Consider the following 276,834-nt stretch of genomic DNA (forward strand, 5'->3'; position numbering starts at 1 on the left):
TCTCCGGCGGTTCCTGTTTCGGCCACCTTAACTTGTTGACGGTTCGCACGCCAGTCTCAACCTCTCTGGCCTTCGATTGGGCCACCCCGCTAATGTTTCTGGTGGCGATTGGCCCCCGCCGGCTCCGCCCCGCCCAGTTGCGGCGAGCGACGCCTTCCCCGTCCCGCCCTTCTTGATTGGCCACGAGGACTCAACCCCTGCGCTCGGATTGGCTGCCCCGGGCCGCGCGTGCGAGCAGCAGGGTGGGCTGCGCGGGAGGGAGAGCGGCGCGGAGGCAGCGGCAGCGCGGCGGCCCGGGCTGCCCGCTCGAAGGATGGTCCCCGCGGCGGGGCTGCCGCTGCCGAGCCCGCCCAGCCCCCCTGTGAGTGCCGGGCGCTGCCGCGGGGGTGGGCCCGCTGCCCGCGCTCGGCGCGGAGCCTGGTGAGCGGGAGGAGGCGGGGGGGAGGTGGGGAGGGGCGGGCCGCGGCGCGGTGGCGGTGCCGGGGCCGAGGGGGCGCGGGCCGGGGCTGCCGGTGGTGGCGGGCCCGCCCTCCCGCCCCTCCCCCGCAGCGACCGTTGCCGTGAGGAGGCGCGCGCCAAGGGCGCGCCCCGGGCTTCGGCCCTGTCGCCTTGGCGACAGCGGGGCCGCGGGTCCCCCCCCGCCCCCGGCAGCCGCCTCGGGCCTCCTCGCCCGCCGGTCGGGGCGCCGGGCCGGGCCGGGGGCCGCTCCCCGCCCTCCTCGCCCCGGGACGCCGGCGGCGGCACCGCCGCGGGGGGCGGCCGGCGCCCCTTTGTCTGCCCGCGCCGCTCGCTGTGCCCAGGTGCGCCCGGCCCGGCCCGGGCCGGCCCGGCCGCGGGAGCCTCGGGCACGGCTCGGGTCGGGGCTGCGGAGCCGGAACAGGCCGGGGCGGTGCGGCCCTTGGCGGGGAGTGCGGGCCGCCCTTTGTGGTGCGGCTGCTTGCTGCCCCTCGGTGCCCCTGCAGGCACCGCGGTGGTGGCCGGGCTGTCGGCCCGGAGCGGTGGGGTTGTGAGGGCTGGCCGCCTCCCTGCCCGCCGCGGGTAAGGCCGCAGAGTGCTGGTGCCTGCGATCGGGGGAGGTGTAAAGATGAGGGCGCCTGGGGCGTTTGTATCGGTTTGAAATCTTGATAATCTGAGACAATTGACCATCGGTCGCTGTTCAGAAAGTTGGCTTCGGAGAGAGCGAAACGTGGGCACTGTTTCTCAACCGTTACATCTTTTCAGCGTGGTCCAGGGTAGAAAACATGCTGTGCATCACCTCCGTGTGCTCTTGCTGTGTGAGGGCTCAACCTGGAGCTTGGTCAGCTCCAGAGTGCAGTGTGGAAGTCCAGCTTTTTTGTTTAGAATTCGGTCCCTGGAAACTAACTTTTCCTGTTGGGTGTGTTTTCAGCTTGGTCTCCTAAAGAAAGAAGGTTTATGGACATGCTCCAGCTGTTCCTTCTGCACCTAGTAATTTTAGCTCTCTGGCCAATTTCAGACAAATTTACCAGTGGCAGAGGTCTTAAGAGATTGAAGTCTTAAGTTTCATGGAACTCAACATCTGCCAAATGCAGAAGATGACAATTATTGCTCACGCTAAGGGCAGGGCACCTAGAATCCAGCTCCTTGTGACAGGCAGCAGAGGTGAACCGAGTCCGTCAGCATACACGTGGCTGAATACAGCCGTGGCACACGATGCCGTTTGTCCAAGGAAGTTTGCAGGGAAACGGTGGCATTAAGGGGAAGAAGAAGGGACTAGCGATGTGTTGAGTCACCGGCTGTAAGTACGTAGAAAATCACACGTCTTTATTTTTACTTTTTACATCATAGCTTGGCCTTCTGTTAGACTCCACCCAGGCATCTGATTATTAAATGCTTTTAGCAAAGATAACTTAATGGTTGCACAGTTAAGCATTCAGAAGTCAGGTAATGTAATAGCTTGGTTTGGAAGCACGATTTGAGCTTTGCTTTTTCATATACAATGCATTGGGACAATCTTATTTATGTGATTACATGACATAGCACTAACAAACTGCAGAGTACTGTTTGTCACTCATGAATCGTGTGCGGTAATCAGACAGATAAGAAGGAAGAAGCTTCCTATGGGGAAATGGTTATTGTTATAAGGATTTAGAATTTTTAATTTTGACTTTCAATTAGTGCCATAGTAATAATTCATAGGTGCATTTTGGGGTGAAATAGATTTGACAACTGAAAATACGTTTGTCACTGAACGGGAAATAAGCTTAGACAACGCTCATGTTGTGAGCATGATTTTAAGATGCGTGTATTCGAAATAACGTATCCGCTATGTGACGCAGTATGAGAACGTTGTAAACTTTGAAGTATTTGGATATTACTTATTCCCTTAGAGACTTACTTATTGCCTTAGGTTATAGATACATGGGAAGATTTTAACGGAGTAGATGAAAAATGGTGGTGGATGCTGGAGGAGTCTGACAGCTGCAAAGAGATAATTAGGATGTAAGTGCTTGATAGTGGCTCTGCTGCTTTCATTCCTGGTTTTCCAGGCAGTGTTCCCAGGAACTGACCAGGGACAGACTGAAGCGACGGTCACTCAAGTGGTGCTGTGTGCATCACGGACTCTACGTTTGTAGCTGAAGTTTAGTTGTGGTCTGAAATTCCGAAGACTTTTATGAACAAGAAGGCAAAAATTTGGTGAAAGTCTTCTGACACCGCTGGCTGAACTACTCCAGCTGCTTTTCCCCTTGCCTCTTCTTGGATGAATGTAGAGGATGCTTCCGACTTTTTTAAAGGGAGGAATTAAAGAGCTACTTTTATGTGGGTTGTTTTGGTGGTGGTGGTGTTTCCCCTCCCCCCCCCCAAATCATAAGGACACCTTCAGCTTCCAGATATTGCAGTATAACGAACTAGGCAACAAAGAGATTTGGAATTGTGCATTCCAAATATTCAAGCATGCTTTTAATTTGCAAAGTGCGTTGGCATAAGGTGTCTGACGTAGTAACCAATCATATCCAGCTTGGATATGAATTAGTACAATGCATGGGGTAGAAGAAAGAAATAAATACATAAGGAAGTCAGAGGCTGGGACATGCTGGATTTGACAAGAACCATTCTATTTAATTTTTGTACGGTAGTGCTTGTGTTTTTGTAATGAGTGTTTGGATCCAAGATGGTCTTAAAAATAACTTTGTAAATGACCTGTGGCTGGGGGGAGGTGTAAGTAGCATAGCATTTGATATGAAGGGATTCTCAATGAATCGTAGTTGTTTGCGTCGTAAGAACTTGTAAAAAAATATCATGAAGTCTATGCCACTTTGAAGGATAGTGAGTAAGTATCACAGCACGGTGTTTCAGCTGAGAGAGTTTTCAATTAAATCACAATATTGAACATTGTCCCTGATTATCAAAACACGGGCGGAGAGCGTGTACAAACCAGGCGGTTAAATGAAAATGGATATGTAAAACCTGTGCGTGCATAGCACCCGACAGCTGTGGTGTTCCTAATAATTTCGTAAGGGGTCTAGTTAGAATTCCCAGACTTCTTCAGAAGCATTACACTTGTCTCCAGCCTGAAGGACTGCTAACCCTTAGTATTGCCGGTCACTTTATAACTTAGTTCCTGTGCTAGCATTCTTCATCTCTGCCATGTTTGTGACTCCTTTCTTCAAGTTAAGTCCCTCAGGAACACGTTTTCCTATTCTGAAGGGTATCAGTCATAACGTGAGTTGTGTGTGTGAGCGTTCTGGAACGTCGCGTGAAAACATCTCGGATTGAATGGTTGAGCAGCAGGGCTTCCTTTGTTTCAGATTGCCGTAAAACCTGTAAAGGTCACAACTCCCTGATGAAGAAACGTTGTGCAGTGCCCAGTTTATATAATGCTAACTTAACTTGCTGGTTAAAATACAATTCCAGTTTGTGTCCAAAGTGTACTTTGGTTTGACCTTACAAGTGTAGCCCTGTTGTCATGCTCTGAGTGAGCGCAAAAGAGATTCTGCTGTGTGCACAGGATTGACAAATTGTGTGTAAACCCGGTTTGTTTCCTGTATGAAAAGCATCAGTCTCGTAAGGTGAATGAGTTACTTTTGCAACCATGACATATGATAGCCATCTTTTACATCAGCCACGCTGTGTGCCATTGTGATTCAGATAAGAAGAAAGTAGCAGACTGAAAAATGTTTCGTGCTTCCTGTTAACAAGTGCCTTTCTTACCCAGTTACCTGAATTTCTGTCAGGTTAATTGACTGAGAGGAAGACCATGAAATGAGATTAATGCCTTCTAAAAGCACATGTCAATCATGCCGGTGCTCTGATACCAAAATGAGTTATTTGTGGTCCCTCTCTAGTGAGGCTGGAATGATCAGAGTATGGATCTATTAACTTTTAGGTCTAAATGCAGGTTTCTCAGATCTCGTGATCTGGAAGTCATTGGTGTGGTGAGCAGTGCCATGAGAAGATTATTGAAAATGTTGTTCTTTAGGCTGCTGACACTGTTAGAAGCAGCGCAAAGGTATTATGGGAAGAGGAGAGCTTAACTTTTAAAAGTTTTGTTTCTTTTTCAAGTAACTGAAGTTTAAAGTGAAAGTAATGTTGTCCATTTGGGGTATCTGCCTGCATCTGTAGGCTGTAATGAGTGGTTGGCTTAAGGGACACTTGATTCATGCCGCCCTTCAACCTTTGAAGTTGGACTCTGCTTTGCTTTCATGCGTCAGTGAAGTTGTTAGCTGGAAATTGAACACAAATCTTGGATGGGCTAGAAATTGCCTTTTGCTTTGCACTACAACTCTTCTTACTCATTTAGTACAATAATAAAATGGTGCTAGCCCAACACGGAGCAACTCCAAATCAGCAACAAGAGAAGGAACACCATTTTGGAGGTGTTGGAGGATCCATGATGTTTAGAGATGCTGTTTAAATATTATCTATCTATAGTTTAAATGCTTGATTCTTCTACGTAAGTCTCTCGCTTGTTGTAAATTCTGAGACTTCCCGTGTAATTGCAGAAGTTTAACTAGCCTTGGCATCGTCTTGGGTCATAGTTCCACAAACATAAGCCAGCGCTGCCACTGTGAGAAGCACTCTTGTACGGACATCAGCAGTTTCAGTGTCCTTGTTTGGGAGCGGGAGGTGTCTTTGCGATACTTTTGCAGAGTAAATTTTAAGTGGAAGTCATGTTCTCATCTGGCTTCCTGCGTGGGTGCCAGTGAAGCGAGGGAGAGGCTACGTCTCTCACCATTATTCTGGAGTAGGTAGGACAGCAGGGAAGGGTAACCGTCTTACAGATTTTCTTATTATTGCTATAAGAGCAATTTGTTAACTAAGGGAAGTTAAGTAGCTAGTTTAGCATATGTTGCAGTGTAACTCATTAACTCTGTTAGCATTCAGATTTGATAAAATTTTTTGCTTGTATTAATAATTTTATTTTCCACTGCATCAGGTTTCAACTGTTAGTTGCCTTTCAGAAGGCCATCCCCAGGAAAGCAGGGCTTTTTAACGCGTGACGGTGACTTGGGAAGACAAACACCATCGCTCCAAATGTCCCCTCCTTCCTCCTTCTTCCCCCAGCTTTATATGCTGAGCGTGACGCCATACGGTGTGGGATACCTCTTTGGTCAGCTGGGGGCAGCTGTCCCAGCCGTGTCCGCTCCCAGCTCCTTGTGCCCCCCAGCCCATTGTGCCCCCAGCCTGCTCGCTGGTGGGGTGGGGTGAGAGGCAGAAAAAGCCTTGACTCTGTGTAAGCGCTGCTCAGCAGTAACGAAAACATCCCTGTGTTATCAAGGCTGTTTTCAGCACAAATCCAAAGCATAGCCCCATACTAGCTACTATGAAGAAGATTAACTCTATCTCAGCCCAAACCAGCACAGCAGAAAATGACCTGAGGGTCCTGGTGGACACCAAGTTGAACGTGAACTGGCAATGTGCTCTTGCGGCAAAGGTGGTGAATGGAATGGTGTCCTGGGTGCGTTAGACAAGTATTGCCAGCAGGCTGCGGGAGGTGATCCTTCCCCTCTACTCTGCACTGGTGAGGCCACACCTGGAGTCCTGTGGCCAGTTCTGGGTTCCCCAGTAAAAGAGACACATGGACATACTGGAGAGAGTCCAGTGAAGGGCCACAAAGGTGATTATGGTACTGCAGCATCTCTCATCTTAGGAGAGGCTGGGGGAGCCTCAGCCTGTTCAGCCTGGAGAAGAGAAAGCCCGGGGGAATCTCATCAATGTGTATGAACACCTGAAGGGGGGGTGCAGAGAGGACAGAGCCAGGCTCTTTTCGGTGCTGCCCAGTGACAGGACCAGAGGCAATGGGCACAAATTGGAATGCAGGAGGCTCCATCTGAACATCAGGAAACTCATTCTTACTGTGAGGGTGACCGAGCACTGGAGCAGGTTGCGCTGGGAGGTTGTGGAGTCTCCATCCTTGGAGATATTCAGAAGCCTCTGGGATGTGGTCTTGGGCAACTGGCTGTAGGTGGCCTGGCTCGAGCAGGGTGAGGTTGGACCAGATGACCTCCAGAGGTTCTGTGATTCTGTAATACCCTAACCTACTTCAGAACCTAAGAAACTCTCAGAAGAGTGCATAAAACTAAAAAAGTCAATATTTGTAGTGCTATAGTCACATCTTGCCTACGTAACCATTGGTCTGTCGTTGCTGTCTTTAGTTACAACTCCAGCAGTTACCATTTGTATCCAAACTAGTAAAAAAACATGGTCATTTCTACTTGGTATGGTGTTTGCCTGTAGTCAAGTCAGCAGGCATGTGCTCCGTACTTCTGAGCTGCAGTCTCCTGGCTCTGTGATATCAGCTGGGGGCTGCAGCTCTGCCTTTGAGCCTCTGACCAGTGCTGCCCATGGCACTTGCACACCCTCTCTTCTGTCTTGCTCTCCATGGCTCAAGTTCGCAACTTCTCTTGGAGGTAGCTGTCGGGTACTTAGCTGATGTCTGTGTTCATTTAAATTAAAAGTGGGAGAGAGTTGAGGGCTTCTTGGATTTGTTTTTGTTTAAGTCTGCAACCAAAAGTAATGCACAGTCTCAACAGCTGATGATTTGATTTATTAAATATTGCCTTTGCCTGAAGCAGTGGTGTCTGTCGAGGTCATGTGTTATACGTGCTGTCATTGGCAGGTTGTAGAGAGTCCCACCTGTAAATTGTCTGAAGAGGCTTTACAGTCCATCTCACTCACTTTGTCTATGGTTTTTCTGGGCGGGGATGGGAAGACCCTGTGTTTCTTAGTTTGGAAAAATGAACTGTTTGAGCTATCCCTTGCTAAGGAACAGAATGGAGATCCCCCACTTCCAGTTTCACTTTAAGGTATTCTTGCCATGTCACTCTCGGGTGGCAATAGGGAGGTGATTTCCGACAGTTATAGAAAAAGAAAATGGAGGTGAGAAATTTTAATTTTATGGAATGATTTTCTAATGAAGTAAAACTTGCAGGATCATGGTATCAGTCTGTCCCTTCTCTTTACCCATTCCTTTCAGACCTCTGCAAAGTAGTAGCTTGGAAATCTGGTTTTAGTTTCTGTTCCGTTGTCTGTGCTAAATTTCTACAGTAGTCTTATTTGCTTTTTCTAGTGCTTTCAGAATTACTTATTTGCCCCTGGAGAGCTCGTGTTTTCATAATTCTCCTAAGCTAAATAAGTAGTTCCTAAAGTGGTGGAATTAATGAATTCAGGTTTCCTATGGATTTGCACCTGGTGGTTCTAATTTCTGGTGTCTTAACATACATTGATCTTGCTTTTAAATTTCCTCTTTTGAAGGTGTTAAGAAAGCCTGCCTGCTTTCCCTGGTCACCTGAGCTCAGATATCTCTTGTTTGGACCTCTCTCAAATCTAATTGAAATAGTTTGCAGCTTTATCCCTGCCAGTATTATTCAAAACTGTCAAACATCCAGATCAGAAGACGAGTCCTTTATTCCTGGAACTGAAGCAATTGCCCAGTGGACCCACTTTATACAGAAAAAACTCTGAAGAGCAAAGGTGCAAAATAGCATTGAGGTTGTGAAGGGGGAAGAGCCCTCTTCCGTCCGCTAAAACTTTTTGTGAGGAGCCTGGAATGAAATGTACATTGCAAAGTTGTGGGGTTTTGTTGGGTTTGGGGGCAGCGCGTGTGTGTGTTTGTTTCTTAAAGCTCATTACAGCTGATAATGGTGAAGGCACCACTTCTGGAATAACGTGCTGGCCTTTTCTGAAGGACGTGGCAATACGCTGTCTGGACAGGTGCTTTGGAAGCGCTTTCATACAGTTGCCAGTTTCCACGATTCTGGAAGTCGAAGGGAAGTTTCATTAACTAATTCTTGCAAAGTCAGCATACTTAGAAATTATGTGTCTTAGCGGTAGAGTTGGGGAGTAAGGTTGATCAGCTTGTGCATTAAAACTGAAATACTGTTTTATGGTACCTTCTACCTTGGCCATTTTTACCTTTAGCCCCATTAAGACTCGTAGGGAAATCCTTTACTCTGGAAGGTCAGTGCTTGTAACCAAATCTGAGGATGGAGTGGATCTCTTCTGCGTGTTGTAAAGGAGCTTCGTAGTGCAGGCCCATACAATATTGCAGCCTGTACCATGAACCCTTGACAAGTTCTTAGTTTGTGTCAGATTTCTCAAACCCCAAGCCTATAAAATATTCCAGAACTTAACTGTGTAATCCTTTGTACTTAATGACTTACATTGAAAAGATGAATTAAAAAAAAAATTACACAGAAACTCTCTGGATGCCCTACACATTTCAGTTCCAGGGTATTTTGCACTGCTTGGTAGTTAGGGTCCTCAGGAGAGAGCAGCAAGTCAGTTTAGCACGTGTCTGTGTGTCTGGCGTAGCCATCAGAGAATCACTTGATACCTCCTCAAGACCTTACGTGGTTTCATGAACAGACTATGTGAGGATCCTTTGTCATTGCAGAACAAAAAAGAGCTCAGGTTAAAACCAAAAAACAAAGCAGGGAATAGTATTCTGGCTGTATCATTTTTTTTTGTGGCCAAAATGAAAGTTTCTGTGTTTTGATTCTAAACTGGTTATCAAGTCCTGTGACGAAGTACTGTTCTTTGAATTGAGATTTCGTTCGGAGATAAGGCCACATCAGAGAGCAGAATTAAGACTGTCTCTTGCTGAAGCTGTAGCTTCTACATTTGTCCAGTCGGTCTTTGGTGTTTTAAATGCAGCTTTCAGATGTGCGTGGCTTCCTCAGTTATAAATAATCATCTTGGTCCCAGTATTCAGAGACCATGATGACTTACATGTGACAGCTTTTTTCAGGAAAAAGAAACTATTTGTTTTTTAGGCAGCGTGCTGGCAGCAAGGTTTGGCTCACCACAGATGCCCTTGCACCGGAGCGGGAGCGCATTCAGCCTCAGCGGCGGCACAGGCAATCTTTGCCATCTCATACAGATAACCTAACCCACATAAAGATGATGACCTATTACAGGAGGAATTTGTCTGCAATCCGCTTTGTATCCACTTAGCTTTCACCATCAGAACAGGCTTTTGGCTCCTTTGTCAAGCGTAGCATAATTAGATATCTATCTTCTATTTGAATATAAATTTTCTGTTTTAAAGTGTACTGTGGATCACTGGGCATTGAAAACCAGGGAGATGAGGCACTGGCTTGCAACTTAGAGACATTCCTCGTACTTTCTCACCTCCTTCATGAAAGTGGTGTGTGGTAACTTGTGAATCTTAACAAAATACATGAAGAATATGGGGATCGTGAGGATTTCCCTGGTCATCGCTTTCTGATTTCCTGAAGAAAAGAGTGACGTTCCCCTTATTTTAATCTAATGTAGCTGAGGACACTCTTTAGGGTGACAGCTCTGGTCTTTGTCATTCTAGCTTGTGCACTGGTTGTGTAATTACAGCTCTTTACCTCCCAGATGCCTGCTTCCATACAACAGTTCACCCAGACCAGGGGAGATGGTTCGTGTAGGCGTCTTCCTTTGCTAGCCCCGTGTGCCGCTCCAGTCTGGTTGTAGTACCAAGGTTGTCCACGCAATGTGTGAGGGTGGCAGCGGCTCACATCGGGTGCCAAATGTCCAGAGATACCTCTCCTTAAATAGTTTTCAGAACATCATCAGCAAGTAAAAGACTTGCTTCAGTAGACATGATCTCGATCTCTCTCTGCCCCTCTTCTAAGGTTTAAAAATAAATGAGGCCGTACTAACCTAGGAATGCTTGAGGGGCAACAACGGTAGAGCAAGAAGAATAAACGTGAGAGGTGGATCTTTAGGTGATTAATAGGGAAGTTTCTTTTTTTTCTGAAGTTTCTTAAGCAGATCTGGTCAGGATTTCTCAGAATGACCCTACGACTACGCTGTCCTGAAGCTGCATGTTAGTAAATGGTCATAAGCAATTATGTCTTTAATATTACAAAAATTATAAGTGAAAACAAAAATTAATGTAGATATGAGGGAATATCCCTTGAGTGATAACCCTACTTCTTCCTCCAATACTGTTATAAATAAAAGGAAGAGGAAGTTTTCTTTCTAGTTCTCCTGCATGTTCTTACAGAATAGCCTTACTGAAACTTTATTGCTTTAAGTCAGCAGCAGGAAAAATCCCAGTGTATTTGAGTTTAGATAGTACAAACAAAAGAGGCAAAGAAAAAAATTCTAAAAGCAGTGAAGATTTTTTTCCATCTGTTGTTATTTGCAGACACCTTAAAAAAAAAAAAAAGTGGCTCGTGTAACAAGTTTTAGCTTATTGGCATTGGTTTTCCTAACTTTTGCAGAAGCTCTGGGTTGCCCTAGGAAACTGTCAGCTGGTTTGCATCAGGAACGTGTATTCTGTGAAAAGTCAAGGTCGCTCTCTCCTGCCCTGCGATCCCTCGTACATCTTCCTCGGCAAAAGGTGGTGCGTGTTCTGCCTGGTCTGACGCCGGCTGGGCAGCCAGCTCCGGAGCCAGGCACGGAGCTGAGCGGTGTCCCGTCGCTTACCTGCAGCATCGGCACTGACCTCACTCCTCCTCTGCTCCGTCTCAGGTTTTTGTAAACATCTGGGAACTTCATCTCTTTGCGAGGTTTCGTTTAGGTCGGTCAGTGGGCCTGGCTGTTGTTGTGAGTGGGTGGATGAAGAGACACGGTGCAGTAACAAGAAAACCGTGGTTTCTTCAGAAAGCAAACTGAAAGATATCAAAGGGATTCTTACTCTTACCAGGAAAAAGTCCTTTTCAATTTCCTGCGCAGTAGTCTTAACAGGTTACTTTTATAGGCAAAAGCAGTTGGTATATGTAGGTAACAAGCAGAAGGGTAAGCTTTCGAGTTTCATTTCCTGCAATCATTTTATTAGGAAAATGCAAAATTACAATAGTAGTGTTTCAAGGGGGAGTAAAGAAAGGCCAGTAAATCCTGTCTTTTTATCTCAAGGGCACCTTGCTTGTGATTAAAAGCTTGGATTAGGTCCCTGGTTGAAGCTAGCCTTGTTTTAGCTGTAAATCATGGCTGACTACATGAGGTGTGCAAAACTCATAAGAACCGTGAGATTGTAGCATTGTAACAGCGTAAGCCTGCTGAAGTATTTTAAGAGGAAGAAAGATTTGGACTGCTGGTAGTTTTACAGAATATGTGTAGCTGCGTATTGAAAAGATTCTGTCTTCCTCATACAGAAGAATGGGATAGCCTTACTCATTTGAGGAAGGTTGTTTTGTACAGCCAAAGATAACAGATTGGAAGCATTATTTTCTTTTTAAAATGAATATTAAGTTTGGAAACACTTCCTAAATGAACAGTGAAAGCTTAATGTCAAATGAAATAATCTAAACTAGCTTTTTCTTAAAAAGCTAAATCTGCTGCGTGCACATGTTCTGAAGAAAAAATTTCATAAAATAAGTTGCTGAATAATACTTGCAAAGTTGGGTAGTAGGCAAGAAGACACTTCAAAAAATTTGGTTTTGAGTTTTCTACTCTTCTTTTTCAGAACTATAGAGGAGATTAAATTACGTTAAACTTAAATCTGCAGAACACAAAATATCTTTTCATTTCTGGGGGTGATATTGCATTTAAATTAAAATCGGTATTTCAGGTTGATGTCGTAAGAGCTATAAACTACATAAAGCTTGAGGGAACCTTGGTATGAAATAAATATAAATGTTGAATTGCTTCTCCTTCATCTGGCTAAAGAATTTGGAATTTGCTACATTCTCCCTGCAGAAGACAGATTCAGCTGAGTCAAGTGAGCGTATTTCATGAGTGAACTTAAAATACATTTGCCGCTGAGCTTATAAAGCGAATATATGTCTTCTGCTTTAGAGAATCAGTGAAGGGATCTCTCCGTGAAGAAGTATTATTTGACATGGAAGAAGTAAAGAGAAACCCATTGTCAAAGCTTTGGTGATAAAACCGCTGCGAGGAAGAAATGGAGACAGAATAAACATCATTCATCAGCCCCCAGACGTTTCCACCTAGGCAGTGTTCTGTGGGGGTTTGGGGTTTTTTTAATTCGCAGGGCCCATATTTTCAGCAGCTCTTAAGAATGCTGCCTCCCTGGTGTCGCCAGCTCTAACTGCTTTGAGGTGTATCAAGTAAAATGCAAAGGTGTTTGTCTTCACAGAATAAGAATAGGAAAAAACCAGCCTCAGTTCACCGTGTTTCTTACGGTACAATCTATCAGTAGAAACCCCAGAGTTGTATACAAGTGCTGTTTAACAAACTTAACCACCTCTTTTCAGTTAGAAAATTAGAACTTGAAATAAACTAACTGGTCAATTAGAGAATGTGTGCAGCCTTGTTTTTTCTTACCAGTCCCACAAAACTGCTTTGAAACTTTTGGGGAGACATTGGTCGAGTGGTAAACTTTGATAAACTCGACTTAAAGTAATTCCACAGTAAAGTGAAGTTAGAATAATATTCATTGCATTCCTGTGCCCTGTCTTCTATGTGCAATGGGCTGTAGATCCCAGTAGAACTGAAGCGTATCAAATACAGACTTCAGGTTGTTCACGTTTGTGAGGCTTATACACTCGATGTGGTAGCATCTGGCTTGGAATGTGCAGGGAATGGCATCACTTGGAAGAAGGACGCTTATTGACATCATTTAAAAAAAAAGGGCAGGGGAGGAAGACAGAAATGGAGAGTCTTTGACACGTTTTAATAAAGACTTTCCATTTTCTCAGAATCAAAAAATGGTTAGAAGCTGTATTAATAAATTTCAGCACAAGCTTTCACTAAGGCCTTGCCTGTCTTCCCAAATACTATATACAAGATATTGCTGAATCGTTTAAGGCATCTGCTCAGGAGGAAGAGATAAGGCAATAGGAAAATGGCTTAGATCATGACTTTGGGAGATAGGGATGCTGCTATTAGGAGTAAGAATGTAGCTGAGGGGGGAGAGGAGGGGACACTGACCTGAGGGGATGTCCCCGTGAGGGGACACGGACCCTGGGTGGAAGAAGCTTGAATATAGGAGTGTGGAGAGCCCGTGTCAGGAGGGAGGGAGTGGGTGCCCTGAGCCGAGGCAGGGGGAAGCTGGGGTTGTGGATGTGTGCAGGGAGAGAGCTGTGTCTGTTCTGGGGGGGGTATTTGTGGGTGGGTGCTTTTTTACACCCTTTACCTTCACACAGCTGTGCTTTATCTGTAGCCTTGCGTGGTCGCTGGCCATCTAAATCCACATTAATGCTTTCTATATTAAATACACTGTAATACAGAAATACTCCTTTGGTTCTGAAGTTGTATAAATTTGCAAGATTAAAAAAAAATGGTTTACTGGTGAATACATTTGTCTTTCAAAAATGCTAAGTTCACCAACACTAAGACCTCTTTCATCTTTTTGCTCTGATTTCCAGCATACTTACAGTGTTCTAATAATGCCCGATAACAGATACATCAACTCTGTCCTTGCAGATGGTGCAGAAAAGTCAAGAAACAGGGTACGTGGCTGCCACACGATGCAATCCAGCATCTTCCTTTTTCTAAGCATGATGTTTGTGAGCTTTGCTGTACCAGAACTGTGGCCGCAGACTCTGTGCTCACATCCTTACCTCACTGAACAGCAACAGTACTGTATATGCTAAATTAAATGACCCCTTCACCCCCTTGAATAGCTATTTTACCTGATACACAAGGTATTGTCTTAATGGTGGATGTACGAGAGCGTGGTGTTACTGGCTAGCTGCTCTGCTTCTCGTGTCTTTGCTGGTAGCCTTCACGGATACAGATTCTTCTGGGCTGCTTTGACAAAAAACCCAGCTGAAACGAGGTGTGCTGACCTCAGGCTCTCAGTGGATGAGTGACCATCTCTCTGGTTGCCAGCAGTGTAAAAGATGGCTGGGCTCTAACCAGATTTACTTATTTTTTTTAATAATCAGACTCGCACACCTGCTATACCCTCCCAGCTAACCCCTTCCTCGTCACCTGAGACAATGAGTGCAGCTAGAATAAGTGAGGGGGTACTACTGACCATCACCGGCTACGCACAGGCGGGGTGGAAGTTACAGGTGCCTTGGGTGGGAAACTGGCTTTCCCGGCTTTCCGAGTTGTGGGCTTTCACTAACTTGGAGGACCTGAGATACCAACTGGACTAGTCTTACTGCGTATAAACAAAAATAAAATTGTTAGTGAATTAAGCTAAATGGATTTAAAGGAGAAGAAATCTGTTTTTAAGATGAAGTAACACAAGGTAATTTATAAGAGAGAGAGTGAAAGTGCTGAAGTTGCACCACGACTTTTTCCCACGGTAAAAGACTCTTTTGTCAGGTTTTTTCATCGTTTATGCAGAGCATGGTCAGTGAGAATGGAGAAAGCAAAGCCTGTGGAGAAATCTGAATAGAAAGCGATGCGCTCCCGTTGATGGCTAGGGAAGTCTGCGGCGATGGTTTCAGGTAGGCTGTATGTAGCGCCCAGCGGAGCGGTGTAACGCCGGAACTCGTCTCGGAGAGGATTGTGTCTAATTTTGTGATGGTGTGAATTCTGTTGTGTAGGTGGAGGAGTTGAATTAGGTTCCCAAAAACTTCAGGCACTTTGAGTTCCCCAAGCTGGATCTATTCGCAGGATATCGCCCGTTTGCTTTACTTCGTGGTTTTCCAACATTTCCTCTGTCTTCACAGGAATAGAGAAAGTACTTACAGAAGGGGTGGAGTGGGAAACAGCATCAGCCTTGATGTTTCTCTTCAGTTAATCCTTACTGAACGAGAGCGCTACGTTCAATTAACCTTTCAGAGTATAAAGACCGGAGAACAGCATCCGAGTTCTGTTCTGGTACCATGCAGGTTATTTCTGTTAACTTGACACACGCGTGTGTGCGCACAGAGCCCGTTCCGAAGCGTGTGCTTCAGTGCTGTGGGAGCTCTGTAGACAGCTGGCTTTCTGGTGTGTCAGGATTTTTGCTTGTTTGTTTTTGGTGTCGGTGTCAGTAATGGTAGGCTCGGTTTATGTTAAGAAGTGCTTGGTGTTGAAAGTTATATTAAAAACCACCCCCACTTCCTTACAGTACAAAGAGACAAACAAAAAAATACCCTAAAGATACGAAGCCTGTTAAAAGAAGCCGATGAGCTTTCCAGGAGGAGCCAGGGAGAGGGGCGACCGCGAGGAGGCTGAGGGCCCATGGGAAGAGTTGCAATAACAGGTTGGTTGGTGAGGGAACAAGCAGAAGCATGAAAGTAAATACAGAGCTCAGCCTTCTCAGAAAACAGATTTTTATTTTTTCCTGTTGTCATCTACGGTATACGTCATGTTACTTGCTTTCTGAAATTCATTCCCTGGTAGATTCATGTTCGACCATTATTGACTTAATCTCATCTTTTGTTTATTTTTTTCATAATGTTTTTGTCTAAATACAGGCTACCGACGTGTTCAAGCTGAGGACAAGTTAGGTGCAATTTATTAGGCTGTTATGTATAACTTTATTTCATAACTTTATTTTTAACTGAATTTTAGATAGCTGAGAACATAGGGTGGCATTTTTGGCCATTTTAAGCTGTACATTAATTCACTTGCAAGTAAGTTTTGTAATTCGCTACATTAATAGCACTCTAAATTTGTATTTAATAAAATGTCCTCATTGTAGCTTGTATTTTGCTTAGCATTCGTGCTTTATTTAGAACTGGGAATTGAATGCATATTCAGTTAGGAACGGCTGATGAAAGAGAGTTCAGCTGTACCTCCTCCCATTCAAAAAACAACCATATACTCTAATTTGCCTTCTTGCTTCCTTATTGGGATTATAATTGTTTTTATATTTAAAGTAATTGAGGAAACAGAAGCCAGTTCATCGTAGACAGCAGGCGTTCATGAAGCACCCCGATGGGTAACGTACTTCATTTCTAACGCTCACGTGACTGGCTGCTCTACGTCACGGTGACGGACTTGTGCGTACTTTGTAGTATGGCCCTGTCCTTGTGGTCCAAGTCAAAACGATGCAACAAATGTTGTGTGCTAAGAATTCAGAAGAGTGCAGGAGTTGTTAATTCTTTCCACAATTTTCTTCAGGCTCTCTTCTCCGAAACCATGCCAGAGATGACAGAGAATGAGACACCTACTAAGAAGCAACATCGGTGAGTTTCCATGGGAAAATGACTCTTTTGTAGTTCTGTAGTCTGCCGTCATGTCACAGTTACGAAGTTTCTGGCTAAAAGTTTGGCAATAAGGGTATTGACAAGAAGTTCTGAGGGTTGACCAGGGTTGATCCAAAAGTTTGGGAACTATGGCTGCAAAACTCCCTTCCTCTCTTCCCCTACCTGTGCCAAATTATTTGTCAAAGACATGTCTACCTGGGCCACCGAGGCAACGGAGGTTCTTTGATTATTACACTGACTACTCAAAGGTGTATAAAACCCTGTCGCCACCTCGGTTAGAGTGCAGCCTGGATTATTGCAGGGACTCCTGGTAGGTAATTGGGGGGCTACTATACTCATTTTGACAGAGTAATTCAGATCTCTTCCTCAACTCCCAGTGGAATCTGGACTTTACATCTCGAATCTTGCTGGAACTCAAAATACATCTTGAGGTTGCACAGCAACACTATGACCAAAATTTGTAACAAAGCGACTCGGAGCTCATTACAACTTTTCCAGGTTTTCTTTCCTTTGCAGTAGCATGTTGATCCAATACCTGATTGGTAGGGGAATCCTTCAGTCCGTAGCTAAATACAGCATTCATCTTATGCTAGGTGGCCATGTAGGATATGATTTAGGATAAGAAAAGCTCAGAGAGAATATTGATTTGTCCTACAGAAATTTTTTCAGTCTTCATGGATTTTGTGACTCTTTCTTACCGCACTAATAGAGTAGTTTGGATTCTGTATTGGTAATGGGAATGAAAGGGCAGCTGGGCCTCTCCAGCCCTTAAATTCTTGTGCATATTTAGGATATATGATCAATTCTGACTGGCAGATGCTTGTTTTGGTTAGAAGTGGGAGAACTGTAGTTTACTGTAAAATAAACCATTTTAAATTATAGTTTACATGCATTCCTGTTCTGGTGGCGCAAGTTTTCAATGAACAGGAGATTCAGCACTTCTTGAATAGTTGTAGAAAAGACGTGCAGGCTTCAGTTGACATTTATTTGACTTGAAGATGTTCATCTTTAGGCGTTATTTCTTAGCAAATGTCTCCAGGTGTGACCATCTGCAGTAACATTACTGTCTTGTAAGCATTGTCCAGGTTACTCTAGATGCACACTACTTTTCGTGCGTTACCAGAAATAAACGTGTATCAACTCAAAGTGCAAAGCATACATGCCTCATCGTAATCACATGTGTCATCCACATGTATCTTGCATTCTCACTTCAGATTCCTTACTACAGCTGGCCTGTGCTCTAACAGTGGGAAAGGAGAGCAGAAGTTGCTACTCTGCTTTTTGCATACTCTAGCCAAACATCTAGACTGAGAGTGTGCTGCTGGACAGAAATCTTTTGAAAGGTCTTCTTTTTTCTGGAATATTTGTTTTTCCAGAAAACACATGCTTTGCTTTATTATACTTCCTTAAAGTATTTGGCTTACTGCATGTATGCAGTACCTCTGATTTATAGATGTAGAGTCCACACTTGGGATTTATTGACTTCCAGCAAAGCAATTTGAGGCATTGCACAACGATGCTGGTTGCCATCGGTCCAGAAATTCCAGGCGCACATCTGAAAACAAAGACAACCCTTACATGCCCACGTTATACCTAGACAGAATTTTGAGGCAGTAAAGAAGAACAACTGCAGAGGAATGGTAATTCAGGTTTCTCACACAATGGAAGCATGTTTATACCAGAAGGTATGATGTTTGAAGGTAACATGTCTGGAAAAATCAATTTGCACGGTAACATTTTCTCCTGTTTCATTGATCCAGTGAATGTAAAAGCAACATTTCAAACAAATAATTAACTATGCTGTTGCTCAGAAATTAGTTCTATTTTTTTAATATTTGGCCCTAGTGAACACTGGATAGTGTTCAATAGTTGTTGCTACTGGTGAGTTGTTGCTCTGCCCTATAAATATATGTAACAATAACCAAATGCGGTATTACACGATGCCTTGTTAGGCTGAAATTTATTTAAGTATGAACACAAATGGATTTTTGTTAGAAACTATTTAATATCAGCACCTAAAACCAGTCCTTGTGAATATGACTTCTACTATGTTCTTGTTCACAGAGCAAAATATAATATTTAGTATTTTTAGCTGTAATGGAAATAATAAAAGAAACGTTTGTATGCAGTTTTTTTCCCTTCTGTTTCACATAACTGTTTTCCCTTTATGTTTCACAGAAAGAAAAACCGGGAGACACATAATGCAGGTAGGAACATGACACTTTGTTGTTTGGTCTGGAAATAAGCACAGATGCTTTGAGCTAGTAAAATGTATTTTGCATGGAGAAAGTTCCTCCGTAGGAGTTTATTACACCAAAAATCCCCCACCCTACCGAGCACCTTTCTGTGTCCTCACATAGAATATTGGTGCAGAAGGGCGTCTGGATCAGCCTGCAGTTTGCCATTTTCTGCAGTACAAAGTTACAGTAGCACGCCCAAATATGCACGTGGGACCATCCCCCTGGCTTTCCAATGCTCGTGAATTAAGAGGTAAACAATTTCAGTTGTGTTCGGTTCTAAAGGAAAATAAATGCACAGGCATTCACACACAAATAATATCCACATCTCTTAAAATAAAGAGGTAAACACTTCAGCAAACTAGAGATGGATATCCGACCCAAGCGCTTTAGAGGTTCCTTGGCTTACAAATATTCCTGTAGCCTGTCCCTGAGGTTGCCAACACCTGCATGCTGGCATCCCAGAAATTCTGTGTGAATACCGTCTGGACGTCGCAGGAGTCGCATCCCTCAGGCAGTGGCAGCCTTTTCCTCCTGTCAGTGTCCAGCTCCAGAGCCATCTTCTGCAAGCAGCAGCAGAAAGATGGACTGGGAAGGGGTCTGGCAAGTTTTGGCTGGGCTTATCCTAAGAAATTGATTCCAGTTCTTCTTTTATTAAACAGCACTACTGTGTGGTCTTCAACTGGAAAAACCACTCAGTAGTTTCCATGTGAAGGCTGTGGAGTATCGTGCTTGTCGGGCTGTGCCCAGGATGTGGCCAATTTCTTAAGGATTAAGAAGTAGTAGGAAATAGTCTTATCAAGTTTACTTTTAAGATTGCCGACCTCGTTCTAATTCTCAGTTCCTGTTTTACTTGCCGATAGCTTTCCAAAGTCTTCATCTACTGGGCTGAACTCTGGAAGATGTGGGGACCAGCTCCCTCCAACCCTGTAGCTTGCTTAGTCATTAATATCTGGACAAGCTGAGTAGAGTATTGAAAATATTATCAAAACAAAGGAATAGCACTTCACAACCACTGTGATATCTGTATGTATTAGTAAGATATATAAAAATTAAGTCCCAGGGATCACGTTTTAAAGTTTATACAGCTGCTCTGATTTGTATGGTAAATTTCTTGCAGAAGAGACTTTGTTTTGCTGTGTTTAGTGTGTTTAGGCCTGTCTCTGTCAACACCACCAGTCTGTCCTGAAATACAAAAAATAATTCAGTAGTTTGATAAATGTAAACTGAAGTGGCAGACTACTGAAATAAAACTGTTTAAATTAAATCAGTGTATCCTTTGTAAAGGACCACAGTAAAATATACTCACCTGTGGATCACCGTGTGTTTCTGTGTGCAGCAAAAGCACAAGGTGATACTTGACAAAATGAAAGAAAACAATACGTTGGTTTGAATCTTGACAAAGCCGCGACAGAACTTTTTTCCAGGCTCTTTGGGAAAAAGACATCTAACAGTTTTAGTTTGCGTAGAACACCAAAACATTTCAGTCAAAAAAATAGCTCCATGAGAGTGAGCTGTATTTGAAAGAAGCTGACTAAAGTGGGTGGAAAACAGAGATTAATACTGTCTGAAAAAAGCCATGCCCAGGGGTATTTACACTGCTAGACTTGTAGTGTAGATCCTTTGCACCAGTGTTTAGGCCTCGTAAAGAGGTAAACAATGTCACTAGAGGACTATAAATAAAGGATTTTCTGACCTTCTCCAAAATAGGTAATTCACTGGAAATACTGTTTGTTCAATATTCTTTACTCCCAGTCATAGTTAGACCTTGCGGAACAGTTATACCTTTGAACATAAAGAAGAGTAACTGATAGTCCATATACCTAGAGCTTCAGCTATATTCAGTGTTGGCTGCTCCATCAATATTAATTTAAAGTTAAGATTGAAGACTGGTAAAATCTGAATTATTTCTCTTTTGGTGCTAAACTTGACATTAGTATTTTAGAGACGTGGATTTCCTTCCCAAATCTGAAACTGATTTTTTCCGTAATCTTGGTTCGTTTGCTTTCTGTAGACCTAAATTTAATCAGTCTGCCTTGTGAAAAAAGTGTCATGAAACTCAGCTAGAAAGCATTACCTAAACCTGAATTTTGAGTTGCAGTAGCTCCTCTTTTCCACAAAGGGGTCCAGAACATCCCCACCTTTTAAAGATACTGCCGCTTACGTTACAGCTCTCAATTCTTCTAAGTATTAACTCAATAACTGAGGTTTACTTCAGAGGATTTATTTTCCTCTCTCAAGTTACTCAGGCTTCCAGTACGTCATGAAATAATGTATTTGTGAGCCCTTGCATTGGCACGAGTTGTGCTGCTGTTGTGCTGACTTGCCCAGCCAGATGACACAGCACATGTTATTTTTGCTTAGTGGAGAGACATCGAAAGAAGAAGATTAATGCTGGGATAAACAGAATTGGAGAACTCATTCCCTGCTCCCCAGCGCTTAAGCAGGTGAGTGTCCGTTCAGGGGTGCATACAAGTTTCCTGTAAAATGCTTGTGGGTTTCCTTGTCTGCAGAAGTATAAATACTTATTTTGCTATTTGCCTTAGGAAGAAGACAAAACTGTCTGAATTAATATGCTCGAAAATCTTACTAGTTATTAGTATTTAACAAATTCTTTGTAATAGAATTCCTTTTTGGAAGTGCAGGGCCCCATGAATGTAATTACGCGGATTCTGAGCTTTTTATCTGAAGGTGTTGCATGTGACTGCTGAAAGAATGAAACGGTGCGAGTTGGACGTGTGACCGATTGTCTCCTCAGTTCATACGTGCAGTATTTTCGAGGAGGTGTAAGCTGTACTAATTTGCCCCTAGCAATTTGGTCAGCTTGCTGATGTCTGCCTGTGCATTCGATGCACAGTTTCCCAAAGTTCTCGTTCAGGGTGCCTGAACGTGGGTGACAGCAGAAGGTAAAAATCCTGTCTCGGCTGCTGCCTGCCTTGTTGCGTGAGCGGACGGATAGCTGTTCGCCTTTCCTCTGTCGGAGGGGTGGCAGGCTGGACAGAAGGAGGCTGGATCCGGCCGGCGGGTTGCTGGTTACGTTGTGCAGCTCCTGTTCGTCAAGTCATTTTCTGCTGATGCTGTGTGAGGTAGTCTGTGTGATGCTCGAGTGGTGAAAGCTATGGGTTAAGCAAGATCATTTTTCAGGTCGTTCTCCAATCCCTTCTCTGCCTTTTGCTGGTGATCACTTAATGTCCTAAGATGTAAATAGAATTGCATGCATGCTTATTTTTGTCGTCTTTCGTAAAATGGGATAAAAGCAATTCAGGAAGTGAAATAATAATAGTAAGTTAAGACAGTGTGAAAGACGAAGCAAGAGAAATGGTTTGAGGTTGATGCACAGAAGCATCTTTTTCAAGACAGAGCCACCTACAGCAGAGGTGTTCCTACAGAACAGTAGTAGAATAAATTAAGAAATGAGCGAGGGGTTTCACAGACAGAATAAGCATAGTTTCAGAAAAGGAAGATGATGGAGAAGTTATGGCAGACTTTCTCTTTCCATATTCTCCAGAATATTAGTTTCAAAATTATGCACACACTTCCCTGGATAATTGTTCCACATCTGTTTCTTTCCTAATAAAATATTTACAAGGCAGTATCCTGGAAATTTCATATGATGTGTATGTTTACTAGTGAAGAAGAATATTAGGCTGCTCAGCAAGCAGTGATGCTTGCTGTTTGTTTCTGTGGCCCTAGTATCTAGCTTCGGGCATCAGAAAATGTCAGCTCCAGTATTGAAAACGTTATTCTGTAAAAACTCGTGGCATTTTAGGGTCAATATCACTCATGAAAACTGTAGTTCATCTAAAAGAAAAAAAAAAGCAAACAAACAAGAAAACCCCCCAAGGCCCACCCCCCCAAAAAAGAAAACCAACAATATTCAGAGAATCATTCAGGTTAGTGCATTTTTAAAGTGAAGAGTCTCGGAGCAAGTGCAATCTCATCATTAATGGATCTGCCAATGATAGACCTTTCTCCTAATTTTGTATATATGTTTTCTTCTAAAGAGCAAGAACATGATCCTGGATCAGGCCTTTAAGTATATAACAGAAATGAAAAGACAGAATGATGAACTTCTGTTAAATGGAGGGAACAACGAACAGGGTGAGTACGGATGCTGCTGGAGGCTCTAGAATTTCTGTCGCTCACTTCCACCGCGTGTGTGTTAGTACTGCCTAACGACAAAGCCTGGGTCAACAAGCTTGGGAATCCCAAGCCATTATGCACGTACAGGAAAAATACCGCTGCTTAGAAAGTCTTGAAGGAAGCAGCCAAGAGAATGCCCAAGTGTGTGTTCCTGCACGTAGATAAGAGGTAATGAAGCAGTCGTGTTGTGATGTAAAGTAATTACAGAGCTTGTAGGGGATGCGACAGCATCTAGTAGATTCTGTCTGGTTTATTCTGCTGTAGTGACCGGAACAATTTCTGACAAACTTCAGAGTTAAACTTTTTTCATTGAAAACATGGAGTTTCCTTCATGCATAGAGCTTTTTTTTTTTTTTTCCTTTCAAATGCTGTAAAAGCGGTAACAGTCTGTTTTATAAAAATATAATGCATCATATAAAATCTTCTGGAACAGATGTGTGAAAATACAGTGATGGAGGTATGACAGCAGTAATCTCAGAGCTAATGTTTGGTTTGTGATTTTTATTTCTCCCCATAGAATGGAATTCTAAATAGTTTGTTTTTATCTTGTCAGTGTAATTGCTTTTAAAAAACCTAGGTGATTTTCCTAGTTAGGCGAGCTGTCTCCCAAGTGCGTTGCCAGTTTTTGTGGCTTTACATAAGTGCTTTGTATTTAATTCTGCATGTCGTTTTTAGATGTAATGAAACTTAATTGTCATGGAAAGCCATGAGATTATCAATTAAATAAAAAACAGTTTTAGTGTTTGCAAAGGAGCAGGGAAAAGAAAAAGATAAATTCATGTGCTCCTATTTCCTTCAGTAATTAAACAACTTGATTAGTGTCCAATTTCATCTGAGTTTGTCCTGATATTTATTCTAACTAAATAATTTGACGTATCCTGCTATTGGTAACAGAATAGTCTGGAGGGTTCATTCACTTTCCTGCTCAGTAGAGAGCCTTATCAGGATAAGAGTCTTCAGTTACGTTAAGCTAACCATTTGAAGAGAGCATACGTTATTAACAATTTGTTTCAATACTACATAGTATTTACTCTCCAAGTCGTGTGGTAACATTACCTAGTATTTGTGCTGGTGCTGATGTAATGGAGTGCTCTCACTGTTTTGTAGCCGAAGAGATAAAAAAACTCCGGAAACAGTTGGATGAACTGCAAAAGGAGAACGGGAGATACATCGAACTACTGAAAGCAAATGATATTTGCCTGTATGATGACCCTACAATCCACTGGAAGGGAAATCTCAAAAATGCGAAGGTCTCGGTTGTTATTCCCGGTGAGCAGGTTCAAAAGAACATCATTGTCTATTCAAATGGGAGTCAACCCAATGCAAATAACCAGGGAGCATCTGTCCAGGGAATAACATTTAATGTTGGTCATAATTTACAAAAGCAAACAGCCAATGTTGTGCCAGTCCAGAGAACTTGCAACCTAGTGACTCCCGTGACGATTTCTGGTATTTACCCCACAGAAAACAAGCCATGGTCGCAAACAACAGTTGCTCCGCTGGCATCCGCTCAGGCAGCTCCAGCAGGGAATGTTCTTGAGCTTTCCACCCCGGAGAATGTGCGAGGCGTGCTCACCGCTGCTACTGCCAGCTCGCAGAGCGCCTCTCGATCCGGAACAGAACAGCAGTTACAGTGTTCTTCAAGTAATGCACCACAGAATGATCAAAATCTCCCCAAAAGTAAAAATGAGGAGGAGGGTGCTGAATCAACAAAGAAAACACTCCTGCAGGGAATCAGCCTTCCTTCCAGTGCCTCCACGGAAGCCTCCCCGGTTCAACAGGTGACTACAACTTGCGCAAATGCACACAATTCTCGGAGCGACCTTCAGGAAAGCTGTGTCATTTCAACCACGGACACAGCTTGTGCACCATCTGTGAGACTGTCTACTGCAGGCAGTTTTTCCTCTGTAAATGTCCTCAAAAGTACAGACTTAGTAAGTAGTGCTGGAATGCCTGTGACTTCTGCAGCCGAAGGAGTTAAGGCCGCGACGGCAATAAGTGCTCTGCCTGCCAGTCCCCTAGAGAACTGCTGGTCTTTTTCAGGCTCTTCAGGTGTTGGCACTTCAGACTTGAAAAACATGAGTAGCCTTACACGCATGCCTTCAGCTGGAAACACGCAGACCACGTGGACAACTTTGCAGCTAGCGGGAAATACTGTTCAGCCACTAAGCCAAACACCATCCGGGATAATGACTGCGCTATTAAACGAGCCAGTTAATGGTGCTGGTACCATATCTTCTGCTCACAGCAGGCCTTTGACTACAAGTATCAGTTTGAATACTTCTCTGCCTGGAGACGGCCAGGCAGCTGAACAGATTGTAGTTACCTTGCCCTCATGCCCACCCTTACCTATGCAGCCATTAATCAGCCAGCCACAGGTTAAAACTCAGGCTGCAGGAAGTATCCTTCCGTTAAATTCAGCTATGCAGGTGATTCAGATGGCTCAGCCAGTCGCATCAGCTGTTACAGGAGCACCAGCTAACCAGAACGTCATCATTCTCCAGCCTCCAAACCCCACTCCGTGCCCTCCGATTGTGAGAGCAGAAGTTCCCAGCCAAAATGTTAGCCAGCAGATTGTAATTATACAAGCTGCTAATCAGAATCCTCTTCCCCTCCTCTCCGCTCAGCCGCCTGCTTCTGTACGAGTTCCCGTGAACGGGCCGACTGCAATCGCGAACTCTAGCAGCTCCATACAAAATGCCCCTGTTCCACAGACTTTCGGAGGGAAGCACCTTGTCCATATACTACCAAGACCATCTTCTTTGCCATCTTCTAGCTCTACACAAACGTTTTCAGTTACAATGTCAAATCAACAGCATCCTCAAACTATCTCATTAAACGGGCAGCTTTTTGCATTGCAGCCTGTGATGTCTTCATCTGGAGCTTCAAATCAAGCCCCTATGCAAATTATTCAGCCCACCACCAGCGAAGATCCAAATACCAATGTCGCCCTCAATACATTTGGTGCTTTAGCTAACCTCAATCAAAGCATATCGCAAATGGCTGGACAGAGCTGCTTGCACTTGTCTCTCAGCCACCCGACCAATCCCACAACTGTCAATAACCAGTTTGCCACAGTTAACTGTGTGTCATTACCAACTTCCGTGGCATCTTCAGTACCCGCGGAGGTTTCAGTATTAACTAGTGTGTCTAATTCCATAAATGCTTCTCCCAAAAAAATGGCTGCTGGCTTGCCGTCCAGCGCAAAATCAAAAAGGACAAACAAAAAGCCAAGTACAAAGAAACACCAAGCAGCCAACAGTAAAGTGTCCTGTCCAGCAGTTCCTTGCAAAGATGCAGGGAAGGTGGACTGTGCTCCCGTGGAAACGGTGGCAAAGCATTCAAACGGTGAGGGGCTGCTCGAAAACGCTCCAGTGGCATCGCAAGCTTCAACGACGTCGCAGACAAGTGGTATGGCAGCGTCGAGTGGCGTCAGCGTTTCTAACTGTCGTTCCAAAGAGACTGCGAGCTCCGAAGAGGCAGCGAAAACCTGCTCTGTCCCCGAGCCAAGCCCGGCAGAGGCGCCCGCTTCCTCGCTGCTGGCGTCCACGGTGTCAGAGCAGCTGGCACTCGTCCCGCCGACTGCCAAGGATGCTGATCCTCGCCAGCAGCCCCGTGGGTCTCAGAACCATCCACCAACCGGCTCTGCCTTGTCAGAGCCACCCAAGCCCTGTGAACCCCCCGGCACCTTAACGTCCTCTCGTACTGAAGCACACGTGACACATTCTCAGGTTGCTGGGACGTCAGCAGCACAGAGCAGCACAGCGGGTCATACTTCCAAGGCAGGAACGATGTCAGAGTCTTGCCACGTTGCGCAGGATTCCTCAGCAGTAATGCAAGATACGGACTTGTTAGAAGGGCAGGGTCTAACCAAAATGCTGTCTGATCTCACAAAGGAAAGACCAGCTGTGGAAAAAGCCTCTTCATTTACCGTTCAGGGGGAGCATTCTAATTTTCCCATGGAAAACTCTAAATCGGCAGAATCAAATGTTGATTTGCCTGAGAAGCAGGAGCTCTTGCTCATGAACACGGAAGGTGACACTCTCTCCCAGCATCACTCCTGCATCTCCGATCAGGAAGCGGTCAGCGCTTCCCTCATCGCTAGCAGGCAGGCAGACTCCCCGATGTCAACTAGCTCTGGCAGCAGTCGCGGCTTCTCGGTTGCGTCTATGTTGCCAGATACCACCAGAGAAGACGTCACTAGCAGCACCTCAACCAGTACCTGTAACAGCTGCACGTTTTCAGAACAGACTGACATCGTAGCTCTCGCAGCAAGAGCTATTTTTGACCAGGAAAACCTTGAGAAAGGTGGAGGAGGAATGCAGGTTAACATGAGGGATGCCATCTCAAAGTCAACTGAGGTTGCATCTTTGGAGAGAGAGCAGCAGCCTTTTAAACCTCAACCAGTGAAAGAAAACAATTCAGGGCCATTGGAGGCAGCACCAAACAAATTCAGTGCTCAAGATACAGTACAGACAAATGTCGATAGACAGGTTGAAAAGCCAAGCTGCTCTGTAGGGGGTGTGGAAACATCAAACGCTTCTTTGCAGATTTCTGCTTCCCAGTCACCAAGCATAACCAGTTTAAGCGTGAATAATCTAATACACCAGAGTCGCATTGTCCATCCCCTCGTGAGTTGCTCAAGTTTATCCCAGTCTTCAGAGCCAGCAAGCGTCCCTGCAAGCGCAAGCCTCCCCCTTCCATCCAGCTCGTATGTCAATCAGTCTCCAGGACCCGCTATGATGAGCGAATACGCTCAGGAACAACTGAACGCTATTAGGGCCAGCACCATGCAGGCGCCCCAGCTGCAGGAGTCGCACTTAAAGCAGCAAAATCATGAAGGTCGCAAGGACTCTGCCAAGCGGGCTGTTCAAGACGACCTTCTACTTTCTACGGCAAAGAGGCAAAAGCAGTGCCAGACAACGCCCATAAGGCTTGAAGGGATGGCATTGATGAACCGGACACCGGAGAGCATTGCCGATCAAACACAGATGCTAGTCAGTCAGATTCCCCCTAATTCATCCAATTCAGTGGCATCGGTGAGCAATCAAGGGCATGCGGATGGCCTCAACAGGTTATTCCCATCAAACAGCAACTTCGTAACACCAGCTTTGAGACAAACTGAAGTTCAGTGTGGGTCTCAGCCCTCCATTTCAGAGCAGCAAGGCCAGGCAGGGCAGCACCTGCAGCCGATTCAACACGTTCCTGCACAAGGCATATCTCACCTTCACAGTAATCATCCATACTTAAAGCAACAGCAGGCTGGTCAGTTAAGAGAAAGGCACCACTTGTATCAGCTGCAGCACCATGTCACTCACGGGGAAAACTCGGTCCACTCTCAGCCCCACGGTGTCCACCAACAGCGAACAATACAGCAGGAGGTGCAGATGCAAAAGAAACGAAATCTCATCCAGGGAACACAAGCCACGCAACTTTCTCTACAGCAAAAACACCACGGAAGTGATCAAACACGGCAAAAAGGTGGTCAGCCTCATCCTCACCACCAGCAAATGCAGCAGCAGATGCAGCAGCACTTTGGAGCTTCCCAGCCTGAAAAGAACTGTGAAAATCCTGCAACAAGCAGAAACCACCATAATCACCCTCAGACCCATATAAATCAGGACATTATGCATCAACAGCAACAAGACGTTAGCAGCAGACAGCAAGGTTCAGCTTCTGAACATGTGTCGGGGCACAATCAGATGCAGAGGCTTCTGACCTCACGGGGCTTAGAGCAGCAAATGGTGTCCCAGGCAAGTATCGTAACCAGACCGTCGGACATGACGTGCACCCCTCACAGGCAGGAAAGAAACAGAGTTTCCAGCTACTCTGCGGAGGCGCTCATTGGGAAGACGCCCTCTAATTCGGAACAGAGAATAGGCATCTCTCTTCAAGGCCCTAGGGTTTCTGACCAGCTTGAAATGAGAAGCTATCTTGATGTTTCTAGAAATAAAGGGTTGGTCATTCATAATATGCAGGGCCGCTTATCTGTCGACCATCCAGTGGGCTCAGATGTGCAGCGGCTTTCTGATTGTCAAACATTCAAGCCAGCTGGACCCAATCAACAACCGACAGGCAATTTCGATGTACAGGCTTCAAGAAACAGCGAAATTGGTAATTCTGTGTCATCCCTCAGGGGCATGCAGTCACAAGCTTTTCGAATCGGTCAAAATACTGGGCCGTCCATAGAGAGACAGAAGAGATTGCCCTACCAGCCAGTACAGGGTATTCCAACAGGAAACACCCTGCCATCAAGGGAAAACGAAAACACGTGCCACCAAAGTTTTATGCAGAGTTTACTTGCCCCTCACCTTGGAGATCAAGTTAGTGGAAGCCAAAGATCGATGCCAGAACATCAAAGGAACACGCAGTGTGGCGCCTCCTCCACAATTGAGTACACCTGTCCCCCAGCACGGGAGAGCGTCCACATCCGAAGAGATGGTGATGGCCAGAGTAGGGACAGCTGTGACATGTCCATTGGTGCAATTAACACAAGGAACAGTTCTTTGAATATTCCTTTTTCGAGTTCTTCTTCCTCGGGGGATATTCAGGGTCGCAATACAAGCCCGAACATCTCTGTGCAGAAGTCCAATCCCATGCGGATGACGGACAGTCACGGAACCAAGAGCCACATGAATACGCCTGTTTCTAGCAACATGCATGGAGTGGTGAGGCCAACTCACCCTCACCCTGCAGTTTCTCACGGAAATGGCGAGCAAGGGCAACCTTCTGTGCGTCAGCCAAATTCTTCAGTCACTCAGCGGTCGAGGCATCCTCTGCAAGACAACGGAGGTTCTAAAATACGTCAGCCCGAAAGGAATCGGTCTGGAAATCAAAGACACGGAAACGTCTTTGACCCTAGTCTTCCCCATCTCCCTCTGTCCACCAGTGGCAGTATGATCCTTGGGCGCCAGCAGTCTGCGATAGAAAAAAGAGGAAGCATTGTCCGATTTATGTCTGATGGCCCTCAAGTGTCTAACGATAATGCGGCCCCTGACCAGCATACCCTTTCTCAGAATTTTGGATTCCCTTTTATTCCAGAGGGTGGCATGAATCCACCGATAAATGCCAATACCTCTTTCATCCCACCCGTCACTCAGCCTAGCGCCACTCGAACGCCAGCTCTAATCCCGGTTGATCCTCAGAACACCCTGCCATCCTTCTATCCTCCTTACTCTCCTGCCCATCCTACCCTTTCCAACGACATTTCTATCCCTTACTTTCCCAACCAAATGTTTCCTAACCCAAGCACGGAGAAGCCGAGCAGTGGAAGTTTAAACAATCGATTTGGATCCATTTTGTCTCCTCCCAGGCCTGTGGGTTTTGCTCAGCCAAGTTTCCCTTTGCTTCCGGATATGCCGCCCATGCACATGACCAACACGTCGCACTTATCCAATTTTAACTTGACGTCTTTGTTTCCAGAAATAGCCACAGCTCTTCCTCCAGATGGTTCAGCAATGTCGCCTTTGCTTTCCATTGCAAACACATCTGCTTCAGATTCTTCCAAGCAGTCCTCAAACCGACCTGCCCACAATATAAGCCATATTCTAGGTCACGACTGCAGCTCAGCTGTATGAAAACTGATAGACTGACTTCTGGTCTGATGCGTTGTTTATATATTTAAGAAGAAGAAAGCGGATCTTACCGGCATCCCTGAAGAGACCATTCATAGCATCACTGTTTATTTGCCTAAATGTATGTATATGGGTACTTTTTGTATTTATATACACACACTGTATTTCCACCCACCTTACTAACTTTAAAGCACCAGTGCCTATAGCAATGCTTACTTAGTAGTAAACAGTAAGGATGCAACATTGAGAGCTGTGCAAATGGTGGTTGTTGATTTTCCAACAATCGCATTTGATGTCCGACTGTCCCAGGGGAAGGGCCACCCTCGGTAATGTGCGGATGTAACAAAAGGAGTGAGAGCATCTGTATAGCAGACAGGAGACAAATGCTACGGGTTTGGGTTTGTTTCTGATGCGTTTACCTGAAACTACAGACAAACTTGAAGTGGCTTGGGTTTCTCTTTTTCTTTTGTAAAATACCTTCAGGAGCCTCAACACAAGTCAAGTCTGTGTTAACCCAGCGTTAATTGATAAAGACATTTGTGGTGCAGCTTTTGTCTGTTGGAAGCTTGTCACATGCACTTGACTCAAGGCTGACTTTAACCGGCAAAAACTACTATGTGTTTCCATGGTCAGCAATTAAAAATACTGGTTTAGAAAATTCACATTTCTTTAACCCATGACTTTCTAAGAAGAATTTTGTTTGGATCTGTTTTAACAACGGCGTCGGTTACTGCTGAACTTGGTCAGCGTTTAATGTAGCTTATGACTCCTTCTGGTGCAGTCAGCGGAGACAGCGGTCGTATTTGTTGCCATTTCATTGTTCGTATGCTGCAAGTTACCTCAGGGTGGGTTTTGTACCTTGTTTAGCACCTTCTTAATGTGTTCTTTTTTTCCCCCGCCCCCTTCCTTTTCTTTGGCCCATGCTCCAATGCCAGCTTTCTGGCTTCTGTGAGTGACAGCCCTTTGTCCGACCAGGCAGCACACGGGAGGAGGACTGAGCCTGTGGCATCCTGCAGAATGAGGGGGGGTCCCTGTGGGCACAGCTTTTACTTAATGCTGCTGACGGGATCGGGCCGAGTAAATATCAGTACTTTGCACTTGAACGCACCTTTTGTCTAAACCCGTATGATTGTGGCTGAAGGAGGAACCCAGCCGCTGCTACCAGGCAGACTTGTGATCTGAGCAGCGGGAGGAAGGGGGATGCGTTTGTATGGGTGTGAGAGGCGAGCGAATGTGCCTGCGCTGGCTGAGTCTCCAGTACTTTCACAGATTTCGGTCCCGTTTCTTTTAAAGGAAAGGGAAGAACTAGGTAAGTTTTATTTATTTAATGGCTCTGCAGTGTGATTTTTCTTAAAACAAGGCAGAAATATTTGTCTTTTATGTTTATGTGCTTGGAAGTACCATTCTGGTTTTGAGTAACGTCAGGTTTCCTTGTATGCAATCCTCCCGTACCAGCCAGGGAGTGGCAAAAGCTGCTGCGGGGCCTCTTCTCTGGGCAGGGCAAGGTTGAAACGCTCGTGTGTTGCCCACCAGCGCATCGTCTTGCTGCTGCTGGGACCTGTCACAGGCTCTTCCCCAGTTCCTCTGCTCTGAGCTCCCTGGGATTTTTTAGAGGTTTTTTTTTTTTCCTTTGAAAGGTGGAAAGGAAGATACTCCTCCATCTCCAGGAATGGGGTCCGCAAAGAGGGACCTGAAAGTTTTTTCCGTAGCTTGGCTGCCCAGGCCACGTTTTTGCTCAGTCCTTTTACACTGATCCGGGCAAGTAAAGAGGCTTTAGCATAAAAAAGAATTGCGCTGTGTCTGTAGTCCGTCCTGACAATGTCTCTGCTCTTGTAACCTGGGGTCTGATGTTCTCCTGCAAAGCTAAGTAAAACGGTTCTGATTCAGACTGGGAATCCCTTTTTACTTCAGATGGAGCTTATCTTAGGACACTAAATCTAAGTGGTGCATCAGTTCTCTGTGTTTCTTAAAAATAATAGATTGAATATTTATTTCACTTCAAAGCAGGGCAGCTTGTCTGGGTTTGACTGCGAAATGGGCTGCCAACGCGTAGCTACCGACCGCACGGCAGCAAGTGGCCTGTGCAGAGCAGGGGGTGAGGAACGATGGTCAGCCCCCAGCTCCGACTGAGCGCCCCGCAGGTCTGGGTGTTCTCTGATGGGACTCTGATCAAATTGATTTCCCTGACTCGGTAGATCCCGAAGGGGCTGCCTCAGGCGGTGAAATGAGTTCCGTAGCGATGAGCGGCTTGGTGGGTTGTGGATGATAAAGACAGGGGCAGTAAATCAGCAGCTGCGCTGTGCGCTACATACTCGTCTAGACCTTTAGGAGGGAAGCCAAACAGCCATTCTTGCTCTCTTTAAATGGCATTGTGTGTGCAACGGTGTATTTGGCTTCCAAGACAAGGTAGTGAAAAATTAAGCCCCAGCTTGCAGGACTATAGATGTTAATCCTGCTCATCATTCCAAGCATTCACATAGTACCACATTACTCTGCTGGGAAAACTACACTACTTCATGATGCCTTTGAAAACTGGAGTGAGCTTGTAAACTTACGTGGACCAGTTGCAACAGTTGAATGTTCGTAAGTCCACGGGATGGGATTCACCCCCGAGCACTGAAGGAGCTGGCGGATGTTATGGCAGGACCCCTCTCGATCATCTGCCAGAGGTCCTGGGTCTGGGGAGGTCCCTGCTGACTGGAAGCTGGCCGGTGTTATTCCAGTCTACAAGAAGGGCGTGAGGGAAGACCCAGGAAACTACAGACCTGTTAGTGTAACCTCCCTTCCTGGAAAAATTATGGAGAAGGTTATAGTGGGCACTGTTGGAATGCATTTCAAGAGCAATGCAATCAACGGGCACACTCAACATGGGTTCACAAAGGGAAAGTCCTGTTTAACGCATTTGATATCCTTCTAGGATAAGGTCACCCGTCTAGTGGACGAAGGGAAGGCGGTGGATGTCGTTTTTCTGGATTTTAGTAAGGCTTTTGGTACCGTCCTTCACATCCTTCTGGACAAGCTGTCCAGCTGTGGGATGAGCGGGTTCACGGGGCGCTGGGTGAAGAACTGGCCGAAGGGCAGGGCTCCAAGGGTCGTAGTGAATGGGGCTGCATCTGGCTGGCGACCGGTCCCCAGCAGTGCTCCTCCGGGCTCAATCCTCAGCCAGTTCTGTTCAATATATTTGTCAACGATCTGGGTGCAGGAGTTGAATGTGACATGAGCAAGTTTGCTGATGATACCAAACTGGGAGGTGCTGGTGACTGTCTTGAGGGACAAGAGGCCTTGCAGAGGGATCTCGGTAGATTGGAGCCTTGGGCAATGATTAATGGCATGAAATTTAACAAGTCGAAATGCTGGATTCTGCACCTGGGATGGAGTAATGCCGGACACACGTATGAACTGGGAGAGGAGGGCTGGAGAGCAGCCCTGCAGAAAGGGATCTGGGGGTGCTGGTCGGCAGCAGGCTCAGTAGGAGCCAGCAGGGCGCCCTGGCAGCCAGGAGGGCGAACACAGCATGGCCGGCCGGTCCAGAGGGACTGTCCCGCTGTATTCAGCGTTGGTGCAGCCCCACCTTGAATACTGGGTGCACGTTTAAGAAGGATGTGAAGGTCCTTGTTGCCTTCCTCCGGAGCCATTCAAAGCTGGCGATGGGGCTGGCAGGCATGTCCTGTGAGGAGCTGCTCAGGACTTTGGGCTTGTCTAGTTTGGAGAGGAGGAGGCTGAGGGGCGGCCCCACGGCTCTCTGCAGCTTCCTCAGGAGAGGACGTGGGGAGGGAGGTGCTGAGATCTTCTCCCTGGGATCCAGGGACGGGACGCCTGGGAATGGCTCAAAGCTGCGCCGGGGAGGTTCAGGCTGGACACAAGGAAGCATTTCTTTACCGAGAGGGTGGTCAAACCCTGGAAGAGGCTTCCTGGAGAGGCGGTCGATGCCCCAAGCCTGTCAACGTTTAAAAGGCATTTGGACAGTGCCCTTAATAACATGCTCTAGCTTTTGGTCAGCCCTGAAGTGGTCAGGCAGTGGCATTAGATGATCATTGTAAGTCCCTTCCAACTGAAATTCTGTTCTGTTCTGTTCTGTTCTACTCTACTCTACTCTACTCTATGCTACTCTATGTATTTATTCTTTCATATTGATTTCACTATTAATTTCACTGGTGTTATATTGAGGTGAAATGCGATCCTGACTCTTCACAATAGAGTATGTCAGCTGTGATTGCGTTTGGTTTTTTTTTTTGTTAATGATGTTGGACATCGTTTTCTGAAGAGGCAGTGACTGTGTCAGTGACTGCCACGGGCCCCGTCTCTGTTTACAAAGATGACCAAAAATAGCGACCGTGCTCGCAGGATACCTGCAGTGCAGGTAATCGCAACGCTGGCACTTCAGCGATAGGCAGACTGCTGCGGTTTCTGCAGGAACCGCGCAGTTTGGCGACGCGTGGCTCAGGATCACCACGTGGCTGACCCTCGCTCGTCGCGAGAGGACTGCACCCCGCCGCGTTGTGACAAGGCGTTGTGATCCCCGCGTAACCACCATGCCACGTTGTCGTCCTTCTCAGGACTTTTTCTGAACCCTGCCGAGACCAGGATGGAGGAAATAATACCATTTCATTGCCCTCCTCGAACCTGGCGATTTCTGTTGAAGTTCAACCACATACCGGTGTGAGTCTTTTTATGTGCCATAAGTGATGCTAAACGATCCTGTGGCACTGGTGTAGGATCGGGAAGACTGCTATGAAAAGAAAGGTAGGCAGACCTATCTGCAAGAGCTTCCTATAAATGCATTTGTCCAAATTCTGTTATTTACACTGCTGACTGGCTTTTAGATCAATTTAATTAAAGAAAAATTGGCTCTGTCGTGCAGTCTTTTGGTCTAATTGACTGTCTAAGATGGTCTTTGAATGCTGAATCTGGCCAGGTCCCCTGGTTTAAGAGCAGTTTGTGGGTTTGCCACAGATTTCAGCTTCTTGCGTGTTCGTGCTCACATGCGTTTAGAAGGAACAGTGGCTGGACTGGGTATTTCACATCAAAAGAGAGGAAATCAGATGCCAAGCAGTTTTTGTTAGTTTTTAATGATGAAGTTGTTTTAGTTTTCCTCTTCACCATAAACTCATCACCCCTGCCGGTCCACGCTGGCCAGGCCACAGCTCAGCTTCTGGTGTTTAGTTGTGTCGGCAGCGTGTGCCGCTGCCCGGCCGCTGGTCCAGCTCTTCCGACTGCTGGCGCTTCCCCGGGGCTCTGGGCTCTGCGCTCAGCAAGAGGAGCGACTGCAGCGTCTTTACCATCGAGTGGAAACTGTTCTTTTTTCTTTTGTTTTTCCTTTCCCCTACCATTGAAGCTGTTGCGTTCAGGTATCGGGTTGATAAGACTTTAAGGAAGGCTCACCTTACCTTGAGATATCCTTTTTTTTTGGTGGGGGGAAGTTTGAAAAAGGAGCATCTCCAAGTTTCGCAGATCAAATAATTGTTTGACTTGCTATAATAACAATTCGACAAGCAAATATGTTTTCTTCAGCAAACAAGTATGACACCAATAATTTGTTATCTTTTTCTCCTAAGAATTACCTGGCAATTAATGTTTCCTTTTTCAAGATATATTTGGAAAAGGTTTTGTGGCTATAGTTGCAATTTGTTAGCCTGAGAATGGCATTTTCTCTTCCATAATGCCTTTTTGAAGGTTAGTTACACTAAGTGAGGTTGGTTTTGGTTTTGAAGAAAGGAAAAATCCCCCGTACTGCCTAATTTAGCAAAATAAGCAGCAGAAGGGAAAGGTTCGGTGCTGCCTCTAAGGGCGGGACTGCCGCAGCTGCCAAGTGTTGTGTATCTGTGGCTTTCAGCTTGGCCTCAATGACTTCAACAGTAGCAAATGGCGTAGGGCTGGATTGCATGGGTGTCAGCGTAGGCCTCCATTAATCCCTTAAGCAGCCTAGGAGAATAAGAGCAGAGTCCGACTAAGTTGAAAGCAGGCCATAAAACAGTAATGTGTTAACGTTTATATACCTTTTCATTGAGAGAAAGGGCCTCAAACAAGAGCAGCTAAGAAAACTGGGAACTGACGTGATTGGAGCTGATGGCTGAGCCTTACTGGAATGTGTTTTCTAGCTCCCGCCCCTGCTCCAGGCACTGCGCTGCTGCCCAGGTGGAAGAGCACCTCTCTGAAAACAAACCTTACGCTGTGCTAGCAGAGAGCCTCCCGAAATTTGCACAGATTTCCTACTGCACTTTAAAGCCGCGCTGCTGCTGCTGCGGTGGGTGACTGCAGCGCTGTTGCAGGAAACAAATGGTGTGGCAGGGCAACTGCAGAGGGCATTGCTGGAGAGAAGGGGTCGCGTTGCTGCTGACCTCCTGCTGTCGCTTCACTGTATTCAGGGGTACTAGCGCAGTCCTGGCTCAAGGACTCGGTCACAAACTCGCGCCGTAATCTGTTTCTGGATGACTAAGTGTAGTCGGCTGTGCTAAGGGCTGTGATGTTCTGCTGTTCCCCAAATAAGTTAAATGCTCATCACTTTAATAATGATCTCACTTTGACTGGAAAGACAGAGCAGCACTGAATCGATTTATACCAAATCGGTCAGATGTGTGTTGTTTTCTGACACAGCGATACACGGAGCTCCAGGCTTTATCTGAAGCTAAGCAATCTGCTGCTGCTGTTCCCTGCTGCCGCTGATGCAGCACGGGCAGCAGCCGTGGACGGGAGCGCCAGCGCAGACACAGGCTTGTGCGTGATGGTGTTGTCAACCTCCTGCTGCCTCTGCGACCCCCAGGGTGAATCTAAAATCTCAGAGCACCCACACTGTATTCCCACTCATTCTACCGAGAGCAAGCTATTCTGTCAACCGGTGAAAGATCTAGCAGAGGTTTTTGGTCATGACGATACAAAACCGTCTTCTCTCTGCGATCGAGCCCTGCTTAGTTACACACAAGCCATTTATTATTTGCTGATACCAGTTTTATGAGTTAAATTAAAAAAAAAAAAAAAAAAAAGGCATTTCTTTCTGCCTCACCAAAAGTATTTTTACAAGTAGGTTCCAAGTTTGCAATACGCTGCTGTTTCGGCAACCACAAATGTGAAACAACCGAGCTCGCAGTAGGTTGTACCCCTGCTCCTGCCCGCTCACTGTGAGAAGGGATGCAAATATGGATTTTGCCACAGGAGATTAATCAAAGATGCTGTTTGCCCTCCACAATGTAAATTATTTATATTCAGTCCAGAGTTTTCTGCTGTGCTTCTGTTTTATACAGCTGTACATTACTTGGATACAGCCCCAGTGGAAAGCCCTTGCTATTTTGTAATGGAAAAAAGGAACTCTGCAGTAGAAATCTATAATGAATGAACAGGAACATCATCTTCCAATTGTAAATAAGATCTTGTTCTGTTTATTTTGACATCTTTTTACAAATGTGTTGCATTCAAGTGTAAATATCCCAAACCATGATCTTGTTCAGAGTTCTGAGATTTCTATTGTCAAATGTAATACTTTGTTTAATAGTTGTAATAATTATTTGTATAGATATGAACACAATAGTATTTTATTAAAAAAAAAGAAAAATGCTCTTTGAATACCGTATTCTTTTTGGTACAGCTGCTTTCCCCAGGGAAAGCCATGCATTTCACTCTTCACGATAGGTAGAAATAAAGCTTTGTTTTGAGGCTGGGAACTTACAATTGTAGTTCTCCAGTGCTGTATATTCTCTGCATATACCGGAGTTACGCACCACTTTATTTGGATATATGAAACTACATAATCCAGAAGAAACATATACCGATTATCTGAATACTGCACAGCAGATGCCATCCCTGCCCAGGTGAGTGTGATCACTGCGTTAAGACACAACTTCAGCTTGATAAAATGCTGGCTGCGAAGTGCACCAAGACGCTGCTTTTGTCACAGTTTGAATCTAAAGGATGTGGTTTGGATGAAACCGGTACAGAGACGCTGCAAGGTAAGGAAAAGCTTTTTGGGAGGCTGCATGATACAGGAGGAGCTGACAGAATTGCTGGGAAGCAATTCCAGTTGCTGTGAAACAGTTCCTTTCAGGGGCGCCAGGATGCCTTGCTTGTAAACCTCAACACTCTTGTGGACGCTGAAGATGCCTTTATGGAAGATGATTTTTTTTTTTTTAATTAAAATTTAGTATTCAGACAGATGAGCTGCTATTTTGTTACTTCAGCAATAGCCAGTAGCTATAGTCTAATGAGGCGGCTGTGCTCAGAGGTGGCTGGAAGACGTGTGCACGACGAGGGATGGTCGCTGGGCGCTCACAGTAACCTACTCTCAGCCCGCTTTCCCCTCCTCGAGGGCAGCTCGGGCCCGTTCGCTGCACTGAGCGCTGCCCAAGAGCAACAGCCCCAGCTCCAGCGTGTTGACAGCACAATGCATAAAGGTGGAGTTTCCTGCTGTAGCAACCTGCTCTTTCCTGTTTTAGTAGAGGAGGTGGGAAACGGGACGGGAGGCAGCTGGATGCCTTCAAGGACGGGCTGATGCCCTCACCACTGGCTTGCTACACCAGATGCAGGTGCGGCGCTTGCCTGTGGGAGACGGGGCAGGGCTGCTGGCGCAGGTTCCACCGCGGCCCCAGCAGCAGCGGGGTCCTGCTCTCAGCCCTCCCTCCAGGCTGTAAGCTGCTGGGGCCCTTGGGCCAGCCGGGCTCGGTCAGACGCTTTGTACAGCCACGTGCACGCGTACAGGAGGGAAACCACACACAAAAGCAGAAGTGAAACTGGCTCAAAGTGTTTCTTCCCCCATCTTAAGCTAGAGGTGGAACATACATACCCACAGACAGCATCCCTTGGCCCCAGATGTTAATGTACGGATAAAGTCGGCATCTCCCTGCTGCTGCCATTGCTGATATCCGCCCCCTGCCAAAGACCCCTTTCCTAGGGGTAGATGCCACTGTTTTAGTAGCCACAAAATCTACATTTAGCTGTGGACAAGTTAACATTTCTCCTAAAACCGTGCCTTCACATTTCAAAGCACAGCATGCTCCTCCTGCCTTGGCTGCTCTTCTGCCATCCCAGAGGTTTTAGTGGTCATTGTAACGCTCTCAGCTTGCATGATCCTAACAGATTCCCTAAACTGTGAGGTTTTTCCTTTTATATTGTTATTATACAAAAGCTATTTCTGTCTCCCTTGAGTTGTACCAGGCAGAACAACAACTTTACCTACATTTCCCGAGGGAAGAGGGACTACAGCTGTGGGAGAGGGGAGACACCTTCAGGTGACCAGGAGCTGTGGAAAGAGGAGAGTGCGGCAGAGGGAAGAGACAGGTCCCATCGCGACGGGGAGAGGTAGAACAGGGCCTGCTCAGTAGCAGCTTTCTGGCCATGCACCACCCAAAATGGCTTGACCCAACCACAGCACCACACTGGCTTTTAGAGGCCTAGGCTGGTGTAGGAACGGGGAAGGCGTTGCAGGAGGTGTAGCACAAAAACTGTACAAAGCTGAGTGTTAGTAGCTCTTTTGCTTATTAAAACAGCAAACTAAAACTCATGACTTGGAAAATAAGCCTATTTAGCGACCAACTGCAGAAAGCTTAGGGCGGGCGTTCCTGGGCAGGTACAGCTTTCACACCCTAGGGAGAGCTATTCGGGCAGCGGCCGCTTCCAGCCCCGCCAGCTCCTGCTGCCTTCAAGCCCCTCAGCCCCTACAGCGAGCCGCTTCAACTGACTGTGGCAGGATTCACCAGAAAAGCAAATGTTTGCTTCCCTTTCAAGAACTGGTGAAGCACTTTGTGCTGAGCGCGGGGTGAGCACGTGGGGTAAGCAGCGGCCCCGCTACTGGCCATGGGCGGCAGAAGGGCCTCAGCCACCGGGCACAATTCACGCCAGCTGCTCCGCGCGTGTCCCCACACACCTCTGACTGACACCATTTTGCCCAGCGAACAGAGAAAGGCGAAACAACAGCCGCAAAGCGACACGGGGAAGTCAGGTAACACAGGTCCCCCGCGTACCCAGGGAGCCGTCCTTCCCTCCCCGAGGGCAGTCCCCTGGAGAAGGGCCGCCGGACTAAAGGCACGAGCCACCTTTCAGGTGGGGAGGGCTGCATAGCCAAGCTCGACTAGGACAGCTGGGAGACCCAGCCAGCGCCATCAAGGCTCTTGGGGGTTTTTTGTTTTTGGTTGGTTTTTTTTTGGTGTTTTTAAATTGATGCATCAAGCTGGAGGCACAGACGCAGCAGGGAGACGGTTCCAACCCTTCCTCCCATCTCTTAGGCTTGAGGTGCCTTTCCTTGTATTTAATTTAAGTCTCTCATGTTTCTCTGCTTCTTCTGCGCTGTTCTCCACCTCTCGCTCCCTCACTGCTGCTACCACCTTGCCCTTCGCACACTGTGCTCATCTCTGCTTAGCTCAGCGAGCCCATATGTTGCTCTTCCACCTCCTATGTGGAGCCTTCCAACTGCTGTTCAACATTAGTTTTTTCTCACATTCCTATCTAGACAAGATAACTGGCTTCCTGGTTAGAAACAAATACAAGCTTGGAACAAGGTCTGAGACTACAGATCGTGGAAGACACGGGGAGAACGAGTATCTTTTATGCAGATGCGTGTCCAAAACTGGACAAACTTTGGGGCACACAAGCCTTTCTTCGGTCTGGCACAGAAGTGATATCCCTACTACCCCAACGCCTTGTCCTACGTCCTTGACTTCTGCTCATCACAAAATACGCGAAGAGCAGAACATACCTGTACCAGAGGAAAAGCTGCTCATCTTTTTCCATGCCTAAACATGGGGTAAGGGCAAGAGGCCATTCTGCACCTGACTAAGCAGGGGCTGTGAAGGCAGCACAGTGAGCAAAGAGGACCAGGTTAGACTCACAAAGAGCAGGATCCAGCACTGGATCCTCCAAGTCCCCCCCACCATCCTACACCAGTTCGGATAATCTGCCAAGATCAACAGGGTTTTGAACTAGTGTCCCTCTTCTTCCCATCTCTCTGGCTCAAGGGCACTGAGGGAGGCACCATTTGCTAATCCTAGTAAGAAACCACACTGGAGTCTGCCCAGACTTGCCCACTTCATATAAAAATATTCAGTGGGCTCTGGAGTGCTTTGCACGGTGCGATTGCAGCATGGGCACCAGAGAAACCAGGCAGTTAAAAGATTAAAGGCTGGTGCAGTTCCTAAAAGAGGCGGGTGCTCAGTTGCCAGCTGGGGTTAAACCACAACAGGACTCCACCAGGAAATTTTCTCCCTCCTTCTCCTGCTACCTCCCCCAGTCCCGGCCCCAAAGCACTGCCCCGCTTGCTCCCTAGCTCACCTCAGCAGCAAACGATGTGACCGTCATACGAGCACGTCACCTCCCAACAGATCTACTGCTGCAGCTCTTCATGCAGCTTCCAGGCGGCACCACGCAGCAGGGCTCTGTGCAGCCATGCCTCAGACCTCTGCTCCTGCTGCTGGGGCCAGGACTAGAGGGGCAGAGAGAAGGGAGGGAACGGCTGGTGCTAGTGGCAGTGCTATCACTGCTGTTACCACCTGCCCTCCCAGTAGAGGTCTGGAAAGAGCACATCCTGCACACCCCAGATATTACTGCAACAAATTTTGGGTTCACTGGTCAGAGAACTGGAAGTGCAGCACCCAGGGTCCTACAGCAGCCCTTGCATTTGCAGGGAGGGGGACAGGGCAGCACAGAGCACGTGTTGCAAAAAAGCTGTCGGGTCAAACATTCATACACCTCTGGGTACAGAAACCCAGGTGGCTCCATCTGCACAGCGTGTTTATAACCACGCTGGGCAAGGCAGAGCACCACAGCCCCACCAGGAGTCCCCGACGGGGGTGGCTTAGTCTTGCTGCACTCGGCAGTAAGGATCTGGGGTTTTTTTGCATGTCAGACTTCCTGGCAAGTCTTTCCTTATGGGAAGAAACAGGAAGCTGCAGGCAAGCCTGCATAGCTAATATTGGATTCTGCCATTTTAGACAGACCAAGAACATATGCCAAGGCTGCAGGGTGGCTGAATGGAAAATGTGGGCTATCCTCAGCCTGATACTCCTCTGCTGGTGCTACTCAGACAAAAGCAAGTGCCATCTCCTTCCCTGCAGCCCATGCTGACACTGTTAAGGAAGAGAAGCTCATGCTTCACAACAAGCCTGAGAAAGCTACCCCTATTTCTAGCATCACTGAACATTCACAACTCCATCTGCATGGCAAACCTGCAAGTTAAACCCAAAGCATTGTAATAAAACACAGCACACAGGGACCATCGCCACCTTCTGCATGTTCTGGCACGCCCTGCCTGAAACGCGGCTACGTCTCCACAGGAGTGCAGCTCTGCTCGGGAGGACAGCTGCTGGCAGCCTCTTGTGGCATTCCTCCTCCAGCCCTCTCTTCACTCCCCGCCAAAGGGGCTGCAGTGACAAACAAGAGTGTCCATTCTTTACTCCAGTTAGCCCTGCAAGGGCAATTTGGTTAAAAGAACAAGCAGATCATCTGTACCGATGCTCAGGAAGCTGTCTGTGAGGCTCCTAAGGATGACCGCAGCTGTGTGACACCACTGGGCACCCCTCTGCCCCGAGCGCTCTCTTTGCTGCTGCTGCTGAGAGCTGGAGCAAGAATTCACATCAACCTGCAGAGCAGGGAGCCAAGAACATTCGTTTTATTGACCATCTTGACAAACTCCAACTTAGAAAAAATAAAAACCAGCTGGTGCAAAACCTTTCTAGGAGATACAGACTTCTCAGAGTAGAAAGTTACTATAGTCTTCTGCTTTGGTAAGCACAAGTGGAATGGAGCCTTTGCATCACTGGGTACATGCACATACACCAAAACCAAAAATGCTCAATGACAAGAATAAGGACAGCAGGCCTTAAAGAATACTTTTTAATTCAAAATTAGCAAAACAGGACACATTTTAGATGCAAGGCCTGAAATAATTCACACCTTATTCTTGTCTTTTAAATAACTGAGAATTCAGGAAGAATGCAGAAGCCATTTAAAAACTTATTTCAGATGCAGAAAAGCTGGAAAGAAGTTTGGTCCAGATCTTTACCTAAAGAGCTCAGCCCCAACGGCCCTCCTCCACACTCCCAGCCCCTAAGGAAACCTGCTTTGCCAAGTGTGCCCAAAGCAAGCTTGTGAGAGGAGAAAGTCTGAGGCTGCCGGACAGCCTCCCCGTTCCAGCCTGCTCCTTTAGCAAGGCCACACAGCAGGAGCCAAGGGGCTGCCAAGGACCTGCCCAGCACACAAGGCTGCAGCTTCACCACACCATCTCTCTTAAGGTTGCTTGAGGACAGCATTTCTGGTGCTGTGAAGGAGACCATCACGCTGGCAAGTGCCTGCGTAGGAGGTGCCAGAGAGAAGTGAGGCTGTTCAATATGCCTGTGAGAGAGGCCACACGAGCAAGGCGGGAGAGCACTCTGGCAGAGCACTCGTGGGCAGCTCTAGTCCACCGTATTCCTCCAACACTGCAGTCCCTTGGACTTGTTTCTCTTGTTACTGTGGCTCCCCACCACAGCTACAGAAGGAGCCTCTCCAACAAAAAAAGAAACCAGTTCCCCACTGCCACCTCAGCTTGGAGTCCTCTGCTCACTCGGCAGCTGCAGGTCAGGAACCACACATTCTCCCAGTGCTGCTGAAGGGACTCTCCGAGGGCAGCATCCCACAGGGTACAGGTGCCAGCTGCTGATGCAGGAGCAGCTGCATTGCACTTCTCAAGCCTGCTCACCGGAGAGGAAGCAGAGCACATCAGCAGGGAGGAAGGGAAGCAAAGCTCTCAAACACACCTCCAGTTTCCTCCCTCTTCACTGGCTCCAGCACCTCCTGCACCTACAAGCAAGAGGGCTGTGCACTGGCCTCAGCCACCGGGTCGTGCCTACCCCAGAGGGTGCAGTGCGAAAGGAGCAAATGTTGTCTTCTCTCCCGGTCCCACCTCAGTTTCCGCAGCACCCCTTTGTGCTTGCTGGGGGATCCGGCTCCCCTGCTCCCATGGGCTTGTCGGCCACAGAAGCAGGCTTATTCCCCACAGATGCCGATGGCCCGGTCCCTTTGGCTGAGTAGTTTGGGACGCCCCTGCGCCCCCGTCCCCTGGGGACTCAGAACACCGGGATCTTGTCCCTGCGCACCGCATCCAGGTCATCATCCAGGGTCAGCAGGACCTGAGGAGGAAAGCGTGAGGCAGCTCAGGCAGCTGGCCAGCCCACAGCTGGGAAGAATGACCAGCTCCGGATGGCATCTCATCACAGGGGTCTCCGCTTGGGCCACGTCTCCAGCACGTACAGGAGTCACAACAGCAACCCATGTAGATGTGCCAGATTAACTTTGTTTCTGTAACACTCCCAGCAAGTCCCTCTGCCAGCACAGCTGACAGGTAGCTCTCCCTACAGTGCTGCAAGGACCTGAGCAGGTAATCCTGCCCCAACCATGATGGAGACGCTGCTTGTAAGCTGGTTCCTCATCACTAGCCTCTGAAGAGCCATCCAGGAGGCAGCTGGGTGGGAATTGCTTGACCACAGCTCAGACATTGCACGTGGCCAGGCAGCTCCTTTGCAAACAGTTTGCACCTTGCACAGCTAGGGTTAAGGTCTCCCTCTCCACTTCCCCAAAACACTATGCTGTGACCCCATCGCAGGGGACGCCTCCACCTCTGCCACCACACACACCATCAGGCCTAAAAAGAGTTACCAAGCAGAGGAGCACAGCAGTTAACTATGGAAGTGAGGGAAAGCCCAGGAGTGAGCTAAGCTCCCCACCAGTGACCCTGCTGCCTGGGTCAAAGGGAGGTCCTCACAAACCCATAAGAGGGCTGGTCACACCAGCAGCCCCTCAGCTTCCCCATAACAGCTGTGTGACCCACAGCCCCAGAGGGAATTTGAGGCCAGGAGGCACAGGGAGCAACAAGGCAAAGGAGGAAGCCTGATCCCTGATCCCGCTGACAAGGAGCATCCCACTGTGAAGGCTGTCTGGAGGCGGAGCCAGGCAGAGGAGCTGGGGCACTTCTGTGGGGTCCTGGGGCAGCCACAGCTCCGTGCAGATAGAGAGGGACAAGGAGGAGGAGGAGAGGGTGAGGCCATACAGCAGAGTGGGAGGCTCAGCAGGACTCACCAGAAAGGAGAAGAACAAGGCAGCCGCGGAGAGAAAGTGCCAGACATCATGGTCATCGAAGAAACCCAGCAGGATGCACGGCCGGTTCTTTTCCCGGGACTCTGCTGGAGTCTCCTAGGGGAGCAGGCAGGGTGTCAGGACCTGATGCCCACTCACACAGGGCCCTGGCTGGCCATGCTGGCCCCTCTGGAAATTGCCCTGTCTTAACTCTCCATGCAGGAGCCAGGAAAAAGCGCTGTGCTGGCTGGACATGTGGTGAGAGCAGGGCAGGAACAGAGTGTCATACTTAGACCTGGAGATGGATCTGGGGTCACAACCCACGGCTGGGGGGACTCCTCTGGTCTCCACATCTGAGGTCCTGCATAGCACAAGCTGCACAGCCCCCACCAGACCACCCTGCAGCAAGCCCCTTGCTTCCATGGAGGGGGACACAGTATCTTCTTAGAAGGCACCCAGTCAGGATTTAAGAGCCTCCCAGGCCATGGAGACCCCCCACAACCCCAGGCAGGTTACTCCCCATTGGCCATCTGCTCTGGGGAGAAGTCTTCCACCCAGCACTGGTCAGGATTTGTCCAGTTTTGCTTTCAGATCCCCAGCTCCTCCTCTGTCCCCTGGTGAGGACCAGTCACCTCCAGATCACCTGGTTCATAGTCTCCCCCCAGCTGCATGCACACAGTCATTTTTGTCTCAGCACAGCTTCCCATACTCCCTTCCCAGTCTGCTGAAGGAGTTAAACCCTTTCAGCTCTCCATGAGCAGCCCAAGACTCTTCCCCATAGTATTTTTTTGTGTAAAATGAACAACAGGAAGGAAAGATGACAAGAGACAGAGATGGACAGAAGGACAGTGAAAGGGGAACTTTACCTCCCAGCTGCTGAGGGTCTGGAAGAAGAAATAGAGGGCGGCCGCCCACACCACTGCCGTGGCCACGATGCAGAACAGGGGGATGGGCAGGAGCTTCTCAGAGCTGCGGAGCTGCAGACAGGGACAACAAGCCCTGAGCTCTTCCCAGGGGCTGGAGCCATGCATAGGGCTGACACGCCAGCCTGGACCATCTGCATCTGCGAAGGGCTGCCCACCCCATGGAGACACATCCCAGCCAACCCCGAGATGGCTACATAGCATCCCTCCCCAACACCAACACCTTGTCCCACCCTGAGCCCCACAATGCCCCTCCACATCCCTCTGCAGCAACACAGGAACCCAGACTGCAGCAAAAAAGAGGCCCATCCCTTCCCCTTTGGAGACAGACACCCCGAGGACAGCTACAGCTGCCTCCTTTACCTTCATGATGATGTAGAAAGCCAGGTACAGCAACAGGTTACAGATAAAGATCCCCAGTATGTAGGAGGCAAAGTCTCTGGGCCGATACACCAGCCCGAAGACAGCACTGAGAGAGAGGGAAGAAGGGACATTAGACAGCCTCTTTCACTGGAGACAGGGTACATCCCCAAACTGACAGCCACCCGCTGCTCCCCCCATACCACAGGACACAGCAACACTGCCACAGCCTCCAAATTCCCTGGAGGAAATGCACTGTTAGCCTCTGCTCCCTGCTGAGAAGCAAAGCAGAGAAAACTTGGCCATGGTCAGCCACTGGAAGCAACCAGAGACCCCAGAGGGCAGGCAAGGGCCCTGGGTTGCTTCCGACGCGTGGCCAAATGCATCTAACGTGGTCGGAGCTGGCCCCAGATCTGTACGTTTAGCAGAAGGCATGTCCCTGACAAGCAGCTTTAGTGAAAAGCAAGAGCCTGGGGCAATGATTTTAGGTCTCGTCCAAGAGCTGATCCCTCCATCCAGGCAGTTACTGCTGAGCCAGGCTCTGTGACTGTGACTAACAAGCACCTCTCAAGTCTCCTGCACCTTGGCTGCACCAGAGACCTCCCAGCCACGTGGGAAGCACACGTAGAGCAGAACGCAGCACCTCGGTACGAGGCTAGCCCTACACAAGCTCGCTCAGACGCAAGCCATGAGAGCAGCAGCTGAAACACTTAGAGATGCCTCACGTAGCTCTGTAGTGCTGCACTGCATCCTATGGATCTGCCTACCATTCAGCACTCATCAGATCCCACTCGTTGCCAAACCGTGTCAGAAGGGCCCCAGCACAGGACTATCGCACAGACTATCGCACTGCTGCATTTCCCCATTGCTTCAGACCACCTGTATGTCAGTACTGAATCCTGCTGCCCATGTGCGCAAGTACGCAAGACACCCACACCCCACTACTTACAAGGACCAGTTGACCAGGTTTCCAACAATGAGCAGCACCATCCTGTCCTGAAGAGAAGACACTGATGATCATATGAAAGCAGAAGGAAATGCAAAAAGAAGCGTTTGCCTCAGAAATTCAGGATATCATTATGCGAGGGATTTGGAGTCTGGTTCCTGCAAACACACATGCACCTGACTCTGAAGTTTGCTCTGCGGGAGCTTTTGCCAGATGGAAAAACTGCTCTGGCCCTCACAAATTTGAAGAAAGTATTGCAAGAAGGAGACTAAACATCTGAAAAAGTACAAGCCCAGCACTTAAGTAAGGATCAGCCTCAGGAGGTTCTGCAAATCCTTTGACTGTTTTCACTGTTTTTCTAGTTAGATTCCTTCCCTCCCACCATTTTACAGAAGAATTATTGCACAGAGAAAGGATGTGCTTGAAAGAGGCAGCAGGGGAAGCTTTGGATAGCATCCTGCACATATCCACAGAGCCTTTTTTCACCCATCTCACCATTAGCTAGGGAAGCACTGTAACTAGAGCAGGCAGAAGGGTTACATCTGTGGGGCATGTGCAGTTATACTTACAGCTGCTTTCATGATGTAGCTATTTCAGGCTGGCCAGGCTTACTTTATGCCTGAGTGCACTGAGTTTGCTTCCAAAACTCGGTCTGACACTTACTCAGACATGGGAGAATAAATAAAAAAAATAATAAAAAGGATGCTCATGGATAAAAAAGCTTCATTTGGCTTCAAGCCCTAATTAGCACTCTGGGACACAAGGTAACAGCTACCATTTCTTACTTTTAGGCTGTCTGCCCTGAGGTGCTGTAGAAATAGCAATAGCTGTTGCTTAAGCCACAGAGCCAAAGTAGTCACTACCTTCCCCGGAGAGTCTGCACTGCACAGAGCCTCATACCCATTCCTTTGAACGGATGCCCCCAGCTAGCAAGAGCGAAGACAAATCCTATCATCCTTGTCTCACCTTTGCTCTGATGTTTTATTCACTAAGCCTTAGCTCAGGGGAGGCCTGAGAGTGGGGGTAAACTGCTCCAGCGGAGATCTACACTTACCCGAACATTTGTGGGGAGGAGGAAGAAGGGAAGCAGGGAACATCACTTTTTCAAGCAGCCACAACTCTTTCCTCTGCACATTGACTAGAAAGTGAGGAAGGTGCCGAGATGAGAAATCACCTACCATGTACATTGGTCGACTGCACTGCTGGATACAGTCCGTGTACAGCACCATCGCTGCCCGTCGAAATATCCCCAAGTCTGCCAAAGAAGAGGATAAAAAGCCAGAACAACCAGCAGAGTAAGCTCCAAAATGCCTACAGGGAAAAGATGTGGACACCCACTGGCTGCCAGCAGAGGACAGCCTGCAGAGGGTCAGGGTGTCCACAGATTCGTTTCTTGCCCTTTGGGAGCAGTCTGTGCTAAGCAAAAGGGCAGCCACTACAGGATGTGAATGGCATTTGGCCAGAGTGACAGGTTTTTAAAAAAAAAAAAAAAAAAAAATCCCCTTGCCACTGGCACAGCCCAGAAGTCAAACAGGCCCTGTCTGTACATGTAACCAGGTTGGCTTTGCAACCGCATCTCTAGAGGAGAGAGGTATGTGCAGGAAGGGGGAAAAGCACCTGCCATGGAACAAGCTGCCAGAGCAGGGAAACAGCAGAAACTCATCCTGCCATCCATAGAGGGTCCCGAAGGGGCAGAGTGCACCCCAGACACTCCATTGCAGAAGCTTCACTGCAGAGCCATCAGTGGCAGTGGGGATGGCCAAACACACATGCCCCTCTTCAGCCACAAATGTGGAGCTCAAAAAGGCTCCTGCGCCAAGATCAGAGCTCTCCTGTGCTGTATCACCACCTTTCTGCCAAGGAATGGGACTGGCAGTGCTGCTGGCAGACTGACTTCACTTCTGAAGAGCCAACCCCAGGTGGCACGTGAGCCTGCCTCCCCACACACACCCATGCTTCCCCCGCTGCTATGCAGCTGCTCAATCAGTTCAACAGAGGAAAATGAGAGCTGCTGACAGTTACCTGAGTCAGGGCCATCTGAGGCAGACAGGAGCAGAAGAGGAAGGAGAAATATGTTTGTAAGCAGAGCACAAGAGCCAGGTTCCCCACCAGACCCTCTCCCCCCTCACCCCATGAACGGGGTTTTATGCAGCTCACTGCTCTGAGCACAGCTGTAGCTGAAGGGCAGGCTCCCTCAGAGCCCAGCTCTTCTGCCACCACAGAGCAGACAGGTCACGCTGACTCCCGTGGGTCTGGGAAGCAGCAGCACAAGGACTTCAGAGGCCAGGAAGTGCATCAGATGGATGAGGGGACAGCATAACCCAGAACTCAAGCACAGGCCACAGGACCATGCTCGCAGATGTGCTGCCTAGGCAGCTCACGCAGGTGAGGACAGGAGGCACCTGCACACCCTAGAGCAAGAGGGTTCAGTCACAGCACTTACCGATCTTGAAGCGGCCCATGTAGTAGATCTGGGTGCTGAGAGCCAGAGAGGCCAAAACATGGATCATTGAGAAAATGACCCAAAACCACATGTCATTTTTCCCAAATACCTGAAAGACATATTAAAAGCAAACTGAGCCCTGTTATCAGCAGGCTGATCCTTTTCTCTCCTATGTCACCATGGGTATTAGACAACCTCACTGAACATGGAAAAGAAACCCCCAAATCTTCCAACCCAAAAACAGATCTATAAATCCAAGCAATTCCAGAGAAGCAAGAGGAGCTCAGCACTTCTGGAGAGGAGACCATTCTTTCTGAACGCCCCTTCAGACAAGAACGACAGCTTGGAAGGGCTGCAGCTGGCCCAGAGAGCAGAAATGCAGGGACTCCCAGGCTAGGCAAGCTCTCCCTGCTGAGGCGGGCAGCAGCTCTCTGGCCAGGAGCTGGATTTTTATAAAGGCAGTCAGGGAACTGATAAGCACACTGTAGTAGACCAAAAAGGACAAAGCCGCTCTGTGGGCAATTACACCTATTGTACACTTTCACTTTATTTAAGACTGGAAGGGACCTACAAATGCAGGTTAATGACATATTAAAACTTTCATTTTTCACTTATACTTTAAGGAGTCCAGAAACTATGGTCTGCCATCAGGCTGTGATCACGCACTCCCCTCCCCTTGGACAGAGCACTTGCCTGAATATTTCCCGTGCGCTTCAAAGCATCCCACAAGAGAATAAACAGCATCCCATAATAAAACTCCAGTGTTTTGAACCTGGGTGCGCAGGTTTACCACAGCTATCAAGAGATTCTTGGAAAGTCCCAAGTCCACCAGCTGCTCCTGTACGCCTTATCCCACAGTCTCCTACCCAGAGACCTTTGGACAATCAACTGGTATTCTGCATAATGTGTGGTAGTGAGAGGCTGACAGCCCACTGGGATCTAGCTGCTAGTGCAGAGCAAGAATTGAATGGACTTTGCCTGGTTACTGCCAAATGAAAGAGTCCCCAAAAAAAAGAGAAGCAGAGAACTCCAAGGTAAAGCACAGGCTGGGGATTCAGGCAAGCCCAGATCAATACCTGCAATGCTATGAGCAAATGGGCAAGGGAGGAGGAAAACCCAAGAGCACTGGGAATTCAAATGCTAGCATCTGCTTATAGCACTCTTATCCTACCCTGATGCTCTCCCAGTCATTTGCCCACTTAAGCTACGTTCCCAGCCACACCATCTCCTTCCCAGAGAAGCAGGTAGGTAAGAGGGAGCCATACCACTCCAAGGACGGCCAGACAGATGACCACGGCAAACGAGGCATAGGCAGAGTAGGCACTGGCATTGATGTCTGGGTGGCGGGTCTGGTAGAGCTTGAGCATGCACAGTCCTGCGATCATGTACATGAAGGAGGTGTCTATGGAGGGAGCACAACAGAAACAGTGAAAACAGGTACTGCCAGTAGGCTGAGAAAGCTGCTCCGAGTGCATATAAAGAAGAGCAGCAGCAGGGCCAAACCCAAGGCTAGCAGGAACAAATCCCCAGTGCTGCACTACATTGTACAGCACTTCGTGCTTTGCCATCTCGCAGCATACCTACCATGCTCTGGGGCAACAAAAACTAAATGGGCTCAGAAAATAAGTGCCCACAGTACAGCACAGAAACAGGCAGGGAATCACAGAAACCTCCAGGGGGGTTTGCAAGGGTAGAGGGATGGGAAATGCCAGCAGCTCAGCAGGAGACAGAGCATGGCAAATCCTACCCCCAGCTCAAAAGGAGAAAGGAAACTCAGCTTACCAAACTGGAAATTGGAGTAATTAGGGCAGACATGATAACAGGCACTGAGCACCCCTTCCATCATCAGAGCGATGCCCATAGCATAAAATAGACCAAAATGCTTTGGGATCCCATAGTCCTGGAAGAGAGCAGAGCTGTATAGTAAGTGCCCTCACTGACCTGATGACAAGCAAGCTTCCACTCTCCATCACTTCATCCCTCCTAAACCCCACACATGTCCTTCAGCCACCAGTGCTGTGTGCAACCATAGGCTCTCCACACTGCGAAGCCAAGTGAATCCACAGGCAGCAAACCCAAGCTAATCACACAGAAACTTCTGGTCTGAAGACCTCAGTGTCTTGGTGCTGACATCTTGAGACTAAAAATCTGTGTCCTGTACCTTGTGCCACGCTATGTCCTGCCCCAAATTGAGCAGTAGGGACCCAGAATAGCAGCCTTGCTCTTGTGGTCAGCAGGGATTTAAAAGCACCTGAGGAGCAGAGCCCACCAGCCCAGGTGAGAAGGCATCTCCATCACTATATGGCTGAGATCTCATCTGAAAACCATAAGTAGCAGGCCCTTAAAACTGCTAAGACCTTTACTTGCTACCAAGCCAGTGAAAACAGAGCTGTTTTTGTCTCCAGAAACCACCAGCACCACTGGTGCACAGAAGGCTGCAGATTTCTCCATCCTCTCCCAGAAGAGACTGAACAGACTGCAGAAGCTCTGGCTACAAGCAGCTCTGCTTCAGAGCTACAGGCAGCCGAATTCCTCTAGGTTATCACAGGCAGCTCTATTCCCTCTGGCTAACAAGAGTGCCAAGAAGGACCTCTTGATTGTATAAGACAAATCAAGTCTCACTATAAACAAAAGCATCTTGGGACACTCCTACTGTGCCAGTTCCTCCACAGTGAGCACTGGAGGAAAAGCCACAGCCACGGGAGTTGTTCCTCTGCTCATCTCCTTGTCTTCACAAGCCCAGGCTGGGCCACCATGGCAGTATGCACATACTGTAAGCAGCAAAGTATGGGGGTGTGCAAGAACATGAGTGTCCCACCTAGGCCCTTTTTCAGGGGAGGAGAAAAGAGGAGGATTCAATCCTCCAGCAAGGAAGGCAAATGGAAACCCCCAGCGTATCACTCTGGTTTCCAAGTTCTCCCTGTCTTTCCTCCCTCCACTCAGCCCCATGCAACCATGCTTCCTACCAGGGTATAGACATCTTTCATCTCCATAGCCCGACGGTGGAGAATGTCCCTGCGCAACACAATGAGGAGGAAGAGAAAGCCCAGCAGCATGTGGCCCACATTGCTGAGGACGTTGTTGAAGGCACTGCAGGGAAAAAGAAGGTTTAAGACAAAGGCAGCACAGCAGCAGGAAGCTGAACCCTGGGTCATGATAAGCCGAATCCATTTCGCTCCCCCACCACCATCCTCCACCTCAGCAGCTGCCAAACACCTGCCAGTTTTACACTCTGGATGACAATTTTAGGTTGACTAGTTCACCTGCCCCAGTGGATTTAACACTTCCTCTGTGAGATTCCCAACTCTGGGCTTTCTTTGCACTCCCACATTAGTTCAGAGAAACGCTGCACTGAAAGGGCTGATCTGAACTTCTTTGCAGAGCTGCTGCATCTTGGGTACAAGTGACAGTGTCCGAAACAACATGGGAGTACATCGTTGCTGTGCCAAAGGTTTGCTAGGGGAACCCAGGTGCCATATGTTCCTGGGTGCATGTGTCTCACTGCAACAGAAAGCCACTGCTGAGCAAAACAGAAAGCTCAAAGTCCTAAACTCTCAGTGGTCTTATCAACACAGCTGCTGTGAGCCTGGCAAGGATAAAATCCTAACCTAGGCACAGCACAAACACTCAGGAGGCACGAGACAATAATGCAGTTACCACAGGGCTCACTCACCTCAGCACCCCAAGGGGATGAGCGCACAGAAAGTTGTAGTAGCAGATGTCCTGATTGCCTGTCACGTTCACTACCTGGACAGAGAGGAGGTAGGAGACCTAATATTAGCAAATCCTCCCTGCAACTTCTGGGGAGTTTGCTTCATGCAAACACTGCATGTACACAAGGTGTACCAGGACACAGCCTAGCTCTAGCACTGGCACAGGGGAGTACTGACATCTGCAAGTGAAGCTTTTTTTGGGGGGGAAAGATGTTGCCACAGGCCACAAACCTGACAACAGTCTTCAGAGGAAACATACTGGGTGCTCTCAGCCCCACCACCAATAGATCTGCTTGCAGATCTCTGAACAACAGCAGGATAGCAAGGGCGGGGCGAAAGGAGGAGAAATCACTCATATCACAGCAAACCCTACTTGCTTTCAGTTGTCTTTTAGCAATAACAGCAGATTCCTCCTGCCTCTAAAATGAAACAGGCCCCAAATGAGACATCAGATGAGCAGGAACACAGCTGCGCTCCCGCTTCCCAAGCAAAAATAGCAGAACTGCAAGCTCAGTGAGCCAAGCCAGTAGCAACACTCAACACACGGTGCAGAGAGAGCAGCTAAGGTAAACTGCCCCTCAGACAGAGCAGGATTCCCGGGTGATCCCAGTTTCACTGCGACTATCATCCTTACACCATGCAACCACAGAGCAAGTTTAAAGGCAAGAGTACCCAAGCACAGGGGACAGCCACACAGAGCCTAACGCACCGTCTGGTAAGTGATGACGAGCTGGATGACCGGCAGGGCATAAAACACTGCAATGGTGATGATGTTCCTGCAGAGAGGAGAGAGTAGCAGCAGTTACACACGCCAAAACAACTGGTGCACACCCAGGACAGAGCCCCACAGTGCTTGTGGAGGAAAGTGTACACCTAAGGGCACAGACCCTGCCCTCCCAGCCGGAGCCGTATACCTCTGGTTATGATCTCCTGAAGCAGAAGAGCAAACGTGCTAACGCAAACAGGAGGCAAATGCTAAGGGCACAAGAAAAGCCAGGATGTGGACCGTAAGTTCATGTGTTTGAGTCCCAATTTCTCCCCTTCCCCAGTAGGTTCCAGCACACCATTTGTTACCACGCTTTAAAGCAATTATGCAAACCAGAATCCATTGCCAGGATCATGCATGCACTGGTGCACAAATATCCTTATTTGAGGTATGTGGGATCTGCAGTTACTGGTTGGAACAGGGTCAGAATGTGTAACAGGATGGCTCAAAGAATATCCTCAGGTCTAAAGTGTGGTTCAGAAGAAGGGCATGTGGACAGACTCTACAACCAGAGACTGGGTCCAGAGCTTGGGCCTTACCAGTTTGTCTTCTCCTTACCAGAAATAGATTTTGTATTTTTTGCTGACAATCCTTCGGTCCTTCCTGGACAAGTCTGATAGATAGAGGAACACCTAAAACATTAGCGGGTGAGGAAAGAGGGAAGAAAACAGAAAAGAACTAATGAAGACTACAGAAGCCAGTAGAAGATCTTTACGTATTTGGACAATATGCAGCTTGGTGCTATTTAGACCATTTTTTACACAGCAAGCTCGTTGTGTCCCTTGGTTCTGTAGGGAATGAGTTCTGCAAAACCCTCTGACCTCCAGGAATAGCTCTGACCACACAGAGTTGTGTGGGGCGACAGAAGGAGGCAGCTTGAGAGCTGCTAGCTTAAAGCCCCTCTGTACATCCACTGCAGTTACACTCTCGTACCAGATAACTACCTACTATTGCACATTTTTTTCTCCCTATGCTGTCCCACCTCCTTGGACTTTCTGGAACACTCTGGGCTTCTTCCTCATTTCTCAAAAGTCCCCAACACATTCTGATTTTCCATATTAAATCACTCATTTCAGCAGCACACTTAGTACAGCAGGAAAACTTCCTAGACTCCGAAAAAGCACTAAGAAGCACATTCAGCTTTATTAGATTAAATCCATCCAAAAGGGAAGCGAAAGCTTAAAAACCCCGGCAAGTGACTAGTGCTGGTCCTGGCCCAGATGTGTCCATGGCCCAGCATCACAGCCACAGCTGCAATGCCAGCCATACCTTAGTGCGGATGACATTCTTATCACTTTCAATTTCTGGCATGGTGTCAAAGTCGCTCTCCTCCTCCACAGAGCTGTCTGTGTCAGAACCAGCTGGTGGCCCACGCTCAGGGGAAGACAACTGACGTCCACCGCTGGAGCTTGACTCGTCTGGAGCAGAGCGGGGAGAAGGAAACAGGCAGGGTAAAGGCTAAATCCCTCTATGCACAGCAACAAGAAAGCTGCCCCAGATATCAGCTGCAATCTGCTGGGACAAGTTAATACGGCCATTTCAGGGAACAAGTTTTTCCATGATCACAAAACTTCCTAAAAGTCTCAGATATCAGCTAAGAGCACTTTCAAGGACCATCTTCCCCCCTCTGCAGCACTTTGGTTTTTCCCCTGCTTTTATTCTATTACTTTTCATCTCTAGCATTTTCTGCTCTTTACTAGCCTGGGCTCTGAAATCTGGAAGTCTGAGACAAGCCAGAAAGCTCTAGTGAAAGCAGCAGCCTGTTCAGGGGTCAGAAACAGGCTGACCTAGTTAATCTCCAGATTTTATATAAGCTTTCTATACAAGCTTTTCTAAAAATATTGTAGAACAAAAGACAAAGAGGAAGAAAGTAAATTTTTCAAAACAGGCAGAGCATCAGCTTTGCTCCCATTGCATGCACGGTATTGGTCATCTGCAGGTCAGTGGAACCTGTCTGCACTTCCCACAGGCTGGCCAAGCTCCCAGCCAGCCCACTGCCCATACCGGCATGAGCAGAACACAAGTTTCTTCCTCATTTCCCAAATGCTTTTAAAGCATTTCCTTGGGAATTGGGGAGGAGGGGTAGAGTGGTGCTGAAGCCCTCAACTCTATTCCAGGACTTAAATCCTCCTGAATTTTTCCCAAACCTCATGGTCAGTTCTATGTTTCTTTGTCAGGTGTTCAGAGATACCACACCTTCACATTCCAACAGCTGGGTGACATCTGGAGTGTCAGGGCTGTCTTTACACCACAGTGAGCAAATGCATCCTGAGCTGGGACCAAAAATTACACAGAGCTGCTCTCCTCTCTCATTTGAGCAGCTGCCTCACACTGCCCTGGACCTGCACCACCTCACCCAGCAACCTGGGTCCCCAAGCTGTCAAATTCAAGGATTATGCCCAGAAGTCCACAGCACTGAGCTATTCAATACCAATCCCTCCACAGGAGGGAAAACTCTTGTAAGGAGACTAAGAAATACTCTGGCAAAGGAAGGTGTTTTCCATCATCTCAGACTTGCAGGACCCTTGGGAGTTTTTTTTCTCCTCTGCTGCCTGGGCACGGTTCACCTGTTGACAGCATGACATTATTTCTCCCCTGATGAAAGCTCTGGACTGCAAAAAGCTGATTCTGTCTTGCCTTGCAGCACACAACCCTTCAGCCTTCCAGTGAAAGGCATGCTTTGGTCTAAAGGTAGGCTTGATGAGCTAATAACAGACTCCTAGAAGGTTGGTTGGAAGCGACCTTTGTCAGCCCCTAGTCAACCTCCGGCCTGAAGCAGCATTGACACCAACACTTACCAGGTGACTGTGGCTTTGTCTAGCTGAGACTAACATTTCCAGTGACAGTCCCTCTGGGCACCTCTTCCAGAGATTTGCCTCCTTTTTGATGTAGATGTTTTGCCCTGAAGTGCAACCTGAACCTTCCAAGCTGCAATTTTTTTTTTTTTCCAAGTAGTTGCAAGCTGCTCCTAAAGCAGCTTGCAGCTTTATCCCCTTCTGGCTTTAAAGCACCTTAAAGTGCCTTCCCCTGTCCCAGGCAGAACCCTCCCCGTGCCCCCAGTTCTGGAAGACACTGTACCGATAGCACCATAGCTGCTTCCCTCAGGGGTGCTGGCTGTGATGGGGTGCGAAGACGTCATAATCCCAGATCCTGCGATGGAAACAGACCCAAAAGGGACAGTTAGTTTCATGTCAGTGCTTCGAAACGCATCTCCAAGGTGAATACAAACAGCTTGAAGAGCTGGAAGGGCTTGGGAAAAGCAGCATTTCTCCAAACAGATGGCAGTCTCCCTCTAGAGCATACTGTGAAAAAGGGAAACCCTTGCTTTGCAACGTGAAGCAAACCCATTCCCTTCAGCCTCCCCACACAGGCTGCCAGTTTGATTCACAAAAGCACGAGCCTCCCTCCAGCACCCTGTAGGGATCACATTATGGGGCTGCAAGACTTGGCAAATTCTAGAGCAAGTCTCACAATACTCAGAGCACCCTTATGAATTTCTAATTCTTCTCCTTCCCCTCCTCACACATTGATCTATGCAAATATTGCTACCTCTAGTTATCCCTGAAAGGGTCGAGACAGCTGCTACATAGTTTTAACGAAGCAAGGAGAAAACAAGAGTGCTCCATGCAAAAAAGTGGTCACGATCTTGTGCTGATGACAAGAGGGGCAAACCTCTGAGGGCCGGGAAGTCCCTGCCTCCCGCCCACACATCTGACGCAAGGAGGGCTGCACCTCCCAGTTGGGTGGCACAGGGACTTTCCCCACCTGGCTCTGCGTTCTCTCTTTTTGCTTGGTACCTGTTTGATCCCTCTGTGGTTGGGCTCAGCTGCTGAACGGGCAGCAGACAAACACATCAGGAAACACAGCCAGCTGAACCCCCTCACAGAGGGGCCAAATGCCCATCTCCCCAAAAAGGAGGGAGCAAGAGAGCAGGAGGAGCAGGACTGCATCTTCCAGTGGTGGCAAACAGCAAGACAGGTCCAGCTGCTTGTAAAGCTTCACCCTCATAACAACGTCGCGTGGCCAGTCAGCAGCAAAGGGACGCAGGACATGGGATAGTGTTTAAAGCCAAGCAACCTTACTGCAGCCAGGCAATAGCCTGGCTTCCCAAGCTGCATCTCTGGCTTCCCGGTACCTGATCTGTCCCAAACTGACAGGCACAGGCAGATTCCTCTTTCCAGCTAGCAATTCCGGGCACTTCTGTAACACCTTGTGTAGGTTTTTATACCATTTCCATTAGCCACATACATAAAGAGCCCCAAAACTTTTCCCTGCCTGAGCCTGATTCCTAGGCAGGGGAGCACCCATACAGCAGTGACATTTGATGTTTCAAGTCCAAGTTACTGCTTTCCTTTGACACGTTCACTGGGCTTGTTGGGCTGTGGGCTAAAACTTGGTCTCCATTTCAGCTTCTCCACCCTCCCACCCCATCCTTTTGACAGGGCAACAAACAGCTCGGAGGAGCATCTGAAGTGGACAGTGTGGCAATGGACTGAGCACCAGAGGGAAGGCTCTGTCACGCTGCAGCCCCCCACATGACACCCCTTCATCCCTGAGCTGGGATTAGCAGCATGTTTTGGTAGGTTGCTGCAGGAGCAAGATCCACCTTCTACCCTTCACCTGCTCTGCAACCCTCCCTCTCTCATGGCAGTTTTTCCTGTTGCTTTAAAGTCATTTGGAAATCCAGATCATTGGGAAGAGGGCAAGAGAAGCACTTCCCATGTTCATGGCACCAAGGCACATGCACACTTCCATCTCCCATCAGTCCTGTCCCACAGGGACGCTCCCTCCCTATTTTAGATCAGGCTGTATGCTCTCCGGTAGCTTGTCAACCTTCTCTCCCAAGTAACCAAGGGAAGATTTAAATCTGGACAAAGCAGGGAGGCCAGGGAGAAAAGGCACTCTGCCCTGTCTCTAACAGCTACTCCAGACCCAGCTCACCCACTAATTTCAGTCCTACTTCCCAGTGAGCAAGTGAGTTAGCAAAGTAAATGTACTGCACTAGGTGTGGTTCCTCCAGCTATTGCCTCCACCAGATAGTGATGACGTGGAATGGGAGGTGTCCCACAGGATTAAAAAAAAAAAAGTGAACCACAGAAGCCGGGCATAAGGTGGGTGACAGGAGCAAAGGGGCACATGGAGTTGCAGGATATTGAAAGACAGTGGGCAGAGACAGATTGCTCAGCACCTCCATCCATGCTTTCTTGGTGGGGAAGGGGAAAGGAAAGGGGAGTGATGGAGAAGACGAGACCCAGGGGTATTTTGGAGGAAGAGAAGTTCCAGTGGGTGGGAAGAGGAGAAAGAAAATTGAGAGAAAGCTAGTGTGCCCTGGGTGATCTGGAGGACAGATGGAACACCTCTCCTATGAAGAAAAGTTGAGAGAGTTGGGGTTGTTCAGCCTGGAGAAGGCTCTGGGAAGACCTTATTGTAGCCTTTCAATACTTAAAGGGGGCTTATAAGAAAGATGGGAACAGACTTTTTAGTAGGGCCTGTAGCAATAGGACAAGGGGGAATGGTTTTAAACTAAAAGAGGGTAGACAGATATCAGGCTAGATATAAGGAAGAAGGTTTTTTATGATAAGGGTGGTGAAACACTGGCACTGGTTGCCCAGAGAGGTGGTAGATGCCCCATCCCTGGAAATATTCAAGGCCAGGCTGGACGGGGCTCTGAGAAACCTGATCTGGTTGAAGATGTCCCTGCTCATGGCAGGGGGGTTGGACTAGATGATCTTTGGAGGTCCCTTCCAACCCAAACTATTCTATGACAGGGAAGATGTGAGCTACCATTTTATAGGCATCAGTCAGACACACACCCTGAAGAGACACAATAGAGAAAGCAACAGCACAAGGGTAGGACATGGCTCCTCCCCAGAGGAAAGGGCTCTATGAAGGTGACATAGAGTACAAGGGAGAGGACAGGCCACAGAAGGAGCAGGCGCCTCTGGGAGGAAACCTGTGAATTCTGAAGGAACAGCGCTTCCCCATCCTTTCACAGGGATACTGTTCAACAATCCTCCCTGCCCAGGAACCCAGTCCTCTGCCCTCCAGGTCTGTGACAAGCACAGCATCTGTACCCTGCAGCTTCTTTGGGAACTTCCCAAGCACCCGAATATAACTTCCATCTCTCAGCAGGGCAGCTTGGAAAGCTGCCTTCAGTACTTGAACCCTCAGCTGCAGCACCAGCAGCACTCCCTGGGGCTTCTGGTCTGCCAGCTGAGACTGTGCCTCCTTGCCTTAGACAGTCATCCCTTGTCACCACCCTGGAGCTCTTCCAGGGCCTCGGCTAGGTCCTTCACCTTCCCCAAACTCCCTGACACACAGGCCCTTTCCATTTCTCCAGTGCCCTAAGACATGCTCTTGTCTCACAGCAGGATCCATCCCAAATGACTTAAAATTAGAATATTTTTAAGCACATTTTTACAGTCCCCTGCTCACTTAGTTGTGAAGAAAACCTTTCACACACATTCCACACACAGGGATGCCTACGTGGATCTCACTGGCTGAAGCAGCCACTCCTGAGAAGCCAAATGCCCGCAGGTCCCTGGCAGAACTATTAACCCAAGTAATGCCAGGTCAGAGTAAACTTCCACTGCTGATCCTTTAAGCACAGCTCAGTTATACTAATATGCTTATCTGGTGGTATGTAGCAGACTGAAGAGACTGAAGAAGCTGAGGATTAAAAAAGGGAACACATCAAGAACCTTTCAGGGCTGCCAAAACATAATGTCCTCCTTTTCCCCAGGAGAGAGGTACAAATGATGATGCCTTTATCCTCAGACCAATGCTTTGAACTACTTCGCAGGCACTGAATATTTAAACAAAATGAAACAGCCAGCCTCCCACACTTCTCCAGAAAGCAGAAACTCCCAGTGCCCCCCCCCCCATCCACATCACAAAAAATTTCCATCTTTCACTGGTAGCCTCCTAGATGCAGCTATGTTTTTATCACGCAGAAATTTGCAGTATGTGGAAATGTGGGTGCAGCATAAAGTAAACTGAATCCAATACCAAAGTAAATAACACAAACACCACTACCTAACTGTATTAGTCATTCATTCACTTGGTTGTCTGCAACTCCCAGTTAAAAACAAATTAAAATTTAAATTAAATTAAAAAATTAGAGACGCCATGCTTGAACCAAGCAGAGGAAATCTTGAAGCATAAGAGCCGACAAACTCAAAGTGCCTTGTTTAGAACTGAACAGACCTGGCAGCAATAACATTAGCCTGTAGCCGGGTCTAGCCAAGGCTTGCCCTTCCTCCACCCCTCTAAAAGCCAGCTCCTCAGGGCAGGGGTCAGGACCAGGTTTGGGGGAGCCTGCTTCAAACACCCTCTTCTTGTGAGGGCAGAGAGGAAGCTCTAACATCTTTCATCAGCACCAGAGACTATGTAGTACATGTACAGGGAAGAAGGCTTTAAGGGACAGAAGGTACTTGACGGTCTGTCCCTTGCCTGGCCTGGGAGCCATGCTGTTCACTTAAAGATGTCACACAACAGAAGAGAGACCTTACCATCCTCAGGACTCAATCTCCCAGCCGAAGCCTTCCTCCGAACCCTGAAAAAGAACAGGCAGCATTCATGAGATAGCCAACAAACCCCAAGAGCAAGCTGTCATAGCAGCTGTGCCCAAGTTCACCTCAGATGCAGATATTCCCCAGGCATCAAGGTCTGGGGCAGGGAAGGCAGGTCAGGAAGGAAACCACCGCTCTCACGACTCCAAGGCCCTATTTGGGTCACTGCCACTTATTGCAGTACTCCGTCCAGCACTCTGGGAAGTACCAATGCTCTGACACCCCGTATCCCAGACTGGCCCCATCACAGTTCCCACCTGCCACCCAGTGTCCTCATAGAAGGAAACCCAGGGGTAGGGGCATTACAAAACCTAGACCGCAGAGCCTTAGGTTTTCATCATTGCCATGATCCCCACAGCAGGGGAAGAAAAGTTTTCTGGCTGATGGTCAGTAAGAGTCCACTGAGTAGTCATGGACTTGTTTGGCTGCTCTGTTCAGATGCTTGCCACCCCACTTGCCCTGAATTCACTGCAGGGTGAAGCATCTCTGAGGATGAAGAGAAACAGAAAGGCTATTCTTGTAAAACCCCTCGACTCACCTGATGTAGTGCACAAAAGCAACCACTACTGAGCCCAGGTAAAAGGAGAGGAAACTCAGGAAGCTGAAGAACATGGCCTGGACATAAATGGACTCTGAGGAAAGAGAAGGCATCAGTCAGCTCACAGAGCAGGGACAGCCCCTCTCAGAGCCAGCGCTGCTGTCCCAATACCACCTGGTGACAATGCCCAGCCCCAAACAGTCCTTCAAGACCCATCTGCTTTCTTCAAGAGGAATTGCCAGAACCTGTTGCAAGGTACTCCCCCCATTTCTTCACCCCCAGTGCTAGCTGGTGTGCCTGTGAGACCACCCTGTGCCACACAACACCTCCTGGAAAGGACCAGGGCTGCAATGGTTTTGACTCCTCTGCTGGTGGTTTCTGCACCATCCCATCAGAGGGTGGCCAGCCCAGCCATACCCTCCCACACAGAACAGCCAAGTTCCCCCATAAAGCTGCATTGCTCTGCACAAAGACACTGACTTTTAATAGAGGGCACAATCGTCACTTGAAGGTTCTTCGTCCGCTGCAGGTTCCAGGTACGGTTGACGTTCCCTGTGAGACGCAAAGTGTACAGCAAATGTAAGAACAATCAAACATTAGTGATCCCTGGCCCTTATCTCTGTTCTCTGCACTTGCAAAAACACCAGAGTCTGGCTTTTCACCAAAATCTGTGTGTGCTTTCGCTCTAAACCTTTCCCAGACTTGTCAATGTACAGCCTTTTCCATACGTTTCCCCCACCTCCCCTCTATCCACAGCCTGTTTTTCAGACTAGAAATCCCTGCTTGAGTCTTCCATACATTGCTCAAGTCTGGATGCCCAAATCCTCCAGGCATCTCGTCTTCTATTCATCTAGTCCCCAAAGGGCAGTTTCTGTCACTACAAATACTGGGACACCATTTTTGCCTTTGGCCAAAATTCTGCTGGCAACACACTTCTGTGCAGGATGCCATGCTAGAGTCTTGTTATGTTTCAGCAGGGCTTAGCACACCCTACCAGTACGGCTCTGCTGACAGCTTTAGGATAAAAGAAAGACACCTGGAAGGTGACAATCCTTTTTTAGGGTGAGAACTGGGGGAGCCCAGTATATCTGTTGGCTGCACTCTTGCTTCTCCTACTCCTCCTTCTCAAAGCCATGCAGCTTTGAGGATAGGAATGTCCCTGGTCTGAAATGGGCTCAGCTTGTCATGGGGACAGCTGCACCCCCACTCCAGTTTCACCCACCATATGACTGGTGGAGGCTTCGCTTTTACCACTGCCCAGGAGGTGGACACAGTGTTTTCTGACTGGGAAAGGTACTAGAACAAGTCTTTCATAAGATTATTCCCCAAAACATTACTAGTTTTTCCGGCTCCCCCCAAGTCGGGAGGTTGTCATAGATCCCAAGATAACAGTTGGAGACGGTGCTCGCTGCAGGAACTGCCATCTGGGCCTCCATGCAGGCGGGAAGATAATACAGCAGTAGGGAAAAAACCAAAAAGCTGTAAGCAGCACTGCTTGGGTGTCTCCAGTATCTTCCAAGACACCAGTGACTCCTCAGAAAAGCACATAATCCCAGCAAGCCAGGTGCTGTACTAGCCAGCCACTTCCAGGGTTAATGAAGACTTTTAACCTACCCAACAATACTAAGCTTATACTTCACTCTTCCTCACAGCTACCTGGATAAGATAGAGCTATATGACCATCCTGTGTCATCCCAGAGGAAGGTCCCCAAGGACTCCTGCTGCTCCACAACCTGGATGCAGCAACCAAATCCTCCTCCCAGCGCAACTTACCATGAACGGAGGAAGGCACAGAACCCCCACAGGCGTAATCCTCCGGCTTGATGACAAACACAACGAAGAACTGCTCACCTGGGAAGTCCTTTCTCTGCATGGGAGGACAGAAGAAGACAGAATTCATGAGAATTGAAGCAGCCTCTCCCTCCAATGCAAAGCAGAGATGACGATCTCCACAGGGCCAGAGGTCAGGTTTTAGTTGCGACACAGGCACCAGCATTACAGAGACCTGCCTGTTCTGGACAGAGCTTGGCTTCTGCAGATGCTTCCCTCATCCTTGCTGACAATAACCTGACTGAGTTCATCAGTACGCAGTACAGCAGTGCCCCAGTAAAAGCAAACCAATGCTAATGCATTTATTTATTTATCTTAATTCGTGCAAACCGTCTACCTAAGTTTTGCTCATTATAAGGCCCTATTACCACCCCTCGGTGGTAGAAGAGCCAAGGTTCGAACAGAAGACACCTGGCTGCAGCCACTCTGATCTAGAGCCTCAGCACTTAAGATACAACACACCTACCTAAGCAAAGGTAAACAAGGGTTTGTATTAAAACGTAACATCTCTTCTTCTACTGATCTCAGCTGATATCAGAAAACAAAGGATCACAGCCATACCAGAATCAACAAAATAAAACTAGGGATGCATAGGACAAGCCACTGAAAAAAAAACAACACTGGGACAAAAATCAGCATCTCACCTGCACCGTTATGGCTGCCTGCTTTGTCATAGACTGGTAAACACCGTTGAATTCCACATTATGGTCCAGGTCATACACCGGGCACTAAAACAGACACAACTAAGAGTTAAACCAGGGACAAAATCCAAACTAATTTCACAGGGAGCCAGCAGAACAGACAGTGCAGAATAGCAGATAAAGGCCCCGCTTGGGGTGACAAAGGGAACAAAACAACCAGGACCCATTCAGAAGTTAAAAAAGCTGCTCTGAAGACACCAGTTGTGGCCTGCACTCACTGATCTCGGCATTCTCACAAGAGGGATGCAGTTTAAGCCCAGAAGAGGATTCAGGCAGATTGGTCACTCCACAATTCCCACAGGGCAGTGCATACACTCAGCTGTACACTGGCTGTGTCACAGGCTTTGCAGTCTGTACTGTATGCCAAGTACTTGCCCTCATTTTACTCTTTCCCACTAGTCTTAATACCCGATAGGTTGAAAATCACCTGTTACAGTCTCCCTTCCTGCCCTTCTACCATTCAAACACAGGGATGTAGGCAGGAGTTGATGTTACCCGTTTCTCTCCTCACCCCAGGTATTAAAGGCGACTGCCAGGACTTCAGAGCCAGTAGCCAAGGCTTCTTGCACCTCTGTCACCATGTTGCTGTTCCCACACTGCAGGTCCCTGCATCGTTCAGGGAGGTGGGAAAGGAGGAGAAATATGGGGCTATTTCCCAGCTGCAAGCGACAGCCAACATCCATGGCAGGGAAGAGCTGTTCTCCCCTTCCCAGGAAAGGGGAGGAGTAATTGTGGAGAGAGGAAATCGAACTGGAAAGGAGGAGAGATCTCATGTCTGGAAATCAGAAACTCCCCATACTGCCTTGAGCCAGGGGAGAGGCAAGGGAACAGCACTGTCCCCTCCCTCAGCCAGCAGCATCCCATCCAACACCAGTCCACAGAGAGACAGGCCCATGTCACAAGGCAGCAGGGTGTTAAATCTCACGAGGGGAACTTAACAAATGCCCTATGGACAGGCCGGAGAGGAACAGCTTGTTCACTTATTTGCAACAAAAATCTCGGTACGAGCTGCTTGAACTCAGCATCTCTGTCTTTGCCTCCTCCCCACCGGATTTTCGTTCCTCTTTCAGAGGCTCCCTTTACCACCACCACACTACCGTGAAGCCCTTCCTAGGGCTTTTCTCTCTGTTGGGGTACAGACCTCCTCCCAGCAGGACACAGAGCTCCAGCAGGCAGCGCCTTACCCTTCTCTGCTCAGACTTACCACAATGTCCTGGACGGAGACAACCGAGCATGGGTAAACTGCATCAGACACCACTTTAATAATGACTGAATCGACATCCTGAGGAAACTTGTACAGAAAATACTGAGGAGAAAGCAGAGTACTGAGAATTACAGTCCAGAAACCATCCCTGCCAGTAGCTTCAGAGCCTCCCTAAGGTACCTGCACAGCCCAGGCTGGGCTTTGGGGTTGGATGTGGAGGGCTTTCACAAAAATTCAGATTGCAAATATTAGGACCTTACACTACAGAAGAGCAGATTAGATATGTACAGACAACTCTCCCCCTTGCACAGCATGCTGTTAGACACAGACATCTTCATCACACAAGATACAGCATAGCTTCTGCTTCCCTTAAGCTTTTTTTCCACCTGATCAAGCTAAAGCAACTTCATTTTATAGCTTACTCCATTTTATGTTGCTATGAGCAATTTCCAGATGTTTCCATACTGCCGGCTGTACTTTATAGACAGAAGATATCACGAGTTTATCTCAGATGGGTTGCCTCAAAGAGAGATTGTGGAAAGTATTAGGTCAAACAGTTGAGCTCTGTCAAGAGTCTTATAAATAAATGCCTGATATTAGTTGTATGATTTAGGTTTTCTGGTTTTGTTTGGTTTTGAGGATGGGGGGCAATGAGGGTTTCTCTTCTCACTTCAGCTTTAAAAATAATTCAGCTATAGCTCTGAAACAATTTGGGAGAGACTAACATCTGCCAATATTCCTACTTTTCCTCTGGGGGCAAGGAACGGTTAGGGAAGGGCATCTCCTGACCCCACAGACTGCTCAAAGCATGGAAGCACAAGACATACCATTCCCTTCTTGTGCCCCAGCAAGGGTCTTTTCAGATTTGGGAAAAAGATGTCCCAGGCAACACCATTATTTGCATATTTTTCCAGTAAAAGGTCGATGTGCCACGCCAGCCAGCTGCTGGAGAAGTAGGGTTTCTGTGCCCGCCCCAGCAGGCAGGCTTGCTGCAAGGGCTCCCATCGCCCCGTGTGGAGCCCAGACCCTCAGACCTTGGGCTCCAAGCCACAGCTACTGCGAGGGGCCGATGCACACCTCACCCCACCTCAAAGGGGACGCAAGGCTGAAGACTGCCACCAGGCATCTTCCTCCCTTCCTTATGGTCACCTGGCAGCTGCTGCTGCCACCCTGGGGCAGGCACAGCCCACAGGGAGGGAAGCTACCGGAGCTCCTGCTCCAAAACCATAACCCGAGACATTCCCAACTGGCCAGCTCCCTTTATGTCACATAGACCTTAGTGCTGAGCAAGGGCCAGCCATTTCTGATTTCCCTTCCCCCATGCCCTTCCCAGGAAGCAGGGTCCCCAACTGGAATGGTAGGGACATGAAAGAAAACACCCAGGCTTTTTCCAAGTTTGCCCATTTCTGCTAAAGCATTTATTCCCACCAGCCCTGCCACTCCAAGCGGGGTCCCTTCACTGCTGAGGGAGCGCTGGCTCCAACCACGAGTCCTTACAAACTGACAGCTCACCAAGCTGGTTTCTTCAGTGGAGTGCATTTTATTTCTGCCAAGCAAGGACGCTGGCGGTCTGTGCTCCTTGCTTTCCCAGGCGCACTACCCTTGGAAAGCTTTAGGAAAACTGCCTTCAGGAAATCACCCATGGGGACCCTTCTATAATTTTCTTTTTAAGCCACACTTGTATCAGAGTACAGAATTAACGTGAGGGGCACTGAGACCTACAGTTCTCTCCTGCACCGACTGTCAGTGCTATAAACACATCCACACAATACTCATGACCTATATGAGCATATCTAATTTCTCCTTCTGCCCTCAGGCATGAGCTGGGTTCTGGACAACTCCTTCGGTTGTTACGCTTGTCTTTTTCCAGTCTTACGGCTATTCCAATGCTCATCTAGATTTTGAATTGCCTTCTTTTTTTTTTTCCCCCCTGCAGACTGCTTAATACTTTGATTTACAAAGACTTCAGCATTATACCAATTAAGAAGCACTCATCTTCTACTCTCTACATCTCGCCTATAATTAAAAGTCACCAATCTCATATTAACTGTGACAAATAACAGACCAAAGTCACAATGTTAATTCCAGGCCAGATCCTAAACACTAATTCAAATTACAAGATCCTAAACAATGAGGGTTTATAAAGAGCCACCACCATTCCCTGTGCTTCCATAGTATAAAATACTGTGTGTATCTGCAAAGCAGCTTAAGACATTTGACAGCAAAAAAGATTAGCTGGGATGCCTGGTAACAGGAAACCTAAAATTAAGTGGTGTTACTAACAGTGATAGCAACTACAAAAATGGAGTACCAGACAGCCTGGTAAATTACATGCTCTCCCAGCTCTCCCAGCTCCTGTATAACTATAGTTACTGCCACCAGCATTTTCGTTCAAGAGAGGACTTGTAGGATCTGCTGGGCTCTAAACAAGGCTGCTCAGCTGGATGTGCCGTACATGTGTGCTCTCTTCTGAACAAATAACCAGACTTATCAGGCATTTTATTTATCACCTCGCAACTTGACTTGCTGCTTGAGCAAGAAGTAGCAGTCTGAGTTCTGTTGTACCTTTACAGCTTAATTATTCACGTAGTTATTTTTCTCCAGTAAAGACTGCATCTTGGCTAGTCACACTAGAGCAACTGAACCAGCGCTGGCTGGAACAAGACATTAGTGCACACCATCTCACTACCCATGATGTGGAGCAGTCCAATGGCCTCTGGACTTCTGTACATTTCTGCAATTTCCTGAACTGCAGATACCATTCATTTGCTCTGGTCATGGGTTTTGGTTCACTTAATTGCTTTGCAAGAGGACCTAAACACGCCCCTAGAGGTGCAGAGGCACTGCTTCCTCTTCACTATATCCACAGAAAATTCAACAGTAAGGAAGTTTCCCTGCATCCTAAGAGGGAAACGACCTAGTCACATAAGGTTTTTGCCACCTCTAACAAAGGATCACATCAACCATTTGGATGTGGTAAGGCATACAAGCAACGCCACGCAGGACTCCTCCTTACCTGGGGCTGGGAAGGACTGGCAGTAAAGTTAAAGGCTTTGTTGGTCCTAGAAAAGAAATGCCAGCATGTTGAAGTCTAAAACTTTCAGAGTTGGAATACACACAGAGTACTTTCAGATTAAGTAAAAGAAGAAATAATCTTTTTTTTTTTTTTTTCCTGGCAAGCAAAAGAAGGGAAGAGTAGGTAGATGGACCAAATCCCTGTATTACAGACACATGAAGAAATTACATTTGTATTCTCACATCCCAGCTTACTCAAGTTGGAAGTTCTCAAGCCTGGTGACTAGCAGCTCATATGCAATATTAAATGGTGCCATGGAAGAGACGTCCACAAATATAATCTGGTCAGATGGTCCTGTCTCAGGTGTTGGCTCAGAGGGACAGAGGGTCCGACCCACTTCTTGGTAATTGTAGGTTCTCTGATAGCTACAACAGCCAGGGGAAGGAGGGAAGGGAAAATTGGATGTAAGAGAGAGAGACAGCAGTTTAAAAGTTGTTCTGCAGTCCTAAGAATAACATTATTTTTTGCCTACTTGCATAACTGAAATACTAATCTGATAGTCCAAGACCATTCAGTCTTTTATTCAGAGCTCAAATCCACCTCTGTTGCCTCTTGTGGTCTGCACAAGGGACTGGTCATCCCCAGCATTTCACTTCCCTCGAGTCCACCTGTGCCATCTGCAGATCTAGCACATCTGCCATTTGTGGAGGCAGAGAGAGCAATAACAGCCCACAACAGCCACTGCTGCAACCATCCCCTACATCAGGCAAGACACTGCAGGATACCTGCTGCCTGGTGCCAGGATTTCAGTCACAGGATGAAGCTTCACATCTGAGATGGTCTAAGGTGTCTGCAAAGTCTCAGTACTAGTAGCTTAACTAGCTTTGAGGTTTCTGAAGCTACACAGCAGCATCACTTTCACAAAGAAAACACCCCCAAAATAACCACCACCCCCCAGAACAGACTCAGCTTAGGTGTACCTGGGGTGAGAAACAGAGGAGAGCCCTTATTCTCCAAATGCTCTGTCATCCAGCAGTTACGGTGCTCTTTCAAGAGCTTGTTCAAACCCTGCTCCAAACTAGAGCCCAAGAACTATTTGCATGCACTGTAAGCAGCTGTGGAAATGACAACAATGCCATTTGGTAGATGCACTGTCTAGTGACACAGGCAGATCCCTAGCAGACAAGCCTCCTGGTACTCCGCATACATATTTGAGAAACTAAGAGACAAGAGCAGGCTGCCAAATGAGGTTACCTCCAAATCCTGATCTTCCTACGTTCAGCTGACAGTGAGCAAGCATGCTTTGCAACCAAGCCCCGCAGTCTACACAAGCAGCAAGATCTAGCACCAGAGGAAGGCTGATGCTGAATACAGCTGGCAGACAAATGTGTTACAAGGAAGAGACTCCAGTACTTACAGGCCTCGAAAAATTAGTGGGACCTGCCATGACAGCACTCCTTTCTGCTGGCGAACTACAAACAGGACAGGATACTGGAGGTTCTCAGAGCTGCTGTTCACGTACACCCGCACGGCATCTACCTGTGGGAAGAGAAAGGAGAGTACAGATAGGTGTTAGCCGAAGGCAAAGAACAAGACAGCTCCAAATCTAGGTGGGAGAAGCCTGTCCCCTTCCTCAGTCTGACCTAGATGCTGGCAATATCCACAGGGATATCAGCAGTGTTTGTCACTGGACTGGTTATTCAGATCCAGAGGTCATTTACAGAAGTGCCTCCTTGCTGCTGCTCTAATCCAGAATCACAGCCCTATCCCCAGGTCAGAGGTGACTGTCAGACAAGACACAGTGGACAAATGCAGCAGACGTAAGTGGAAGAGAGTTCAGTAGCTTCCACTTACCCAATTGGGAGCAACCTGAATAACTTCTGTTATAAAATTAAGCAAACACACACAAAACATAGACAGCCCCCAGTTTACTATTTGCTTTGAGAAGCAAGCAAGCAGTTTGTCTTCACCAGATGGAAATGGCACCATTTCCATTTGAAAAGAACATCTCTTCAGCTCCCTCTCCAGAGCTGCACACATTGCTCAAGAAAACAGGGTATGAGAATGCATAACTCATCAGAAGAGACAGTACATCTCTATTAGAGGCCTTAAATTGATGAAAACATATTAGGTAAATAAGACACAGACATTTTAAGCCCACCACATCTTGAAAAATTAGAATGGACTCTCACTAGATCAGTTAAACACTTTTCATAAATATCTCAACTTTATACCCTCCAAGAAGAGTAAATGTAGAAGGGGGTGCCACCTTCTGAGAAAACATGCAGAGTTAGCACGGTAGCAGAAGGGCAGCTACCTGAGATGGCAGCTTATGCTTACACTGAGGACACCAGCTTCAGAAAAAGGGCTTGCATCTGCAATTGCAAGTCTAAAAGAAAATTTCCTATTTATTCTTGTTTAGTGATTCTAGGCTCACGTGGGAGTTTAGTTTACTGGAACAAAACACCTTCTTGAAAGCCATTATCAACTTTCCTGCCATCATCACCATAATACAGAGGCTACAGTCACCAATTCCTAAAAAAATAAAGTCTTTAACAAAAAACATCATAAATAATTGAATTAAAAGCCCTTTGAGATAGAAGGGCAAACACTGGAATCTTTTTCCATTGCCTTCTGGTTTCTAAACATTTGCAATATTCTTTTGGCATGCCTTCCAGCTTTTCCTTCTGACCACAAAAACTACATATGCAATTTTGTTTCCAAGTAAATTTCACAGTAGGATGCTAAAATCAAGCTAAGAAAAACACCATCGCAAAGGAAGACTCACAGGTAACACCTGAAGGGTATCAACACAATAGGCCACCACCACCAGGCAGCCTGGAAGGTTACTCCGCGGCCTCCTTAGTCTGTGTGGCTGCCCTGCTTGGCTGGGGGAGCCGAGCCAGCACTTGTTGGTGTAACTGGGAAATGCGGGGACTGGGCTGAACAAGCTGCTGCTTGTTTGTAGGTCTTTGCTGTAGTCACTGTGACAAGGAATGCAAACCAAAAGAAGCGACATTGGAACTGAACAAGTAAATCTAAGGAGCATGAAGACATGACGGTCAAGCCGGAGTCCTGCAAGCACACGGAGCCATTCTCCATCTGTGGGGAAACCAACTATCATTGAGAAAGGGTACATTCCAGCTGCCTGTTCAGCAGGTTTTTGCCCATGAAACAGTTAAAGCAAGCCCACCTCCACAGGTGAAGTGATGTCCACTGCCTCTGGTTGGACACCAGGCTGTGAACCCTCCAGGGCTGGGCACATCAGCACAGTGCAATGGGGAGCTCACATCAGACTCACAGCAAATGGTACTACTGCGTTACGCATCCTCAGCTACTCACAAACGCAAGCTAGACAGTGGGAAATTCTCTTCTGCACTGTCTTCACAAATACAGAAACTACATGGGTTATGCATATGTTGCAGAGAGTCACGTTTGTTTTAAATGTACAATTCATTTGTATTCATTGGAAGACTCAGAAAGTTGCATTTCTACTTCTTCTCAATTTCAGAAACGTACTGGCTATTTGAAGTACATGCTAATGCTGAGGGGTATTAAAAAAAGAAAAAAGTACTACTTTTACAGTTTGCCCAGGCTTTGGACACAGAAGTGAAAGTTGCATACATGTGAGTGCCTCTTCTTCCCACCTGGGATCTTCCCTTTCAGCAAACTAAGTATTTTCAATATTGATTTTAAGAGGAACAACACAAACAGAAGTTCACAGACTGTTTACAAAAAGTCAGACAAAAGAAAAAACCTGCTCTGAGGTATCCTACAAAACACAGGAGAGAGCTCTACCTTTCTGTCATAAAAAAAAAAGCACAGCTTTTGATATCTATTAAGATATAGTAAGAATAATTCTGTGATTTAATCTTAAGCCCCTTGGAAATCCCAGCTCTTCCCACTATTGCATTACAGTGCATATTCAGCAAGTCCAGTGGCACAGTGTATTTTCCAGCTTCATTACTTTCTCGTGCCGTTTGGCTTACACAAGTAAGAATACACACTACCTGTATTCTACAGCGTATTATTTGAGGAGCCACGACCCTGTAATCAAATACTGTTTCATAAGCAGACAAGCACAACACTGCCAGCACAAGGCTGAAGGACTGTTTTTAATACCAGTACCTCATAGTCTGAGACCTTCACTAGACATTTTATGTGATCTTAAACGTCTGTTGGGCCAGTTTGTGGAATTCCTAGATTTTAATATGAAAAGAGGGGAGTATCACACCAAGACCACATCCCTGAACACTTCTACAAATGATGATGCAAGGAAGTGTTTTCTTAAGATTCACCAAACAAAGCAGAGCCCTCCGAGTCCTGTCCAAAAGGGAAGGATTTTCTCCCACAATGAAGTCTGCAAGGTATTGAGGTCTGCCATTGCATCCTTACCACTAAGGGAGCTTGGCAAAACCCTTTACTGCCTTGTGGGGCCCTGCCTCAGATGTGGGGAACATGCCCTGCTTCACAAACGAACGAAGCATTGCACGGGCAGGCAAGAATGACCACCGCCTACCCCCTTCATACAGCTCGTGCTGAAACAGAAACATGAGAAAACAGCCCTCACCGCCTTCAGGAGTCAGGCGTACATAGCAGTAGGGGCCAGAGCCTTATGGAGACATAATCCCATGCATGCCTTTGGGTGAACGAGATCACCCAGCCAGCCAGGCTGCTCATGGGGACGGCAGCTGGGAGCTCGTGGCTGGAATTAGGCTGGCTTACAGATGTACCCATGCTACACATGCTGCAGCACTATTAACTTGACCTCCATCCCCGCTAAACCAGACCGGAGAAGGGCAGCAGGGCAACAGCTGAATGATTTATAATCGGACTCCACCTCACGTGCTGTAAGTCCCAGTAGAGGACAAAACTTCGTAACTGTTCTATGCTTCCATCTTGGCCTCAACTCCTGCATCGCCTCCTGCTGATGCGGCCCAGAACTTGGGAGCAGCCAGGGCCTGTATGGAGTAACTCACTGCTGGATGAGACAGTCCCTTAAATCCAAAGAGGACAGGCAAATCTTGGAGCCTGTTCCCCTTGGGAACCTCTATTAAGAGTCCAATTTGAAACCGCAATTCCTGCCCTTGCAGGAGATAGTAACTTGCAATGCCTAATGGGACATAAGCATATGGGATGCCCTTTGTAACCCTACTGTATCCTACGTGTCACACCAGCTGGGCTGAGGGCTTCCCTTCAGGCTGCTCTAGCTCAGCCACTACTCACTGCAATAGGGTTACAAAGGGGCAACGGCCTTAGTCTAGGGCTACAGGTAATATCCTCTCCTAGAGGTCAAGTTGTGCAGGCAACAATGCTACGGAAGGTATTACGCCTACTTAGAAGCAATAAGTACCAAAGTCAGGATCATCACATCTTTTTTCCAAAAAGTTACTCAAACTAAAGTGTTCTCCCCCCCACCTTATGCTTTTTAAAGGAACTGGAACCAGGAAAACTGTCCTGCTGTGCTGAAGAGGAAGGGAGAAGATATCCAACAAGTTAAAGAAAGTTTTTGTTTGTTTGTTTTTTTAAAGGGCCATTTAAACTGTGCCATCACCTTCTACAACAGCACTAGAAGATGCTTCAGGAAACTGAATGCTGCAGCTATTAGGTGGGACAAATAATCTGAGTCCCAGGGCAGCCTCAGTGCGTGGTAGCCTAGGAGAACCCACGCCCCTCAAAGCTCACGTGTGCATCTGTGTTCTGCCTCAGCTTGCTGGAGAGCCCCGGAGAGGTGGGGAAGAGCAGAGCAAAAGCAGGACCAAGACACATCTTGGTTACATGTAAGGACCTGGACTCGCTCTGGAGGGGAGGCAGCAAATGATACTTTCAACTCCAGCACTGCTTGAATTCCTACCCACCCAATTTGATAAACTTTCAAGGTTTCGGCGATCACCTGGCATGCCACGCTTATTTCAACTAATCCAATAAGTGACAGTGACGGCAAGTGAGCTCTTCAGAGACCCAAGTATTGATTCATCTTCCTGAGAAGAATAAACCCTCCACCCCCAGTGTACAGGCCTGTTACACTTCCTAGGTCCACTTGACACCCCCTGTTCATTCACTTCTTGGCACCTCTGCTCCTTCCCCATGGATGATCTTTTCTAAGGAGCATATAAAGGCTGAAATCCTTTCAAATCTTTGCTGACAAAGGAATCGGCCATTACATAATGGAAGATTCATTTCTGTGTCCTCAGATTTGGCTGCTTCCACCATCGCTGCCTTATAACCCCTACTGAAGACTACCCCTTTCTGAAGACAGCCTGCTTCATGCTGGTGAAATTTATACCATGTTGAGTCCCACCTTATGCAGCAGTGTGAAAGAACTCATGTGGGACCAGCAGAATAGGAAAAAAACACTTGAGCAGAAAGGAGACAAGCTACAACTCTAAGTGAGGAGTCACTGCCAAACAGCCTTCTCCTCATGAAGGACCTGAATTAGTCTGACTGCATTTCCTACAGAAAGTAGCTCTTACTTTCATTGTGCGATGTATTTCTTCATCTCCCATTCTGGAAAGCCCAGAAATAGGTTTGTTTTCAGAGTCACAAAATTGCCATGGTTGGAAGCAGCCTCTTGAGGTCCCCTAGTCCAAGCCCCCTGCTCAAGCAGGGTCAGCTGGAGCTGGTTGCTCAGGGCTCAGTCAGGTTCTGGATATCTCCACAGATGGAGACTCCAGAACCTCTCAAATAACCTGTTCCAGTCTATGACTGCCCTCGCAGTAAGGGGGCGGGGGTAGGTGGGAAAAAAAGGGTTTCCTTTTTTTCATCCTGTGTTCAGATTCAGTTATTTCCTATGTTTCACTTTGTGCCCATTGCCTCTTGCCCTGTCACTGGGCATCACTGAGAAGAACCTGGCTGCCTCTTCTCCATTCCCTCCCTTCAGGTATTTATACACATTGATGAGATCCCTTGAGCCTTCCCTGCTCCAGGCTGAACAGTCCCAGCTCTCTCAGCCTCCTCTCATATGAAATGTGCTCCAGTCCCTTAATCATCTTTATGGCCCTGCACTGGACTCACTCCAGTAAGCCCATACATTTCTTGTACTGGGGAGACCAGAACTGGACACAGTACTCCAGGTATGAAAGCTTTGCAGCTTTGTAACTGTAGAGCATAACTCTCCCTTCTTTTACAAGACAAAGCTGCCTATGTAAAAGCTTCCTGGACAAGCCCAACAGTTGAACTTCTCATACCGTGCCTCATTAGCACTCCATTCACGCACATTTTTACCCTGACACCCTCCTGCTAGCCTGAATGTCCATTGCTGAATCTAGCCAAAAGATTTAGCATTTTCATCTCCCATGAAAGGAAAGCTAATAAAGACCATGGCTGCAGGTGCAATAACACAGCTTAAAAATTTTGCAGGCTGGGCCTACCCAGCATAGGCCTCCTGCTGCCGCTCCACGTCCAGGTTTGAGCTCCTGCTGCTCCTCAAGAGCTAGTGCCCTTAGTGCACAAGGTTACAAATTGCCTCCTCTCTTCTGTCAACACTGATACTTGCTTCTCTCTCCTTAACCTATAGGTGAAAGCACTGAGCATAATTTTTTTGAGATCTCAAGGCTTTTCCAGATTAGGTGCTTTACTGGTCTCAGAGCAGTCAAGTTTCCTTTAGGGAAGGAGAGGAGGGGGGAAAAAAAAAAAAAAAAAAAAAAAAAAAAAAAAAAAAGAGACCTGCCTATGAATCCAAGACCATTAGATGTTTACTTAACTAACAATAAGCAATGCCAAGATTAATTCATTCTGTTAAGGACTGATCATCTATTTTCAGGCAGCCCTGCTGTAGTGGCAACTGCCGCTCCAGATGCCTGCAGGGCCTGCTCAGGGAACCAAAGACTTTCGCGAGTTTTAGCTTCCCCCATATAGTTAATATACAACTACTGAAAGGCCGTTTGATTTTGCAATGACAGGCTATATGCCCACAGCAGTAATCATCTCCATTTTACAGATGCTGGGACTCAAGGGTGCAAAAAGAGGCAGAGAGCCGCAAGCAACACGTTTAGAGCTTAACTGGGGACAGTGACTGAGACATTCAAAGCCCGAGATCTGCTCTGTACAGTTTCTACTGCATAACCCTCAGAAGCATCAGGTTAAGAGGGATGGTGTTATAAAGCCTGCAGCTCACCGCACACAGCTCTCTCACCCTCCTCCTGCAGCACCGAACGGCCAAGAAGCTGCCTCGTTGCCAGTACGTGGGGTGCATTCCTCTTCCCCCCCCACGTCCCTGACTTTCCAGCTGCTGCACAACAGTGCTTCTGCTCCCCAGACGACAGATCTGTAGTCTCTCTTCTGGGCAGCACTCAAGCGTCCCGCTCTCCTCCTCTTGGATGCTCTGCTGATATCTCACCTGGAGACCCTAGCCTGTTTTTCAAACCTCAGCGGTCCTCAAAGCTTCAGTCTTTGCAAACAGATCTCAAAGCAATTTTGTTCGTGCAATTACATGAATTACTGATCCCAAGGTTATTACAAAATTAGTGGAACTGACTTCCCCAAAATGACACCTCTGTCTAGTCTCATCTTTGATCCTGATTACCAAAGCTTGTGCAAGATGAGTCTTGGAAGACACTTAAGCGCATGGCTTACCCGTGCCTCTTGTACCCTTATGCCAGAGAAGGGCTGCAGCATTTCCCTGGGGGTGTCAACAGCAACAGATGCCGCAGAGCCAACATTCAGGACTAGGATTTCTGCTCTGCATCTGGGCCAGTAACAGGAGGCAAATCCTGCAGCCCACACCCTACTACAAAAAGGTTTAATCACTGCCCCTGTGGCATCTCTTCACCACAAAGGCAAAGGTGCAGGCCAATTACATGTTTGGTGCCTACCATAGTATAAGGCTCAACCATACAGCACCTCTCAAAAGGACATGCTATAAATTGCAGAACCCCAGAATGAGTGAGGTTGAAAGGGACCTCTGGAGATCATCTAGTCCAACAGCACTGCTCAAGCAGGGCCACCTAGAGCCAGTTGCCCAGTTGGGTTTTGGGTATCTCCATGGATGGAGACTCCACAGCCTCTCTGGGAGACCTGTTATGGTGTTTGCCCACCCTCAGGAAAAAAAAAAAAAGTTTCCCATCTATCCCAGAGAAGGGCAAGGGAAGGGAAACAAGAGCTTTGGTGATTAATGCTTTGATAGGGAGAAGCCTGAGAGGGGAGAGAAGGTCCCTTCCCTCTGCTGTGACCCAGCAGTTAGACCCCTCATTTAGTTTCCCTCTCTCCGCAAAACTAAGCTGACCATAGGCCGTCTACAACATTTAGTCAGCTTTCCTGCCTCTTCCATTATCTTATAATATTGCTAGTAAGAAATAGGATTACCAGGAGGATGGAGGCAAGATTCTCAAGACTCAATATTCTTTAAAATCTAAGCACTTATTCTCATTTCTTACCCACGTGAAAACTGGTATATGCTATATTACCACTATACATGACTTCCCTCCACGTTCTCTGTGTTCGGCGCTCCGTATTTGCTCCCTGTAACAGCTGGTTAGAGCTCCTTTGCCCTGTTCCCATAAAAGCCCATATTCAGGTGCCTTGAGCACCTTAGGTCTGATGATATCTGGGGCGGCATCCAGCTGCATCGAGGCAGGATCACCTCTGACCTAAGCATGGGCTCACAAGCGTGATTCCATTACACTTCTTTCATGCCTCTCGCCTTTCTCTCCACACTCTCCACAGGCAAAGCTGCTTCCCAAGCCACACGCAAATAGGGTGCTTCAGACAGACAGGAACATCAGAATGTCACAAGCAACATGTACAGAGCAGCTCATTAAGAAGATCCCAGTGTACTTTAAATTTCACCTCAATATATGAGCAATTCATTTGCAGTGAATACCTCTGCTCTTCCTACATTTGCACATAGCCCAGATCAATCAGGAGCATCACACCACCTAACCCCATCAAAATCTTTATAATAAAAGCCCAGAAAAAACCCAGAGTGATTAAGAAGTTGGACAGATGGTGACTGAGGTTCCAGCCCATCTAGTTATTTACCCTGCCGCCATCGCCACAGTAACACAGGGCCTCTCATGGGCAGGTCCTGCACTTTCAGGGCCAGATTCCAGCCCAAGGATGAGGCCCCGTTCTCCCCCTCACAAGTCTCAGGGATACAGCAGCAGCTCCCAGCAGCACAAAGCTTCGATTGACGGGCCTCTGCCTGACATAATAGCTACTCCTCCAAAACATGGCAATAAAACAGGTGGGATTTGCCTGTGGGCCAAACCTGCGCAAGAAGTTCCCAACTAACAGTCCCTCCAGATCCTCCTCACCACTTGCAAATGAGCTTGGGGATATCAGAGCAACAAAGTTCAGAAGACTCTAGGTGCAATTACGAGGAAGCTTGGGAGAACGCAGAAAGGATTAACATTTAACTGCAAGCAGGGCTTTTCTCATCTGCTGTCAATCACACTCTGATTTTGTGCTACAGCGTGGAAGGAACCCTAATTAGTGTCTTGGAGAAAGCCATTTTGCCTGGCAGGGTGAACTGTCTAGCAGAAGCGTCACAAAGGGACAACAATGAAGCACCTATAAACTGGTGTTTGTGCTTTTTCAGGCCTTCTTCCAATTAACCTACCTTAAACTTTTAATCCATGTTTTGCTTCCAGACTCTGTTTGCCCTCATATAGACAACAAACGCATTTTCATGCAGGTTTAGTAAATTCACCACTGAGCCAGTGCACGTAGTCCCATCTTTCTCTTTGAAAGTCAGCATTTGGTGTTTGCCTCAGAGCCACTGCTCCCACTACGTACAATCCTCCCTCCCAACACAGAAACAAGATCCTACCTATGTTGCATGTAGAGACAAGAGGAACTCCAGCTACAAAGCAGAGTTTTTATTTAAAATAACAATAAACTCCCGCACTAGAACAAAAGACAATGAGCCTCCTCTGCGTCCACCCCCACTCGCTTCGCGTTGGTGAGATGAGGAGGAGGTTTTGCCTGGGCAGTGAGGGGGTCAACCAGGTTGCCGTCACCCCTGCAACACCACCACCGCGGAGTGACTTCACTTCGGAGCAGACCGTTCCCAGTGCCGCAGAAAACGAGTTGCACCTCTCCCTTCCCCTTCCTTGTACACACACAGATGGAGGCTGTCTGTACTGGTACTATCCTACAGTGCTAGATTTCATCTGTACCTTCCAAGCCGAAATCCTCGCTTCCTGCAGATACTGGCAGTTAGGTTTGAGGTGGGACAGCCCAGGCTGGGTCTTGGGAAACAACCTCGTGTACCAAACGCTCCCTTTGACAGCCAGGCCCTGCACTAACATTTCTCAGCAATAACCATCCTGCTGCCTTTCGCGCAGCGGGGCTGAGGCAGGGTCGGGGCTGCTTTAGAGACTTTTGCTCCCCGCACTCCTTCCCATCCCCCAGCCTCTGCCATGCCCATCTCTATTCACCACCCAAGCTCATGACAGCTTTGTTTCTCAGAAGACTGACCTTGAGCTTTTTTTGGTATTTCAAAGTGGACAGGGGAGTTAGACAGCTGAATAAAGAGAGATCTCTCAGCACTATATAAAAACGTGTTAGACCAGGAAAGACAAATATTTGTACTTCGGTTCTATCACCACCCTGGAGATAGGGGGCAAAAAAAAGGAAAGAAAATTTAAAAAAAAAAACGCATCTGAATTCCATTCTCTAGATGGGAACAGGCAGAAGGAGCCGGTCCCAAATTCACACAGCTGAACAGGACCAACATGGCTGCAAACATTAAGCAAAATAAACCAGGCTCTTGTTGACACAAAAGAGTCCTTGGACTGATTATTAAGTCTGCGTTTCCCACATAGATTACACATCAGCTGAAGACTGCGGGGATTTGAATTTAAGAGCAGGCAGGAGGTTGCAACAACAGTTTGTGCTGCAAGCAAAGGTTTTCAAGAGCATTGCTGTGGATTCCTTTCCACAATCTCACGCCAAGCAAAACCTTTGAATCACACCAGGGCCTCGCTCGCCATGTTCTCTGCCGCACCCACACGTAAGCCGCTCCTTGCGAGACTGTTGGAGATTATCGGTACACGTTGCGACAGGACCTGGTTGTGGGCCTGACAAGGCACCAAGCCAAGCCAGCGGGCAGGGAACACATCCCGCAAGCAAACACACAGGCTGCTAGTTACAATGGAAGGTCTCAGCGCAGGACACGTCCACAAAAGCCACTGAATTGCTGCTGTCTGCTGTTGCACAAGAAAGAGGTGCTTCGTTTTCATATAAACCCTGAAATTAAGCGAAGCAGGATTCAGCCAGATGGGCTAGAGCAATTGAGGCAGTGAATACAGCACATACCTGTCAGCGCCGAGCTCGGCTGCTCTTCCCACTGCCAACGCAACAGAGGGAAGCTGAGACCCTGAAGGAAAATAGTTATGAGACAGAGCGACAGGCATTACAGAACCTCTTTCCTGCCCTCTCAGGAGACAGGAGCACCACTCCTGTCTGACAACAAAACAAGTGGAGCTCAGAGGAGCATTCCCTTTCAGCCTTTCTCTGTCTGACTTCGTGCCCTGATCTCAGTAAGTCTTAATTGCCAAAAGCAATCTGTCCAATAACCTTGGCCCACAGTTTTCTCCCATCATTTCTGCCAGGAGTATTAAATATCCAAAGCAGCATAAACTAAGTGACAGGCTCTGGGTATGTCAAGCACAGCCTCAGTCACATTAATGTAATTGTTCCAGGATTAATATTTTGCATTTAGAAGTTTCAATTTGTGCAAATACTCTGTACGGACTTACAGTCTGCCATGGACATTCCCATGAGTTCACTTGTTTGCAACAGTGTCTGTGCAGCATAAATGGAAGCAAGAAAAATACAAAGCATGTTAATATTTGTCTTTTTCCTTTTTTGAAATTTTGTCCTTTAACCAATGTCACTAGGGAGTCTCCAGGGCAGCCAGAAAGAAAAACTAGGAATTGCCATACTGGATGAAGTAGGTACCCGTTTCTGACCACCCTCAGACTTCAGGAAGACCTTAAAAATAAACAAATAAAGCCTTTTTTGAACAGCCAGTTAAGGAACAAACGACTCTAATAAATAGCGTCTTCCTAACCCTTAGCAGCTGGAACTCTGGGCTAGGGCAACCCTCAAAACAAAAGGGCTTATAACCTTTCCAAATTTGCCGCAAGCCCAAACTCACGGCAGTAACTCCAGGGATTACTGTCACAACACAAATATCTGGTTCTTTCTTGGCTCCCAAGTTCTTCACCTCAGCGACACTTCGGATGTCCAGAATTACGTATCCTACATGTTGTCTTCTTTTCTTTTTTTTTTTTTTTAAACCATTGTTTGTTTGTTTTAAACCACACTGAAGTAGGTATTTCTATGCCCAAAGAAAAACATCAGCATCAAGAAAGTAAGGAAGGCTGCTTCTGAAATCCTCTGTGTTGCTCTAAATATACACAGCAGGAAATAGCGCTTGCTTATGCAAACGTACTAAACTATATTCTCAAACTGAGCAGATGTCACACCCTTGCAACACAGCTTTTACAGACTACACTTTCATTCCCTCAATATCCCCTGAAATAACAGATGAGGTCTGTATGGGAAAAGCACACCTTCCTACCCAACAACTTCTGCACAAGTTATTTAAGGACATTTCAGCCTCCACTTACAATGCAAATGTTTGTATTATAAATTGCTGCACTGTTCTTGGAAAGAGTTCAAACCGAGGAGAGACATTTTGATGAAGTTACTCTTATGCAGAAATTTTTTTCTTTTTTAATCTAAACATTGTGGGGGGTGGGGAGGGGGCAGCAGGGGGAACAACAAAACCTGATCAGCTTTGATTTTCAACAACAGGACAGTCCAACAAGAAGAGAGTGATTTTAAGATTTAGAACAACATGCAAATTCAAAAGAGATGCTTCAGTACAATGACAAGTTATCAAGCTTGACAGCATTAGCTTACACATTAGAAATAAAAATAAAATTCTTGCCAGCACTGAAGTCACCATCTGAAGGTCTGCGGGCCACCCTGCAAGAAACCAGAGCAGACCTCTTAAGCTTTTTTCCTGTAGACTGCAAACTAATAGGCTCCTTCAAGATGTACTCTCTTTTGCCCCTCTAGGTAGGGAAAGACCTTCGCTCTCTACAACTGCCTGAAAGGAGGTTGTAGCGAGGTAGAGGTCGGTCTCTTCTCCCCAGTAACAAGCGACGGGACGAGAGGGAACAGCCTCAAGTTGCACCAGGGGAGGTTTAGGTTGGATATTAGGAAAAACTTCTTCACCGAAAGGGCTGTCAGGCCCTGGCACAGGCTGCCCAGGGCAGGGGCTGAGTCCCCGTCCCTGGAGGTGTTTAAAAGACGGGTGGATGTGGTGCTCGGGGACATGGTTTAGTGGTGGACTTGGCAGCGCTGGGTTAACGGTTGGACTCGATGATCTTGAAGGTCTTTTCCAACCTAGACAATTCCATGATTCTATGCTTCTAAATCCACAAAGAACAAAAACCTAGAAAACCAAAGAGTAATTTAAGTTTGAAGGGATCTCAGGTGGGCACATGATCCCATCCCCAGCTCAAAGAAGAGCCACCTCTCACACCATTCTTTCACTTGGGATATCCCATTTTTGCCAGAGCCAAACTTTCCAAGACTATATTTTCTGCTGCAGAAAACAACAGTCAAGCTCATGTTTTCAGCAGATCTCCACACCATTTCTCTCACAGTTTAGTTTTGCTTTCTCCTGTAAGCAAGAGCTTTTCGCATGACTCTGGGCAGGGTGAGGAGTGGCCAAGAAACCCCACTGAGAAGCAGCAAGAGCATTCCAAGTGCTGTGTGCTGCCTACGCTGTCACCTCCTAGGGTTGGTTGTTTTCTTTAAAAAGAGATAAATTACACATACAAAAGTTATTCCAAAGGGATTCTGTTGAACCTTGCTTGGCTTCAGACATCATATACTATAACTTGCTTTGATTTTTCTGGATTTGACATTGTGCCTACATTTCTGCCTCATAAGGAATTTAATATTAGGCTCCAGAAATGGTGTGCTGAGGCTCTTCCAGTGTCCTGTGGTGAACAGACTAGAGCCAGCAACCAAAAAGCAACGGTGTTCGGGCCAAGACTAACATTATGAAGAAGACATGCAGGAGAGCAAGGGAATACTTTGAGGTAGTTTAGTTTCAGCCTAAAGAATCCTACACATGCAGCTTAAAATCAGCTCAGAAGCAAGAGGAGAAAAAATTGCTCCTAGAATTGTTATAACAGGCATGGGTGCTGCTGCAGTGGGACCTACATTCGCACATGAAGCAGCAGAGAACAGTAAACACAGATTTGATCAGTGCCACTTATTAAGCCAGGTTGCCCTGTGCAGCAGATCAAGGAGTTTCCCTGCAGCTACGACAGATGGCTTTGGTCTGAGCAAGTGACTTGTCACACAATCCCAGAGGAACGTATGGGTGAACTCCAGTTCTGGCTCCTTGCCTAGAGCAAAGCAAGTGCAGCTGCCATCCAGATCTAGGATATGAGAGACCCATTCACGAGGGGACTGAGGAACCCAAATGCATCATGCTCTTTGGGCTGGAAAAGGCACTTGTTCTCTACTAGAGGGTCACAAAGTTTAATGCATCTAATTGAAGGACTTCTGTTCTTCTTGGTGGTGTTGATTCCTCTCTTCCCTTAGGTCAGTCAACTTTTTCTCATCTGCAATCATGAAAGAAGGAAGGGTAATGATGTTAGCAACCCTCCATGGTGGCACACAGCCTCCCTCACTCATTCGGTGAGGGTAATTTTTTACTCATCACCCCTCAGATAGACTCCACATAGGCAACAGTCATTCCAGGGCCACACATCCTCGCATGGCGCAACTGCTCAGCAGAGAAGCCACAGCTTAATCTACTGCCAATCACACCTTACAGTAAGGCTGGGCCATATGGGAACTGAGACTGGGGCTCTGTTTCTAGTCCTGGCAAGGGAGGAGGAAAATATCACCCACTCTTTCTCCTAAAATAGGTGCAGCCCACTGCAAGCCCACTGCTTTTGAGCTCATCATATAGGTGCAGCCCACTGCTCAGCTTTTGGGCTCATCGCAACCAAGATGCACTGCATGAATGTACAAGAGCTGTGTCTGGGTTGCAGAAGCTTGGCCTACAAATGGCAGGTTGGAAACTTGTTCTCCTGAGAGATACTTGGTTTTCCAAATATAGTCCAAGTATCTTCCAAATCATGCATTCAGCTGACCTGAGGTCCGATTAGGAAGAACTTTCATTGTCTCCAACAGTCTTCTTCCTCATGATACTCTCCTGCACCACTTAGGACCTGGTACAGGAAATACCCACATGCACAGTATAGTGGCATTTGTGTTTTCAGCAGATTAACTATTAGCAACTGCCAGAGCTTACAGTGGTGGAAAGAGTCATTCACTTTGAATTCCCTCAGTACTCAGACACCCCCCCCCCCCCCCCTTTTTCTCTTTTTGGAAGCCCCTGTATTACTGTAATCGTGGAACTAAGCGCGTTGTCTCACTTGTCACATAAAGCCTTCTCCAGTCAGTGGTAAATCCAGCAGAAACATTTTACAACTCTTGTTCTGTCTTCTGGGCTGGAACACACTGCAGAGGCAGCTCTAGCAAATCAGCTCTCCTTCCTTCCTCCTTCCCAAGTAGGGACATGTTGATTATGTGGAATTGGAGATGCTCATGAGTGTGCTCATTTTTCCCCCCATCCTGGATGTCTCCAGTTTAGACAATCCTAAAATAAGATAATCCTGTTTGCCCAACTAAGTGTTCACCAGACTTTTAATAGCGCGCATCTGCCTTTGCTGTTAGAGCTTGGGTGCATAGTGACAGGCGCAACAGCTGGTTTTATTACTGTATTTCTTACACTCGCAGTTAAACATTAAACAAACAGCTCTGCAGAGGGGAAAATTTCATAGTGCAGCTAGGAGGAGGAAAAGGGAACTAGAAAAGCAATAAGACTACCCCATAACAAATGAAGACTTTCCACCATGAGGAAGGAGTTTGACACGTCCCTTTGTTCACAGGCCAATTCTGGAGGACCCTTGCAGCAGAGGTGGCTGTGTTTCTCCTCAGCACAGCTTTACTTTTACAGTTCCACCTCAGGAATTAAGGCATAAATCCTAGTTGCCGAGTGCAAAAGAGCCTGGCAGCTCTTCTGTCTCAAGACACAAGGTGAAGTGTTTCTGAACAGCACATGGGAAGGTTTTTCCCACACACACACACAGAGAAGAGACCTGGCAATGTATACATGCATAAGAGTTTCAGCTAGGTGACTTGGTCAGCATGTAAGTAGCCTTATTTTCATTTTACACACCCAGGAGCTGCACAGAACGGAAGTCACTTGCCTGTCTCAAAGCAGCTCTGCTCCAGAGCCCTGAGTTGTACTTTCTTCACCTTGTATAAATCTGCTCATGAGCAATCTCATAGGACTTGCTTTTCCCCTTCCCTCACGCATGCATACCTGTATCCCAAGGAGTAAGGAAGATTATGTGGATGCACATCCTCTGAGATCAGGCAAGCACAACCCTTTTCAGAAAGTGGTAAGTCTCTAAAGCACCAAACAGGAGTAACAGTCTTGTTCCCTCCTTTCTCTCATCCGTCATTCAAGCATTGCTCTATTCAGCTGCATTTTCAGATGTGCCCTGGCAGCCACAGCATGTGAGCAACCAGAACATTTACAGAGGACTGATGGGTCACAAGCCAGCCTTCATGCCTTGTCCTTGGCTCCAAGTTGTCCCTTGCTTTGTAGGCCTGCCCTCATGAGAGAGAGCAGCAAAGAGGGAAAACAGCAGAACCTGGAGCATCAGGAAAACAAATCCCTGTTTCAGAGCCAGACCACTCCAGACCTGGCTTTGCTTCAGAAGGAAAGCAATTAAACTCACACACTGCAGCCCTTCCACATGGAAAATGCTCTTTTTATTCAATTAAATTTCCTGTAACTAAGGTCAATGGTCCATGTGGTACCTGCCTCAAGGTATCAGAAGCTTCTGGCTGACCTGCCATCAGCATGGAGACAGGAGGAGCCTGAAAAGACCAGAAAGAGCAGAGAGCTCACAAATGGTAGGCAACTGGCAAACAGTGGCTGATGCTCCACTTGCTAAGAGTTCGAGGCTAAAGACTGCAGTGAACGGCAAGGACTGGTACACTGAGTTTTTACAGGACTTGCATTCCTTCAGGAGGTCCAACAACTACCCAGAGGACAGCACGTCCCTAAGTATCTTCACAACTCTTGCACAAGAAAAACTTGCCCACAAGAGCATGGTCCCAGATTAAAGTCGAGATTTCCACCACCGAGCTCCTAAACTTTGAGCGATCCTCATCACCAGGGAGATGCAGGACCACCAGGACAAACCAACCTCTAGCTCTGACCAGGCTGGCAAGAGGAGACCCAGCCATGTTTGCCTCTCACCAGTTCAGAGCCACAGCTGGGGAGGGCACTGCACACCCCTGCAGCCAGTTGTCTTGATTAGGCCAGATGCCTTCTTGAAGGCTTCTGCTGCTTCAGCTCAGGCCCGGCAACAGGACCTGGGCTGATTTCTGATACCCTTTGCTCCTTGAGGCTTGACTTTTGGCCATTGAAGTGAGTATTTCATTTGAACTTGCAGGGAATTTTTACCTGCGCATATTGCATTTTCACTAAACCCTAGGGAATTTTAATAGGTACCTTTATTAGGCCTTTTTTGTGTGTGTGTCAATACAAACATTGTAGTAAACCTCATTTAATCACTTTGTAGATGCTAGAGTAACCAATGATTAGTTACTGCTAAATTCTTGTGATTCTCTCTTTACTGTGAACAAATTCTAAGTTGCTACTGAATACATATAATCCTTAGACATAAACCGTTGACCAAGTTTGAGACTAGGACTGGATCCAGCCACACCTGGGCTCCTCTCAGAGAAGGAGTTTAGAAAGCAAGGGGGTCCATTCCAAACCTCGTGACTCAATGGGAGGGCCTCCTTTACCCCCCTTGTATTTCCTTCTATCTCAATCTTCCCTTCTCTCTGTCTCTTTATACATATATTCCATTAATCTAATAAGTAACAGAGTTAACCTTGCCATCAAACTTTGTTAAATTACCCCTTTATAAATTTTTATCCAAATCACTATTTGCAAATATCTGTGGTGGTGACTATTTAAGAGACCTAACCACTCATTTTGCGACAGCATCCATAGGGCTCCTCAGTGAGGAATCATGGAATGGTTTGGGTTGGAAAGGACCTTTCAAGATCATCTAGTCCAAACGCCCTACTGTGGGCAGGGGGGCATCTTCACTAGGTCAGGTTGCTCAAAGCCCTGTCCGACCTGACTTTGAACGTTTCCAGTGATGGGGCACCCACAGCTTCTCTGGGCAACCTGTTCCAGTGTTTCACCACCCTCATCATGAAAAAATTTCTCCCTTATGTCCAACGCAAATCTACCCTCTTTCACTTTAAAACTGTTGCCCCTTGTCCTGTCACTACAGGCCTTGGTAAAAAGCTTCTCTCCATCTTTCTTATAAGCCCCCTTTATATATTGAAAGGCCATAATAAGGTCTCCCTGGTGCCTTCTCTTCTCTAGGACCCTCCCTATCCTTAGAACCTTTTCTGGGCACCCCTCATCAGAAAGGCTCCTGGCACAGTCCATCTTTATTTAAGTGGTTTTTCTCTTCCAAATGAGTTTTCATAGCAAGAGCTGGTTGCAGGATCCTCTTTAAGCATGCTCGTGGCAGTACTTGGAGAGCTCTGCATTAAAAAAATATTGAGCCTCAAACCTGAGATTTCCCTTCTTAGATATGCTCTTGACCAGCTCAGTATCTCTGCAGAAATTTCACAAAACATGAGATTAGTGGACTAAAGTTTCTGCTTAAATGCAGTGGTAGTCTGGACTGGGTGGCTCTTCACAGCCATGGGAATGACCTAGTGTCTGAAAGTAGCCATCAAGCAGAAAATGCATTTAGATACCTGCAAACAGCACAGAGCAGCTGTGTACTCCCTCCCCACCTCCTCCCACTCCGCTATCACCCCAGTTGTTCTCCTGGAGAGAAAACTTTTTCCTTGAAGGTGTCCAGCAAAGCACGTGGCTTCCAAGAGCACATTCAATAGAAGGAACCGGATTCGTTTTAACTGAAGTCAGCCCACATGCTGTCTCTGCTAACAAGCCACACACAACACTTGATCTGCCAACAGGCCCTCATCATAATACCCAATACCTGTAACCCCTTAAGAATTCTAATTTATACCACCACCAGCTTCTTCAAGGAGGTTCATGCCCAAAGCATGCTTTTGGCCTCCTGGGTTCAGTCGTGGCACCCAACAGTTAAGCAAAGCTGTGCTCAGTTGCATCATAGCCCTGACACACAACCCCTGCCCCATAAATACCAGGTGCACTTTATGACATGGTAATGCACATAATGGGAGAAAGACAAGTATTTAAAGGTCTGGATCTTTTGGAATTTCAGAGTAAAGCAAAGCAATGGATGATTAATGCCACCTGCCCCTGCTTCTCCCCCACCCCCTTTTATCATGATCTCTCTACAGCTACCTTCACACTGAAGCATTAGAAATGTAGTGTAGAAAAAACAGTGTTTTCCATTTTGTCTTGTCCTGTGCAACTGAGGATAGGGGGGAAGATTCATTTACCCTGTTCACCATCTTTTGGTACATGAGCACATCTTACCCAGCAATTAACACCCAATCCAAACAACGGGGGCAGAGTTTCCAAGGTACCACTTAGCTAATTGAGATAAACACGACATTAAAAAGGGGGGAGGGGGGAAAACCCGCAATAGCATACATAAATGACAGGCTTCCCTCCCCATCACAAACAGCCGTGGCCTCAGCAGCGCTGCCCCGCAGCCTCCTCACATCGCACCTCACCTGCGCGGCCCTGGCTCACCTCCCCGGGGACAGCACCCTGCTCCTACTGAAGCACTCAAGTGTGGAAAAAATGGTATTTAAAAAGGCTCATGGAGTGCATACCGCCCCCCCCCCCGCCTTTTTTTTTTTTTTTTTAAGGTAGCTCTATTATCCTCATAATTCCCTTCTAGAGTCTAAACCCATTTTGCTGCCAGAAGCGCCGGATGCCGAGCCCCCGTCCGGGAGGCGCACCAAACCGCCTGCCGCCCCCCGCTCCGGGGACGCCCGCAGGTGCCCCGCGGCTCCCGGCCCCGCGGCGGCGGGGGAATGCGGGCCGGACCGCGGGCGCGGAGGGAGAGCCCGGCCCGCTCCCGCGCAGCGGCCGAGCTGCAGCGGCGGCCCCGGCGCCCTCCCCTCCCCGGCCGCACCGGCGGAAGGAGGGCGAGGGGGGCACGGTGCATTTCCCCGGCGCCCCGGGGACGCTCCTACCTGCCCGGGCTCGCTGCTGTAGGCGAAGGCGTAGACCCGCTCCGCGCTGATGTTGACGGCGCCCCGGTAGACGCGGCCGAAGGCGCCGGGCGCGGGGCCGCCCCGCGCCGCCGCCGCTGCCCAGAGCAGGGCGCAGAGCAGCGCCCCGGGGGCTGGGGCTGCCCCCCCGGCCATGGGCTCGTCCCTGCCGCCGCCGGCCCCGGCCGCCCGGTGCGGCAGCCGGACTGTCTCTCGCCGGCAGGGCGGGCGTCGAGGCGCTTTATTTGCAATTTAAATCAATAGCTCGGCGACAGGCAGAGGCGCCGGGGGAGGCGGGGAGGCAGCCCCGGACACCCCCGCCCCTCGATCGGGGGACGCCGTGCAACTTTCCCCGGGGAAGGACCCTCCGCCGGCCGGCGGGGAGGGCACGGGCAGGGAAGGGAGGCTGGCGGGCTGGCCGGCCCCGGGGAGGAGGGTCTCCTTCCTGCGCCCGGCCCCAAATTCTGAGCCGGCTCTGGTAGGCGGTTGTCAGGTAGCTTTTCCCCTTGGGGAGCTGCGCCGTGAGCTTGCGGCATCCGCAGGGCTTCAACGCCGCCGGCCCACCGGGTCAGGGGCGTCCTCGCCCCACGCTCTGCCGGCTCGCTGGAGCGGCGGCTTCCACCTGCAACGCGTCTCGCATTGGTTTTCGGCTGCTCGTAACTTTGGGATAAACGCCCTTGTCTTTTAGTTCAGTCCAACGGTGTGAAAGGCTGCAGTGACATGTCATTTCATTAATTCAGGCATGGCTTGGTGCATCTCAAGTTCTTTTGAGTTGTTCATGAAACTGCTGCAAACAGCACTGCGATACTCTTAACCTTTCCAGCCAGATGAGAGCGGTACTGTGAAAGGGCCGGGGGTCTCTCTCACGGTTTACCCCTCCTATGTTCCTCTGCTGAAAACACATCTGGGAAATGTGTCAGACCCTGTGGTGGAGGGAGGCACTTTTAAGTCAGAGAAGAGAGCATTACTAGAAAGCAGCCTCAAAGGTTTTTCAGACTGAGGATGAACTTGTAGGAGCTGCAGTTTTATAAAGCCAGCCTGCAGCCTCCAGCTGCGGTGGCTCTGGCCACAGCTTTCCAAGTTGCGGGTTTTGTTTTCAAGACTGAGAGATTTCCTGGGGGTCGCTTGTCATCTTTGGAGGAAAAGTTGCAAAGCTCAGCAAAACGAGTCAGCGTGTGTTATGCTGTCATTTTGATCTCCGGGCCTTTGTGTGATCTCTGCCAAGAGAAAAAAACAAAATAATTGTCAGTGATTTCTGTGTTCGCCATTAAGCAGGCTGCTGTTCAAGTCACCCTGCCTTCTGTCAAAGTCCCAAGAAGTGGCATTAAGGGCAAAACCCCGCCTTTGAGATCCGCTGGAAGATGGACACTCCAACATGCAATGTTTGCCTTTCAGCCTGAGATGTCACGCCGCGTGGACCAGGAGACCTGCACAATGTCACCTCTGAGCTCCTGTGACTCCGTCTTGCCTCTTACTGGGACACAGTGTGACCTGTCCTGGGGGACTTCAAGCAGTGGTGGCACTGGGAGACTGGTGGCTTCCCCTCCCCACCCTGTAGGGCCCAGGGCTCCCGAACCCGACAGCCCCCCTCTCGCCCACTGCCCTCTGCAGACCCACAGGCCCCTCTGGCAGGGCGGGTAGCCCCCCAGCAGTGCTGGAGGGAGCAGACTGGGGAGCACATCTGCCCCCAGAGAGGAGAGGCTTCAGGGAACAGGAGGAGGTACGGCGAAGCAAAAGCATGTCGGGGCCATGCCAGGTTGCTCAGAGCAACGTGGCAGATGGCACAAGGCCGCTATTCTGCAAACCAAGGTAGCTCTGGCAGCTGCAAATAATTTTTGTGTCATTTGGTGCCGTGCGTATTTCAAACGGGGAGATCAGCGTGGTGTCGGCGCGTTGTCCCTCCCTAGTCATGTTGTCTTCATGACAAAGAAGTGGCTCTTCGTATAGTCCACACTTTCCAATGCGGACTTACGGATTTCTTAAAGTACTTGTGATAGTACGTTTTGGTATCCTACCCAAGACCATGAATTTTTTCCTCATTTTGAATTTGAGAATTCAAGTTTTCTTTTCAAAGTGTAATACTTCCTGCTTGTCTTTGTTGATCTCAGTGTTTTGAGGTTCTTCCTGCGATTTAGAAATGTTAAACCTTTGTTCAAATCCTTGCCTCCAAAGTGTGGTACTGCCCAACTCGGTGTTGTTTGCAGTTTGAAGTCAAAGGTCAATTCCACCGTCCGAGTCACTAATTAAAGTAATCAACCCTAGCAGGCAGATCAGATCTCTTCATTTGATATACCTTCCTATTGACAGGAAAATACCCACTGCTACAGTTTGGGAATTGCTTTTCAATCACACACCCCTCTCGTGTTAGTTCCACCTGAGCCCTATTTGCCTTTGTGCGAGTGGTGTTCCAGGCAATGTCAAAAGCCCTTCTGAAGTCAAAAAGTGTTTTGTCTGTTCCTTTCAGCACCTACTAAGTCAGCTACCTCAGCAAAGAAATAAATTAGGTTACTTTGACATGATTTGTTCTGGACAAATGCACACTGCCTGTTTCTCATCACTTTATTGTTATTTAGCTGCTTGCACGCTGATTGCCGAACAGCTTGTTTCATTATCTTTCCAGATAACAAATGGAGGTTGGCTGATTTATAACTCTTCACTCATCCCCTTTGATAAAGATGGGTAGCCCCTTTTCCCTTTTCACTTCCACCTGGATCTTGTTCTCGAATGGCAGCATGTATTTTGGAAGAATGAACGAGTCCCTGTAAGAGACAAGATGCTGACCCAGACAGCCTGTGGGTCTGGTCAGTGGAAGTGGGCTGGTATTCTTGTATGTGCCACAGTAGTCCGGCGTCTGGGGACAGCGAGGGCCACGCTGCTCCCTAAGGGACAGGGAGCCGAGTGCCGTGCTGTGACCAGCAGAGCAGGGACCTCAGTGGCCAGGGCCCCTTCCCACAGGACCTCAGCAAGGTGAGCAGGGCAGGCCTGGAGATGGCAGCTGGGAGTCCAGATCGCCAGACAAGTCCGTGGCGATGGGATAGGTCTGAGGCCAAGCCGGGAATGTAAGTCAGCGAGTCAGGTCCGGTGATGGCAATTGGGGACGGATACAGCCCTGTGATCAGCAGGCAAGTCCACAGCAATGAGGCAAGTCTGAGGTCTGGCCAGCAAGTTGGTTGACAGGTCCGGGTTGATGGGACACAGGCACGGCTGTCACGCAGCTGTAGCTCAGGCAGGGCCAAGCACCGGAGCCTCAGCTGAAACGCAGCTCCCATGGGAAGGGGGAAGTCGGCCCTCGCTGAGGTCTCACCGCAGCCCTGCCTCCAAGGTCACTAGAGGGAGGGAAGGGGGGCAGCCCTCAGCTGCGCTATCTCTAGGCTGGCAGCGAGCCTGGGGTGCCAGACCTCCGGGAAGGGGGATGATGCTCTCAGAGCCCTTTCCTCCGGCTGGGGGGGGGCACGTGTTTCCTAACATGGCCCATTTTTCCAGTGTAAACAAAGCCCAGGCTTGTGAGTGTCCCAGGGGAAGGAGGAACGGTGCTGAACCAGAGGCTCACAAGAGTGTGGGGTTTTTTTTTGCTATAGCACAAAAGTAGAAAATCTCACTGCCATTGGAAAAAAACACAGTAAGCAAATGACATTTCTCCTGGTAACCAGTGCTGCAAAAACATCCAGGATAGAGGGAAGATCTTAATTACAAAGGAATTCCCCAAATCATACTAGCTTGGAAGGGGATAGAAAACGAGCATAAACATGTTAAGAAACCAAATTGGTGGGAGACCTGATGGTTTTAAACCACTGCCATCTGAATATGTAGTCTCCATCTTATGTAAGCTCCACTGTGAGCAAATAGATGCTGTAGATGCTCAGCTGGCTTCTGCAGAGATAACGCAACATTTTCAGACTCTGCTGTAAATGCAGTGTGACGAACAACAAGAACTGAAAGGTAGACAGGCTTTTAAGATGTCTGATAGAACCTGCTCCCCGTATTCTTATTAGGTGGCTGAAGTGTTTGAGAATAGGCTGGCTGAATGAGAAGTCTCTGGCTTGTATTATATTTGTTTGTATTAGGTATTTAACATTTATATTTGATCATAATTAATAATAGCAGAGAGGTTTACTAGGCTTCAAAGTGGATGATGTATTGATCTAATTGTGCCTTTATCGCTTTCTTCTCTTTTCAATAGACCTTGTTCTTCAAGACAATTTAAAGCCACGTTAGGAGAGAATTCCAAATGCGCCCTTAATTTACGCTTTTGGGTTCCAAATTTTCAAATAAACAGAGAGTAATGAATCCAGTGCATTGCCTTGCACATGTGCCTAGGATGAAGGATTTGTTTTACCACAGGCTGAACGCTGATGTTCAGTTTCAGGTTGCATATGGTATCTATGTTTAGTGCCTAGATGGAAACCGAAGTTCAGGTGCAACCACCAGTATAAAAAAACGTCAGCTGCATTTGCAGCACTTCAAGCAGAGGCAACTCCTGGTAGTATTCCTCTGTCACTTTTCTTCTCCCCTCGTAATTTCATTCTTTTTCTTTTTGTATCGCATGCAACACAATTTCTTCCCGCAGCACATTACCCATTACCACCTGCACCTTCCATGAATCTTTTTACAGTGACGTTGGTAAAGCCAGAATTAGATTGATGAGGACCTTAAGCGTGAGGAAATCTTGGTGAAAGGGAATTTTTCTCTTTAAGCAAGGAAGGAGTTTTGAATGAAAGGTTGATAAACCCTGTGTCTTCACTTTCCACCTCCAACAGACAAAATATTAGGCTCACACTGTAATACAAAATATTAACTGTAACCCTTCGCAGTAATTTACATCTTGTTTCCACATATGTGACAGGGAAGTGGTGTATTCGTGGGGCAAGTCTATAGGAAATAGGTTGCGCTCCTGTGTAAGCTAAATGCCTTGTTTAAGAACAAGTCGCTTTGTGGAAGCTGGAAATTCCTTGCGGGTGGGGAGGTACACCCTTCCTCAGTGGCACAGCTAACGAGATCTGTTTTTTAAAACACAGCCAAGGGCCACTCTTTAATTTGATGTCACCTTAATTGAATAGTTTGTGTGACATTCTGCTCTTAATCACCCACAATAGGATCTCAAGTACATTTTTGCACGGGGAAGTCTCCAAGGCTTTCTCAGAGGGACACTGCGAGATGGCTCGGGAGGGTATGTGCAGCGAGGAGGGACATGAACGAAACGAGTGAGCGGGGAAACTCAGGCGAGAGGCGGCGGACACGAAGAGCGGCACGGCCCGGAGCAGCTCCTGCCGGGTTTCCCTGCGGACCACAAAGAGCCCCCCGCACACGGCTGGGGCTGCCGGTGTCTGCGGCACCCCCTGAGGCGTCGCCCGAGGGCGGGCAGGGGCAGAGGCCGCTTCCTCCCAGGAAACCCGAGACGAGAGGGAGCCGCAGGCACCGGCGACACCTACCCGCCTGGAGGGTCCGGCGGCGGGAACGCGGCGTGAGGAGTGGGGGTAACGGCGGACGCTTCGGGCGAGGGGGGCCGGCGGCTCGGGGGGCGCTGAGGGGAGCCGGGGCGGGAGGCGCCGCTGCCGCGCTCCTCCCCTCAGGGCGGGGAGCAAACCGGCTCCGTCCCCGTGGCAACGGCGGGCGGCGGCGCGCGCGGCGCCGCTTCCGCCCTCTGCGGCCCCTCCGGCGGCGGGGCTGGTCATGTCGCTGCTGCGCGGGCCGCGGCCCCGCGGCGCCGGCAGGAAGGGCCCCAGGCGGCCGCCGGCGGCGAAGCGGGACTGGGACGTAAGTGCTCCCCCCTCCCGGGTGCAGAGCCAGGCCGCGGGCCTGCTGCGGCCTCGGCGGCTCTTCCCGCTCTTCCCGCTCCTCCTCCGGCTTGCGGGCCCGGCGGCGGGCGTGCTCCTGCTGGGTGGCCCTTGGCCGGCTGGGGAAGGGCCGGGGAGCCTCGGTGCCCGCCGGCCTGCCGGCTGCGGGGGCCTCCGGAGGCCGCCGTCCTCCGCGGGGGCTGGCGTTTGGAGGTACCCGGTTTGTGTGGGGGTTTGGGCGGGGAGGGGATCCCGTGGCCGGGAGCTGAAGGGGCCCTGGCCGGGACGTGGCCCCTCTGGCTTCCTCGGCCCTGCTCGGTTAGGCCTCCCAGCCGGCAGCCCGCCTTCGGGCTGCAGAGCCTGCACGGCCTCCATAGGGCTGGTTTTGCTGATCGCGTACCTTGCCGAGGCTGGGGTGCTCTACGATGCCATAAAAACGCACTGTTGTGTAGTTTCGTGCTAATTATATTGTAATTTAGAGGAGTTTTTTAATGAACCTTGAAAAAAATCCAGTTCGTCCTCAGTTCTGGCTTTTGATGCGTCCTCTGGTTCCTGTTTGCAGAGTACCGTCCATGATTTGACAGTCCACCGTGCCACTCCTGAGGACATAGTAAGTTTGATGTCAGTCACTGTTTGTTCTCCGCAGCAAGTAGATTTAGCTGGTGATCCAGCATCAGTGTTTACCGTACGTACGGGGATGCTTTCTGCCAATGTTTAATCTCCCTTTTTAAGCTTCTGAAAATACTGGCTCTTTAGTGTTACTTTTTTGTTTATGATGTCATGCATCCCCAGCTCTGGCAGTTGGTGTTTTTCAGTTTTCTGTTTCCATTAGGAAGCAGCCATAGTTTTTATTTCAAGAAAGCGTATACCATCATAAAACCATAAAAACGTAAATACATAAAAACTCATTGGAGTAGCTGAAGTTAAGTCCTATCTCTGCTGGAAGGACTGAAAGACATGCTTTATTTTGGGAATCTCTCTAATTCTGAGGATACTCAATTTTCATTTAAACAATTTAACATAATTTCTTTGTGCTGAACGACCTGCTCATTACAAAATATGTGAGTTACATTTCATTTTCCTTGGTAGCACCGATTACCAGAATGGAATAGGCAGTAGGAGCTATTGTTGCTTATAAATTTTGACAGGTTAGTCTGGACAGATGGGCACTATAGCAGAGAGAGACTCGGTTCTATAAATGGTTGGCTTGATCACTTCCAGACAGCTTACACCTGAGAAAACTCTTACTGAGTCAGTGGTGTAGGGCAGATGGAAACTATGAGACTTTCCCCATTCACCTTTGGAGCCACTTTAAATTTGGCTGGTCTTGATGGCATTTTACACTTCTGGATGTTTGTGAGGCTGTCAGTTGATACTACCTTGAAGTTACATAAACGGTATTCAGCACATGAATGATAAAATCAAGAAGGGCTTGTTAGCATTACCCTGCAAATTTTGCTTTAGATTGTCCCTTGATTTTGAAATGGTTTCTTTCATGTTTACGTAGCTGCGTCGCCATGAAATATACAAATCAAAAAACAAAGCACTGGCACATCTGGAACTGCAAGAGAAAGCACTGAAAAGAAAATGGAAGAAGCAAAAACAACTGGCTGCTGATTCCTTGGAGAAAAGGAAATTGACTCTGATGCGTGAGGTGAGGGCTAAATCTGCACTTTCAGCCTGCTGCAGATGATTTGCAGCGGTAGTGGAAACCTGCTCTTGTACATAGGTCAACATTTGCTCCTCTTGTTGAATAATTTGACTTCGTATATGCGTACACTCTCCCTCCTCTACCTGCTGCATGCATGCGATGATGGAATAGGCTGTTTAACGTCTTAACTGATCTATACAGTTGTGCATTTGATCCTTGTTGCCTGGCTGTGCCCTCTGTAATTCTGCAGGCCTCTCTGCATCTGAGCAGGAACTGTTTGCAGAGTTAAACTCTACGTTGTGAAAAGGATGTGTGGTTTTTGTGTTCTTATTGCTATCTTGCCTTCTCCTCCTCCTGTCTAGTATTTTCCTTTGATGGAAACGTGAACGTTTCTCTTTCTGGGGCGGACATCCTTACCTGCAGTTGCTTACTTAAACAGAGAAAATGCGGAGTCATAGGGGCAGAAAGGGTGAGGCAAGAAGTTGGTAAGGAAGAGCTTGTCTGGAAAGAAAATTGACAACAAAGGTTGAAGAGCTGTGGCTGCTAGCAGACAAGCTTGTCATCTGGGAATCGAAATGCTTGTTCTCTAGGCATTCTGAAGCACTCTGGCTGAAAATATTAATATTGTTTAATTTGCTTTTGAATTTTGAACTGTAGCAGCAAACCTAAACTTTGCTAACAGAGGCAGTAGCTTTTACTGTCTGAAAAGGGATTTCAGTGATAGACATTATCTTTTTGTTCCACATGGCAGGTGACTCCTTGCTATATGTTATGAAAACTAATCGCAAAACATACTCGTTAGCTTTTGGACTTCATTGGCACTTGGGCAAACCGATTTGTTCTTGTTGGTGAAGAATGAGGATGAACAATGTTCACCTAGCAGTTAATATAAACATGATTTAGTCATCCTGTAAATGTGCAGTGGGTTAATCACCACAGACCTCTTCTCTCTTTCATCTTTTGTAAACTTTTGTCTTTCTGTGAACTCTGAGAACATTCAAGCACAGACATAAACAAATGAAAGTACACAGAATTAAAGGTCATCTTCTAGTTTCCTATTTGACACCTGTTTCTCTGCAATCACAGTAGAATTTTTCTTAAGGATATTGTGCTAATCAAGCCTTTAATTTTGACCTTTGTTATTCTCATGCTTTTCTGCCAAGTGCATTGTAGTGGCGTGTTTAAAAAGCTGTGGACTTTCATACAAATTTCCCTAATGTAGTTAGGGAATGTAGGCTAGTTTCAATAAGACTTCCAGCCAGAAGTAAATTATGTATCGCAAAGGTAGATTAGACTACCTGCTCTGAGATTTGGCTGGACTATCTGTTATGTGACTTTGTTATTTCGCAGATGTGAAACTCATGGTTAGGAAATAGTTTTCCGTATTTGTTGCTGTTTCTAATGACAATGCACAAATTTAAAATTCCTCCTGAGTGGCTTTCGCCTCCATATTTAAGAGATTACTTTATTCAACATACCCTGTGTCTACTTCTGAATCAGAGAAAAGATGCTTCCAGATAGGAAGACAAAAGGAGATGATGCCAGGCAAGATGAAACCCATCTGGCTGTTGCTGTTTGAAACGCTGGCATCTTCTTGTGTGTAGAGAAAAAAGCAGAGGGAGGAGAGTCACCATTTTTGCCTGCCTCTAGCTTAAATCTTGTTAATGGCTGGGTCCTGTTGTTCAGAGTAACTGGGGAGACTCTTCATCCTGTGTCTCCCAGTAGAGCACAACCACTGTGGATTGTCTTCTTATCTCTGTTATCTTGGTGATCTTTTTTCCTTATTTACTGCTGTGAGTATAGCTTCCTAAGCCCCTTGAATCCTACTCAACTGCAAAAGGCTCAGAGACAGAAGCTAGGAAGATGCTGCTACTAGTGTGTTTTTTTTCTTGATGAGAAAGAGTGTAAAAGTTATAAAACGGATGAGTGAAATTTTAATCTTTTGGGGATTTGTCTGCCTAAAAATCTGAATGAAAAAATGAGTTTGTCTCTATGCTGTGGATTGTGAATGCTTAGGTACTGCACTGCTCGGTCCTATAACAACTTATTTTTAAAATAACAGTAGTGTATTGCACTGCAGGGTAGGTGGTGAGTGGGTTATCATAGTGGGAAGGTTTTAGGATCAGTCCCATTTAATTATCTTTAGTAACAATCTGAAACAGGAGGGAAGATTAATTTTAATGAAATTCATAGGTGATACTAAACTGGGACAAGGTACAGCACTCAGTGAATTTGTTGAGGGCATGTAAATGGGCCTGGAGGGGCTAGAAGCTGTTATCGCTTTGTTTTCTGTTGATCACAAGCAAACGTGAGATCATCTACCTTGGGAGCAATGCTCTAAAAATGTTCATAACACGTTCAGCAGGAGGGTGAAGCCTAGGAACCTGCTGATGCTGAAAGAGATCTAGTAGGGAGGATGAAAACAAATTAATCGGGATATTTTTTGTCTGATTAAACACGTCACCTTAGTTTTAATTGCAATGATGTTTTGGAACAGGCAAGGTGTTTTTTGTTTTGTTTTTTTGTTTGTTTGTTTGTTTTTTCTTCTGCAGATCTGGCATGACTTTGTCTAAAAGCCTGCATTGTTTTGACATCAGATGGCTAAAATGGAAGAACTAGATTTAGTTAGTATCAAGTGTAAAAACTGAATAGTGATTTGGAAAGGTGGATATGTGAGATGATTGAAAGATGAAGATTCACTGATTTGCTAAATTGGTTATGAGGAGATATATTGCAGTGTAATTCAGGCTCAAAAGACTAGACAGACACGCAAACTAGGTATATGGGGAAACTTCTTGACATAACAAAAAACAGTAAAACAGGGAGGGCACCAGGTGAAATGCCTGAATGAAGCTGAAATTAAAACAGCAAACTTATCAATGGGCACTGAAAGAAAGTCTGTGGAGGTAACAGCATATAGAGCTTTGAAACTGCTGTCAACCAGTCCCTCTTACGATTCATGGGAGAGCAGAAATTGTCCCTCAGTTCTCAAGTTTTGTGTAGGAGGGCATATGTGAGCCTGTCTTCTCTGTGGGATCTTCTAAAGTACTTGCAGTCTCTCTGGCTGAATTTGATTAACTGCGATGAATTGAAAGTCACTCGCGTGTCTGGTCTCCTCTCAGGTGTATAAGAATAACTACCTTCTTCCCAGATTGTGGGATATAATTTTACTAGTTTGCCATTTCCAGCTTTGTGTGTGAAACCACGAGTCAGTGACGAGTTTTGAATGGCGTTCTGCCCACGAAGCCATGTCCCCAGTCAGCTCCATTCAGCTCACAGCAGCTGAGCGCCTCTTGCTTTGCCCTCAAAAACCTCCCTCCTTAGGAGTCGGCCGTTGTGGTGCCAGTGATGGGCTTCAAATACTGGGGTGGAGGGACCTTGAATACAGAAGCTGTGCCTTGTGAGAAATGGGTGGAGATTCCCAAAACGTCTTCTGATGCCAGATGTAGTCAGCTGTGTTTGTCTGTTGCAATTTTTATGGCGGTAGGTGGCTTAATTTTTAGACAGGATTTTCAATAGTCAAGGCTGAATGAAACAAGTCTGCCTCAATTGGTTTGGATCTAATCAAACAGTGCAGTTTTTGGGTGTCTGTCAGATGTAGGTAATTGAAATCAAATGATTTGAGGATGCATACTGTTTTTTTTTTTTTTTTTAATTGCCAGATATATGCCTTCCTTTTGATGAGTGTGTCACAAACACCCAGCTTCTTGTTTGCATCAGGCTGGGAGCAGAAGGGAGTGAGAGGATTTGCTCTAATGAGAAACAATCAGTGCTGATGGGGGCCGCAGGAGTAATAACTGCTTCATTTTTCAGAAAAACGAGGTGAAATCTAGTCACTCAGAATGAAGCATGTTTTTCCAATCTATCTTAATTAGGATCTAATTGCACAGTACCAACTTGGCAAACATTGTCTTGTTGGCTCTTCTCTTGCTAACTGTTTAGAAGAACAATACCAAAAAACCAAAGGAAAAATCGGTCTGTTCAGTATGAAATATTTCCTTATACGCTATACTTTCAGATTCTGTCTGATCAATACCATTTGCAAGATGTATTGGAACGATCTGATCAGGTTATGGCTGTGGCAAAAGACTTGTTTCGGGATGCTCCTCGCACGCGAACAGGTAGACTGTCTCATTTTTATGTGGTAGCACGTTTAAGATTATCTCCTTGCTTTTCATAAATAGCCTCGCTTTGCAAAGTATTCTTTTTAACTGTTTTCATCTCATCGTCTAATGTAGTATGATTGATCCTGTTCATGTTGGATGAAACACAGATGAGGATAACGCCTCCCATGGCAGGGGAGAGCGAGCCGCGGCCAGTTATTCTACTGTATCGGTCCGTTGTGGAATTTGGGATCGCTTACTGTGGAACACCTGACGCTCACCATTTCCACAGCCCAGTGACTGGCCTGTACAGGGCACCGGTTCGAGCCACCGTAGTAGTTCTGCTTCGCATTGTTACATGGGTTCACTGCTTGCTCTTGGATATTATTGAAGGCTTATCATCAATTTGCAAACAAGGCTTTTCCTTTTTTATCCTCGTTTGTGGGCCCTAATGCTGCTGAAAGGCAGGATTGGCTGTTTGCATGTGAAATCTTGAGCTTAGATTCTTTTCTCTGTAGGCTGCCATTCTCTTTTTCTTATAATGACTGTTTCATCCTACACGCTTCTTCTGCACAAGTGTATTTACACAGGTGAGAAGGACAAAAGCCTGGTGTATGACCGAATATGTTAAGATAACTCTATGGTTGGCCTTTGGCAGTTGTTTAAAGCGACATACATCCCTGCGGCCCTTCTGCAAAGTACGGGAGCTTGCTTTTTGGCACAAAGTCCTGTGATGTACTACGGACCGAGTCCTCTGTGTTCTTCCCTATTTTGTCTGATTCCTCTAGGTTTCCCTAATGTAACAATGGCTCCTAACTGTGACCTAGAATCATCTCAAGGACCCATTGTACAAAAATGTGATCCTCCCGCTCAGCTTTCCATCCTTAGTGAATCTGTCGTGGATTCCCAGGTAAAGTGTATTCAGTTCCATGCGTGTCCTGTAGCTTTTTTGTTTGCACAAAATCAGAATATTCAAAGGTAGAGTTTCCAAGCAGACCTAAACCTTTCCTCTGTGTGTTGATAACATGTTGATAACATACGTAGAAAAAGGTATTAAATGGAGGTGAGTTTGTTTTGTGAGACTCTGGGAATCATGATTTTTTTCATTTCTTTACCTTTGAATATGAGAGACACCAACTTCTCATGTCTCATAGAAGCTCTCTCATATTAGCATGCTCTCCCTTTTAAATTCTGGAGTTATCAGCAAGCGAACAGAGTAATTACAGACTGAGAAAACAACTCTTGTGTCACAACTAATTGCTATGTATTGAAATACGCCTCTGATTTTCTAATTATGTCTGTGTAAATGGGGACATAGCCAGTTGGGCTCCAGTTTATTTCTGATAACACACATGTAAATGTACCCCAGTTAACTCCACAGCCTTGATTAGTCCTACAAGTTTAGATTTTAATACTTCACATCCTTTTACAATTATTTAGATTTGTTTAAAAAGTTTAAAAATGATTTAAATCTGTTTAAAATTTCATTTAGATTGCCATTGTGTTCTGTTTTCTTTTCATAACATGAGTTGTACCAGGAATGCTCACTGTGCTTTGAGGACAGGCATATGACGGTCCTGGAAAGCAGCTCACTGATGAAGACCAAAAGGGCTGTGGGAGTGAAAGTGATGGTGTCATATTCTCCTGGTTCTCTAATCCTGTTCCCTACTATCTTGCACAAATATCTGCAGTTTGAGTTGCAGTACTGCTCTGTCATGTGTTTGCTTTTTGGGTTTTTTTAATAGGAAGAGTTAACTGTAGCGTCTATATAAGCTGTATCACTGGATGCGTGCTGCAGGATAGGCCTAGATTTTTAAGACACCTGTACTGATAGCTGTCTGCTGAGCTTCTGTGAGATTTTCTTTTCCTTATGTGCCTACGAAAATCATAGTTAAAGGCTGTCTGTTGAAGCCTACCCAGAAGCACAGAAACCTGGTAGTTTGAGGAACCCTAATTCCAAATCTGATTGCTTAAGTTTTGCTATGAATGTGGTACATAGGATTGTATTTTGTTCTGGTTGCATTTTACACATAGAATATAAATGTAATTTTGCGGATCTCGTTACCAGGTTGTTTAGCTTGCAATGTCAAATGGCTGAAATTGTAGAGATGCTATAATTATGTGGCTTTTTCCATGTTCTGCCTGCTGTATCTCTGTATTTGTTTCGGTACAGTCTTTAAAGCTTTTTTATCCTACAGTGTGTGTGGTCTTTCTTATTTAATGTAAATCATCCAAATAAAATATTGGATATTGAATTAATCACTTGCTGTATTATTTTCAGAGACAATTGTCGGCATTAGTATTTCTTAGGTACTAAAGTCCCTCAAAACTCTTCTCACAGAAGGGTGTGTTGTGGTTCTTTTGTTTTTTGGTTTGGTTGTTTGTTTTTTTTTTTCCTTAATTTTGTTTTGGAGGTAGGGACTGCAACAAATGTGTTTGGTTTTTTTTCTTGAAACAATTTCAGAAAATTGATCTCTAACTTCTTCCTAAAGACAAATTGAAATTGCTCTGAAGTCCCTTTTGTTTTTTTGTTGTCTCCTAAAAAGGCTCTTAATGAAGTGGAAGAGGAAGCATTATCAATCTATCAATCAGAAGATGGATACCATGACTCTCTGAATTTCAAATCCAATGTTGGTTCTGACAGGTCAGTACAAATATATCCATTCAGGTTTCCACCTTCTTAATACTGGATATAGATGCAGTTAAAGGGGTGTTGCATGGGTATAGTTCAGTTACTTTTTCTGTCCCCCCCCACCCCGTCCTCCTTTCCTGACCTCAGAATTCTAGGGAAACCCCTTGTTGTAACATTCAGACTGGGAGTGAATGTGAGCAGGGAACTCACCTGAGCAGTTACAAATATTTTAAAAAGCTTTTTCTAGACTGTGCAGGTAATCTAGAATCATGGTGGTATCCCACTACAATTCACTGTTATGCTTGTTTTGAATGTAGGTTACTTCGGTTATTGAGAGAAGAAAATTCCTTGGTGAATTCTCAGTTGTGGGCTGAAAAGGATATGAGAAAAACTACCTTATCACAGGAATCAAATGTGCCTTTGACTCCAACAACTGTTTCTCCATCTTTGGATCAGTCAGGTTGGATTTGCCAAATCACAGCCTCTCAAGGGTTGTTAGGCTGTTCACAGGATCCTGCCTGGAATTCCTTTTCTGGGTGGGGGTGAGAGACAGAGACATGTGCTAATTTGGCTCCGATGAATTACCAGACTAAAAAGCCAGCACTTCTAGTAAAATTACTGTATAACAGTACATACCTGAAATATGTCTTGTGTGTATTTTTTGTTTTGTGTTTAAATCAGCCCTCAATGCTACCAGTGTAGTCAAGAGAATCCATTCAAGACTTCAGAATGAAGACAACAAAGAGACTGTAGACGCCACTTACACTGTGAGACAAGTGCTGAACCTGAACTCAAGAAAACAAAAGCAAATTGCAGCAAAAAGTTTAGTACTTTTAAAAATGACATACCTCCTTTTGACCAAGGTCCTTAATATCATAAGAAGATGTAGGTTGAAAGGGATCTCTGGAAGTCATCACAGAGCTAATGCCAAAGTTTGATTAGGGGGGCCTTGTCCAGCCAAGTTTTGAGTATCTCTAAGGATGGACATTTCGCAGCCCCTTGTGTAGAGTATTCCTCTCTATTCTGCATGTTCATTGGCAAAGCAAAGTCCATAGGAATCTGGGAACTGTAAATATGGCCCTTTGATGCTAGCCATTACCTTGCTAGCCATGGAGTTCTCTCCTGTGCAGGGCTTTTCTGTTTCTGATATAGCTTTCTGTTCTGCGCTGCACAGACTTATGATGCATTTCAGTCCCCATATGCACATTTCAATCCCCAATGCATTTCAATCCCCAATGCACATTTGTATGTGGGGGCTGACATCAGATACAACAATCCTTTCATGTTACAGTTTGTAAAAGAGCTGCTCAATGAATATGAGACCTGAAAGCAGCTGATATTTTCCCAAGGCTGTTCACTGGCAAACTGTTCCCATGCTTTTAACTGAGAAGGAGGACAGGTATCTAAATAAAAGCACCAAACAGTCATACTTGAGAGATACTAATGTGGCAGAAAATGTGGTTTTTGATGATCTGAAAATAACCGAAATGACTGGGGATGTTCTTTGATGGTCCATTTCAGGTCAGGGCAAAGAAGGCCTCTCCTTTGATTTCCTTCAATAAAACAAGGTAATTTCATTGGTATTGCAGAGCTTTCTATGCAAGTTGAAATTCCAATGATGCTTTTTTTTTTTCCCCTCAGTGAAAAGAAAACAAACTGGACAGAACTCTGCAAGACAGAGGAGAGATGTTTCTCCAGCTAATTCAATCCCCATTGACCTTCGGAGGGACAACAAATCCAGCCTAGATGTTCTCAACCGCATGATATGTGAAGTGGAGCATGAATTGGAGGAATATGAGCGATGTACAGGTCGTGAGGTTCAAAAAACTGAGAGAAGTGAAGGCCTCACTGGGTTTACCTTGTCACTGGTGAACGTTCTCTGTCGTTTGATGCGCTACCTCAAAGAGGTGAGAAGAGTTTGAATTGCTTCTGTAGAGTGAGTGAAAAAGGGTATAAAGTTACTTTACAGATGTGAACTTTGGCCTTTCCTGTCTCCCAATCAGTTTACTTTGAAGTCTGATTATCATTGCTTATTATTTGGATTGCATGCAATTAGGAGTTAAAACTTTTAGTTTGCTAGAAACAGGTATCCCTAATGAAAAGGGAGGAGTTGACTGCAATGAAAGTCTCTCGGTGACTATTAGCAGAAAATACCAATTGTAATAGTTTTAAATTTGTTATTTAAATATATTCAGAGTTGTAGCAGGGTATTAATACAGCCTTGTTCACAAATTCATTTTCTTCCTTTGCCTCCCAAAGGCAATGCTATTGTCGCTAGAGCAGTGGACCCAAATCCTCAATTTTCTTTGAGGGATTCCTTAGCTCTCCTTTTCTATTCATAGCAGCAACTTCACCTTAAGCAAGAATGACCTGAAGTGCTCACTGTAGCAGTGCACAGTCTGGGGATCAGTGGAATTCCATAAAGACGACTACCTGTAAGCCATGTAGAACTCCTTTTTAAAAAAGAAAAGAGAAAAAGAGTGGTTTTTATTTCATCTCTAACCCAGAGCTACTCAAGATGCAGCAGTGGCTCACAGATTCATTGGGCCTACGTGAAATTTTGAACCAGATTCCTGCACTCTTAACAGATGCAGCAGAATATGTTATCTAAACCCCAATGCTCCATTTAATAGCAAAGACAATAGATTCCTAATGAATGCGCAACTGCCCTATTTTGGTTACTTTTCAGAGTGTATAATAATTGGGGAAAAAAAACACACCTTATTTTAAAATTTGATTTTTTTTTTTTTTTGGTCTGGTTGTATAACAACTTATTCCTTGTATTACCCTGTATTTAATTTATATGGAAGAATTTACTTCAAGACCTGTCTCAGAAGCAAACAGTAAATAGTCGATTCAAGAGTGAAAAGCCACTATCATCAGAAGATGGACTTTGACTGTGGCGATCTCACGTTTTAAAAGGAGTTAAGAATGCTTGTTCTCTGTTTAAGTTGTAATACCAAAGCAGAGTATTAAATTTGGTTCTTCTGCAGTTAGGAGGAAGGATCTTCTGTACTTCCAACAGTGTTTTCCATTTATTAGGAAAACATCAATTTAATAGCAGCAATTTCATATTATACATACAATTGCAGTTATAACCCTATTTAGATTGTCTTTAATTTGTATTCCACAGAAATGAGTTGTTCTTGACCCTCAGGCTTCTTCCAAAACTACTCCAGATTGTAATTTTTTTTTCTTTTAGTTGCTGCTTTCTCTTTATGAATGTAACATTCATTGTGTCTTAAGAGCTTCTATCCTACTCAGACAGAAGGCTAAGGAGTCTGAGTGTTTAAGGAGACTACTTATTTTGAAAGATGTATACTGACTCTTACGTGTACGCCCAATTTTCATTGAGCACGTCTGTGATGTTGTTTCTACTTTAATAGATGTGTTACCATTCCTTCCTTCCAGGAGTTAATTGTTGCTTGCTGAATTTTCTGCAACTTTTTTAGATTTGCTACCTAAATTCATGAGTTGAAATATGCAGAAGTCGCTCAAGCTACAAAGTGTGGCTAATCATATTCAGAGTTGCTCGAGATAGTGTGCATCCGTAATCTTCACTGACTTTTCCCCTTTTCATGGAGCTTTAATTACAGTTACAATTTGAGAATTCACTGGGAAGAAGCATAGCTTGTCTGAGTATTTCCTAAAACCTGGTCCCTGTGATGCTAGGAATAAATCAAAAGCTTGTGTGCACCATCTGTCTTGCCTAGCCAGGAGAGTTAGCAAAGTTGCAATGCCTGAATTATAGCTGGCAATGCATTTCAAGAAAGTGACTTTGCAGCGGTTATTTAAAAAGCCTCTGATTTCAGGTAAACAACTAGTCTTCAAGTGGTTTTGAAGCTTCTAGAAAGATTTCCTTCCTCTTCTGTGGAGAAAAAATTATTTTCCAGCTTTGCTGCAGAAAAGCTGAATGCAGAAGAATTGCCATCAAGGATGTTGCTTAATTTATTCTCAAAATTATGTATAAAAAGTAGGAAGGGAAACTTGAATTACCGAATCTTTCATGCAAGTTGTATTAATCTGATCTGATCTGAATTCTCTCAGTGCCAGGAGGCACACAAGGCGGGAACATTGTTCTTCCACTTCGATCAGTCCGCGGCTGTGTGCTCTGGAGTCAAGGGCCACAGCGCAGTCTTCCATCGGTTTCCCCCTCAGGACACGACCGATCCAGCTCCATCTCCTCCTCCTCACTTCATTACCGATTTTCTCCATCCCCGCCATTTCTGATGCTCGTCGTTTCTGCAATTTTTTTTTTTTTTTTTTTTTTTTTTTTTTTTTTCCCCCCCCCGGGAGGAGGTAGTTGGCCTCCTGCCCAACCCCCATGACTTGGAGGGCCAGTGGTTTTTCTGTCAGGGTGGCCTTCCCTTAGGCTGCGTTGGTTCGCGGCACCTTCTTCAATTTTATCCGGTGCACCCTCCAGAGAGGGATCCCCTACCTACCACCCAGGGGACGCGCCTTCTAGCCGTGCAGCCCCAGCCGAAGGAAGTTGTATTAATAAGTGATTAAAAAAAACAACTGCTACAAGAAACTAGGGAATATAGAGGAGGCTAGAGAAAAGGGGAAAAAGAAACTTCTGAAATGTTTGCCAAGCTATATGAAATTCTTAAACAGAAGTGGATGAACCTGACTTGGTTCCTAAATGAATTTCAATGTCATCTGCCAAATGTTAGAATTTCCCCCCCCCCCCCTTCTGTGAAGAATGCTATTTCTTTGCCAGACTCACAGGGCAAAAAGCTAGAGTATACGCATACCCCATTCATCTGTGCTGCTGTGTTCTCCATCTCTGCTTCTGCATGTTCTGATGCAGTGTTAAAACAAAGCTTATGAGATTGAGGTACACCTGGCAACGGGCTGGAATGAAGATATTTCTTTCAGGGTATACCAGACCCCAGTCATACCCAATGGTAGGAATGGATGTATATATCTCTTAACCCTGGTGCCCTCCCTATGCATAAACGTAAGACACATTTGAAAAGCTCGGAAGCTTTTCCTCCAAGAGTAGGTTAGTGCTGTGCAGGATGAGTAGATACAATAGCTCATCCAGATGATCTGAGGCATGAATAGGCTTCATCACTGCTACCAGGGTTAAAGTTCTTATTTTGTGCTGTCTTTGGTTTCTAAAAAGATAGGACTGTCTCATTTTTTTCCATTTTCTGTGCCAGCCTGCTCCACTTGGATCAATACAGAAAAGCTGTTCTCTGTAGGTGGAAGAGAACCAGAAAATGGATGGCTTGTCTCTGATATGCTTGAAAGAGGTATATCTGCCTGTCTTTGTGTCTAGTGACAGCATCTGTGGTTTATTCTCAAAATTATTTATCTATTCATTCACTTTATGTGGCTGCAGAGCTGTTGTGTCTTAACACATCTTCCTTGGTGGTTTTTCACTTCTGGTCCCAATGCCAGCAGAAAATAATCTATGGTATGTTACAGGCAGCTCATGCTCTAATTTTGTCTGTGCAGCAGCAGAGTACTCCAGTTGCTTTTCAGGATCACTTGTGTTTTGGAGATGGGATGTATTTCTCTTTTTCAGGGATTCCTTTGAGTAAATGCAGGCAACCATCTGAGGAAAGGGCTCCATCTGCTAATTCTGATGTGTTTATGTGACTTGTAGCCTCCGTTCTTTTTTAGCTACAATGGTCCAAAAAGTGGCAGTTGTGTATTCCATTTACCCATCAGAGGTGGAAGGGACTCTTGTGTGCCTTGTACAGGAAGCCTGGCTGCTGCAGTGGTCTATCTTAAAATAATAGATTGATAATATCTTCTGAGGGCAAGAGGTTCTACAGCAAGGTCTTTTGCCTCACACTCAAGTAGATTACTTAACAAGTAAACCTTTTTGTCTTCTTTGCAAAAAAAAAGTAAAACCCTGTAGAACTTTTTCTCTCTGTGAGGGAAAACATTAGAAAGCAACTACTTTCTCCTTTATTTAGTAACTTGTCTTTGTTAATGAATTAAGGAAACTAAAGAATAGGCACAAGTAGCGCAGGATACTGGCAAGCGTCAGCACACCTGGAGTTAGTTGATTACTGCATGTGACTTACAAAACAGTGTCTGTGCGGAGAGACAGTAATGAAGTCAATTTGGGAAACGGGGGAAGAGCTGTTACAGTATGATGTGATATAGACCCATTCCTGTTTCCAAATACAAATCTGTATTGGTTATAGCAGGTTTTTAACTTTTTCTCGCTCTTCAGAGTGAAATGCAGCTACGTGAGAAAGAGATGATGAGACAGCAGCATGAGGAGATGTTGAATGAACACAGAGAACTGATTGATGCTCTGACTGCAGAAATACTTCTAGTGAGGGAAGAAAACACTACTATACAGGTACTGACCCCCCATCCCCCTCAGAACAACCCGTTAGAATACTGAGTTGTGTTGCAAATGTGTGCGGAGATGCATTGTCATATGGGCAGGAGATTTTAACAATAAACATGAAAAAAATGATAACATTGAATGCGGAGTCTGAGAATGATAATAGCAGGTATGGGGGGGGCAGTGTTTGGAAAATCAAAGTTTTGTGTTCCTGTATGATATTTAACTTTAAAGCCTGAGAAAATGCTGCTTCCATTAAAGTGAGCTTTATTTTATCAATCTAAAGGTTTAAGCATCTGCCTCCACGCTTATATACCGTTAACACTACTGGAGCAACAGAGTATACTAGATACAATACTACATTTTTCTTTCTTTCAGTTTGCAGTGGAGGTAGATTTGTTCAATGGTTACATTTGGGAATGAAGCAATAAAGCTGTGTTGGAGAGGAAATGGGGTGATGAATTAGGAAAAGGGAAAACAAAGAATTTCTTTGAGGCAGGAGAGGAAATAAATGGGAAACATGGAGACACCAATATTTAATACCTCACTGGAATACGTCAAATTCATGCAGTGGTATTGAGAGACCGAATTTCTTCTCAGAGCTGCCTGTGGTATATAATCCGTTATATAGCAATTCCTGTTGCTAGAATACAGATTTCTGTCTCTCTCTCTCTTTTGTTTTTCCTTCATACTTTAGAATAAGCTTCAGCAATGCATGACAGTAACAGATGAACAGCTGATCTCTCTCACACAAGCATTTAAAGGCCTCCCTTTGGTAGAACCCAGAAGAGAACAAAGTCCAAACCATTTTGGAATTGCAAGCAAAGGTCCGGTGAACGGCCAAGGTGTGTGCACACATGTGTGAAGGATGAAATGGGAGTTGTGGGTAGTTTATCCCTGTAGTGGAAAATTTGGTATTTAATAGATGTCTACTTGAATAAATACCTCTTGTGTGAGCGTGAATTGCACTTCTGGAAATTCATATGCCATGGGTTCTGCTATGAGCACAAGCAGTTTGCTACAGATTATTTTCTGACAATATTATAGGATGTGTTCCATCTGCACTGGCATCCTTCTGTCTGGATCAGGACTTCAAGATCAACCTTTTAGCCAAGTCATGGGCTTGAGCTTTAAACATAATATATTATACTAAAAAAAGGGGGGGGGGGGGAGGGGAGGGGAGTAGGCTTCACCCATTAAGATGGCTTACAAAGTCAGGTTTATTCTGAGGGTCCTAAAAACAAAACAAAACAAAACAAAAAAAAACCCAAACAAACAACCAAACAAGCAAAAAACCCAAAACCCAGCTGAATCAGGATCTCGCCTTGCTGTTGCTGAGGCAGCCTGACAGTATGAGACTGGTTCTTCCATAAGACACTGGAGGTCGCTGCTGACCAGAACCAGCAGCTGCTGAGGCCTGCTAACAAACCAGACAGAAGTCTGTTTCTTGATCTTTGTGACTTCAGATCAGAAATGAATGACCAGTCGAGTGATATATAACATAGACGCAGGCTAAGTTAGGCTGGTAGCATTGATGGCCAAACTAACCAAATATGATTCGCCTTGTACTTTTTACATTCTTTCACCATGGAGTTTTCTCCCAACTCTCCTCCCCGATTGGTTGCTTAAACGCATCATTTTTGCTCTCAAGGTCAGTAACTCCTTGTGAATCCCAAGACTCCTTGGAGCTCTTTGTATTCCTTAATTAAATGTTGGTTTTGTGGTCAAAAACTTTCTTCCTGACTGTTTCTGCGGGGTTCTCAGGAAGAAGCCACATACCAGATCCCTTTTTTTGTGATTTACCCAGGCTTTGTAAAGGCAAACAAAAAATCCTACCCCAAAATATAAAATCCAAACAATCAGAAAAGCACCCCTCAAAACAAACAAACAAAACCAACAAAAAACCAAAACCCCCAAACCTTCCTATACAACAATTCTGCAAGACTAGAATTTCCATTCTTTTTTCCTTACTGGTCTCTCTTCTCAGGAAAAGGCATCTTCCTGAGAGGAAAGCTTCCTAAAGTTACAAAAATACTTCTTCCTCCTCCTCTTCCTTCAGAAGGAGATCTCTTGTGCCCTTAAGGCGTCTGACTGGATGTGAAACGTTTGAGGTAGCTAGTTTTAGCACAGAAACCATGTGTAAGTTAACACAGGACTTCGCTGGAGAGACAAGAGTGGCTGAGAGAGGAGTGGAGGGCATATCATAGTGACAAGTAGCATGAAGAGGTTACTTTGGAAACGCAGTTCTGTACAGTGAAACAGGGCAGGAAGATGTCTCTCATTTCTTGCCACGGTCGTTGAATAGTGGGTGGCAGGTTCCAAGTTCAATCTCAGAACCTCGGTAGTGTGAACTGCAAGCAGTATCTTAAGCGAACAGCCTTTTCTGGCTCTTCGCCTTTGAAGGGTGCTTTTTGTCTCTTGCATTTTGGGATCAGGTATGTTTTGCTTAATTTTCCACTAACTTCTCTTTTGGGAACAAATGTCCCAAACAAAATTGTGAAGAGAGAATTCAAAGATAGCACTAAGGGAGCAGTGGATGTAAGTGTATTAAAATTAGTCGTCTCACAGCTAGCTACAACTTTGATTTCGTGCTATTCATTTTGTGCCTCCCTGGTATGTTCAAAATGGATGGCAACGTAGACACAAGCTAGTTGTAGTTAAATACAGAAGAATAACTTTTTTCTTTTACTGAAGAGATGTCCAATGTGAATTAAGTCATAAAAAGATCATCAGAGAGCTCAAAAAAGCTTTGAATTGTTTTCCACTCCACCACTGTTGCCATCAAATTTATAATGTAGGTTCATTGGGACAAATGCATAGGTCTGCTTTTCTCAAGAGAACGTTACCAAATGCAGCTCACTGAAATACACATGGCCTGTGAGGAACAGGCAATTCTTCTGCGTGGGCTACAAACAGATCTGTTACTAGTATCCTGAAATTATGAGGCTACGTATAAGAGCTCATCTTGCTCTTAAGGCCAGTGAAAATCTGTTATGCTCCAGTGGAAGAGTTCTGTACCTGGGGATCAGAAGGACATTAGAAGTGTGTGGGGAACATGCTCTAGTCTGTCTCTTCAGATACCTGAACATAAGAGTTGTTATTGAGAATTTTCCCTATTGCACTAAAACTAATTTTTTTTTTTGTTTTTAAATTCTATCTCTACTTTGTCTCTTTTCTTTAGAGAAACCTGATTTGAGCTATTTTGAGCCTAGGGCTGATGCAGGCAACAGGGAAGGTATGCTGAAATTCCCACAGGAAGAAGTTCCTTTTAAGTTTCTCCAGAGGTCGGGTGCTTCAGGTGGCGCAGGAGCTGGTAGAAGCTTGCCATCTCACGTTTTCCAGCCAGCTGTGCTGTTGTCACCCCCCCGGCAGAAGAGCAGTCAGGAATTTTCTCCCCTCCGGAACGGTGAGATCTCTCTGGCTGTAGTAGACTTGAGAGTCTGTGTAGTGTGTTACTGTTTCAATCTTGTACTACCTTTGGAGAAGCATTTTGTATAGAAAACTTTTAATCTGTATGCTTAGACACATTGGCCCTACAGCTGGAATATCCTACTTCTGCACCCAGATATGTATTTCTCTTGTTTCTATGCCTGTTGCTACATTTCCTTTAGACTTTCTGTCCCCTGGAGTTCTCCCATCTACTGTCTGCAGTCCTGTCAGTGGCAATCCAGACTGTCATTGTTACCTTGTACTGGTTTTGATTGTCACTTCTGTATGATCTGCTATAGCTCTCTGTCTGGGACGTACAGCACATCATCTCAGACTTCCATCTGCTGATGGTGTAATCCAGCCTTCATCACCTTTAATGGTGGGACCACTGAAGACTGGAAATTCAATGCCTCTGCAGCCCATGCTGCAGAAAAACCAGGATGTCTGGAGGCTGCGTACTCTTGCTTTGAGCCAATCTTCCCAGCAGAGGTTTTTCTAAAAGCTTCAGGAGCAGGTTTCCATTGGCTTTCATTTAATACACAGGAAAAGGCCAAAGAAGTTTTAGATGAAATTATGTGGTGCCGGATAACCAGATTAACTCAGTCTTGTGTCAGAATCCATAAGCTTTGGGAGTTTTATAGGTCGGTAGCTCAGTTCTGGTTGTTGGGAGGAAGAAAGTTCATCGGGGTGATACGGAGAGGTGTTTCTCATTTAAACTTAATGAAGTGAGCGGAAGAGAGGACCCTTTGTGACTCTCAAAATTAGCTGTCCTGCAACTGTCGCTGTAACAGCATGCATCCTACTGAACGTGCTAGGGCCCTGTAACCCTCTGTTGTTGAGAGGCAGGTAACTATGTCTATGGCTAGCTTGACGGTTGCTGACGGGAAGCAGGGCATGGTAGTGGGATTTTGTGCCTTCCCTTCTCCTTTTTTTCTCCCCCGTTTCAGCTTTGTTGCTTTGTAAGTCTTTTCCAAGTCAGAAAATGAACCCAAAAGTCCTTTTGATTTAAGGAGATGGCAGGACAATTGGAAGTTTATATCTAGTTCAAGCTTTTGGTGGTTGCCTGTGCTGCAAGGAGGCACATAATAAATCAGGAGGAAGTGAACTAAAGGTAGCTTTCTGCAAAGAGCAACATCTGGCTTCAGTCTCATTGAGAACTGTCGGATGTTATCTGTCATTTGAAACAAGAATATAAACTTGTATTCCTAGACTTCACTGTAGTTTAGCTGTGTGAGAAATTTTACGTCTTTTAAGACTGTTAAGGATGCTAAATGGCTCAACAAATGTTAAACTTCTTGAATGTTTCTTTATGAAAAAATATTCATAAAATGGATTTATGTGTAAATTTTTAAATGTCATGCTCTGCTCAAGAGGCAAAAGCTAAAGCTTGGGAAGGAATGGGCTATTTGGTATATAAAGCATGGAAAATCTGGTTTTGATCACAAAATCCAACTTGGACTTAACATGTAGCAGCTGACAGTGCTGTAACATATTTGGTCATGTGTGTGTGGTGTGTTATCAGTCTGCTAATGATGACCACAAGAAACACCTAACTACTTTTGTTGGCTGGAGTGCTTCCCCTTTCTTAGGGGCTGAGTAAGTACCTAGTTTATTATTATGCCAAAAGTCTTGTATTATTTTGTTTTATTATTCTAAAAGTTTTGTTACCAACCCAGTGTAAATATCAGAACTAAACCACAAACTTACAGTTTATTAGGTCAGATAACTGGATATTGGAAAATGGAGGACTAACTAAGAAGTAGTGTTTTATGTATCAGCTAAGAAATTCAAACCAATTAATCTTCTCTCTGACTTCTCTCTCAATCTCTAATTAAATCATGTAAATGTAAGACTATTTGCAATAGGAAATATTACACCTGGTGAGTTCTTGCAGCAGGATCTTGCATAGGGTGATATTGATCAGTAGCGTAATACCATTCAGGCTAGATGTTACAATTCAAGTTCCTGCTTGCTTATTACTAGCCTGATGCAATAAAGTCATCGTTAGTTTCCTTGATGAGGATCATGTGTCTCTTTCCTTACTGTTCCTTTATTTCTTGTTTTTAGTGTTTACAGCCATTTCTCAGTCTCCTGAAAACAGCGAAAGAGAACCATGCAAGGAAAGGAGCTCACCTTCCTCCCTGAGAACACAGAGCACAACTGAGGAAAACCGTCTCATCTCTCAAAGGCAACCAATTCCTCCTGTAGACAAAGACTTGGGGAGTTTTCGTGAGAAAGCCAGTCTGTCCTGCCCAAGTGACGCTAGAAAAAACAGCACAGCTGAAGAGTTGTTTCAAAACGGTGATCTGCTGGGACAGATAGCTGAGCTCACGCGGCAGAACTCTCTGATTAAAGCTCAGCTGAGCAAATTCAGAGGCTTCTCTGAAGACACAAGTGACCGCCTACATCAGCCAGACCCAATACGAAATGCAAGTTCTAGTCCAGACTCTTCGCAAGGACAGGTGAGAATTTAACAGAAAAGGAAGGCTGGATTCCCCTTGCTGCTGATCTGCTTCCTCATAGCTTACTGATGCTTTAAGGCTGTTTCTTTCCTGTTGTCAGTTGTTTTAAGGAAGAGAGTAGCAAAACAAATACTCTTTTCATTCATTTGCTTGGAGACTTGTGATTTGTATCATTCCCTAAGGAGCTCAACAGTAGTTTCTCATATCAGGCCTACGTTGTACATGAGTGCTGAAAAGCGTGTGGCACATTTGTAAGTTTACGGTAAGGTTATGCTGCAAAAAGAGGTGTGATTGCAACATGATCAGGTATACCTCTTGTAGCTTGGGTAATATTAACAGTGAAAGCACTGCACCAAGCCACAGGTTCTTGTCAAGCTTGTAAAATACATATTTAAATCCATGCCATACATCTCTTCTGCTACTGTGACTCAAAAACCCATGAGATTAAAGTTGGTGCAAGTACCTCTCTTGCAAATACTTCATTGTAGTGTATGTACTAGTTGTATCTGTCTTACCTGTCCTGCTGTGTGGTGAAAATCCCAAAATCTTTGGGAAAGAGAGAACTTGAATGCTTCAGTTCACATAGAAAACCTTTAATTTGCAACTAAGCAGCTATTCAGTGGCACCCCAGTGAGTGGAGTTAACATCGCAGAAAGGCCTAATCGCTGCCCTTGCTACTGTCTTTACTTTTGTTCCATCGCAGTGACTGAATTACTGTTCAATCAAGGATCCTAAAGATTTTTAATTTCCTCATGTAAATACAGGCTCAGAGTGTTGTTGCTTTCCACATTGCATTATGTTGTGTAATGTTTAGTCATTTAATTGTATAAGATGATGCAAACTTTCTGAAGTGTTGCTTTTGTGGAAGCAATTACTGGAGGGGGAGGGGTCAAAGTGGATGAAAACCTGGTTTAAAGATGAGTTCCAGGATACTTCTGCTAGAAATCTGCTTTTGCTTCCCCACACCATCCTGAATATGTGTGTCTCTGCTTCAGTATTTTCTTAATTATGGTTAATTGCTGGATGGTTGGGGGTTTTATTTTTCCTTTTTTTTTTTTTAGCGATACAGACAATAGCTGTTTCTTCCTATTTGTAGGAAGACCAATTTAAACTATTGTTGTGTTTAGTCAATTAAGAACCTAGATACAGGACAGTGAAAGGGACAAAATCAGATTTTTCACAGGAGTTGCTATATATATAATTATGTTTACTTTCACTTTGCAAATTAAATGCGTAGACGTACTTGAAATATATTGCATGCTCTCCCTGAAGGTGCAAATTGTAAGTTTTTATTTGGAAGTAATTACTCAGTTATCCAAGCAGACTCATCTTGCGGTATCGAAGAGCTTGGAGGAAAGAATAGCAGAGCTGAATCGCCAGAGTACAGAAGCACGTGATAAACTGTTGCAGCTAATAGACCAGCAGAAATTAGCTGCTGCTGATATGGTCACTCCGATGACATCTCCTGTTCTGCCCCCATCCCTGAATTATACTGGTAAGTACCCAGCTTCAGAAGAAACAAAAGCTAGTAAGACAATGTTTTTTCCCTTTTGGGAGTTCTCTGTCCTTACCTGATTGGATCAGCAGTTGCAGTCAGCAGTGCACTTGCTGTTAATGACTGTGTGGTACAAACACTCCTTACTTTAAAGAGCTAAAAATATATCAGCTAAACTTCTCCTAAAGTTAGTTTCTTAGTAATTAGTCTGCTGCAAATATCGTGCTTTATGGTAAATCTGTTCTTTGTTATGTCCTTGTCTGCAGAACAGTTCTGCTAGATAGTCACTGATGGGCAGAACTGGGCCTTTTCATCAGTCCTCTCTGCTGGAGAATCTTTTACAAAAAGACTGAGTATTTACATCAGGCTTCTAGAAATCACGGCAGAGTGGTTATCCAATTCTCAACCACACTTCAGTTTTTGGTCTTTTGAGTGCTCTTTCCATCAGACTACCTTGCTGAGTTACTGCCAGTGCTAACAGAAAGAACTAAAGTAACTGAAGTTCCCAGTCATCTGAAGAGATAAATTAGCAAAGGCAATATTCTTGCTGAGTCAAGATCCACAGATTAGCTGCCATGTGTAACTGAACAAAAATACTCTCCAGCAGGCGAGGGCTGCTTTATCTTTTCATGGAGTTATTGCAGTTACAGGCAGAACTGTGCGTGAGCACGTACACGTGCTCTGTCTGGGACACCCGCCCTTTCCCCCGTCCTAAACCACAGAGGATGTATAAAGGGAAGGACTTGAGGGGGAGGAGGAGAGACCCACGTGTGTGTGCGTATGCATGCAGGTGCATATGCAATAACTCAGGCAGTGGGATCATAACACTTTTAACACTTCTATGGCTATTTCAACATAGATTCAGCATGATAAGTAAAATCTTAAAGGCACAAAGTAGAGAAATCAGAAATCTCTCAGCCTCTGGTTGCCAAAACCCAGAAGGTTTATCCATGGAAGAATCATTCTATATCTATGCACGTTGTCCATAGTTGCTCTGAGTATCTGCTTTCAACATCGGTCATTTTCAGAGAGTGGGTATGGGGTTGATGTTTAGCCTGATGTTTTAGTCTGCTCTGTATATTCTGTGCAATTGTGAAGAGTTATGTGATGCCCTTCAAAAAACAGGAAAATGAAGTGAACGTTGTGAAATGTTGCTGTGTTCTCATCAGAATCAAGCTATTATTTATTGCCTAGAAACTGCAAGGAGGACAATTGAAGTGTCTATTCCCGTGGCAGTTGCTATGGACAGCTCCAAAGAAGATAGTGTTTCCCCTGCCAGTATGACCAGTATAAGAAGGTGAAAGTTAACCCTTTACTATTTCATTTTTATAGTGTTTTGATTGCCCATGCAGCAGAACTTGAATGCAATGGAAAAACTGCCATGTTTTTCTTTGGCTTCAGGGACTTTCCCTGACTTCATTACGCTTAACTCTGTGGAAATGGGACAAAGGTCCAATAGCTTTTTCACAGCTTCTATTGTTTGTATTTAAAATACTTGCAATGTGACATAAGACAGATGACATGGGTTGTTGAAGACTATTGATGAGGGGTCCTAACTCAGGATCTGAGACATGATTCTAGTAATCACTTCCATTTTTCACTTTTTCACTTTCATTTTGAATGTCTACAGGTCTGTAGGAGAGAGTAGCAAACCTTGTTCACCCCTAAGTGTCACATCAGAAAGTGTGAGATTAACTCCTGTCAGCCAAAGGCCAAAGGTAAGACTGAAAAATCTTCAGCCAGAAAGTTTGAATGCGGTGTCACATAAGGAAAAAACAAGGCAGATAAAGAAGGGGAGAGAGCTCTGTCCTACCTTAAGTCTACTGAGGCTAATAGTAATTGATTCATGGCAGTTTGGATTCTGGACAGTTGGTAAGGGGAGACCTGAGTGCCAGTGACATGAGTTGTTTGCTGCTACAGAGCTGTTATTTACAAGCGAACAATCCTGTAACTACATTTTCTGCTGTGGCATCTTCATGTGTTGGAACTGTGAACCTCTGACAGTCTTTCACTGGTGGCTCCAGAGAATTTCAAGTAGTCATTATGATGTACTGGTAGAGCCGCATATAAGAGGCAAGCAAGCTCTTACCTAGCCATTGCACAAATCAGTTGCTGAAAGGTAAATAAATCCAAATGCAAAGAAAAATCACAAATCTGGATTTCGGATTCCTGATGTGCAAAGAGAAGAATAGACTACAGCAAGATGCTTTCATGAGGAACTCCAGGCAGTAGTACAGTCTGGTAAACCAGTTATAGTTCTGCTTGTATACTTGAAAGCAACCATGAGGAGATGCTGTGTTTCCTGATGTCCAAAATAACCTAAATTAATAAAAAGAAACAAAGTTAGTGTCCAAGTCTCCCTATCCTGACAGTGAAGTATACATCCCCAGAGAGGAAATGCAGAATACTTAAGGCAGATGTGGCTTAAACTGGGTGTCTAAAGTAGGTGGTGTGACTACTTCCGTGGTGCCTACGGCAGACAGTTGCTATGTATCAGGGAATGGGTACGTGGCAATCCTACACAAGCCAGCACTAACTAGCAAGTCTGAGGGAAATTTATGATGTATGAATTTCAACTGGTTTCTTCTTTTGCAGGTGGAAAAGCCAAAAGAAGGCGGCTGGTTTGCATTGTCAATGCACGTTGTATAAAGGAAGCTGCACTCAAGTCCTATATTTTTTAAATTTTTTTTTTTATGAACCACAATTAGATCACAATAGTCCCCCTCTCCAGATGTACAGTTTAACTCTGAAGTGCTTTCATGTCAGTGCCATCAGTATAAAAAGGTCCAATACTTACTGTATTCGTGCCATACACAGCACTACAGGAAGTCCTGGGAGCGAGTTTCCGAACGGGACGTGCTGCTGTGGCATCACCCCACCTCACTGAATAAATCTTTCACAGGATTGTAACCTGAGGCTGTTGTGGCAATACAAATGAGCATCTGATATCTGTGTTAGGTACGCTGAAGACAGGAAGTTTTAGAAAGTGCGTGTGAAACTTTCTGGAGCATGTATTCGCACAAGATATAGGAATGAAAAAATAAAGAAAAACAGATGAGGGAACGTACCTATGTTCAAAAGCAACCTGGAGATTAGGAAGGCAGTCTGTTCCTGATGGATGAGAATTTGCATCAGAAATAATTTGTTCCTTCTGTGGTTTACAGTTGCTCCCAAAAGTTGTGTTTTCTGTGTAGTGAACATATCGGGGATTACATCTGGACTTGAGGATTGCTTTTTAAAAATTCCATTTTTTTTTTAATAGTAAGTATAAAGTGACTATTTGAAGTTGAAATCAGAATCTCTATTTGCTGTGTACTAAAGTATGCTCTCTTTGATACAATAGAAAACTGTGATATAATTGTATTAAGCTGTTATGTGTGTATATAATACTCTAATGATCATGTTTTATATATTGGTTTTATTTGACTTTTTAAAGTAGCCATCATTTTTTTATTAACAATTAACAATAAAATCTAGGACTGTGAGGAAATGCTTATATATCCATTCCTTACATTGTAGTAAACCTGGGCAAAAATCTTTATAATGGAGATAAAAAAAAAATGAAAATCTGCAGGCCCAGGGAAGAAAATATCTGCAAGTCTCAAAACTGAATTTTGAGTAAAGATGTTTTTCTTTTTTTAACTGTTAAATTTGCCCCTAACGATATTGATGGGGTGGGGCATTAAAAGGGGCCAGCCCATATCCTTTCGATCAGTTCAGTTTTAGGAGAATGAAGATACTTCTCTCTTTCTTTTTTTTTTTTTTTTTTTTTTTAAGGCGAGTTGTCTTTTAAACAGATTTAGAAAATCTAAAAAGTGTGGGATTCAAAAGAGGACCTGATCAAATATTCATTGGCACTTCTGCAATTTATTTTTCCAGTGTTAACTTGGTAAGTGAAGAAGGTCCATAGTCCTGTATTTCGTGAAGTAACAGATAAAATTGCTTGGAAGAAGTCCCTCAACTCATGCAGAGGCAGGAATGCCAAGGTTGGGATGGACTACGTAACCATAGTGCCCACACGTTAGTACAGTTGCTTCTGACATCCTTCAAGCGAATGGTTGCTACAAATGCTCTGTAATGTCTGAGATTTCCTTTTGGAATACGGGATGGGGATTGAATCTTTTGAGTCATCATCTGGTTTCCTTAACTTTGAAGCTGCTCTATCAAATAACTAGTTGTTTGCAAGTTGAGTCATAGAATCGTTAAGGTTGGAAAGGACCTCTGAGATTATAAAGTTCAACCTGTTTACCGAACTGCCTGGTCCACCTCTAAACCATGTCCCTAAGCACCACATCCACACGGTTTGTGAACACTTCCAGGGACTGTGATGGCACCACTGCCGTGGGCAGGCTGTCCCAGTGCCTGACCACTCTCTCCATGAAGAAGTGTTTCCTAATACCCAACCCAAACCTGCCCTGGCGCAGCTTGAGGCCGTTCCCTCTCGTCCCATCGCTTGTTCCTGGGGAGCAGAGACCGACCCCCCCCCCCCCCGGCTCCAGCCTCCTCTCAGGCCGTTGCAGAGAGCAATGAGGGCTCCCCTCAGCCTCCTCTTCTCCAGGCTGAGCCCCCCCAGCTCCCCCAGCCGCTCCTCCCCAGCCTTGTGCTCCAGCCCCTGCCCCAGCCTCGCTGCCCTGCTCTGGCCACGCTCCAGCCCCTCCATGGCCGCCTTGGGGTGCGGGGCCCAGCGCTGAGCACAGCATTCGAGGGGCGGCCTCACCAGTGCCCAGCACAGGGGGACCATCCCTGCCCTGCTCCTGCTGGCCACACCATTCCTGATACAAGCCAAGATGCCGTTGGCCCTCTTGGCCACCTGGGCACACTGCTGGCTCATGTTCAGCGGCTGTCGACCAGCACCCCCAGGCCCTTTCCCGCCAGGCAGCTCCCAGCCACTCCTCCCCCAGCCTGTAGCGTTGCCTGGGGTTGTTGTGACCCAAGTGCGGGACCCGGCCCTGAGCCTTGTTGAATCTCATGCAGTTGGCCTCGGCCCATTGATTCAGCCTGTCCGGATCCCTCTGCAGAGCCTTCCTACCTTCAGGCAGATCATCTAGCTGTATTCCAGTCTAAAAACACTTGGTGAGATGAGAAACACTGCTGGTTTTCCTTCGCATTGTTAGCGAAATCCGAGTCTCCTTGAGATCAGTAGAACCAAGGTTCAGGACTGCAGGTCTGGTTTCAGAGTCAGGACTGGTGACGCCGTAAAGCTATTACCCATAGAACAGCGTCTGTGGTGCAGAGCACCCAGCTTGTGGCCATCTGAAGCAGCAGGACCGTGCAGAGTTCCAGCCTGGCTCCCAAAAGCCGGAGAGCCGCATTAGCAGAGCCGCGCATTAAACCAGTCACTCTCTTCTTTCAGCCCGGCTGTCTAGCTCAGGTGCCACCTGGCACAGATGCAGCCAGTCTGGTGCCAGAGGGTGCTTTCGTCACGGGCTAAAAGCGCTCTGTGCTCATCTCAGAAGGTAGGAATGTGTTACTGGATGCCTCCAGTCACCCTCCCACCGATTCCTCCCCATCCTGTGGTGGGGGTAGGCAGCCTTCTGCAGCTCAGGCTGGGGTCACAGGGCTGTCACGGCTAAAAACGAGCTGCAGCTGAGATGCAGTGGACACGTGTTTGCTGCAACTCCGTAGGCAGTATAAAGCGGAAGGCAGTTGCTGAGAAACTGTTACTGCTCGGGGTTTTTTTGCCTGTTCTAGACCAAGCAACAAACTGCAGCTGTCGCCAGCAGTAACACATCTGATTTTTCATATCAGATGAAAGAGAAAGTTTTAAGGTTCATTTGATCTTTATTTTTCAGTCGTGTTAAATTGTAGAAAGCCTGGTATCATCTAGTCCCAGTGCTCCACCAGTGCAGTGTGTTTTATTGCCAATGACTTTCCGATTTTGGAAGATAAACATTTTACTGCCTTGCTTCCTTTTTTCCCAGGCCTTTCATGTTCTTCCTTTTTGTCTTAAACATCAGCAGAAGGACATTTGGTAAGCACAATAGTAAAGAGCAGGTACAGAGAAGAGCTGCAGCTTTTGTTTTCTTGTCCTCCTCTTTTTTTCCGGCATACCACAGAGGAATTGGCTGTGAATGGGGTTCCAAGGATCGTTGAGGATCAGCAACAGCTTTCAGTGCTGGCACCTTTGGTGTGGGAGAAATCGCTGGACATTTGCAATTTCGGAGTCAGGCTCTGGCTGCGAGACTTTCAGACTCTTTCAGACTGCCTCCTGTCCCAAGGACATTTCCTTGGGCTGGCAGACAACAGCCAGGTGCCACAAGAAAAAGGATCATTTCCTTTTCTGCCCTCAAAACAACCATTCTTGGCATTCGGCCTTGAAAAGGGGCAAACCGGCCACCCTGATACAGGGCAGCAGTGCCCTGAGAGCATCTGGGAGCTGTGGCAGAAGAGACTGGGGCAAAGAGCCTGGTCCAGCACCTTCCGCGGCTTTCCCTCCGCTATTCAACTCTGCCCAGAGCCTCCCGCAGCTGGAGCCCAGGAGCCCATTGGAAGGAGCAGCCCCTGCGGAGGCCCGCTGTGCCCTGGAGCCTGTCCTCTGGCCATGATCAGTGGTACCTGTCCTCTGGCCACGATCAGTCATTTCTCATGATATGGAACACTCAGAAAACAATAATTAAGATGACGCTGTGCCGAGCGACCAGAGGTTGGCACTGCGGCTCGGGAGCTGCGCATGCGCGGTGGCGTCCACGTGATCGATGCTGCCATTCGCCAGTAAACGCAATGCGATCCCATGGTGCCTGCGGGGTCCGTGTGGTACACCAGTAAGTGTAAATTTGGGCGGGTTTATACTAAACACATAGCAGGAGAAATATGCTGTAGTTTTGTATGAAGGTGTGCTAGATTTGTGCAACTGCAAATATGAAGGGAATAAAATACCTCAGCTCTGTGTTTTAATTAGGCTAATGACCCCGGATTTGGGATAACAGCAGGGGCAGCCACGCCATGTCAGAGCTGGTGGCTAGCGTTGACTGGAGCCACGCTGGGAGCTCGGCAGGGTGTGCGGGTGCATTGGCAGGCAGGGGGGATGGTGTCCTCGCAGGGTTAGAAAGCAGGGAAGGCTGCCTCTCACGGCTATGCCGAGAGCTGTCGTCCTGGGGCCAGGGGCTTCCAGTTGGCCGTGTTGGCTCCCCAGAGCGTGCCAAGAGCTGTAGTCTTGTGGCACTGACCTGCTGGGCGGCCAGACTGCGTTTGCCAGTGCATGCCAGGAGGTGTAGTTTTTATGCATGTGGCCACCAGGCAGCCGCATTGCTCTAGGGTACATACGGCAAGGCGTAGTCCTTGCTGCTGCTGCGGCGCGGCGCAAGGTGTAGTTTTGTTGCTGGCTTCATGTGGTTTTCTGCAGGCTTCTAGCTGCAGCCACTCCCCCACAAGCAGTGCAGCCGCACCTCAAGAGCGCGTGGGCAGTGGCAGGCTGCCCGGCGTCCGAATAACGGTGCTGTAGGTGAGGCGCCGCACATGCATGGAGGTGCCGCTGTGGTCTATGTTGCCGTCTGCTGGTAAGGCAGTGCGATACTGCAGTGCCTGCAGGGTGATGCTGCCGCACTTGTTGCTGCCTCCTGGTAAGGAAACGGCCGTGCCGCCCCATGGGCACGCTGTTGGTGGGCGCTCAGTGCGACAAAACGTGGAACTGCGGTGCCGGTGCCGTCCCTGGGCAAGAACCGCACGCTGGGTGCTTGCTGCTGCCTTATGCCCAAAGCGAGGTACTGCAGCCCGCCATTGGTGGCCAGAGCGTGCGCGGTGCCTGGGAGCAGCATGGCGGTGGTGGGTGAGGGCAGAGACCATTAGTGAGGCGAGCGAGCCCTTTCGGCGGGTGCGGGGTGTCCCCGGCTGCCCGGGGTGGTGGGACGGGAAGCTTCAACCTGCCCGCTGCGGCAGGCTCCCAGTCTGCTGGAGGAGAGCCGGGCCAGGGCAGCCCCAGGGAGTTACCTCAGAGCTGGCAGGAGGGAGGAGAGGAAGGAGGAAGAAATCCCTCAGGCACAGATGCTGGGCGCCTCCCCAACTCGCCAGAGCTCCCCCTGAACCTCCCCTGGCCCTGTTCACCCCGCGCAGCTGCCCCCCACTCCAGCACCTCCCCTGAAGCCTGTCCCATAGCACCAGATTGCCCCCAAGCCCTGTCATGAAAGCTGCAAACTGGCCCTCGAATGGGCTGGATTCTGCCTTAACGCAGGTGCTGTTAACAGCGGGGTGGGGGGAAGAGTGGTGTCTCCAGAAGCCCCTGCAGGAGAGGCTTCAGCCAGGGGCCATCTACAGTAGTAACGGTCACCGCTTCTCCTTTCCCTGTCCCAGAGGCTGCGATGAGGACGCGGTTGTCCGTTCCTCCCCTAGGGATTCCATTGACCACGTCCGCCTCAGGCTTGCATGGGTTGTCTCTGCCTGGCCTCACTTTCCTTGTGGCATGGGGGTGAAAAGGGATGGGTGGAGCACTTGCTGGCTGCGGGCAGGAGCTGCTGCGGCTGAAGCTGGAGAGGCCAGAGAAAGGTAAAGAAGAAGAAATTGAAGGCTGTCTGGCCAACAGCTGCCTCCTGCTGCAGGCAAGAGAGAGCCTGCCTCTCCGGGTGGGGAAGGATCCCTCTTCATAGTCTGTAGCAGGCCAGACCGCCAACGTACACCGCAGAGTTGGTACGCGTAACCCAAAGCATGGTATGGCTGTGCAGTGCATGAGAGAGTGAGGCTACGTGCTTAGGAAGCCTCGTCTCATAAGAGCTGTGAGTCACCCACGTATTCTCTTAGGTGGAGGACAGCCAAGCAACTGGAGTTACAGAAGAGGAAGGGAGGAGAGAAGGAGAAAGAAGTGTCTGAACTGGCCAGTTCTCCCAGCAGCACTGAGAGCGAGAGCTGCAGTGGGTCCTCGAGGCCCTGTCGCCCCTGTTCTGCATCCTGGGCCATCCCTACCTCTCCCCTGGACCCCTCTCTTTTGCACGATGCTGTAATTTTTTTATTATTATTATTTTTTTGCTTCCCTGCACGACTTCTCTCTAGTCTTCTGCCCTGCTCTGTGGGAATAAATGAGATAGTGTTTTACTTTGATGAGATGCAGCTGTGCCCTTGAGGCTTGTTACAAACAGGTTCGCAGGAATGCAGCTGTGGCCTTGAGGCTTGTTACAAACAAGTTTGTGAAACTTAGAGGCAGAAAAATAAGGATGAGATTGGATACATCCCTGAGAGAGGAATTTGCATGCACCAGCTTGAAGAACCAATAAGTAACGCCGAAGAGACGTGTGGACGCAAGACAGTAGCCAATGAAATGGGTTTTGCTTGCTTGTGAATACTAGATCATATTATAAAAGGGATAGATTGTAAAAATAAAGTGTCATTGTCATCGCCATTGTCGTTGTCATTGTCGTTGTCGTCGTCATCTTTGCTTGTCTTCGCTTGCCTTCTTCGCTTGTCTTCGCCTAAACTCATACGTGGAGTCTGTGATTAATTGCCACACTGCTCCTTCACCCTCTTTTTTTCATCCTCCATCTCTGTCCTTCACCCATCGCTGTTTTTTCCTTTTCCATCTCTTTGTCCTCATCTGCAGCCGTCTCTTTTCCCCACAATTGCTCTGGCCCATTTCCTGGCGTTCTTTTCCTCTCTGCACCTGGAAGTGCTGCTCCATGCCCCTGCTTCTCCCCATTCTCTTTCCTCCCTTCTCTTACTCTCTCTATCCCTTTGTCTTGCTCACTGTCACTGGTTTTTCCCATTCTGTGTCTCACTGTCCCCATCCTCCTTCCTCTTCATCTCTTACTCTCTCGGACGCTTTGTGCTGCTCCCCGCCCCATTTTTTTTCATCCTCCAACTCTCTGCAAGGCTCCTAAAAACCTCCCTCTCTTCATCCACCCCCGCCATGCTTCTCAAGGTCTCTGTCTTTCCCTCTCTCGTTGGCCTTATTCTTGTCTGTCGCTCTGCCTTGCTTCCTCTCCCATCCTTTCGCGCTCTATCCCTTTGCCCCGCTCCTTGCCCATATTCATCTTCCTCTCTGTCCCCTTCACCCTCCCAGGTGTTTTTCTCCATCGCCATCCTGCTGCTGCCCTCATTGTTTTTTCTCTCTGCCCTGCTTCCTCTTGCTCTTTCTGTCTCTTTTCCATCTCCCTGATGCTTTTTTTGCCATCTCTGCCCACATCACTGGCCCTTTTTTCCCTCTTGCTCTCCCTCTGCCCTGCTTCCTCTTCCCATCTTGTCTGCTTGTCTCTCTCAGTCCTGTTCCCTCTCCCATCCTTTCTAGCTGTATCTCCCTCTCCAGCTGTCTCTCCCTTCTTTCCTTTCTCTCTTCCTCAGTAGTCTTTCTGCATCTCTCGCTCCCCCGCTGCCCATCACAGTTAGTTTTCTCCTCCAGCACTCTCCTGCTCTCTTTCCTTTGTTTTCTCTCTCTCATTCTGCCATGCTCCCGGTGTCTCTTTTAAAATTCCTCCATCTCTGTCCTGCAGCCTGTTGCTAGTTTTCTCCTCTTCCATTCCTTTCTCCTCCTCCCTTTCCTTGTCTCTCTTTCCCTTTTTGCTGCCTCCTGGCCTTTTTTTCCTTTCTCGCTCCATCTCTCTCTCCCGCTCCCTATCCCCCCCTGCCCCTCCCTTGTTTTCTCTCTCCTTCTCCTTGCCTTTCCCCCTGTTTCTCTGCCCCATTCCCTCTTTGCTTTCTTTTCTTCTCTCTCACTCTGTCCTGCTCTCTCTCACTGCTTTTTCTCACTCTATCTCTGTCCTGCAGCCCAGTGCTGGTTTCTTCTCCTTCTCCATCTCTCTCCTGCTGCCCATCCTAGGCTTTTCCCCCTCCCTCTCCCTCCTGCTGCCTGCCTCGTAGTTTTGCCTCTCTTTCACTTTGCCCTGCCTCCTTCTCCCTTTTCCCTCTCACCTTGTCTTGCTTCCTCTCCCTGTCTTTCTCTGACAATCTCTGTCCCGCTCCTCGACCTTCTCCCTGCCCCCACATCATCCCCATCCTTCTTCCTCATTTCTTTTTTCCTCTTTCTAGCCTTCTGCCCTAATGTTTCTTTCTCCACCTCTGTCCAACTCCCTGTCCCCATTTTTCCTCTCTTGATTTCTCTGTCCCACTGCCTGGCTGGTCAGTTCTCGCTAGACCTCCCCATCCAGATACTTCTCCCTTTTTCCTTTCTCTCCTCCTCTGTCCTGCTCCCTGTCCCTTTTTTCTCCTCCTCTCTCTCTGTCCTCTAGCCACTTGCTCTTCCTTTTTTTTTTTTTTCCCTTGGTTGATCTCTTTGTACAGATCTGACCCTTCCTTTCTTCCCCAATCCCTTTCTCCTCTTCCCTCTCCTTTCTCTCTCTCTGCCTCTAGCTCCTGTGCCCTCTCACCATCTTTGGACCTCCTTTCTTCTTCCTCTCCTTCCCTGCCCCCATCTCTCTATCCCTCGCTCCTGCTCGCCGACCCTACCTTTTCTTGCTCCATATCTCTGCAGGGCTCCTCCTCCCTTGACTTCTTGATTTCTCTACCTCTATGACCTTTTCTTGCCACCTTTCTCTCTCTCTCTCTGCTCCCTGCTCTTCTACCTTGTCTTCTTTTTCTCTTTCTACTCCTCTCTCCTGCTCCCCATCACTGCATTTTCTCCATTTCTCTGCCCTGCTCCCCATCCCTCTCTTGCTTTCTGCATACCTCTGTGCTGCTCTCTGGCCCTCCTTCCCTCTCATTATGATAACGTCCTTTGTTCTCTCACCACCCCTCTGGCTTCCCACTCCTAATTTCCCTTTTCCATTTCTCTCTCCTGCTTTTGCTCCCTGCTCTTCCTCTGGCTCTGCCTCTCTCTCTTTCTCCCTGATGCTGCTCTTGCTCTCTATCCCAGCGTCCTGCTCCCCGTCCCTCCCTTTTTCTCCCCATCCCAGTTTCTCGCTCCCTCTCCCTCACTTGCTTTCTCTAGCCCTCTCTTCTTCCTCCTGTCCTTCCTTCCCCCTTCTCCCCCCACCTCTGCCCTGCTGCTTGTCACCGCTCTTTTGTTCTCCCACTCTCTGCCTGGGCTCTCTCGACCCCTCTCTCTCTCTGTCCCCTCTCCTCTCCCCAATCTGTAGTTTCTTCTCTCTATTGCCCTGCCCCTAATGCTTCTTTCTCCATCTCTGTCCTGCTCCCTGACCCTTTTTTCCTCTCACTGCCCATCTCTCCTGCTTCCTCTCCCTAATTATTCTGCCTTTATCCCTCTGTCCCGCTGCCTCTCTCATTCTTTCTAGTTAGAGGCCCCTGGCCAGCCACTTCTCCCTTCTTTGCTTTCTCTCTTCCCCAGTCTGGCCCTACTTTTTCTTCCTCCATCTCTGTCCAGCAGCCCATCACCCTTTTTCTTCCTTCTCCACCTCTTGCTCTTGATGTGCATCTGTCTTCCCGCTGCCACCCCGACTCCCTCTGTCCTCTCCCTTCTCCTGCTTTTTCTCTTTCCATGTCCTGCACTCCATCCCCATCTCTCTCTCTCCCTCTCTCCCTCCTTCCTTTTTCCCTCCTGCTTTTTCTCTGCATCCCTTTGTCCTCTTGCCCTACACTAGTTTTTCCTTCCATTCCTCTGGCCTGCTTCCTGTCCCTTACTTCTCCGTCAATCCCTCTCTCCTCTTGCCTGTCATTAGTTTTGGTCTTTTCATCCCACTGCCCTCCTTCCCAGTCATCTCTTTCTGCTCTATCCTCCCATCCTGCTCCCCAGCAGTACTTTCGTTTTTTCTCCAGCTCTCTGATCTGCTCCCTGCCCCCCTTGTTTTGTCTCTCTCATTCTTTCCACTTCCCTGGACCTCTCTCACTGCAATCTTGTGTCCTGCTCCTCTGTCTTTATAGCCCACTCTCCTGGTCCCTCTCCCTCTCTTTGCCTCTCTATCCCTCTGTCCCAATCCTTGCCCCTGTTTTTACTTTCTCCACCTCTCTCTCCAGTTCCCTTTCTGGTTTTTTTTCCCCCTCTCTTGGCTACTCTGCTTTGCTCCCTGTCCCCATTCTTTTCCCCTCTCTTCATCCCTCTCTCCTGCTCTGGGTTCCCTCCCTCTCACTCCCGCAGTGTCCTGTTAACACACACTCCTGCTATGTCTTACCCGTCCTTCTCCCTGTTGATTTCTTCCTCCTGCTCTATGCCTCTGTCCTGCTCCCTACAAGTATTATTTGCATTCTCTGTATTTCTCTTCTTCTGCCTGTTGCTATTTTTTTGTCCTCCACCTCTCTCTCCTGCCCCCTATTCTCCCCCCGCCTATCATTCTTGCCTCTTCCCTCTACCTCTGCTTTTCTGTATCCTTGCATCCCACTCCCTCCCTCCCTCCTTCTCTCTCCATCACACTCTCTTACTCCCCAGCCCTCTCTTTTGCTTTCTACCTTTCTGATGTGTGTGTCTCCCAACCCCTCCTTTTACATCTCCTGGTCTTTCTCTAGACAGCCTTCTCTCATTCTCCTTCTTTTGCTCTTCTCTCTCTTTTCCTTGATCCAGCTGCCCATCACTAGGTCGTCTTCCTCTGTTCCTTTCTCCTGCTCCCTGGCCTTGTCAACCTTTCCCTTTCTTCTGCCTCCAGTCTGTCTTTGCTTTCTCCATCTTTGTCGTTTGCCCTGGACCTTTTTCTCCCCGCTCCTCACTCCTCTCTCCCTTGATTTTTCTCTTTCAGCCATCCCTCTCTTCTTCTCTGTTGACCCTCTCTGCTCTTCCCTTGCTTTTCTTTCTCCAATTATCTCTTCTCTTACCTGTCCCCCTCTCTCTGGCTCTTCCTCTCTCCTGCTCCCTCTCCCTATTATTTAGTGCTGCATCTCTCTGTCCCGTGCTCTGTCCCTGGCTTCTCTTGTGCTCCACCTCTCTGGCATATTCTCTCTCTTGCTCTCGCTGGCTCTATCCCAGCGCCCCCCTCCCAAGCTCGCTCTCTTCCACAGTATCCTGCTTTCTGCCTCCCTGTCCATCACCTCTTTTCTAGATCGCTATGCCCTTCCCCCTCTCTTTCCTTGTCCCTCTGGCCTGGTCCCCATCACTGCTTTTTCCTTTCTTTCTCCATCTCTCTGCCTTGCTCCTCTCACTGCCCTCCTCTCTCTCTGTCTCATGTTTTTCTCTCCATTGCTGCCCCACTCCCTGTCCCTTTTCTTCTCTCAGTCCTCCATCCTCCCCCTAACTTTGGGTCTCTAGATCTCCATACCACTCTTTCTCACATTGTTTCTCACTATATCTCCCTGCCGAGCTCCCTCTCCTGTTATTCCCCTCTGTCCTTCTCCCTTTTTTCTCATCCTGCAGCCCAGGCCTGCTTTGTCTTTCTCCCTCTCTTGGTCTGCATCTCTCCCCTCCTCCCACTTCCCAAATCCCTCTGCCTTGTTCCCTATCTTTCCCTCTTCCCCCCTCTCCCCTTAACCCTCTCATTCAATTTCTCTCTCGGTTCATGTGTTCGGGTCCCTGCTTGTAATTCCCCCCCTCCCTTTCCCTCTGTCCTGCTCTCTGACCCTGTTTTTCTTCTGCCATGTCCCTGCAGGGCTCCTCATCGCCTTTTTTGTTACTTATCCATCTCACTGTCTTTTTCCTGTACCTTTCTTTCTCTGCCTCTTCAGTCCTTCTCCCTCATTTTATTTTTTTCTTTCTATTCCTTTGTCCTGCTCCCCATCACTGTTTTTTCGTTTTCTGTGTCTGCTGTTCCAGTTACGTCTGTTGACTTGTCGGAGGGCAAGGGTTAGTGTATAGGCACCAAGCCCTTCAGGAGACTCACTCCTGAGACTTACAGGCATTAATGAATAAACACTTGCTGTCTCCTTTGCACTCGTGGCTGTGTTTGTACTCCTTTGTGCTTGGTGAGTGGCTGTCAGAGAGTCCAGGGGAGCAGGTTACACGGTGGGTGTCAGGGGCCGTGGCTGCAGCTGTGGGCTGTGGCTGGAGGAGCCCCAGGGGGGCCAGTGAGGCTGATGGTGATGGCCCCTCTGTGTAAAAGGGCTGCAGCCCCAGGGCATGGCGCTGCTGGGGCATGCCTGCTGGAGAATGCTGACAAGTCGCAAGGATGTTTCCAACCCACCGGTGCAACAGGCTGAAGTCAGTTGGAGTCAGGCCCCATCAGGGCAGGTCCCAGGGATTTTCTGGAAGCTGGTGGAGAGGATGCAGTAAGAGGGGCAGGAGATGGCTGCCCCCACCCCTCTGGGTGCCCACCCTCTGGAAAAGGCGCTGGGTGCCTCCCCAACTCAGCAAAACTCCTCCAGCCCTACTCGCCCCATGCAGCTGCCCCCAGCTCCAGCACCTCCCCTGAAGCCTGTCCTGTAGGCATGGACTGCCTGCAAACCCTGTCCTCATGGCAGCAAGCTGGCCCTTGAATGTGCTTTATTCTCCTTAAATGCAGGTGCTATTAGCATCAGTTCAGGGAAAGAGCGGCGTCTCCAGCAGCTCCTGCAGAAGGAGGGGTTCCTGCCTGAGGAGAGCTACAGTCATCCCTGTGGATAATGGTTGCTTGTTCTTTCCCTCTCCCAGAGGCAGCACTGAGGACTCGGTTGGCGGTTCCTCTCCAGGGATGCTGGTGATTGCATCTGGCTCAGGTTTGTTTGGGTTGCCTTTGGCCTCATTCTCCTAGCGGCATGGGCAAAAATGGACAGCTGGACGCTTCCTGGCTGTGGACAGGAGCTGCTGCAGCTGAAGCTGGAGAGTCCAGAAAAAGGTAAAGCAGCTGAAGAATAAAATAAAGAGGAGCCAGCCGGCAGCTGCCTCCAGCTGCAGACAGGAGACAGCCTGCCTCTCAGCGTGAGGAAGGATCCCTCTTAGCGTAGCCCTCAGCAGATCCAATTGCCAGCGTGCACTGCAGGGTCCGTATGCATAACTGGAAGCACAGTACAGCCAGGTAACATGTGCACGTGTGAGGCTACATATCTGGGAAGCCTTGTATTGTAAGAGCTGTAAGACACCAGTCTGTTCTCTTAGGTGGATGACAGTCAAGCAACCGGAGCTACGGGGCCAGGGGAGAGAGAGAGAGAGACAAAGACACATCCGAGCTGTCCAGTTCTCCAAGCGGCTTGGAGAGCGGGAGCTGCAGTGAGTCCTGGACCCCTGGGGCCGTGTCGTCCCTATTCTGCATCCTGGTCCTTCCCTGCCCTGCCTTCTCTTTCTCTTGCTGCTGTCATTTTTTTCCACTTCCCTGCACTTCTCCCTCCCTCATTCTCCAAGTCCCTCTCTTTATCTGTTGTTCTACCCCTATGTTTTCTTTTTCTCTCTGAGCTTCTGTCCTGTTCCCTGTCCTTCTTCTTTCATCCTCTGTCTCTGTCCTGCAGCCCATAACTATTTTTGTCTTTATTCATCTGTCTGTCTTCCTATCCCAACTTTTAAAATTTTTCCTCGCCTGCCCTTTAGCCCTTCACAATTCCCACCCCTCACCTCTCTGTCTTCATGTCCCTATTGTTTAATTCCTCTATCCCTGCTCTGTATTCTAGATAGCCTTTTTCTTTCTTAAATTCTCTCGTTCCAGGTCCCTGTCCCTGTCTTTTAACTTCTTCCCTCTCTGTCCCACAGCTGCTTTTTGTCTTTATCGTTCTCTCTCTGTCTGGCTCCATGTCCCTATTCTTTAATTCCCCTTCAGCTTCAGTCTTTCCCCTTCAGCTCATCAAGGTTTTTTGGCATTTCTCAGTTTATCTCTGTCTACCTCACTGTCCCCTTTTTAAAATCCTCCCTCTCTGCCCTGTGGCCCATCGCCATTCTTTGTTTTTCTCCATCTCTCTCAAGCTGATTCCCTGTTGCTTCCTCCTCTCTGGCCTGTAGCCCATCGCTATTTTTTCCCCCCCTGTACCTCTCCCTCTCTGGCTCCCTTTCCCTATTTTTCAGTCCCCCTTCTCTGTCCTGCAGGCAATTGCTGTTGGATTGGGTTTACGTGGCAAGGTTTTGTTAGCTGGGGCAGGGCAGGGGCTGCAGGGGTGGGTTCTGTGAGAAGACACCAGGAGTTGCCCCTATGTCAGGCACAGCCACTTCCAGCTCCGAGATGGATCTGCAGCCGGTCCAAGCTGAGTCCATTGGCAATGCTGGTTGTGCCTCTGGAATGGACATTTAAGAAGGGGTAAAAAATGCTGTGCAGATGCTGTGATAGAGAAAACGTGAGTGTGAAACAGCCCTGCAGACACTAAAGTCGGTGAAGAAGGAGGGGGAGGAGGTGCTCCAGGCACTGGAGCAGAGATTCCCCTGCAGGCTGTGGTGAAGGCCATGGTGAGGCAGGTCGTCCTCCTGGAGCCCGTGGAGGTCCGCGGTGGAGCAGACATGCACCTGCAGCCCATGGAGGACCCCATACCACAGCAGGTGGATGTGCCTGAAGGAAGCTGTGACCCCATGGGGAGCTTGTGCTGGAGCAGGCTCCTGGCAGCACCTGTGGCCCCGTGGAGAGGAGCCCACGCTGGAGCAGAAGAAGAGCATGAGGAGGAAGGAGCAGCAGAGACTACATGTGACGGACTGACGTGACCCCTGCTCTCTGTCCACCTGCATTGCCTGGGGGTAGGATGTAGAGAAGTCAGGAGTGAAGATGAGCCCAGGAAGAAAGAGCGGGATGTTTTTAAAATTTGTTCTTATTTCTTATTATCCTACTCTTGACTTTGATTGACAATAAATTGAATTAATTACCCCAAGTTGAGTCTGTTTTGCCTGTAACAGTAATTGGTGAGTAATCTCTTTGTCCTTATCTTGACCTACAAGCTTTTTTGTTATATTTTCTCCCCCTGTCTTGCTGAGGAGGGGGAGCGATAGAGCTGCTGGGCGGGCACCTGGCGGCCAGCCGAGGTCAACCCACCACAGTTGCCTTCTATCAGGCTCCCTGTCCCTATTTTTCAATTCTTGCCTGTTTCTTGTACCCCATCACTTCTGAAACTTTCTTTCTACCTCTCCATCCCAATTTTTTAAATTCTTGCATATGTTTCTCAAACCCAGTCGCTTTTTAAATTTTCTTGCTACCTTTCCCTGTCTCTGTGTCCCTGACCTAACTTTAATTTCTTGCCAGTGTTTCTTGTACCCTAGCATTTTTCAAATTTTCTTCCTACTTCTCCCTGTATGCAGCTCCATATACTTATTTTTTTAATTCTCATGTATGATTCATGTATCCTGTCGCTTGCAAAATTGTCTTTCTATCCATCTCCCTGTCTCTCATTCTTAGTTCTTCTCTCTCTGTCCTCTACCCTGTCACTTTTTACACTTTCTACATCTCCCTGTCCCTACTTGTTTGTTAGTTCTTGCCTATGTTTCTTGTACTCTGTTGCTTTTTGAGAATTTTCTTTCTACATCTACGTCTATCGGGATGTTTCTATTTTTTTATTTCTTGCCCATGTTTCTTTTCCCCTATCACTTTAGAATTTTCTCCTGTCCCTTGTCTTGTCTCTATCTTGTTGTCCTGCTGGTCCCTTCCGCCTCTCTCTCCTGCTCCCTGTCTCTCTCATTTATTCCTCCCTCTCTCTGTCCCCATTTCCCTCCTACAGTCTCTCTGCACAGTTGTCCTGCTCCTTGTCCCTCTCTTGTTTGCAGCATCCCGTTTTCTGGCTCCCTATCCCACACCTCTTCTCTATGTCCCTCTGTCCTTCCTCCTGCTTTTCTCTTCCCCTTTCTCCCTCTCTCCTGCTGCATTTGGGCATGGAGCCTTGCAGCCAACTCACTGTCAAGACTTCTTATGTGCATTAATGAATAAACTTTTCCTGCCTCCTCTGTGCCCCTGGATGTGTTTGCAGCTCCTGGGTGCAGAGCATGTGGCTGTGGAGAGGTGCAGGGGAGGGGGTGATGTGCTGTGGGGCTTTGGCAATGGCCCCTGTTCCTGATGGGCTCCAGCTGGGGCAGCCCCAGGTGTGGCCAGTGAGGCTGAGGATGGGGCTGGCCCTGCTGTGTGAAGGGGCTCTAGCTGTAAAGGGGGCTGCCTGGGCATGCCTGCTTGAGGAAGCTGATGAAGGGGAATGGGCTGAGGCGGTAATCCAAGGGGGTCCCGCAGGCAGGTGCCTCCAGCAAGAATGGCCGGTCCTTGCGGCAAGGAAGGATCCCTCCGAGCCGCCCCCGACAGAGCAGATATCAGCACACAGTGCTAGGAGCTCAGTGCCTCTGTTGGCTATGTGTGTGAGCCGCCATATATCGAGGAAGCCTTGCGGATGAGGAGCATCGAGGCATCCACTGCATGCTGCTGAATGGATGAGGGTCAGGCAGGTGGCACTGCAGAGGAGGAAGAGGCAGAGAGAAGTGTCAGGGCAGTGAAGGTCCCCTGCCGGCACCAGGAGCTGCGGTGAGTCACATGTCCTCTCCTCTGCATCCTGGCCCATCTCTGCCACCCTTCTCCAGATGTCTGCCTGCCTCCCTTCCTTTGTCTCCCTCTCTGCCCATCCACCTACCTGTATGGCTCCCCAAAACTTGTTATTCTTCTGTCAACTCTGCCCAGTACCCTGCTGCCTTTTAATTTTTTCCTATGTCTCTAACTGGCTCCCTCTCCCTGTTTTGTAGTTTTTCTGCACTGCCTTGTACCCCATTACTTTTAAAACTTCATTTCTATATCTCCCCAAATCTATCTCCCTGACCCTATTTTTTCAATACCTCCCTCTGCTCTGTACCCCATTGCTTTTCAAACTTTCTTTCTATGCCTCCCTCTATTTGGCTCCATTTCCCTATTTTAAATTTCTTTTCACTCTTTCCTTTACCTTGTCGGTTTTAAAGTTTTCTTTATACATATGTGCCTCTCTTGCCAGCTCCCTGGCCTTATATTTTATTTCTCACCTGTGTGAATTGTACCCCATCGCTTTTTGAATTTTCTTTCTATTTCTCTCTCTATCTTCCACCCTGTCCCTATTTTAAAATTCTTTCCTGTGTTTCCTGTACCCTGCCACTTTCTAATTTCTCTTTCTATGTATCCCCCCCCATCTGTTGCCCTGTCATTATTTCTTAATGTTTTCCTATCTGTCCTGTACCCCGTTGCTTTTTCAGTTTTATTTCTATGTCTCCTACTGTGTCGCTCACTATCCCTATTTTTCAAATCCTCCCTTTAGCTGGGGAAGGGTCTGTCCAGGCATGGGGGGGAGCTGATGGAGGGGAACTTTCTGAGGAGGGAATCCAAGGGGGTCCTGCAGGCAGTTGCCTCCAGCAAGGAATGGCCAGTGCCTGCAGCGAGGAAGCATCCCTCCGAGGCGTCCCTGACAGAGCGCACTACCAGCACGTGGTGCTGGGAGCTCAGTGCCTCCATCGGCTGCACGGGAGAGCCGCCGGGAAGCTTGGTGGTGGATGAGCGTTGAGGCACCTGCTGCCGAGGCAGACAGAAAAGCGTCAGGGCAGTGAAGGTCTCTTGCCGGTGCCAGGAGCTGTGTCGAGTCGCGTGTTCTCTCGTGTGCATCCCGATTCATCTCTGCTGCCCTTCCCCAGATCTCTGCCTGCCTCCCTGCCTGTCCCTGCTTCTGTCTCCCTCTCTGCTGGCCCACCTACCTGTCTGGCTCCCCAAAACTTGTTACTCTTTTGCCAACTCTGCCCTGTACCACTTCACCTATTAATTTTTTTCTGTTTCCCTCTCTCTGGCTCCCTCTCCCTATTTTTTTAATGCTTTCCTGTTTTCTGTACCCTGTTGCATTTTAATTTCTCTTTCTACATTTCCCTCTCTCCAGTGTCCTGTCCCGAATTTTTTAATTCCTCCCTCTGTCCTGTACCCTGTTGCTTTTTAAATTTTCTTGCAATGGTTCCTTCTATCCCTCTCCCTGTCCCTGTTTTTTTAATATTCCCGTGTTTCTTGTGCCTGATCACCGCTTAAATTTTCTTTCTACATTGTCCTCTGTCAATCTCCCTGTCCCTATATTTTAATTCTTGTCTATGTTTCTTGTACTCGATTGGTTTTTAAAATTCCTTCTAGGTCTCCCTCTATCTGGCTCCCTGTCTTGATTTTTTTATTTAATTTCTCTTTCAAGAATTCCTTTTACCTGGCTCCCTTTCCCTAAATTTTAATTCCTCCTTTACTTCCATATAACCTCTCAGTTTTAAAATTTCCTTTCAATGTTTCCTTCTATTGTCATGCCTGTTCCTATTTTTTAATTCTTTCCTGTATTTCTTGTCGCCTGTTGCTTTTAAACGATGTCTTTCTATGTCTCCCTCTATCCGATTCCCTGTCCCTGTGTTTAATACCTCAGTCTCTGTCCTGCACCCAGTTGCTTAAAAAATTTTCCTTCTATGTCTCAATTTTTTAAGTTTCCTGTCCTTCTTTTTAAATTTTTTCCTGGTGATACTAATCTCTGTCAATTTTTAATTTTGTTTCTATGGCTACTTTTACCCAGGTCACTGTCTTTATTTTCTAATTCTTTCCTGTCTGTCCTGTACCCTGTCGCTTCTTCAATTTTCTTTCTGTGTCTGCTTTTATCAAGCTCCCTATCAGTATTTTTTAATTCTTTCCTGTGTCGTGTACCCTGTTGCCATTTTAGGTTGCCGATGCTGCTTTTTAATTTTTTCCTTATTTCTTTAATCACTGTCGCTTTTAAAATTTTCTGCCTTCTTTTATCCCATTCACTGTCTTTGTTTCACTGTATTTGTTTTAATTATTTCTTGTCTTTCCTGAGTGCCCTCACTTTTTAAATTTTATTTCTACATCTCTGGTCTAGTTCACCATCGCTATTTATTAATTTTTTCCTTATATCTTTAATCACCGTTGCTTTTAAAAGTTTTTCTTTATTCAGAGACAACTCTTCCTCAGGCTTTCATTTTGCCCCAGAGCACTCTTACCTTCCCCTCTGACATGTCAGATGTCTCCGTTCGGTCCCCTGAGGACATCTGTACTCTGTTCAGATCCCCTGCAGCCTACCTCATTGTGTCAGCAATCCTTCATTTGCCTCTATGTCCGTGTTCCCCCATCCCCCGGAGCCATCTCGTTCCCCTTACGATGCCTCCCGAGACTGCCCTCGTGCCCCACGGCACCCTTCGAGCTCTGCAGCCCTCTTTGGGTCTCTCTTATTCAGATAGAACCCTTCCTCAGGCTTTGTCTGAGCTCCAGAGCTCTCTTACCTTATTCACTGCCATCTAGGATGTCTCCGTTCAGTCGCTCATCCCCTGAGGATGTCTGTACATTGTTAGGACACCTACTTGCGTTTTGCAATGTGTCCCAGAGCAGCCTTCTGTCTCTCCCTCACTCTCGGCACCCTTCTTCTGCCACCCTCGTTCTCTATGGCACCTCATAGCACCGTATCTCCCTTTCCATCTCTCTCGTTCAGTCAGAGCCTCCCGTCTTTCTTTGCTATGCAGTGCTCTTTTGTCTTTCTGCCATCGAGGCTGTCTTCTTTCAGTTCCTCTCTCGCTTAGTCACGTGGAGTTCGCCTAGACGTTCTCCTGAGACTCTGAGGCTCTCGCTGTGTCTCCAAGCCATTTTTTCTTACCCTGCCCCCTCATAATTCCTCTACTCTATATAACGATGCCTTCAGAGTCCTTTCTCATACTCCACAACAGTCTCGTAGCACTTTAGCTCCAGCGCAATTTTTTGTTTTGGTGCGCTTTAGAGCGCTCTTATCTTCCTCTTTGCCATTTAGGATGCTTTTGTTTAGCCCCCGGTCCCCTGACGACATCTGTATTTTGTTGAAATCCCCCTCAGAGTTCCTCGTTGATACCTCTGAGGCTTCTTTGGTCTCTCAGGCCCCCTCGGGACTCCTCTGCTCCTGTTGCCGAGCTCTCGCGAGACTCCCCCTACACCCTAGAGCCCCGTTTTAGCTCGGCAGGGCACTTTGTGCACCTCTTTTCTCCTCCGAGCCCTTCCCGAGTCTGCCTCCGTTACCCCAGTCATTCCTTCCATCCTCTCACCTGTTTGGTGCGCCTCCGTTCGGTCCCTGAGGACATCCATACTTTGTTTGACTCCCTTTAGAGCTCATTGCATCCTCGAGACTTCTTTGGTCTCTCTGGCCCCTTCGGGGCCTCTCCGATGCCTGCGACGATGCCTCTCGTTCTGTCAGAACCTTTTCTAAAGCCATCTTTGTGCTCCGCAGCAGTCTCTTTGTTTTTTTGTCTTACAGTACATTTCTATTTGGTGGCTGGTACCCCAAAGACATCTATCGTCGGCTCAGATCTCCTCTTGAGTTTTTCAGAGGAGGCGATAGACTTCCTCTCTTTTTATCAACAGATCTCCCGTGTTTTTTTTATTGTGTTTTGCAATTTATATTTGTTCTAGCTACTTAGGCATTCATTCGGCTGCCTCATATGGCCTCTGAGATGGTTTTTTGTATTTCTATGGGGTTTTTGTGTTTTTCATCTCTTAGGACTCGTCTAGGTCCATTAAGGGAGTCCATCAGAGAGACCGTTGAGGTGACTGAACTGTTGGTGATTTACAGTAAATAACTTACTTTGCAACCGGAGGAATTTTTGAGAAGGGATTTTTATGGGATCTAATTGCCCTTGGTCATTCAGTCCTATCCAGAACATACTTCTGGTAGAAGTTAGGTAGTGCACGTGGTCTCTCTAGAAATGAAGCGTAACCCCATAGCCTCTTGCTTTTTTCATTGGAAACTAAAGCATGTAATTTTTTATAATAACGTCGCTAATGAGTTTAACAAGCTTCTTTCCTACATAGCTTAGTAGGATGTCTATCTCATTTGATCTGCACCCCAGAAAAAATACACTTAATTCCTTACCCGGTTGCGTTGCCAATGCGATAGAGGTAGCTGCTGTAAAAGAGCAGATCTCATCGTTTCTAGAAAGGGTCACTTCCCCCATTTAAGTACTTTGCATATTGCAAACCTAAGGCATAGGAGAAACCTCCCCACTGCTCCTCTGGCAGCCTTTATGCCTTCTGGTGGTTTGTCCCTCCCCTTTCCCAGGTGAATGTGGGAAGGGTGGTGGGCGGGGCCAGGGATATATGAGCCGCAGCCTCATCTCAGGGAGCTCATTCTGCTCCTGGGCTTTATTGGTGTCAGTGCTCTGCTGTTCCTTCAGTTGACTGCAGATTTTGACTGGCCTCAGCTATTTGGGTAGGTGTGCTTGTTTGAGGTAAGGGCTTTGGGACCAGTCAAGGTTTAGCAGCATATATAGTAGAAAGTATGCAGCTTTAGTGGTGTGTTTGTGTTTTTTTTTTTTCTTCTGCTCAGCAATTTTGTATGGGTGTTCAGGGCTGGCAAGATGGTTTAATAGTCTGAATTTGTTTGTTTGTTTTTTTAATTCTAAGTGCATTACATTTTTCTGGAATTCCTGATTTTATTGAAGATAGAACCTTGTTTTCCTCACCAGTTTTGCCATGTAAGTTGTTGACACCATCTCTTAATAGGGCTGATGGTGAGATGATCTAGTAGGGGTTAAGGTGGGCATCTGTATATGGAGTTCTAGCATTTTTCAAGAAAGCAGCAGTGTCATAAGGTGTAGAGTCTTTCAGGGTATGGAATAAGGAATCAATGTTCCTGATTGCTTCCGGAGTACTATGTTGTCCCTGGAATCTTTCTGGATTGCAGTAGGTCCCTCCTAGATTATAAGCTTCAGGACTTCACTGATTTTTGTGGGTCTGTAGCAGAGCCTGGAGTCTGTGGGAAGATGAAAGATAAGCCAGGCTTGCAGAACATGGGACGCAGCTCGGAAGAGCAGCTCCCGAGGAGCGGCTGACATGGGGGGTTCAGGGGTGCAAATACAGGGCAGGAACCCTGGGGAAGGAGCGGGCTTCCTTCCCTGCCAGGTCAGGAGAAGAGAAGGGGTTTCTCATGTTTTGGGAGTGGGGAATGGCTGGGAAAGGGAGGTGGGTTCGTCAACCTATCTCAGATGGGCTTTGCAGTTTGATTTGGGTTTTGCCGAGGTCTGTTGTGGTTTTGTCTCTCCATGGCCAACAGGAGATACAACGGAGTTACGAGGGATGTGGCGTAAACTCTCTGGGCTTCTGCATTGCAACATGCGGGGGTGAATGTCAGACAAGTCTCAGAAAGCATTGAGTACATTAAGGTACTTGAAAATATACCCTCTGGAACTCTCAGGTCTCTGCTCCTCTGTGCCTCTTGCTTTCTTCATTTCCTGACCTAATTTTTGCATCTGTCCTTTTCACTGTCCATCAGGATGTCACAGAGATTGTAACTTAGAGGCATTGACTAGGCACTTATTTCCAGTGCAGGCTTGAGTCACTGTCTTCCCTTGTATTTCTTGGAGAAGAGGATGTGTATTTGTGCTTTTAAAAGTCTCCAGGGAGGGGTGTGTCTTTTATCACAGTCCTGGGCATGCAAGCTTTTTCTATTTTTCTTTTTGCCTTTTTCCTTAAGTGTCCAATGAGGCTTACTCTAGTGTTGGTCATGACAAAGATGTTCGTGTTTATAGTGTTTTTAGCACGGGTTTCTGTAGTTGTAAGGTGTCCATTTTAGGTCTTTGAGTCACCGTGTCACGCCACTGTGGTTTTTCCATTGGCAGACTGCCACTGTAATTCTCTAAGGGGCTTTGTAGGTAACTGGGCTCAAGGGTCTCGAGCTGCTTTCGTGGCGGACCTCTAGTCCTCGTGGCTTCACCCATTGGGCAGTCTCAGTTGCTGCACAGTGCGATGTTCTGTTTTTTTGAGCTTCCTGGGTTTTTCATATCTTCTGGGTTTTGGTTAGAAATTTTTTTGCAGGATTTCTGCTGCTTATTCCTGCAGGTAAGGTCAGGTTGTCTTTTGACATCCAGGTCCCTGTGGCTCTTTCCTCTCTTTTTTTTTGTTTTTCCTTTTGTAGTTATCCTCACCGGTGTTTTCCCATGACAGGAGTGGCAGAGAGGGGAGCGGAGCTCTGGGGCATCTGGGGAGGTAGCGTCAGGATTCCTTCTGTCTTTGCAATTGTGACCCTAAGGAAGTCTGGTACGTGGGTCGATAGTGTGTGTGTATATATTATGCGGGTGCACTAATCCCTTTCAGAGTGTGTCAGAGGGTAAGGTTTTTGTTATGTTCGGTGTCATGTTGTTCTGTTTTGTGTATTTGTTGAAGATGTGAGTTTTGTGTGGGAAGAAGCCAGCTATCTGACTGGTTTGGGGATAAGACGGGGTACATGTGGTTTTAGGTCATGTCTTATTTGCCAGGTGTTTGAACCAATTATATCTGATTTTCCTAGGGAGTCATGAATGGGTTTGGGGCACCCCAATGGCGGCTGTTGGTGCCGCAAGGCAAAGCAGGGTCATAGCAGGGTTTTCCATTTATGGGGATGGGCTTGGCCATCTCCTGCACAGGCTCCTGTGGTGTAGTGGTCAGGGATGGTAGCTTTCTTTTGATTTCTTGAAGAACAAGAGGATGATGGAGCGCATTGTAGGAGCATAATCAGTTTCTCTTCCTTTAGCAGTACAGGTATCCGAGGGCCAGCCTGCATTCAAAGAAACAGCACTGGCATATCAGTGTTGACTGTCAGCAGAGGAAGGAAGCTTCTTTTGGAGGCCAAGGTGATTAAGTAGAGTCCTTATTTGTTCTGTTTGATTTTGATAATGGGGGTAGGGAGGGGCTGGGACATGCAAAACATGGTCCCAGATGGGGGAGCTGTCTATTACATGGGAGGCTAAGAGAAATATCATGGACACTGCTGGACATGCATTAGAACCCAGTGCTTGGTTCTGCCAGGTCAGTCAGACCCACTCTGCCATCTGAAGTAATGTATACATCTGTACTGAGATTTTACTAGCTCGGTCTGCATCACCTTTGGCTTTTCCTCATTGAGCTTGTATTTTGGCAAGAAACATGCCTCATCAAGCATTTGGGTCTGAGGGGTCTCCATGAGTTTTTGGCATCTGTCTCTCTGAGATTCTGTGACCATCAAGTCATATTCAGCATCTGTCTGCTGTCAGGTCTCCTGTAACTACCATGCAGTTTTAGCTTAACACTTTATAGTGCAGTGTTATCTAATAGTAGCATTGTGTATGCAAGCAGTTTCTGGCAGCCCAGTGTCCTGTCCCATATATGTCAGAGCTCTCACATGAGCATGCTGTGTACTGAGGGGTTCTCCATGCTTGGTGTGGGAGGAATCCCTGGACGTTCGCAATTGCTGAGCCGGGCTCCGGCTGTACCGAGCGGTGCAGGCAGCTAGTGTTGGACTTTGGGAGGCTGTCGCAAGAGAGAGCGCCATCGTTTGTGGGGCTGTGAATGGGGTTGCCTGGCTCCTTGAAGAGCAGCAAGAGCTTTTGGTCCTGGCCCCTTTGGTGTGGGAGGAATCCCTGGACGTTCGCAATTGCTGAGCCGGGCTCCGGCTGTACCGAGGGGCGCAGGCAGCTAGTATTGGAGTTTGGGAGGCTGTCGCAAGAGAGAGCGCCATCGTTTGTGGGGCTGTGAATGGGGTTGCCTGGCTCCTTGAAGAGCAGCAAGAGCTTTTGGTCCTGGCCCCTTTGGTGTGGGAGGAATCCCTGGACGTTCGCAATTGCTGAGCCGGGCTCCGGCTGTACTCAGCAGCGCAGGCAGCTAGTGTTGGACTTTGGGAGGCTGTCGCAAGAGAGAGCGCCAACGTTTGTGGGGCTGTGAATGGGGTTGCGTGGCTCCTTGAAGAGCAGCAAGAGCTTTTGGTCCTGGCCCCTTTGGTGTGGGAGGAATCCCTGGACGTTCGCAATTGCTGAGCCGGGCTCCGGCTGTACCGAGGGGTGCAGGCAGCTAGTATTGGACTTGGGGAGGCTGTCGCAAGAGAGAGCGCCATCGTTTGTGGGGCTGTGAATGGGGTTGCGTGGCTCCTTGAAGAGCAGCAAGAGCTTTTGGTCCTGGCCCCTTTGGTGTGGGAGGAATCCCCGGACGTTCGCAATTGCTGAGCCGGGCTCCAGCTGTACCGAGCGGCGAAGGCAGCTAGTATTGGACTTTGGGAGGCTGTCGAAAGAGAGAGCGCCAGCGTTTGTGGGGCTGTGAATGGGGTTGCGTGGCTCCTTGAAGAGCAGCAAGAGCTTTTGGTCCTGGCCCCTTTGGTGTGGGAGGAATCCCTGGACGTTCGCAATTGCTGAGCCGGGCTCCGGCTGTACCGAGTGGCGCAGGCAGCTAGTATTGGACTTTGGGAGGCTGTCGCAAGAGAGAGCGCCATCGTTTGTGGGGCTGTGAATGGGGTTGCGTGGCTCCTTGAAGAGCAGCAAGAGCTTTTGGTCCTGGCCCCTTTGGTGTGGGAGGAATCCCTGGACGTTCGCAGTTCCTGAGCCGGGCTCCGGCTGTACCGAGGGGTGCAGTCAGCTAGTATTGGACTTTGGGAGGCTGTCGCAAGAGAGAGCGCCATCGTTTGTGGGGCTGTGAATGGGGTTGCGTGGCTCCTTGAAGAGCAGCAAGAGCTTTTGGTCCTGGCCCCTTTGGTGTGGGAGGAATCCCTGGACATTCGCAATTGCTGAGCCGGGCTCCGGCTGTACCGAGGAGTGCAGGCAGCTAGTGTTGGACTTTGGGAGACTGTCGCAAGAGAGAGCGCCAGCGTTTGTGGGGCTGTGAATGGGGTTGCCTGGCTCCTTGAAGAGCAGCAAGAGCTTTTGGTCCTGGCCCCTTTGGTGTGGGAGGAATCCCTGGACGTTCGCAATTGCTGAGCCGGGCTCCGGCTGTACTTGGTGGTGCAGGCAGCTAGTATTGGACTTTGGGAGGCTCTTGAAAGAGAGAGCGCCATCGTTTGTGGGGCTGTGAATGGGGTTGCCTGGCTCCTTGAAGAGCAGCAAGAGCTTTTGGTCCTGGCCCCTTTGGTGTGGGAGGAATCCCTGGATGTTCGCAATTGCTGAGCCGGGCTCCGGCTGTACCGAGGGGTGCAGGCAGCTAGTATTGGACTTTGGGAGGCTGTCGCAAGAGAGAGCGCCATCGTTTGTGGGGCTGTGAATGGGGTTGCGTGGCTCCTTGAAGAGCAGCAAGAGCTTTTGGTGCTGGCCCCTTTGGTGTGGGAGGAATCCCTGGACGTTCGCAGTTCCTGAGCCGGGCTCCGGCTGTACCGAGGAGTGCAGGCAGCTAGTATTGGACTTTGGGAGGCTGTCGCAAGAGAGAGCGCCATCGTTTGTGGGGCTGTGAATGGGGTTGCCTGGCTCCTTGAAGAGCAGCAAGAGCTTTTGGTCCTGGCCCCTTTGGTGTGGGAGGAATCCCTGGACGTTCGCAATTGCTGAGCCGGGCTCCGGCTGTACCGAGCGGCGCAGGCAGCTAGTATTGGAGTTTGGGAGGCTGTCGCAAGAGAGAGTGCCATCGTTTGTGGGGCTGTGAATGGGGTTGCCTGGCTCCTTGAAGAGCAGCAAGAGCTTTTGGTCCTGGCACCTTTGGTGTGGGAGGAATCCCTGGATGTTTGCAATTGCTGAGCCTGGCTCCGGCTGTACCGAGTGGCGCAGGCAGGTAGTATTGGACTTTGGGAGGCTGTTGCAAGAGAGAGCGCCATCGTTTGTGGGGCTGTGAATGGGGTTGCGTGGCTCCTTGAAGAGCAGCAAGAGCTTTTGGTCCTGGCCCCTTTGGTGTGGGAGGAATCCCTGGACGTTCGCAATTGCTGAGCCGGGCTCCGGCTCTACCGAGTGGCGCAGGCAGCTAGTATTGGACTTTGGGAGGCTGTCGAAAGAGAGAGCGCCATCGTTTGTGGGGCTGTGAATGGGGTTGCCTGGCTCCTTGAAGAGCAGCAAGAGCTTTTGGTCCTGGCCCCTTTGGTGTGGGAGGAATCCCTGGATGTTCGCAATTGCTGAGCCGGGCTCCGGCTGTACCGAGGGGTGCAGGCAGCTAGTATTGGACTTTGGGAGGCTGTCGAAAGAGAGAGCGCCAGCGTTTGTGGGGCTGTGAATGGGGTTGCGTGGCTCCTTGAAGAGCAGCAAGAGCTTTTGGTCCTGGCCCCTTTGGTGTGGGAGGAATCCCCGGACGTTCGCAATTGCTGAGCCGGGCTCCGGCTGTACCGAGCGGCGCAGGCAGCTAGTATTGGACTTTGGGAGGCTGTCGCAAGAGAGAGCGCCAGCGTTTGTGGGGCTGTGAATGGGGTTGCGTGGCTCCTTGAAGAGCAGCAAGAGCTTTTGGTCCTGGCCCCTTTGGTGTGGGAGGAATCCCTGGACGTTCGCAATTGCTCAGCCGGGCTCCGGCTGTACCGAGGGGTGCAGGCAGCTAGTATTGGAGTTTGGGAGGCTGTCGCAAGAGAGAGCGCCATCGTTTGTGGGGCTGTGAATGGGGTTGCGTGGCTCCTTGAAGAGCAGCAAGAGCTTTTGGTCCTGGCCCCTTTGGTGTGGGAGGAATCCCTGGACGTTCGCAATTGCTGAGCCGGGCTCCGGCCGTACCGAAGGGCGCAGGCAGCTAGTATTGGAGTTTGGGAGGCTGTCGCAAGAGAGAGTGCCAGCGTTTGTGGGGCTGTGAATGGGGTTGCCTGGCTCCTTGAAGAGCAGCAAGAGCTTTTGGTCCTGGCCCCTTTGGTGTGGGAGGAATCCCTGGACGTTCGCAATTGCTGAGCCGGGCTCCGGCTGTACTCAGCAGCGCAGGCAGCTAGTGTTGGACTTTGGGAGGCTGTCGCAAGAGAGAGCGCCAACGTTTGTGGGGCTGTGAATGGGGTTGCGTGGCTCCTTGAAGAGCAGCAAGAGCTTTTGGTCCTGGCCCCTTTGGTGTGGGAGGAATCCCTGGACGTTCGCAATTGCTGAGCCGGGCTCCGGCTGTACCGAGGGGTGCAGGCAGCTAGTATTGGACTTGGGGAGGCTGTCGCAAGAGAGAGCGCCATCGTTTGTGGGGCTGTGAATGGGGTTGCGTGGCTCCTTGAAGAGCAGCAAGAGCTTTTGGTCCTGGCCCCTTTGGTGTGGGAGGAATCCCCGGACGTTCGCAATTGCTGAGCCGGGCTCCAGCTGTACCGAGCGGCGAAGGCAGCTAGTATTGGACTTTGGGAGGCTGTCGAAAGAGAGAGCGCCAGCGTTTGTGGGGCTGTGAATGGGGTTGCGTGGCTCCTTGAAGAGCAGCAAGAGCTTTTGGTCCTGGCCCCTTTGGTGTGGGAGGAATCCCTGGACGTTCGCAATTGCTGAGCCGGTCTCCGGCTGTAACGAGCGGCGCAGGCAGCTAGTATTGGACTTTGGGAGGCTCTCGAAAGACAGAGCGCCAGCGTTTGTGGGGCTGTGAATGGGGTTGCCTGGCTCCTTGAAGAGCAGCAAGAGCTTTTGGTCCTGGTCCCTTTGGTGTGGGAGGAATCCCTGGACGTTCGCAATTGCTGAGCCGGGCTCCGGCTGTACCGAGCGGCACAGGCAGCTAGTATTGGACTTTGGGAGGCTGTCGAAAGAGAGAGCGCCAGCGTTTGTGGGGCTGTGAATGGGGTTGCGTGGCTCCTTGAAGAGCAGCAAGAGCTTTTGGTCCTGGCCCCTTTGGTGTGGGAGGAATCCCTGGACGTTCGCAATTGCTGAGCCGGGCTCCGGCTGTAACGAGCGGCGCAGGCAGCTAGTATTGGACTTTGGGAGGCTGTCGCAAGAGAGAGCGCCATCGTTTGTGGGGCTGTGAATGGGGTTGCGTGGCTCCTTGAAGAGTAGCAAGAGCTTTTGGTCCTGGCCCCTTTGTTGTGGGAGGAATCCCTGGACGTTCGCAATTGCTGAGCCGGGCTCCGGCTGTACCGAGCGGCGCAGGCAGCTAGTATTGGACTTTGGGAGGCTCTTGAAAGACAGAGCGCCAGCGTTTGTGGGGCTGTGAATGGGGTTGCCTGGCTCCTTGAAGAGCAGCAAGAGCTTTTGGTCCTGGCCCCTTTGGTGTGGGAGGAATCCCTGGACGTTCGCAATTGCTGAGCCGGGCTCCGGCTGTACCGAGGGGTGCAGGCAGGTAGTATTGGACTTTGGGAGGCTGTCGCAAGAGAGAGCGCCATCGTTTGTGGGGCTGTGAATGGGGTTGCCTGGCTCCTTGAAGAGCAGCAAGAGCTTTTGGTCCTGGCACCTTTGGTGTGGGAGGAATCCCTGGACGTTCACAATTGCTGAGCCGGGCTCCGGCTGTACCGAGGGGTGCAGGCAGCTAGTATTGGACTTTGGGAGGCTGTCGCAAGAGAGAGCGCCATCGTTTGTGGGGCTGTGAATGGGGTTGCGTGGCTCCTTGAAGAGCAGCAAGAGCTTTTGGTCCTGGCCCCTTTGGTGTGGGAGGAATCCCTGGACGTTCGCAATTGCTGAGCCGGGCTCCGGCTGTACCGAGCGGCGCAGGCAGCTAGTATTGGACTTTGGGAGGCTCTCGAAAGAGAGAGCGCCATCGTTTGTGGGGCTGTGAATGGGGTTGCGTGGCTCCTTGAAGAGCAGCAAGAGCTTTTGGTCCTGGCACCTTTGGTGTGGGAGGAATCCCTGGATGTTTGCAATTGCTGAGCCGGGCTCCGGCTGTACCGAGCGGCGCAGGCAGCTAGTATTGGACTTTGGGAGGCTGTCGCAAGAGAGAGCGCCATCGTTTGTGGGGCTGTGAATGGGGTTGCGTGGCTCCTTGAAGAGCAGCAAGAGCTTTTGGTCCTGGCACCTTTGGTGTGGGAGGAATCCCTGGACGTTCGCAATTGCTGAGCCGGGCTCCGGCTGTACCGAGTGGCGCAGGCAGCTAGTATTGGACTTTGGGAGGCTGTCGAAAGAGAGAGCGCCAGCGTTTGTGGGGCTGTGAATGGGGTTGCGTGGCTCCTTGAAGAGCAGCAAGAGCTTTTGGTCCTGGCCCCTTTGGTGTGGGAGGAATCCCCGGACGTTCGCAATTGCTGAGCCGGGCTCCGGCTGTACCGAGCGGCGCAGGCAGGTAGTATTGGACTTTGGGAGGCTGTCGCAAGAGAGAGCGCCAGCGTTTGTGGGGCTGTGAATGGGGTTGCGTGGCTCCTTGAAGAGCAGCAAGAGCTTTTGGTCCTGGCCCCTTTGGTGTGGGAGGAATCCCTGGACGTTCGCAATTGCTGAGCCGGGCTCCGGCTGTACCGAGCGGCACAGGCAGCTAGTATTGGACTTTGGGAGGCTCTTGAAAGAGAGAGCGCCATCGTTTGTGGGGCTGTGAATGGGGTTGCGTGGCTCCTTGAAGAGCAGCAAGAGCTTTTGGTCCTGGCCCCTTTGGTGTGGGAGGAATCCCTGGATGTTCGCAATTGCTGAGCCGGGCTCCGTCTGTACCGAGTGGCGCAGGCAGCTAGTATTGGACTTTGGGAGGCTGTCGAAAGAGAGAGCGCCATCGTTTGTGGGGCTGTGAATGGGGTTGCGTGGCTCCTTGAAGAGCAGCAAGAGCTTTTGGTCCTGGCCCCTTTGGTGTGGGAGGAATCCCTGGATGTTTGCAATTGCTGAGCCGGGCTCCGGCTGTACCGAGCGGCGCAGGCAGTTAGTATTGGACTTTCGGAGGCTGTCGCAAGAGAGAGCGCCAGCGTTTGTGGGGCTGTGAATGGGGTTGCCTGGCTCCTTGAAGAGCAGCAAGAGCTTTTGGTCCTGGCCCCTTTGGTGTGGGAGGAATCCCTGGACGTTTGCAATTGCTGAGCCGGGCTCCGGCTGTACCGAGCGGCGCAGGCAGCTAGTATTGGACTTTGGGAGGCTGTCGCAAGAGAGAGCGCCATCGTTTGTGGGGCTGTGAATGGGGTTGCGTGGCTCCTTGAAGAGCAGCAAGGGCTTTTGGTCCTGGCCCCTTTGGTGTGGGAGGAATCCCTGGACGTTCGCAATTGCTGAGCCGGGCTCCGGCTGTACCGAGGGGTGCAGGCAGCTAGTATTGGACTTTGGGAGGCTGTCGCAAGAGAGAGCGCCATCGTTTGTGGGGCTGTGAATGGGGTTGCGTGGCTCCTTGAAGAGCAGCAAGAGCTTTTGGTCCTGGCCCCTTTGGTGTGGGAGGAATCCCTGGACGTTCGCAATTGCTGAGCCTGGCTCCGGCTGTACCGAGCGGTGCAGGCAGCTAGTATTGGACTTTGGGAGGCTCTTGAAAGAGAGAGCGCCATCGTTTGTGGGGCTGTGAATGGGGTTGCCTGGCTCCTTGAAGAGCAGCAAGAGCTTTTGGTCCTGGCCCCTTTGGTGTGGGAGGAATCCCTGGACGTTCGCAATTGCTGAGCCGGGCTCCGTCTGTACCGAGTGGCGCAGGCAGGTAGTATTGGACTTTGGGAGGCTGTCGCAAGAGAGAGCGCCATCGTTTGTGGGGCTGTGAATGGGGTTGCGTGGCTCCTTGAAGAGCAGCAAGAGCTTTTGGTCCTGGCCCCTTTGGTGTGGGAGGAATCCCTGGATGTTCGCAATTGCTGAGCCGGGCTCCGGCTGTACCGAGCGGCGCAGGCAGCTAGTATTGGACTTTGGGAGGCTCTTGAAAGACAGAGCGCCAGCGTTTGTGGGGCTGTGAATGGGGTTGCCTGGCTCCTTGAAGAGCAGCAAGAGCTTTTGGTCCTGGCCCCTTTGGTGTGGGAGGAATCCCTGGACGTTCGCAATTGCTGAGCCGGGCTCCGGCTGTACCGAGGGGTGCAGGCAGCTAGTATTGGACTTTGGGAGGCTGTCGCAAGAGAGAGCGCCAGCGTTTGTGGGGCTGTGAATGGGGTTGCCTGGCTCCTTGAAGAGCAGCAAGAGCTTTTGGTCCTGGCCACTTTGGTGTGGGAGGAATCCCTGGACGTTTGCAATTGCTGAGCCGGGCTCCGGCTGTACCGAGCGGCACAGGCAGCTAGTATTGGACTTTGGGAGGCTCTCGAAAGACAGAGCGCCAGCGTTTGTGGGGCTGTGAATGGGGTTGCCTGGCTCCTTGAAGAGCAGCAAGAGCTTTTGGTCCTGGCCCCTTTGGTGTGGGAGGAATCCCTGGATGTTTGCAGTTGCTGAGCCGGGCTCCGGCTGTACCGAGTGGCGCAGGCAGGTAGTATTGGACTTTGGGAGGCTGTCGCAAGAGAGAGCGCCAGCGTTTGTGGGGCTGTGAATGGGGTTGCCTGGCTCCTTGAAGAGCAGCAAGAGCTTTTGGTCCTGGCACCTTTGGTGTGGGAGGAATCCCTGGACGTTCGCAATTGCTGAGCCGGGCTCCGGCTGTACCGAGGGGTGCAGTCAGCTAGTATTGGACTTTGGGAGGCTGTCGCAAGAGAGAGCGCCAGCGTTTGTGGGGCTGTGAATGGGGTTGCGTGGCTCCTTGAAGAGCAGCAAGAGCTTTTGGTCCTGGCCCCTTTGGTGTGGGAGGAATCCCTGGACGTTCGCAATTGCTGAGCCGGGCTCCGGCTGTACCGAGCGGCGCAGGCAGGTAGTATTGGACTTGGGGAGGCTGTCGCAAGAGAGAGCGCCATCGTTTGTGGGGCTGTGAATGGGGTTGCCTGGCTCCTTGAAGAGCAGCAAGAGCTTTTGGTCCTGGCCCCTTTGGTGTGGGAGGAATCCCTGGACGTTCGCAATTGCTGAGCTGGGCTCCGGCTGTACCGAGGGGTGCAGGCAGCTAGTATTGGACTTTGGGAGGCTGTCGCAAGAGAGAGCGCCATCGTTTGTGGGGCTGTGAATGGGGTTGCGTGGCTCCTTGAAGAGCAGCAAGAGCTTTTGGTCCTGGCCCCTTTGGTGTGGGAGGAATCCCTGGACGTTCGCAATTGCTGAGCCGGGCTCCGGCTGTACCGAGCGGCGCAGGCAGCTAGTATTGGACTTTGGGAGGCTGTCGCAAGAGAGAGCGCCATCGTTTGTGGGGCTGTGAATGGGGTTGCGTGGCTCCTTGAAGAGCAGCAAGAGCTTTTGGTCCTGGCCCCTTTGGTGTGGGAGGAATCCCTGGACGTTTGCAATTGCTGAGCTGGGCTACGGCTGTACTCAGCAGCGCAGGCAGCTAGTGTTGGACTTTGGGAGGCTCTTGAAAGAGAGAGCGCCAGCGCTTGTGGGGCTGTGAATGGGGTTGCCTGGCTCCTTGAAGAGCAGCAAGGGCTTTTGGTCCTGGCCCCTTTGGTGTGGGAGGAATCCCTGGACGTTTGCAATTGCTGAGCCGGGCTCCGGCTGTACCGAGGGGTGCAGGCAGCTAGTATTGGACTTTGGGAGGCTGTCGCAAGAGAGAGCGCCATCGTTTGTGGGGCTGTGAATGGGGTTGCCTGGCTCCTTGAAGAGCAGCAAGAGCTTTTGGTCCTGGCCCCTTTGGTGTGGGAGGAATCCCTGGACGTTCGCAATTGCTGAGCCGGGCTCCGGCTGTACCGAGCGGCGCAGGCAGCTAGTATTGGACTTTGGGAGGCTCTCGAAAGAGAGAGCGCCATCGTTTGTGGGGCTGTGAATGGGGTTGCCTGGCTCCTTGAAGAGCAGCAAGAGCTTTTGGTCCTGGCCCCTTTGGTGTGGGAGGAATCCCTGGACGTTCGCAATTGCTGAGCTGGGCTCCGGCTGTACTCAGCAGCGCAGGCAGCTAGTGTTGGACTTTGGGAGGCTGTCGCAAGAGAGAGCGCCATCGTTTGTGGGGCTGTGAATGGGGTTGCGTGGCTCCTTGAAGAGCAGCAAGAGCTTTTGGTCCTGGCCCCTTTGGTGTGGGAGGAATCCCTGGACGTTCGCAATTGCTGAGCCGGGCTCCGGCTGTACCGAGGGGTGCAGGCAGCTAGTATTGGACTTTGGGAGGCTCTCGAAAGACAGAGCGCCATCGTTTGTGGGGCTGTGAATGGGGTTGCGTGGCTCCTTGAAGAGCAGCAAGAGCTTTTGGTCCTGGCCCCTTTGGTGTGGGAGGAATCCCTGGACGTTCGCAATTGCTGAGCCGGGCTCCGGCTGTACCGAGTGGCGCAGGCAGCTAGTATTGGACTTTGGGAGGCTGTCGCAAGAGAGAGCGCCATCGTTTGTGGGGCTGTGAATGGGGTTGCGTGGCTCCTTGAAGAGCAGCAAGAGCTTTTGGTCCTGGCCCCTTTGGTGTGGGAGGAATCCCCGGACGTTCGCAATTGCTGAGCCGGGCTCCAGCTGTACCGAGCGGCGCAGGCAGCTAGTATTGGACTTTGGGAGGCTCTTGAAAGAGAGAGCGCCATCGTTTGTGGGGCTGTGAATGGGGTTGCCTGGCTCCTTGAAGAGCAGCAAGAGCTTTTGGTCCTGGCCCCTTTGGTGTGGGAGGAATCCCTGGACGTTCGCAATTGCTGAGCCGGGCTCCGGCTGTACCGAGGGGTGCAGGCAGCTAGTATTGGAGTTTGTGAGGCTGTCGAAAGAGAGAGCGCCATCGTTTGTGGGGCTGTGAATGGGGTTGCGTGGCTCCTTGAAGAGCAGCAAGAGCTTTTGGTCCTGGCCCCTTTGGTGTGGGAGGAATCCCTGGACGTTCGCAATTGCTGAGCCGGGCTCCGGCTGTACCGAGGGGTGCAGGCAGCTAGTATTGGACTTTGGGAGGCTGTCGAAAGAGAGAGTGCCAGCGCTTGTGGGGCTGTGAATGGGGTTGCCTGGCTCCTTGAAGAGCAGCAAGGGCTTTTGGTCCTGGCCCCTTTGGTGTGGGAGGAATCCCTGGACGTTCGCAATTGCTGAGCCGGGCTCCGGCTGTACCGAGCGGCGCAGGCAGCTAGTATTGGACTTTGGGAGGCTGTCGCAAGAGAGAGCGCCATCGTTTGTGGGGCTGTGAATGGGGTTGCGTGGCTCCTTGAAGAGCAGCAAGAGCTTTTGGTCCTGGCCCCTTTGGTGTGGGAGGAATCCCTGGACGTTCGCAATTGCTGAGCCGGGCTCCGGCTGTACCGAGGGGTGCAGGCAGCTAGTATTGGAGTTTGGGAGGCTGTCGCAAGAGAGAGCGCCATCGTTTGTGGGGCTGTGAATGGGGTTGCGTGGCTCCTTGAAGAGCAGCAAGAGCTTTTGGTCCTGGCCCCTTTGGTGTGGGAGGAATCCCTGGACGTTCGCAATTGCTGAGCCGGGCTCCGGCTGTACCGAGCGGCGCAGGCAGCTAGTATTGGACTTTGGGAGGCTCTTGAAAGACAGAGCGCCATCGTTTGTGGGGCTGTGAATGGGGTTGCGTGGCTCCTTGAAGAGCAGCAAGAGCTTTTGGTCCTGGCCCCTTTGGTGTGGGAGGAATCCCTGGACGTTCGCAATTGCTGAGCCGGGCTCCGGCTTTACCGAGGGGTGCAGGCAGCTAGTATTGGACTTTGGGAGGCTGTCGAAAGAGAGAGCGCCATCGTTTGTGGGGCTGTGAATGGGGTTGCCTGGCTCCTTGAAGAGCAGCAAGAGCTTTTGGTCCTGGCACCTTTGGTGTGGGAGGAATCCCTGGACGTTCGCAATTGCTGAGCCGGGCTCCGGCTGTACCGAGTGGCGCAGGCAGGTAGTATTGGACTTTGGGAGGCTGTCGAAAGAGAGAGCGCCATCGTTTGTGGGGCTGTGAATGGGGTTGCGTGGCTCCTTGAAGAGCAGCAAGAGCTTTTGGTCCTGGCCCCTTTGGTGTGGGAGGAATCCCTGGACGTTCGCAATTGCTGAGCCGGGTTCCGGCTTTACCGAGCGGCGCAGGCAGCTAGTATTGGACTTTGGGAGGCTCTTGAAAGAGAGAGCGCCAGCGTTTGTGGGGCTGTGAATGGGGTTGCGTGGCTCCTTGAAGAGCAGCAAGAGCTTTTGGTCCTGGCCCCTTTGGTGTGGGAGGAATCCCTGGACGTTCGCAATTGCTGAGCCGGGCTCCGGCTGTACCGAGGGGTGCAGGCAGGTAGTATTGGACTTGGGGAGGCTGTCGCAAGAGAGAGCGCCAACGTTTGTGGGGCTGTGAATGGGGTTGCCTGGCTCCTTCAAGAGCAGCAAGAGCTTTTGGTCCTGGCCCCTTTGGTGTGGGAGGAATCCCTGGACGTTCGCAATTGCTGAGCCGGGCTCCGGCTGTACCGAGCGGCACAGTCAGCTAGTATTGGACTTTGGGAGGCTGTCGCAAGAGAGAGCGCCAGCGCTTGTGGGGCTGTGAATGGGGTTGCCTGGCTCCTTGAAGAGCAGCAAGGGCTTTTGGTCCTGGCCCCTTTGGTGTGGGAGGAATCCCTGGACGTTCGCAATTGCTGAGCCGGGCTCCGGCTGTACCGAGCGGCGCAGGCAGCTAGTATTGGACTTTGGGAGGCTGTCGCAAGAGAGAGCGCCATCGTTTGTGGGGCTGTGAATGGGGTTGCGTGGCTCCTTGAAGAGCAGCAAGAGCTTTTGGTCCTGGCCCCTTTGGTGTGGGAGGAATCCCTGGACGTTCGCAATTGCTGAGCCGGGCTCCGGCTGTACCGAGGGGTGCAGGCAGCTAGTATTGGAGTTTGGGAGGCTGTCGCAAGAGAGAGCGCCATCGTTTGTGGGGCTGTGAATGGGGTTGCGTGGCTCCTTGAAGAGCAGCAAGAGCTTTTGGTCCTGGCCCCTTTGGTGTGGGAGGAATCCCTGGACGTTCGCAATTGCTGAGCCGGGCTCCGGCTGTACCGAGCGGCGCAGGCAGCTAGTATTGGACTTTGGGAGGCTCTTGAAAGACAGAGCGCCATCGTTTGTGGGGCTGTGAATGGGGTTGCGTGGCTCCTTGAAGAGCAGCAAGAGCTTTTGGTCCTGGCCCCTTTGGTGTGGGAGGAATCCCTGGACGTTCGCAATTGCTGAGCCGGGCTCCGGCTTTACCGAGGGGTGCAGGCAGCTAGTATTGGACTTTGGGAGGCTGTCGAAAGAGAGAGCGCCATCGTTTGTGGGGCTGTGAATGGGGTTGCCTGGCTCCTTGAAGAGCAGCAAGAGCTTTTGGTCCTGGCACCTTTGGTGTGGGAGGAATCCCTGGACGTTCGCAATTGCTGAGCCGGGCTCCGGCTGTACCGAGTGGCGCAGGCAGGTAGTATTGGACTTTGGGAGGCTGTCGAAAGAGAGAGCGCCATCGTTTGTGGGGCTGTGAATGGGGTTGCGTGGCTCCTTGAAGAGCAGCAAGAGCTTTTGGTCCTGGCCCCTTTGGTGTGGGAGGAATCCCTGGACGTTCGCAATTGCTGAGCCGGGTTCCGGCTTTACCGAGCGGCGCAGGCAGCTAGTATTGGACTTTGGGAGGCTCTTGAAAGAGAGAGCGCCAGCGTTTGTGGGGCTGTGAATGGGGTTGCGTGGCTCCTTGAAGAGCAGCAAGAGCTTTTGGTCCTGGCCCCTTTGGTGTGGGAGGAATCCCTGGACGTTCGCAATTGCTGAGCCGGGCTCCGGCTGTACCGAGGGGTGCAGGCAGGTAGTATTGGACTTGGGGAGGCTGTCGCAAGAGAGAGCGCCAACGTTTGTGGGGCTGTGAATGGGGTTGCCTGGCTCCTTCAAGAGCAGCAAGAGCTTTTGGTCCTGGCCCCTTTGGTGTGGGAGGAATCCCTGGACGTTCGCAATTGCTGAGCCGGGCTCCGGCTGTACCGAGCGGCACAGTCAGCTAGTATTGGACTTTGGGAGGCTGTCGCAAGAGAGAGCGCCAGCGCTTGTGGGGCTGTGAATGGGGTTGCCTGGCTCCTTGAAGAGCAGCAAGAGCTTTTGGTCCTGGCCCCTTTGGTGTGGGAGGAATCCCTGGACGTTCGCAATTGCTGAGCCGGGCTCCGGCTCTACCGAGGGGTGCAGGCAGGTAGTATTGGACTTTGGGAGGCTGTCGCAAGAGAGAGCGCCATCGTTTGTGGGGCTGTGAATGGGGTTGCGTGGCTCCTTGAAGAGCAGCAAGAGCTTTTGGTCCTGGCCCCTTTGGTGTGGGAGGAATCCCTGGACGTTAGCAATTGCTGAGCCGGGCTCCGGCTGTACCGAGCGGCACAGGCAGCTAGTATTGGACTTTGGGAGGCTGTCGAAAGAGAGAGCGCCAGCGCTTGTGGGGCTGTGAATGGGGTTGCCTGGCTCCTTGAAGAGCAGCAAGAGCTTTTGGTCCTGGCCCCTTTGGTGTGGGAGGAATCCCTGGACGTTCGCAATTGCTGAGCCGGGCTCCGGCTGTACCGAGCGGTGCAGGCAGCTAGTATTGGAGTTTGGGAGGCTGTCGCAAGAGAGAGCGCCATCGTTTGTGGGGCTGTGAATGGGGTTGCCTGGCTCCTTGAAGAGCAGCAAGGGCTTTTGGTCCTGGCCCCTTTGGTGTGGGAGGAATCCCTGGACGTTCGCAATTGCTGAGCCGGGCTCCGGCTGTACCGAGCGGCGCAGGCAGCTAGTATTGGACTTTGGGAGGCTGTCGCAAGAGAGAGCGCCATCGTTTGTGGGGCTGTGAATGGGGTTGCGTGGCTCCTTGAAGAGCAGCAAGAGCTTTTGGTCCTGGCCCCTTTGGTGTGGGAGGAATCCCTGGATGTTTGCAATTGCTGAGCCGGGCTCCGGCTGTACCGAGCGGCGCAGGCAGCTAGTATTGGACTTTGGGAGGCTCTCGCAAGAGAGAGCGCCATCGTTTGTGGGGCTGTGAATGGGGTTGCGTGGCTCCTTGAAGAGCAGCAAGAGCTTTTGGTCCTGGCCCCTTTGGTGTGGGAGGAATCCCTGGACGTTCGCAATTGCTGAGCCGGGCTCCGGCTGTACCGAGCGGCGCAGGCAGCTAGTATTGGACTTTGGGAGCCTCTCGAAAGAGAGAGCGCCAGCGTTTCTGGGGCTGTGAATGGGGTTGCGTGGCTCCTTGAAGAGCAGCAAGAGCTTTTGGTCCTGGCCCCTTTGGTGTGGGAGGAATCCCTGGACGTTTGCAATTGCTGAGCTGGGCTACGGCTGTACTCAGCAGCGCAGGCAGCTAGTGTTGGACTTTGGGAGGCTCTTGAAAGAGAGAGCGCCAGCGCTTGTGGGGCTGTGAATGGGGTTGCCTGGCTCCTTGAAGAGCAGCAAGGGCTTTTGGTCCTGGCCCCTTTGGTGTGGGAGGAATCCCTGGACGTTTGCAATTGCTGAGCCGGGCTCCGGCTGTACCGAGGGGTGCAGGCAGCTAGTATTGGACTTTGGGAGGCTGTCGCAAGAGAGAGCGCCATCGTTTGTGGGGCTGTGAATGGGGTTGCCTGGCTCCTTGAAGAGCAGCAAGAGCTTTTGGTCCTGGCCCCTTTGGTGTGGGAGGAATCCCTGGACGTTCGCAATTGCTGAGCCGGGCTCCGGCTGTACCGAGCGGCGCAGGCAGCTAGTATTGGACTTTGGGAGGCTCTCGAAAGAGAGAGCGCCATCGTTTGTGGGGCTGTGAATGGGGTTGCCTGGCTCCTTGAAGAGCAGCAAGAGCTTTTGGTCCTGGCCCCTTTGGTGTGGGAGGAATCCCTGGACGTTCGCAATTGCTGAGCTGGGCTCCGGCTGTACTCAGCAGCGCAGGCAGCTAGTGTTGGACTTTGGGAGGCTGTCGCAAGAGAGAGCGCCATCGTTTGTGGGGCTGTGAATGGGGTTGCGTGGCTCCTTGAAGAGCAGCAAGAGCTTTTGGTCCTGGCCCCTTTGGTGTGGGAGGAATCCCTGGACGTTTGCAATTGCTGAGCCGGGCTCCGGCTGTACCGAGGGGTGCAGGCAGCTAGTATTGGACTTTGGGAGGCTCTCGAAAGACAGAGCGCCAGCGTTTGTGGGGCTGTGAATGGGGTTGCCTGGCTCCTTGAAGAGCAGCAAGAGCTTTTGGTCCTGGCCCCTTTGGTGTGGGAGGAATCCCTGGACGTTCGCAATTGCTGAGCCGGGCTCCGGCTGTACCGAGTGGCGCAGGCAGCTAGTATTGGACTTTGGGAGGCTGTCGCAAGAGAGAGCGCCATCGTTTGTGGGGCTGTGAATGGGGTTGCGTGGCTCCTTGAAGAGCAGCAAGAGCTTTTGGTCCTGGCCCCTTTGGTGTGGGAGGAATCCCCGGACGTTCGCAATTGCTGAGCCGGGCTCCAGCTGTACCGAGCGGCGCAGGCAGCTAGTATTGGACTTTGGGAGGCTCTTGAAAGAGAGAGCGCCATCGTTTGTGGGGCTGTGAATGGGGTTGCCTGGCTCCTTAAAGAGCAGCAAGAGCTTTTGGTCCTGGCCCCTTTGGTGTGGGAGGAATCCCTGGACGTTCGCAATTGCTGAGCCGGGCTCCGGCTGTACCGAGGGGTGCAGGCAGCTAGTATTGGAGTTTGTGAGGCTGTCGAAAGAGAGAGCGCCATCGTTTGTGGGGCTGTGAATGGGGTTGCGTGGCTCCTTGAAGAGCAGCAAGAGCTTTTGGTCCTGGCCCCTTTGGTGTGGGAGGAATCCCTGGACGTTCGCAATTGCTGAGCCGGGCTCCGGCTGTACCGAGGGGTGCAGGCAGCTAGTATTGGACTTTGGGAGGCTGTCGAAAGAGAGAGTGCCAGCGCTTGTGGGGCTGTGAATGGGGTTGCCTGGCTCCTTGAAGAGCAGCAAGGGCTTTTGGTCCTGGCCCCTTTGGTGTGGGAGGAATCCCTGGACGTTCGCAATTGCTGAGCCGGGCTCCGGCTGTACCGAGCGGCGCAGGCAGCTAGTATTGGACTTTGGGAGGCTGTCGCAAGAGAGAGCGCCATCGTTTGTGGGGCTGTGAATGGGGTTGCCTGGCTCCTTGAAGAGCAGCAAGAGCTTTTGGTCCTGGCCCCTTTGGTGTGGGAGGAATCCCTGGACGTTCGCAATTGCTGAGCCGGGCTCCGGCTGTACCGAGGGGTGCAGGAAGCTAGTATTGGAGTTTGGGAGGCTGTCGCAAGAGAGAGCGCCATCGTTTGTGGGGCTGTGAATGGGGTTGCGTGGCTCCTTGAAGAGCAGCAAGAGCTTTTGGTCCTGGCCCCTTTGGTGTGGGAGGAATCCCTGGACGTTCGCAATTGCTGAGCCGGGCTCCGGCTGTACCGAGCGGCGCAGGCAGCTAGTATTGGACTTTGGGAGGCTCTTGAAAGACAGAGCGCCATCGTTTGTGGGGCTGTGAATGGGGTTGCGTGGCTCCTTGAAGAGCAGCAAGAGCTTTTGGTCCTGGCCCCTTTGGTGTGGGAGGAATCCCTGGACGTTCGCAATTGCTGAGCCGGGCTCCGGCTGTACCGAGGGGTGCAGGCAGCTAGTATTGGACTTTGGGAGGCTGTCGCAAGAGAGAGCGCCATCGTTTGTGGGGCTGTGAATGGGGTTGCCTGGCTCCTTGAAGAGCAGCAAGAGCTTTTGGTCCTGGCACCTTTGGTGTGGGAGGAATCCCTGGACGTTCGCAATTGCTGAGCCGGGCTCCGGCTGTACCGAGTGGCGCAGGCAGGTAGTATTGGACTTTGGGAGGCTGTCGAAAGAGAGAGCGCCATCGTTTGTGGGGCTGTGAATGGGGTTGCGTGGCTCCTTGAAGAGCAGCAAGAGCTTTTGGTCCTGGCCCCTTTGGTGTGGGAGGAATCCCTGGACGTTCGCAATTGCTGAGCCGGGTTCCGGCTGTACCGAGCGGCGCAGGCAGCTAGTATTGGACTTTGGGAGGCTCTTGAAAGAGAGAGCGCCAGCGTTTGTGGGGCTGTGAATGGGGTTGCGTGGCTCCTTGAAGAGCAGCAAGAGCTTTTGGTCCTGGCCCCTTTGGTGTGGGAGGAATCCCTGGACGTTCGCAATTGCTGAGCCGGGCTCCGGCTGTACCGAGGGGTGCAGGCAGGTAGTATTGGACTTGGGGAGGCTGTCGCAAGAGAGAGCGCCAACGTTTGTGGGGCTGTGAATGGGGTTGCCTGGCTCCTTGAAGAGCAGCAAGAGCTTTTGGTCCTGGCCCCTTTGGTGTGGGAGGAATCCCTGGACGTTCGCAATTGCTGAGCCGGGCTCCGGCTGTACCGAGCGGCACAGTCAGCTAGTATTGGAGTTTGGGAGGCTGTCGCAAGAGAGAGCGCCAGCGCTTGTGGGGCTGTGAATGGGGTTGCCTGGCTCCTTGAAGAGCAGCAAGAGCTTTTGGTCCTGGCCCCTTTGGTGTGGGAGGAATCCCTGGACGTTCGCAATTGCTGAGCCGGGCTCCGGCTCTACCGAGGGGTGCAGGCAGGTAGTATTGGACTTGGGGAGGCTGTCGCAAGAGAGAGCGCCAACGTTTGTGGGGCTGTGAATGGGGTTGCCTGGCTCCTTGAAGAGCAGCAAGAGCTTTTGGTCCTGGCCCCTTTGGTGTGGGAGGAATCCCTGGACGTTCGCAATTGCTGAGCCGGGCTCCGGCTGTACCGAGCGGCACAGGCAGCTAGTATTGGACTTTGGGAGGCTGTCGAAAGAGAGAGCGCCAGCGCTTGTGGGGCTGTGAATGGGGTTGCCTGGCTCCTTGAAGAGCAGCAAGAGCTTTTGGTCCTGGCCCCTTTGGTGTGGGAGGAATCCCTGGACGTTCGCAATTGCTGAGCCGGGCTCCGGCTGTACCGAGCGGTGCAGGCAGCTAGTATTGGAGTTTGGGAGGCTGTCGCAAGAGAGAGCGCCATCGTTTGTGGGGCTGTGAATGGGGTTGCCTGGCTCCTTGAAGAGCAGCAAGAGCTTTTGGTCCTGGCCCCTTTGGTGTGGGAGGAATCCCTGGACGTTCGCAATTGCTGAGCCGGGCTCCGGCTGTACCGAGCGGCGCAGGCAGCTAGTATTGGACTTTGGGAGGCTCTCGAAAGAGAGAGCGCCATCGTTTGTGGGGCTGTGAATGGGGTTGCGTGGCTCCTTGAAGAGCAGCAAGAGCTTTTGGTCCTGGCCCCTTTGGTGTGGGAGGAATCCCTGGACGTTCGCAATTGCTGAGCCGGGCTCCGGCTCTACCGAGGGGTGCAGGCAGGTAGTATTGGACTTGGGGAGGCTGTCGCAAGAGAGAGCGCCATCGTTTGTGGGGCTGTGAATGGGGTTGCGTGGCTCCTTGAAGAGCAGCAAGAGCTTTTGGTCCTGGCCCCTTTGGTGTGGGAGGAATCCCTGGACGTTCGCAATTGCTGAGCCGGGCTCCGGCTGTACCGAGCGGCGCAGGCAGCTAGTATTGGACTTTGGGAGGCTGTCGCAAGAGAGAGCGCCAGCGTTTGTGGGGCTGTGAATGGGGTTGCGTGGCTCCTTGAAGAGCAGCAAGAGCTTTTGGTCCTGGCCCCTTTGGTGTGGGAGGAATCCCTGGACGTTTGCAATTGCTGAGCTGGGCTACGGCTGTACTCAGCAGCGCAGGCAGCTAGTGTTGGACTTTGGGAGGCTCTTGAAAGAGAGAGCGCCAGCGCTTGTGGGGCTGTGAATGGGGTTGCCTGGCTCCTTGAAGAGCAGCAAGGGCTTTTGGTCCTGGCCCCTTTGGTGTGGGAGGAATCCCTGGACGTTTGCAATTGCTGAGCCGGGCTCCGGCTGTACCGAGGGGTGCAGGCAGCTAGTATTGGACTTTGGGAGGCTGTCGCAAGAGAGAGCGCCATCGTTTGTGGGGCTGTGAATGGGGTTGCCTGGCTCCTTGAAGAGCAGCAAGAGCTTTTGGTCCTGGCCCCTTTGGTGTGGGAGGAATCCCTGGACGTTCGCAATTGCTGAGCCGGGCTCCGGCTGTACCGAGCGGCGCAGGCAGCTAGTATTGGACTTTGGGAGGCTCTCGAAAGAGAGAGCGCCATCGTTTGTGGGGCTGTGAATGGGGTTGCGTGGCTCCTTGAAGAGCAGCAAGAGCTTTTGGTCCTGGCCCCTTTGGTGTGGGAGGAATCCCTGGACGTTCGCAATTGCTGAGCTGGGCTCCGGCTGTACTCAGCAGCGCAGGCAGCTAGTGTTGGACTTTGGGAGGCTGTCGCAAGAGAGAGCGCCATCGTTTGTGGGGCTGTGAATGGGGTTGCGTGGCTCCTTGAAGAGCAGCAAGAGCTTTTGGTCCTGGCCCCTTTGGTGTGGGAGGAATCCCTGGACGTTTGCAATTGCTGAGCCGGGCTCCGGCTGTACCGAGGGGTGCAGGCAGCTAGTATTGGACTTTGGGAGGCTCTCGAAAGACAGAGCGCCAGCGTTTGTGGGGCTGTGAATGGGGTTGCGTGGCTCCTTGAAGAGCAGCAAGAGCTTTTGGTCCTGGCCCCTTTGGTGTGGGAGGAATCCCTGGACGTTCGCAATTGCTGAGCCGGGCTCCGGCTGTACCGAGTGGCGCAGGCAGCTAGTATTGGACTTTGGGAGGCTGTCGCAAGAGAGAGCGCCATCGTTTGTGGGGCTGTGAATGGGGTTGCCTGGCTCCTTGAAGAGCAGCAAGAGCTTTTGGTCCTGGCCCCTTTGGTGTGGGAGGAATCCCCGGACGTTCGCAATTGCTGAGCCTGGCTCCAGCTGTACCGAGCGGCGCAGGCAGCTAGTATTGGACTTTGGGAGGCTCTTGAAAGAGAGAGCGCCATCGTTTGTGGGGCTGTGAATGGGGTTGCCTGGCTCCTTGAAGAGCAGCAAGAGCTTTTGGTCCTGGCCCCTTTGGTGTGGGAGGAATCCCTGGACGTTCGCAATTGCTGAGCCGGGCTCCGGCTGTACCGAGGGGTGCAGGCAGCTAGTATTGGAGTTTGTGAGGCTGTCGAAAGAGAGAGCGCCATCGTTTGTGGGGCTGTGAATGGGGTTGCGTGGCTCCTTGAAGAGCAGCAAGAGCTTTTGGTCCTGGCCCCTTTGGTGTGGGAGGAATCCCTGGACGTTCGCAATTGCTGAGCCGGGCTCCGGCTGTACCGAGGGGTGCAGGCAGCTAGTATTGGACTTTGGGAGGCTGTCGAAAGAGAGAGTGCCAGCGCTTGTGGGGCTGTGAATGGGGTTGCCTGGCTCCTTGAAGAGCAGCAAGGGCTTTTGGTCCTGGCCCCTTTGGTGTGGGAGGAATCCCTGGACGTTCGCAATTGCTGAGCCGGGCTCCGGCTGTACCGAGCGGCGCAGGCAGCTAGTATTGGACTTTGGGAGGCTGTCGCAAGAGAGAGCGCCATCGTTTGTGGGGCTGTGAATGGGGTTGCGTGGCTCCTTGAAGAGCAGCAAGAGCTTTTGGTCCTGGCCCCTTTGGTGTGGGAGGAATCCCTGGACGTTCGCAATTGCTCAGCCGGGCTCCGGCTGTACCGAGGGGTGCAGGCAGCTAGTATTGGAGTTTGGGAGGCTGTCGCAAGAGAGAGCGCCATCGTTTGTGGGGCTGTGAATGGGGTTGCGTGGCTCCTTGAAGAGCAGCAAGAGCTTTTGGTCCTGGCCCCTTTGGTGTGGGAGGAATCCCTGGACGTTCGCAATTGCTGAGCCGGGCTCCGGCTGTACCGAGGGGTGCAGGCAGCTAGTATTGGACTTTGGGAGGCTCTTGAAAAACAGAGCGCCAGCGTTTGTGGGGCTGTGAATGGGGTTGCGTGGCTCCTTGAAGAGCAGCAAGAGCTTTTGGTCCTGGCCCCTTTGGTGTGGGAGGAATCCCTGGACGTTCGCAATTGCTGAGCCGGGCTCCGGCTGTACCGAGGGGTGCAGGCAGCTAGTATTGGACTTTGGGAGGCTGTCGAAAGAGAGAGCGCCATCGTTTGTGGGGCTGTGAATGGGGTTGCCTGGCTCCTTGAAGAGCAGCAAGAGCTTTTGGTCCTGGCACCTTTGGTGTGGGAGGAATCCCTGGACGTTCGCAATTGCTGAGCCGGGCTCCGGCTGTACCGAGTGGCGCAGGCAGGTAGTATTGGACTTTGGGAGGCTGTCGAAAGAGAGAGCGCCATCGTTTGTGGGGCTGTGAATGGGGTTGCGTGGCTCCTTGAAGAGCAGCAAGAGCTTTTGGTCCTGGCCCCTTTGGTGTGGGAGGAATCCCTGGACGTTCGCAATTGCTGAGCCGGGCTCCGGCTGTACCGAGCGGCGCAGGCAGCTAGTATTGGACTTTGGGAGGCTCTTGAAAGAGAGAGCGCCAGCGTTTGTGGGGCTGTGAATGGGGTTGCGTGGCTCCTTGAAGAGCAGCAAGAGCTTTTGGTCCTGGCCCCTTTGGTGTGGGAGGAATCCCTGGACGTTCGCAATTGCTGAGCCGGGCTCCGGCTGTACCGAGCGGCGCAGGCAGCTAGTATTGGACTTTGGGAGGCTGTCGCAAGAGAGAGCGCCAGCGTTTGTGGGGCTGTGAATGGGGTTGCCTGGCTCCTTGAAGAGCAGCAAGAGCTTTTGGTCCTGGCCCCTTTGGTGTGGGAGGAATCCCTGGACGTTTGCAATTGCTGAGCCTGGCTCCGGCTGTACCGAGTGGCGCAGGCAGCTAGTATTGGACTTTGGGAGGCTCTTGAAAGAGAGAGCGCCATCGTTTGTGGGGCTGTGAATGGGGTTGCGTGGCTCCTTGAAGAGCAGCAAGAGCTTTTGGTCCTGGCCCCTTTGGTGTGGGAGGAATCCCTGGACGTTCGCAATTGCTGAGCCGGGCTCCGGCTCTACCGAGGGGTGCAGGCAGGTAGTATTGGACTTGGGGAGGCTGTCGCAAGAGAGAGCGCCAACGTTTGTGGGGCTGTGAATGGGGTTGCCTGGCTCCTTGAAGAGCAGCAAGAGCTTTTGGTCCTGGCCCCTTTGGTGTGGGAGGAATCCCTGGACGTTCGCAATTGCTGAGCCGGGCTCCGGCTGTACCGAGCGGCACAGGCAGCTAGTATTGGACTTTGGGAGGCTGTCGAAAGAGAGAGCGCCAGCGCTTGTGGGGCTGTGAATGGGGTTGCCTGGCTCCTTGAAGAGCAGCAAGAGCTTTTGGTCCTGGCCCCTTTGGTGTGGGAGGAATCCCTGGACGTTCGCAATTGCTGAGCCGGGCTCCGGCTGTACCGAGGGGTGCAGGCAGCTAGTATTGGAGTTTGGGAGGCTGTCGCAAGAGAGAGCGCCATCGTTTGTGGGGCTGTGAATGGGGTTGCCTGGCTCCTTGAAGAGCAGCAAGAGCTTTTGGTCCTGGCCCCTTTGGTGTGGGAGGAATCCCTGGACGTTCGCAATTGCTGAGCCGGGCTCCGGCTGTACCGAGCGGCGCAGGCAGCTAGTATTGGACTTTGGGAGGCTCTCGAAAGAGAGAGCGCCATCGTTTGTGGGGCTGTGAATGGGGTTGCGTGGCTCCTTGAAGAGCAGCAAGAGCTTTTGGTCCTGGCCCCTTTGGTGTGGGAGGAATCCCTGGATGTTTGCAATTGCTGAGCCGGGCTCCGGCTGTACCGAGCGGCGCAGGCAGCTAGTATTGGACTTTGGGAGGCTGTCGCAAGAGAGAGCGCCATCGTTTGTGGGGCTGTGAATGGGGTTGCGTGGCTCCTTGAAGAGCAGCAAGAGCTTTTGGTCCTGGCCCCTTTGGTGTGGGAGGAATCCCTGGACGTTCGCAATTGCTGAGCCGGGCTCCGGCTGTACCGAGTGGCACAGGCAGCTAGTATTGGACTTTGGGAGGCTGTCGAAAGAGAGAGCGCCAGCGTTTGTGGGGCTGTGAATGGGGTTGCCTGGCTCCTTGAAGAGCAGCAAGAGCTTTTGGTCCTGGCACCTTTGGTGTGGGAGGAATCCCTGGACGTTTGCAATTGCTGAGCCGGGCTCCGGCTGTACCGAGCGGCGCAGGCAGCTAGTATTGGACTTTGGGAGGCTGTCGCAAGAGAGAGCGCCATCGTTTGTGGGGCTGTGAATGGGGTTGCGTGGCTCCTTGAAGAGCAGCAAGAGCTTTTGGTCCTGGCCCCTTTGGTGTGGGAGGAATCCCTGGACGTTCGCAATTGCTGAGCCGGGCTCCGGCTGTACCGAGCGGCGCAGGCAGCTAGTATTGGAGTTTGGGAGGCTGTCGCAAGAGAGAGCGCCATCGTTTGTGGGGCTGTGAATGGGGTTGCGTGGCTCCTTGAAGAGCAGCAAGAGCTTTTGGTCCTGGCCCCTTTGGTGTGGGAGGAATCCCTGGACGTTCGCAATTGCTGAGCCGGGCTCCGGCTGTACCGAGCGGCGCAGGCAGGTAGTATTGGACTTTGGGAGGCTGTCGCAAGAGAGAGCGCCATCGTTTGTGGGGCTGTGAATGGGGTTGCGTGGCTCCTTGAAGAGCAGCAAGAGCTTTTGGTCCTGGCACCTTTGGTGTGGGAGGAATCCCTGGATGTTTGCAATTGCTGAGCCTGGCTCCGGCTGTACCGAGCGGCGCAGGCAGCTAGTATTGGACTTTGGGAGGCTGTCGCAAGAGAGAGCGCCATCGTTTGTGGGGCTGTGAATGGGGTTGCGTGGCTCCTTGAAGAGCAGCAAGAGCTTTTGGTCCTGGCCCCTTTGGTGTGGGAGGAATCCCTGGACGTTCGCAATTGCTGAGCCGGGCTCCGGCTGTACCGAGGGGTGCAGGCAGCTCGTATTGGACTTTGGGAGGCTGTCGCAAGAGAGAGCGCCATCGTTTGTGGGGCTGTGAATGGGGTTGCGTGGCTCCTTGAAGAGCAGCAAGAGCTTTTGGTCCTGGCCCCTTTGGTGTGGGAGGAATCCCTGGACGTTCGCAATTGCTGAGCCGGGCTCCGGCTGTACCGAGCGGCGCAGGCAGCTAGTATTGGACTTTGGGAGGCTCTTGAAAGAGAGAGCGCCATCGTTTGTGGGGCTGTGAATGGGGTTGCGTGGCTCCTTGAAGAGCAGCAAGAGCTTTTGGTCCTGGCCCCTTTGGTGTGGGAGGAATCCCTGGACGTTCGCAATTGCTGAGCCGGGCTCCGGCTGTACCGAGGGGTGCAGGCAGGTAGTATTGGACTTTGGGAGGCTGTCGCAAGAGAGAGCGCCATCGTTTGTGGGGCTGTGAATGGGGTTGCGTGGCTCCTTGAAGAGCAGCAAGAGCTTTTGGTCCTGGCACCTTTGGTGTGGGAGGAATCCCTGGATGTTTGCAATTGCTGAGCCTGGCTCCGGCTGTACCGAGCGGCGCAGGCAGCTAGTATTGGACTTTGGGAGGCTGTCGCAAGAGAGAGCGCCATCGTTTGTGGGGCTGTGAATGGGGTTGCGTGGCTCCTTGAAGAGCAGCAAGAGCTTTTGGTCCTGGCACCTTTGGTGTGGGAGGAATCCCTGGACGTTCGCAATTGCTGAGCCGGGCTCCGGCTGTACCGAGGGGTGCAGGCAGCTAGTATTGGACTTTGGGAGGCTGTCGCAAGAGAGAGCGCCATCGTTTGTGGGGCTGTGAATGGGGTTGCGTGGCTCCTTGAAGAGCAGCAAGAGCTTTTGGTCCTGGCCCCTTTGGTGTGGGAGGAATCCCTGGACGTTCGCAATTGCTGAGCCGGGCTCCGGCTGTACCGAGCGGCGCAGGCAGCTAGTATTGGACTTTGGGAGGCTCTTGAAAGAGAGAGCGCCATCGTTTGTGGGGCTGTGAATGGGGTTGCCTGGCTCCTTGAAGAGCAGCAAGAGCTTTTGGTCCTGGCACCTTTGGTGTGGGAGGAATCCCTGGACGTTTGCAATTGCTGAGCCGGGCTCCGGCTGTACCGAGCGGCGCAGGCAGCTAGTATTGGACTTTGGGAGGCTGTCGCAAGAGAGAGCGCCATCGTTTGTGGGGCTGTGAATGGGGTTGCGTGGCTCCTTGAAGAGCAGCAAGAGCTTTTGGTCCTGGCCCCTTTGGTGTGGGAGGAATCCCTGGACGTTCGCAATTGCTGAGCCGGGCTCCGGCTGTACCGAGCGGCGCAGGCAGCTAGTATTGGAGTTTGGGAGGCTGTCGCAAGAGAGAGCGCCATCGTTTGTGGGGCTGTGAATGGGGTTGCGTGGCTCCTTGAAGAGCAGCAAGAGCTTTTGGTCCTGGCCCCTTTGGTGTGGGAGGAATCCCTGGACGTTCGCAATTGCTGAGCCGGGCTCTGGCTGTACCGAGCGGCGCAGGCAGGTAGTATTGGACTTTGGGAGGCTGTCGCAAGAGAGAGCGCCATCGTTTGTGGGGCTGTGAATGGGGTTGCGTGGCTCCTTGAAGAGCAGCAAGAGCTTTTGGTCCTGGCACCTTTGGTGTGGGAGGAATCCCTGGATGTTTGCAATTGCTGAGCCTGGCTCCGGCTGTACCGAGCGGCGCAGGCAGCTAGTATTGGACTTTGGGAGGCTGTCGCAAGAGAGAGCGCCATCGTTTGTGGGGCTGTGAATGGGGTTGCGTGGCTCCTTGAAGAGCAGCAAGAGCTTTTGGTCCTGGCCCCTTTGGTGTGGGAGGAATCCCTGGACGTTCGCAATTGCTGAGCCGGGCTCCGGCTGTACCGAGGGGTGCAGGCAGCTAGTATTGGACTTTGGGAGGCTGTCGCAAGAGAGAGCGCCATCGTTTGTGGGGCTGTGAATGGGGTTGCGTGGCTCCTTGAAGAGCAGCAAGAGCTTTTGGTCCTGGCCCCTTTGGTGTGGGAGGAATCCCTGGACGTTCGCAATTGCTGAGCCGGGCTCCGGCTGTACCAAGCGGCGCAGGCAGCTAGTATTGGACTTTGGGAGGCTCTTGAAAGAGAGAGCGCCATCGTTTGTGGGGCTGTGAATGGGGTTGCGTGGCTCCTTGAAGAGCAGCAAGAGCTTTTGGTCCTGGCCCCTTTGGTGTGGGAGGAATCCCTGGACGTTCGCAATTGCTGAGCCGGGCTCCGGCTGTACCGAGGGGTGCAGGCAGGTAGTATTGGACTTGGGGAGGCTGTCGCAAGAGAGAGCGCCAACGTTTGTGGGGCTGTGAATGGGGTTGCCTGGCTCCTTCAAGAGCAGCAAGAGCTTTTGGTCCTGGCCCCTTTGGTGTGGGAGGAATCCCTGGACGTTCGCAATTGCTGAGCCGGGCTCCGGCTGTACCGAGCGGCACAGTCAGCTAGTATTGGACTTTGGGAGGCTGTCGCAAGAGAGAGCGCCAGCGCTTGTGGGGCTGTGAATGGGGTTGCCTGGCTCCTTGAAGAGCAGCAAGAGCTTTTGGTCCTGGCCCCTTTGGTGTGGGAGGAATCCCTGGACGTTCGCAATTGCTGAGCCGGGCTCCGGCTCTACCGAGGGGTGCAGGCAGGTAGTATTGGACTTGGGGAGGCTGTCGCAAGAGAGAGCGCCAACGTTTGTGGGGCTGTGAATGGGGTTGCCTGGCTCCTTGAAGAGCAGCAAGAGCTTTTGGTCCTGGCCCCTTTGGTGTGGGAGGAATCCCTGGACGTTCGCAATTGCTGAGCCGGGCTCCGGCTGTACCGAGCGGCACAGGCAGCTAGTATTGGACTTTGGGAGGCTGTCGAAAGAGAGAGCGCCAGCGCTTGTGGGGCTGTGAATGGGGTTGCCTGGCTCCTTGAAGAGCAGCAAGAGCTTTTGGTCCTGGCCCCTTTGGTGTGGGAGGAATCCCTGGACGTTCGCAATTGCTGAGCCGGGCTCCGGCTGTACCGAGGGGTGCAGGCAGCTAGTATTGGAGTTTGGGAGGCTGTCGCAAGAGAGAGCGCCATCGTTTGTGGGGCTGTGAATGGGGTTGCCTGGCTCCTTGAAGAGCAGCAAGAGCTTTTGGTCCTGGCCCCTTTGGTGTGGGAGGAATCCCTGGACGTTCGCAATTGCTGAGCCGGGCTCCGGCTGTACCGAGCGGCGCAGGCAGCTAGTATTGGACTTTGGGAGGCTGTCGAAAGAGAGAGCGCCATCGTTTGTGGGGCTGTGAATGGGGTTGCGTGGCTCCTTGAAGAGCAGCAAGAGCTTTTGGTCCTGGCCCCTTTGGTGTGGGAGGAATCCCTGGATGTTTGCAATTGCTGAGCCGGGCTCCGGCTGTACCGAGCGGCGCAGGCAGCTAGTATTGGACTTTGGGAGGCTCTCGAAAGAGAGAGCGCCATCGTTTGTGGGGCTGTGAATGGGGTTGCGTGGCTCCTTGAAGAGCAGCAAGAGCTTTTGGTCCTGGCCCCTTTGGTGTGGGAGGAATCCCTGGACGTTCGCAATTGCTGAGCCGGGCTCCGGCTGTACCGAGTGGCACAGGCAGCTAGTATTGGACTTTGGGAGGCTGTCGAAAGAGAGAGCGCCAGCGTTTGTGGGGCTGTGAATGGGGTTGCCTGGCTCCTTGAAGAGCAGCAAGAGCTTTTGGTCCTGGCACCTTTGGTGTGGGAGGAATCCCTGGACGTTTGCAATTGCTGAGCCGGGCTCCGGCTGTACCGAGCGGCGCAGGCAGCTAGTATTGGACTTTGGGAGGCTGTCGCAAGAGAGAGCGCCATCGTTTGTGGGGCTGTGAATGGGGTTGCCTGGCTCCTTGAAGAGCAGCAAGAGCTTTTGGTCCTGGCCCCTTTGGTGTGGGAGGAATCCCTGGACGTTCGCAATTGCTGAGCCGGGCTCCGGCTGTACCGAGCGGCGCAGGCAGCTAGTATTGGAGTTTGGGAGGCTGTCGCAAGAGAGAGCGCCATCGTTTGTGGGGCTGTGAATGGGGTTGCGTGGCTCCTTGAAGAGCAGCAAGAGCTTTTGGTCCTGGCCCCTTTGGTGTGGGAGGAATCCCTGGACGTTCGCAATTGCTGAGCCGGGCTCCGGCTGTACCGAGCGGCGCAGGCAGGTAGTATTGGACTTTGGGAGGCTGTCGCAAGAGAGAGCGCCATCGTTTGTGGGGCTGTGAATGGGGTTGCGTGGCTCCTTGAAGAGCAGCAAGAGCTTTTGGTCCTGGCACCTTTGGTGTGGGAGGAATCCCTGGATGTTTGCAATTGCTGAGCCTGGCTCCGGCTGTACCGAGCGGCGCAGGCAGCTAGTATTGGACTTTGGGAGGCTGTCGAAAGAGAGAGCGCCATCGTTTGTGGGGCTGTGAATGGGGTTGCGTGGCTCCTTGAAGAGCAGCAAGAGCTTTTGGTCCTGGCCCCTTTGGTGTGGGAGGAATCCCTGGACGTTCGCAATTGCTGAGCCGGGCTCCGGCTGTACCGAGGGGTGCAGGCAGCTAGTATTGGACTTTGGGAGGCTGTCGCAAGAGAGAGCGCCATCGTTTGTGGGGCTGTGAATGGGGTTGCGTGGCTCCTTGAAGAGCAGCAAGAGCTTTTGGTCCTGGCCCCTTTGGTGTGGGAGGAATCCCTGGACGTTCGCAATTGCTGAGCCGGGCTCCGGCTGTACCGAGCGGCGCAGGCAGCTAGTATTGGACTTTGGGAGGCTGTCGCAAGAGAGAGCGCCATCGTTTGTGGGGCTGTGAATGGGGTTGCGTGGCTCCTTGAAGAGCAGCAAGAGCTTTTGGTCCTGGCCCCTTTGGTGTGGGAGGAATCCCTGGACGTTCACAATTGCTGAGCCGGGCTCCGGCTGTACCGAGCGGCGCAGGCAGCTAGTATTGGACTTTGGGAGGCTCTTGAAAGAGAGAGCGCCATCGTTTGTGGGGCTGTGAATGGGGTTGCGTGGCTCCTTGAAGAGCAGCAAGAGCTTTTGGTCCTGGCCCCTTTGGTGTGGGAGGAATCCCTGGACGTTCGCAATTGCTGAGCCGGGCTCCGGCTGTACCGAGGGGTGCAGGCAGCTAGTATTGGACTTTGGGAGGCTGTCGCAAGAGAGAGCGCCAGCGTTTGTGGGGCTGTGAATGGGGTTGCGTGGCTCCTTGAAGAGCAGCAAGAGCTTTTGGTCCTGGCCCCTTTGGTGTGGGAGGAATCCCTGGACGTTCGCAATTGCTGAGCCGGGCTCCGGCTGTACCGAGGGGTGCAGGCAGGTAGTATTGGACTTGGGGAGGCTCTTGAAAGAGAGAGCGCCATCGTTTGTGGGGCTGTGAATGGGGTTGCCTGGCTCCTTGAAGAGCAGCAAGAGCTTTTGGTCCTGGCCCCTTTGGTGTGGGAGGAATCCCTGGACGTTCGCAATTGCTGAGCCGGGCTCCGGCTGTACCGAGGGGTGCAGTCAGCTAGTATTGGAGTTTGGGAGGCTGTCGCAAGAGAGAGCGCCATCGTTTGTGGGGCTGTGAATGGGGTTGCGTGGCTCCTTGAAGAGCAGCAAGAGCTTTTGGTCCTGGCCCCTTTGGTGTGGGAGGAATCCCTGGACGTTCGCAATTGCTGAGCCGGGCTCCGGCTGTACCGAGTGGCGCAGGCAGCTAGTATTGGACTTTGGGAGGCTCTCGAAAGAGAGAGCGCCATCGTTTGTGGGGCTGTGAATGGGGTTGCGTGGCTCCTTGAAGAGCAGCAAGAGCTTTTGGTCCTGGCCCCTTTGGTGTGGGAGGAATCCCTGGATGTTTGCAATTGCTGAGCCTGGCTCCGGCTGTACCGAGCGGTGCAGGCAGCTAGTATTGGACTTTGGGAGGCTGTCGAAAGAGAGAGCGCCAGCGCTTGTGGGGGCTGTGAATGGGGTTGCCTGGCTCCTTGAAGAGCAGCAAGAGCTTTTGGTCCTGGCACCTTTGGTGTGGGAGGAATCCCTGGACGTTTGCAATTGCTGAGCCGGGCTCCGGCTGTACCGAGCGGCGCAGGCAGCTAGTATTGGACTTTGGGAGGCTGTCGCAAGAGAGAGCGCCATCGTTTGTGGGGCTGTGAATGGGGTTGCGTGGCTCCTTGAAGAGCAGCAAGAGCTTTTGGTCCTGGCGCCTTTGGTGTGGGAGGAATCCCTGGACGTTCGCAATTGCTGAGCCGGGCTCCGGCTGTACCGAGCGGCGCAGGCAGCTAGTATTGGAGTTTGGGAGGCTGTCGCAAGAGAGAGCGCCATCGTTTGTGGGGCTGTGAATGGGGTTGCCTGGCTCCTTGAAGAGCAGCAAGAGCTTTTGGTCCTGGCCCCTTTGGTGTGGGAGGAATCCCTGGACGTTCGCAATTGCTGAGCCGGGCTCCGGCTGTACCGAGCGGCGCAGGCAGCTAGTATTGGACTTTGGGAGGCTGTCGCAAGAGAGAGCGCCATCGTTTGTGGGGCTGTGAATGGGGTTGCGTGGCTCCTTGAAGAGCAGCAAGAGCTTTTGGTCCTGGCCCCTTTGGTGTGGAGGAATCCCTGGACGTTCGCAATTGCTGAGCCGGGCTCCGGCTGTACCGAGGGGTGCAGGCAGCTAGTATTGGACTTGGGGAGGCTGTCGCAAGAGAGAGCGCCAGCGTTTGTGGGGCTGTGAATGGGGTTGCCTGGCTCCTTGAAGAGCAGCAAGAGCTTTTGGTCCTGGCACCTTTGGTGTGGGAGGAATCCCTGGACGTTCGCAATTGCTGAGCCGGGCTCCGGCTGTACCGAGTGGCGCAGGCAGGTAGTATTGGACTTTGGGAGGCTGTCGAAAGAGAGAGCGCCATCGTTTGTGGGGCTGTGAATGGGGTTGCGTGGCTCCTTGAAGAGCAGCAAGAGCTTTTGGTCCTGGCCCCTTTGGTGTGGGAGGAATCCCTGGACGTTCGCAATTGCTGAGCCGGGTTCCGGCTGTACCGAGCGGCGCAGGCAGCTAGTATTGGACTTTGGGAGGCTCTTGAAAGAGAGAGCGCCAGCGTTTGTGGGGCTGTGAATGGGGTTGCGTGGCTCCTTGAAGAGCAGCAAGAGCTTTTGGTCCTGGCCCCTTTGGTGTGGGAGGAATCCCTGGACGTTCGCAATTGCTGAGCCGGGCTCCGGCTGTACCGAGGGGTGCAGGCAGGTAGTATTGGACTTGGGGAGGCTGTCGCAAGAGAGAGCGCCAACGTTTGTGGGGCTGTGAATGGGGTTGCCTGGCTCCTTCAAGAGCAGCAAGAGCTTTTGGTCCTGGCCCCTTTGGTGTGGGAGGAATCCCTGGACGTTCGCAATTGCTGAGCCGGGCTCCGGCTGTACCGAGCGGCACAGTCAGCTAGTATTGGACTTTGGGAGGCTGTCGCAAGAGAGAGCGCCAGCGCTTGTGGGGCTGTGAATGGGGTTGCCTGGCTCCTTGAAGAGCAGCAAGAGCTTTTGGTCCTGGCCCCTTTGGTGTGGGAGGAATCCCTGGACGTTCGCAATTGCTGAGCCGGGCTCCGGCTCTACCGAGGGGTGCAGGCAGGTAGTATTGGACTTGGGGAGGCTGTCGCAAGAGAGAGCGCCAGCGTTTGTGGGGCTGTGAATGGGGTTGCCTGGCTCCTTGAAGAGCAGCAAGAGCTTTTGGTCCTGGCCCCTTTGGTGTGGGAGGAATCCCTGGACGTTCGCAATTGCTGAGCCGGGCTCCGGCTGTACCGAGCGGCGCAGGCAGCTAGTATTGGACTTTGGGAGGCTCTCGAAAGAGAGAGCGCCATCGTTTGTGGGGCTGTGAATGGGGTTGCGTGGCTCCTTGAAGAGCAGCAAGAGCTTTTGGTCCTGGCCCCTTTGGTGTGGGAGGAATCCCTGGATGTTTGCAATTGCTGAGCCGGGCTCCGGCTGTACCGAGCGGCACAGGCAGCTAGTATTGGACTTTGGGAGGCTCTCGCAAGAGAGAGCGCCATCGTTTGTGGGGCTGTGAATGGGGTTGCGTGGCTCCTTGAAGAGCAGCAAGAGCTTTTGGTCCTGGCCCCTTTGGTGTGGGAGGAATCCCTGGACGTTCGCAATTGCTGAGCCGGGCTCCGGCTGTACCGAGTGGCACAGGCAGCTAGTATTGGACTTTGGGAGGCTGTCGAAAGAGAGAGCGCCAGCGCTTGTGGGGCTGTGAATGGGGTTGCCTGGCTCCTTGAAGAGCAGCAAGAGCTTTTGGTCCTGGCACCTTTGGTGTGGGAGGAATCCCTGGACGTTTGCAATTGCTGAGCCGGGCTCCGGCTGTACCGAGCGGCGCAGGCAGCTAGTATTGGACTTTGGGAGGCTGTCGCAAGAGAGAGCGCCATCGTTTGTGGGGCTGTGAATGGGGTTGCGTGGCTCCTTGAAGAGCAGCAAGAGCTTTTGGTCCTGGCCCCTTTGGTGTGGGAGGAATCCCTGGACGTTCGCAATTGCTGAGCCGGGCTCCGGCTGTACCGAGCGGCGCAGGCAGCTAGTATTGGAGTTTGGGAGGCTGTCGCAAGAGAGAGCGCCATCGTTTGTGGGGCTGTGAATGGGGTTGCGTGGCTCCTTGAAGAGCAGCAAGAGCTTTTGGTCCTGGCCCCTTTGGTGTGGGAGGAATCCCTGGACGTTCGCAATTGCTGAGCCGGGCTCCGGCTGTACCGAGCGGCGCAGGCAGCTAGTATTGGACTTTGGGAGGCTCTTGAAAGAGAGAGCGCCATCGTTTGTGGGGCTGTGAATGGGGTTGCGTGGCTCCTTGAAGAGCAGCAAGAGCTTTTGGTCCTGGCACCTTTGGTGTGGGAGGAATCCCTGGATGTTTGCAATTGCTGAGCCTGGCTCCGGCTGTACCGAGCGGCGCAGGCAGCTAGTATTGGACTTTGGGAGGCTCTTGAAAGAGAGAGCGCCATCGTTTGTGGGGCTGTGAATGGGGTTGCGTGGCTCCTTGAAGAGCAGCAAGAGCTTTTGGTCCTGGCCCCTTTGGTGTGGGAGGAATCCCTGGACGTTCGCAATTGCTGAGCCGGGCTCCGGCTGTACCGAGGGGTGCAGGCAGCTAGTATTGGACTTTGGGAGGCTGTCGCAAGAGAGAGCGCCATCGTTTGTGGGGCTGTGAATGGGGTTGCGTGGCTCCTTGAAGAGCAGCAAGAGCTTTTGGTCCTGGCCCCTTTGGTGTGGGAGGAATCCCTGGACGTTCGCAATTGCTGAGCCGGGCTCCGGCTGTACCGAGCGGCGCAGGCAGCTAGTATTGGACTTTGGGAGGCTCTCGAAAGAGAGAGCGCCATCGTTTGTGGGGCTGTGAATGGGGTTGCGTGGCTCCTTGAAGAGCAGCAAGAGCTTTTGGTCCTGGCACCTTTGGTGTGGGAGGAATCCCTGGATGTTTGCAATTGCTGAGCCTGGCTCCGGCTGTACCGAGCGGCGCAGGCAGCTAGTATTGGACTTTGGGAGGCTCTTGAAAGAGAGAGCGCCATCGTTTGTGGGGCTGTGAATGGGGTTGTGTGGCTCCTTGAAGAGCAGCAAGAGCTTTTGGTCCTGGCCCCTTTGGTGTGGGAGGAATCCCTGGACGTTCGCAATTGCTGAGCCGGGCTCCGGCTGTACCGAGGGGTGCAGGCAGCTAGTATTGGACTTTGGGAGGCTGTCGCAAGAGAGAGCGCCATCGTTTGTGGGGCTGTGAATGGGGTTGCGTGGCTCCTTGAAGAGCAGCAAGAGCTTTTGGTCCTGGCCCCTTTGGTGTGGGAGGAATCCCTGGACGTTCGCAATTGCTGAGCCGGGCTCCGGCTGTACCGAGCGGCGCAGGCAGCTAGTATTGGACTTTGGGAGGCTCTTGAAAGAGAGAGCGCCATCGTTTGTGGGGCTGTGAATGGGGTTGCGTGGCTCCTTGAAGAGCAGCAAGAGCTTTTGGTCCTGGCCCCTTTGGTGTGGGAGGAATCCCTGGACGTTCGCAATTGCTGAGCCGGGCTCCGGCTGTACCGAGCGGCGCAGGCAGCTAGTATTGGACTTTGGGAGGCTCTCGCAAGAGAGAGCGCCATCGTTTGTGGGGCTGTGAATGGGGTTGCGTGGCTCCTTGAAGAGCAGCAAGAGCTTTTGGTCCTGGCCCCTTTGGTGTGGGAGGAATCCCTGGACGTTCGCAATTGCTGAGCCGGGCTCCGGCTGTACCGAGCGGCGCAGGCAGCTAGTATTGGACTTTGGGAGGCTGTCGCAAGAGAGAGCGCCAGCGTTTGTGGGGCTGTGAATGGGGTTGCGTGGCTCCTTGAAGAGCAGCAAGAGCTTTTGGTCCTGGCCCCTTTGGTGTGGGAGGAATCCCTGGACGTTCGCAATTGCTGAGCCGGGCTCCGGCTGTACCGAGGGGTGCAGGCAGCTAGTATTGGAGTTTGGGAGGCTCTTGAAAGAGAGAGCGCCATCGTTTGTGGGGCTGTGAATGGGGTTGCCTGGCTCCTTGAAGAGCAGCAAGAGCTTTTGGTCCTGGCCCCTTTGGTGTGGGAGGAATCCCTGGACGTTCGCAATTGCTGAGCCGGGCTCCGGCTGTACCGAGGGGTGCAGGCAGCTAGTATTGGACTTTGGGAGGCTGTCGCAAGAGAGAGCGCCATCGTTTGTGGGGCTGTGAATGGGGTTGCGTGGCTCCTTGAAGAGCAGCAAGAGCTTTTGGTCCTGGCCCCTTTGGTGTGGGAGGAATCCCTGGACGTTCGCAATTGCTGAGCCGGGCTCCGGCTGTACCGAGGGGTGCAGGCAGGTAGTATTGGACTTGGGGAGGCTCTTGAAAGAGAGAGCGCCATCGTTTGTGGGGCTGTGAATGGGGTTGCCTGGCTCCTTGAAGAGCAGCAAGAGCTTTTGGTCCTGGCCCCTTTGGTGTGGGAGGAATCCCTGGACGTTCGCAATTGCTGAGCCGGGCTCCGGCTGTACCGAGGGGTGCAGGCAGCTAGTATTGGACTTTGGGAGGCTGTCGCAAGAGAGAGCGCCATCGTTTGTGGGGCTGTGAATGGGGTTGCGTGGCTCCTTGAAGAGCAGCAAGAGCTTTTGGTCCTGGCCCCTTTGGTGTGGGAGGAATCCCTGGACGTTCGCAATTGCTGAGCCGGGCTCCGGCTGTACCGAGCGGCGCAGGCAGCTAGTATTGGACTTTGGGAGGCTCTTGAAAGAGAGAGCGCCATCGTTTGTGGGGCTGTGAATGGGGTTGCGTGGCTCCTTGAAGAGCAGCAAGAGCTTTTGGTCCTGGCCCCTTTGGTGTGGGAGGAATCCCTGGATGTTTGCAATTGCTGAGCCTGGCTCCGGCTGTACCGAGCGGCGCAGGCAGCTAGTATTGGACTTTGGGAGGCTCTTGAAAGAGAGAGCGCCATCGTTTGTGGGGCTGTGAATGGGGTTGCGTGGCTCCTTGAAGAGCAGCAAGAGCTTTTGGTCCTGGCCCCTTTGGTGTGGGAGGAATCCCTGGACGTTCGCAATTGCTGAGCCGGGCTCCGGCTGTACCGAGGGGTGCAGGCAGCTAGTATTGGACTTTGGGAGGCTGTCGCAAGAGAGAGCGCCAGCGTTTGTGGGGCTGTGAATGGGGTTGCGTGGCTCCTTGAAGAGCAGCAAGAGCTTTTGGTCCTGGCCCCTTTGGTGTGGGAGGAATCCCTGGACGTTCGCAATTGCTGAGCCGGGCTCCGGCTGTACCGAGGGGTGCAGGCAGGTAGTATTGGACTTGGGGAGGCTCTTGAAAGAGAGAGCGCCATCGTTTGTGGGGCTGTGAATGGGGTTGCCTGGCTCCTTGAAGAGCAGCAAGAGCTTTTGGTCCTGGCCCCTTTGGTGTGGGAGGAATCCCTGGACGTTCGCAATTGCTGAGCCGGGCTCCGGCTGTACCGAGGGGTGCAGGCAGCTAGTATTGGACTTTGGGAGGCTGTCGCAAGAGAGAGCGCCATCGTTTGTGGGGCTGTGAATGGGGTTGCGTGGCTCCTTGAAGAGCAGCAAGAGCTTTTGGTCCTGGCACCTTTGGTGTGGGAGGAATCCCTGGACGTTCGCAATTGCTGAGCCGGGCTCCGGCTGTACCGAGCGGCGCAGGCAGCTAGTATTGGACTTTGGGAGGCTCTCGAAAGAGAGAGCGCCATCGTTTGTGGGGCTGTGAATGGGGTTGCGTGGCTCCTTGAAGAGCAGCAAGAGCTTTTGGTCCTGGCCCCTTTGGTGTGGGAGGAATCCCTGGACGTTCGCAATTGCTGAGCCTGGCTCCGGCTGTACCGAGCGGTGCAGGCAGCTAGTATTGGACTTTGGGAGGCTGTCGAAAGAGAGAGCGCCAGCGCTTGTGGGGCTGTGAATGGGGTTGCGTGGCTCCTTGAAGAGCAGCAAGAGCTTTTGGTCCTGGCCCCTTTGGTGTGGGAGGAATCCCTGGACGTTCGCAATTGCTGAGCCGGGCTCCGGCTGTAACGAGCGGCGCAGGCAGCTAGTATTGGACTTTGGGAGGCTGTCGCAAGAGAGAGCGCCATCGTTTGTGGGGCTGTGAATGGGGTTGCGTGGCTCCTTGAAGAGCAGCAAGAGCTTTTGGTCCTGGCCCCTTTGGTGTGGGAGGAATCCCTGGACGTTCGCAATTGCTGAGCCGGGCTCCGGCTGTACCGAGGGGTGCAGGCAGGTAGTATTGGACTTGGGGAGGCTGTCGCAAGAGAGAGCGCCATCGTTTGTGGGGCTGTGAATGGGGTTGCGTGGCTCCTTGAAGAGCAGCAAGAGCTTTTGGTCCTGGCCCCTTTGGTGTGGGAGGAATCCCTGGACGTTCGCAATTGCTGAGCCGGGCTCCGGCTGTACCGAGGGGTGCAGGCAGGTAGTATTGGACTTGGGGAGGCTCTTGAAAGAGAGAGCGCCATCGTTTGTGGGGCTGTGAATGGGGTTGCGTGGCTCCTTGAAGAGCAGCAAGAGCTTTTGGTCCTGGCCCCTTTGGTGTGGGAGGAATCCCTGGACGTTCGCAATTGCTGAGCCGGGCTCCGGCTGTACCGAGCGGCGCAGGCAGCTAGTATTGGACTTTGGGAGGCTCTCGAAAGAGAGAGCGCCATCGTTTGTGGGGCTGTGAATGGGGTTGCGTGGCTCCTTGAAGAGCAGCAAGAGCTTTTGGTCCTGGCCCCTTTGGTGTGGGAGGAATCCCTGGATGTTTGCAATTGCTGAGCCTGGCTCCGGCTGTACCGAGCGGTGCAGGCAGCTAGTATTGGACTTTGGGAGGCTGTCGAAAGAGAGAGCGCCAGCGCTTGTGGGGCTGTGAATGGGGTTGCCTGGCTCCTTGAAGAGCAGCAAGAGCTTTTGGTCCTGGCACCTTTGGTGTGGGAGGAATCCCTGGACGTTTGCAATTGCTGAGCCGGGCTCCGGCTGTACCGAGCGGCGCAGGCAGGTAGTATTGGACTTTGGGAGGCTGTCGCAAGAGAGAGCGCCATCGTTTGTGGGGCTGTGAATGGGGTTGCGTGGCTCCTTGAAGAGCAGCAAGAGCTTTTGGTCCTGGCCCCTTTGGTGTGGGAGGAATCCCTGGACGTTCGCAATTGCTGAGCCGGGCTCCGGCTGTACCGAGCGGCGCAGGCAGCTAGTATTGGACTTTGGGAGGCTGTCGCAAGAGAGAGCGCCATCGTTTGTGGGGCTGTGAATGGGGTTGCGTGGCTCCTTGAAGAGCAGCAAGAGCTTTTGGTCCTGGCCCCTTTGGTGTGGGAGGAATCCCTGGACGTTCGCAATTGCTGAGCCGGGCTCCGGCTGTACCGAGGGGTGCAGGCAGGTAGTATTGGACTTGGGGAGGCTGTCGCAAGAGAGAGCGCCAACGTTTGTGGGGCTGTGAATGGGGTTGCCTGGCTCCTTGAAGAGCAGCAAGAGCTTTTGGTCCTGGCCCCTTTGGTGTGGGAGGAATCCCTGGAGGTTCGCAATTGCTGAGCCGGGCTCCGGCTGTACCGAGCGGCACAGGCAGCTAGTATTGGACTTTGGGAGGCTGTCGAAAGAGAGAGCGCCAGCGCTTGTGGGGCTGTGAATGGGGTTGCCTGGCTCCTTGAAGAGCAGCAAGAGCTTTTGGTCCTGGCACCTTTGGTGTGGGAGGAATCCCTGGACGTTCGCAATTGCTGAGCCGGGCTCCGGCTGTACCGAGCGGCGCAGGCAGCTAGTATTGGACTTTGGGAGGCTGTCGCAAGAGAGAGCGCCATCGTTTGTGGGGCTGTGAATGGGGTTGCGTGGCTCCTTGAAGAGCAGCAAGAGCTTTTGGTCCTGGCCCCTTTGGTGTGGGAGGAATCCCTGGACGTTCGCAATTGCTGAGCCGGGCTCCGGCTGTACCGAGCGGTGCAGGCAGCTAGTATTGGAGTTTGGGAGGCTGTCGCAAGAGAGAGCGCCATCGTTTGTGGGGCTGTGAATGGGGTTGCCTGGCTCCTTGAAGAGCAGCAAGAGCTTTTGGTCCTGGCCCCTTTGGTGTGGGAGGAATCCCTGGACGTTCGCAATTGCTGAGCCGGGCTCCGGCTGTACCGAGCGGCGCAGGCAGCTAGTATTGGACTTTGGGAGGCTCTCGAAAGAGAGAGCGCCATCGTTTGTGGGGCTGTGAATGGGGTTGCGTGGCTCCTTGAAGAGCAGCAAGAGCTTTTGGTCCTGGCCCCTTTGGTGTGGGAGGAATCCCTGGATGTTTGCAATTGCTGAGCTGGGCTCCGGCTGTACCGAGGGGTGCAGGCAGCTAGTATTGGACTTTGGGAGGCTCTCGCAAGAGAGAGCGCCATCGTTTGTGGGGCTGTGAATGGGGTTGCGTGGCTCCTTGAAGAGCAGCAAGAGCTTTTGGTCCTGGCCCCTTTGGTGTGGGAGGAATCCCTGGACGTTCGCAATTGCTGAGCCGGGCTCCGGCTGTACCGAGCGGCACAGGCAGCTAGTATTGGACTTTGGGAGGCTGTCGCAAGAGAGAGCGCCATCGTTTGTGGGGCTGTGAATGGGGTTGCCTGGCTCCTTGAAGAGCAGCAAGAGCTTTTGGTCCTGGCCCCTTTGGTGTGGGAGGAATCCCTGGACGTTTGCAATTGCTGAGCCGGGCTCCGGCTGTACCGAGCGGCGCAGGCAGCTAGTATTGGACTTTGGGAGGCTGTCGCAAGAGAGAGCGCCATCGTTTGTGGGGCTGTGAATGGGGTTGCGTGGCTCCTTGAAGAGCAGCAAGAGCTTTTGGTCCTGGCCCCTTTGGTGTGGGAGGAATCCCTGGACGTTCGCAATTGCTGAGCCGGGCTCCGGCTGTACTGAGCGGCGCAGGCAGCTAGTATTGGACTTTGGGAGGCTGTCGCAAGAGAGAGCGCCATCGTTTGTGGGGCTGTGAATGGGGTTGCGTGGCTCCTTGAAGAGCAGCAAGAGCTTTTGGTCCTGGCCCCTTTGGTGTGGGAGGAATCCCTGGATGTTCGCAATTGCTGAGCCGGGCTCCGGCTGTACCGAGCGGCGCAGGCAGCTAGTATTGGAGTTTGGGAGGCTGTCGCAAGAGAGAGCGCCATCGTTTGTGGGGCTGTGAATGGGGTTGCGTGGCTCCTTGAAGAGCAGCAAGAGCTTTTGGTCCTGGCCCCTTTGGTGTGGGAGGAATCCCTGGACGTTCGCAATTGCTGAGCCGGGCTCCGGCTGTACCGAGGGGTGCAGGCAGCTAGTATTGGACTTTGGGAGGCTGTCGCAAGAGAGAGCGCCAGCGTTTGTGGGGCTGTGAATGGGGTTGCGTGGCTCCTTGAAGAGCAGCAAGAGCTTTTGGTCCTGGCCCCTTTGGTGTGGGAGGAATCCCTGGACGTTCGCAATTGCTGAGCCGGGCTCCGGCTGTACCGAGCGGCGCAGGCAGCTAGTATTGGACTTTGGGAGGCTCTTGAAAGAGAGAGCGCCATCGTTTGTGGGGCTGTGAATGGGGTTGCGTGGCTCCTTGAAGAGCAGCAAGAGCTTTTGGTCCTGGCCCCTTTGGTGTGGGAGGAATCCCTGGACGTTCGCAATTGCTGAGCCGGGCTCCGGCTGTACCGAGGGGTGCAGGCAGCTAGTATTGGACTTTGGGAGGCTGTCGCAAGAGAGAGCGCCATCGTTTGTGGGGCTGTGAATGGGGTTGCGTGGCTCCTTGAAGAGCAGCAAGAGCTTTTGGTCCTGGCCCCTTTGGTGTGGGAGGAATCCCTGGACGTTCGCAATTGCTGAGCCGGGCTCCGGCTGTACCGAGCGGCGCAGGCAGCTAGTATTGGACTTTGGGAGGCTCTTGAAAGAGAGAGCGCCATCGTTTGTGGGGCTGTGAATGGGGTTGTGTGGCTCCTTGAAGAGCAGCAAGAGCTTTTGGTCCTGGCCCCTTTGGTGTGGGAGGAATCCCTGGACGTTCGCAATTGCTGAGCCGGGCTCCGGCTGTACCGAGGGGTGCAGGCAGCTAGTATTGGACTTTGGGAGGCTGTCGCAAGAGAGAGCGCCATCGTTTGTGGGGCTGTGAATGGGGTTGCGTGGCTCCTTGAAGAGCAGCAAGAGCTTTTGGTCCTGGCCCCTTTGGTGTGGGAGGAATCCCTGGACGTTCGCAATTGCTGAGCCGGGCTCCGGCTGTACCGAGCGGCGCAGGCAGCTAGTATTGGACTTTGGGAGGCTCTTGAAAGAGAGAGCGCCATCGTTTGTGGGGCTGTGAATGGGGTTGCGTGGCTCCTTGAAGAGCAGCAAGAGCTTTTGGTCCTGGCCCCTTTGGTGTGGGAGGAATCCCTGGACGTTCGCAATTGCTGAGCCGGGCTCCGGCTGTACCGAGCGGCGCAGGCAGCTAGTATTGGACTTTGGGAGGCTCTCGCAAGAGAGAGCGCCATCGTTTGTGGGGCTGTGAATGGGGTTGCGTGGCTCCTTGAAGAGCAGCAAGAGCTTTTGGTCCTGGCCCCTTTGGTGTGGGAGGAATCCCTGGACGTTCGCAATTGCTGAGCCGGGCTCCGGCTGTACCGAGCGGCGCAGGCAGCTAGTATTGGACTTTGGGAGGCTGTCGCAAGAGAGAGCGCCAGCGTTTGTGGGGCTGTGAATGGGGTTGCGTGGCTCCTTGAAGAGCAGCAAGAGCTTTTGGTCCTGGCCCCTTTGGTGTGGGAGGAATCCCTGGACGTTCGCAATTGCTGAGCCGGGCTCCGGCTGTACCGAGGGGTGCAGGCAGCTAGTATTGGAGTTTGGGAGGCTCTTGAAAGAGAGAGCGCCATCGTTTGTGGGGCTGTGAATGGGGTTGCCTGGCTCCTTGAAGAGCAGCAAGAGCTTTTGGTCCTGGCCCCTTTGGTGTGGGAGGAATCCCTGGACGTTCGCAATTGCTGAGCCGGGCTCCGGCTGTACCGAGGGGTGCAGGCAGCTAGTATTGGACTTTGGGAGGCTGTCGCAAGAGAGAGCGCCATCGTTTGTGGGGCTGTGAATGGGGTTGCGTGGCTCCTTGAAGAGCAGCAAGAGCTTTTGGTCCTGGCCCCTTTGGTGTGGGAGGAATCCCTGGACGTTCGCAATTGCTGAGCCGGGCTCCGGCTGTACCGAGGGGTGCAGGCAGGTAGTATTGGACTTGGGGAGGCTCTTGAAAGAGAGAGCGCCATCGTTTGTGGGGCTGTGAATGGGGTTGCCTGGCTCCTTGAAGAGCAGCAAGAGCTTTTGGTCCTGGCCCCTTTGGTGTGGGAGGAATCCCTGGACGTTCGCAATTGCTGAGCCGGGCTCCGGCTGTACCGAGGGGTGCAGGCAGCTAGTATTGGACTTTGGGAGGCTGTCGCAAGAGAGAGCGCCATCGTTTGTGGGGCTGTGAATGGGGTTGCGTGGCTCCTTGAAGAGCAGCAAGAGCTTTTGGTCCTGGCCCCTTTGGTGTGGGAGGAATCCCTGGACGTTCGCAATTGCTGAGCCGGGCTCCGGCTGTACCGAGCGGCGCAGGCAGCTAGTATTGGACTTTGGGAGGCTCTTGAAAGAGAGAGCGCCATCGTTTGTGGGGCTGTGAATGGGGTTGCGTGGCTCCTTGAAGAGCAGCAAGAGCTTTTGGTCCTGGCCCCTTTGGTGTGGGAGGAATCCCTGGATGTTTGCAATTGCTGAGCCTGGCTCCGGCTGTACCGAGCGGCGCAGGCAGCTAGTATTGGACTTTGGGAGGCTCTTGAAAGAGAGAGCGCCATCGTTTGTGGGGCTGTGAATGGGGTTGCGTGGCTCCTTGAAGAGCAGCAAGAGCTTTTGGTCCTGGCCCCTTTGGTGTGGGAGGAATCCCTGGACGTTCGCAATTGCTGAGCCGGGCTCCGGCTGTACCGAGGGGTGCAGGCAGCTAGTATTGGACTTTGGGAGGCTGTCGCAAGAGAGAGCGCCAGCGTTTGTGGGGCTGTGAATGGGGTTGCGTGGCTCCTTGAAGAGCAGCAAGAGCTTTTGGTCCTGGCCCCTTTGGTGTGGGAGGAATCCCTGGACGTTCGCAATTGCTGAGCCGGGCTCCGGCTGTACCGAGGGGTGCAGGCAGGTAGTATTGGACTTGGGGAGGCTCTTGAAAGAGAGAGCGCCATCGTTTGTGGGGCTGTGAATGGGGTTGCCTGGCTCCTTGAAGAGCAGCAAGAGCTTTTGGTCCTGGCCCCTTTGGTGTGGGAGGAATCCCTGGACGTTCGCAATTGCTGAGCCGGGCTCCGGCTGTACCGAGGGGTGCAGGCAGCTAGTATTGGACTTTGGGAGGCTGTCGCAAGAGAGAGCGCCATCGTTTGTGGGGCTGTGAATGGGGTTGCGTGGCTCCTTGAAGAGCAGCAAGAGCTTTTGGTCCTGGCACCTTTGGTGTGGGAGGAATCCCTGGACGTTCGCAATTGCTGAGCCGGGCTCCGGCTGTACCGAGCGGCGCAGGCAGCTAGTATTGGACTTTGGGAGGCTCTCGAAAGAGAGAGCGCCATCGTTTGTGGGGCTGTGAATGGGGTTGCGTGGCTCCTTGAAGAGCAGCAAGAGCTTTTGGTCCTGGCCCCTTTGGTGTGGGAGGAATCCCTGGACGTTCGCAATTGCTGAGCCTGGCTCCGGCTGTACCGAGCGGTGCAGGCAGCTAGTATTGGACTTTGGGAGGCTGTCGAAAGAGAGAGCGCCAGCGCTTGTGGGGCTGTGAATGGGGTTGCGTGGCTCCTTGAAGAGCAGCAAGAGCTTTTGGTCCTGGCCCCTTTGGTGTGGGAGGAATCCCTGGACGTTCGCAATTGCTGAGCCGGGCTCCGGCTGTAACGAGCGGCGCAGGCAGCTAGTATTGGACTTTGGGAGGCTGTCGCAAGAGAGAGCGCCATCGTTTGTGGGGCTGTGAATGGGGTTGCGTGGCTCCTTGAAGAGCAGCAAGAGCTTTTGGTCCTGGCCCCTTTGGTGTGGGAGGAATCCCTGGACGTTCGCAATTGCTGAGCCGGGCTCCGGCTGTACCGAGGGGTGCAGGCAGGTAGTATTGGACTTGGGGAGGCTGTCGCAAGAGAGAGCGCCATCGTTTGTGGGGCTGTGAATGGGGTTGCGTGGCTCCTTGAAGAGCAGCAAGAGCTTTTGGTCCTGGCCCCTTTGGTGTGGGAGGAATCCCTGGACGTTCGCAATTGCTGAGCCGGGCTCCGGCTGTACCGAGGGGTGCAGGCAGGTAGTATTGGACTTGGGGAGGCTCTTGAAAGAGAGAGCGCCATCGTTTGTGGGGCTGTGAATGGGGTTGCGTGGCTCCTTGAAGAGCAGCAAGAGCTTTTGGTCCTGGCCCCTTTGGTGTGGGAGGAATCCCTGGACGTTCGCAATTGCTGAGCCGGGCTCCGGCTGTACCGAGCGGCGCAGGCAGCTAGTATTGGACTTTGGGAGGCTCTCGAAAGAGAGAGCGCCATCGTTTGTGGGGCTGTGAATGGGGTTGCGTGGCTCCTTGAAGAGCAGCAAGAGCTTTTGGTCCTGGCCCCTTTGGTGTGGGAGGAATCCCTGGATGTTTGCAATTGCTGAGCCTGGCTCCGGCTGTACCGAGCGGTGCAGGCAGCTAGTATTGGACTTTGGGAGGCTGTCGAAAGAGAGAGCGCCAGCGCTTGTGGGGCTGTGAATGGGGTTGCCTGGCTCCTTGAAGAGCAGCAAGAGCTTTTGGTCCTGGCACCTTTGGTGTGGGAGGAATCCCTGGACGTTTGCAATTGCTGAGCCGGGCTCCGGCTGTACCGAGCGGCGCAGGCAGGTAGTATTGGACTTTGGGAGGCTGTCGCAAGAGAGAGCGCCATCGTTTGTGGGGCTGTGAATGGGGTTGCGTGGCTCCTTGAAGAGCAGCAAGAGCTTTTGGTCCTGGCCCCTTTGGTGTGGGAGGAATCCCTGGACGTTCGCAATTGCTGAGCCGGGCTCCGGCTGTACCGAGCGGCGCAGGCAGCTAGTATTGGACTTTGGGAGGCTGTCGCAAGAGAGAGCGCCATCGTTTGTGGGGCTGTGAATGGGGTTGCGTGGCTCCTTGAAGAGCAGCAAGAGCTTTTGGTCCTGGCCCCTTTGGTGTGGGAGGAATCCCTGGACGTTCGCAATTGCTGAGCCGGGCTCCGGCTGTACCGAGGGGTGCAGGCAGGTAGTATTGGACTTGGGGAGGCTGTCGCAAGAGAGAGCGCCAACGTTTGTGGGGCTGTGAATGGGGTTGCCTGGCTCCTTGAAGAGCAGCAAGAGCTTTTGGTCCTGGCCCCTTTGGTGTGGGAGGAATCCCTGGAGGTTCGCAATTGCTGAGCCGGGCTCCGGCTGTACCGAGCGGCACAGGCAGCTAGTATTGGACTTTGGGAGGCTGTCGAAAGAGAGAGCGCCAGCGCTTGTGGGGCTGTGAATGGGGTTGCCTGGCTCCTTGAAGAGCAGCAAGAGCTTTTGGTCCTGGCACCTTTGGTGTGGGAGGAATCCCTGGACGTTCGCAATTGCTGAGCCGGGCTCCGGCTGTACCGAGCGGCGCAGGCAGCTAGTATTGGACTTTGGGAGGCTGTCGCAAGAGAGAGCGCCATCGTTTGTGGGGCTGTGAATGGGGTTGCGTGGCTCCTTGAAGAGCAGCAAGAGCTTTTGGTCCTGGCCCCTTTGGTGTGGGAGGAATCCCTGGACGTTCGCAATTGCTGAGCCGGGCTCCGGCTGTACCGAGCGGTGCAGGCAGCTAGTATTGGAGTTTGGGAGGCTGTCGCAAGAGAGAGCGCCATCGTTTGTGGGGCTGTGAATGGGGTTGCCTGGCTCCTTGAAGAGCAGCAAGAGCTTTTGGTCCTGGCCCCTTTGGTGTGGGAGGAATCCCTGGACGTTCGCAATTGCTGAGCCGGGCTCCGGCTGTACCGAGCGGCGCAGGCAGCTAGTATTGGACTTTGGGAGGCTCTCGAAAGAGAGAGCGCCATCGTTTGTGGGGCTGTGAATGGGGTTGCGTGGCTCCTTGAAGAGCAGCAAGAGCTTTTGGTCCTGGCCCCTTTGGTGTGGGAGGAATCCCTGGATGTTTGCAATTGCTGAGCTGGGCTCCGGCTGTACCGAGGGGTGCAGGCAGCTAGTATTGGACTTTGGGAGGCTCTCGCAAGAGAGAGCGCCATCGTTTGTGGGGCTGTGAATGGGGTTGCGTGGCTCCTTGAAGAGCAGCAAGAGCTTTTGGTCCTGGCCCCTTTGGTGTGGGAGGAATCCCTGGACGTTCGCAATTGCTGAGCCGGGCTCCGGCTGTACCGAGCGGCACAGGCAGCTAGTATTGGACTTTGGGAGGCTGTCGAAAGAGAGAGCGCCAGCGCTTGTGGGGCTGTGAATGGGGTTGCCTGGCTCCTTGAAGAGCAGCAAGAGCTTTTGGTCCTGGCCCCTTTGGTGTGGGAGGAATCCCTGGACGTTTGCAATTGCTGAGCCGGGCTCCGGCTGTACCGAGCGGCGCAGGCAGCTAGTATTGGACTTTGGGAGGCTGTCGCAAGAGAGAGCGCCATCGTTTGTGGGGCTGTGAATGGGGTTGCGTGGCTCCTTGAAGAGCAGCAAGAGCTTTTGGTCCTGGCCCCTTTGGTGTGGGAGGAATCCCTGGACGTTCGCAATTGCTGAGCCGGGCTCCGGCTGTACTGAGCGGCGCAGGCAGCTAGTATTGGACTTTGGGAGGCTGTCGCAAGAGAGAGCGCCATCGTTTGTGGGGCTGTGAATGGGGTTGCGTGGCTCCTTGAAGAGCAGCAAGAGCTTTTGGTCCTGGCCCCTTTGGTGTGGGAGGAATCCCTGGATGTTCGCAATTGCTGAGCCGGGCTCCGGCTGTACCGAGCGGCGCAGGCAGCTAGTATTGGAGTTTGGGAGGCTGTCGCAAGAGAGAGCGCCATCGTTTGTGGGGCTGTGAATGGGGTTGCGTGGCTCCTTGAAGAGCAGCAAGAGCTTTTGGTCCTGGCCCCTTTGGTGTGGGAGGAATCCCTGGACGTTCGCAATTGCTGAGCCGGGCTCCGGCTGTACCGAGGGGTGCAGGCAGCTAGTATTGGAGTTTGGGAGGCTGTCGCAAGAGAGAGCGCCAGCGTTTGTGGGGCTGTGAATGGGGTTGCGTGGCTCCTTGAAGAGCAGCAAGAGCTTTTGGTCCTGGCCCCTTTGGTGTGGGAGGAATCCCTGGACGTTCGCAATTGCTGAGCCGGGCTCCGGCTGTACCGAGCGGCGCAGGCAGCTAGTATTGGACTTTGGGAGGCTCTTGAAAGAGAGAGCGCCAGCGTTTGTGGGGCTGTGAATGGGGTTGCGTGGCTCCTTGAAGAGCAGCAAGAGCTTTTGGTCCTGGCCCCTTTGGTGTGGGAGGAATCCCTGGACGTTCGCAATTGCTGAGCCGGGCTCCGGCTGTACCGAGCGGCGCAGGCAGGTAGTATTGGACTTGGGGAGGCTGTCGCAAGAGAGAGCGCCATCGTTTGTGGGGCTGTGAATGGGGTTGCCTGGCTCCTTGAAGAGCAGCAAGAGCTTTTGGTCCTGGCCCCTTTGGTGTGGGAGGAATCCCTGGACGTTCGCAATTGCTGAGCCGGGCTCCGGCTGTACCGAGGGGTGCAGGCAGCTAGTATTGGACTTTGGGAGGCTGTCGCAAGAGAGAGCGCCATCGTTTGTGGGGCTGTGAATGGGGTTGCGTGGCTCCTTGAAGAGCAGCAAGAGCTTTTGGTCCTGGCCCCTTTGGTGTGGGAGGAATCCCTGGACGTTCGCAATTGCTGAGCCGGGCTCCGGCTGTACCGAGCGGCGCAGGCAGCTAGTATTGGACTTTGGGAGGCTGTCGCAAGAGAGAGCGCCATCGTTTGTGGGGCTGTGAATGGGGTTGCGTGGCTCCTTGAAGAGCAGCAAGAGCTTTTGGTCCTGGCCCCTTTGGTGTGGGAGGAATCCCTGGATGTTTGCAATTGCTGAGCCTGGCTCCGGCTGTACCGAGCGGCGCAGGCAGCTAGTATTGGACTTTGGGAGGCTGTCGCAAGAGAGAGCGCCATCGTTTGTGGGGCTGTGAATGGGGTTGCGTGGCTCCTTGAAGAGCAGCAAGAGCTTTTGGTCCTGGCCCCTTTGGTGTGGGAGGAATCCCTGGACGTTCGCAATTGCTGAGCCGGGCTCCGGCTGTACCGAGCGGCACAGGCAGCTAGTATTGGACTTTGGGAGGCTGTCGCAAGAGAGAGCGCCATCGTTTGTGGGGCTGTGAATGGGGTTGCCTGGCTCCTTGAAGAGCAGCAAGAGCTTTTGGTCCTGGCACCTTTGGTGTGGGAGGAATCCCTGGACGTTTGCAATTGCTGAGCCGGGCTCCGGCTGTACCGAGCGGCGCAGGCAGCTAGTATTGGACTTTGGGAGGCTGTCGCAAGAGAGAGCGCCATCGTTTGTGGGGCTGTGAATGGGGTTGCGTGGCTCCTTGAAGAGCAGCAAGAGCTTTTGGTCCTGGCCCCTTTGGTGTGGGAGGAATCCCTGGACGTTCGCAATTGCTGAGCCGGGCTCCGGCTGTACCGAGCGGCGCAGGCAGCTAGTATTGGAGTTTGGGAGGCTGTCGCAAGAGAGAGCGCCATCGTTTGTGGGGCTGTGAATGGGGTTGCCTGGCTCCTTGAAGAGCAGCAAGAGCTTTTGGTCCTGGCCCCTTTGGTGTGGGAGGAATCCCTGGACGTTCTCATTTGCTGAGCCGGGCTCCGGCTGTACCGAGCGGCACAGGCAGCTAGTATTGGACTTTGGGAGGCTGTCGAAAGAGAGAGCGCCAGCGTTTGTGGGGCTGTGAATGGGGTTGCGTGGCTCCTTGAAGAGCAGCAAGAGCTTTTGGTCCTGGCCCCTTTGGTGTGGGAGGAATCCCTGGACGTTCGCAACTGCTGAGCTGGGCTCCGGCTGTACTCAGCAGCGCAGGCAGCTAGTGTTGGACTTTGGGAGGCTGTCGGAAGAGAGAGCGCCATCGTTTGTGGGGCTGTGAATGGGGTTGCCTGGCTCCTTGAAGAGCAGCAAGAGCTTTTGGTCCTGGCCCCTTTGGTGTGGGAGGAATCCCTGGACGTTCGCAATTGCTGAGCCGGGCTCCGGCTGTAACGAGCGGCGCAGGCAGCTAGTATTGGACTTTGGGAGGCTGTCGCAAGAGAGAGCGCCATCGTTTGTGGGGCTGTGAATGGGGTTGCGTGGCTCCTTGAAGAGCAGCAAGAGCTTTTGGTCCTGGCCCCTTTGGTGTGGGAGGAATCCCTGGACGTTCGCAATTGCTGAGCCGGGCTCCGGCTGTACCGAGGGGTGCAGGCAGCTAGTATTGGACTTTGGGAGGCTGTCGCAAGAGAGAGCGCCATCGTTTGTGGGGCTGTGAATGGGGTTGCGTGGCTCCTTGAAGAGCAGCAAGAGCTTTTGGTCCTGGCCCCTTTGGTGTGGGAGGAATCCCTGGACGTTCGCAATTGCTGAGCCGGGCTCCGGCTGTACCGAGGGGTGCAGGCAGCTAGTATTGGACTTTGGGAGGCTGTCGAAAGAGAGAGCGCCAGCGTTTGTGGGGCTGTGAATGGGGTTGCGTGGCTCCTTGAAGAGCAGCAAGAGCTTTTGGTCCTGGCACCTTTGGTGTGGCAGAAATCCTTGGACGTTAGCAATTGCTGAGCCGGGCTCCGGCTGTACTCAGCAGCGCAGGCAGCTAGTATTGGACTTTGGGAGGCTGTCGCAAGAGAGAGCGCCATCGTTTGTGGGGCTGTGAATGGGGTTGCCTGGCTCCTTGAAGAGCAGCAAGAGCTTTTGGTCCTGGCCCCTTTGGTGTGGCAGGAATCCCTGGACGTTCGCAGTTCCTGAGCCGGGCTCCGGCTGTACCGAGGGGTGCAGTCAGCTCGTATTGGACTTTGGGAGGCTGTCGCAAGAGAGAGCGCCAGCGTTTGTGGGGCTGTGAATGGGGTTGCGTGGCTCCTTGAAGAGCAGCAAAGCTTTTGGTCCTGGCCCCTTTGGTGTGGGAGGAATCCCTGGACGTTCGCAATTGCTGAGCCGGGCTCCGGCTGTACCGAGCGGCGCAGGCAGCTAGTATTGGACTTTGGGAGGCTCTCGAAAGAGAGAGCGCCATCGTTTGTGGGGCTGTGAATGGGGTTGCGTGGCTCCTTGAAGAGCAGCAAGAGCTTTTGGTCCTGGCCCCTTTGGTGTGGGAGGAATCCCTGGATGTTTGCAATTGCTGAGCCGGGCTCCGGCTGTACCGAGGGGTGCAGGCAGCTAGTATTGGACTTTGGGAGGCTCTCGCAAGAGAGAGCGCCATCGTTTGTGGGGCTGTGAATGGGGTTGCGTGGCTCCTTGAAGAGCAGCAAGAGCTTTTGGTCCTGGCCCCTTTGGTGTGGGAGGAATCCCTGGACGTTCGCAATTGCTGAGCCGGGCTCCGGCTGTACCGAGCGGCGCAGGCAGCTAGTATTGGAGTTTGGGAGGCTGTCGCAAGAGAGAGCGCCATCGTTTGTGGGGCTGTGAATGGGGTTGCCTGGCTCCTTGAAGAGCAGCAAGAGCTTTTGGTCCTGGCCCCTTTGGTGTGGGAGGAATCCCTGGACGTTCTCATTTGCTGAGCCGGGCTCCGGCTGTACCGAGCGGCACAGGCAGCTAGTATTGGACTTCGGGAGGCTCTCGAAAGACAGAGCGCCAGCGTTTGTGGGGCTGTGAATGGGGTTGCGTGGCTCCTTGAAGAGCAGCAAGAGCTTTTGGTCCTGGCCCCTTTGGTGTGGGAGGAATCCCTGGACGTTCGCAACTGCTGAGCTGGGCTCCGGCTGTACTCAGCAGCGCAGGCAGCTAGTGTTGGACTTTGGGAGGCTGTCGGAAGAGAGAGCGCCAGCGTTTGTGGGGCTGTGAATGGGGTTGCCTGGCTCCTTGAAGAGCAGCAAGAGCTTTTGGTCCTGGCCCCTTTGGTGTGGGAGGAATCCCTGGACGTTCGCAATTGCTGAGCCGGGCTCCGGCTGTAACGAGCGGCGCAGGCAGCTAGTATTGGACTTTGGGAGGCTGTCGCAAGAGAGAGCGCCATCGTTTGTGGGGCTGTGAATGGGGTTGCGTGGCTCCTTGAAGAGCAGCAAGAGCTTTTGGTCCTGGCCCCTTTGGTGTGGGAGGAATCCCTGGACGTTCGCAATTGCTGAGCCGGGCTCCGGCTGTACCGAGCGGCACAGGCAGCTAGTATTGGACTTTGGGAGGCTGTCGCAAGAGAGAGCGCCATCGTTTGTGGGGCTGTGAATGGGGTTGCCTGGCTCCTTGAAGAGCAGCAAGAGCTTTTGGTCCTGGCACCTTTGGTGTGGGAGGAATCCCTGGACGTTTGCAATTGCTGAGCCGGGCTCCGGCTGTACCGAGCGGCGCAGGCAGCTAGTATTGGACTTTGGGAGGCTGTCGCAAGAGAGAGCGCCATCGTTTGTGGGGCTGTGAATGGGGTTGCGTGGCTCCTTGAAGAGCAGCAAGAGCTTTTGGTCCTGGCCCCTTTGGTGTGGGAGGAATCCCTGGACGTTCGCAATTGCTGAGCCGGGCTCCGGCTGTACCGAGCGGCGCAGGCAGCTAGTATTGGAGTTTGGGAGGCTGTCGCAAGAGAGAGCGCCATCGTTTGTGGGGCTGTGAATGGGGTTGCCTGGCTCCTTGAAGAGCAGCAAGAGCTTTTGGTCCTGGCCCCTTTGGTGTGGGAGGAATCCCTGGACGTTCTCATTTGCTGAGCCGGGCTCCGGCTGTACCGAGCGGCACAGGCAGCTAGTATTGGACTTCGGGAGGCTCTCGAAAGACAGAGCGCCAGCGTTTGTGGGGCTGTGAATGGGGTTGCGTGGCTCCTTGAAGAGCAGCAAGAGCTTTTGGTCCTGGCCCCTTTGGTGTGGGAGGAATCCCTGGACGTTCGCAACTGCTGAGCTGGGCTCCGGCTGTACTCAGCAGCGCAGGCAGCTAGTGTTGGACTTTGGGAGGCTGTCGGAAGAGAGAGCGCCAGCGTTTGTGGGGCTGTGAATGGGGTTGCCTGGCTCCTTGAAGAGCAGCAAGAGCTTTTGGTCCTGGCCCCTTTGGTGTGGGAGGAATCCCTGGACGTTCGCAATTGCTGAGCCGGGCTCCGGCTGTAACGAGCGGCGCAGGCAGCTAGTATTGGACTTTGGGAGGCTGTCGCAAGAGAGAGCGCCATCGTTTGTGGGGCTGTGAATGGGGTTGCGTGGCTCCTTGAAGAGCAGCAAGAGCTTTTGGTCCTGGCCCCTTTGGTGTGGGAGGAATCCCTGGACGTTCGCAATTGCTGAGCCGGGCTCCGGCTGTACCGAGGGGTGCAGGCAGCTAGTATTGGACTTTGGGAGGCTGTCGCAAGAGAGAGCGCCATCGTTTGTGGGGCTGTGAATGGGGTTGCGTGGCTCCTTGAAGAGCAGCAAGAGCTTTTGGTCCTGGCCCCTTTGGTGTGGGAGGAATCCCTGGACGTTCGCAATTGCTGAGCCGGGCTCCGGCTGTACCGAGGGGTGCAGGCAGCTAGTATTGGACTTTGGGAGGCTGTCGAAAGAGAGAGCGCCAGCGTTTGTGGGGCTGTGAATGGGGTTGCGTGGCTCCTTGAAGAGCAGCAAGAGCTTTTGGTCCTGGCACCTTTGGTGTGGCAGAAATCCTTGGACGTTAGCAATTGCTGAGCCGGGCTCCGGCTGTACTCAGCAGCGCAGGCAGCTAGTATTGGACTTTGGGAGGCTGTCGCAAGAGAGAGCGCCATCGTTTGTGGGGCTGTGAATGGGGTTGCCTGGCTCCTTGAAGAGCAGCAAGAGCTTTTGGTCCTGGCCCCTTTGGTGTGGCAGGAATCCCTGGACGTTCGCAGTTCCTGAGCCGGGCTCCGGCTGTACCGAGGGGTGCAGTCAGCTAGTATTGGACTTTGGGAGGCTGTCGCAAGAGAGAGCGCCAGCGTTTGTGGGGCTGTGAATGGGGTTGCGTGGCTCCTTGAAGAGCAGCAAAGCTTTTGGTCCTGGCCCCTTTGGTGTGGGAGGAATCCCTGGACGTTCGCAATTGCTGAGCCGGGCTCCGGCTGTACCGAGCGGCGCAGGCAGCTAGTATTGGACTTTGGGAGGCTCTCGAAAGAGAGAGCGCCATCGTTTGTGGGGCTGTGAATGGGGTTGCGTGGCTCCTTGAAGAGCAGCAAGAGCTTTTGGTCCTGGCCCCTTTGGTGTGGGAGGAATCCCTGGATGTTTGCAATTGCTGAGCCGGGCTCCGGCTGTACCGAGGGGTGCAGGCAGCTAGTATTGGACTTTGGGAGGCTCTCGCAAGAGAGAGCGCCATCGTTTGTGGGGCTGTGAATGGGGTTGCGTGGCTCCTTGAAGAGCAGCAAGAGCTTTTGGTCCTGGCCCCTTTGGTGTGGGAGGAATCCCTGGACGTTCGCAATTGCTGAGCCGGGCTCCGGCTGTACCGAGCGGCACAGGCAGCTAGTATTGGACTTTGGGAGGCTGTCGAAAGAGCGCCAGCGCTTGTGGGGCTGTGAATGGGGTTGCCTGGCTCCTTGAAGAGCAGCAAGAGCTTTTGGTCCTGGCCCCTTTGGTGTGGGAGGAATCCCTGGACGTTTGCAATTGCTGAGCCGGGCTCCGGCTGTACCGAGCGGCGCAGGCAGCTAGTATTGGACTTTGGGAGGCTGTCGCAAGAGAGAGCGCCATCGTTTGTGGGGCTGTGAATGGGGTTGCGTGGCTCCTTGAAGAGCAGCAAGAGCTTTTGGTCCTGGCCCCTTTGGTGTGGGAGGAATCCCTGGACGTTCGCAATTGCTGAGCCGGGCTCCGGCTGTACCGAGCGGCGCAGGCAGCTAGTATTGGACTTTGGGAGGCTGTCGCAAGAGAGAGCGCCAGCGTTTGTGGGGCTGTGAATGGGGTTGCGTGGCTCCTTGAAGAGCAGCAAGAGCTTTTGGTCCTGGCCCCTTTGGTGTGGGAGGAATCCCTGGATGTTCGCAATTGCTGAGCCGGGCTCCGGCTGTACCGAGCGGCGCAGGCAGCTAGTATTGGAGTTTGGGAGGCTGTCGCAAGAGAGAGCGCCATCGTTTGTGGGGCTGTGAATGGGGTTGCGTGGCTCCTTGAAGAGCAGCAAGAGCTTTTGGTCCTGGCCCCTTTGGTGTGGGAGGAATCCCTGGACGTTCGCAATTGCTGAGCCGGGCTCCGGCTGTACCGAGGGGTGCAGGCAGCTAGTATTGGACTTTGGGAGGCTGTCGCAAGAGAGAGCGCCATCGTTTGTGGGGCTGTGAATGGGGTTGCGTGGCTCCTTGAAGAGCAGCAAGAGCTTTTGGTCCTGGCCCCTTTGGTGTGGGAGGAATCCCTGGACGTTCGCAATTGCTGAGCCGGGCTCCGGCTGTACCGAGCGGCGCAGGCAGCTAGTATTGGACTTTGGGAGGCTCTTGAAAGAGAGAGCGCCAGCGTTTGTGGGGCTGTGAATGGGGTTGCCTGGCTCCTTGAAGAGCAGCAAGAGCTTTTGGTCCTGGCCCCTTTGGTGTGGGAGGAATCCCTGGACGTTCGCAATTGCTGAGCCGGGCTCCGGCTGTAACGAGCGGCGCAGGCAGCTAGTATTGGACTTTGGGAGGCTGTCGCAAGAGAGAGCGCCATCGTTTGTGGGGCTGTGAATGGGGTTGCGTGGCTCCTTGAAGAGCAGCAAGAGCTTTTGGTCCTGGCCCCTTTGGTGTGGGAGGAATCCCTGGACGTTCGCAATTGCTGAGCCGGGCTCCGGCTGTACCGAGCGGCACAGGCAGCTAGTATTGGACTTTGGGAGGCTGTCGCAAGAGAGAGCGCCATCGTTTGTGGGGCTGTGAATGGGGTTGCCTGGCTCCTTGAAGAGCAGCAAGAGCTTTTGGTCCTGGCACCTTTGGTGTGGGAGGAATCCCTGGACGTTTGCAATTGCTGAGCCGGGCTCCGGCTGTACCGAGCGGCGCAGGCAGCTAGTATTGGACTTTGGGAGGCTGTCGCAAGAGAGAGCGCCATCGTTTGTGGGGCTGTGAATGGGGTTGCGTGGCTCCTTGAAGAGCAGCAAGAGCTTTTGGTCCTGGCCCCTTTGGTGTGGGAGGAATCCCTGGACGTTCGCAATTGCTGAGCCGGGCTCCGGCTGTACCGAGCGGCGCAGGCAGCTAGTATTGGAGTTTGGGAGGCTGTCGCAAGAGAGAGCGCCATCGTTTGTGGGGCTGTGAATGGGGTTGCCTGGCTCCTTGAAGAGCAGCAAGAGCTTTTGGTCCTGGCCCCTTTGGTGTGGGAGGAATCCCTGGACGTTCTCATTTGCTGAGCCGGGCTCCGGCTGTACCGAGCGGCACAGGCAGCTAGTATTGGACTTCGGGAGGCTCTCGAAAGACAGAGCGCCAGCGTTTGTGGGGCTGTGAATGGGGTTGCGTGGCTCCTTGAAGAGCAGCAAGAGCTTTTGGTCCTGGCCCCTTTGGTGTGGGAGGAATCCCTGGACGTTCGCAACTGCTGAGCTGGGCTCCGGCTGTACTCAGCAGCGCAGGCAGCTAGTGTTGGACTTTGGGAGGCTGTCGGAAGAGAGAGCGCCAGCGTTTGTGGGGCTGTGAATGGGGTTGCCTGGCTCCTTGAAGAGCAGCAAGAGCTTTTGGTCCTGGCCCCTTTGGTGTGGGAGGAATCCCTGGACGTTCGCAATTGCTGAGCCGGGCTCCGGCTGTAACGAGCGGCGCAGGCAGCTAGTATTGGACTTTGGGAGGCTGTCGCAAGAGAGAGCGCCATCGTTTGTGGGGCTGTGAATGGGGTTGCGTGGCTCCTTGAAGAGCAGCAAGAGCTTTTGGTCCTGGCCCCTTTGGTGTGGGAGGAATCCCTGGACGTTCGCAATTGCTGAGCCGGGCTCCGGCTGTACCGAGGGGTGCAGGCAGCTAGTATTGGACTTTGGGAGGCTGTCGCAAGAGAGAGCGCCATCGTTTGTGGGGCTGTGAATGGGGTTGCGTGGCTCCTTGAAGAGCAGCAAGAGCTTTTGGTCCTGGCCCCTTTGGTGTGGGAGGAATCCCTGGACGTTCGCAATTGCTGAGCCGGGCTCCGGCTGTACCGAGGGGTGCAGGCAGCTAGTATTGGACTTTGGGAGGCTGTCGAAAGAGAGAGCGCCAGCGTTTGTGGGGCTGTGAATGGGGTTGCGTGGCTCCTTGAAGAGCAGCAAGAGCTTTTGGTCCTGGCACCTTTGGTGTGGCAGAAATCCTTGGACGTTAGCAATTGCTGAGCCGGGCTCCGGCTGTACTCAGCAGCGCAGGCAGCTAGTATTGGACTTTGGGAGGCTGTCGCAAGAGAGAGCGCCATCGTTTGTGGGGCTGTGAATGGGGTTGCCTGGCTCCTTGAAGAGCAGCAAGAGCTTTTGGTCCTGGCCCCTTTGGTGTGGCAGGAATCCCTGGACGTTCGCAGTTCCTGAGCCGGGCTCCGGCTGTACCGAGGGGTGCAGTCAGCTAGTATTGGACTTTGGGAGGCTGTCGCAAGAGAGAGCGCCAGCGTTTGTGGGGCTGTGAATGGGGTTGCGTGGCTCCTTGAAGAGCAGCAAAGCTTTTGGTCCTGGCCCCTTTGGTGTGGGAGGAATCCCTGGACGTTCGCAATTGCTGAGCCGGGCTCCGGCTGTACCGAGCGGCGCAGGCAGCTAGTATTGGACTTTGGGAGGCTCTCGAAAGAGAGAGCGCCATCGTTTGTGGGGCTGTGAATGGGGTTGCGTGGCTCCTTGAAGAGCAGCAAGAGCTTTTGGTCCTGGCCCCTTTGGTGTGGGAGGAATCCCTGGATGTTTGCAATTGCTGAGCCGGGCTCCGGCTGTACCGAGGGGTGCAGGCAGCTAGTATTGGACTTTGGGAGGCTCTCGCAAGAGAGAGCGCCATCGTTTGTGGGGCTGTGAATGGGGTTGCGTGGCTCCTTGAAGAGCAGCAAGAGCTTTTGGTCCTGGCCCCTTTGGTGTGGGAGGAATCCCTGGACGTTCGCAATTGCTGAGCCGGGCTCCGGCTGTACCGAGCGGCACAGGCAGCTAGTATTGGACTTTGGGAGGCTGTCGAAAGAGCGCCAGCGCTTGTGGGGCTGTGAATGGGGTTGCCTGGCTCCTTGAAGAGCAGCAAGAGCTTTTGGTCCTGGCCCCTTTGGTGTGGGAGGAATCCCTGGACGTTTGCAATTGCTGAGCCGGGCTCCGGCTGTACCGAGCGGCGCAGGCAGCTAGTATTGGACTTTGGGAGGCTGTCGCAAGAGAGAGCGCCATCGTTTGTGGGGCTGTGAATGGGGTTGCGTGGCTCCTTGAAGAGCAGCAAGAGCTTTTGGTCCTGGCCCCTTTGGTGTGGGAGGAATCCCTGGACGTTCGCAATTGCTGAGCCGGGCTCCGGCTGTACCGAGCGGCGCAGGCAGCTAGTATTGGACTTTGGGAGGCTGTCGCAAGAGAGAGCGCCAGCGTTTGTGGGGCTGTGAATGGGGTTGCGTGGCTCCTTGAAGAGCAGCAAGAGCTTTTGGTCCTGGCCCCTTTGGTGTGGGAGGAATCCCTGGATGTTCGCAATTGCTGAGCCGGGCTCCGGCTGTACCGAGCGGCGCAGGCAGCTAGTATTGGAGTTTGGGAGGCTGTCGCAAGAGAGAGCGCCATCGTTTGTGGGGCTGTGAATGGGGTTGCGTGGCTCCTTGAAGAGCAGCAAGAGCTTTTGGTCCTGGCCCCTTTGGTGTGGGAGGAATCCCTGGACGTTCGCAATTGCTGAGCCGGGCTCCGGCTGTACCGAGGGGTGCAGGCAGCTAGTATTGGACTTTGGGAGGCTGTCGCAAGAGAGAGCGCCATCGTTTGTGGGGCTGTGAATGGGGTTGCGTGGCTCCTTGAAGAGCAGCAAGAGCTTTTGGTCCTGGCCCCTTTGGTGTGGGAGGAATCCCTGGACGTTCGCAATTGCTGAGCCGGGCTCCGGCTGTACCGAGCGGCGCAGGCAGCTAGTATTGGACTTTGGGAGGCTCTTGAAAGAGAGAGCGCCAGCGTTTGTGGGGCTGTGAATGGGGTTGCGTGGCTCCTTGAAGAGCAGCAAGAGCTTTTGGTCCTGGTCCCTTTGGTGTGGGAGGAATCCCTGGACGTTCGTAATTGCTGAGCCGGGCTCCGGCTGTACCGAGGGGTGCAGGCAGCTAGTATTGGACTTTGGGAGGCTCTTGAAAGAGAGAGCGCCATCGTTTGTGGGGCTGTGAATGGGGTTGCGTGGCTCCTTGAAGAGCAGCAAGAGCTTTTGGTCCTGGCACCTTTGGTGTGGGAGGAATCCCTGGACGTTCGCAATTGCTGAGCCGGGCTCCGGCTGTACCGAGGGGTGCAGGCAGGTAGTATTGGACTTGGGGAGGCTGTCGCAAGAGAGAGCGCCAACGTTTGTGGGGCTGTGAATGGGGTTGCGTGGCTCCTTGAAGAGCAGCAAGAGCTTTTGGTCCTGGCCCCTTTGGTGTGGGAGGAATCCCTGGACGTTCGCAATTGCTGAGCCGGGCTCCGGCTGTACCGAGGGGTGCAGGCAGCTAGTATTGGACTTTGGGAGGCTGTCGCAAGAGAGAGCGCCATCGTTTGTGGGGCTGTGAATGGGGTTGCGTGGCTCCTTGAAGAGCAGCAAGAGCTTTTGGTCCTGGCCCCTTTGGTGTGGGAGGAATCCCTGGACGTTCGCAATTGCTGAGCCGGGCTCCGGCTGTACCGAGCGGCGCAGGCAGCTAGTATTGGACTTTGGGAGGCTGTCGCAAGAGAGAGCGCCATCGTTTGTGGGGCTGTGAATGGGGTTGCGTGGCTCCTTGAAGAGCAGCAAGAGCTTTTGGTCCTGGCCCCTTTGGTGTGGGAGGAATCCCTGGATGTTTGCAATTGCTGAGCCTGGCTCCGGCTGTACCGAGCGGTGCAGGCAGCTAGTATTGGACTTTGGGAGGCTGTCGCAAGAGAGAGCGCCATCGTTTGTGGGGCTGTGAATGGGGTTGCGTGGCTCCTTGAAGAGCAGCAAGAGCTTTTGGTCCTGGCCCCTTTGGTGTGGGAGGAATCCCTGGACGTTCGCAATTGCTGAGCCGGGCTCCGGCTGTACCGAGCGGCACAGGCAGCTAGTATTGGACTTTGGGAGGCTGTCGCAAGAGAGAGCGCCATCGTTTGTGGGGCTGTGAATGGGGTTGCCTGGCTCCTTGAAGAGCAGCAAGAGCTTTTGGTCCTGGCCCCTTTGGTGTGGGAGGAATCCCTGGACGTTTGCAATTGCTGAGCCGGGCTCCGGCTGTACCGAGCGGCGCAGGCAGCTAGTATTGGACTTTGGGAGGCTGTCGCAAGAGAGAGCGCCATCGTTTGTGGGGCTGTGAATGGGGTTGCGTGGCTCCTTGAAGAGCAGCAAGAGCTTTTGGTCCTGGCCCCTTTGGTGTGGGAGGAATCCCTGGACGTTCGCAATTGCTGAGCCGGGCTCCGGCTGTACCGAGCGGCGCAGGCAGCTAGTATTGGAGTTTGGGAGGCTGTCGCAAGAGAGAGCGCCATCGTTTGTGGGGCTGTGAATGGGGTTGCCTGGCTCCTTGAAGAGCAGCAAGAGCTTTTGGTCCTGGCCCCTTTGGTGTGGGAGGAATCCCTGGACGTTCGCAATTGCTGAGCCGGGCTCCGGCTGTACCGAGCGGCGCAGGCAGCTAGTATTGGACTTTGGGAGGCTGTCGCAAGAGAGAGCGCCATCGTTTGTGGGGCTGTGAATGGGGTTGCGTGGCTCCTTGAAGAGCAGCAAGAGCTTTTGGTCCTGGCCCCTTTGGTGTGGGAGGAATCCCTGGATGTTCGCAATTGCTGAGCCGGGCTCCGGCTGTACCGAGCGGCGCAGGCAGCTAGTATTGGACTTTGGGAGGCTGTCGCAAGAGAGAGCGCCAGCGTTTGTGGGGCTGTGAATGGGGTTGCGTGGCTCCTTGAAGAGCAGCAAGAGCTTTTGGTCCTGGCCCCTTTGGTGTGGGAGGAATCCCTGGACGTTCGCAATTGCTGAGCCGGGCTCCGGCTGTACCGAGGGGTGCAGGCAGGTAGTATTGGACTTTGGGAGGCTCTTGAAAGAGAGAGCGCCATCGTTTGTGGGGCTGTGAATGGGGTTGCGTGGCTCCTTGAAGAGCAGCAAGAGCTTTTGGTCCTGGCCCCTTTGGTGTGGGAGGAATCCCTGGACGTTCGCAATTGCTGAGCCGGGCTCCGGCTGTACCGAGGGGTGCAGGCAGCTAGTATTGGACTTTGGGAGGCTGTCGCAAGAGAGAGCGCCATCGTTTGTGGGGCTGTGAATGGGGTTGCGTGGCTCCTTGAAGAGCAGCAAGAGCTTTTGGTCCTGGCCCCTTTGGTGTGGGAGGAATCCCTGGACGTTCGCAATTGCTGAGCCGGGCTCCGGCTGTACCGAGGGGTGCAGGCAGCTAGTATTGGACTTTGGGAGGCTGTCGAAAGAGAGAGCGCCAGCGTTTGTGGGGCTGTGAATGGGGTTGCCTGGCTCCTTGAAGAGCAGCAAGAGCTTTTGGTCCTGGCACCTTTGGTGTGGCAGAAATCCTTGGACGTTAGCAATTGCTGAGCCGGTCTCCGGCTGTACTCAGCAGCGCAGGCAGCTAGTATTGGACTTTGGGAGGCTGTCGCAAGAGAGAGCGCCATCGTTTGTGGGGCTGTGAATGGGGTTGCCTGGCTCCTTGAAGAGCAGCAAGAGCTTTTGGTCCTGGCCCCTTTGGTGTGGCAGGAATCCCTGGACGTTCGCAGTTCCTGAGCCGGGCTCCGGCTGTACCGAGGGGTGCAGTCAGCTAGTATTGGACTTTGGGAGGCTGTCGCAAGAGAGAGCGCCAGCGTTTGTGGGGCTGTGAATGGGGTTGCGTGGCTCCTTGAAGAGCAGCAAAGCTTTTGGTCCTGGCCCCTTTGGTGTGGGAGGAATCCCTGGACGTTCGCAATTGCTGAGCCGGGCTCCGGCTGTACCGAGCGGCGCAGGCAGCTAGTATTGGACTTTGGGAGGCTGTCGAAAGAGAGAGCGCCATCGTTTGTGGGGCTGTGAATGGGGTTGCGTGGCTCCTTGAAGAGCAGCAAGAGCTTTTGGTCCTGGCCCCTTTGGTGTGGGAGGAATCCCTGGACGTTCGCAATTGCTGAGCCGGGCTCCGTCTGTACCGAGTGGCGCAGGCAGGTAGTATTGGACTTTGGGAGGCTGTCGCAAGAGAGAGCGCCATCGTTTGTGGGGCTGTGAATGGGGTTGCCTGGCTCCTTGAAGAGCAGCAAGAGCTTTTGGTCCTGGCCCCTTTGGTGTGGGAGGAATCCCTGGACATTCGCAATTGCTGAGCCGGGCTCCGGCTGTACCGAGGGGTGCAGGCAGGTAGTATTGGACTTTGGGAGGCTGTCGCAAGAGAGAGCGCCATCGTTTGTGGGGCTGTGAATGGGGTTGCGTGGCTCCTTGAAGAGCAGCAAGAGCTTTTGGTCCTGGCCCCTTTGGTGTGGGAGGAATCCCTGGACGTTCGCAATTGCTGAGCCGGGCTCCGGCTGTACCGAGCGGCGCAGGCAGCTAGTATTGGACTTTGGGAGGCTGTCGAAAGAGAGAGCGCCATCGTTTGTGGGGCTGTGAATGGGGTTGCGTGGCTCCTTGAAGAGCAGCAAGAGCTTTTGGTCCTGGCCCCTTTGGTGTGGGAGGAATCCCTGGACGTTCGCAATTGCTGAGCCGGGCTCCGGCTGTACCGAGGGGTGCAGGCAGGTAGTATTGGACTTTGGGAGGCTGTCGCAAGAGAGAGCGCCATCGTTTGTGGGGCTGTGAATGGGGTTGCGTGGCTCCTTGAAGAGCAGCAAGAGCTTTTGGTCCTGGCCCCTTTGGTGTGGGAGGAATCCCTGGACGTTCGCAATTGCTGAGCCGGGCTCCGGCTGTACCGAGCGGCGCAGGCAGCTAGTATTGGACTTTGGGAGGCTCTTGAAAGAGAGAGCGCCATCGTTTGTGGGGCTGTGAATGGGGTTGCGTGGCTCCTTGAAGAGCAGCAAGAGCTTTTGGTCCTGGCCCCTTTGGTGTGGGAGGAATCCCTGGACGTTCGCAATTGCTGAGCCGGGCTCCGGCTGTACCGAGTGGCGCAGGCAGGTAGTATTGGACTTGGGGAGGCTGTCGCAAGAGAGAGCGCCAACGTTTGTGGGGCTGTGAATGGGGTTGCGTGGCTCCTTGAAGAGCAGCAAGAGCTTTTGGTCCTGGCCCCTTTGGTGTGGGAGGAATCCCTGGACGTTCGCAATTGCTGAGCCGGGCTCCGGCTGTACCGAGCGGCACAGGCAGCTAGTATTGGACTTTGGGAGGCTGTCGCAAGAGAGAGCGCCATCGTTTGTGGGGCTGTGAATGGGGTTGCGTGGCTCCTTGAAGAGCAGCAAGAGCTTTTGGTCCTGGCCCCTTTGGTGTGGGAGGAATCCCTGGACGTTCGCAATTGCTGAGCCGGGCTCCGGCTTTACCGAGGGGTGCAGGCAGCTAGTATTGGACTTTGGGAGGCTGTCGAAAGAGAGAGCGCCAGCGTTTGTGGGGCTGTGAATGGGGTTGCCTGGCTCCTTGAAGAGCAGCAAGAGCTTTTGGTCCTGGCACCTTTGGTGTGGCAGAAATCCTTGGACGTTAGCAATTGCTGAGCCGGGCTCCGGCTGTACCGAGGGGTGCAGGCAGGTAGTATTGGACTTTGGGAGGCTGTCGAAAGAGAGAGCGCCATCGTTTGTGGGGCTATGAATGGGGTTGCCTGGCTCCTTGAAGAGCAGCAAGAGCTTTTGGTCCTGGCCCCTTTGGTGTGGCAGGAATCCCTGGACGTTCGCAGTTCCTGAGCCGGGCTCCGGCTGTACCGAGGGGTGCAGTCAGCTAGTATTGGACTTTGGGAGGCTGTCGCAAGAGAGAGCGCCATCGTTTGTGGGGCTGTGAATGGGGTTGCGTGGCTCCTTGAAGAGCAGCAAAGCTTTTGGTCCTGGCCCCTTTGGTGTGGGAGGAATCCCTGGACGTTCGCAATTGCTGAGCCGGGCTCCGGCTGTACCGAGCGGCGCAGGCAGCTAGTATTGGACTTTGGGAGGCTCTTGAAAGAGAGAGCGCCATCGTTTGTGGGGCTGTGAATGGGGTTGCGTGGCTCCTTGAAGAGCAGCAAGAGCTTTTGGTCCTGGCACCTTTGGTGTGGGAGGAATCCCTGGACGTTCGCAATTGCTGAGCCGGGCTCCGGCTGTACTGAGCGGCGCAGGCAGCTAGTATTGGAGTTTAGGAGGCTGTCGCAAGAGAGAGCGCCAGCGTTTGTGGGGCTGTGAATGGGGTTGCGTGGCTCCTTGAAGAGCAGCAAGAGCTTTTGGTCCTGGCCCCTTTGGTGTGGGAGGAATCCCTGGACGTTCGCAATTGCTGAGCCGGGCTCCGGCTGTACCGAGGGGTGCAGGCAGGTAGTATTGGACTTTGGGAGGCTGTCGCAAGAGAGAGCGCCATCGTTTGTGGGGCTGTGAATGGGGTTGCCTGGCTCCTTGAAGAGCAGCAAGAGCTTTTGGTCCTGGCCCCTTTGGTGTGGGAGGAATCCCTGGACGTTCGCAATTGCTGAGCCGGGCTCCGGCTGTACCGAGCGGCGCAGGCAGCTAGTATTGGACTTTGGGAGGCTGTCGAAAGAGAGAGCGCCATCGTTTGTGGGGCTGTGAATGGGGTTGCGTGGCTCCTTGAAGAGCAGCAAGAGCTTTTGGTCCTGGCCCCTTTGGTGTGGGAGGAATCCCTGGACGTTCGCAATTGCTGAGCCGGGCTCCGGCTGTACCGAGGGGTGCAGGCAGCTAGTATTGGACTTTGGGAGGCTGTCGCAAGAGAGAGCGCCAGCGTTTGTGGGGCTGTGAATGGGGTTGCCTGGCTCCTTGAAGAGCAGCAAGAGCTTTTGGTCCTGGCACCTTTGGTGTGGGAGGAATCCCTGGATGTTTGCAATTGCTGAGCCGGGCTCCGGCTGTACTGAGCGGCGCAGGCAGCTAGTATTGGAGTTTAGGAGGCTGTCGCAAGAGAGAGCGCCAGCGTTTGTGGGGCTGTGAATGGGGTTGCGTGGCTCCTTGAAGAGCAGCAAGAGCTTTTGGTCCTGGCCCCTTTGGTGTGGGAGGAATCCCTGGATGTTCGCAATTGCTGAGCCGGGCTCCGTCTGTACCGAGTGGCGCAGGCAGCTAGTATTGGACTTTGGGAGGCTCTTGAAAGAGAGAGCGCCATCGTTTGTGGGGCTGTGAATGGGGTTGCCTGGCTCCTTGAAGAGCAGCAAGAGCTTTTGGTCCTGGCCCCTTTGGTGTGGGAGGAATCCCTGGACGTTCGCAATTGCTGAGCCGGGCTCCGGCTGTACCGAGGGGTGCAGGCAGCTAGTATTGGACTTGGGGAGGCTGTCGCAAGAGAGAGCGCCATCGTTTGTGGGGCTGTGAATGGGGTTGCGTGGCTCCTTGAAGAGCAGCAAGAGCTTTTGGTCCTGGCCCCTTTGGTGTGGGAGGAATCCCTGGACGTTCGCAATTGCTGAGCCGGGCTCCGGCTGTACCGAGGGGTGCAGGCAGCTAGTATTGGACTTTGGGAGGCTGTCGAAAGAGAGAGCGCCAGCGTTTGTGGGGCTGTGAATGGGGTTGCCTGGCTCCTTGAAGAGCAGCAAGAGCTTTTGGTCCTGGCACCTTTGGTGTGGCAGAAATCCTTGGACGTTAACAATTGCTGAGCCGGGCTCCGGCTGTACTCAGCAGCGCAGGCAGCTAGTATTGGACTTTGGGAGGCTGTCGCAAGAGAGAGCGCCATCGTTTGTGGGGCTGTGAATGGGGTTGCCTGGCTCCTTGAAGAGCAGCAAGAGCTTTTGGTCCTGGCCCCTTTGGTGTGGCAGGAATCCCTGGACGTTCGCAGTTCCTGAGCCGGGCTCCGGCTGTACCGAGGGGTGCAGTCAGCTAGTATTGGACTTTGGGAGGCTGTCGCAAGAGAGAGCGCCAGCGTTTGTGGGGCTGTGAATGGGGTTGCGTGGCTCCTTGAAGAGCAGCAAAGCTTTTGGTCCTGGCCCCTTTGGTGTGGGAGGAATCCCTGGACGTTCGCAATTGCTGAGCCGGGCTCCGGCTGTACCGAGCGGCGCAGGCAGCTAGTATTGGACTTTGGGAGGCTGTCGAAAGAGAGAGCGCCATCGTTTGTGGGGCTGTGAATGGGGTTGCGTGGCTCCTTGAAGAGCAGCAAGAGCTTTTGGTCCTGGCCCCTTTGGTGTGGGAGGAATCCCTGGATGTTTGCAATTGCTGAGCCGGGCTCCGGCTGTACCGAGTGGCGCAGGCAGCTAGTATTGGACTTTGGGAGGCTGTCGAAAGAGAGAGCGCCAGCGTTTGTGGGGCTGTGAATGGGGTTGCCTGGCTCCTTGAAGAGCAGCAAGAGCTTTTGGTCCTGGCCCCTTTGGTGTGGGAGGAATCCCTGGACGTTCGCAATTGCTGAGCCGGGCTCCGGCTGTACCGAGCGGCGCAGGCAGCTAGTATTGGACTTTGGGAGGCTGTCGAAAGAGAGAGCGCCAGCGTTTGTGGGGCTGTGAATGGGGTTGCCTGGCTCCTTGAAGAGCAGCAAGAGCTTTTGGTCCTGGCCCCTTTGGTGTGGGAGGAATCCCTGGACGTTCGCAATTGCTGAGCCGGGCTCCGGCTGTACCGAGCGGCGCAGGCAGCTAGTATTGGACTTTGGGAGGCTCTTGAAAGAGAGAGCGCCATCGTTTGTGGGGCTGTGAATGGGGTTGCCTGGCTCCTTGAAGAGCAGCAAGAGCTTTTGGTCCTGGCACCTTTGGTGTGGGAGGAATCCCTGGACGTTCGCAATTGCTGAGCCGGGCTCCGGCTGTACCGAGCGGCGCAGGCAGCTAGTATTGGACTTTGGGAGGCTGTCGCAAGAGAGAGCGCCATCGTTTGTGGGGCTGTGAATGGGGTTGCGTGGCTCCTTGAAGAGCAGCAAGAGCTTTTGGTCCTGGCCCCTTTGGTGTGGGAGGAATCCCTGGACGTTCGCAATTGCTGAGCCGGGCTCCGTCTGTACCGAGTGGCGCAGGCAGGTAGTATTGGACTTTGGGAGGCTGTCGCAAGAGAGAGCGCCATCGTTTGTGGGGCTGTGAATGGGGTTGCCTGGCTCCTTGAAGAGCAGCAAGAGCTTTTGGTCCTGGCCCCTTTGGTGTGGGAGGAATCCCTGGACATTCGCAATTGCTGAGCCGGGCTCCGGCTGTACCGAGGGGTGCAGGCAGGTAGTATTGGACTTTGGGAGGCTGTCGCAAGAGAGAGCGCCATCGTTTGTGGGGCTGTGAATGGGGTTGCGTGGCTCCTTGAAGAGCAGCAAGAGCTTTTGGTCCTGGCCCCTTTGGTGTGGGAGGAATCCCTGGACGTTCGCAATTGCTGAGCCGGGCTCCGGCTGTACCGAGCGGCGCAGGCAGCTAGTATTGGACTTTGGGAGGCTGTCGCAAGAGAGAGCGCCATCGTTTGTGGGGCTGTGAATGGGGTTGCCTGGCTCCTTGAAGAGCAGCAAGAGCTTTTGGTCCTGGCCCCTTTGGTGTGGGAGGAATCCCTGGACGTTCGCAATTGCTGAGCCGGGCTCCGGCTGTACCGAGGGGTGCAGGCAGGTAGTATTGGACTTTGGGAGGCTGTCGCAAGAGAGAGCGCCAGCGTTTGTGGGGCTGTGAATGGGGTTGCGTGGCTCCTTGAAGAGCAGCAAGAGCTTTTGGTCCTGGCCCCTTTGGTGTGGGAGGAATCCCTGGACGTTCGCAATTGCTGAGCCGGGCTCCGGCTGTACCGAGCGGCGCAGGCAGCTAGTATTGGACTTTGGGAGGCTCTTGAAAGAGAGAGCGCCATCGTTTGTGGGGCTGTGAATGGGGTTGCGTGGCTCCTTGAAGAGCAGCAAGAGCTTTTGGTCCTGGCCCCTTTGGTGTGGGAGGAATCCCTGGACGTTCGCAATTGCTGAGCCGGGCTCCGGCTGTACCGAGTGGCGCAGGCAGGTAGTATTGGACTTGGGGAGGCTGTCGCAAGAGAGAGCGCCAACGTTTGTGGGGCTGTGAATGGGGTTGCGTGGCTCCTTGAAGAGCAGCAAGAGCTTTTGGTCCTGGCCCCTTTGGTGTGGGAGGAATCCCTGGACGTTCGCAATTGCTGAGCCGGGCTCCGGCTGTACCGAGCGGCACAGGCAGCTAGTATTGGACTTTGGGAGGCTGTCGCAAGAGAGAGCGCCATCGTTTGTGGGGCTGTGAATGGGGTTGCGTGGCTCCTTGAAGAGCAGCAAGAGCTTTTGGTCCTGGCCCCTTTGGTGTGGGAGGAATCCCTGGACGTTCGCAATTGCTGAGCCGGGCTCCGGCTTTACCGAGGGGTGCAGGCAGCTAGTATTGGACTTTGGGAGGCTGTCGAAAGAGAGAGCGCCAGCGTTTGTGGGGCTGTGAATGGGGTTGCCTGGCTCCTTGAAGAGCAGCAAGAGCTTTTGGTCCTGGCACCTTTGGTGTGGCAGAAATCCTTGGACGTTAGCAATTGCTGAGCCGGGCTCCGGCTGTACCGAGGGGTGCAGGCAGGTAGTATTGGACTTGGGGAGGCTGTCGCAAGAGAGAGCGCCATCGTTTGTGGGGCTGTGAATGGGGTTGCCTGGCTCCTTGAAGAGCAGCAAGAGCTTTTGGTCCTGGCCCCTTTGGTGTGGCAGGAATCCCTGGACGTTCGCAGTTCCTGAGCCGGGCTCCGGCTGTACCGAGGGGTGCAGTCAGCTAGTATTGGACTTTGGGAGGCTGTCGCAAGAGAGAGCGCCAGCGTTTGTGGGGCTGTGAATGGGGTTGCGTGGCTCCTTGAAGAGCAGCAAAGCTTTTGGTCCTGGCCCCTTTGGTGTGGGAGGAATCCCTGGACGTTCGCAATTGCTGAGCCGGGCTCCGGCTGTACCGAGCGGCGCAGGCAGCTAGTATTGGACTTTGGGAGGCTCTTGAAAGAGAGAGCGCCATCGTTTGTGGGGCTGTGAATGGGGTTGCCTGGCTCCTTGAAGAGCAGCAAGAGCTTTTGGTCCTGGCACCTTTGGTGTGGGAGGAATCCCTGGACGTTCGCAATTGCTGAGCCGGGCTCCGGCTGTACTGAGCGGCGCAGGCAGCTAGTATTGGAGTTTAGGAGGCTGTCGCAAGAGAGAGCGCCAGCGTTTGTGGGGCTGTGAATGGGGTTGCGTGGCTCCTTGAAGAGCAGCAAGAGCTTTTGGTCCTGGCCCCTTTGGTGTGGGAGGAATCCCTGGATGTTCGCAATTGCTGAGCCGGGCTCCGTCTGTACCGAGTGGCGCAGGCAGGTAGTATTGGACTTTGGGAGGCTGTCGCAAGAGAGAGCGCCATCGTTTGTGGGGCTGTGAATGGGGTTGCCTGGCTCCTTGAAGAGCAGCAAGAGCTTTTGGTCCTGGCCCCTTTGGTGTGGGAGGAATCCCTGGACGTTCGCAATTGCTGAGCCGGGCTCCGGCTGTACCGAGGGGTGCAGGCAGCTAGTATTGGACTTTGGGAGGCTGTCGAAAGAGAGAGCGCCATCGTTTGTGGGGCTGTGAATGGGGTTGCGTGGCTCCTTGAAGAGCAGCAAGAGCTTTTGGTCCTGGCCCCTTTGGTGTGGGAGGAATCCCTGGACGTTCGCAATTGCTGAGCCGGGCTCCGGCTGTACCGAGGGGTGCAGGCAGCTAGTATTGGACTTTGGGAGGCTGTCGCAAGAGAGAGCGCCAGCGTTTGTGGGGCTGTGAATGGGGTTGCCTGGCTCCTTGAAGAGCAGCAAGAGCTTTTGGTCCTGGCACCTTTGGTGTGGGAGGAATCCCTGGATGTTTGCAATTGCTGAGCCGGGCTCCGGCTGTACTGAGCGGCGCAGGCAGCTAGTATTGGAGTTTAGGAGGCTGTCGCAAGAGAGAGCGCCAGCGTTTGTGGGGCTGTGAATGGGGTTGCGTGGCTCCTTGAAGAGCAGCAAGAGCTTTTGGTCCTGGCCCCTTTGGTGTGGGAGGAATCCCTGGATGTTCGCAATTGCTGAGCCGGGCTCCGTCTGTACCGAGTGGCGCAGGCAGCTAGTATTGGACTTTGGGAGGCTCTTGAAAGAGAGAGCGCCATCGTTTGTGGGGCTGTGAATGGGGTTGCGTGGCTCCTTGAAGAGCAGCAAGAGCTTTTGGTCCTGGCCCCTTTGGTGTGGGAGGAATCCCTGGACGTTCGCAATTGCTGAGCCGGGCTCCGGCTTTACCGAGGGGTGCAGGCAGCTAGTATTGGACTTGGGGAGGCTGTCGCAAGAGAGAGCGCCAACGTTTGTGGGGCTGTGAATGGGGTTGCGTGGCTCCTTGAAGAGCAGCAAGAGCTTTTGGTCCTGGCCCCTTTGGTGTGGGAGGAATCCCTGGACGTTCGCAATTGCTGAGCCGGGCTCCGGCTGTACCGAGCGGCACAGGCAGCTAGTATTGGACTTTGGGAGGCTGTCGCAAGAGAGAGCGCCAGCGTTTGTGGGGCTGTGAATGGGGTTGCGTGGCTCCTTGAAGAGCAGCAAGAGCTTTTGGTCCTGGCACCTTTGGTGTGGCAGGAATCCCTGGACGTTCGCAATTGCTGAGCCGGGCTCCGGCTGTACCGAGGGGTGCAGGCAGCTAGTATTGGACTTTGGGAGGCTGTCGCAAGAGAGAGCGCCATCGTTTGTGGGGCTGTGAATGGGGTTGCGTGGCTCCCTGAAGAGCAGCAAGAGCTTTTGGTCCTGGCCCCTTTGGTGTGGGAGGAATCCCTGGACGTTCGCAATTGCTGAGCCGGGCTCCGGCTGTACCGAGGGGTGCAGGCAGATAGTATTGGACTTTGGGAGGCTGTCGCAAGAGAGAGCGCCAACGTTTGTGGGGCTGTGAATGGGGTTGCCTGGCTCCTTGAAGAGCAGCAAGAGCTTTTGGTCCTGGCCCCTTTGGTGTGGGAGGAATCCCTGGACGTTCGCAATTGCTGAGCCGGGCTCCGGCTGTACCGAGGGGTGCAGGCAGCTAGTATTGGACTTTGGGAGGCTGTCGAAAGAGAGAGCGCCATCGTTTGTGGGGCTGTGAATGGGGTTGCGTGGCTCCTTGAAGAGCAGCAAGAGCTTTTGGTCCTGGCCCCTTTGGTGTGGGAGGAATCCCTGGACGTTCGCAATTGCTGAGCCGGGCTCCGGCTGTACCGAGGGGTGCAGGCAGCTAGTATTGGACTTTGGGAGGCTGTCGCAAGAGAGAGCGCCAGCGTTTGTGGGGCTGTGAATGGGGTTGCCTGGCTCCTTGAAGAGCAGCAAGAGCTTTTGGTCCTGGCACCTTTGGTGTGGGAGGAATCCCTGGATGTTTGCAATTGCTGAGCCGGGCTCCGGCTGTACTGAGCGGCGCAGGCAGCTAGTATTGGAGTTTAGGAGGCTGTCGCAAGAGAGAGCGCCAGCGTTTGTGGGGCTGTGAATGGGGTTGCGTGGCTCCTTGAAGAGCAGCAAGAGCTTTTGGTCCTGGCCCCTTTGGTGTGGGAGGAATCCCTGGATGTTCGCAATTGCTGAGCCGGGCTCCGTCTGTACCGAGTGGCGCAGGCAGCTAGTATTGGACTTTGGGAGGCTCTTGAAAGAGAGAGCGCCATCGTTTGTGGGGCTGTGAATGGGGTTGCGTGGCTCCTTGAAGAGCAGCAAGAGCTTTTGGTCCTGGCCCCTTTGGTGTGGGAGGAATCCCTGGACGTTCGCAATTGCTGAGCCGGGCTCCGGCTTTACCGAGGGGTGCAGGCAGGTAGTATTGGACTTGGGGAGGCTGTCGCAAGAGAGAGCGCCAACGTTTGTGGGGCTGTGAATGGGGTTGCCTGGCTCCTTGAAGAGCAGCAAGAGCTTTTGGTCCTGGCCCCTTTGGTGTGGGAGGAATCCCTGGACGTTCGCAATTGCTGAGCCGGGCTCCGGCTGTACCGAGCGGCACAGGCAGCTAGTATTGGACTTTGGGAGGCTGTCGCAAGAGAGAGCGCCAGCGTTTGTGGGGCTGTGAATGGGGTTGCGTGGCTCCTTGAAGAGCAGCAAGAGCTTTTGGTCCTGGCACCTTTGGTGTGGCAGGAATCCCTGGACGTTCGCAATTGCTGAGCCGGGCTCCGGCTGTACCGAGGGGTGCAGGCAGCTAGTATTGGACTTTGGGAGGCTGTCGCAAGAGAGAGCGCCATCGTTTGTGGGGCTGTGAATGGGGTTGCGTGGCTCCCTGAAGAGCAGCAAGAGCTTTTGGTCCTGGCCCCTTTGGTGTGGGAGGAATCCCTGGACGTTCGCAATTGCTGAGCCGGGCTCCGGCTGTACCGAGGGGTGCAGGCAGATAGTATTGGACTTTGGGAGGCTGTCGCAAGAGAGAGCGCCAACGTTTGTGGGGCTGTGAATGGGGTTGCCTGGCTCCTTGAAGAGCAGCAAGAGCTTTTGGTCCTGGCCCCTTTGGTGTGGGAGGAATCCCTGGACGTTCGCAATTGCTGAGCCGGGCTCCGGCTGTACCGAGCGGCGCAGGCAGCTAGTATTGGACTTTGGGAGGCTGTCGCAAGAGAGAGCGCCATCGTTTGTGGGGCTGTGAATGGGGTTGCGTGGCTCCTTGAAGAGCAGCAAGAGCTTTTGGTCCTGGCCCCTTTGGTGTGGGAGGAATCCCTGGACGTTCGCAATTGCTGAGCCGGGCTCCGGCTGTACCGAGGGGTGCAGGCAGGTAGTATTGGACTTTGGGAGGCTCTTGAAAGAGAGAGCGCCATCGTTTGTGGGGCTGTGAATGGGGTTGCGTGGCTCCTTGAAGAGCAGCAAGAGCTTTTGGTCCTGGCCCCTTTGGTGTGGGAGGAATCCCTGGACGTTCGCAATTGCTGAGCCGGGCTCCGGCTGTACCGAGCGGCGCAGGCAGCTAGTATTGGACTTTGGGAGGCTGTCGAAAGAGAGAGCGCCAGCGTTTGTGGGGCTGTGAATGGGGTTGCCTGGCTCCTTGAAGAGCAGCAAGAGCTTTTGGTCCTGGCCCCTTTGGTGTGGGAGGAATCCCTGGACGTTCGCAATTGCTGAGCCGGGCTCCGGCTGTACCGAGCGGCGCAGGCAGCTAGTATTGGACTTTGGGAGGCTCTTGAAAGAGAGAGCGCCATCGTTTGTGGGGCTGTGAATGGGGTTGCCTGGCTCCTTGAAGAGCAGCAAGAGCTTTTGGTCCTGGCACCTTTGGTGTGGGAGGAATCCCTGGACGTTCGCAATTGCTGAGCCGGGCTCCGGCTGTACCGAGCGGCGCAGGCAGCTAGTATTGGACTTTGGGAGGCTGTCGCAAGAGAGAGCGCCATCGTTTGTGGGGCTGTGAATGGGGTTGCGTGGCTCCTTGAAGAGCAGCAAGAGCTTTTGGTCCTGGCCCCTTTGGTGTGGGAGGAATCCCTGGACGTTCGCAATTGCTGAGCCGGGCTCCGTCTGTACCGAGTGGCGCAGGCAGGTAGTATTGGACTTTGGGAGGCTGTCGCAAGAGAGAGCGCCATCGTTTGTGGGGCTGTGAATGGGGTTGCCTGGCTCCTTGAAGAGCAGCAAGAGCTTTTGGTCCTGGCCCCTTTGGTGTGGGAGGAATCCCTGGACATTCGCAATTGCTGAGCCGGGCTCCGGCTGTACCGAGGGGTGCAGGCAGGTAGTATTGGACTTTGGGAGGCTGTCGCAAGAGAGAGCGCCATCGTTTGTGGGGCTGTGAATGGGGTTGCGTGGCTCCTTGAAGAGCAGCAAGAGCTTTTGGTCCTGGCCCCTTTGGTGTGGGAGGAATCCCTGGACGTTCGCAATTGCTGAGCCGGGCTCCGGCTGTACCGAGCGGCGCAGGCAGCTAGTATTGGACTTTGGGAGGCTGTCGCAAGAGAGAGCGCCATCGTTTGTGGGGCTGTGAATGGGGTTGCCTGGCTCCTTGAAGAGCAGCAAGAGCTTTTGGTCCTGGCCCCTTTGGTGTGGGAGGAATCCCTGGACGTTCGCAATTGCTGAGCCGGGCTCCGGCTGTACCGAGGGGTGCAGGCAGGTAGTATTGGACTTTGGGAGGCTGTCGCAAGAGAGAGCGCCATCGTTTGTGGGGCTGTGAATGGGGTTGCGTGGCTCCTTGAAGAGCAGCAAGAGCTTTTGGTCCTGGCCCCTTTGGTGTGGGAGGAATCCCTGGACGTTCGCAATTGCTGAGCCGGGCTCCGGCTGTACCGAGCGGCGCAGGCAGCTAGTATTGGACTTTGGGAGGCTCTTGAAAGAGAGAGCGCCATCGTTTGTGGGGCTGTGAATGGGGTTGCGTGGCTCCTTGAAGAGCAGCAAGAGCTTTTGGTCCTGGCCCCTTTGGTGTGGGAGGAATCCCTGGACGTTCGCAATTGCTGAGCCGGGCTCCGGCTGTACCGAGTGGCGCAGGCAGGTAGTATTGGACTTGGGGAGGCTGTCGCAAGAGAGAGCGCCAACGTTTGTGGGGCTGTGAATGGGGTTGCGTGGCTCCTTGAAGAGCAGCAAGAGCTTTTGGTCCTGGCCCCTTTGGTGTGGGAGGAATCCCTGGACGTTCGCAATTGCTGAGCCGGGCTCCGGCTGTACCGAGCGGCACAGGCAGCTAGTATTGGACTTTGGGAGGCTGTCGCAAGAGAGAGCGCCATCGTTTGTGGGGCTGTGAATGGGGTTGCGTGGCTCCTTGAAGAGCAGCAAGAGCTTTTGGTCCTGGCCCCTTTGGTGTGGGAGGAATCCCTGGACGTTCGCAATTGCTGAGCCGGGCTCCGGCTTTACCGAGGGGTGCAGGCAGCTAGTATTGGACTTTGGGAGGCTGTCGAAAGAGAGAGCGCCAGCGTTTGTGGGGCTGTGAATGGGGTTGCCTGGCTCCTTGAAGAGCAGCAAGAGCTTTTGGTCCTGGCACCTTTGGTGTGGCAGAAATCCTTGGACGTTAGCAATTGCTGAGCCGGGCTCCGGCTGTACCGAGGGGTGCAGGCAGGTAGTATTGGACTTGGGGAGGCTGTCGCAAGAGAGAGCGCCATCGTTTGTGGGGCTGTGAATGGGGTTGCCTGGCTCCTTGAAGAGCAGCAAGAGCTTTTGGTCCTGGCCCCTTTGGTGTGGCAGGAATCCCTGGACGTTCGCAGTTCCTGAGCCGGGCTCCGGCTGTACCGAGGGGTGCAGTCAGCTAGTATTGGACTTTGGGAGGCTGTCGCAAGAGAGAGCGCCAGCGTTTGTGGGGCTGTGAATGGGGTTGCGTGGCTCCTTGAAGAGCAGCAAAGCTTTTGGTCCTGGCCCCTTTGGTGTGGGAGGAATCCCTGGACGTTCGCAATTGCTGAGCCGGGCTCCGGCTGTACCGAGCGGCGCAGGCAGCTAGTATTGGACTTTGGGAGGCTCTTGAAAGAGAGAGCGCCATCGTTTGTGGGGCTGTGAATGGGGTTGCCTGGCTCCTTGAAGAGCAGCAAGAGCTTTTGGTCCTGGCACCTTTGGTGTGGGAGGAATCCCTGGACGTTCGCAATTGCTGAGCCGGGCTCCGGCTGTACTGAGCGGCGCAGGCAGCTAGTATTGGAGTTTGGGAGGCTGTCGCAAGAGAGAGCGCCATCGTTTGTGGGGCTGTGAATGGGGTTGCGTGGCTCCTTGAAGAGCAGCAAGAGCTTTTGGTCCTGGCCCCTTTGGTGTGGGAGGAATCCCTGGATGTTCGCAATTGCTGAGCCGGGCTCCGTCTGTACCGAGTGGCGCAGGCAGGTAGTATTGGACTTTGGGAGGCTGTCGCAAGAGAGAGCGCCATCGTTTGTGGGGCTGTGAATGGGGTTGCCTGGCTCCTTGAAGAGCAGCAAGAGCTTTTGGTCCTGGCCCCTTTGGTGTGGGAGGAATCCCTGGACGTTCGCAATTGCTGAGCCGGGCTCCGGCTGTACCGAGGGGTGCAGGCAGCTAGTATTGGACTTTGGGAGGCTGTCGAAAGAGAGAGCGCCATCGTTTGTGGGGCTGTGAATGGGGTTGCGTGGCTCCTTGAAGAGCAGCAAGAGCTTTTGGTCCTGGCCCCTTTGGTGTGGGAGGAATCCCTGGACGTTCGCAATTGCTGAGCCGGGCTCCGGCTGTACCGAGGGGTGCAGGCAGCTAGTATTGGACTTTGGGAGGCTGTCGCAAGAGAGAGCGCCAGCGTTTGTGGGGCTGTGAATGGGGTTGCCTGGCTCCTTGAAGAGCAGCAAGAGCTTTTGGTCCTGGCACCTTTGGTGTGGGAGGAATCCCTGGATGTTTGCAATTGCTGAGCCGGGCTCCGGCTGTACTGAGCGGCGCAGGCAGCTAGTATTGGAGTTTAGGAGGCTGTCGCAAGAGAGAGCGCCAGCGTTTGTGGGGCTGTGAATGGGGTTGCGTGGCTCCTTGAAGAGCAGCAAGAGCTTTTGGTCCTGGCCCCTTTGGTGTGGGAGGAATCCCTGGATGTTCGCAATTGCTGAGCCGGGCTCCGTCTGTACCGAGTGGCGCAGGCAGCTAGTATTGGACTTTGGGAGGCTCTTGAAAGAGAGAGCGCCATCGTTTGTGGGGCTGTGAATGGGGTTGCGTGGCTCCTTGAAGAGCAGCAAGAGCTTTTGGTCCTGGCCCCTTTGGTGTGGGAGGAATCCCTGGACGTTCGCAATTGCTGAGCCGGGCTCCGGCTTTACCGAGGGGTGCAGGCAGCTAGTATTGGACTTGGGGAGGCTGTCGCAAGAGAGAGCGCCATCGTTTGTGGGGCTGTGAATGGGGTTGCCTGGCTCCTTGAAGAGCAGCAAGAGCTTTTGGTCCTGGCCCCTTTGGTGTGGGAGGAATCCCTGGACGTTCGCAATTGCTGAGCCGGGCTCCGGCTGTACCGAGCGGCACAGGCAGCTAGTATTGGACTTTGGGAGGCTGTCGCAAGAGAGAGCGCCAGCGTTTGTGGGGCTGTGAATGGGGTTGCGTGGCTCCTTGAAGAGCAGCAAGAGCTTTTGGTCCTGGCACCTTTGGTGTGGCAGGAATCCCTGGACGTTCGCAATTGCTGAGCCGGGCTCCGGCTGTACCGAGGGGTGCAGGCAGCTAGTATTGGACTTTGGGAGGCTGTCGCAAGAGAGAGCGCCATCGTTTGTGGGGCTGTGAATGGGGTTGCGTGGCTCCCTGAAGAGCAGCAAGAGCTTTTGGTCCTGGCCCCTTTGGTGTGGGAGGAATCCCTGGACGTTCGCAATTGCTGAGCCGGGCTCCGGCTGTACCGAGGGGTGCAGGCAGATAGTATTGGACTTTGGGAGGCTGTCGCAAGAGAGAGCGCCAACGTTTGTGGGGCTGTGAATGGGGTTGCCTGGCTCCTTGAAGAGCAGCAAGAGCTTTTGGTCCTGGCCCCTTTGGTGTGGGAGGAATCCCTGGACGTTCGCAATTGCTGAGCCGGGCTCCGGCTGTACCGAGGGGTGCAGGCAGCTAGTATTGGACTTTGGGAGGCTGTCGAAAGAGAGAGCGCCATCGTTTGTGGGGCTGTGAATGGGGTTGCGTGGCTCCTTGAAGAGCAGCAAGAGCTTTTGGTCCTGGCCCCTTTGGTGTGGGAGGAATCCCTGGACGTTCGCAATTGCTGAGCCGGGCTCCGGCTGTACCGAGGGGTGCAGGCAGCTAGTATTGGACTTTGGGAGGCTGTCGCAAGAGAGAGCGCCAGCGTTTGTGGGGCTGTGAATGGGGTTGCCTGGCTCCTTGAAGAGCAGCAAGAGCTTTTGGTCCTGGCACCTTTGGTGTGGGAGGAATCCCTGGATGTTTGCAATTGCTGAGCCGGGCTCCGGCTGTACTGAGCGGCGCAGGCAGCTAGTATTGGAGTTTAGGAGGCTGTCGCAAGAGAGAGCGCCAGCGTTTGTGGGGCTGTGAATGGGGTTGCGTGGCTCCTTGAAGAGCAGCAAGAGCTTTTGGTCCTGGCCCCTTTGGTGTGGGAGGAATCCCTGGATGTTCGCAATTGCTGAGCCGGGCTCCGTCTGTACCGAGTGGCGCAGGCAGCTAGTATTGGACTTTGGGAGGCTCTTGAAAGAGAGAGCGCCATCGTTTGTGGGGCTGTGAATGGGGTTGCGTGGCTCCTTGAAGAGCAGCAAGAGCTTTTGGTCCTGGCCCCTTTGGTGTGGGAGGAATCCCTGGACGTTCGCAATTGCTGAGCCGGGCTCCGGCTTTACCGAGGGGTGCAGGCAGCTAGTATTGGACTTGGGGAGGCTGTCGCAAGAGAGAGCGCCAACGTTTGTGGGGCTGTGAATGGGGTTGCCTGGCTCCTTCAAGAGCAGCAAGAGCTTTTGGTCCTGGCCCCTTTGGTGTGGGAGGAATCCCTGGACGTTCGCAATTGCTGAGCCGGGCTCCGGCTGTACCGAGCGGCACAGGCAGCTAGTATTGGACTTTGGGAGGCTGTCGCAAGAGAGAGCGCCAGCGTTTGTGGGGCTGTGAATGGGGTTGCGTGGCTCCTTGAAGAGCAGCAAGAGCTTTTGGTCCTGGCACCTTTGGTGTGGCAGGAATCCCTGGACGTTCGCAATTGCTGAGCCGGGCTCCGGCTGTACCGAGGGGTGCAGGCAGCTAGTATTGGACTTTGGGAGGCTGTCGCAAGAGAGAGCGCCATCGTTTGTGGGGCTGTGAATGGGGTTGCGTGGCTCCCTGAAGAGCAGCAAGAGCTTTTGGTCCTGGCCCCTTTGGTGTGGGAGGAATCCCTGGACGTTCGCAATTGCTGAGCCGGGCTCCGGCTGTACCGAGGGGTGCAGGCAGATAGTATTGGACTTTGGGAGGCTGTCGCAAGAGAGAGCGCCAACGTTTGTGGGGCTGTGAATGGGGTTGCCTGGCTCCTTGAAGAGCAGCAAGAGCTTTTGGTCCTGGCCCCTTTGGTGTGGGAGGAATCCCTGGACGTTCGCAATTGCTGAGCCGGGCTCCGGCTGTACCGAGCGGCGCAGGCAGCTAGTATTGGACTTTGGGAGGCTGTCGCAAGAGAGAGCGCCATCGTTTGTGGGGCTGTGAATGGGGTTGCGTGGCTCCTTGAAGAGCAGCAAGAGCTTTTGGTCCTGGCCCCTTTGGTGTGGAGGAATCCCTGGACGTTCGCAATTGCTGAGCCGGGCTCCGGCTGTACCGAGGGGTGCAGGCAGGTAGTATTGGACTTTGGGAGGCTCTTGAAAGAGAGAGCGCCATCGTTTGTGGGGCTGTGAATGGGGTTGCGTGGCTCCTTGAAGAGCAGCAAGAGCTTTTGGTCCTGGCCCCTTTGGTGTGGGAGGAATCCCTGGACGTTCGCAATTGCTGAGCCGGGCTCCGGCTGTACCGAGGGGTGCAGGCAGCTAGTATTGGACTTTGGGAGGCTGTCGCAAGAGAGAGCGCCATCGTTTGTGGGGCTGTGAATGGGGTTGCGTGGCTCCTTGAAGAGCAGCAAGAGCTTTTGGTCCTGGCCCCTTTGGTGTGGGAGGAATCCCTGGACGTTCGCAATTGCTGAGCCGGGCTCCGGCTGTACCGAGGGGTGCAGGCAGCTAGTATTGGACTTTGGGAGGCTGTCGAAAGAGAGAGCGCCAGCGTTTGTGGGGCTGTGAATGGGGTTGCCTGGCTCCTTGAAGAGCAGCAAGAGCTTTTGGTCCTGGCACCTTTGGTGTGGCAGAAATCCTTGGACGTTAGCAATTGCTGAGCCGGGCTCCGGCTGTACTCAGCAGCGCAGGCAGCTAGTATTGGACTTTGGGAGGCTGTCGCAAGAGAGAGCGCCATCGTTTGTGGGGCTGTGAATGGGGTTGCCTGGCTCCTTGAAGAGCAGCAAGAGCTTTTGGTCCTGGCCCCTTTGGTGTGGCAGGAATCCCTGGACGTTCGCAGTTCCTGAGCCGGGCTCCGGCTGTACCGAGGGGTGCAGTCAGCTAGTATTGGACTTTGGGAGGCTGTCGCAAGAGAGAGCGCCAGCGTTTGTGGGGCTGTGAATGGGGTTGTGTGGCTCCTTGAAGAGCAGCAAAGCTTTTGGTCCTGGCCCCTTTGGTGTGGGAGGAATCCCTGGACGTTCGCAATTGCTGAGCCGGGCTCCGGCTGTACCGAGCGGCGCAGGCAGCTAGTATTGGACTTTGGGAGGCTGTCGAAAGAGAGAGCGCCATCGTTTGTGGGGCTGTGAATGGGGTTGCGTGGCTCCTTGAAGAGCAGCAAGAGCTTTTGGTCCTGGCCCCTTTGGTGTGGGAGGAATCCCTGGACGTTCGCAATTGCTGAGCCGGGCTCCGTCTGTACCGAGTGGCGCAGGCAGGTAGTATTGGACTTTGGGAGGCTGTCGCAAGAGAGAGCGCCATCGTTTGTGGGGCTGTGAATGGGGTTGCCTGGCTCCTTGAAGAGCAGCAAGAGCTTTTGGTCCTGGCCCCTTTGGTGTGGGAGGAATCCCTGGACATTCGCAATTGCTGAGCCGGGCTCCGGCTGTACCGAGGGGTGCAGGCAGGTAGTATTGGACTTTGGGAGGCTGTCGCAAGAGAGAGCGCCATCGTTTGTGGGGCTGTGAATGGGGTTGCGTGGCTCCTTGAAGAGCAGCAAGAGCTTTTGGTCCTGGCCCCTTTGGTGTGGGAGGAATCCCTGGACGTTCGCAATTGCTGAGCCGGGCTCCGGCTGTACCGAGCGGCGCAGGCAGCTAGTATTGGACTTTGGGAGGCTGTCGCAAGAGAGAGCGCCATCGTTTGTGGGGCTGTGAATGGGGTTGCGTGGCTCCTTGAAGAGCAGCAAGAGCTTTTGGTCCTGGCCCCTTTGGTGTGGGAGGAATCCCTGGACGTTCGCAATTGCTGAGCCGGGCTCCGGCTGTACCGAGGGGTGCAGGCAGGTAGTATTGGACTTTGGGAGGCTGTCGCAAGAGAGAGCGCCAGCGTTTGTGGGGCTGTGAATGGGGTTGCGTGGCTCCTTGAAGAGCAGCAAGAGCTTTTGGTCCTGGCCCCTTTGGTGTGGGAGGAATCCCTGGACGTTCGCAATTGCTGAGCCGGGCTCCGGCTGTACCGAGCGGCGCAGGCAGCTAGTATTGGACTTTGGGAGGCTCTTGAAAGAGAGAGCGCCATCGTTTGTGGGGCTGTGAATGGGGTTGCGTGGCTCCTTGAAGAGCAGCAAGAGCTTTTGGTCCTGGCCCCTTTGGTGTGGGAGGAATCCCTGGACGTTCGCAATTGCTGAGCCGGGCTCCGGCTGTACCGAGTGGCGCAGGCAGGTAGTATTGGACTTGGGGAGGCTGTCGCAAGAGAGAGCGCCAACGTTTGTGGGGCTGTGAATGGGGTTGCGTGGCTCCTTGAAGAGCAGCAAGAGCTTTTGGTCCTGGCCCCTTTGGTGTGGGAGGAATCCCTGGACGTTCGCAATTGCTGAGCCGGGCTCCGGCTGTACCGAGCGGCACAGGCAGCTAGTATTGGACTTTGGGAGGCTGTCGCAAGAGAGAGCGCCATCGTTTGTGGGGCTGTGAATGGGGTTGCGTGGCTCCTTGAAGAGCAGCAAGAGCTTTTGGTCCTGGCCCCTTTGGTGTGGGAGGAATCCCTGGACGTTCGCAATTGCTGAGCCGGGCTCCGGCTTTACCGAGGGGTGCAGGCAGCTAGTATTGGACTTTGGGAGGCTGTCGAAAGAGAGAGCGCCAGCGTTTGTGGGGCTGTGAATGGGGTTGCCTGGCTCCTTGAAGAGCAGCAAGAGCTTTTGGTCCTGGCACCTTTGGTGTGGCAGAAATCCTTGGACGTTAGCAATTGCTGAGCCGGGCTCCGGCTGTACCGAGGGGTGCAGGCAGGTAGTATTGGACTTTGGGAGGCTGTCGAAAGAGAGAGCGCCATCGTTTGTGGGGCTATGAATGGGGTTGCCTGGCTCCTTGAAGAGCAGCAAGAGCTTTTGGTCCTGGCCCCTTTGGTGTGGCAGGAATCCCTGGACGTTCGCAGTTCCTGAGCCGGGCTCCGGCTGTACCGAGGGGTGCAGTCAGCTAGTATTGGACTTTGGGAGGCTGTCGCAAGAGAGAGCGCCATCGTTTGTGGGGCTGTGAATGGGGTTGCGTGGCTCCTTGAAGAGCAGCAAAGCTTTTGGTCCTGGCCCCTTTGGTGTGGGAGGAATCCCTGGACGTTCGCAATTGCTGAGCCGGGCTCCGGCTGTACCGAGCGGCGCAGGCAGCTAGTATTGGACTTTGGGAGGCTCTTGAAAGAGAGAGCGCCATCGTTTGTGGGGCTGTGAATGGGGTTGCGTGGCTCCTTGAAGAGCAGCAAGAGCTTTTGGTCCTGGCACCTTTGGTGTGGGAGGAATCCCTGGACGTTCGCAATTGCTGAGCCGGGCTCCGGCTGTACTGAGCGGCGCAGGCAGCTAGTATTGGAGTTTAGGAGGCTGTCGCAAGAGAGAGCGCCAGCGTTTGTGGGGCTGTGAATGGGGTTGCGTGGCTCCTTGAAGAGCAGCAAGAGCTTTTGGTCCTGGCCCCTTTGGTGTGGGAGGAATCCCTGGACGTTCGCAATTGCTGAGCCGGGCTCCGGCTGTACCGAGGGGTGCAGGCAGGTAGTATTGGACTTTGGGAGGCTGTCGCAAGAGAGAGCGCCATCGTTTGTGGGGCTGTGAATGGGGTTGCCTGGCTCCTTGAAGAGCAGCAAGAGCTTTTGGTCCTGGCCCCTTTGGTGTGGGAGGAATCCCTGGACGTTCGCAATTGCTGAGCCGGGCTCCGGCTGTACCGAGCGGCGCAGGCAGCTAGTATTGGACTTTGGGAGGCTGTCGAAAGAGAGAGCGCCATCGTTTGTGGGGCTGTGAATGGGGTTGCGTGGCTCCTTGAAGAGCAGCAAGAGCTTTTGGTCCTGGCCCCTTTGGTGTGGGAGGAATCCCTGGACGTTCGCAATTGCTGAGCCGGGCTCCGGCTGTACCGAGGGGTGCAGGCAGCTAGTATTGGACTTTGGGAGGCTGTCGCAAGAGAGAGCGCCAGCGTTTGTGGGGCTGTGAATGGGGTTGCCTGGCTCCTTGAAGAGCAGCAAGAGCTTTTGGTCCTGGCACCTTTGGTGTGGGAGGAATCCCTGGATGTTTGCAATTGCTGAGCCGGGCTCCGGCTGTACTGAGCGGCGCAGGCAGCTAGTATTGGAGTTTAGGAGGCTGTCGCAAGAGAGAGCGCCAGCGTTTGTGGGGCTGTGAATGGGGTTGCGTGGCTCCTTGAAGAGCAGCAAGAGCTTTTGGTCCTGGCCCCTTTGGTGTGGGAGGAATCCCTGGATGTTCGCAATTGCTGAGCCGGGCTCCGTCTGTACCGAGTGGCGCAGGCAGCTAGTATTGGACTTTGGGAGGCTCTTGAAAGAGAGAGCGCCATTGTTTGTGGGGCTGTGAATGGGGTTGCCTGGCTCCTTGAAGAGCAGCAAGAGCTTTTGGTCCTGGCCCCTTTGGTGTGGGAGGAATCCCTGGACGTTCGCAATTGCTGAGCCGGGCTCCGGCTGTACCGAGGGGTGCAGGCAGCTAGTATTGGACTTGGGGAGGCTGTCGCAAGAGAGAGCGCCATCGTTTGTGGGGCTGTGAATGGGGTTGCGTGGCTCCTTGAAGAGCAGCAAGAGCTTTTGGTCCTGGCCCCTTTGGTGTGGGAGGAATCCCTGGACGTTCGCAATTGCTGAGCCGGGCTCCGGCTGTACCGAGGGGTGCAGGCAGCTAGTATTGGACTTTGGGAGGCTGTCGAAAGAGAGAGCGCCAGCGTTTGTGGGGCTGTGAATGGGGTTGCCTGGCTCCTTGAAGAGCAGCAAGAGCTTTTGGTCCTGGCACCTTTGGTGTGGCAGAAATCCTTGGACGTTAGCAATTGCTGAGCCGGGCTCCGGCTGTACTCAGCAGCGCAGGCAGCTAGTATTGGACATTGGGAGGCTGTCGCAAGAGAGAGCGCCATCGTTTGTGGGGCTGTGAATGGGGTTGCCTGGCTCCTTGAAGAGCAGCAAGAGCTTTTGGTCCTGGCCCCTTTGGTGTGGCAGGAATCCCTGGACGTTCGCAGTTCCTGAGCCGGGCTCCGGCTGTACCGAGGGGTGCAGTCAGCTAGTATTGGACTTTGGGAGGCTGTCGCAAGAGAGAGCGCCAGCGTTTGTGGGGCTGTGAATGGGGTTGCGTGGCTCCTTGAAGAGCAGCAAAGCTTTTGGTCCTGGCCCCTTTGGTGTGGGAGGAATCCCTGGACGTTCGCAATTGCTGAGCCGGGCTCCGGCTGTACCGAGCGGCGCAGGCAGCTAGTATTGGACTTTGGGAGGTTGTCGAAAGAGAGAGCGCCATCGTTTGTGGGGCTGTGAATGGGGTTGCGTGGCTCCTTGAAGAGCAGCAAGAGCTTTTGGTCCTGGCCCCTTTGGTGTGGGAGGAATCCCTGGATGTTTGCAATTGCTGAGCCGGGCTCCGGCTGTACCGAGTGGCGCAGGCAGCTAGTATTGGACTTTGGGAGGCTGTCGAAAGAGAGAGCGCCAGCGTTTGTGGGGCTGTGAATGGGGTTGCGTGGCTCCTTGAAGAGCAGCAAGAGCTTTTGGTCCTGGCCCCTTTGGTGTGGGAGGAATCCCTGGACGTTCGCAATTGCTGAGCCGGGCTCCGGCTGTAACGAGCGGCGCAGGCAGCTAGTATTGGACTTTGGGAGGCTCTCGAAAGACAGAGCGCCAGCGTTTGTGGGGCTGTGAATGGGGTTGCCTGGCTCCTTGAAGAGCAGCAAGAGCTTTTGGTCCTGGCCCCTTTGGTGTGGGAGGAATCCCTGGACGTTCGCAATTGCTGAGCCGGGCTCCGGCTGTACCGAGCGGCGCAGGCAGCTAGTATTGGACTTTGGGAGGCTCTTGAAAGAGAGAGCGCCATCGTTTGTGGGGCTGTGAATGGGGTTGCCTGGCTCCTTGAAGAGCAGCAAGAGCTTTTGGTCCTGGCACCTTTGGTGTGGGAGGAATCCCTGGACGTTCGCAATTGCTGAGCCGGGCTCCGGCTGTACCGAGGGGCGCAGGCAGCTAGTATTGGACTTTGGGAGGCTGTCGCAAGAGAGAGCGCCATCGTTTGTGGGGCTGTGAATGGGGTTGCGTGGCTCCTTGAAGAGCAGCAAGAGCTTTTGGTCCTGGCCCCTTTGGTGTGGGAGGAATCCCTGGACGTTCGCAATTGCTGAGCCGGGCTCCGTCTGTACCGAGTGGCGCAGGCAGGTAGTATTGGACTTTGGGAGGCTGTCGCAAGAGAGAGCGCCATCGTTTGTGGGGCTGTGAATGGGGTTGCCTGGCTCCTTGAAGAGCAGCAAGAGCTTTTGGTCCTGGCCCCTTTGGTGTGGGAGGAATCCCTGGACATTCGCAATTGCTGAGCCGGGCTCCGGCTGTACCGAGGGGTGCAGGCAGGTAGTATTGGACTTTGGGAGGCTGTCGCAAGAGAGAGCGCCATCGTTTGTGGGGCTGTGAATGGGGTTGCGTGGCTCCTTGAAGAGCAGCAAGAGCTTTTGGTCCTGGCCCCTTTGGTGTGGGAGGAATCCCTGGACGTTCGCAATTGCTGAGCCGGGCTCCGGCTGTACCGAGCGGCGCAGGCAGGTAGTATTGGACTTTGGGAGGCTGTCGCAAGAGAGAGCGCCATCGTTTGTGGGGCTGTGAATGGGGTTGCGTGGCTCCTTGAAGAGCAGCAAGAGCTTTTGGTCCTGGCCCCTTTGGTGTGGGAGGAATCCCTGGACGTTCGCAATTGCTGAGCCGGGCTCCGGCTGTACCGAGCGGCGCAGGCAGCTAGTATTGGACTTTGGGAGGCTGTCGCAAGAGAGAGCGCCATCGTTTGTGGGGCTGTGAATGGGGTTGCCTGGCTCCTTGAAGAGCAGCAAGAGCTTTTGGTCCTGGCCCCTTTGGTGTGGGAGGAATCCCTGGACGTTCGCAATTGCTGAGCCGGGCTCCGGCTGTACCGAGGGGTGCAGGCAGGTAGTATTGGACTTTGGGAGGCTGTCGCAAGAGAGAGCGCCAGCGTTTGTGGGGCTGTGAATGGGGTTGCGTGGCTCCTTGAAGAGCAGCAAGAGCTTTTGGTCCTGGCCCCTTTGGTGTGGGAGGAATCCCTGGACGTTCGCAATTGCTGAGCCGGGCTCCGGCTGTACCGAGCGGCGCAGGCAGCTAGTATTGGACTTTGGGAGGCTCTTGAAAGAGAGAGCGCCATCGTTTGTGGGGCTGTGAATGGGGTTGCGTGGCTCCTTGAAGAGCAGCAAGAGCTTTTGGTCCTGGCCCCTTTGGTGTGGGAGGAATCCCTGGACGTTCGCAATTGCTGAGCCGGGCTCCGGCTGTACCGAGTGGCGCAGGCAGGTAGTATTGGACTTGGGGAGGCTGTCGCAAGAGAGAGCGCCAACGTTTGTGGGGCTGTGAATGGGGTTGCGTGGCTCCTTGAAGAGCAGCAAGAGCTTTTGGTCCTGGCCCCTTTGGTGTGGGAGGAATCCCTGGACGTTCGCAATTGCTGAGCCGGGCTCCGGCTGTACCGAGCGGCACAGGCAGCTAGTATTGGACTTTGGGAGGCTGTCGCAAGAGAGAGCGCCATCGTTTGTGGGGCTGTGAATGGGGTTGCGTGGCTCCTTGAAGAGCAGCAAGAGCTTTTGGTCCTGGCCCCTTTGGTGTGGGAGGAATCCCTGGACGTTCGCAATTGCTGAGCCGGGCTCCGGCTTTACCGAGGGGTGCAGGCAGCTAGTATTGGACTTTGGGAGGCTGTCGAAAGAGAGAGCGCCAGCGTTTGTGGGGCTGTGAATGGGGTTGCCTGGCTCCTTGAAGAGCAGCAAGAGCTTTTGGTCCTGGCACCTTTGGTGTGGCAGAAATCCTTGGACGTTAGCAATTGCTGAGCCGGGCTCCGGCTGTACCGAGGGGTGCAGGCAGGTAGTATTGGACTTGGGGAGGCTGTCGCAAGAGAGAGCGCCATCGTTTGTGGGGCTGTGAATGGGGTTGCCTGGCTCCTTGAAGAGCAGCAAGAGCTTTTGGTCCTGGCCCCTTTGGTGTGGCAGGAATCCCTGGACGTTCGCAGTTCCTGAGCCGGGCTCCGGCTGTACCGAGGGGTGCAGTCAGCTAGTATTGGACTTTGGGAGGCTGTCGCAAGAGAGAGCGCCAGCGTTTGTGGGGCTGTGAATGGGGTTGCGTGGCTCCTTGAAGAGCAGCAAAGCTTTTGGTCCTGGCCCCTTTGGTGTGGGAGGAATCCCTGGACGTTCGCAATTGCTGAGCCGGGCTCCGGCTGTACCGAGCGGCGCAGGCAGCTAGTATTGGACTTTGGGAGGCTCTTGAAAGAGAGAGCGCCATCGTTTGTGGGGCTGTGAATGGGGTTGCCTGGCTCCTTGAAGAGCAGCAAGAGCTTTTGGTCCTGGCACCTTTGGTGTGGGAGGAATCCCTGGACGTTCGCAATTGCTGAGCCGGGCTCCGGCTGTACTGAGCGGCGCAGGCAGCTAGTATTGGAGTTTAGGAGGCTGTCGCAAGAGAGAGCGCCAGCGTTTGTGGGGCTGTGAATGGGGTTGCGTGGCTCCTTGAAGAGCAGCAAGAGCTTTTGGTCCTGGCCCCTTTGGTGTGGGAGGAATCCCTGGATGTTCGCAATTGCTGAGCCGGGCTCCGTCTGTACCGAGTGGCGCAGGCAGGTAGTATTGGACTTTGGGAGGCTGTCGCAAGAGAGAGCGCCATCGTTTGTGGGGCTGTGAATGGGGTTGCCTGGCTCCTTGAAGAGCAGCAAGAGCTTTTGGTCCTGGCCCCTTTGGTGTGGGAGGAATCCCTGGACGTTCGCAATTGCTGAGCCGGGCTCCGGCTGTACCGAGGGGTGCAGGCAGCTAGTATTGGACTTTGGGAGGCTGTCGAAAGAGAGAGCGCCATCGTTTGTGGGGCTGTGAATGGGGTTGCGTGGCTCCTTGAAGAGCAGCAAGAGCTTTTGGTCCTGGCCCCTTTGGTGTGGGAGGAATCCCTGGACGTTCGCAATTGCTGAGCCGGGCTCCGGCTGTACCGAGGGGTGCAGGCAGCTAGTATTGGACTTTGGGAGGCTGTCGCAAGAGAGAGCGCCAGCGTTTGTGGGGCTGTGAATGGGGTTGCCTGGCTCCTTGAAGAGCAGCAAGAGCTTTTGGTCCTGGCACCTTTGGTGTGGGAGGAATCCCTGGATGTTTGCAATTGCTGAGCCGGGCTCCGGCTGTACTGAGCGGCGCAGGCAGCTAGTATTGGAGTTTAGGAGGCTGTCGCAAGAGAGAGCGCCAGCGTTTGTGGGGCTGTGAATGGGGTTGCGTGGCTCCTTGAAGAGCAGCAAGAGCTTTTGGTCCTGGCCCCTTTGGTGTGGGAGGAATCCCTGGATGTTCGCAATTGCTGAGCCGGGCTCCGTCTGTACCGAGTGGCGCAGGCAGCTAGTATTGGACTTTGGGAGGCTCTTGAAAGAGAGAGCGCCATCGTTTGTGGGGCTGTGAATGGGGTTGCGTGGCTCCTTGAAGAGCAGCAAGAGCTTTTGGTCCTGGCCCCTTTGGTGTGGGAGGAATCCCTGGACGTTCGCAATTGCTGAGCCGGGCTCCGGCTTTACCGAGGGGTGCAGGCAGCTAGTATTGGACTTGGGGAGGCTGTCGCAAGAGAGAGCGCCAACGTTTGTGGGGCTGTGAATGGGGTTGCCTGGCTCCTTCAAGAGCAGCAAGAGCTTTTGGTCCTGGCCCCTTTGGTGTGGGAGGAATCCCTGGACGTTCGCAATTGCTGAGCCGGGCTCCGGCTGTACCGAGCGGCACAGGCAGCTAGTATTGGACTTTGGGAGGCTGTCGCAAGAGAGAGCGCCAGCGTTTGTGGGGCTGTGAATGGGGTTGCGTGGCTCCTTGAAGAGCAGCAAGAGCTTTTGGTCCTGGCCCCTTTGGTGTGGCAGGAATCCCTGGACGTTCGCAATTGCTGAGCCGGGCTCCGGCTGTACCGAGGGGTGCAGGCAGCTAGTATTGGACTTTGGGAGGCTGTCGCAAGAGAGAGCGCCATCGTTTGTGGGGCTGTGAATGGGGTTGCGTGGCTCCCTGAAGAGCAGCAAGAGCTTTTGGTCCTGGCCCCTTTGGTGTGGGAGGAATCCCTGGACGTTCGCAATTGCTGAGCCGGGCTCCGGCTGTACCGAGGGGTGCAGGCAGATAGTATTGGACTTTGGGAGGCTGTCGCAAGAGAGAGCGCCAACGTTTGTGGGGCTGTGAATGGGGTTGCCTGGCTCCTTGAAGAGCAGCAAGAGCTTTTGGTCCTGGCCCCTTTGGTGTGGGAGGAATCCCTGGACGTTCGCAATTGCTGAGCCGGGCTCCGGCTGTACCGAGGGGTGCAGGCAGCTAGTATTGGACTTTGGGAGGCTGTCGAAAGAGAGAGCGCCATCGTTTGTGGGGCTGTGAATGGGGTTGCGTGGCTCCTTGAAGAGCAGCAAGAGCTTTTGGTCCTGGCCCCTTTGGTGTGGGAGGAATCCCTGGACGTTCGCAATTGCTGAGCCGGGCTCCGGCTGTACCGAGGGGTGCAGGCAGCTAGTATTGGACTTTGGGAGGCTGTCGCAAGAGAGAGCGCCAGCGTTTGTGGGGCTGTGAATGGGGTTGCCTGGCTCCTTGAAGAGCAGCAAGAGCTTTTGGTCCTGGCACCTTTGGTGTGGGAGGAATCCCTGGATGTTTGCAATTGCTGAGCCGGGCTCCGGCTGTACTGAGCGGCGCAGGCAGCTAGTATTGGAGTTTAGGAGGCTGTCGCAAGAGAGAGCGCCAGCGTTTGTGGGGCTGTGAATGGGGTTGCGTGGCTCCTTGAAGAGCAGCAAGAGCTTTTGGTCCTGGCCCCTTTGGTGTGGGAGGAATCCCTGGATGTTCGCAATTGCTGAGCCGGGCTCCGTCTGTACCGAGTGGCGCAGGCAGCTAGTATTGGACTTTGGGAGGCTCTTGAAAGAGAGAGCGCCATCGTTTGTGGGGCTGTGAATGGGGTTGCGTGGCTCCTTGAAGAGCAGCAAGAGCTTTTGGTCCTGGCCCCTTTGGTGTGGGAGGAATCCCTGGACGTTCGCAATTGCTGAGCCGGGCTCCGGCTTTACCGAGGGGTGCAGGCAGCTAGTATTGGACTTGGGGAGGCTGTCGCAAGAGAGAGCGCCAACGTTTGTGGGGCTGTGAATGGGGTTGCCTGGCTCCTTCAAGAGCAGCAAGAGCTTTTGGTCCTGGCCCCTTTGGTGTGGGAGGAATCCCTGGACGTTCGCAATTGCTGAGCCGGGCTCCGGCTGTACCGAGCGGCACAGGCAGCTAGTATTGGACTTTGGGAGGCTGTCGCAAGAGAGAGCGCCAGCGTTTGTGGGGCTGTGAATGGGGTTGCGTGGCTCCTTGAAGAGCAGCAAGAGCTTTTGGTCCTGGCACCTTTGGTGTGGCAGGAATCCCTGGACGTTCGCAATTGCTGAGCCAGGCTCCGGCTGTACCGAGGGGTGCAGGCAGCTAGTATTGGACTTTGGGAGGCTGTCGCAAGAGAGAGCGCCATCGTTTGTGGGGCTGTGAATGGGGTTGCGTGGCTCCCTGAAGAGCAGCAAGAGCTTTTGGTCCTGGCCCCTTTGGTGTGGGAGGAATCCCTGGACGTTCGCAATTGCTGAGCCGGGCTCCGGCTGTACCGAGGGGTGCAGGCAGATAGTATTGGACTTTGGGAGGCTGTCGCAAGAGAGAGCGCCAACGTTTGTGGGGCTGTGAATGGGGTTGCCTGGCTCCTTGAAGAGCAGCAAGAGCTTTTGGTCCTGGCCCCTTTGGTGTGGGAGGAATCCCTGGACGTTCGCAATTGCTGAGCCGGGCTCCGGCTGTACCGAGCGGCGCAGGCAGCTAGTATTGGACTTTGGGAGGCTGTCGCAAGAGAGAGCGCCATCGTTTGTGGGGCTGTGAATGGGGTTGCGTGGCTCCTTGAAGAGCAGCAAAGCTTTTGGTCCTGGCCCCTTTGGTGTGGGAGGAATCCCTGGACGTTCGCAATTGCTGAGCCGGGCTCCGGCTGTACCGAGCGGCGAAGGCAGCTAGTATTGGAGTTTGGGAGGCTGTCGAAAGAGAGAGCGCCATCGTTTGTGGGGCTGTGAATGGGGTTGCGTGGCTCCTTGAAGAGCAGCAAGAGCTTTTGGTCCTGGCCCCTTTGGTGTGGGAGGAATCCCTGGACGTTCGCAATTGCTGAGCCGGGCTCCGGCTGTACCGAGGGGTGCAGGCAGCTAGTATTGGACTTTGGGAGGCTGTCGCAAGAGAGAGCGCCAGCGTTTGTGGGGCTGTGAATGGGGTTGCGTGGCTCCTTGAAGAGCAGCAAGAGCTTTTGGTCCTGGCCCCTTTGGTGTGGGAGGAATCCCTGGACGTTCGCAATTGCTGAGCCGGGCTCCGGCTGTACCGAGGGGTGCAGGCAGCTAGTATTGGACTTTGGGAGGCTGTCGCAAGAGAGAGCGCCAGCGTTTGTGGGGCTGTGAATGGGGTTGCGTGGCTCCTTGAAGAGCAGCAAGAGCTTTTGGTCCTGGCCCCTTTGGTGTGGGAGGAATCCCTGGACGTTCGCAATTGCTGAGCCGGGCTCCGGCTGTACCGAGCGGCGCAGGCAGCTAGTATTGGACTTTGGGAGGCTCTTGAAAGAGAGAGCGCCATCGTTTGTGGGGCTGTGAATGGGGTTGCGTGGCTCCTTGAAGAGCAGCAAGAGCTTTTGGTCCTGGCACCTTTGGTGTGGGAGGAATCCCTGGACGTTCGCAATTGCTGAGCCGGGCTCCGGCTGTACCGAGCGGCACAGGCAGCTAGTATTGGACTTTGGGAGGCTCTCGAAAGACAGAGCGCCATCGTTTGTGGGGCTGTGAATGGGGTTGCGTGGCTCCTTGAAGAGCAGCAAGAGCTTTTGGTCCTGGCCCCTTTGGTGTGGGAGGAATCCCTGGACGTTCGCAATTGCTGAGCCGGGCTCCGGCTGTACCGAGCGGCGAAGGCAGCTAGTATTGGACTTTGGGAGGCTGTCGCAAGAGAGAGCGCCAGCGTTTGTGGGGCTGTGAATGGGGTTGCGTGGCTCCTTGAAGAGCAGCAAGAGCTTTTGGTCCTGGCCCCTTTGGTGTGGGAGGAATCCCTGGACGTTCGCAATTGCTGAGCCGGGCTCCGGCTGTACCGAGGGGTGCAGGCAGCTAGTATTGGACTTTGGGAGGCTGTCGAAAGAGAGAGCGCCAGCGTTTGTGGGGCTGTGAATGGGGTTGCCTGGCTCCTTGAAGAGCAGCAAGAGCTTTTGGTCCTGGCACCTTTGGTGTGGCAGAAATCCTTGGACGTTAGCAATTGCTGAGCCGGGCTCCGGCTGTACTCAGCAGCGCAGGCAGCTAGTATTGGACTTTGGGAGGCTGTCGCAAGAGAGAGCGCCATCGTTTGTGGGGCTGTGAATGGGGTTGCCTGGCTCCTTGAAGAGCAGCAAGAGCTTTTGGTCCTGGCCCCTTTGGTGTGGCAGGAATCCCTGGACGTTCGCAGTTCCTGAGCCGGGCTCCGGCTGTACCGAGGGGTGCAGTCAGCTAGTATTGGACTTTGGGAGGCTGTCGCAAGAGAGAGCGCCATCGTTTGTGGGGCTGTGAATGGGGTTGCGTGGCTCCTTGAAGAGCAGCAAAGCTTTTGGTCCTGGCCCCTTTGGTGTGGGAGGAATCCCTGGACGTTCGCAATTGCTGAGCCGGGCTCCGGCTGTACCGAGCGGCGCAGGCAGCTAGTATTGGACTTTGGGAGGCTGTCGAAAGAGAGAGCGCCAGCGTTTGTGGGGCTGTGAATGGGGTTGCGTGGCTCCTTGAAGAGCAGCAAGAGCTTTTGGTCCTGGCCCCTTTGGTGTGGGAGGAATCCCTGGACGTTCGCAATTGCTGAGCCGGGCTCCGGCTGTACCGAGGGGTGCAGTCAGCTAGTATTGGACTTTGGGAGGCTGTCGCAAGAGAGAGCGCCAGCGTTTGTGGGGCTGTGAATGGGGTTGCCTGGCTCCTTGAAGAGCAGCAAGAGCTTTTGGTCCTGGCACCTTTGGTGTGGGAGGAATCCCTGGATGTTTGCAATTGCTGAGCCGGGCTCCGGCTGTACCGAGTGGCGCAGGCAGCTAGTATTGGACTTTGGGAGGCTGTCGAAAGAGAGAGCGCCAGCGTTTGTGGGGCTGTGAATGGGGTTGCGTGGCTCCTTGAAGAGCAGCAAAGCTTTTGGTCCTGGCCCCTTTGGTGTGGGAGGAATCCCTGGACGTTCGCAATTGCTGAGCCGGGCTCCGGCTGTACCGAGCGGCGAAGGCAGCTAGTATTGGACTTTGGGAGGCTGTCGAAAGAGAGAGCGCCATCGTTTGTGGGGCTGTGAATGGGGTTGCCTGGCTCCTTGAAGAGCAGCAAGAGCTTTTGGTCCTGGCCCCTTTGGTGTGGGAGGAATCCCTGGACGTTCGCAATTGCTGAGCCGGGCTCCGGCTGTACCGAGCGGCGAAGGCAGCTAGTATTGGAGTTTGGGAGGCTGTCGCAAGAGAGAGCGCCAGCGTTTGTGGGGCTGTGAATGGGGTTGCGTGGCTCCTTGAAGAGCAGCAAGAGCTTTTGGTCCTGGCCCCTTTGGTGTGGGAGGAATCCCTGGACGTTCGCAATTGCTGAGCCGGGCTCCGTCTGTACCGAGGGGTGCAGGCAGCTAGTATTGGACTTTGGGAGGCTGTCGCAAGAGAGAGCGCCAGCGTTTGTGGGGCTGTGAATGGGGTTGCGTGGCTCCTTGAAGAGCAGCAAGAGCTTTTGGTCCTGGCCCCTTTGGTGTGGGAGGAATCCCTGGACGTTCGCAATTGCTGAGCCGGGCTCCGGCTGTACCGAGCGGCGCAGGCAGCTAGTATTGGACTTTGGGAGGCTCTTGAAAGAGAGAGCGCCATCGTTTGTGGGGCTGTGAATGGGGTTGCGTGGCTCCTTGAAGAGCAGCAAGAGCTTTTGGTCCTGGCACCTTTGGTGTGGGAGGAATCCCTGGACATTCGCAATTGCTGAGCCGGGCTCCGGCTGTACCGAGCGGCACAGGCAGCTAGTATTGGACTTTGGGAGGCTGTCGCAAGAGAGAGCGCCATCGTTTGTGGGGCTGTGAATGGGGTTGCGTGGCTCCTTGAAGAGCAGCAAGAGCTTTTGGTCCTGGCCCCTTTGGTGTGGGAGGAATCCCTGGACGTTTGCAATTGCTGAGCCGGGCTCCGGATGTACCGAGGGGTGCAGGCAGCTAGTATTGGAGTTTGGGAGGCTGTCGAAAGAGAGAGCGCCATCGTTTGTGGGGCTGTGAATGGGGTTGCGTGGCTCCTTGAAGAGCAGCAAGAGCTTTTGGTCTTGGCCCCTTTGGTGTGGGAGGAATCCCTGGACGTTCGCAATTGCTGAGCCGGGCTCCGGCTGTACCGAGCGGCGCAGGCAGCTAGTATTGGACTTTGGGAGGCTCTTGAAAGAGAGAGCGCCAGCGTTTGTGGGGCTGTGAATGGGGTTGCCTGGCTCCTTGAAGAGCAGCAAGAGCTTTTGGTCCTGGCCCCTTTGGTGTGGGAGGAATCCCTGGATGTTCGCAATTGCTGAGCCGGGCTCCGGCTGTACCGAGTGGCGCAGGCAGGTAGTATTGGACTTTGGGAGGCTGTCGAAAGAGAGAGCGCCATCGTTTGTGGGGCTGTGAATGGGGTTGCGTGGCTCCTTGAAGAGCAGCAAGAGCTTTTGGTCCTGGCCCCTTTGGTGTGGGAGGAATCCCTGGACGTTCGCAATTGCTGAGCCGGGCTCCGGCTGTACCGAGGGGTGCAGGCAGCTAGTATTGGACTTTGGGAGGCTGTCGCAAGAGAGAGCGCCAGCGTTTGTGGGGCTGTGAATGGGGTTGCGTGGCTCCTTGAAGAGCAGCAAGAGCTTTTGGTCCTGGCCCCTTTGGTGTGGGAGGAATCCCTGGACGTTCGCAATTGCTGAGCCGGGCTCCGGCTGTACCGAGGGGTGCAGGCAGCTAGTATTGGACTTTGGGAGGCTCTTGAAAGAGAGAGCGCCATCGTTTGTGGGGCTGTGAATGGGGTTGCGTGGCTCCTTGAAGAGCAGCAAGAGCTTTTGGTCCTGGCACCTTTGGTGTGGGAGGAATCCCTGGACGTTCGCAATTGCTGAGCCGGGCTCCGGCTGTACCGAGCGGCACAGGCAGCTAGTATTGGACTTTGGGAGGCTGTCGCAAGAGAGAGCGCCAGCGTTTGTGGGGCTGTGAATGGGGTTGCGTGGCTCCTTGAAGAGCAGCAAGAGCTTTTGGTCCTGGCCCCTTTGGTGTGGGAGGAATCCCTGGACGTTCGCAATTGCTGAGCCGGGCTCCGGCTTTACCGAGGGGTGCAGGCAGCTAGTATTGGACTTTGGGAGGCTGTCGAAAGAGAGAGCGCCAGCGTTTGTGGGGCTGTGAATGGGGTTGCCTGGCTCCTTGAAGAGCAGCAAGAGCTTTTGGTCCTGGCACCTTTGGTGTGGCAGAAATCCTTGGACGTTAGCAATTGCTGAGCCGGGCTCCGGCTGTACTGAGCGGCGCAGGCAGGTAGTATTGGACTTTGGGAGGCTGTCGCAAGAGAGAGCGCCATCGTTTGTGGGGCTGTGAATGGGGTTGCGTGGCTCCTTGAAGAGCAGCAAGAGCTTTTGGTCCTGGCCCCTTTGGTGTGGGAGGAATCCCTGGACGTTCGCAATTGCTGAGCCGGGCTCCGGCTGTACCGAGCGGCGCAGGCAGCTAGTATTGGACTTTGGGAGGCTGTCGAAAGAGAGAGCGCCAGCGCTTGTGGGGCTGTGAATGGGGTTGCCTGGCTCCTTGAAGAGCAGCAAGAGCTTTTGGTCCTGGCCCCTTTGGTGTGGGAGGAATCCCTGGACGTTTGCAATTGCTGAGCCGGGCTCCGGCTGTACCGAGCGGCGCAGGCAGCTAGTATTGGAGTTTGGGAGGCTGTCGCAAGAGAGAGCGCCATCGTTTGTGGGGCTGTGAATGGGGTTGCGTGGCTCCTTGAAGAGCAGCAAGAGCTTTTGGTCCTGGCCCCTTTGGTGTGGGAGGAATCCCTGGACGTTCGCAATTGCTGAGCCGGGCTCCGGCTGTACCGAGCGGCGCAGGCAGCTAGTATTGGAGTTTGGGAGGCTGTCGCAAGAGAACGCCATCGTTTGTGGGGCTGTGAATGGGGTTGCCTGGCTCCTTGAAGAGCAGCAAGAGCTTTTGGTCCTGGCCCCTTTGGTGTGGGAGGAATCCCTGGACGTTCGCAATTGCTGAGCCGGGCTCCGGCTGTACCGAGCGGCGCAGGCAGCTAGTATTGGACTTTGGGAGGCTGTCGCAAGAGAGAGCGCCATCGTTTGTGGGGCTGTGAATGGGGTTGCGTGGCTCCTTGAAGAGCAGCAAGAGCTTTTGGTCCTGGCCCCTTTGGTGTGGGAGGAATCCCTGGACGTTCGCAATTGCTGAGCCGGGCTCCGGCTTTACCGAGGGGTGCAGGCAGCTAGTATTGGACTTTGGGAGGCTGTCGAAAGAGAGAGCGCCAGCGTTTGTGGGGCTGTGAATGGGGTTGCCTGGCTCCTTGAAGAGCAGCAAGAGCTTTTGGTCCTGGCACCTTTGGTGTGGCAGAAATCCTTGGACGTTAGCAATTGCTGAGCCGGGCTCCGGCTGTACCGAGCGGCGCAGGCAGGTAGTATTGGACTTTGGGAGGCTGTCGCAAGAGAGAGCGCCATCGTTTGTGGGGCTGTGAATGGGGTTGCGTGGCTCCTTGAAGAGCAGCAAGAGCTTTTGGTCCTGGCCCCTTTGGTGTGGGAGGAATCCCTGGACGTTCGCAATTGCTGAGCCGGGCTCCGGCTGTACCGAGCGGCGCAGGCAGCTAGTATTGGACTTTGGGAGGCTGTCGAAAGAGAGAGCGCCAGCGCTTGTGGGGCTGTGAATGGGGTTGCCTGGCTCCTTGAAGAGCAGCAAGAGCTTTTGGTCCTGGCCCCTTTGGTGTGGGAGGAATCCCTGGACGTTTGCAATTGCTGAGCCGGGCTCCGGCTGTACCGAGCGGCGCAGGCAGCTAGTATTGGAGTTTGGGAGGCTGTCGCAAGAGAGAGCGCCATCGTTTGTGGGGCTGTGAATGGGGTTGCGTGGCTCCTTGAAGAGCAGCAAGAGCTTTTGGTCCTGGCCCCTTTGGTGTGGGAGGAATCCCTGGACGTTCGCAATTGCTGAGCCGGGCTCCGGCTGTACCGAGCGGCGCAGGCAGCTAGTATTGGAGTTTGGGAGGCTGTCGCAAGAGAACGCCATCGTTTGTGGGGCTGTGAATGGGGTTGCCTGGCTCCTTGAAGAGCAGCAAGAGCTTTTGGTCCTGGCCCCTTTGGTGTGGGAGGAATCCCTGGACGTTCGCAATTGCTGAGCCGGGCTCCGGCTGTACCGAGCGGCGCAGGCAGCTAGTATTGGACTTTGGGAGGCTGTCGCAAGAGAGAGCGCCATCGTTTGTGGGGCTGTGAATGGGGTTGCGTGGCTCCTTGAAGAGCAGCAAGAGCTTTTGGTCCTGGCCCCTTTGGTGTGGGAGGAATCCCTGGACGTTCGCAATTGCTGAGCCGGGCTCCGGCTGTACCGAGGGGTGCAGGCAGCTAGTATTGGACTTGGGGAGGCTGTCGCAAGAGAGAGCGCCAACGTTTGTGGGGCTGTGAATGGGGTTGCGTGGCTCCTTGAAGAGCAGCAAGAGCTTTTGGTCCTGGCCCCTTTGGTGTGGGAGGAATCCCTGGAGGTTCGCAATTGCTGAGCCGGGCTCCGGCTGTACCGAGCGGCACAGGCAGCTAGTATTGGACTTTGGGAGGCTGTCGAAAGAGAGAGCGCCATCGTTTGTGGGGCTGTGAATGGGGTTGCCTGGCTCCTTGAAGAGCAGCAAGAGCTTTTGGTCCTGGCACCTTTGGTGTGGGAGGAATCCCTGGACGTTCGCAATTGCTGAGCCGGGCTCCGGCTGTACCGAGCGGCGCAGGCAGCTAGTATTGGACTTTGGGAGGCTCTCGCAAGAGAGAGCGCCATCGTTTGTGGGGCTGTGAATGGGGTTGCGTGGCTCCTTGAAGAGCAGCAAGAGCTTTTGGTCCTGGCCCCTTTGGTGTGGGAGGAATCCCTGGACGTTCGCAATTGCTGAGCCGGGCTCCGGCTGTACCGAGCGGCGCAGGCAGCTAGTATTGGACTTTGGGAGGCTCTCGCAAGAGAGAGCGCCATCGTTTGTGGGGCTGTGAATGGGGTTGCGTGGCTCCTTGAAGAGCAGCAAGAGCTTTTGGTCCTGGCCCCTTTGGTGTGGGAGGAATCCCTGGACGTTCGCAATTGCTGAGCCGGGCTCCGGCTGTACCGAGCGGCACAGGCAGCTAGTATTGGACTTTGGGAGGCTGTCGAAAGAGAGAGCGCCAGCGCTTGTGGGGCTGTGAATGGGGTTGCCTGGCTCCTTGAAGAGCAGCAAGAGCTTTTGGTCCTGGCCCCTTTGGTGTGGGAGGAATCCCTGGACGTTTGCAATTGCTGAGCCGGGCTCCGGCTGTACCGAGCGGCGCAGGCAGCTAGTATTGGACTTTGGGAGGCTGTCGCAAGAGAGAGCGCCAGCGTTTGTGGGGCTGTGAATGGGGTTGCGTGGCTCCTTGAAGAGCAGCAAGAGCTTTTGGTCCTGGCCCCTTTGGTGTGGGAGGAATCCCTGGACGTTCGCAATTGCTGAGCCGGGCTCCGGCTGTACCGAGCGGCGCAGGCAGCTAGTATTGGAGTTTGGGAGGCTGTCGCAAGAGAGAGCGCCATCGTTTGTGGGGCTGTGAATGGGGTTGCGTGGCTCCTTGAAGAGCAGCAAGAGCTTTTGGTCCTGGCCCCTTTGGTGTGGGAGGAATCCCTGGACGTTCGCAATTGCTGAGCCGGGCTCCGGCTGTACCGAGCGGCGCAGGCAGCTAGTATTGGACTTTGGGAGGCTCTCGAAAGAGAGAGCGCCATCGTTTGTGGGGCTGTGAATGGGGTTGCGTGGCTCCTTGAAGAGCAGCAAGAGCTTTTGGTCCTGGCCCCTTTGGTGTGGGAGGAATCCCTGGACGTTTGCAATTGCTGAGCCGGGCTCCGGCTGTACCGAGCGGCGCAGGCAGCTAGTATTGGACTTTGGGAGGCTGTCGCAAGAGAGAGCGCCATCGTTTGTGGGGCTGTGAATGGGGTTGCGTGGCTCCTTGAAGAGCAGCAAGAGCTTTTGGTCCTGGCCCCTTTGGTGTGGGAGGAATCCCTGGACGTTCGCAATTGCTGAGCCGGGCTCCGGCTGTACCGAGCGGCGCAGGCAGCTAGTATTGGACTTTGGGAGGCTCTTGAAAGAGAGAGCGCCAGCGTTTGTGGGGCTGTGAATGGGGTTGCGTGGCTCCTTGAAGAGCAGCAAGAGCTTTTGGTCCTGGCCCCTTTGGTGTGGGAGGAATCCCTGGACGTTCGCAATTGCTGAGCCGGGCTCCGGCTGTACCGAGGGGTGCAGGCAGCTAGTATTGGAGTTTGGGAGGCTCTTGAAAGAGAGAGCGCCATCGTTTGTGGGGCTGTGAATGGGGTTGCGTGGCTCCTTGAAGAGCAGCAAGAGCTTTTGGTCCTGGCACCTTTGGTGTGGGAGGAATCCCTGGACGTTCGCAATTGCTGAGCCGGGCTCCGGCTGTACCGAGGGGTGCAGGCAGGTAGTACTGGACTTGGGGAGGCTGTCGCAAGAGAGAGCGCCAACGTTTGTGGGGCTGTGAATGGGGTTGCCTGGCTCCTTGAAGAGCAGCAAGAGCTTTTGGTCCTGGCCCCTTTGGTGTGGGAGGAATCCCTGGACGTTCGCAATTGCTGAGCCGGGCTCCGGCTGTACCGAGGGGTGCAGGCAGCTAGTATTGGACTTTGGGAGGCTGTCGCAAGAGAGAGCGCCATCGTTTGTGGGGCTGTGAATGGGGTTGCGTGGCTCCTTGAAGAGCAGCAAGAGCTTTTGGTCCTGGCCCCTTTGGTGTGGGAGGAATCCCTGGACGTTCGCAATTGCTGAGCCGGGCTCCGGCTGTACCGAGGGGTGCAGGCAGCTAGTATTGGACTTTGGGAGGCTGTCGCAAGAGAGAGCGCCAGCGTTTGTGGGGCTGTGAATGGGGTTGCCTGGCTCCTTGAAGAGCAGCAAGAGCTTTTGGTCCTGGCCCCTTTGGTGTGGGAGGAATCCCTGGACGTTCGCAATTGCTGAGCCGGGCTCCGGCTGTACCGAGCGGCGCAGGCAGCTAGTATTGGACTTTGGGAGGCTCTTGAAAGAGAGAGCGCCAGCGTTTGTGGGGCTGTGAATGGGGTTGCGTGGCTCCTTGAAGAGCAGCAAGAGCTTTTGGTCCTGGCCCCTTTGGTGTGGGAGGAATCCCTGGACGTTCGCAATTGCTGAGCCGGGCTCCGGCTGTACCGAGGGGTGCAGGCAGCTAGTATTGGAGTTTGGGAGGCTCTTGAAAGAGAGAGCGCCATCGTTTGTGGGGCTGTGAATGGGGTTGCCTGGCTCCTTGAAGAGCAGCAAGAGCTTTTGGTCCTGGCCCCTTTGGTGTGGGAGGAATCCCTGGACGTTCGCAATTGCTGAGCCGGGCTCCGGCTGTACCGAGCGGCGAAGGCAGCTAGTATTGGACTTTGGGAGGCTCTTGAAAGACAGAGCGCCAGCGTTTGTGGGGCTGTGAATGGGGTTGCCTGGCTCCTTGAAGAGCAGCAAGAGCTTTTGGTCCTGGCACCTTTGGTGTGGGAGGAATCCCTGGACGTTCGCAATTGCTGAGCCGGGCTCCGGCTGTACCGAGCGGCGCAGGCAGCTAGTATTGGACTTTGGGAGGCTGTCGCAAGAGAGAGCGCCATCGTTTGTGGGGCTGTGAATGGGGTTGCGTGGCTCCTTGAAGAGCAGCAAGAGCTTTTGGTCCTGGCCCCTTTGGTGTGGGAGGAATCCCTGGACGTTCGCAATTGCTGAGCCGGGCTCCGGCTGTACCGAGCGGCGCAGGCAGCTAGTATTGGACTTTGGGAGGCTCTCGCAAGAGAGAGCGCCATCGTTTGTGGGGCTGTGAATGGGGTTGCGTGGCTCCTTGAAGAGCAGCAAGAGCTTTTGGTCCTGGCCCCTTTGGTGTGGGAGGAATCCCTGGACGTTCGCAATTGCTGAGCCGGGCTCCGGCTGTACCGAGCGGCACAGGCAGCTAGTATTGGACTTTGGGAGGCTGTCGAAAGAGAGAGCGCCAGCGCTTGTGGGGCTGTGAATGGGGTTGCCTGGCTCCTTGAAGAGCAGCAAGAGCTTTTGGTCCTGGCCCCTTTGGTGTGGGAGGAATCCCTGGACGTTCGCAATTGCTGAGCCGGGCTCCGGCTGTACCGAGCGGCGCAGGCAGCTAGTATTGGACTTTGGGAGGCTGTCGCAAGAGAGAGCGCCATCGTTTGTGGGGCTGTGAATGGGGTTGCGTGGCTCCTTGAAGAGCAGCAAGAGCTTTTGGTCCTGGCCCCTTTGGTGTGGGAGGAATCCCTGGACGTTCGCAATTGCTGAGCCGGGCTCCGGCTGTACCGAGCGGCGCAGGCAGCTAGTATTGGACTTTGGGAGGCTCTCGCAAGAGAGAGCGCCATCGTTTGTGGGGCTGTGAATGGGGTTGCGTGGCTCCTTGAAGAGCAGCAAGAGCTTTTGGTCCTGGCCCCTTTGGTGTGGGAGGAATCCCTGGACGTTCGCAATTGCTGAGCCGGGCTCCGGCTGTACCGAGCGGCACAGGCAGCTAGTATTGGACTTTGGGAGGCTGTCGAAAGAGAGAGCGCCAGCGCTTGTGGGGCTGTGAATGGGGTTGCCTGGCTCCTTGAAGAGCAGCAAGAGCTTTTGGTCCTGGCCCCTTTGGTGTGGGAGGAATCCCTGGACGTTTGCAATTGCTGAGCCGGGCTCCGGCTGTACCGAGCGGCGCAGGCAGCTAGTATTGGACTTTGGGAGGCTGTCGCAAGAGAGAGCGCCAGCGTTTGTGGGGCTGTGAATGGGGTTGCGTGGCTCCTTGAAGAGCAGCAAGAGCTTTTGGTCCTGGCCCCTTTGGTGTGGGAGGAATCCCTGGACGTTCGCAATTGCTGAGCCGGGCTCCGGCTGTACCGAGCGGCGCAGGCAGCTAGTATTGGAGTTTGGGAGGCTGTCGCAAGAGAGAGCGCCATCGTTCGTGGGGCTGTGAATGGGGTTGCGTGGCTCCTTGAAGAGCAGCAAGAGCTTTTGGTCCTGGCCCCTTTGGTGTGGGAGGAATCCCTGGACGTTCGCAATTGCTGAGCCGGGCTCCGGCTGTACCGAGCGGCGCAGGCAGCTAGTATTGGACTTTGGGAGGCTCTCGAAAGAGAGAGCGCCATCGTTTGTGGGGCTGTGAATGGGGTTGCGTGGCTCCTTGAAGAGCAGCAAGAGCTTTTGGTCCTGGCACCTTTGGTGTGGGAGGAATCCCTGGACGTTTGCAATTGCTGAGCCGGGCTCCGGCTGTACCGAGCGGCGCAGGCAGCTAGTATTGGACTTTGGGAGGCTGTCGCAAGAGAGAGCGCCATCGTTTGTGGGGCTGTGAATGGGGTTGCGTGGCTCCTTGAAGAGCAGCAAGAGCTTTTGGTCCTGGCCCCTTTGGTGTGGGAGGAATCCCTGGACGTTCGCAATTGCTGAGCCGGGCTCCGGCTGTACCGAGCGGCGCAGGCAGCTAGTATTGGACTTTGGGAGGCTCTTGAAAGAGAGAGCGCCAGCGTTTGTGGGGCTGTGAATGGGGTTGCGTGGCTCCTTGAAGAGCAGCAAGAGCTTTTGGTCCTGGCCCCTTTGGTGTGGGAGGAATCCCTGGACGTTCGCAATTGCTGAGCCGGGCTCCGGCTGTACCGAGGGGTGCAGGCAGCTAGTATTGGAGTTTGGGAGGCTCTTGAAAGAGAGAGCGCCATCGTTTGTGGGGCTGTGAATGGGGTTGCGTGGCTCCTTGAAGAGCAGCAAGAGCTTTTGGTCCTGGCACCTTTGGTGTGGGAGGAATCCCTGGACGTTCGCAATTGCTGAGCCGGGCTCCGGCTGTACCGAGGGGTGCAGGCAGGTAGTACTGGACTTGGGGAGGCTGTCGCAAGAGAGAGCGCCAACGTTTGTGGGGCTGTGAATGGGGTTGCCTGGCTCCTTGAAGAGCAGCAAGAGCTTTTGGTCCTGGCCCCTTTGGTGTGGGAGGAATCCCTGGACGTTCGCAATTGCTGAGCCGGGCTCCGGCTGTACCGAGGGGTGCAGGCAGCTAGTATTGGACTTTGGGAGGCTGTCGCAAGAGAGAGCGCCATCGTTTGTGGGGCTGTGAATGGGGTTGCGTGGCTCCTTGAAGAGCAGCAAGAGCTTTTGGTCCTGGCCCCTTTGGTGTGGGAGGAATCCCTGGACGTTCGCAATTGCTGAGCCGGGCTCCGGCTGTACCGAGGGGTGCAGGCAGCTAGTATTGGACTTTGGGAGGCTGTCGCAAGAGAGAGCGCCAGCGTTTGTGGGGCTGTGAATGGGGTTGCCTGGCTCCTTGAAGAGCAGCAAGAGCTTTTGGTCCTGGCCCCTTTGGTGTGGGAGGAATCCCTGGACGTTCGCAATTGCTGAGCCGGGCTCCGGCTGTACCGAGCGGCGCAGGCAGCTAGTATTGGACTTTGGGAGGCTCTTGAAAGAGAGAGCGCCAGCGTTTGTGGGGCTGTGAATGGGGTTGCGTGGCTCCTTGAAGAGCAGCAAGAGCTTTTGGTCCTGGCCCCTTTGGTGTGGGAGGAATCCCTGGACGTTCGCAATTGCTGAGCCGGGCTCCGGCTGTACCGAGGGGTGCAGGCAGCTAGTATTGGAGTTTGGGAGGCTCTTGAAAGAGAGAGCGCCATCGTTTGTGGGGCTGTGAATGGGGTTGCCTGGCTCCTTGAAGAGCAGCAAGAGCTTTTGGTCCTGGCCCCTTTGGTGTGGGAGGAATCCCTGGACGTTCGCAATTGCTGAGCCGGGCTCCGGCTGTACCGAGGGGTGCAGGCAGGTAGTATTGGACTTGGGGAGGCTGTCGAAAGAGAGAGCGCCAACGTTTGTGGGGCTGTGAATGGGGTTGCGTGGCTCCTTGAAGAGCAGCAAGAGCTTTTGGTCCTGGCCCCTTTGGTGTGGGAGGAATCCCTGGACGTTCGCAATTGCTGAGCCGGGCTCCGGCTGTACCGAGCGGCACAGGCAGCTAGTATTGGACTTTGGGAGGCTGTCGCAAGAGAGAGCGCCAGCGCTTGTGGGGCTGTGAATGGGGTTGCGTGGCTCCTTGAAGAGCAGCAAGAGCTTTTGGTCCTGGCACCTTTGGTGTGGGAGGAATCCCTGGACGTTTGCAATTGCTGAGCCGGGCTCCGGCTGTACCGAGCGGCGCAGGCAGCTAGTATTGGACTTTGGGAGGCTGTCGCAAGAGAGAGCGCCATCGTTTGTGGGGCTGTGAATGGGGTTGCGTGGCTCCTTGAAGAGCAGCAAGAGCTTTTGGTCCTGGCCCCTTTGGTGTGGGAGGAATCCCTGGACGTTCGCAATTGCTGAGCCGGGCTCCGGCTGTACCGAGCGGCGCAGGCAGCTAGTATTGGAGTTTGGGAGGCTGTCGCAAGAGAGAGCGCCATCGTTTGTGGGGCTGTGAATGGGGTTGCGTGGCTCCTTGAAGAGCAGCAAGAGCTTTTGGTCCTGGCCCCTTTGGTGTGGGAGGAATCCCTGGACGTTCGCAATTGCTGAGCCGGGCTCCGGCTGTACCGAGCGGCGCAGGCAGCTAGTATTGGACTTTGGGAGGCTGTCGCAAGAGAGAGCGCCAACGTTTGTGGGGCTGTGAATGGGGTTGCGTGGCTCCTTGAAGAGCAGCAAGAGCTTTTGGTCCTGGCACCTTTGGTGTGGGAGGAATCCCTGGACGTTCGCAATTGCTGAGCCGGGCTCCGGCTGTACCGAGCGGCGCAGGCAGCTAGTATTGGAGTTTGGGAGGCTCTTGAAAGAGAGAGCGCCATCGTTTGTGGGGCTGTGAATGGGGTTGCGTGGCTCCTTGAAGAGCAGCAAGAGCTTTTGGTCCTGGCCCCTTTGGTGTGGGAGGAATCCCTGGACGTTCGCAATTGCTGAGCCGGGCTCCGGCTGTACCGAGCGGCGCAGGCAGCTAGTATTGGACTTTGGGAGGCTGTCGCAAGAGAGAGCGCCATCGTTTGTGGGGCTGTGAATGGGGTTGCGTGGCTCCTTGAAGAGCAGCAAGAGCTTTTGGTCCTGGCCCCTTTGGTGTGGGAGGAATCCCTGGATGTTTGCAATTGCTGAGCCTGGCTCCGGCTGTACCGAGCGGTGCAGGCAGCTAGTATTGGAGTTTGGGAGGCTGTCGAAAGAGAGAGCGCCATCGTTTGTGGGGCTGTGAATGGGGTTGCGTGGCTCCTTGAAGAGCAGCAAGAGCTTTTGGTCCTGGCCCCTTTGGTGTGGGAGGAATCCCTGGACGTTCGCAATTGCTGAGCCGGGCTCCGGCTGTACCGAGCGGCACAGGCAGCTAGTATTGGACTTTGGGAGGCTGTCGAAAGAGAGAGCGCCAGCGCTTGTGGGGCTGTGAATGGGGTTGCCTGGCTCCTTAAAGAGCAGCAAGAGCTTTTGGTCCTGGCACCTTTGGTGTGGGAGGAATCCCTGGACGTTTGCAATTGCTGAGCCGGGCTCCGGCTGTACCGAGCGGCGCAGGCAGCTAGTATTGGACTTTGGGAGGCTGTTGCAAGAGAGAGCGCCAGCGTTTGTGGGGCTGTGAATGGGGTTGCCTGGCTCCTTGAAGAGCAGCAAGAGCTTTTGGTCCTGGCCCCTTTGGTGTGGGAGGAATCCCTGGACGTTCGCAATTGCTGAGCCGGGCTCCGGCTGTACCGAGCGGCGCAGGCAGCTAGTATTGGACTTTGGGAGGCTGTCGCAAGAGAGAGCGCCATCGTTTGTGGGGCTGTGAATGGGGTTGCGTGGCTCCTTGAAGAGCAGCAAGAGCTTTTGGTCCTGGCACCTTTGGTGTGGGAGGAATCCCTGGATGTTTGCAATTGCTGAGCCGGGCTCCGGCTGTACCGAGCGGCGCAGGCAGCTAGTATTGGACTTTGGGAGGCTGTCGAAAGAGAGAGCGCCATCGTTTGTGGGGCTGTGAATGGGGTTGCGTGGCTCCTTGAAGAGCAGCAAGAGCTTTTGGTCCTGGCCCCTTTGGTGTGGGAGGAATCCCTGGACGTTCGCAATTGCTGAGCCGGGCTCCGGCTGTACCGAGGGGTGCAGGCAGCTAGTATTGGAGTTTGGGAGGCTGTCGCAAGAGAGAGCGCCATCGTTTGTGGGGCTGTGAATGGGGTTGCGTGGCTCCTTGAAGAGCAGCAAGAGCTTTTGGTCCTGGCCCCTTTGGTGTGGGAGGAATCCCTGGACGTTTGCAATTGCTGAGCCGGGCTCCGGCTGTACCGAGCGGCGCAGGCAGCTAGTATTGGACTTTGGGAGGCTGTCGCAAGAGAGAGCGCCATCGTTTGTGGGGCTGTGAATGGGGTTGCGTGGCTCCTTGAAGAGCAGCAAGAGCTTTTGGTCCTGGCCCCTTTGGTGTGGGAGGAATCCCTGGACGTTCGCAATTGCTGAGCCGGGCTCCGGCTGTACCGAGCGGCGCAGGCAGCTAGTATTGGAGTTTGGGAGGCTGTCGCAAGAGAGAGCGCCATCGTTTGTGGGGCTGTGAATGGGGTTGCGTGGCTCCTTGAAGAGCAGCAAGAGCTTTTGGTCCTGGCCCCTTTGGTGTGGGAGGAATCCCTGGACGTTCGCAATTGCTGAGCCGGGCTCCGGCTGTACCGAGCGGCGCAGGCAGCTAGTATTGGACTTTGGGAGGCTGTCGCAAGAGAGAGTGCCATCGTTTGTGGGGCTGTGAATGGGGTTGCGTGGCTCCTTGAAGAGCAGCAAGAGCTTTTGGTCCTGGCACCTTTGGTGTGGGAGGAATCCCTGGATGTTTGCAATTGCTGAGCCTGGCTCCGGCTGTACCGAGCGGCGCAGGCAGCTAGTATTGGAGTTTGGGAGGCTGTCGCAAGAGAGAGCGCCATCGTTTGTGGGGCTGTGAATGGGGTTGCGTGGCTCCTTGAAGAGCAGCAAGAGCTTTTGGTCCTGGCCCCTTTGGTGTGGGAGGAATCCCTGGACGTTCGCAATTGCTGAGCCAGGCTCCGGCTGTACCGAGGGGTGCAGGCAGCTAGTATTGGACTTTGGGAGGCTGTCGAAAGAGAGAGCGCCAGCGTTTGTGGGGCTGTGAATGGGGTTGCGTGGCTCCTTGAAGAGCAGCAAGAGCTTTTGGTCCTGGCCCCTTTGGTGTGGGAGGAATCCCTGGACGTTCGCAATTGCTGAGCCGGGCTCCGGCTGTACCGAGCGGCGCAGGCAGCTAGTATTGGAGTTTGGGAGGCTGTCGCAAGAGAGAGCGCCAGCGTTTGTGGGGCTGTGAATGGGGTTGCGTGGCTCCTTGAAGAGCAGCAAGAGCTTTTGGTCCTGGCCCCTTTGGTGTGGGAGGAATCCCTGGACGTTCGCAATTGCTGAGCCGGGCTCCGGCTGTACCGAGGGGTGCAGGCAGCTAGTATTGGAGTTTGGGAGGCTCTCGAAAGAGAGAGCGCCATCGTTTGTGGGGCTGTGAATGGGGTTGCGTGGCTCCTTGAAGAGCAGCAAGAGCTTTTGGTCCTGGCCCCTTTGGTGTGGGAGGAATCCCTGGACGTTCGCAATTGCTGAGCCGGGCTCCGGCTGTACCGAGGGGTGCAGGCAGGTAGTATTGGACTTGGGGAGGCTGTCGCAAGAGAGAGCGCCAACGTTTGTGGGGCTGTGAATGGGGTTGCCTGGCTCCTTGAAGAGCAGCAAGAGCTTTTGGTCCTGGCCCCTTTGGTGTGGGAGGAATCCCTGGACGTTCGCAATTGCTGAGCCGGGCTCCGGCTGTACCGAGGGGTGCAGGCAGCTAGTATTGGACTTGGGGAGGCTGTCGCAAGAGAGAGCGCCATCGTTTGTGGGGCTGTGAATGGGGTTGCGTGGCTCCTTGAAGAGCAGCAAGAGCTTTTGGTCCTGGCCCCTTTGGTGTGGGAGGAATCCCTGGACGTTCGCAATTGCTGAGCCGGGCTCCGGCTGTACCGAGCGGCGCAGGCAGCTAGTATTGGACTTTGGGAGGCTGTCGCAAGAGAGAGCGCCATCGTTTGTGGGGCTGTGAATGGGGTTGCGTGGCTCCTTGAAGAGCAGCAAGAGCTTTTGGTCCTGGCCCCTTTGGTGTGGGAGGAATCCCTGGACGTTCGCAATTGCTGAGCCGGGCTCCGGCTGTACCGAGGGGTGCAGGCAGCTAGTATTGGACTTTGGGAGGCTGTCGAAAGAGAGAGCGCCAGCGTTTGTGGGGCTGTGAATGGGGTTGCCTGGCTCCTTGAAGAGCAGCAAGAGCTTTTGGTCCTGGCCCCTTTGGTGTGGGAGGAATCCCTGGACGTTCGCAATTGCTGAGCCGGGCTCCGGCTGTACCGAGCGGCGCAGGCAGCTAGTATTGGAGTTTGGGAGGCTGTCGAAAGAGAGAGCGCCAGCGCTTGTGGGGCTGTGAATGGGGTTGCCTGGCTCCTTGAAGAGCAGCAAGAGCTTTTGGTCCTGGCCCCTTTGGTGTGGGAGGAATCCCTGGACGTTCGCAATTGCTGAGCCGGGCTCTGGCTGTACCGAGCGGCGCAGGCAGCTAGTATTGGACTTTGGGAGGCTGTCGAAAGAGAGAGCGCCATCGTTTGTGGGGCTGTGAATGGGGTTGCGTGGCTCCTTGAAGAGCAGCAAGAGCTTTTGGTCCTGGCACCTTTGGTGTGGGAGGAATCCCTGGATGTTTGCAATTGCTGAGCCGGGCTCCGGCTGTACCGAGCGGCGCAGGCAGCTAGTATTGGACTTTGGGAGGCTGTCGAAAGAGAGAGCGCCATCGTTTGTGGGGCTGTGAATGGGGTTGCGTGGCTCCTTGAAGAGCAGCAAGAGCTTTTGGTCCTGGCCCCTTTGGTGTGGGAGGAATCCCTGGACGTTCGCAATTGCTGAGCCGGGCTCCGGCTGTACCGAGGGGTGCAGGCAGCTAGTATTGGACTTTGGGAGGCTGTCGCAAGAGAGAGCGCCAGCGTTTGTGGGGCTGTGAATGGGGTTGCGTGGCTCCTTGAAGAGCAGCAAGAGCTTTTGGTCCTGGCCCCTTTGGTGTGGGAGGAATCCCTGGACGTTCGCAGTTGCTGAGCCGGGCTCCGGCTGTACCGAGGGGTGCAGGCAGGTAGTATTGGACTTTGGGAGGCTGTCGCAAGAGAGAGCGCCATCGTTTGTGGGGCTGTGAATGGGGTTGCGTGGCTCCTTGAAGAGCAGCAAGAGCTTTTGGTCCTGGCCCCTTTGGTGTGGGAGGAATCCCTGGACGTTCGCAATTGCTGAGCCGGGCTCCGGCTGTACCGAGGGGTGCAGTCAGCTAGTATTGGACTTTGGGAGGCTCTTGAAAGAGAGAGCGCCATCGTTTGTGGGGCTGTGAATGGGGTTGCGTGGCTCCTTGAAGAGCAGCAAGAGCTTTTGGTCCTGGCCCCTTTGGTGTGGGAGGAATCCCTGGACGTTCGCAATTGCTGAGCCGGGCTCCGGCTGTACCGAGGGGTGCAGGCAGCTAGTATTGGACTTTGGGAGGCTGTCGCAAGAGAGAGCGCCATCGTTTGTGGGGCTGTGAATGGGGTTGCGTGGCTCCTTGAAGAGCAGCAAGAGCTTTTGGTCCTGGCCCCTTTGGTGTGGGAGGAATCCCTGGACGTTCGCAATTGCTGAGCCGGGCTCCGGCTGTACCGAGGGGTGCAGGCAGCTAGTATTGGACTTTGGGAGGCTCTCGAAAGACAGAGCGCCATCGTTTGTGGGGCTGTGAATGGGGTTGCGTGGCTCCTTGAAGAGCAGCAAGAGCTTTTGGTCCTGGCCCCTTTGGTGTGGGAGGAATCCCTGGACGTTCGCAATTGCTGAGCCGGGCTCCGGCTGTACCGAGGGGTGCAGTCAGCTAGTATTGGACTTTGGGAGGCTCTTGAAAGAGAGAGCGCCATCGTTTGTGGGGCTGTGAATGGGGTTGCGTGGCTCCTTGAAGAGCAGCAAGAGCTTTTGGTCCTGGCCCCTTTGGTGTGGGAGGAATCCCTGGACGTTCGCAATTGCTGAGCCGGGCTCCGGCTGTACCGAGGGGTGCAGGCAGCTAGTATTGGACTTTGGGAGGCTGTCGCAAGAGAGAGCGCCATCGTTTGTGGGGCTGTGAATGGGGTTGCGTGGCTCCTTGAAGAGCAGCAAGAGCTTTTGGTCCTGGCCCCTTTGGTGTGGGAGGAATCCCTGGACGTTCGCAATTGCTGAGCCGGGCTCCGGCTGTACCGAGGGGTGCAGGCAGCTAGTATTGGACTTTGGGAGGCTGTCGAAAGAGAGAGCGCCATCGTTTGTGGGGCTGTGAATGGGGTTGCGTGGCTCCTTGAAGAGCAGCAAGAGCTTTTGGTCCTGGCACCTTTGGTGTGGCAGAAATCCTTGGACGTTAGCAATTGCTGAGCCGGGCTCCGGCTGTACTCAGCAGCGCAGGCAGCTAGTATTGGACTTTGGGAGGCTGTCGCAAGAGAGAGCGCCATCGTTTGTGGGGCTGTGAATGGGGTTGCCTGGCTCCTTGAAGAGCAGCAAGAGCTTTTGGTCCTGGCCCCTTTGGTGTGGGAGGAATCCCTGGACGTTCGCAGTTCCTGAGCCGGGCTCCGGCTGTACCGAGGGGTGCAGTCAGCTAGTATTGGACTTTGGGAGGCTGTCGCAAGAGAGAGCGCCAGCGTTTGTGGGGCTGTGAATGGGGTTGCGTGGCTCCTTGAAGAGCAGCAAAGCTTTTGGTCCTGGCCCCTTTGGTGTGGGAGGAATCCCTGGACGTTCGCAATTGCTGAGCCGGGCTCCGGCTGTACCGAGCGGCGCAGGCAGGTAGTATTGGACTTTGGGAGGCTGTCGAAAGAGAGAGCGCCAGCGTTTGTGGGGCTGTGAATGGGGTTGCGTGGCTCCTTGAAGAGCAGCAAGAGCTTTTGGTCCTGGCCCCTTTGGTGTGGGAGGAATCCCTGGACGTTCGCAATTGCTGAGCCGGGCTCCGGCTGTACCGAGGGGTGCAGGCAGCTAGTATTGGACTTTGGGAGGCTGTCGCAAGAGAGAGCGCCAGCGTTTGTGGGGCTGTGAATGGGGTTGCGTGGCTCCTTGAAGAGCAGCAAGAGCTTTTGGTCCTGGCACCTTTGGTGTGGGAGGAATCCCTGGATGTTTGCAATTGCTGAGCCGGGCTCCGGCTGTACCGAGTGGCGCAGGCAGCTAGTATTGGACTTTGGGAGGCTGTCGAAAGAGAGAGCGCCAGCGTTTGTGGGGCTGTGAATGGGGTTGCCTGGCTCCTTGAAGAGCAGCAAGAGCTTTTGGTCCTGGCCCCTTTGGTGTGGGAGGAATCCCTGGACGTTCGCAATTGCTGAGCCGGGCTCCGGCTGTACCGAGCGGCGCAGGCAGCTAGTATTGGACTTTGGGAGGCTGTCGAAAGAGAGAGCGCCAGCGTTTGTGGGGCTGTGAATGGGGTTGCCTGGCTCCTTGAAGAGCAGCAAGAGCTTTTGGTCCTGGCCCCTTTGGTGTGGGAGGAATCCCTGGACGTTCACAATTGCTGAGCCGGGGTCCGGCTGTACTCAGCGGCGCAGGCAGCTAGTATTGGACTTTGGGAGGCTGTCGAAAGAGAGAGCGCCATCGTTTGTGGGGCTGTGAATGGGGTTGCCTGGCTCCTTGAAGAGCAGCAAGAGCTTTTGGTCCTGGCACCTTTGGTGTGGGAGGAATCCCTGGACGTTCGCAATTGCTGAGCCGGGCTCCGGCTGTACTGAGCGGCGCAGGCAGCTAGTATTGGAGTTTAGGAGGCTGTCGCAAGAGAGAGCGCCATCGTTTGTGGGGCTGTGAATGGGGTTGCGTGGCTCCTTGAAGAGCAGCAAGAGCTTTTGGTCCTGGCCCCTTTGGTGTGGGAGGAATCCCTGGATGTTCGCAATTGCTGAGCCGGGCTCCGTCTGTACCGAGTGGCGCAGGCAGGTAGTATTGGACTTTGGGAGGCTGTCGCAAGAGAGAGCGCCATCGTTTGTGGGGCTGTGAATGGGGTTGCCTGGCTCCTTGAAGAGCAGCAAGAGCTTTTGGTCCTGGCCCCTTTGGTGTGGGAGGAATCCCTGGACATTCGCAATTGCTGAGCCGGGCTCCGGCTGTACCGAGGGGTGCAGGCAGCTAGTATTGGACTTTGGGAGGCTGTCGCAAGAGAGAGCGCCATCGTTTGTGGGGCTGTGAATGGGGTTGCGTGGCTCCTTGAAGAGCAGCAAGAGCTTTTGGTCCTGGCCCCTTTGGTGTGGGAGGAATCCCTGGACGTTCGCAATTGCTGAGCCGGGCTCCGGCTGTACCGAGGGGTGCAGGCAGCTAGTATTGGACTTTGGGAGGCTCTTGAAAGAGAGAGCGCCAGCGTTTGTGGGGCTGTGAATGGGGTTGCGTGGCTCCTTGAAGAGCAGCAAGAGCTTTTGGTCCTGGCACCTTTGGTGTGGCAGAAATCCTTGGACGTTAGCAATTGCTGAGCCGGGCTCCGGCTGTACTCAGCAGCGCAGGCAGCTAGTATTGGACTTTGGGAGGCTGTCGCAAGAGAGAGCGCCATCGTTTGTGGGGCTGTGAATGGGGTTGCCTGGCTCCTTGAAGAGCAGCAAGAGCTTTTGGTCCTGGCCCCTTTGGTGTGGGAGGAATCCCTGGACGTTCGCAGTTCCTGAGCCGGGCTCCGGCTGTACCGAGGGGTGCAGTCAGCTAGTATTGGACTTTGGGAGGCTGTCGCAAGAGAGAGCGCCAGCGTTTGTGGGGCTGTGAATGGGGTTGCGTGGCTCCTTGAAGAGCAGCAAAGCTTTTGGTCCTGGCCCCTTTGGTGTGGGAGGAATCCCTGGACGTTCGCAATTGCTGAGCCGGGCTCCGGCTGTACCGAGCGGCGCAGGCAGCTAGTATTGGACTTTGGGAGGCTGTCGCAAGAGAGAGCGCCATCGTTTGTGGGGCTGTGAATGGGGTTGCGTGGCTCCTTGAAGAGCAGCAAGAGCTTTTGGTCCTGGCCCCTTTGGTGTGGGAGGAATCCCTGGACGTTCGCAATTGCTGAGCCGGGCTCCGGCTGTACCGAGGGGTGCAGGCAGCTAGTATTGGACTTTGGGAGGCTGTCGCAAGAGAGAGCGCCAGCGTTTGTGGGGCTGTGAATGGGGTTGCGTGGCTCCTTGAAGAGCAGCAAGAGCTTTTGGTCCTGGCCCCTTTGGTGTGGGAGGAATCCCTGGATGTTTGCAATTGCTGAGCCGGGCTCCGGCTGTACCGAGTGGCGCAGGCAGCTAGTATTGGACTTTGGGAGGCTGTCGAAAGAGAGAGCGCCAGCGTTTGTGGGGCTGTGAATGGGGTTGCCTGGCTCCTTGAAGAGCAGCAAGAGCTTTTGGTCCTGGCCCCTTTGGTGTGGCAGGAATCCCTGGACGTTCGCAATTGCTGAGCCGGGCTCCGGCTGTACCGAGCGGCGCAGGCAGCTAGTATTGGACTTTGGGAGGCTGTCGAAAGAGAGAGCGCCAGCGTTTGTGGGGCTGTGAATGGGGTTGCCTGGCTCCTTGAAGAGCAGCAAGAGCTTTTGGTCCTGGCCCCTTTGGTGTGGGAGGAATCCCTGGACGTTCACAATTGCTGAGCCGGGGTCCGGCTGTACTCAGCGGCGCAGGCAGCTAGTATTGGACTTTGGGAGGCTCTTGAAAGAGAGAGCGCCATCGTTTGTGGGGCTGTGAATGGGGTTGCCTGGCTCCTTGAAGAGCAGCAAGAGCTTTTGGTCCTGGCACCTTTGGTGTGGGAGGAATCCCTGGACGTTCGCAATTGCTGAGCCGGGCTCCGGCTGTACTGAGCGGCGCAGGCAGCTAGTATTGGAGTTTAGGAGGCTGTCGCAAGAGAGAGCGCCAGCGTTTGTGGGGCTGTGAATGGGGTTGCGTGGCTCCTTGAAGAGCAGCAAGAGCTTTTGGTCCTGGCCCCTTTGGTGTGGGAGGAATCCCTGGATGTTCGCAATTGCTGAGCCGGGCTCCGTCTGTACCGAGTGGCGCAGGCAGGTAGTATTGGACTTTGGGAGGCTGTCGCAAGAGAGAGCGCCATCGTTTGTGGGGCTGTGAATGGGGTTGCCTGGCTCCTTGAAGAGCAGCAAGAGCTTTTGGTCCTGGCCCCTTTGGTGTGGGAGGAATCCCTGGACGTTCGCAATTGCTGAGCCGGGCTCCGGCTGTACCGAGTGGCGCAGGCAGGTAGTATTGGACTTGGGGAGGCTGTCGCAAGAGAGAGCGCCAACGTTTGTGGGGCTGTGAATGGGGTTGCCTGGCTCCTTGAAGAGCAGCAAGAGCTTTTGGTCCTGGCCCCTTTGGTGTGGGAGGAATCCCTGGACGTTTGCAATTGCTGAGCCGGGCTCCGGCTGTACCGAGCGGCACAGGCAGCTAGTATTGGACTTTGGGAGGCTCTTGAAAGAGAGAGCGCCATCGTTTGTGGGGCTGTGAATGGGGTTGCCTGGCTCCTTGAAGAGCAGCAAAGCTTTTGGTCCTGGCACCTTTGGTGTGGCAGGAATCCCTGGACGTTCGCAGTTCCTGAGCCGGGCTCCGGCTGTACCGAGGGGTGCAGTCAGCTAGTATTGGACTTTGGGAGGCTGTCGCAAGAGAGAGCGCCATCGTTTGTGGGGCTGTGAATGGGGTTGCGTGGCTCCTTGAAGAGCAGCAAGAGCTTTTGGTCCTGGCCCCTTTGGTGTGGGAGGAATCCCTGGACGTTCGCAATTGCTGAGCCGGGCTCCGGCTGTACCGAGGGGTGCAGTCAGCTAGTATTGGACTTTGGGAGGCTGTCGAAAGAGAGAGCGCCAGCGTTTGTGGGGCTGTGAATGGGGTTGCGTGGCTCCTTGAAGAGCAGCAAAGCTTTTGGTCCTGGCCCCTTTGGTGTGGGAGGAATCCCTGGACGTTCGCAATTGCTGAGCCGGGCTCCGGCTGTACCGAGCGGCGCAGGCAGCTAGTATTGGACTTTGGGAGGCTGTCGCAAGAGAGAGCGCCATCGTTTGTGGGGCTGTGAATGGGGTTGCGTGGCTCCTTGAAGAGCAGCAAGAGCTTTTGGTCCTGGCCCCTTTGGTGTGGGAGGAATCCCTGGACGTTCGCAATTGCTGAGCCGGGCTCCGGCTGTACCGAGGGGTGCAGGCAGCTAGTATTGGACTTTGGGAGGCTGTCGCAAGAGAGAGCGCCATCGTTTGTGGGGCTGTGAATGGGGTTGCCTGGCTCCTTGAAGAGCAGCAAGAGCTTTTGGTCCTGGCACCTTTGGTGTGGGAGGAATCCCTGGATGTTTGCAATTGCTGAGCCGGGCTCCGGCTGTACCGAGTGGCGCAGGCAGCTAGTATTGGACTTTGGGAGGCTCTTGAAAGAGAGAGCGCCATCGTTTGTGGGGCTGTGAATGGGGTTGCGTGGCTCCTTGAAGAGCAGCAAGAGCTTTTGGTCCTGGCACCTTTGGTGTGGGAGGAATCCCTGGACGTTCGCAATTGCTGAGCCGGGCTCCGGCTGTACTGAGCGGCGCAGGCAGCTAATATTGGAGTTTGGGAGGCTGTCGCAAGAGAGAGCGCCAGCGTTTGTGGGGCTGTGAATGGGGTTGCGTGGCTCCTTGAAGAGCAGCAAGAGCTTTTGGTCCTGGCCCCTTTGGTGTGGGAGGAATCCCTGGATGTTCGCAATTGCTGAGCCGGGCTCCGTCTGTACCGAGTGGCGCAGGCAGGTAGTATTGGACTTTGGGAGGCTGTCGCAAGAGAGAGCGCCATCGTTTGTGGGGCTGTGAATGGGGTTGCCTGGCTCCTTGAAGAGCAGCAAGAGCTTTTGGTCCTGGCCCCTTTGGTGTGGGAGGAATCCCTGGACATTCGCAATTGCTGAGCCGGGCTCCGGCTGTACCGAGGGGTGCAGGCAGGTAGTATTGGACTTTGGGAGGCTGTCGCAAGAGAGAGCGCCATCGTTTGTGGGGCTGTGAATGGGGTTGCGTGGCTCCTTGAAGAGCAGCAAGAGCTTTTGGTCCTGGCCCCTTTGGTGTGGGAGGAATCCCTGGACGTTCGCAATTGCTGAGCCGGGCTCCGGCTGTACCGAGCGGCGCAGGCAGCTAGTATTGGACTTTGGGAGGCTGTCGCAAGAGAGAGCGCCAGCGTTTGTGGGGCTGTGAATGGGGTTGCCTGGCTCCTTGAAGAGCAGCAAGAGCTTTTGGTCCTGGCACCTTTGGTGTGGGAGGAATCCCTGGACGTTCGCAATTGCTGAGCCGGGCTCCGGCTGTACCGAGGGGTGCAGGCAGCTAGTATTGGACTTTGGGAGGCTGTCGCAAGAGAGAGCGCCAGCGTTTGTGGGGCTGTGAATGGGGTTGCGTGGCTCCTTGAAGAGCAGCAAGAGCTTTTGGTCCTGGCCCCTTTGGTGTGGGAGGAATCCCTGGACGTTCGCAATTGCTGAGCCGGGCTCCGGCTGTACCGAGCGGCGCAGGCAGCTAGTATTGGACTTTGGGAGGCTGTCGCAAGAGAGAGCGCCATCGTTTGTGGGGCTGTGAATGGGGTTGCGTGGCTCCTTGAAGAGCAGCAAGAGCTTTTGGTCCTGGCCCCTTTGGTGTGGGAGGAATCCCTGGACGTTCGCAATTGCTGAGCCGGGCTCCGGCTGTACCGAGTGGCGCAGGCAGGTAGTATTGGACTTGGGGAGGCTGTCGCAAGAGAGAGCGCCATCGTTTGTGGGGCTGTGAATGGGGTTGCCTGGCTCCTTCAAGAGCAGCAAGAGCTTTTGGTCCTGGCCCCTTTGGTGTGGGAGGAATCCCTGGACGTTCGCAATTGCTGAGCCGGGCTCCGGCTGTACCGAGCGGCGCAGGCAGCTAGTATTGGACTTTGGGAGGCTGTCGCAAGAGAGAGCGCCAGCGTTTGTGGGGCTGTGAATGGGGTTGCGTGGCTCCTTGAAGAGCAGCAAGAGCTTTTGGTCCTGGCCCCTTTGGTGTGGGAGGAATCCCTGGACGTTCGCAATTGCTGAGCCGGGCTCCGGCTTTACCGAGGGGTGCAGGCAGCTAGTATTGGACTTTGGGAGGCTGTCGAAAGAGAGAGCGCCAGCGTTTGTGGGGCTGTGAATGGGGTTGCCTGGCTCCTTGAAGAGCAGCAAGAGCTTTTGGTCCTGGCACCTTTGGTGTGGGAGGAATCCCTGGACGTTAGCAATTGCTGAGCCGGGCTCCGGCTGTACCGAGGGGTGCAGGCAGGTAGTATTGGACTTTGGGAGGCTGTCGAAAGAGAGAGCGCCAGCGTTTGTGGGGCTGTGAATGGGGTTGCCTGGCTCCTTGAAGAGCAGCAAGAGCTTTTGGTCCTGGCCCCTTTGGTGTGGGAGGAATCCCTGGACGTTCGCAATTGCTGAGCCGGGCTCCGGCTGTACCGAGCGGCGAAGGCAGCTAGTATTGGACTTTGGGAGGCTGTCGCAAGAGAGAGCGCCATCGTTTGTGGGGCTGTGAATGGGGTTGCGTGGCTCCCTGAAGAGCAGCAAGAGCTTTTGGTCCTGGCCCCTTTGGTGTGGGAGGAATCCCTGGACGTTCGCAATTGCTGAGCCGGGCTCCGGCTGTACCGAGGGGTGCAGGCAGCTAGTATTGGACTTTGGGAGGCTGTCGCAAGAGAGAGCACCATCGTTTGTGGGGCTGTGAATGGGGTTGCCTGGCTCCTTGAAGAGCAGCAAGAGCTTTTGGTCCTGGCCCCTTTGGTGTGGGAGGAATCCCTGGACGTTCGCAATTGCTGAGCCGGGCTCCGGCTGTACCGAGCGGCGCAGGCAGCTAGTATTGGACTTTGGGAGGCTGTCGCAAGAGAGAGCGCCATCGTTTGTGGGGCTGTGAATGGGGTTGCGTGGCTCCTTGAAGAGCAGCAAGAGCTTTTGGTCCTGGCCCCTTTGGTGTGGGAGGAATCCCTGGACGTTCGCAATTGCTGAGCCGGGCTCCGGCTGTACCGAGCGGCGAAGGCAGGTAGTATTGGACTTTGGGAGGCTGTCGCAAGAGAGAGCGCCAGCGTTTGTGGGGCTGTGAATGGGGTTGCGTGGCTCCTTGAAGAGCAGCAAGAGCTTTTGGTCCTGGCCCCTTTGGTGTGGGAGGAATCCCTGGACGTTCGCAATTGCTGAGCCGGGCTCCGGCTGTACCGAGGGGTGCAGGCAGCTAGTATTGGACTTTGGGAGGCTGTCGCAAGAGAGAGCGCCAGCGTTTGTGGGGCTGTGAATGGGGTTGCCTGGCTCCTTGAAGAGCAGCAAGAGCTTTTGGTCCTGGCCCCTTTGGTGTGGGAGGAATCCCTGGACATTCGCAATTGCTGAGCCGGGCTCCGGCTGTACCGAGGGGTGCAGGCAGGTAGTATTGGACTTTGGGAGGCTGTCGCAAGAGAGAGCGCCATCGTTTGTGGGGCTGTGAATGGGGTTGCGTGGCTCCTTGAAGAGCAGCAAGAGCTTTTGGTCCTGGCCCCTTTGGTGTGGGAGGAATCCCTGGACGTTCGCAATTGCTGAGCCGGGCTCCAGCTGTACCGAGCGGCGCAGGCAGCTAGTATTGGACTTTGGGAGGCTGTCGCAAGAGAGAGCGCCAGCGTTTGTGGGGCTGTGAATGGGGTTGCGTGGCTCCTTGAAGAGCAGCAAGAGCTTTTGGTCCTGGCCCCTTTGGTGTGGGAGGAATCCCTGGACGTTCGCAATTGCTGAGCCGGGCTCCGGCTGTACCGAGCGGCGCAGGCAGCTAGTATTGGACTTTGGGAGGCTCTTGAAAGAGAGAGCGCCATCGTTTGTGGGGCTGTGAATGGGGTTGCGTGGCTCCTTGAAGAGCAGCAAGAGCTTTTGGTCCTGGCCCCTTTGGTGTGGGAGGAATCCCTGGACGTTCGCAATTGCTGAGCCGGGCTCCGGCTGTACCGAGTGGCGCAGGCAGGTAGTATTGGACTTGGGGAGGCTGTCGCAAGAGAGAGCGCCAACGTTTGTGGGGCTGTGAATGGGGTTGCCTGGCTCCTTCAAGAGCAGCAAGAGCTTTTGGTCCTGGCCCCTTTGGTGTGGGAGGAATCCCTGGACGTTCGCAATTGCTGAGCCGGGCTCCGGCTGTACCGAGCGGCACAGGCAGCTAGTATTGGACTTTGGGAGGCTGTCGCAAGAGAGAGCGCCATCGTTTGTGGGGCTGTGAATGGGGTTGCGTGGCTCCTTGAAGAGCAGCAAGAGCTTTTGGTCCTGGCCCCTTTGGTGTGGGAGGAATCCCTGGACGTTCGCAATTGCTGAGCCGGGCTCCGGCTTTACCGAGGGGTGCAGGCAGCTAGTATTGGACTTTGGGAGGCTGTCGAAAGAGAGAGCGCCAGCGTTTGTGGGGCTGTGAATGGGGTTGCCTGGCTCCTTGAAGAGCAGCAAGAGCTTTTGGTCCTGGCACCTTTGGTGTGGCAGAAATCCTTGGACGTTAGCAATTGCTGAGCCGGGCTCCGGCTGTACCGAGGGGTGCAGGCAGGTAGTATTGGACTTTGGGAGGCTGTCGCAAGAGAGAGCGCCATCGTTTGTGGGGCTGTGAATGGGGTTGCCTGGCTCCTTGAAGAGCAGCAAAGCTTTTGGTCCTGGCACCTTTGGTGTGGCAGGAATCCCTGGACGTTCGCAGTTCCTGAGCCGGGCTCCGGCTGTACCGAGGGGTGCAGTCAGCTAGTATTGGACTTTGGGAGGCTGTCGCAAGAGAGAGCGCCAGCGTTTGTGGGGCTGTGAATGGGGTTGCGTGGCTCCTTGAAGAGCAGCAAAGCTTTTGGTCCTGGCACCTTTGGTGTGGCAGGAATCCCTGGACGTTCGCAGTTCCTGAGCCGGGCTCCGGCTGTACCGAGGGGTGCAGTCAGCTAGTATTGGACTTTGGGAGGCTGTCGAAAGAGAGAGCGCCAGCGTTTGTGGGGCTGTGAATGGGGTTGCGTGGCTCCTTGAAGAGCAGCAAAGCTTTTGGTCCTGGCCCCTTTGGTGTGGGAGGAATCCCTGGACGTTCGCAATTGCTGAGCCGGGCTCCGGCTGTACCGAGCGGCGCAGGCAGCTAGTATTGGACTTTGGGAGGCTGTCGCAAGAGAGAGCGCCAGCGTTTGTGGGGCTGTGAATGGGGTTGCGTGGCTCCTTGAAGAGCAGCAAGAGCTTTTGGTCCTGGCCCCTTTGGTGTGGGAGGAATCCCTGGACGTTCGCAATTGCTGAGCCGGGCTCCGGCTGTACCGAGGGGTGCAGGCAGCTAGTATTGGACTTTGGGAGGCTGTCGCAAGAGAGAGCGCCAGCGTTTGTGGGGCTGTGAATGGGGTTGCCTGGCTCCTTGAAGAGCAGCAAGAGCTTTTGGTCCTGGCACCTTTGGTGTGGGAGGAATCCCTGGATGTTTGCAATTGCTGAGCCGGGCTCCGGCTGTACCGAGTGGCGCAGGCAGCTAGTATTGGACTTTGGGAGGCTGTCGCAAGAGAGAGCGCCAGCGTTTGTGGGGCTGTGAATGGGGTTGCCTGGCTCCTTGAAGAGCAGCAAGAGCTTTTGGTCCTGGCCCCTTTGGTGTGGGAGGAATCCCTGGACGTTCGCAATTGCTGAGCCGGGCTCCGGCTGTACCGAGCGGCGCAGGCAGCTAGTATTGGACTTTGGGAGGCTGTCGAAAGAGAGAGCGCCAGCGTTTGTGGGGCTGTGAATGGGGTTGCGTGGCTCCTTGAAGAGCAGCAAGAGCTTTTGGTCCTGGCCCCTTTGGTGTGGGAGGAATCCCTGGACGTTCACAATTGCTGAGCCGGGCTCCGGCTGTACTCAGCGGCGCAGGCAGCTAGTATTGGACTTTGGGAGGCTGTCGCAAGAGAGAGCGCCAACGTTTGTGGGGCTGTGAATGGGGTTGCCTGGCTCCTTGAAGAGCAGCAAGAGCTTTTGGTCCTGGCACCTTTGGTGTGGGAGGAATCCCTGGACGTTCGCAATTGCTGAGCCGGGCTCCGGCTGTACTGAGCGGCGCAGGCAGCTAATATTGGAGTTTAGGAGGCTGTCGCAAGAGAGAGCGCCAGCGTTTGTGGGGCTGTGAATGGGGTTGCGTGGCTCCTTGAAGAGCAGCAAGAGCTTTTGGTCCTGGCCCCTTTGGTGTGGGAGGAATCCCTGGATGTTCGCAATTGCTGAGCCGGGCTCCGTCTGTACCGAGTGGCGCAGGCAGGTAGTATTGGACTTTGGGAGGCTGTCGCAAGAGAGAGCGCCATCGTTTGTGGGGCTGTGAATGGGGTTGCCTGGCTCCTTGAAGAGCAGCAAGAGCTTTTGGTCCTGGCCCCTTTGGTGTGGGAGGAATCCCTGGACATTCGCAATTGCTGAGCCGGGCTCCGGCTGTACCGAGGGGTGCAGGCAGGTAGTATTGGACTTTGGGAGGCTGTCGCAAGAGAGAGCGCCATCGTTTGTGGGGCTGTGAATGGGGTTGCGTGGCTCCTTGAAGAGCAGCAAGAGCTTTTGGTCCTGGCCCCTTTGGTGTGGGAGGAATCCCTGGACGTTCGCAATTGCTGAGCCGGGCTCCGGCTGTACCGAGCGGCGCAGGCAGGTAGTATTGGACTTTGGGAGGCTGTCGCAAGAGAGAGCGCCATCGTTTGTGGGGCTGTGAATGGGGTTGCGTGGCTCCTTGAAGAGCAGCAAGAGCTTTTGGTCCTGGCCCCTTTGGTGTGGGAGGAATCCCTGGACGTTCGCAATTGCTGAGCCGGGCTCCGGCTGTACCGAGGGGTGCAGGCAGCTAGTATTGGACTTTGGGAGGCTGTCGCAAGAGAGAGCGCCAGCGTTTGTGGGGCTGTGAATGGGGTTGCGTGGCTCCTTGAAGAGCAGCAAGAGCTTTTGGTCCTGGCCCCTTTGGTGTGGGAGGAATCCCTGGACGTTCGCAATTGCTGAGCCGGGCTCCGGCTGTACCGAGCGGCGCAGGCAGCTAGTATTGGACTTTGGGAGGCTCTTGAAAGAGAGAGCGCCATCGTTTGTGGGGCTGTGAATGGGGTTGCGTGGCTCCTTGAAGAGCAGCAAGAGCTTTTGGTCCTGGCCCCTTTGGTGTGGGAGGAATCCCTGGACGTTCGCAATTGCTGAGCCGGGCTCCGGCTGTACCGAGTGGCGCAGGCAGGTAGTATTGGACTTGGGGAGGCTGTCGCAAGAGAGAGCGCCATCGTTTGTGGGGCTGTGAATGGGGTTGCCTGGCTCCTTCAAGAGCAGCAAGAGCTTTTGGTCCTGGCCCCTTTGGTGTGGGAGGAATCCCTGGACGTTCGCAATTGCTGAGCCGGGCTCCGGCTGTACCGAGCGGCGCAGGCAGCTAGTATTGGACTTTGGGAGGCTGTCGAAAGAGAGAGCGCCAGCGTTTGTGGGGCTGTGAATGGGGTTGCGTGGCTCCTTGAAGAGCAGCAAGAGCTTTTGGTCCTGGCACCTTTGGTGTGGCAGGAATCCCTGGACGTTCGCAATTGCTGAGCCGGGCTCCGGCTTTACCGAGGGGTGCAGGCAGCTAGTATTGGACTTTGGGAGGCTGTCGAAAGAGAGAGCGCCAGCGTTTGTGGGGCTGTGAATGGGGTTGCCTGGCTCCTTGAAGAGCAGCAAGAGCTTTTGGTCCTGGCACCTTTGGTGTGGGAGGAATCCCTGGACGTTAGCAATTGCTGAGCCGGGCTCCGGCTGTACCGAGGGGTGCAGGCAGGTAGTATTGGACTTTGGGAGGCTGTCGAAAGAGAGAGCGCCAGCGTTTGTGGGGCTGTGAATGGGGTTGCCTGGCTCCTTGAAGAGCAGCAAGAGCTTTTGGTCCTGGCCCCTTTGGTGTGGGAGGAATCCCTGGACGTTCGCAATTGCTGAGCCGGGCTCCGGCTGTACCGAGGGGTGCAGGCAGCTAGTATTGGACTTTGGGAGGCTGTCGCAAGAGAGAGCACCATCGTTTGTGGGGCTGTGAATGGGGTTGCCTGGCTCCTTGAAGAGCAGCAAGAGCTTTTGGTCCTGGCCCCTTTGGTGTGGGAGGAATCCCTGGACGTTCGCAATTGCTGAGCCGGGCTCCGGCTGTACCGAGCGGCGCAGGCAGCTAGTATTGGACTTTGGGAGGCTGTCGCAAGAGAGAGCGCCATCGTTTGTGGGGCTGTGAATGGGGTTGCGTGGCTCCTTGAAGAGCAGCAAGAGCTTTTGGTCCTGGCCCCTTTGGTGTGGGAGGAATCCCTGGACGTTCGCAATTGCTGAGCCGGGCTCCGGCTGTACCGAGCGGCGAAGGCAGCTAGTATTGGACTTTGGGAGGCTGTCGCAAGAGAGAGCGCCAGCGTTTGTGGGGCTGTGAATGGGGTTGCGTGGCTCCTTGAAGAGCAGCAAGAGCTTTTGGTCCTGGCCCCTTTGGTGTGGGAGGAATCCCTGGACGTTCGCAATTGCTGAGCCGGGCTCCGGCTGTACCGAGGGGTGCAGGCAGCTAGTATTGGACTTTGGGAGGCTGTCGCAAGAGAGAGCGCCAGCGTTTGTGGGGCTGTGAATGGGGTTGCGTGGCTCCTTGAAGAGCAGCAAGAGCTTTTGGTCCTGGCCCCTTTGGTGTGGGAGGAATCCCTGGACGTTCGCAATTGCTGAGCCGGGCTCCGTCTGTACCGAGGGGTGCAGGCAGCTAGTATTGGAGTTTGGGAGGCTGTCGCAAGAGAGAGCGCCATCGTTTGTGGGGCTGTGAATGGGGTTGCGTGGCTCCTTGAAGAGCAGCAAGAGCTTTTGGTCCTGGCACCTTTGGTGTGGGAGGAATCCCTGGACGTTCGCAATTGCTGAGCCGGGCTCCGGCTGTACCGAGCGGCACAGGCAGCTAGTATTGGAGTTTGGGAGGCTCTTGAAAGAGAGAGCGCCATCGTTTGTGGGGCTGTGAATGGGGTTGCGTGGCTCCTTGAAGAGCAGCAAGAGCTTTTGGTCCTGGCCCCTTTGGTGTGGGAGGAATCCCTGGACGTTCGCAATTGCTGAGCCGGGCTCCGGCTGTACCGAGCGGCGCAGGCAGCTAGTATTGGACTTTGGGAGGCTCTTGAAAGAGAGAGCGCCATCGTTTGTGGGGCTGTGAATGGGGTTGCGTGGCTCCTTGAAGAGCAGCAAGAGCTTTTGGTCCTGGCCCCTTTGGTGTGGGAGGAATCCCTGGACGTTCGCAATTGCTGAGCCGGGCTCCGGCTGTACCGAGCGGCGCAGGCAGCTAGTATTGGACTTTGGGAGGCTGTCGCAAGAGAGAGCGCCATCGTTTGTGGGGCTGTGAATGGGGTTGCCTGGCTCCTTGAAGAGCAGCAAGAGCTTTTGGTCCTGGCACCTTTGGTGTGGGAGGAATCCCTGGATGTTTGCAATTGCTGAGCCGGGCTCCGGCTGTACCGAGTGGCGCAGGCAGCTAGTATTGGACTTTGGGAGGCTGTCGAAAGAGAGAGCGCCAGCGTTTGTGGGGCTGTGAATGGGGTTGCGTGGCTCCTTGAAGAGCAGCAAGAGCTTTTGGTCCTGGCCCCTTTGGTGTGGGAGGAATCCCTGGACGTTCGCAATTGCTGAGCCGGGCTCCGGCTGTACCGAGCGGCGCAGGCAGCTAGTATTGGACTTTGGGAGGCTGTCGAAAGAGAGAGCGCCAGCGTTTGTGGGGCTGTGAATGGGGTTGCCTGGCTCCTTGAAGAGCAGCAAGAGCTTTTGGTCCTGGCCCCTTTGGTGTGGGAGGAATCCCTGGACGTTCACAATTGCTGAGCCGGGGTCCGGCTGTACTCAGCGGCGCAGGCAGCTAGTATTGGACTTTGGGAGGCTCTTGAAAGAGAGAGCGCCATCGTTTGTGGGGCTGTGAATGGGGTTGCCTGGCTCCTTGAAGAGCAGCAAGAGCTTTTGGTCCTGGCCCCTTTGGTGTGGGAGGAATCCCTGGACGTTCGCAATTGCTGAGCCGGGCTCCGGCTGTACTGAGCGGCGCAGGCAGCTAGTATTGGAGTTTAGGAGGCTGTCGCAAGAGAGAGTGCCAGCGTTTGTGGGGCTGTGAATGGGGTTGCGTGGCTCCTTGAAGAGCAGCAAGAGCTTTTGGTCCTGGCCCCTTTGGTGTGGGAGGAATCCCTGGATGTTCGCAATTGCTGAGCCGGGCTCCGTCTGTACCGAGTGGCGCAGGCAGGTAGTATTGGAGTTTGGGAGGCTGTCGCAAGAGAGAGCGCCATCGTTTGTGGGGCTGTGAATGGGGTTGCCTGGCTCCTTGAAGAGCAGCAAGAGCTTTTGGTCCTGGCCCCTTTGGTGTGGGAGGAATCCCTGGACATTCGCAATTGCTGAGCCGGGCTCCGGCTGTACCGAGGGGTGCAGGCAGGTAGTATTGGACTTTGGGAGGCTGTCGCAAGAGAGAGCGCCATCGTTTGTGGGGCTGTGAATGGGGTTGCGTGGCTCCTTGAAGAGCAGCAAGAGCTTTTGGTCCTGGCCCCTTTGGTGTGGGAGGAATCCCTGGACGTTCGCAATTGCTGAGCCGGGCTCCGGCTGTACCGAGCGGCGCAGGCAGGTAGTATTGGACTTTGGGAGGCTGTCGCAAGAGAGAGCGCCAGCGTTTGTGGGGCTGTGAATGGGGTTGCGTGGCTCCTTGAAGAGCAGCAAGAGCTTTTGGTCCTGGCCCCTTTGGTGTGGGAGGAATCCCTGGACGTTCGCAATTGCTGAGCCGGGCTCCGGCTGTACCGAGGGGTGCAGGCAGCTAGTATTGGACTTTGGGAGGCTGTCGCAAGAGAGAGCGCCAGCGTTTGTGGGGCTGTGAATGGGGTTGCGTGGCTCCTTGAAGAGCAGCAAGAGCTTTTGGTCCTGGCCCCTTTGGTGTGGGAGGAATCCCTGGACGTTCGCAATTGCTGAGCCGGGCTCCGGCTGTACTGAGCGGCGCAGGCAGCTAGTATTGGACTTTGGGAGGCTCTTGAAAGAGAGAGCGCCATCGTTTGTGGGGCTGTGAATGGGGTTGCCTGGCTCCTTGAAGAGCAGCAAGAGCTTTTGGTCCTGGCCCCTTTGGTGTGGGAGGAATCCCTGGACGTTCGCAATTGCTGAGCCGGGCTCCGGCTGTACCGAGTGGCGCAGGCAGGTAGTATTGGACTTTGGGAGGCTGTCGAAAGAGAGAGCGCCAGCGTTTGTGGGGCTGTGAATGGGGTTGCCTGGCTCCTTGAAGAGCAGCAAGAGCTTTTGGTCCTGGCCCCTTTGGTGTGGGAGGAATCCCTGGATGTTCGCAATTGCTGAGCCGGGCTCCGGCTGTACCGAGGGGTGCAGGCAGCTAGTATTGGACTTTGGGAGGCTGTCGCAAGAGAGAGCGCCATCGTTTGTGGGGCTGTGAATGGGGTTGCGTGGCTCCCTGAAGAGCAGCAAGAGCTTTTGGTCCTGGCCCCTTTGGTGTGGGAGGAATCCCTGGACGTTCGCAATTGCTGAGCCGGGCTCCGGCTGTACCGAGCGGCGCAGGCAGCTAGTATTGGACTTTGGGAGGCTGTCGCAAGAGAGAGCGCCAACGTTTGTGGGGCTGTGAATGGGGTTGCCTGGCTCCTTGAAGAGCAGCAAAGCTTTTGGTCCTGGCCCCTTTGGTGTGGGAGGAATCCCTGGACGTTCGCAATTGCTGAGCCGGGCTCCGGCTGTACCGAGCGGCGCAGGCAGCTAGTATTGGAGTTTGGGAGGCTCTTGAAAGAGAGAGCGCCATCGTTTGTGGGGCTGTGAATGGGGTTGCGTGGCTCCTTGAAGAGCAGCAAGAGCTTTTGGTCCTGGCCCCTTTGGTGTGGGAGGAATCCCTGGACGTTCGCAATTGCTGAGCCGGGCTCCGGCTGTACCGAGCGGCGAAGGCAGCTAGTATTGGACTTTGGGAGGCTGTCTAAAGAGAGAGCGCCATCGTTTGTGGGGCTGTGAATGGGGTTGCCTGGCTCCTTGAAGAGCAGCAAGAGCTTTTGGTCCTGGCCCCTTTGGTGTGGGAGGAATCCCTGGACGTTCGCAATTGCTGAGCCGGGCTCCGGCTGTACCGAGCGGCGAAGGCAGCTAGTATTGGACTTTGGGAGGCTGTCGCAAGAGAGAGCGCCAGCGTTTCTGGGGCTGTGAATGGGGTTGCGTGGCTCCTTGAAGAGCAGCAAGAGCTTTTGGTCCTGGCCCCTTTGGTGTGGGAGGAATCCCTGGACGTTCGCAATTGCTGAGCCGGGCTCCGGCTGTACCGAGTGGCGCAGGCAGCTAGTATTGGACTTTGGGAGGCTGTCGCAAGAGAGAGCGCCATCGTTTGTGGGGCTGTGAATGGGGTTGCGTGGCTCCTTGAAGAGCAGCAAGAGCTTTTGGTCCTGGCCCCTTTGGTGTGGGAGGAATCCCTGGACGTTCGCAATTGCTGAGCCGGGCTCCGGCTGTACCGAGGGGTGCAGGCAGCTAGTATTGGACTTTGGGAGGCTGTCGAAAGAGAGAGCGCCAGCGTTTGTGGGGCTGTGAATGGGGTTGCGTGGCTCCTTGAAGAGCAGCAAGAGCTTTTGGTCCTGGCCCCTTTGGTGTGGGAGGAATCCCTGGACGTTCGCAATTGCTGAGCCGGGCTCCGGCTGTACCGAGGGGTGCAGGCAGGTAGTATTGGACTTTGGGAGGCTGTCGCAAGAGAGAGCGCCATCGTTTGTGGGGCTGTGAATGGGGTTGCGTGGCTCCTTGAAGAGCAGCAAGAGCTTTTGGTCCTGGCCCCTTTGGTGTGGGAGGAATCCCTGGACGTTCGCAATTGCTGAGCCGGGCTCCAGCTGTACCGAGCGGCACAGGCAGCTAGTATTGGACTTTGGGAGGCTGTCGAAAGAGAGAGCGCCAGCGTTTGTGGGGCTGTGAATGGGGTTGCGTGGCTCCTTGAAGAGCAGCAAGAGCTTTTGGTCCTGGCACCTTTGGTGTGGGAGGAATCCCTGGACGTTCGCAATTGCTGAGCCGGGCTCCAGCTGTACCGAGCGGCACAGGCAGCTAGTATTGGACTTTGGGAGGCTCTTGAAAGAGAGAGCGCCATCGTTTGTGGGGCTGTGAATGGGGTTGCCTGGCTCCTTGAAGAGCAGCAAGAGCTTTTGGTCCTGGCCCCTTTGGTGTGGGAGGAATCCCTGGACGTTCGCAATTGCTGAGCCGGGCTCCGGCTGTACTGAGTGGCACAGGCAGGTAGTATTGGACTTTGGGAGGCTGTCGCAAGAGAGAGCGCCATCGTTTGTGGGGCTGTGAATGGGGTTGCGTGGCTCCTTGAAGAGCAGCAAGAGCTTTTGGTCCTGGCCCCTTTGGTGTGGGAGGAATCCCTGGATGTTCGCAATTGCTGAGACGGGCTCCGTCTGTACCGAGTGGCGCAGGCAGGTAGTATTGGACTTTGGGAGGCTGTCGAAAGAGAGAGCGCCAGCGTTTGTGGGGCTGTGAATGGGGTTGCCTGGCTCCTTGAAGAGCAGCAAGAGCTTTTGGTCCTGGCCCCTTTGGTGTGGGAGGAATCCCTGGACGTTCGCAATTGCTGAGCCGGGCTCCGGCTGTACCGAGGGGTGCAGGCAGCTAGTATTGGACTTTGGGAGGCTGTCGCAAGAGAGAGCGCCAGCGTTTGTGGGGCTGTGAATGGGGTTGCGTGGCTCCTTGAAGAGCAGCAAGAGCTTTTGGTCCTGGCCCCTTTGGTGTGGGAGGAATCCCTGGACATTCGCAATTGCTGAGCCGGGCTCCGGCTGTACCGAGGGGTGCAGGCAGCTAGTATTGGACTTTGGGAGGCTGTCGCAAGAGAGAGCGCCAGCGTTTGTGGGGCTGTGAATGGGGTTGCGTGGCTCCTTGAAGAGCAGCAAGGGCTTTTGGTCCTGGCCCCTTTGGTGTGGGAGGAATCCCTGGACGTTTGCAATTGCTGAGCCGGGCTCCGGCTGTACCGAGGGGTGCAGGCAGCTAGTATTGGAGTTTGGGAGGCTGTCGCAAGAGAGAGCGCCATCGTTTGTGGGGCTGTGAATGGGGTTGCGTGGCTCCTTGAAGAGCAGCAAGAGCTTTTGGTCCTGGCCCCTTTGGTGTGGGAGGAATCCCTGGACGTTTGCAATTGCTGAGCCGGGCTCCGGATGTACCGAGGGGTGCAGGCAGCTAGTATTGGAGTTTGGAAGGCTGTCGCAAGAGAGAGCGCCATCGTTTGTGGGGCTGTGAATGGGGTTGCGTGGCTCCTTGAAGAGCAGCAAGAGCTTTTGGTCTTGGCCCCTTTGGTGTGGGAGGAATCCCTGGACGTTCGCAATTGCTGAGCCGGGCTCCGGCTGTACCGAGCGGCGCAGGCAGCTAGTATTGGACTTTGGGAGGCTCTTGAAAGAGAGAGCGCCATCGTTTGTGGGGCTGTGAATGGGGTTGCGTGGCTCCTTGAAGAGCAGCAAGAGCTTTTGGTCCTGGCACCTTTGGTGTGGGAGGAATCCCTGGATGTTCGCAATTGCTGAGCCGGGCTCCGGCTGTACCGAGTGGCGCAGGCAGGTAGTATTGGACTTTGGGAGGCTGTCGAAAGAGAGAGCGCCAGCGTTTGTGGGGCTGTGAATGGGGTTGCGTGGCTCCTTGAAGAGCAGCAAGAGCTTTTGGTCCTGGCCCCTTTGGTGTGGGAGGAATCCCTGGATGTTCGCAATTGCTGAGCCGGGCTCCGGCTGTACCGAGGGGTGCAGTCAGCTAGTATTGGACTTTGGGAGGCTGTCGAAAGAGAGAGCGCCAGCGTTTGTGGGGCTGTGAATGGGGTTGCGTGGCTCCTTGAAGAGCAGCAAGAGCTTTTGGTCCTGGCCCCTTTGGTGTGGGAGGAATCCCTGGACGTTCGCAATTGCTGAGCCGGGCTCCGGCTGTACCGAGGGGTGCAGGCAGGTAGTATTGGACTTTGGGAGGCTCTTGAAAGAGAGAGCGCCATCGTTTGTGGGGCTGTGAATGGGGTTGCGTGGCTCCTTGAAGAGCAGCAAGAGCTTTTGGTCCTGGCCCCTTTGGTGTGGGAGGAATCCCTGGACGTTCGCAATTGCTGAGCCGGGCTCCGGCTGTACCGAGAGGTGCAGGCAGCTAGTATTGGACTTTGGGAGGCTGTCGCAAGAGAGAGCGCCAGCGTTTGTGGGGCTGTGAATGGGGTTGCGTGGCTCCTTGAAGAGCAGCAAGAGCTTTTGGTCCTGGCACCTTTGGTGTGGGAGGAATCCCTGGACGTTCACAATTGCTGAGCCGGGCTCCGGCTGTACCGAGCGGCGCAGGCAGCTAGTATTGGACTTTGGGAGGCTGTCGCAAGAGAGAGCGCCATCGTTTGTGGGGCTGTGAATGGGGTTGCGTGGCTCCTTGAAGAGCAGCAAGAGCTTTTGGTCCTGGCCCCTTTGGTGTGGGAGGAATCCCCGGACGTTTGCAATTGCTGAGCCGGACTCCGGCTGTACCGAGGGGTGCAGGCAGCTAGTATTGGAGTTTGGGAGGCTGTCGAAAGAGAGAGCGCCAGCGCTTGTGGGGCTGTGAATGGGGTTGCCTGGCTCCTTGAAGAGCAGCAAGGGCTTTTGGTCCTGGCCCCTTTGGTGTGGGAGGAATCCCTGGACGTTTGCAATTGCTGAGCCGGCCTCCGGCTGTACCGAGGGGTGCAGGCAGCTAGTATTGGACTTTGGGAGGCTGTCGCAAGAGAGAGCGCCATCGTTTGTGGGGCTGTGAATGGGGTTCCGTGGCTCCTTGAAGAGCAGCAAGAGCTTTTGGTCCTGGCCCCTTTGGTGTGGGAGGAATCCCTGGACGTTCGCAATTGCTGAGCCGAGCTCCGGCTGTACCGAGGGGTGCAGGCAGCTAGTATTGGAGTTTGGGAGGCTGTCGCAAGAGAGAGCGCCATCGTTTGTGGGGCTGTGAATGGGGTTGCGTGGCTCCTTGAAGAGCAGCAAGAGCTTTTGGTCCTGGCCCCTTTGGTGTGGGAGGAATCCCTGGACGTTCGCAATTGCTGAGCCGGGCTCCGGCTGTACCGAGTGGCGCAGGCAGGTAGTATTGGACTTTGGGAGGCTCTTGAAAGAGAGAGCGCCATCGTTTGTGGGGCTGTGAATGGGGTTGCGTGGCTCCTTGAAGAGCAGCAAGAGCTTTTGGTCCTGGCACCTTTGGTGTGGGAGGAATCCCTGGACGTTCGCAATTGCTGAGCCGGGCTCCGGCTGTACCGAGTGGCGCAGGCAGGTAGTATTGGACTTTGGGAGGCTCTTGAAAGAGAGAGCGCCATCGTTCGTGGGGCTGTGAATGGGGTTGCGTGGCTCCTTGAAGAGCAGCAAGAGCTTTTGGTCCTGGCACCTTTGGTGTGGGAGGAATCCCTGGACGTTCGCAATTGCTGAGCCGGGCTCCGGCTGTACCGAGTGGCGCAGGCAGCTAGTATTGGACTTTGGGAGGCTGTCGCAAGAGAGAGCGCCATCGTTTGTGGGGCTGTGAATGGGGTTGCGTGGCTCCTTGAAGAGCAGCAAGAGCTTTTGGTCCTGGCCCCTTTGGTGTGGGAGGAATCCCTGGACGTTCGCAATTGCTGAGCCGGGCTCCGGCTGTACCGAGGGGTGCAGTCAGCTAGTATTGGACTTTGGGAGGCTCTTGAAAGAGAGAGCGCCAGCGTTTGTGGGGCTGTGAATGGGGTTGCGTGGCTCCTTGAAGAGCAGCAAGAGCTTTTGGTCCTGGCCCCTTTGGTGTGGGAGGAATCCCTGGACGTTTGCAATTGCTGAGCCGGGCTCCGGCTGTACCGAGCGGCGAAGGCAGCTAGTATTGGAGTTTGGGAGGCTCTTGAAAGAGAGAGCGCCATCGTTTGTGGGGCTGTGAATGGGGTTGCGTGGCTCCTTGAAGAGCAGCAAGAGCTTTTGGTCCTGGCCCCTTTGGTGTGGGAGGAATCCCTGGACGTTCGCAATTGCTGAGCCGGGCTCCGGCTGTACCGAGTGGCGCAGGCAGGTAGTATTGGACTTTGGGAGGCTGTCGAAAGAGAGAGCGCCAGCGTTTGTGGGGCTGTGAATGGGGTTGCGTGGCTCCTTGAAGAGCAGCAAGAGCTTTTGGTCCTGGCCCCTTTGGTGTGGGAGGAATCCCTGGACGTTCGCAATTGCTGAGCCGGGCTCCGGCTGTACCGAGGGGTGCAGTCAGCTAGTATTGGACTTTGGGAGGCTCTTGAAAGAGAGAGCGCCATCGTTTGTGGGGCTGTGAATGGGGTTGCCTGGCTCCTTGAAGAGCAGCAAGAGCTTTTGGTCCTGGCCCCTTTGGTGTGGGAGGAATCCCTGGACGTTCGCAATTGCTGAGCCGGGCTCCGGCTGTACCGAGCGGCGCAGGCAGCTAGTATTGGACTTTGGGAGGCTGTCGAAAGAGAGAGCGCCAGCGCTTGTGGGGCTGTGAATGGGGTTGCCTGGCTCCTTGAAGAGCAGCAAGGGCTTTTGGTCCTGGCCCCCTTGGTGTGGGAGGAATCCCTGGACGTTTTCAATTGATGAGCCGGGCTCCGGCTGTACCGAGGGGTGCAGGCAGGTAGTATTGGACTTTGGGAGGCTGTCGCAAGAGAGAGCGCCATCGTTTGTGGGGCTGTGAATGGGGTTGCGTGGCTCCTTGAAGAGCAGCAAGAGCTTTTGGTCCTGGCCCCTTTGGTGTGGGAGGAATCCCTGGACGTTCGCAATTGCTGAGCCGGGCTCCGGCTGTACCGAGGGGTGCAGTCAGCTAGTATTGGACTTTGGGAGGCTGTCGCAAGAGAGAGCGCCATCGTTTGTGGGGCTGTGAATGGGGTTGCCTGGCTCCTTGAAGAGCAGCAAGGGCTTTTGGTCCTGGCCCCTTTGGTGTGGGAGGAATCCCTGGACGTTTGCAATTGCTGAGCCGGGCTCCGGCTGTACCGAGGGGTGCAGGCAGCTAGTATTGGACTTTGGGAGGCTGTCGCAAGAGAGAGCGCCATCGTTTGTGGGGCTGTGAATGGGGTTGCGTGGCTCCTTGAAGAGCAGCAAGAGCTTTTGGTCCTGGCCCCTTTGGTGTGGGAGGAATCCCTGGACGTTCGCAATTGCTGAGCCGGTCTCCGGCTGTACCGAGGGGTGCAGGCAGCTAGTATTGGAGTTTGGGAGGCTGTCGCAAGAGAGAGCGCCATCGTTTGTGGGGCTGTGAATGGGGTTGCGTGGCTCCTTGAAGAGCAGCAAGAGCTTTTGGTCCTGGCCCCTTTGGTGTGGGAGGAATCCCTGGACGTTCGCAATTGCTGAGCCGGGCTCCGGCTGTACCGAGTGGCGCAGGCAGGTAGTATTGGACTTTGGGAGGCTCTTGAAAGAGAGAGCGCCATCGTTTGTGGGGCTGTGAATGGGGTTGCGTGGCTCCTTGAAGAGCAGCAAGAGCTTTTGGTCCTGGCACCTTTGGTGTGGGAGGAATCCCTGGACGTTCGCAATTGCTGAGCCGGGCTCCGGCTGTACCGAGTGGCGCAGGCAGGTAGTATTGGACTTTGGGAGGCTGTCGAAAGAGAGAGCGCCAGCGTTTGTGGGGCTGTGAATGGGGTTGCGTGGCTCCTTGAAGAGCAGCAAGAGCTTTTGGTCCTGGCCCCTTTGGTGTGGGAGGAATCCCTGGACGTTTGCAATTGCTGAGCCGGGCTCCGGCTGTACCGAGCGGCACAGGCAGCTAGTATTGGACTTTGGGAGGCTCTTGAAAGAGAGAGCGCCATCGTTTGTGGGGCTGTGAATGGGGTTGCGTGGCTCCTTGAAGAGCAGCAAGAGCTTTTGGTCCTGGCACCTTTGGTGTGGGAGGAATCCCTGGACGTTCGCAATTGCTGAGCCGGGCTCCGGCTGTACCGAGTGGCGCAGGCAGCTAGTATTGGACTTTGGGAGGCTGTCGCAAGAGAGAGCGCCATCGTTTGTGGGGCTGTGAATGGGGTTGCGTGGCTCCTTGAAGAGCAGCAAGAGCTTTTGGTCCTGGCCCCTTTGGTGTGGGAGGAATCCCTGGACGTTCGCAATTGCTGAGCCGGGCTCCGGCTGTACCGAGGGGTGCAGTCAGCTAGTATTGGACTTTGGGAGGCTCTTGAAAGAGAGAGCGCCAGCGTTTGTGGGGCTGTGAATGGGGTTGCCTGGCTCCTTGAAGAGCAGCAAGAGCTTTTGGTCCTGGCCCCTTTGGTGTGGGAGGAATCCCTGGACGTTTGCAATTGCTGAGCCGGGCTCCGGCTGTACCGAGCGGCGAAGGCAGCTAGTATTGGACTTTGGGAGGCTCTTGAAAGAGAGAGCGCCATCGTTTGTGGGGCTGTGAATGGGGTTGCGTGGCTCCTTGAAGAGCAGCAAGAGCTTTTGGTCCTGGCACCTTTGGTGTGGGAGGAATCCCTGGACGTTCGCAATTGCTGAGCCGGGCTCCGGCTGTACCGAGTGGCGCAGGCAGGTAGTATTGGACTTTGGGAGGCTGTCGAAAGAGAGAGCGCCAGCGTTTGTGGGGCTGTGAATGGGGTTGCGTGGCTCCTTGAAGAGCAGCAAGAGCTTTTGGTCCTGGCCCCTTTGGTGTGGGAGGAATCCCTGGACGTTTGCAATTGCTGAGCCGGGCTCCGGCTGTACCGAGCGGCACAGGCAGCTAGTATTGGACTTTGGGAGGCTCTTGAAAGAGAGAGCGCCATCGTTTGTGGGGCTGTGAATGGGGTTGCGTGGCTCCTTGAAGAGCAGCAAGAGCTTTTGGTCCTGGCCCCTTTGGTGTGGGAGGAATCCCTGGACGTTCGCAATTGCTGAGCCGGGCTCCGGCTGTACCG

General features: G+C 52.9%; 3 protein-coding genes across 11 annotated transcripts; 2 read left to right on the forward strand and 1 right to left on the reverse strand.

Moving 5' to 3' along the window:
* Positions 1-265: 265 nt before the first annotated feature.
* On the forward strand, positions 266-37,914 carry USF3 (upstream transcription factor family member 3). 8 transcript variants are annotated; one of them, XM_082335339.1, is made up of 9 exons: positions 294-361; positions 15,368-15,502; positions 16,122-16,244; positions 16,366-16,430; positions 18,630-18,658; positions 18,812-18,941; positions 21,053-21,135; positions 22,693-22,789; positions 23,939-37,914. In XM_082335339.1, the coding sequence occupies exons 4-9, from the start codon at positions 16,403-16,405 to the stop codon at positions 30,406-30,408; spliced, it is 6,837 nt and encodes a 2,278-aa protein (XP_082191465.1). In that variant the 5' UTR covers positions 294-361; positions 15,368-15,502; positions 16,122-16,244; positions 16,366-16,402; the 3' UTR covers positions 30,409-37,914. The 8 variants fall into 8 exon arrangements, with proteins under 8 accessions (XP_082191467.1, XP_082191466.1, XP_082191465.1 ...); XM_082335344.1 differs by lacking the exon at positions 16,122-16,244 and having other exon boundaries at positions 23,939-24,100; positions 24,296-37,914; XM_082335343.1 differs by lacking the exon at positions 18,812-18,941.
* A 6,512-nt stretch (positions 37,915-44,426) lies between these two features.
* SIDT1 (SID1 transmembrane family member 1) lies at positions 44,427-90,851 on the reverse strand (the record flags this gene model as incomplete). Its single annotated transcript, XM_082337092.1, has 25 exons — positions 44,427-44,489; positions 45,436-45,549; positions 46,299-46,409; positions 46,719-46,824; positions 47,665-47,711; positions 48,840-48,916; positions 50,105-50,213; positions 51,370-51,506; positions 51,887-52,004; positions 53,071-53,194; positions 53,778-53,851; positions 54,527-54,593; positions 55,142-55,215; positions 55,853-56,001; positions 57,662-57,733; positions 62,095-62,138; positions 62,693-62,786; positions 63,173-63,244; positions 64,466-64,559; positions 65,167-65,250; positions 66,428-66,529; positions 69,444-69,489; positions 69,698-69,868; positions 70,861-70,982; positions 90,678-90,851. The coding sequence occupies 25 exons, from the start codon at positions 90,849-90,851 to the stop codon at positions 44,427-44,429; spliced, it is 2,445 nt and encodes an 814-aa protein (XP_082193218.1).
* A 5,514-nt stretch (positions 90,852-96,365) lies between these two features.
* SPICE1 (spindle and centriole associated protein 1) lies at positions 96,366-121,922 on the forward strand (the record flags this gene model as incomplete). Of its 2 annotated transcripts, none has more annotated exons than XM_082337831.1 (17): positions 96,366-96,449; positions 97,032-97,079; positions 97,977-98,123; positions 102,139-102,241; positions 103,012-103,133; positions 104,770-104,867; positions 105,173-105,315; positions 105,537-105,677; positions 106,497-106,762; positions 111,049-111,180; positions 111,866-112,013; positions 114,350-114,574; positions 116,665-117,059; positions 118,371-118,554; positions 119,749-119,851; positions 120,185-120,272; positions 121,150-121,922. In XM_082337831.1, the coding sequence occupies 17 exons, from the start codon at positions 96,366-96,368 to the stop codon at positions 121,201-121,203; spliced, it is 2,481 nt and encodes an 826-aa protein (XP_082193957.1). In that variant the 3' UTR covers positions 121,204-121,922. The 2 variants fall into 2 exon arrangements, with proteins under 2 accessions (XP_082193957.1, XP_082193958.1); XM_082337832.1 differs by having other exon boundaries at positions 118,383-118,554.
* Between the last annotated feature and the right edge of the window lie 154,912 nt (positions 121,923-276,834).

This window comes from Platalea leucorodia, assembly GCF_965183815.1.
Source record: "Platalea leucorodia genome assembly, chromosome: 2".
NCBI lineage: Eukaryota > Metazoa > Chordata > Aves > Pelecaniformes > Threskiornithidae > Platalea > Platalea leucorodia.

Excerpts from the sequence above, each read along its gene's own strand:
- USF3 (XM_082335340.1), top strand. The coding sequence starts at position 16,403 with ATGAGACACCTACTAAGAAGCAACATCG. Across the intron at positions 18,942-21,052 it reads CAATGCTCGTGAATTAAGAG|TGGAGAGACATCGAAAGAAG; the intron begins GTAAACAATTTC and ends ATTTTTGCTTAG. Across the intron at positions 21,136-22,692 it reads GCTCCCCAGCGCTTAAGCAG|AGCAAGAACATGATCCTGGA; the intron begins GTGAGTGTCCGT and ends TTTCTTCTAAAG.